Here is a 288,358-nt window from a genome sequence, read left to right as displayed (position 1 = left end):
TTTGTAAATGTGCGTGCGAGTAACTTTTGACTTGTAGAAATTAGCATACTAACATGTTCCAAGTTAATTAAAACAAAATGCATTTGTATGCATTATTTTACAGTGAATGCTGCTTTCCGTGCAGAAGAAATGATGACAATAACAGGATTTGGGGAATTGGTTCCTAGTACTTCAATGTCAGGATTTCTTCCTTTTGGTTTATTTAAGACTCCTCACTGAGCAATGACTCCATGAATTTATCATGTATGTTCAGGTTGGTTTTAGATTTTCAGCCTTCGCTCTATATGCAGGGTATGTGGAATATGCCAGAGAAAGACCCTTGTAATTAGAATATGGGAAGGTCAGCATTGGGAGTTATAGAGAGCTTCCGCTGTATACAGACCAGGAAACAGAAAAACACAGAATGCCATCCCTGAGCCTGGAACTGGAGACCCTGCCTCCACGGCCAGGGACTGTTTTGTTCCACCCCGTTCTGATGGTGTTTTTCATGTTACTCTACAATTCTCACAGTTCCAAAAAAAGAATGTTTAAAATTAAATTATTGTGTCTACTGCACTAAGTAGCTTATCTTTAAAGATTTTTTTTTAAAATGTGTGTGTTTGTTTTATGATATACCGTCTCAAACTTCCCACCCTTTTTTAAAAAAATAGCACTTTGGTGTAAATGAATATATGTAAACAAATAAAATACATGCAGGCTATTTCCAAAACTAATGATTCAGAAGGCACTTTGAGAGTTCCAGGTTTATAGTTTTAAAAACAATTATTGCGAAGCTATTATAGAAATATCAAAATTAATTGGATTTTCTGGTTAATAGAATTTAAATAAATAGACAATTTATATATGGCAATTTTACTCGGGCTCTATAGATCCTTTTTTTCTTAATGTTTTTGACTCTTCTAGATGTGTATTATTTCTTAAAATATCCATATATATATATATATATATATATATATATATATATATATATAAAGATGGTAATACAATTAAGATGATAGATTACATATTAAAATGTTAAAGGAGACTCAAAAGGACAACGTTATTTTTGGCATAGATGGATTTGAAATAATGCTTTTATCACTTAAATCAAACAACACTTCTTCTCATAATAAGTGGTAACTCATAGATGTCAAACTTGTGATTAACTTGTTTGACCATTCACTTATATAGCTGTAAGTGTAGTGTTTAGAAAGAGTGAATCTGGTTAAAAACTAACTTGTCTCCCTAATTTCTTAAAGCAAATTTTGTGATAAGTAACTTCTTACTGTACTTATGTTTCTTCCTATAATCCTGCCATGTTTATGATTATATCATCACTGTTTTGTGGATTAAATCTTTATCAAAAATAGCAGCCAGTATTTCCATGCTGCTGTCTTTCTGCTTATTCCTTTTGAATGTTCATGGGGTTTGGTTATAAATATTAGGATTTTCTATGAGAAATTATCTTAGAATCAGATACTTTCTTCTTTATCATACCATTAGAGTGCTATATATTAAGATGATAATACAACTAAGATGCTAGTCTCTGTTAGTCATTCCTAAAGTAAGGGGGAAAAAATCTGTTAAAATAGCTTCTCATTTCTTAACTTCTAAATTTAAAATCCCTAAGTTAGCATGTGTTACATGTCCCTCCAATTAACCTAAAAAAAAAAAATCATCTTTCAGGTACATTCTTTAAATATTGCAAGTTGAAAGTAAAACTATGTCCGTTTTTTTTTAGCTAAAGCAAAATTCATAGTCTGTTAAAAACAGTCAACAGAACAGTGACTAAATCAATTATTGGATTAATTTTATTAGATCATTCTCATATGATCAAACTCTATAACTGATGTCCTAGCCCACAATAAAGAAATGCTTTGACAGGAAATGAACAAGTTTGTATTATGGACAATGCTGTCATCCAGCTGTGTTTCTGTGCCTGGCAGTCCAAGTTTCCGAGAGGGCCCTCTGCACAAACTCACGTGGGTTTGGTTGTCACTGCATTTGCACACTCAGATTTTTAAAGATTCACGTGCTATTGATACCTTCACATGCATTTGGTTTTATGTGTTCCTACCATTTGACTGTCGGCCCTTTGAGGGAAGGAAATCTATTTGCCATTTTCTTTATACCTTTCTGTAGTACCTGGTAAAGAGCACTGCCCACTACAGGTCTTCAGTAAATATCAGTGATTCATTTTCTAAATGCTGATCACCATGACATTATGATTTTTTGCTTGTTTGTTTGTTTTCTTTTAGTTCTATGGTACTGCTGTCTCCCAAATAAGCTGAAAACATCTTCCTTTTAAGAACATATGAATACTGGTGGGGAAAACTGTGACTGAAGGACTATAATGTATTATAATGTCCCCACTACATTTGTGGCGAATACATTCTAAGGTTTCAGATAACTTCTTAAAGAAAGGGCAAGTATGTGCTTCTTATTTATAGCAGAGACATCTTTTCACAAATCAAAGAAAGGATAGGTTTTTCCACTTTGCTTTCAGAATACAGCGCTGGGTGAAGCACCCCTTTTAGCCGATCAAAGAGGAGTGATCACACGTTTAGAGTCTGAAGTTATGTGGATTCATATTTAATTATGTTGGTCAATTATTTTGCTATACTCACAGAAGGGAGAGGATAGTGACATAGAAGAGAATTCCCAGGCCACATAAACGATTGCTCTCCCTCCTAGCCTTTACTCCCATATTATCTACATATCCCGGTATCCTTTTTTTTTTTTTAAATGAAACTTTCATCTGTGAAAAGAATAGCATTCCAATATACTGCAACAGAAGGAAGTTGCATTTGGCATTGAGCAATATGCTAGAAGTACTTGCAATTTAGAAATGCTTTTTTTTTTCATCTCAGAAAGGAAAAATTCTTGATCTCCTTATTTTTACAGTCAAAGCTCTTGACATGTTTTTACAACCTTGACTCCAGCGTGGATTGATTTCTTATACTTGGAAATGGGGGCTCTGCTTTTTTAAACTTTAGCTTCTTGAGGTTACTATTATTATTTTTCACAAAGAATGTGTCTATTATATCTGTAGTTCATTCTAAGTGATAACTAGCTATAATTGGGACAGTAGTCAAGGTGAGCTTAAAAGGGGGCTTTGCAACATTTAATGAAGTGACCAATTCTCAATTCAATATGCTATTTTCTTGTGCAACAAAATAGAAATTTTATGAATGGTAAATTTAGGTTTCTAAATCTATTCCCTTTATTAATACTTCTGGCCCTAGGTGAGGGACAATTTATAAAAGTCAGAAATTATTTTCTTTTAAGGTTTTATTTGTGGTTTTATATTTAATAAGATAGAGTAAATCCTGTTATAATTCTCCAAGTGAACCTCTAACTTCATATTTCTACATCAGAAAATTAGGCAGACAATGGTGAACTATCTCTCATAAGAGTAGACTTCTTTATTTGACTGTACAATGAAAGAAATATACTTAAAATGATTTTTTTCTTCCATGAGACCTGCTCTTAAAAAGCTCTCTCCCCAGCTCTCTCTATACCAGGCTGTGTGTATTTTGCAGACATGAAGCCGTCCATTCTCTCATGCCTGTGTACACACTTTCATGCAGAGAGGTGCCGAAGGGCTGGCCACAGTGCTGATACCTAGCTACTCCTGTGGAGTCCCAGCCTGGCAGCAAAGCTCACGAGAGCACAGACATGAGGTTAACGCTGTCATTATTTCAAAAGCAGTGTTTGCTTGCCTCTCCTGCATCCTCTTCCAGGAGGGCTGCTTTGCCTGGGAGACTTGCCTCGGGCTTGAAACACGGCAGCAGCAGTGATTCTGGGGGACCGAAACCCTTCTCCAAGAGAAGTTGCAGCCCTGGCTCCTCTGCTGTGATGTTGCATCTCAAGGGCATCTTGGACAGCTGTCATGGCCAGATCATCTCCCGTCTTTTCTGAATTTTTCCGACCTCGTTTCATCCATAAGTAATGTCTGAAGTCTCATCCCGTGGACAATGACCCCGCTCCGTTAATGTGATGATTAGGGTTCTGCAGTCGACCAGTTGGCCAGATGAGCATGGAGCGCCGTCTCTCATAGACGCCTGACAGATGGCCGTGTCAATTGTTTTAAAGACACTGTGTGTGCCTGTTCCTTTTTAGACCCCTTTAAAGCTGTACCAGCCAAGGTCAGTGTGAGAGAGAAGGTCCAAACTGCAAGAGTGATGCAAAGCTCAAAAACCACTGAGAGGAAATAAGTCTGACAGGACACAAGGCAGACTGGGGGCGGGGGAGTATGTTTGGGGCATTGCCCTGGAAACTGGTCTCAGCAATACCCATTTACATTCATTCTAGTTCCTTTACCTTAAATCCAGGCTCCTATTCTCCCATCCAGCACTTAGACGTGTTTAAGGAAAAGTCCCCATCAAACAGACACAACTAGATTTCAGTCCCCACTTGTCCCTCAGCAGGGTGTCCTTGTGCAGGCCACAGCCTGCCCAACTGTCCCTGTCAGCCATGTTTACCTATTGTTTCGTTAGTAACATTGGCAGAGGCAAAGGACCGCTTCTGTTGCAGCATCACCACCTCCAAAAATACAAGGCCTGGTAGTTACTTCCTGAAGCAAATCTGCCATTGGAACCACATAGACATGCTGGGTGTGTCACTAGGGATATCAGCCAAGATATCAGCATCATAGGCCACTACCTAAATAATATATACTTAGTCTTATTTATACAGAGGGATGGGCAGTTATTTCCAAATAGCACAACAGGGTAGCTTTGTTTCTTATTATTTACAATAAACTGGTCACTTCCCCTCTCAAAAAAAAAATAGTAATAAATAAAGGTGATCTTTATAAGCTAGCAATTATATTAAATAAATGCAATGCTTTTTTAATAATCTGGGGTGGGGAGTCGTGATTTGCACTCCAGTTTTGCTATTCACTTTGATTCGGTCAGGAAAACATTACAAAGTGTGTTATCTTCAATGCTCCATTTACGTGTGGTGAGAGGTAACACAGTGGATAAGGGCGTAGCTGCTGTCTGTGTTCACAAAACTCACCATGTAAGAGGGAGGAATGACCTTCTTTCATGTATCTTATGAGATCCTTCTGAACAGATTCTTCCCAGGGAAGAATCCTGGGATTCTCAGCAAGTCATCTCAGAACTTCCCACATTAGTTAAGATAGCAGATGGGTAGGGTCATGAGATGGCCACTACCTGAAATTTTTAGCTGAAGCTCCATCCTGCTCAATCTAAGTTCGTCAAAGTATCTCTTGAGTCCCACCTCTTTTCTTCATCTGATTATTGTCTGTCCAGTCTGGAGAACTGCACACATCCTAAGGTTCTCCATGCACCAGTCTCTTCTTGAGAGGCCAATGGCCCTTCTCAGCTATCACAGTTACCATCAAAAGGACATCAGGTCACGTTACCCCTTCCCTTTGCTGGCAGCTTCCATTTGGCTGCCTGTTTGTAGAGCAAGTGCTAAATGCCTTAGTTTAGCATAGGAGGCCTTGTGGAGTCTGCTTAAACCCACTGCCCTAGTTTGATCACCTGTCATTGTGCCCTATGCATTCTCCCCCAACCACACATGCAGACTAAGCTCTGGCCACCTGGACTTCTCACCGTTCCTCAATGCTGCGGTTTATCCAATGACTCCAGGCCTCTACGCATGCCTCCTGGTCCAGCTGGTAAGCTTATCTTCACCCAATAAAGATGCAGACTCCAGATGCAGTCTTGCCACATTTGGCCTGGAAGATGGTACTCTTCCCTCCTAGGAGATCCCCCAGCACTTTTTCATTCCTTTAAAAGATGATATTATAGGTCTTCTGTTTATGTTTCCTCTCCCTATGAGTTCCTTGAAGGAAGGGGTCATGTCTCACCCGTTCTTATATCCTAGGGACCTAGCAAAATACCTGGCCACGTGCTAACAAATTTTCCTGAATGAATGAATGGCTGCAGGAAAGAGAAATCAACTGTGCCTGCTCCAAGGCCTGATGTCATCAGTATCCCTGTGATTCATTGTTTAAAGGAGCTCAATGATAGAGTCATTCCATGATGTTTCCAGAGTGAGTATGTGACCACCTCTGGCACATACCACATTCACCATGTAGAAGAAGCAGCTACTGATGCTTTGAAAGTAGCTATAAAAAGCAAAGTTCAGTATCCAACAGATACACTACTTAAGCACAGAACCTCCGTCCCTGATTTCTCACAGCTCCCCCGTTACTAGCAGTTGGGTCAGGCCTCTCTCTACGGAGCCACTGGCAGGCTTTATTTCTTCTGTTGTTATTTTCCTCTGGCTTCGAAAAAGTGCCGCCGTGCTGTTTGGGTGATTGTTTCTCTGTGATGCTAAGATGCTTTAGAACAATGTTATGATGCCTGGTCGCACCTACTACCACTGAGACAAGCCCAGAAGTTAAATTATGAAGCAAACGTAAGCTTTGAAGAAATTTTTATTTAATCTGTATTCCCCTGTTTCATCTGCACATCCATCCAGCGCAATCTGCATCATTATTAGCCACATCAACTTGCTAAAAAAAAAAAAAAGAGAGAGAGAGTAGAAAGTAAGACATCTGTGTTATAGCATTAATATATTCAAAGGTTTTTACTTTCATCTTGCAGGCATTAACAGTGTGTAAATGCAGTGTAAGTGCAACTTACAACAGCACTAAGTTAGCGGAAGGAAAAATGTACTTGGGAGCCTTAGAAAAAGAAGGGGGGCTTGCAGAAAACGAAAGGGAAGGTATGTTTGTGTGGAGGGGACAGCCAGGTTGGGGATTATGTAAAAAGCAGAGTTTTACCTATAAATAGAGTATTTTGCCTATTGCTCTTCCATAGCTTTATTTCTAATTGCTAGCACAATTTCTGAGGCACTGAGGCAACCCTCAAGCAGTGCGCTGGAGGTGTGTTTGTGCGGCTATGCCCTCTGGCTTGGCTGCCAGCCTATTCCCTTAGATCAGAGCCAGAAGGCAGACTGTTTTCGAATACCGATCACCTCACCCGGACCTAATCCTTTGAGTTCTCTTTGGCATCTATTCCTTCTGCCAGTTTCCTCCTCTGTTCCTCTCTTTTCTTCTGAAGTTGACAACAAAGACATCCTCAGGGCCCTCCTTGATGTAAGACCACTCTTGATGTTATTACAGTGTGTTTTTTTTTTTGTACCCTAAAGTTGTGCTACTTTTATATTCAGCTAGCACAATATTTGCACACCAGAAGATAAAGAACATGTGAATATGTTATACAGAGTGATAGTTTCTTTTTAATTTGTACTCCTCTGTGTTTTTTGATGTAAACCTTTTCCTTTCCCTGTCACTCATCTACATACCTGATCAAGAACCTGAAGGTCTTCCTTTACAGACGATGTTATTTCTATACCTTAAATTGGCCTGACCTGCCACTTTTAATTTTAAAAATATGGCTGTGAGAGATATGGATGAATATGGAATTTCTATGAAGCACAAAACTTTTGAACGGTTCCTGTCCTCTGTGATAGTGAGTTTTAAAAGGGAAATCTCCAAAGAGCTAATTAGTAGACAAGTAGAGCTCAGCCTGAACAAAGCTGAAAAGATAGCAGATAACTAAAAGGACCTGGCCATAGCTGACAAAAATCAAAGCCCTGACAGAGAGCTGGCAGTAACCTTGGGCTGCTAACTGACAGGGACAATAAAAAAAAAAACCCTCTGAACCTGGCAGAGAGTGACAGCCCCACTCTAGGCTCTCCGTAGAGTACAATATCTCCACCACAAGGAAGCAGTAATCTTTCAGCGGGCAACACCGGAGGCTCAACTCCAAAAGATGACTGGCTCTGACCACCATCAGCCATGGAGGAGAGGCAGATTGATGACACCCAGGAGCTTTGGAAAGTTCCTTGAAAAGTTCCAGGCCATTGTTTAACTTGAGAGTGAAAAGGCTTTTTTTCCGGAACAGTGGTAGGAGTGTGGGGCAGCCCAAGGTGGAGACAGAGCCAGGCCACTCAGGCAGATGAATAGGGAAGACAAGCTGAGGGGAAAAGCCTGTGCAAGCCGGGACCTCACGAGCCCTAGACCAACAAAAAATGGTTGGAAATAAAAGGAATGGCACTGGCAAGAAACTTGAGGCACGCAAGGACAAGAGGAAAGTGGGAATCAAGGAAAAAAGTAACAGAAAACATAACCTGTAAGGAGGAGGATGGAGCAGAGAGCCACATTTTAGAACCAGAAGGGAGAGAAAACACAAAAATAATGATCTTTAAAAATAAAACCCCTCTTTAATCCACTGAGAAGAGAGAAGAAGTTCTGATAGGTATATATTAGGTTTAGGCACTAATGAGCCCTGGTCTAAAATCCCATGGATACAGAGTTCATGAGAGGTAAGAAAGGATGCTTCTGTTAACTAAGTGACTTTAAAGTTTCTCTGTGTTTACGAGATTCCATTATATATTTCTGGACATCCAAACAATTATATTTAGGAAAGAAGCCAAACCATAACAAAGTGCTACAACTACGATGAGGGTGAAACTTAAAAGCAAGCACGTAAAAAGCATTCTGCTTTAAAACCCAAATGCTAACAACGTGCATTAGGTGGTTTTCATTTTCCCTAAATAAGGTCTCAGATTCAGACAAGTTCTTCTGGTTCTATATTTATTCCTCTCTGAGATACTGAAATCCACACCCTTACTGGTGGAGCACTTGAAGACATGAGCAGTGATTGAGGACTCCAGGGATATTATCTCAGAGGAAAATAAGCAGCAAGAAAAGGTGAAGCCTTTAGAAAGATAAACCTGAGGGATTTTGTAAAAAGAAGTGCCTTTAAAATGAACCTTAGTTTTCTTGCTCAGACTCCAGTGTCTCTAATCATATACCTCAAAATTTCTATCTACATAATTATGTTATTATGGTAAATATTATGATATTTGCTATTTATCTTCAAAGTGCCATCGATTTCTCCCTTCACCACAATCCTAATTCTACAAAAACAAAACAAAACAAAACAAAACAAAAAAAACACATTCACATTTGACAAGTTAAAAAGCTTGGGTCAGCTCAGTATGAGTCTGATCTCATACGACTGTCTGATTCTGATCAAGGAATAGGTAATTAAGAAAAGTCCCCAAATCAAGGAAATATTTGAAGACTTGGAAAACCTGCCCCATATTAAACCTGGGTATAAAAGAATAATTTTTCTTTATTAATTTGGTCTCTTCATATTCAACATCCATTTTGGTAAAACAAATGTATGTCAGAACACTGTTGTTTGTTTGTTTTTGTTTTTTAACTGTATCTGCTTATATTTAGAGCCGAGTTATGTAATCTAAAACAAGATTTTTTTTTTTTTTTTTTTAAGCAAGCTACTTAGAAGCTATCATAAAGCACAGCCAGCAAATATTTTGGTCTTGGTTCTCCTTAATTCAGATCTATGGGAAAAACTAAAGGTTTTCTGTTGCATATTTAAAGGTGATGCTACTAACTCAGTCACAGTAGAACATATTATGAGTTATTTTCTCTAGGAATGGAAATAGATTTTTGGTGAGCCATTTGTAAGGCTCACATCTTCATCTAAGAACATTAACACAATTGGCAGGGCCTGCCCAGGATTCAGAATAACAGAGAGAATCTGCAAGGGTCTTGGTCCCGTATATAGGTGAAGTTCTCAAGTCCCAGAAAGGTTGGGAAACTCAGTCCCCAGGATGAAGCCTGCACAGTGACCACACCGAAAGTAGAGCTCAGGCCTGACTCTTTCCACCAACCCTTTCACTATTTAGAGGCATATGAACCATACTGGTTTACACCTACCTAGCTTATTGACCTGTTTTGGTATAAATCAATTACTGGCTTGAGTCTAGGTTGGAAAAAAAAAGGCAACAAAACTGTCCAGCTATGAAGGCCTTGGTGATCATCTCAGATAGTAATCTTACTGCTGAAATCCCTCTCTTCCCTTTCTCTCCTAAAAGCCTCCTCTCTTGTTATCTCTTAGTCTGTTTGGGCTGCTGTCCCAAAATACTGGGTGGCCTAAAGAGCAGACCTTTATTTCTCACAGTTCTGGAGGCTGGAAGTTCTCAAATCAGATTGCCATCACGGTTGAATTCTTAGTGAAGATCCTCTCCTGGTTACCCTCTCTTTGCGTCCTCATAAGATGGGCAGAGAGCAAGTAAGCTCTCTGGTCTCTGCTTGGAAGGGCACTAATCCCATCTGGAGAGTTCCACCCTCACGGCCTCATCTAAACCTAATTCCCTCCCAGCTCCATTCCCATCACAACGAGGAGGACCGCTTTAACGTGAATTTCAGGGAGGTTACACACGTTCAGTCTGTAACACTTGCCATTATTTGCAGTTCTCTCTTTCATTTACCTTCATCAGACATATCAAATTGAAAAAACATACAAAAACAAAGTTGGTTTTTGGTTTTTCCCTTCTAGCATCTACAGTGGTAACTGGCATATAGATACAATGATATCTGGCGTAGAGTAGCTGTTCAATAATATTTTTTTGAATAAGTAGATGAACCAGTTTTCAGTTCTTAGTTGAAAATCAGACGGTGGCTCTCCTGATTACTAAAAATAACTCTCCATATAAATCTTAATTAGAACTCATGAAGATGACCCTGACAGGCTAACTGCTTCCAATTTTTACTAGCGTTTATGGCCTCCTAAATGTCCCGCCTATACTTTACCGCTAAAAATTTCTCCTAAGTTTGGTTCATTAATGCCTCCCTTCCTCCTTCTCTCACTCTTTCCCTCCTTTTTTTTTTTGAGTCTCAATATATATTTTGAAAGTAAGACAAAAATGATGTTTGAGATTTTTTAAATACATTTTGTAAATATGATTTTCTTTGTTGTTGTTGTTTTTTAAAGATTTGCTCAAAATCTTTTTTTTTTAAGTTCATATACTTCAGTGGAGACTATGTTTTACCGATCGTTAAAGTACATTTGGAGAATCCATGTAAGCTAAAATTTCCTATGGTCACTTAAGATTGGAATCAGTATTCTTGATGGGAAATTTTCTTTATATATATATTTTTTATATTGAAACTGCCTACATTTCTACAAGTGAAATAAACCACAGAAAATTATCTGTAAAGTTGATGTTTACAAGACTAGGATCCGAGGTTGTTGAGTAAATTTTGCTAGCTATCCTTTAAAAAATTATTTTTTTCATTTTTTTCATGATGAATGGTATGGTTATTTCTAGATATAGAAAAAATGTAGAGAATCCTTTATGATTATTTCTTTAACTTTATATGGTTTGGCAATATGAAACAGAATAAATAGAATTCTTGACTATAAAGTGAATCTACTAAAAATTAACATGAAAAAACTAGTTGAATTAAGTCAAACAGTTATGCTGAGAACAAGTAGCTGACTTCAATCAAATGTTATTTATAAAACAATTATTTTCTAATTATTTTCTCCCCAAATAAAATTGGCCAAATTACTCCTTACATACCAGCTCAGCCTGTGTGAATGCTACCAAAATAGAATAAAAGACAATGTATATAAAAGTGATGTAGAAAAACGTGTCTACCAAAGTCATGAAAGATGAAAATTTTAAGTATTTTCCTTTTTTAAAAAAATTATATTTTTAAAACATTTGTGAATACGATGGCTTTGGAGCATTTTTGATAAATTACATTAAGAAGTCAGTCACTTCTTTTTTCTTTCTGATCTCTGTGGAGAGAAGGAATGAGCAGAGGAGACAGAGATAGAGCAAGAAAGAGAAATGTTATCTATTCAGTCCAAAGACGCTAAAAAATATTCCCATCGTCAGGATTTCTTGAAGTAATTTAAATGAGGAATTCTCTTGCTATAGTTGGAAATGTTCGGTGTGTGTGTTTCTTGACTATTGTTGTATAGGCACAACTGTGTTCCCCTGCTCCGTACATGGTTCCTTATTTGGCTTGAACATAACAATATTTTTGGTTATTTCTTCCTGCTTTCCAACTTTCTCTCTTAACAATATGCAGTACAGGAATTGTATCTCCACTTTTTTTTGCTATTGTTACAATTTTGTTAATAATTGTTATCAATGATTTATATAGTATCCTATAGAATACATTAAAATATATGCACCTGGAATAATAATAAAAATATTCAATAGCCAGTGGGATACAAGCATTAACCAAAGTGGATGCCTGCCTGCTGCATACAGAAGAAGGAGTGCCAGCCATAAACAATTGTTTTAGCCAGTCTGGTTGTATTCCAGTTGAGTATCAGCCCTGTATACACAAACTTCCCAAAGTGGACCCATTAAGGAAAACATAATGTGTGTCAACAATAAACATTTATTGAACTCTGTTTAATAAACTCTGGTAATGTGCTTGTATGTATCTGTACACCCACACATACACACAAATATGTATATATGAACAGGTAGATAACCTCTAACTTCCAATACAGTCCTTCAAAGTACATCACTCCTAAACACATTGCTTCAGTATCATAAATGGCATTTGGAATAGTCCACAAAAACTGATTTCACAGGACTATTACACACTGGTAGTCAAAATTTGAATATATCCCCTAACCAAATTTTACCTTTATAATTTGATAATGGATAATGGTGCTCATGACACAGCTTTTATTGCCCTTTATCATCTAATATTATATATTAAATTTCTACTTCTCTTTTTAGCTGGGATTAAGAATAAAATTTATATACTTGAGGAGTTGTAGTAATAGCTCTTTATCTAACTCACTGTGACTTCACAGGTTTCCCTTTTCTCTGTTATCGATTTGTAAAACGATTCCAATTGGAGATGAGAAATGCATACGCTAAAAAAAGTGTATGCATTTTTTTAGTGCTTATAATGATTACTGCTTGTAATGATTATATTAGATTTTCCCCAAGCTTTCCCCATTTCTTAAATATGTAAACCATCACTCACAGAATCAAATACAAGATCTCTGATTTGATAATGTTGAATGTCAACTATAATTATATATATATATATGTTATGTGTATGTATATGTGTATATGTAGTCATGGAATGTAAAGTACAGCATAGGGGATATATTCAATGCTATTACAATAACTATGTATGATGTCAGAGGGATAGTAGACTTGGGGAGGTTATCACTTTGTGAGGGGTGTAAATGTGTAATCATTATGTTGTTTTGTCCACGTGAAACTGATAAAAAAATTATTCAAAATATAAAATAAAAATAAATCTTTGATTACAGGCAAATGCAAATAATGATGGTTTCAAATTTAGAACTACACTCTGAGAATTACATTTTATATATCTGTGGTAACATTTCCATCGTAAAGTGCTTCATATAAATGCTTGTTGATAACTGTACAACTTTACAGATGACAAAAGTAGGGAGTAAGTGTATTAGCAAAGTTTTAAAGTTAGGGTTAAATCCAAGATTTCCTGATTCTCAGTTTATCAGTGAGACCCATCCTGATGATTCAATTACTTCATCAGTCCTTTGAAGATACTGATGGCAGATGTGCTGTTTCCTTTTTTCATAAATAGTCTATTTATTTTCATAAATAGAATAATATTTAATATTAGTTTTAAATTTTAATATTTAAAAACTTTTAAATAATTTTCCAATATAATAGATTAATGCCTTTTAATAGAATTACTTCCAAGTTAACTAACTGAAGATAAGCATGTCATGCCTTTCTCTAGGTAATTCTTTTCTATATTTATCATCAAATCAAATGATGCATATCTCATAGATTTGGTTCAGTAATGCTCACAATCAACACCAACAATGGGTACACTCAGCACTGGGTTGAAAGCATTGCGACAGCCAGCAGCTGTCCTGTGTAAGGGGCTAATTATACATGATGAGTGTCTAATTTGAGCACAACACAAAGCTCATTTAATCTAAACAGAAAAGAAATTGATGTGGCACAATGTATCTCTTATGAATTGTCTGGTTGACTTTACTATGTCTAAAGATGAGGAGTGAGTGAATGGCACCTTTTACTCTTGGCTCAGGAACCAGGGAGAAAAGGGTTAATTTTCCAGTGAGAAGGACATATGACTTGTGCATCCTGCTGAATGATACTGAATACCTTCCTATAAAATGGGAATTTTGTCGTTCAGTATTGAGGTGCTGTGCATTTTAATTGAAGGCCAACTGTGCCTTTCCTCAATACAACTACAAAAAATAAAATACTGAGTAGTGGTGTAAATATGTTGACAAATTCAGAAAATCAACTGCAAACTTCTTTAAAAACGTGTCTCATATGTATGAAATCTCATGGGTAAAGTATATCTGATAAAATAAGTGTTGCATCTGTTTTACATCAACTGCATTTTTTTTTCTTTTTACCTATTTATTCCCCTTCACCCATTTATTCCATGTTCCACCCCCTACCTCTGGCAACCACCAATGTGCTCTCTGTAGCTATGAGCATGTTTATTTTCTTCTTCTTTTTAGATTCCATGTATAAGAGAGATCATAAGGTCTTTTTGTCTTTCTCTGTCTGACTTATTTCACTTCGCATGATGCCTTTGAAGTCTGATCATGTTGTCGCAAATGGCAAGATTTCATTCTTTTTTGTGGCTGACTAATATTCCATTTGAATGGAATCCTTAGGGTTTTCTATATGTAATGTCATATCATCTGTAAATTGTGAAAGTTTTAATTCTTCCTTTCAAATGTGGCTGCGTTTTATTTCTTTTTCTTTACTAATTTCTCTGCCTAAGACTTCTAATGCTATGTTGAATAGAAGTGGCAAGAGTAGGCACCTTAGTCTTATTTCTGATCTTAGAGGAAAGGCTTTCAGCTTTTCACCAGTGAATTACCTGTGGACTTGTCATATATGGCCTGTATTATGTTATGTTCCCTTTATACCCACTGCGTTGAGAACTGTTATCATACATAGATGTTAAATTTTGTCAAATGCTTTTCCTTGCGCCCCGATGGTTGTGGCTGCTGCCTAGGGGATGTCTTCTGACTGCCTGGCCCTGGAGGCCAGAGGAGCTTGGGTTTCTGGTCTCATGGGACTGTAATAATTGGTGTTACCCAAAAAAGAATTCATACCCCTATCGGGCACCCCAATTTTTGCAGCTGCTGTCAGGTGACACCTCTACATTGCATGGCTCTGGTGGCCAGTGGGGCTTACACTAGTAGGTCTCACAGGACTGTAACCAACAGAGAAAGAGTTTTTAAACAGCTGCCACTCCCAGGGCACAGCAAGAGGAGCAGATCAAGGACAGGAGCTTCGCCATTTTGTGAAGGAGGCCCATTAGTTGATCATCATGGATGTGGCCTGAGGGGCAGGTTTCTAATTAACACACATCTAGGGGCTGACTGTAATCCTTTCCAGAGACCTCAGAGGGTGGGCGCTCTCTTCACGCCCTCCCTCTGCCATGCTGCAGAGCTCCAGTGTCTCCTGGAAGGGAGCTTTACACATGACCGGTGACCTGGTTTTTACGTCTGGTGCCCCAGTTTTGCAGCTGCTGCCCGGGGGAAGTGCCTTGATCACCTGACTCTGGTGGCCAACAGGGCCTGCATCCCTGGGTCCCATGGGACTGTGGATCAGAGAGAGAGAGAGAGAGAGAGAAAGAGAGAGTTCTTGGCAGGCTGCCACCCTTGGTGCACTGTACAGACAGCAAACTGAGACACACACCCCAGCCTCTCTGTGAAGGAGGCCTCTTGGTTTGTCCCAGAACTTTGGTCTGAAGGGCCAGATTCGGGTGCAGCACACATCTAGTGACCCCCGGAGCCGTTCTCAGGGAGCCTGGGCTCTGGACGCCATCTTGGTGCTCTCCCTCCGCCTTGCTCCCTACAATTGTATGCTCTGCGGTAACAGAGCATTTCCCTCTAGCTTATTCCAACCACAATGCCTATCCTAATTCCCGGCACATAGTTGGCAATCAAAAGACTATGTTTTGGATGAAAGAATGAATGGGTAGAAATAGACTTATTATGGTTATCCAATTCCTTTGAGCTCTAATGACGTCATATCTAGGGAAATGGATGTACAGTTTCTTATGATTTCCATTTTTCTAATGTTTTTGGTCTCCTAAAGGGGATATAGCAAAATATATGACACATTGTGAGGTGAGACAATTAGAGGTTTGAATCACCCAGACTGATGTACTGTTATCAGGTAAATGATAAAACCACTTAAAGGGAAGAACTCTGAAACAGATAGATTTAGGCTTGTATCCCAAAATACTTAAACTCTCTGAACTCAGGTTTCTTGTTGTAAAACACTCACCTTGTTTTATTACATGAGAAGATGAATATAAACTCTCTAGCATCACATGCAACAACATAAAGTAGGTCTGGACTACATTTTAGTTCCTTCCCTTTCCTTTATATCTACGTATGGACGATTTTTTATATTCATACTGAGTGTTTGAAGGAAAGAATTCTTAAGAACACATTAAAATATTAACCTTCTCTTTCAACTTCACTGTAACCTGTGAATTATGCATCGTTCTGCTGTTTTCACTTACAGCTTTGGGCGACCTATCGTCTGCTTATTTGATCTAGTCTCCTCACAAAACATATAAACTGGCTCTTTCCTTAGATTGACTCATTATTCCAAATTAAGCATCGATATATAGACAGAGATTTATAGCAAGAACAGAAATGGTTACTTAAAGGAAATCAACATTACGCTCAATGGGCCATATTAAACCCACATTCTATCCACCCGCGCTGCACTCTCCTCCTGACAGGGTAATTGAAGGGGCGAGTTCTAAGGCTGAAGGGTGAAGTGATTGCACAGATGGTGGGAGAGCGGAAGACAGGTGTTTGAATAGACACCACCTTCCCACTAGGTCTGTCCAACTCAATAGTCCTCAATAATTCTCCCCAAGTTCATTTGTATTCATATTCATTCAGCAGATGACCACTGAGTAAGCAAATACAAATAACCGTAGATTATGTTTAAATATTAAATATAACATTGACCTGGGCTAATCCAACCAGTGGAAAGATAATTGTGTATGTGTCCTTTTGGGATGAGAGGCTCTAAGTGTTTGATGCCATCAGTGGCATTACTTCTGAAAGCTACAAGCAGATTTGGCTGCCAGAAAAACAAAAAATGAAATCCTGATCATTTTATCTGATCACTTATGCTAGAGTTAACAGTCATTTTCTTCTCTAGTCCCTGTCACCACCGGAAAGGAACAGGCACATGTATTAGGTCAGCTTATGTCAGTATCTTTAAAACAATATTTGGGCATATAGGAAGACAATTGGAAGCTGCATTAGATTGACTCTGGGCCTGATGGCAACTCCTCTAACCTAACCCGCAACATTTCGTCCAAAGGTTTTGAGTCAGTCATCCTGGGACGTTCAAAACCAGTCATTACACTAAGTACAGATTTTGGACACTGTTGTTTCAGAATAAAGCATGAGGGACTGGTGACGAATCTGCAGAATACTGCAACTGTACATCAGGAGAGGGTACTATGAGACTTGCTATGAAGAAAGCAATGTCAAGTAAGTAAAGAACCAAAGATATTGTCTCCTTTATTGTATACGAAATGCTAGTAATGCCCCTCTTTTCTCCAACTACATTCTGCCCTTCAGCTAGATTCCATCGTAACTAAATAAGATTGCAAATCCTCTGCTTACAGCTGCTGAAAGCGTTCCCAAAACTGTGCATCACTTTGATTTCATGGGGGACAATTGCAGGCGTTGTATATATGGAGCACTCAGAGGCGTGCTGGCTCTGACTCTACCACCCGGCTGTAATGCTGAGCACATTCAGAACACAAGACAAGGTCAGGGGGAGCAGAAGGGATTCGCTCACTCTCTCTCTCTGCAAATAGATGCGGAGAAATCATTGTATGCGTTGTATGTGCTCTACCCAAGGCAGACTCCTTGGGACTGAAAAACAAATCTACGATGTTGGAAATGTAAATTTCATGTACTCCTCAACCTCATCTATTGAGCACTTGGCATATGACGGGAACCATGGCAGGCACTGGGGAAAGAGTGATGGGTAAAATAGACCGGGCCTGTGTTTTCACAAGACTTACAATCAGCTGGGGGTCACAAACTGCAAACAAAAATGATGCAAGTAAGTATTAAAATAATTATTACAAATTATATGAATTGAAGTATAGAAGAAGTAAAATAAGCAATGAGCACAGCAGCAGTGACCTGGTCTAGGCGTGGGGCTCAGGCAAAGCTCCTTGAGGAAAGCAGTATTTACGCTGAGACAGGAAATAGGAGTACTATTTAGCCAGATGAACAAGGGGGAAGTGTTCCAGTCTTAGGACAGAACATACGTGGAGGTCGTAGGACAGGAAAGAGAATGGCACATCTGAGGAGAAAAAGTTAAGATCAGCCTCGCTGAGTGTAAAGATGAGATACCTGAGCAAGATTGTACAAGTGCCTGTGGGATCTTAGGTTCGTCCCTTGTGCTGGGGGAGGCCACGGGGGAATTTACAGAGAAGCGGAGGGGAAATGTTTTTAAAAGTTCAGTTTGGATGTGTTGTGTGGATAACTAGAAAGATCCAAGGTGGGAGTGGGGAAAGGAGCTAAGAGGCTATCATAATATTTCGAGTGAGAGAGGATGGTGACGTGAACTAGGGTGGCAGTGAGAATGGAAAGAGAAGCATGTTTATATGTGAATTGGCTTTTCTGCAAACTCCACCGAGGCCATATCCTTTTTCACAGCTAATTAGGCCAAAGCATTTAAATTGCATCTTACTTTCTGGGAAAGAATCGCTTCTCTATCTGGAAATAGGCACAACAATACTTATATTGTCAAGAACAGTGCTTAGGCCATCCAGGCACTGCCAGAAATTTTCCAACAGTGTAAGGTTAATTCATGTATGCATAATAATGGATTATAAATGAAGTGAGATCACTTCTACCCCTTGATAAGGGGCCTCTGTACCTGATACATTGAAAATAATCAGTTGCACGTAATGAACAAAATTATAACTTATACTAAAATTAGAGGAAACATTGAGATGTATGGTAAACCACCAGAATTACAAACAGACAATGCGCATTTCATTTAGACCACCAAGCCTTCCTTACCTACATATTTGACAATGGTTACTCCATGTCTCAACCCATTTGTATCCTATCTTTCTATCTTCACCCACTCTTCCTTCTCAGCTGTCTCACTTGTCTGGTGGAATCCCCTGCATTTCACCACCTTCCTCCGTGCTGATTCCTCTGCTCTCTACTTTTCCCTTGCATTTCCTCTCCTGTTCCTGTTTGCTCAGTAGCACTCTTTTTTGCTCTCCCATTTCCCGTTGACCTGTTCTTTCTCTTCTGCTGCACACTGCATGGATTTCTTGTCCTCTCCTCCTTTTATTTGCTCTTCCTTCTATTTTATCCTCACTCATGATTTCTCTGAGGAAACTCTGCTCCTCTTCATAGGAGAGAGGGAAGTTAAATCCCAAACTTCCCCAGTCCAGAATAAAACCTCTAATGAAGTCAGAAAAAGCTGATTGAGTGGACCACAGAGCAAGCACAAACCTTACTTCTGGGAAACAAAACCATATGATATATCAAGGGATTTTTGCAAAGCTCTATCAGCACCAATTTTATTTTTTTCCTCAAGAAGTCAGCTTTGATACCTGAGTTCTACCATTAGAGCTATTACTTTGGACGAAGGCATTCTTTATCAGATAGAGGGTAAATATTAGCACATTTTTGGTACCATATCATCACACATACAGCAAATTGTGAAGTAACCACACACTCACACGAGATCAGGGTTTCTAGAATTTTAGAATTGCAAGGGACATTAGAAAAATTTGAATAGCATGTTAGTTTGCGAGAATAATTTGGTGTCGCCTACCAGTGAGGAAGCCTAAAAATAAGGATAGGTTCATTTTTCTGGTATGGAGAGGGAAGGACAACTTGAAAGGAACGGAGAATGACTTGACCATCCATGAGGCCCCTGGGAAGAAGATGTCAGGAAAGAAGCCCGTCAGCATGAGGTACAGCAGAGAACACCGGTGGTGCCCTCTTTGTGTCTGAACATATGGGGGTGCTGGACCAACTGTATGCAGCTTTGACATCAGAGGCCATGTTCACCCACTTGTAACTATTAGCTGCCCAAATCCCAAAAGCCACAGAAAAGCTGAAGTCATTTATACATTCACTCATTCACCAAATAATTACAAAGTCTTTCCTGTGAGCTAAGCACTATTCTCAACAATGGAAGTACAGTACCAGGATTGAACAAGGCATAGTCTCCGTCCTTAAAGAATGACATTCCAGTAGGAGTCAGATAATAAACCTGCAAACAAATATATGTACTATTAGTACTGCTGTTGCTATTATTACTACTCTATTATTTATAATGATAATTAACACTTATATAATGCTTACAATTGGCCAAACATTGTTGTTCTCTTACACATATTAACTCCCTTAATGCGCACAACTCTCTTTTAAGATGGGGACTGTCAATTCCCATTTTACACATGAGGTAGAAATAGGTTAAGTGCCCTGTTTGAGGTCACATGGCCTTAAGTGGAAGAGTTATATATTGTCAGTGATAAACATTATGAAGAAAAATAAAGGTCACACATGCCATACACAGATTTGGCTGATGGAGGTCACATAATGAGAGAGTAACAACATGGCCTTTGGAATCTGAGCTCTTGGATCAATGTGCTAAAAATGAGCGCTGTGACTTTAGGCAAATTATATCGTTTATTTTAGGCCTCAGATTTCTCATCTGTTAAATGGGGGTCATAAAACCTAGCTAGAAGTGTTTCTGTAAGCGTGAAATAAGATTCAGTTATATAGTGATTGTAAAGGACTTAGCACAGGCGTGGCATACAATATGTACATCAAAATGAGCAGAGCTTGAAGCTCCACAACAGCAAAAACAGAGAGAGGAGCAAACAAATTGCTTGTGGCTGAAGATTTCTAGGACAGGCCATAACTGTGTTTCCTTAAAGATTTACTAATGCGGAGAACTGAGAAGGAATGTAAGCGATTCAGATCTTTCCAAGGAAATGGACTCTTTCAAGAAGTGATCATTTTTGGCAGATGTGTGAGGATAGAGGCTCCCTGAGGAGCTCAGCCTGGCTAGCAGGAGAGAGCAGCAGTAAGAGAGGCTACGCTCCAGGGTTTTGCGGGACTTTCCATACCACAGAGGGAGCCCTGAAGTTGGAAGTATCACACAGTCCCCTTTGGTCACAGAACACAGGCTGAATGGAAAAGGGCTGGGCCAGCCTGGAGCCTAGTTACTGAAAGACATCTCACCTGGCAATGTACAAGGGGCTCCCGTACAGATCTAAGAGGAAAGCAATTGGCCTGAAGCAATGACGTCTATTTTCATTAGTCTTATGCAATCTCATAACCCTCCCTTTTGTTTTTCCCTGACTTAGTCTGTTCCACAGGAACCAGGAGGATATTTCCTATTATTCTATTAAAAAAATTGGTTGAGTTGTTACTAGTATGTTCCTCAGCTTCTTTCCCCTTCCTGTATTCATGTTCTTTGCTTATCAAATGTTCTGCTTTATTGTTACCAATCAAGATATGGCCAAGTTAATTTAAAGGGTATGTCTCTCAAAGACGTTATTTTTAGTTGATTCTTTGGTATGCTGAAAAGATGTAGGGCTTGTGATCTCAGAGTGATTTTCTTGTCAGTCAGAAAGATTTTAGAAGCTATGACCTTTGCCCAAGTTCAAAGTAAGAAATGTTTGGTACCAGTGTTAGAACGTACGTTGGCATTGTAGTTAATACTCATGGTTTGGGAGTGAAGATAAATGGATTTTTTGCTGGATTTTGCCAATACTATCTTCTAATATTTTTGGAAATCTATTTAGCTTGCTTATGACATCTTTTTTTTCCAATGATGAAGAGGAATAATAAAGATCCATAAGATTAGTGTATTAGACCATATAGTACGGCTTCAACAGGATTTGTCTGTAATTTGTAATAGGACATTCAATCAAGAAAGAATAATTTAGTGCAATAACTTAATGGAGACAGGAGGCAGGGAGAGTATAATGTAAACCTTGTTGTATTAGAAAACATGAATTTTTAACACGTGTAATATCCTTAATGAAAAATTTATTTAAAAAAATAAGCACACTCTTTCAGATCACTCTTGATATTATTTACTACACTTGAGAAATATACTACGGGGAAAGTGCTGAGGGAAGAATTCCTACATATTTATCATTATTAATATTAATATGCTCCAATTAAATGCCTAAGTATGTGTGAATACCTAAAAGCTTCTTGCTGGTAACGCAGGTTGGTGAGGTCAACCTTGCTCTTCCTGGTCTACCAGATACCCTGTGTCCACCTTTGAGCCTTTCTAATCAAATGAGTCAGTGCTGGTGTTCCCAATTTCTCTCTTAGACTCCATTTTTATTATTACTATTGCTTTTTAAATTATTTTTAATTAATTTATTTATTTCCAGCTTTGACCTCCATTATATTCTCTAGACTTGATTCAAATACTTAACACCTTTTAGTTAAATATCCTGAGACAAATAACCAGAATGACTGTCACTACCGAAACTTAAAATTGCATTTTTGAACCTATATGTTTTTACCTGTCGGCCTAAGTAGGTGCTCAATTCGCATTCTCATCTGTTATTTGAAAGACTCTGTCCTTTGAGTGTGAAGCCATGTAATTGAGTGTTGACGTATAATTGATAGAGAATCAACATTTGTTAGAGTGTCCTGATCCATGCGCCCTTCAGAGCAGTTACAATAAAAGATTCAAAATGGCAACAGCACAAAAAGAACAAGGTTTAAAAAAAAAAAAAAAAAAAAAAAAAAGGCCTTCAGGGAAAGCAGCCTATAAACCTGAAGAGTGCTTTGAATAGAACTGGGACAGTGGGTTTTTTTGGAAATTCACATATTAGTAGCTCTAGATGAGATTGATGGACTTTTAGGTAGTATCTGAGCAAAAATTATTGCCTCTTGAGTATAAAAAAGTCAGTTTCGCATTAACTTTTTAAACATTTTTTTGCTGAGTTTCAAGCAAATCAAAAGCATCATTCTCCACTTTAAAAAAGTGTTTAAACATTAGAAGAAATATGTTTTCATAGGACAAGATAATATGGGAATGGGTATTTGACAAGCAAGTTTTTCCTCTTTGAAAGTTACTAAGAAACACTCAAAAAAAGAAAAAGCACTGTGGTTTGGTGGGTTCACCTCAGCCATAAATTACTTCAGCATCTGGCACAGTAGGTTCTGAATAAATAATTGTTAAATTAATAAAAGACTGTAGAGACCCATGAAGAGTCTAATCTGTGCAATATTTTGAACTTTTGGGATATAAAAACTGAGATACTCATTTTACCTGTCCTTTTTCCCCTAAGTTTATTAGAGTTCACGTTCCAAAACTTCAGTGTTAAGCTGACTCTGCCTCTCCCCACCAAGGCCAACTGTGTGCTATGAAAGGAACGGTGGTGACACTCCAGAGCTCAGGGAATGGCTCTAGGTTCTACTTCTTACTCTGTATTCCGAATGTTCTTGCTCTGGCCTAGAATATCTTGTTTCTCTTCTGATGCTTAACCTCAATTAGCTTCTTATCCAGTTTCTGCTGTCCACCTGGTTTTACATTTAGGACTCAGTTTTGACTGCTTTCTGAGATCATCACAAACCATCATCTGTGGCGTTGCCTTGCCCTGACCCCTTGTGCCTTAGCCAAGCGCTGGGCCTCAGCCCACTGGATGTCACCTAATGGAAGGGCTGTTTGAACTTCAGTCTCTGAGTCTCCTTCCTACGCCTACCATGTCTGCGAAGTGGCTGGGCACGCCAGGATTCCTTAACTGCCAGTGTAACTGAGTGATTTATTTTTTCTGGAACCTTCATGCCTCTGACAAGTAAACACTGAGAGTTTGAAATCGCAGGTCTCCACTGTCCTGCTTCTCTAGATCGTGAGCTAGATATAAAGATGGAGCCCAGACTTTAGTAGAATTCCAAAGGCCATTTGTGTCCTGAGGCTCAGTACTGCCCTCTCCAGTGAGTGATCTTAGTACAGCTAGTAGGAGTGGGGTCTAAGCATTTTTATCAGAGCATTCTAAGACTGGTACCCAGAAATTCACTGCCAAACAGAGACCCTGCCATCCTTTCTTTGTCAGTGAGGGTATCACAAGTATCTAGGTTTTCAGAGGGGTTCAGCCCAACTTTCTGATCCCATGCTCAGCAGAAGAGGCAGAGAGACAGATGGAGGCTACCCTCTAGCCAGGAGCCCCAAGGTCTCCCAGCAACACATATGAAGGTCCAGGCCAGAAGAGAGGACCAAGGAGGCCAAATGAGGGCATCTGCCCTTTCTAGTCCTTGTTTATAGAGAGCAGTGTTCCACATGCTGCTGTCCTGCTTGCAGTGGACCCATTTCTTTCTCAGGACTGAGATGGTAATGGAATGAAATACTGATGATGCAATGTGGACTAGCCGCCAAGAGCTGGGGCCTTGGAGTCACACCACCTGGATTCTGAGCCCGATTCTGCATGTATGATGCTGAGACCGTGAGCACTTTTCTTAAACTCCCTATAATTCAGATTCTTCCTTGTAAATTGAAACCATCATTCGACAATTATTTATTGTGCTTCTTCTCTGGGAAGGGTACTGTTTTGGGGGCTGAGGATACAGCCATAAGAAAACTAGGTAAGTTACCTGCTGCAATGGAACTTAAGTTCTAGAGGGGAAGTAGACAATGTGCAAATAAATATACAGAGGGTGCCAAAAAAATGTATAGACATTTTAAGAAAGGAAAACTATATTAAAATTGTACTACTCAATAAATGCCAATAACAAAAGATGAATACAAGTCACGTTTGACCTCTGCAATTATAAGAGGTGCTCAAAGTGGTTACCATCAGCGTCCAGACACTTCTGATTATGGCGAACTACTGCTTCAGCAACGCTGACCAAAATGTCCACTTGTATACATTTTTTTGGCACCCCTGATATCCTATCAAAGAGATAAGAGCTCTGCAGAAAAACAAAGCATGGTAAAGAGAATAAAGAGTGACGTGTACTATTTTAGATGGAGTGATCAGAACAGTCTTTTAGGAGATGACATTTGACCAGAGGTCTGAATGCAATGAAGAGTAAGCCACGCATGTAACTGTTATTCCTATCAGGGAAAACTGCCAAATGCAAAGGCCCTGAGGCTGAAGTGTACCCGGGATAATGACATTACCGATTAAACAAAGTTGTTGTGCGGTTAAATGAGTTAATTCATTCAAGAACTTTAAATAGGACCTATACAGAAATATTTCTTTCTAATTACTAGCTATTACTACTGTCAGACTGCTTCGTATATCCTGGCTCAGCTAGTCCAGTTCCTCACTTGCCCTGAAGCCACCCTAATTTGTGGGGGTTCACTGCCACCATTTGCTTCCTGCTGGTAAACCTAGTCGGTATGGGTAACATGTTGAGAAACATGCTGTGTCTCATCTTCTGGCCATCCTTCCTCCTGGATCTTGGTTACTTCTGGCTAGACATCCATTCAACTCCTTGAGTCAACTCTGCCTTCTGATTTAAGTGAGATTTCTGTCACCGGTATGGCCTTTATCACCTGTCAGCCTATTCTCCATGACAGTGCCAGGGATCCAAGACAAGTGTGTGTCTTATAGGGAGATGTCTTTAGATGCAGAAGACATCTCCCAACACAAGTTTCATGGGGGCCTGTGTTTTTTTCAAATGGCTACTTCCCTCTATGGAAATAAGAAGCCCTGTAGAAGAATAAAGACACCAAATTAAGGTGGAATTTATCAGACTCCCCTTAAACTCAATGGGGGCTCTGGGAGTCTTTGAGAGAAAAATTGACAAACTCCCACTGTCTCAATATGTTCATCATTTGAGACTTGCACCTGCTACCACAGATTCATGACCTTCTGAAACAGCTCTGTTGAATTATTTGTTATTGTTCTTTTTTAGAAAATTATCCTTCTAGGTGCTTACAACCTTGTCCATATTTGGGAAATTGACAAGTGGAAAGTGACCTTCTAGTCATGCCTGGGTCTGGCTCTGCACACAGTGGTGCCATTTGGTTTATGCAGATGTAGGAGCCCGGCTACCGACAGGAGTTGCTCAATGAACACATCTTCCGTGACCTTCTGTTCCAATGTCCTTACATCATCCCCTCGCATGACATCTCATAGTCAGTAACACTGTACTCAACAACAGCAGACATTCAGTGAGGGTCTGTTAAAAGCCAGATGTCAGGCTAAGATCTCTTCATGGTTATCTCATTTCAACCTCACAACAGTCCTATGTAACCCAGATGCTCCATATGTCAGCAGGTTATAAGATCATACTTTCCATGAACACCCAAATCACAATAACCTGGATTTTCATCTCTTGTCACTATCAGATATCCAGTGTCTTTGTCAGGTTCTCCTCCATGGACTTCTTGGAACCTTAGGAAATTATTCCCATTGCAAAACCTGGCTATCTATACCACGTTGGTCCAGGTTTGGCTACTCCTGGGCCTTTGTGCAGGTCTCCTTTTCTGCCCAGGACTGGTTTCACTCAGGCAGCTGCTGCTATTTTCCCTGACATGGTTTTGTCTCAAGTGTAGGCTCAGATGCTTCCCATGTTTACTTACTGTCATAGGGAAGATTGAGCTGCAATGTTTTACCAAGACTCATGATGGCTTTGGAGAATGGAACGACACACAGAGGACGTTCAGTTTGCTCATCGCTTGAATTGCTCTCTGTTCTGAGTCCTTAGGCTCATTCCCTCTGAAGCCCCATCTGAGGCCTCAGCCTCTACAATGGGCTGATCTTCCAGCTCCTTTCTTCCAACGTGGTGCAGAGGCCAACTCACGTTGGCAATGAGACTTACTTGCAAATGTGTCTTATACTCTGATTCTAAACTTCTTTTTCCTCCAGTTCTAAATGAAAGGACACTTATCTCCTAGTACCTAAAACCTAATCCTTGGGCTCTCATTTTCTACCCAGGATAAAGAGCAATCTCATCCCTATCCACAGGGCTTTTCCCTAAGGTGCCTATTGTAGGAAATGCATAGAAGCATGAAAAATCAACAATGGGACAGTCCCCGATTTCAGAGTTACTCACTGTTGTTTCATGTCACCTGTGAGAGATCCACAGACCGTCCACATCGAGCGTTAGCATTCCCAGCCTGGGTCCTTACGTGATGCTAACACTGGCTGCCATACTCTCCCTGACACTTTCCAGTCTCTGTCCCCGCGCCCCATCATGTTTTGTACGTATTATCCAATTGACTTCTCACCACAGCCCTATAGAATAGGCGTTATTGCTGTGGCTTTTGTCATTTACTACCCATTGAAAAATTGGTGAGATTGGAACTATTATTAGGTCGATGGAACAGATAAGGAAATCCACGTTTAGGAAGTTTGAATAACTTGTCTACAGTGGTAGACAGACACTTGTACACAGAAGGCACCCGGTTTATGCCACATCCCCTCATCCAATGACACCCTCTTTGTCAAAGATAATTTATTGCCCCTTTGAACTCCTTAGTCATTTCAGGAGCTACCACTGTGTCCAGTTTGCTTTCTAGCTTTGGAGCAAGCTGTTCAGATGTGTAATCATCTGTGTCCAGGTCTATACCCACAAACTAATCACCAAATAAAACAAACGACCACATTTTCAAAACACGCCACTCTTGATTTATCACTCGTGGACCACACAGCCCTCACTTCTCAACCTTGGGATCTCCTTCTCTGCACTGTGATAAGCACTTCTTTTTATTTTTGTTAAACCACATAACATGGCCTTTTATTACGAAAGACCTTTATTAATCACTGCATATCATCTTACATTGTTCCCTTGTGCTATTTCTGGATGTGTGGGACATGTCTCCCACATAAAATTAGAACTCCCTTACCTTGAAGGTAAGGACCGTGTATTAAACTTCTTTTATGTTTTCTCCACAGAATATCACGTTATGCTAAGTTCATACAAAATACTAAGTGAATGTTGGCTCGAAATATTGTTAATAGGAATTAACCGAAAAAGAAGAAACTGTTAATAGGAATTAACCAAAAAAGAAGAAACTATAAAAACTAATTTTTTAATAACCCTTAAAATATCTGTTTTAATTTATTTTTCATTTGTCCAATAAATTTATAGTGCTACAAATTGTCAGTGGTAATTCTAGGAGCAAGTAGTAAGGGCTTTTTATCTTTATTAAAACGTTGAAAAAGAGATGACTCTCATAGATAAATGGTGAAAAAGGAAACATACACTTATGGTTTTTAATAGGTTGAAAAAGGAAAGTTAAAATAATTCCTTAAGGTTTCTAAGTAACAATTTTCACACTTTAATTGTTAGGTAGTCTTAACATTTTCTAAAGTGTCTCTGGATGTCTTTGTCATCCACTTTATATAAATAAGTGAAAAATATTAGCCTTGCAATTATGAAAAAAAAGGGTAGCATTTTGGTTTGATTTTGGCGACAATTGCTTGATAAGGGCAAATACCAACACCTTTTTTTGGGAAGCATTTCAGTTTAATGAAATTCCTTTTAACATACATTTAATAAAATACTGAATGAGAAGTCCCGTTATTTTACTGTACACTTTGTGAAAAGTGCCTAGTCCTGCCTTTTTGGGAAACTGTGCTGCTTTCTGATTATAAATGATATGTCTTTTGTTTTGTTGCTTAATGTCTCTGAAGTTTAAAAACTATCTTATGGTAAAGTTAAACCTTCTTCAGGAGCGTTAACATATGAAGCCAAAGATTATCTTGCCATGAGCCATCGCGATGCCCTTAATAATACGAATTTGATCAAAATCAGATATCGAAGTAGACAACATTCACTGGAAAGTTTTTCCTTTCTTTCCTATTTTTTTTTTTTTAAATCCCTGGAAACTTGTTTATTTCTCTACAGAGCCCACCCTCTTCCAAACACATCAGCCTTTCAAAACCTTTATTTAAATGCCTCTGCTGAATGAAAGGCTCCTTTCATGCCATTTCAAGCCCTGAAGTACCAAAAGGGTAAATAACTTGAAGTATCATTTCTGACTGACTTGACTTTGAAACAGGCACAGACTGCGTAAACAGCTGCTCAGCTGCAGAGACGCGTCCCTGCTTCTCTAAGCAGTTCCCCGGTTATCACTAAGGTTGGTAACAATGATAAACACCTTAATTCACTGGATTAATGAGTGAGAGCCAATAGAAAAGGACAAAAACCCATAACTTTTCCACAAACTTAGTTAAATGTCAAGGTTTTTAAAGGCCTAGTTAGCAAGTATATTAGATGAGATATGTCAGTTTCCCAATTTACGACTCTGACTTGTCTCTTGTGATTCCTTATAGCCTCTAGCCATTCTCCTCTTACCTGAGGCATTCTCTGGCAAAAACCTGATGCTTCCAGTCATTCTGCATTCTTGTGTTTCTTCAAAAATAATTGGACAGGCACCTTTCCATAAACAATCATCATTAGTTATATACGGTACACAGATACGAATACCACACAAATAAGTTTCAATGGTATGTCTTGAGCCAAATCGTAATAATTTGGCCTGCACGTTACCGAGGTGATTGACAGAGAGTTAATGCACTTAGCACTTTTCCAGGAGGCTCTGAGTATTAGCTCCTTGATGCTCAGAAAGTCCTGCTCCCAGAAAAGTGACATACACATTGACCATTGAGTTTGTTGCTATTCAATAGCCGGTTCCGTTTCCAGACTCTATGATTAAAGTCATTATAGGAACTGTCAGCAGGGGGGAAGAAATGGAAACTGTCACAAGAAGCGACTGTCTGAAATGTTAAAGATTCCCATAATATTGAACAGTTTTAAAGCAGAGATTTTAACTTGATGAACATCAAGCTTCAAATATTTGCAAGCTTCAAATATTTTCTGCTAGGTTGATTAACCCCATAACCCCGTTTCTTTCTTTCTTTCTTCTTTTTTAAAATTTTAACCTTCTTGGAAAAATTCTGAAAAAAATAAAAATTTAAAAAGACAAACCTTTTTTCTTATGGCTATGAGCAAAGTTTACAACAAATATGAATTTGCCATCTTTCAAGGGTCTGTTCTTAGAAGCATGCATATTCTGTGGAAAAGATTGATGAAGCGAAAGTTTAAACTGAGTAAACTAAAAGCACATATCTGAATGTTTTTAGTAATCATTTTCTCTATTGAAGGGCTGTGAAAACTCTAATATTCAATAGAACACACTATTTTCAATCTGATGATGAGCCTGGACATGTTTATAAGTTACCACTAATTATTTTTTTCTAATGTTAAAAGTTATAATTGCTGACTTCTAATTAGGATTTGTTGTTGTTTTCTAATCTTATAAATAGAGCACTGGATCTACAGACAATTGAAATGATCTCTACATTAAATATTTTTTGGAAATTTATTAATATAAAAATGGATCTTGAGCACATACATCAAGTGTTTATTAACATCAATTAATATTTTATTTTGTACTGTATTTAAAAATAAATGGGAAGTCTAAGCAACTGTCATAGATCAGAGGAGTCCACAAAGTCATGATGACTAAATATAATGTGGTGTCCTGAATAGGATCTTAGAACAGAAAAAAGATATTAGGAAAAACCAGTGAAATCTGAAAATGTGTAGACTTTAGTTAATCAATATTTGTTCCTTAATTGTGACAAATGAACACTAGACTAACAGGGTTGCCTTGGGCCATATGTATACTAAAAAATGATTTGTTGTTTATCTGAAATTCAAATTTAACTGGGTATCCTGCATTTTATCAGCTAAATGTGGCAACCCTGATAGTAATGTAAGCTATTAATGATAGGAGAAATGGGATGAGGGCTGTACAGGAACTCTCTATAATATCTTTGCAAGTTTTCTGTAAATCTAAAATTATTCTAAAATAAGAAGTGCATTTAAATTTTTAAAAAGTAAATGGCACAGCATATAGCCCATGAAATACATTTTGCTTTAATATTTTAGTTGGAGCCTTTTACCCACCTAAGAAAGATTAAAATCTGACACCAGCCTAAACTTTAATTTTTTTCAGTATGTAAACAAGTTTGCCCTTTAAATAATGTATGTTTTAACCCATTTGCTAGTGAGAGGAGAGCCTGATACAATTCTACTAACAGTAATAGTCTTGTATTTATTTTTCTTTCCTCACCTGCTATGCCCAGGTTTTGACATTAAGAATATTGTGTTTGATATTTTCTGCATTAAAAACCACTTTAGGCTTTGGTTCCATTTTACTCCCAGTCAGAAAGATCAGAAAAAGCTCAAGTCACACAGTAAGAAACTTTATCCACTGAATGAGACATTATCCATTCCACCAGACTGCAAATCAAAGGGTATCTCTTAGGCTGCTTAAAAATTCATTTTAAAATCTGATCCTGATTGTACTTTTATGGTAATTTCATACCATCAATCATCCTTTTACCTTTAGTCTCTAGGTCCACTGCTCTCCCCATAGATCTCATTCACTCTACCTCATTATAATTCTTTAGGTGAGAAAACAGGGGAAGAAACCTTAACAGAAAATGAGAGAAAGATGTAAATTTCTTGAGAAAAGTCAGGTTCACTAAGAAGCAGAGCTAATGATATGTTCTGATCTTCCTTTTTTGTCTTTTTTTTTTTTGTAATTAAAAGATGGGAGGAATAACAGACCCCAAAAAGGCAAAAAACATGTCTTCCATGCAAATAACCTATTTGTAATCTACATTCGATCTTCCTACTATACCTTATAGTTTTAAGCTGTCAGGGTTCTGTCTTGTTTCTGCCATTTGAAGTGAACAAAAGAAATATTTTTGAAACTCTAGAGAACTTTTCTTTCATTGTGTGATGTTTGCCTGCCCTTCACCCAGGCTGCCTCCTTTTCAATTCTGTTTTTAGTAAATGAAATTATCAGAGGGTAGAATTATCAGCAGGCAGCTAGCTATAAGCCACTTTGGGCAGGCCCCTCTCTAGGTATATAAGTTCACATAGAGTTATGGGAAATCAATAATATAACTTTGGTTATTATTCTCCATTTGGCAATGTATATATGCCTGCCCCAGCTAACAATTAATCACTGGAAGGGAATAGCATATGGCTGTGTCAGCCAGAAAGCGCTTGTGGCAAGTGAAAAGATTTCTAACATCCAGTTTAAGTCAAGCATTCATTCAGCCTTTTCAACATGATTCAATTTTACTAACAATAAATGTTATATTTTTGCTCCATTGATTTGAATGCTGACTCCGGTGTAAAGCATATTTCTTAGAGCAACAAGAAATGTAGCAGATAATAAACTCGGCAGCACAGCTCAGCATCGGTACATTTAGATTGGAATAAAAAAATGGCCGTGAACCACAAGGGAAGGGGCTGATTCGTCTCAAGTCCCAAGTCCAGCTGCACTATCGTTCATAACATCTTTAACAAAATGTTGCCATAAACCACAGAATGCCAATAATAGCAGTAATCCTTCCAAAATGGGTTGTTACCAGCAGTTAGTGACCAGTTTCTTAGTTAATGGCCTGAGGGGAAAGGCTTTAAGAAAGCTGTATTCACTATTTCCTCTCAGGCAATTTAACTGGATGCATTAAACTGCATTTTCATTGGGATTTCAAAATGTTTGTGCTCTGACAAGGCACTCATCTTAAGGTCTTTTGATTAAATCTCCATCTCCACAGTCTGAGGAGGCGCAAATAAGCAACACATCTAAGTGTGGCAGTGGGATAATTTAAACAGTCTCTTAATTAATAACTTAAGTGACAATCTGAAATATATAAAAACATAAATGCCGATAGAATCGTATGGGAGTTCTCTGTGATTTAACGCTCTCTGCCATTGATGAGTTGTAAATTGATCCTCCATTCCTTTCTTCATGGAGATGATAATTCCCACTTGCCATCTTTGCAGGATATTGTGAGGATGAAAGGCGATTTTATTTGTGAAAGAGATGGAAAGCTGCGTGGTGTTTTTTATCTCTTTCACAAATAAAATTGTGAAAACTGCCTCTTTCGGTACCCGTGAGGCAGGGACTGCTAGCCAGCCGCCCTCCTCCTTCACCAGTAGTAACCAGTGTGCTTCGACAGTTAACTGGTTAATTCTCACAAATGCCCTCAGGATTAAATTTTAACTCCTTGTGGCAAAGGTCGTTGGGGGTGGGAGTGAGGAGATGACCAGGGAAATGAGTTTTCAGAGACTGCTTCTAGGAAGAGTCTGAACCCATTCAAATTTGGATTGAAAATTCAAAATTTAAGGGATTCAACTTTTATTTTTTAGGGCTTATAAAACACCAGCCTCAGTTTTTTTGAAAAATGTAAACTATTATTAGATGTTACTGAAACATCTGTTTATTGTAGGATACGTCTATTAGAAATAAATGATTGTACCTAGCATTTAAATATATCAGGCCCATGGACTTTGGACTTTGAAGTGATTACAAGAAGTTTTAAAATTCCACAAGTGAAATAAATAGTAAAAATATTATAATAATAAATATTGGGAGAAACTACTTGACACCGTTCTTATTTAGCAGCCTAGTGTACATGAACAGAGGGGTGTTTTACTAACATGTGGGAAAAGCTGACAAATGTATTTCAGCAGAAAATATGGTATAAGGTGGCTGAAGTGTTCATAACCAAATTATTACAATAATAATAACAATAATAGTAATAATAAATGTAATATTTGCCTTTCAGGAACTCTAAAATAATATTTCAAAGCCATCATTTTTGATGCATTATTTTTCTTGATCCACCTAAAATAATTTCTTCTCCTAATTCATATTTTATATGTGTGATTAACATATTAGAATGAGGCATGGCCATCAAAATACTTTTCTTATTTCAATGAATTAATCATAGGAATACACTTCTAGATTTAAACTAAAATGTTCTGACACTATTTATATCAATCATAAATCATTCAGAAGCCTGAATAGGTTGCATAGTATTATTTAATTCATCTACTTCCACAGTCTATTGGTTTTAAGTGAAACACTTGAATCGCTCATTAATCGCAAACATTAACTTTGTAAATAAAGGCAAAAATGATTGACGTTACAAAGAAAATGGCATGCGTCTGGCACAGGTTTGTTGTTACTCATTATATCTAGTGCAATCTCAGATTACAAATACTTGTGTGTGTGTGCGCTGAGGGACAATGGTAAAGAGAGCACTACCTCTGTATCTATCTATCTATCTATCTATCTATCTATCTATCTATCTATCTATCTGCCTATCTACCTACTACCTACCTACCTACCTATTACCTACCTACCTATTATCTATCTGTCTATTATCTATCTACCTATCATCTGTCTGTATTATATTACGTTTTATATATATTTTTTTTTCTGTATGAACAATCAAAGCAAAATAAATGAAGCCTTACATAGTGAGTTTATCAGATTGAAATTACATTTCAAGAAAAGTCAAGTACACATTTGAAATCAGAAGCTTTAATTTCCTCATAACCTAGGTTCAAAATGGGTCTGGCATCAATCCCTTTTAAAGGATAATTGGAAATGATGAAAGGCAGGATTTGTCACCCGAAGAATGAAGAACCCCAGTGGAAATGGCCGTGCGGCCCTGCTCTGAGGCGCCATTTTACAAAATGAAAGGCAAGATGGAGCGGGCCCTGTATGGGGCAGATGAACAGAAATCCTGGCCACAGAAACAAGCCTGAGCTTGGGCAGAGCAGAGAGGCACTACACCTGCTCCCCTCAGATCTGCTCTCCCTCGTCCATCCCCCAAAGTGGCTATTTTACGGATGTCTGAAATTATTGTAGTGGAGACTAAGCTTTTTATCCTGCAGTGTTCCTCAGGATAAGGGGATGGTGTACAAGGTCTAATTGAAAGGAACAGAGTGTGAGCTCATGACCCCTGCAAGGACAGAATGAGGTGATACCAAGTCTGGGCGTGGACGCAGGAAAGGCTGTGGACACAGGAAACCAACTTTGCTGGCCCTTTGCCTATACATTCCTCTCTTTGGAATGTAATACAGATTATAAAGTAGATGAAGAGTGATAAATTCCTTGGAAGAAAGATACGCAAGAATTCCACTATGACCACAACTTGAAAGATTATGAAAAGTGGAGGAACAGAGCCATGTCTTGGATGTAAAAACAACATTAATTCCGAATTTTACTCAATTTTATTTAATATGGTACTAATGTATTATACATTAGAAGAGTAAACAAAAATGTGAAAAGAATGGTAAGAGAATTCTTTTGGAGGACCTCAGTGCCTTGTGTTTACTCATAAATATTGCCATTGGTGGGAGAAAGTGAACAGGGGGTAAGAGGGAAGAGAAAGAAAACCTACTGCGTGTAGTGTTAGGTGTTTTTGCACATATTATTTTTTTTAGTCTTCAAACTATGAGGCAGCTGTCATTATCTCCAGCCATAGAAAACTTAAGTAACTTGCCCAAGCTAGTATTTTGCATAGCTAGTTAACTGGAAGAGCCTCTAAACCAATCCAAAACCAACTCTCCCAGATGCCAACACTCAAGTTCTTTCCACAGCAACAGTTAAGGGTCCCAGTGACATCAGGCCTGACAGGGCCTGTGCCTATAAACACATTGAAAACAATTAATTTGAATGACTGTAACATATTTGTAATTGCAGTTACATTTTAAAATGCCAATTTTAAAGTCTACATATTTCCAAAATAAATTTTCTGGAAATATTTTGCATCCTTGATATAAGTTGTCATATCATCCTGGCTGGAAAAGAGAGTCTTTGAAAAGGATATTTTCACTTCCACTAGTGTCCTATTTGCTTTGCAGTTATCAAAAGATGAAAAAGACCTTTTCTGAAAGGTTTTCTTAGGATTTTAAATGTCTTCTACTGACTGCTCCCTAATCTGCTTTTATTTTCAGACTTAAGAGATTTCTTAGGCACACATTTCCAGAGTCTGACACTATCCCTCAGGTACTTATGGAACTGGAATTGCAAACGCACATCTCTTGCACCTTGGACTTATCAAAATGTGAAGCGTTTTTCAAATTACATGATTATCCAGTAACCTAAGTTACAAAATTTCAGGGACCACTCCTCAAAGAACTCCTCAAATATGTTTGAAATCATTAAGATGAAACACACTGTACCTGGTAAAGCTGATTTCTTCAAAACCCTTTACCTAAACATGGAACCCCCTTTGCTAAGGACATTTTACTAAAAGCGGTTCTCAACAGTATGGCCAGGTAACAATTCCTGGTTGTGAACAATGTAAACAAATCTGATTTGTGCCTATAAGTAATATTATAACTGGGCAATGCATTTCAGACTCTTCTGGACCATGGTTTTACTATAAAAACTTAATGAAAGTGATTTATTTTTTCAAATGTGCAGGAAAAAATTAATAGAATTCTCTCTGCTAAAATTTTTAACCCTCATATTTTGAAAGCCTCCTGTATATGAGACTTTAGTATAAAATATTATCTCATTCAGAGCTAAATTATTTTGAATTTGTTGTTTTAATAATATTTCATCATGTTTCACATTATGAGTATCAGTTATTTGATTAGTTGAATACATCTGGGACTCATAGTAATAAGGGGCCACTTTCCTGACTTAGAATCTGGCTCCTAATTTTTTTAACAGAACTGGCCACACATGAGACATATAATCAACTGTCAAAAGTGCACTTTTACGTCACACTGTATAAAATGTTCTAATCACATTTCTGTGAATGGTAAATTATAAATAACATTCTATAATATGTTTATGAATTAAATAGGGAAGCAAGAAAAGAACCCATGATGCACATTTATCCAGGGGAATTCCAGAGAAGCCTCAGGAACAATCGAGGACTCCTGGGCTGGGGCTCGTCATAGGCAGGCTTGGATTAAGGGGTCAAAGTCAGCGGATAGTGGGGTGGCACCCTGTCCAGGTGGTACACTTGGTTTGCTCTCTTAGCTAAGTGCTGTAAGTAAATAACATGCGTATGATTTCCAGAATTTTGCACATGTGAATCTCAGTAAATTGAATCATCGTGAATCAAGAATTTTATAAATGATGAAAACACAAAATAGAAAGAACTCTACTGTAAAATAACATGAAAAGGAAGTCTTAATAGGAAAGGACTAATTCATAAAATGGAAAGGAAATGGTCATTGCTAATTCTTCAAAGAACTGATAAAGAACTTTGAGACCATTTTTCTACATATCTGGGAAGGTCTTTAAATTGTACATGACTAGGAATTTTTTTAAAAAATTCCTAAAACTAGTGTTGTCTGCTTTTTGGCAGAGTGTTATGATTCTCATGTAGAATGTGGAAATCAATATAGGATTGCAGGATTACCTCCTCAACTTCTAGTTATCAGAACAGAGATTAGGTGCTGCAAAGAGCCACCTAAGGAAATGGGGCAGAGAGGTGGTGGGAGTATATAGTAAGATTCAAGCCTACAAAACAAGGTGTTTGAGTGTCTCATTCAACCTTGCCAGTACAGCAAGTCAGGTGAACTGAAAATAGGAGCAATTCTTCTAGCATGTTCCTTCGGGAGCTCTCCTAGTTGGTCTTCTCATTGGCCGGGAAGATGGATGAAAGGATGTGAATCAGCCAATAGAATTCTGTAAAATAATGGTATACTGTAAGCAGAACAAGTAAGCTAGTGAATAGAATGCTCTTGGTTGTAAGTTTTAATCCCCCCTCCTCCTCACACACATTTTTCTTATGCCTTCTCTATGTGAGACTTTAGTATAAAATAGTATCTCATTCAGAATTGGTTCCTTAGGACGAGGCGGTTTGGTCTTGATGACTAAGCAAAATAATTTGTTGGAAACTGAACTGACATTTATCCTTCAGTGTGTCCTTACTTTGCATCTGGCACGTAGTAAGTGTGCAATAAACTATTGTTAAATGATAGAATAAGTGAATGCGTGCTGTGTGTGTAGAATTCTGAAGAGTGGAGAGGCAATATGTTGTAAGGTGGAATATTAGTACCACCTCAAAAGTGTAGTAATTTTTTTTTCTTTCTATTTCTACTACGACTACCTTTCTCCAGATTTTATCATCTCTCATACAAACTACTGCAGTAGCCTTTTGTAGCTACTTGGATTCCTGTTTTCCTCTTGCCCCTTACATTCTGTTCTCCACAGAGAAGCCAAAGTAATCTTTTGAGAATAGGAATTAGCTCATGTCATACTCCTGCTTGAAACCCTTTAGTGGCTTCCTGTAGCATTTAAAGTACAATCTGACCTCCTCACCTGTCCTACAAAGGCTTCCCCTCACCTGGCACCTGCCTCCCTTTCTTAGATTTTATCCCTTACTATTTGCCTTAACCACTGTGCTCATGTTACATGTGCTCCTACCTTATGACCTTTGTACTCGCTGTTCTCCCTACCTGGTAAGCCCAGGTGCCACCAAGCATGCTCCTTGTCATCATGAAAGGCTCTGCTTATATCTCCTCTTTGGGGAAAGCTTCTCTGAGCACCCATCCAAAAATAGCGCCTAGGTGCTCTATAGGATATCACTCTGGTTATTTTCATTACCATGTTTCCCTGAAAGTAAGACCTAGCCAGACAATCAGCTCTAATGCATCTTTTGGAGCAAAAATTAATATAAGACCCAGTCTTATTTTACTATAATATAAGAACGGGTATAATATAACATAATATAATATAACATAAAATACCTGGTCTTATTTAACTGTAAGACCAGGTCTTCTATAATATAATATAAGACTGGATCTTATATTAATTTTTGTTCCAAAAGATGCATTAGAGCTGATTGTCTGGCTAGGTCTTATTTTCCTGGAAACATGGTATTTGGCACTTACCGCCATCTGTTATTTTCTTCTTTTTTTTTTTTTTATTGTTTGTCTCCCCTGCATTAGATCGTAAGGATCATGAGAACTTACTAAAATACATATCTCCAAGAATCAAAACACTCTGAGAACTTACTAAAATACATATCTCCAAGAACCAAAACACTCTGGAATTTAATAAGAGTTCAGTAAACAATTATTAAAAACAATGAATAAACAAATTAGTTGTCTTGGCTTGTGAAGAATCCATGATGGAGACTTTTTTTTTTAATTAAATTTTTTTGGGGTGACAATTGTAAATAAAGTTACATAGGTTTCAAGTGTACAATTCTGCAATACATCACCTACATATCACATTGTGTGTTCACTACCCAGAGTCAGTTCTCCTTCCATCACCATATTTTTTATCACTTTTACCCTCACATGATGGAGAATTTTGACATTCTGTGTGGGTTTATATATACTTCTGTGCTTGTTCCAAATGCCAAAATAACAACACAAGAGGAAAAGCAGTTCAGCAAGAATAGTTGTGGTATCATGTAGGCAACTCAATGGCTTCATTAATGGGATCCTTTTTTTAATTCCCTATTTGGAATGCTCATCAGACATGAACCATTTAAATTTTATTTGGGCACATGTAAAACTTGAAGGTTTCAAATGGCTATTTTCTCCTAATTTCTGATTTGCTTCATAAAATCTATGGTGTTTTAGTGGGATTTTTTCTATCCCGAGTAGGCAGGATGGTTTCCTGTGTTTCAGTTGTTGACAAATAAACACACATTATGTTGGGAGCTAGCATATTCCTAGGCCAGGTTATAGTTATAATAGGAAGGAGTGGGGGTGATGAAGTCCACCCACACTGGTTCGAAAACCTACTTTAGAACTCGCCCGGCACCAACTGAGCTTAATATGGTTGTTATAGGGAGGAGGTGCCCTGTGATGGCAATGTGTCAGGCCTAATTGGGACCTTCTAAGAGCTAAGAGGACGTGAAATTCTAGCAAGAAAATGTTAATCTAGTCACAAACACTGTATTCACAGGAAAACTTCCCTTCAGCCCTCCCTGCCTTCCTTACTTAGCTATTCAAGGGAAATGATCGGTGCATGCAAACTTATAAAAATTTAAACTATTTGGGTGCTTTTGGAAATGAGTTACAGAGCTCAACTAAACAACAAAAATTCCTGCATGATAATGAGATGCTTAATAGGTATTGCTAACTCTCTTCTCAGTAAGGGCAGGTCCATCCAGCCAGAAGATGACCTGGATTTCCGGGAGTGACATTTGCAGGTGATTCAAATGCAAACCAAGCCTACCCTGTGAACCTAAGCCCAAGGAATTCACAGCTCCCTACATTGGCCCTAATTTCCAATTTTAGATATATGTTGACCAATCCATTTCTGGAACATTAAATGGAAAGTGATATAAGAAAGAAATTTCTTGTTCTCTGGCTCAGAAGACACTGAGGAGGAGTGGAGGGTTGTCTAAGTTGATACGATCAATTCTGGTGTTATTAACACCCAGGGCTGCTCACTCCCGTAAGGGGTTGGCCAAGCTTGTGACCTACATGTGTCTTTTGTTGGAGTGGAAGCATGGAGGTCAAGGTACTTCTTGGAAGGAAGCACATGGTCCGGTACTGCTCAGAGCATGAGACAACTCTAGGAGTCATGATCTTCACTTCACCGTGCCAGTTGACAAATAATGAGCAAGCAAAGCAACTTATAGGTGCAAAGAAATAGTTTCCACCTATCACGTGTGTGTCGTACAATGCAGTCCACCATGAAAAGAAGCTTTCGCCAATAAACTGTGATGACTATAAATGTAAATCTAAATAAAAGAAAGCAAGAGGCCTTAGGGAAAAATATCTTACCGTGCCTTTCCATTTTGTTTTGGGGAAAAATAACAACAAAAAAGAAACTCTAATGGGTTTCATTGGGTATCTAGATGTATTGGGGAAGTTTGATGTAATTGTTGAATATTTCTTTATCTAGGCCTGGTTTGTGCCAACATTTGTTGATCACATACTATGTGCCAGATACTATTCAAGTGCTTTATGTACATTAACTCATTTAATTCTCCCAACAACTACAAGGAGTTGATTTTGTTTGGGCAAAAGTATACCCATTTTCACATACAAGGAGGTGCATAAGGTCACCTGACTTTAAAATTGCAACATTCTAATAAAAAGAAAATACCACCTGATTTATCAGTTTTTTTAAAAAGGGCTTGAATAAAACTGGAGGGCATAGTTTGACTTGTAAGAGTTAGGAGTTTCAGACTAGATAATCCTTAGGATACATCAGGAGCTATCAGGAGGAAGAAGGCAGCATTCCAGACTTACGTAGATGAGACTTTCAGACCTTGGATAAGAGCACTAATCAGTCAGAACCTAGAGTTTCCAACATCGGGAATCTTGCAGTCATACCTTTCCTCCTGTTATCTAAGTGAAGTAAGTCCCTGGTTACCATATTTGCCTTGATGGCTGGCCATGTACCTTCTTAGTTGTTTACATATGCATTTGCTTTGTTTTGTATAAACATTTTATCTCTCGGGCTGCAATGTGGAAAGAGTTCTTCTAAGAGATCATTTGCTTTCCTGCACCTAATGTGTAACTCACAAGTGATTTCCTTATCAGTCACACTTAGGACAGGGTGGGGTGATGAGTCCTGCCAAGTTCCCCAGAAGCAATCTTTGTTTATCCAGATTTCTTCCAGATCATCTCCAAAGATCTGTCTACTTTGGTTTTAGTTTACCAATGTTTTATTTATGACATTCACTGAAGCCAAGCAGTATATAAAAGGAACCCTGTGTTTTGTGATAATTTCGCCTTTCGAATCTTCATGCTCAAAGAGAATGGACTGCAGAGTGTCAGGTGACCTTTAGCAGAGGCGTAACCAGCGAGTACCATGCTATGAACAGAAACTGGCTTTATTGGGCATCACGCACCAAACCACAGACAGCATCTTAAATCTTTCTCGAGTGTTCAAAGATAGAATGATGTCCATTATGAAATAAATTTTAAAAAATCCCCTGGGGGAATTTGATTTTGTCCTCTATAATTTTTTTCTTCCCCGGTGAAACTTATGCGGAAGTAGCAAACATTATTGCTCATTTCTGTCATACTCAGCTTAGCAGGAAATAATGTCAGCCAGAAACATTAACTCCCACCTTGTTCGTGTTAAAATGTTCTCATTATCTGCCTTGCCAGCTCTAAACTTATTCAAGAAGAAGAAGAAAAAAAAAGATCTCAGCATGAAACTCATTCTGACTATGGGGAACCCCATGAACTGTGTTTAAAAATTCAGCAGAAAATGTCCTCATCCCATACATGAAGTTCTTTTTATAAATGCTTAAGGCCTAAATTTTAGGAGCCACTTTTATATGATTGTTTTTTAGAGAATCTATGAAATCAAGAAAAGATGCTACCACAGGTGGCTTTATCTCAGAATATGGCATTCTCCTGGTTAAGAAAACCATGGAGCTACAAACAATCCTTTCTGGATTTCACACAAACAATGAATTCTTTCAACATTGTCTTACAATGCATACTTCTGAAACTGATGAACCATCTGAGAGCACACGGGGAAGGCTGTAAGACCGTTTCAGACACTGAAAAGACTGGCTCAATGAGAACATACGTTACCCGTACACACGCCAGTGTACACTCAGACACGACCCACGTCCCCCAGTGACTTGGAGGACCACCGTTGCGAGGGCTCCACTAGGCAGAATGACGTTCAAGGACATCGTGTCAGTGCTACTCAGTTGCTCCATCATCAGTCATAAATGTAGAATTCTCTCTTTTGGACTTCCTCTCCCAAAGTCATTGCAGGCTTTGGTTCATATGCTTTTTAATTACACCTCTGTCAAGGCCCTCTAAAAGACAGGCCAAGGAGGTTTCCCTCTTTTTCTGGGATGTGAGGGAGGCCACAGTTCTCTGCAGAGCTAAATGGATCCGATGTAATACCTGGGTTGAAGGGTGAAAAAGGAGAAGCCAAGCCTTGTGTTCCAATAGACCAAAAGATCTGATTAATTCACAAGATCCAGATGGTTTTCCACAGTGACCCACTTGGCACCTTTCTAGATAACAAGGGTTCTTTGCTATTTAATATATTCAAAATTTGATAATTCAGTGTCCTCCTGGGACCAAAATAATTTCTCATGGATTCTCATTGCTCTAGGTCCACGGCCATGGAAAGGCACTGGGTGAGGGGCGGAGCGGGGGGACTTGGGCATGGCTGGGGTATAGACTCCTGGGCTAGCTACAAAATCAGCATCTCTAGCATGGCGGTTCTCAAACTTGGCTGCACATGTGAATCGCCTGCACAGCTTGTAAAATTCCTCCTATCAGTTAAATAGGACTCTCTAAGAATGCAACTCAGGCAGCATAACTTTAAAAACTCCTTAGGTCATTCCAGTGAGCAGAAAAGTAGAAGAACCAGTGCTGTTTTGACCTTGCTACTCAAAATATAGTCCATGGACATGTGGGTTATTGGAACTGCAGGCTCTCAGGTCCCTTCTCAGACCTACTGAATGAAAAGCTGCATTTTCACAACATTCTCAGGTGATTCATGTAAACAATGAAGTTTGAGAAGTATTATAGGGGAAACTGCATTTATAATAAGCATCTTTGTGATCTTTAGGGCCACTAAAATTTGAGAAGCTCTGATCTAAAACTTTTCTCATTACATGACAGGATGTCACAGGATCATTCATTATCTGTGTGATTTCTTCTTCTTGATGCAAGTGAATTCTGTTTTATGTTCAGTAGTTAATTTCCATTCTTTCTCTTTTCTCTCTACCATTCCCCCTTCTTCCTTGAGTTACTCAAACTCCTGCCCCCATCCCCTCGGTGAAGCTATACAAGGAGAGAATTCCTGAGAAGCAGACACAGGTTAAAGAGTACCAACAGTATGTCTTGTGGCTCTTGATAGGCACAATTTGACTCATGTACCTTTTGCATAATCTGCCAGTGAAGAATGGCAATTTTATTATTATATTTTTTAATTAAAATTTATTGGGGTAACAATGGTTGGTAAAATTACATAGATTTCAGGTGTACAATTCTGTCATACATCATCTATATCTCACAATGTGTGTTCACCACCCAGAGTCAGTTCTGCTTCCATCACCGTATGTTTGACCTCGTTTACCCTCTTCGACTACCCCATTCCCCCTTACCCTCTGGTAACCACTAAACTATTGTCTGTGTCTATGAGTTGTTGTTTCTTTATTTGTTCGTCTTGTTCCTTTGTTGCTTTCAGTTTTATATCCCATATATCAGTGAAGTCATATGGTTCTCAACTTTTTCTGTCTGACTTATTTCACTTAGCATAATAATCTCAACATCCATCCTTGTTGTTGCAAATGGCAGTATTTTATGTTTTCTTATGGCAGAATAGTATTCCATTGTGGATATATACCAGATCTTTATCTAATCATCTATCGAAGAACATTTTGGTTGTTTCCATGTCTTGGCCACCGTAAATAAATCACGGTGGCAATTTTATTTTTATTTGCTTTTATTTCTTTTGTATTGAAGACTTAAGATTGTGCAACCAAAGGACAGATTTCAATGACTCAAGTCTGAACAAGAAGGCAAATTACTTACCATAAACTTGGGTGCCTGAACCAAGAGGCGAGGGTCAAAACTTTACCGTATGTGTCATATACATTCATAACACTAATTTTGGTGACATGTTAAAATATGGACATTTAGACACATTAATACACATTTTTGTAATGCCTGACTATATTGTTCAAATATGGAATCATCTCTTTCAATATGGAACACTTAGCCACGTGAGTCATTTCCACTTACTCTTATTCAATGTCATTGTTAAGACCCTCAATAATCCATGAATTCCAAATTTTCTCTCCTTAAGTGTCTTCCATAGCACTAGGAAGAAGCAATGCCTCAATCACCTACACCTATTACCACTTCTACATTTACTTGGTCATCAGAATGTTCATCCATGCAAAGGATCCCTCTACTTCTATAACAAAACATCCTTTTTTAAGGTTTAAAATTTTTTTTCAATTACAGTTGGCATACAATATTATATTCAGATGTACAACACAGTGATTAGACACTTAATTAACTTACAAAGTGATCACCCCAATAGGTCTCATAACCCCCGACACCATACATAGTAATTATAGTATTCTACACTAAAACATCTTGAAGTATTAAAAATGTTTACTTGACTTCACTGCAGGAAAAAACGTGAGGTGTTTCTTTGGAATTCCAGAATCTAATACAGTGTCTGGCTCATAGTGTCACTCAATAAATTCTTACTGAATTGATTTTTTAAAATTTTATTGCTGAAATGAAACATGGTACAAACTAATGGGTATTAGTCTTTTTTACACAGCCTCTCACATTCTCCTCTTCAAATGCTGCAATACGCTCACTGGAATTTCAATAATTTACTATGCTCACTTTCAAAACTGTCATTAAAAAAACCTTATTAAGAATAGAAATTAAGTCATTTTCCACAACATTGAGACAGGTTGTTTGAAAAGGTTTTTAAACACTTCTGCTGTGAAAAATGACACTTAAATATTCATATTAAATTCATTACAGAGGAATAAGTTTTTATCAATTTCCATTTAGTATCAAAACCCTCATAATATTTTATTTTTAAAAAATACCGTGAAAGAGAAAAAATATAGCTCATGGAGGAAAATGGCATTTGCGAGGCGCCTTGAAGAGTAGGTAGGTTTTATATTGGATGGGGACAAGGGTGGGAAGCCAGATAGCTGGTCACTGTGAGATCAGAGATCATGTCTTACATATAACAGGGCCTGGCACATAGTAGGAGCTCTATAAAAGCTTAGTGATGGAATGAAGGCGAAAGCTACAAAGGTGAAACACACAGAGACTGTTTAAGGAACCAAAAATTGTCCAGTGTGGTTGAGACTAAGTTAGAGCAGGCTTTCTCAACCTTGGTACTATTGAGAGTTTGACTGGATAATTCTTTGCTGTAGGAAGGGATTGTCCTGTGCATTTTAGGATATTTAGCAGGATCAGTGACTTCTAGCTACTAGATACCAGTAACATCTCCCAAGTTGTGACAGCCCAAAATATCTCCAGACATGGTCAAAGACGCTCCAGGAAGCAAAATCGCCCCTGGTTGAAACCTATTGGGTTAGAGAATTGCTGGAAAGCGAGGCTGGATCTGCAGGGCTGATGGCACTGAGGATCACAATTTGAGAGATGTGGTGTATCAACACAGGGAATTTACACTTAATTTGACAGACAAGGGGTATTCATGAAAGATTTCTGTAGGGAATTACAGAACCAGTATTGTGATTTAGGGAGAAAATTTGGCAGTTTGTAAAACTTTGCATTTTTACAAAATATAAATACTGTGTGTGTGTGTATATATATATATATATATGTATATATATATAACATAAATTATTTAACTTCCTTGTGCCTCAGTTTTCTCATGTGTGAAATGTGAATAGTCATCGTATGATAATGAGAATTCAGTGAAATAATTCACATAAAGTACTTGGAACAGTGCCTGGTACCTTTTAAGTGAAAAATAAGTTATTTTGTGTTACTATTACTTATCAAAAAACAAGGCACTGCTGTTGTGCAAGCAACTTCAAGTCATTTTTGAAGTATAACGACCATGTCTGATAAGAATCAATATCAAATAATTTATTCCCAAACTAAATCCATACGCAAAGGGATCATTATTCCCATTCCTCCTTAAATCCTAGATTAAAAGCTAATGAAACCGCACTTAAAAATAAAATGGGAGAAAAATGTTCAAAAGAGAAAGAAAACGAATTGATTTTCAAGCTTCTTCTCAAATACATATTGGAGTGCCCTGAAACCATGTAAAGACAGACTGAAGGCAACAGCCTAAAACTGCTCTACAGGGCCACTTTGAATGAATAGGCTTCCACATGTAATTGCTAACAAGCCACAGGTGTCAAGCCACATGAGTCGGTGATAGCCTGATTTTGAGACGAGAAATGACAATTCTTTACCCATCATTCATTCCAAGGTGCGCCTGTCATCTCTCGTAGCACAGAGCGAGTTACCTTTTTATTAGTGGCTTTGGAAATATTTTTGCAGGTGAGAAGCAGCATCGTCCTTATCTGCAAAACTGTGTGTAAATGAGACTATGCAGGATGGAAGATATGCGATCCACCTGCCAGAAGGATGAAAGGTGTGTATTTCATCTGAGCTCTCAGGCAATGAGATTAGGGGTGACTTCCTTCCTTCCTGTCTCTTCACACTGACCAAAATGATGGACGAACACATGTCTCCCATTTGACTTTGTTGTCTTCCCCTCTTTCTCTGACCATCTCACCTCACCACTTGAAATAAAGAAAATAACGTAAAAGTTTAAAATACAAAATCAAGTTAATTTTATTGGTTTACGTAGTAATACAACCTTCCATTTTTAAGTTTTCGAAATGCTTTCTCATAAGTCATCTTGCTTCAGCCCTACCAAAGCACTTAAGATATAACAGCACAAATATTATCTACTCCTTACAGAAAGAAACTGGAGTTCAGTGCGGTTGAATGCCTTGTCCATGGAAATGATGAAACTTGAGAATAGAACACAGGTTTTCTGACTCACAGTCCCAACTCCGTGACTATGTGGACCAGTCTCTTAATCATTCTCTACCATGATGTCCAACATATTTATGGCCCGCTTCCTTTTTTATTCCAGCCAGAATCATATATAAAACTAACATATTTATAGGGATAGTGAGACCTTTCTCATCCTTTGATTTTCCTCGGAAGATTCTCACTTGTCTTCATGACCCCCTTAAATCCTTTATCACTTCCTGCTGTCAGCATCAACCTTCCCTCAATGACACCGTGGCAAGATTCCATCACTGTTCTGCTACTTCCAGCTGCTTTTCCAACCCCATTCTTGTATTTGAGGTTTGTCCTTTTCGTCTTTGATTACAATTGAGTCCAAACCTTTTCTTTCCTGCTCCCAATACAGGTGAGATTTGTGATGACAGGCTCTAACATCGTGGTGAACACATAGTCTGAGTCTTCAATACCTATTCTCCTCCTCCTCCTAGGTCAGTTACTCTGGTTTGGGGCTGGGAAAGAGAAGATGAGAGCACTCTTCTGAGTTTTGCAAATGTTGTGTATTTCTTATGATAGTGGTTTCAAGACTATACATTTGCCAAAACTCAATGAAGTTTACCTCAGCAAAGCTTATTTAAAACTTTTTAGTGATAATTTTGGTGTGTAAAATTTTGCTGCTATAAAAACTTTTCTCTAGAACTCTAGAAATTGCTGGAAATGGAAGTTACTGTTTGATTCTTTTATGGGGATTTTTCCACTGTGCTTCTGTGGACAGAAGAACCATCACAATAAAGATATAAAGCCCCCACCCAGAGGTGTGCTCATATTTTGGGCTTCACTGAGAAATAGGCACCTACTTTTAGGCACATGAGTTCAACCTGAATGCAGTCACTGATTTCTTTCAATGGGTAAGACGGATCTATTGAAGGTACATGTGCAGTTGTGAAGTGATTTTGATACAACGTCAGTATTTGCATCCTTGCCCTAAAATGTCCTTTCCATCGCAACCCTGTAATGAGTTACCATCTGTCATTCAGCTTCTTGAGCCAACCAGGATTTTGATCTCACTGTTCCTTTCTTTTATCAGTTTAGGAACCTTTTGTCCCCCTCATATAGGAACATCCCCCTGAGATCACCCACTGTTGCCTCATCTCCAGACCCTTGTGCTGTTCTAAACTCAAGAGGAACTCAATCTCATTAAATCAACACATAATTGTTGAGCACCTCGTATATAGCACTGCACTAGATAATGTAAAATATGGAAAGAAATGTGGAAGTCCCTGTCTTCAAATAATTTAAAATATAGCTAGAGAGGTAAGATAAAAGGCGTAAAGAGTTAAATACCCATGAAAGATACAAATAGAAGTTTACAAAAGAGATGCTAAAAGACAGCCCCTCATGAACTGCACTGTGCACTGCGTGGACAATAACTGCTGCCAAAGTTTAGAGGAATCTGTTTATTCACATCACCTCTCCTGTTCCACCTGCTCCACCAAAGCTACCTGGGACCTCTAACCACTCATCCCTAGTATACCCTCCCAGTTCACTAGCTTTCTTCTTATGGTTTAACTCTTGGTCCAAGCAAAGATTCTTGGTGAGCCTTTTCAAAATTGCCTTCACTATTATCTGAGAATCATTTGCCCATCTGCTGAGTCCTGAGTCCTTATGAGTCTACCTACGATCTTGCACAGGTCTGATTGTTCCTCCTTTTTCCTGCCAACACCTGTTAGCCCGACCCTTAAATCATCTTCATGGTAAATAATCTGCAATTATCTCAGGGGCAAATTATTTATTTCACTGACATGCCAATTTGTTTTTCTGGCCCTGCATGCCTTGAACTCTAGACCCATAATATCAACCCGGATGTTCCTGAACTATCTCGGACTGAACGTGTGTGTAATTCTACCACTCTTTCTTCTCCACCCACCCAATTTCTGAGCCTGCTCTTCTACATGTATTTCCCATCTCAGTTAATGACACAAGCATCTACCCAAGTGTCTTCAAAGTGATTTTGATACCTTTCTCTCTTTAGAGTCAATTGATTACCACGTCCTATCAATTTTACCTCCTAACTATCTCTAGATTCGGTATTCTCGTTTCTGCCAGGTGTGAATTGTTTGATTGCCTTAGCTCACGTCTTTATCATCTGTCTCCTACCTGGACTCTTATAAAAGCATGTGAACTTTCATTTTTTTATGCTTTCATATAGTGATTCTCAGCCAAACCATATCCTTCTGTTGCAAGGAAGGGGTTTGGAAGGAAATTGATAACCACAACTTATAGCATTAATCCTGGAGGTCTTATCTCATTCTTTACTATTAATGATGATGATGACGACGATGACGACGATGCCTTTTAAAGTATGGATTAGGTGCTACTCTAAGCATTTCCAAAAATATTTCCATATACCAATTCTCACAAAAAGGCTAAATAACATACCCAAGTTCACGCAGCTAACAAGTGTGGGTACTGATATTCAACTTCAGGGAGTCTATCTCCAGAGATTATACTCTTGACTATAGCACTGTGCTGCCTTTTGGAGCCCCGTTAAATTTCAAAATTTTAAATTTACATATCAAACGGGATCACACATTCCCTACTTCTCCCACTTGCATCAATCTTTTCTTATATTTTACCACTCCAACATGTTCATCCTTTACTCCTGTTATAACCAATTACTTACAGATTGCTATACATACCCCTGCTCTTTCATACCCCTGTATCTTGCCCATGCCATTCTTTCTGCCTTTATTCTTCTTGGGCACCTACCGCATTCCTTCTCATCCACTCAGGGTCCCCTCCAGTCACTGCCTAAGAGAAGCCTTCTCTGCGTTCCTCAAACCTATGCTGTTCGTAGGTGTTCTGTGGTGGTTTCCTAGCCATAACCGTTTCCTGAGGCCACTGTCTTCCTTATCCTGGGAATAGAGGTCTGTTTTAGAAATTGGCAACTGTAGCAATAACTTCAGTTTGGTAACAGCTCCTGCATATTTATAGATTGCAGATAGTAGACCAAATGAATTTTCATAACAGTTTAATTAAATTATCTATGAAACTCACTAGTAATAGTAGGAAAAGTAGCCATCATATATAAATGAATGTTTATAAAAATGCATAAACCAAATTTTTTACTTGTTCAGGCTGGTAAAAAATAGCCTTGCTATTTTACTGGCGGAATAAAGTATCGAATTAGTTTTTATGAATCAGTCATTTTATCGGTAAATTCATATATATGAAAATGCACAGATTTGCACATTTCAGTGGGTTTTGACAAATGCATACACCTGTGCAATCCACATCCTTAATGAGATATACAAATTTTCCATTTCCTCAGAAAGTCCATTCAATGCTCATAACAAGTCAATCCCAGCCCTCCCAAAGAAAACTGTTAATACTCAGATTTCTTCATATAAATGAAATCATATAGAAAGCAGTCTTTCATTTCTGACATCTTTTGCTCAGCACAATGTTTTTGCAATTCATTTGTATTATTGAGTATATCTGTAGTTCATTCCTTTTTATTGCTGATTGATACACAATTGTAGGAGTATCCTATTATTTTTCTATTCTCTAATTGATGGATAATTGAATTGTTGCCAGTTTGGGGTTAATATGAACAAAGCTGTCATGCAGTTTTGTACAGATCTTTTATGGATATGTGCTTTCATTTCTCTTTAGTAAGCGCCTAGGAGTGGAATCACTGAGTCCTAGGATAGTTGGTTAACTTTATGTGATACAGCCAAAATTTTTTTCCGACGTGGAGTACAATTTTATACGCCCATCAGCAATGTGTAAGAATTTCAGCTGCTCCAAATCCTCATGATTATTTAGTGTAGTTATTATTTATTTATTTAGTCCCATTCTAGTGAGTGTTTTAGTGAGGTCCCTCTTTCAGGTTGCAGACTGCTGACGTCTAGTATCTTCAAAGGAGAGAGGGCAGAGAGCTCCCTGGGATCTCTTTTCTAAGGGCACAGTATAGATTTGTTCATCTACACCGCCAAAGAGTTAGTACCATGCGGGTTTGCTTACCTTGCTCAGCTCTTTCTTCTTTCTCTCTTCTCTCATTTACTTTCTTTGCCTTCCCCTTTCTTTGTTAACACCCATCCCTTATCCCACTCCAGCTTAAAGAGGTATTTGTTCTGGACCCATTTTGTGCATTTGGCCATAGTAAATGGTTGAATTGGCAGAACGGAAAAGATAGACAAAGGATAGTCAAATGCCAAGTTAATTACCTTGACCAATGATTACCTTGTCATTTATAGTATGCGTTGCTTATTTAGACAGTAAGCCCACCAGGCAGAAGCCTAATAATGTATCTGCAAGTTTTATCATGGAGTCAAAATTTCCTCAGCACTAAATTACATTAAATGATAATATATTGTAGTGCGTTACCTTATTCATAATTGTTCCAGGCCATACAAGTGATTATGCATCAGAAAGTAGAACTCCATGGCTATTGGTGATGAGCTATTATATGGATGTTTTTTTCTCTCTAAAATCATCATGGCTAGCATTTAGCATTTGTTTGTTACATGCTGATAGTATACTAAGCATTGTAGCAAAAGGAAACATGACAATCATTTTCATATTATATTTGCTATCTATAATTCATTGAGACAAAAAGCAAAAAATCAAATACTTAAACCCACAATAAAACTGCCAACTCACTCAGGTGCCCTGAAGAGGAGGTTCAGCAGCATGTGCCCATAGGACAGGTAGTTAGTTAGCTGGGGCCCTGGGGGAGGCTGGGTCTACCCTCTGCTCAATTCACATAATCAGAGACCAGAATATTCCTAACCTTTTATGGATGGATAAACAACAAATTAGGAATTTCTAATTGCCTTCTCTCTGAGGGCTCTCTCCCAACTAAGTAATGAGGTATTAGCAGAAAAGTGTTATTCATCCGAGGTGATGTTAAGTTTTTGTGAAATTAAGAGACCTTCATTTGAAAACTGCTTCAATCGCTTCAGGCATAGAATATAAGGAATGTACTCCAGGCTGTAATAATTGCCGGCTGCCCTGGGAAATGGCTTCAAGGCCGGAGCAGTTGTGGCTCCATGCAAGCACATCCTCTAATTATTGAAAAACCTGTGTAGAGTCTCCATGTTAATCAGTCTCTCAGAGACTTCAGCTTTATGTGGTTAGTGCAGATTTATGGCATTTTTCTTTCCCTGTTATTAAAACTGATATTTCAGAAGGAAGAAACTATCTCCAGACAACTGTTAAAATGCAAAGTTTCAGTCATAAAAGAAAACTGCACGATTATTCTGAGAATATTCCATTGAGAATTCCAAACAAGGGTAAGAAACAACACATCAAAGATGGGGTGCAGAGGGGGGATTCAAAAATAAAAAGGCATGACTTTAAAATATTAACAGAAAGACTCAACAGTTGGCCCATAGAATCAAGAGGTTAGAGTGGAATTAATTTAAGTGCTTGTTGCAATTATGGAAATAAACATTTCTGCATAAATGCAAACTGAATTATACATAATTATGAAAGTACTAAACTAATTGGAACATTTGGATTAACACAGGAGAAGCCAAATTGCCTTTTTAAACCAATGATACAGTGCTTTGCATGCATCCTGCATGTACATGGCAAATAGTAGTTAATAATGGAAAGAAACGTATTTAGAGACACATATTTCTATCAAGTTAGCATATTGTTTCTCTTGTAGAGCATACGCGTATATTATAGATTAAATATAGTGACTTATTAAAGAAGCACATGGCAAGGAATGGCTGGTTATGCCAGTTGTAAGTGGCCCACATGGCAGATCACCACTTGCAGTATTCTGAATACTCCAGGCTTGGTGGGACACCGAGACCCTGCTAGCCTTGAGGTTGCCTGAGAGTAGAAACTGCTTGAGTTTTGAATTCAGACAGACTAATCTAACTAAATGTGTGAATTTGGGTGAGTTTTGTAACCTCCCAGTCTCAGATAACTACCATAAAATATTCAATACTCAGTAAATAGCTGACTCCATGTCTGAATGGCTCCCTTCAATGTTTTGATTGTCTGCTGTTTCCTTCTTGTTTGCCTTTTGACCCTGAACTCCTAAGCATATGACACATTCTTGTGTCCTCGTTCACCATGTAGACCAGTGACCCATAGTCCTCTGACCTGGCATTAACACTGGCAATAAAAGAGTAAGCATTACCCGAAAGGGACCCTTCCCAAAAGAAGAGGAGGGGCTTGGACTACCAAGAATTTCTTTTCCTTCTTTGGAGGGGTGTGTGTGTGTGTGTGTGTGTGTGTGTGTGTGTGTGTGTGTGTGTGTGTGTGTGTGTGTGTGTGTGTGTGTGTGTGTGTTTCCAGGTAGAAGGGCTAAATGGATTTAGTCCTTTATATTTAGGTTACATTTTTCTGGAAATTTGGTTTATGGCTGTGGCTCCAGCTTTAGCCTTAGCTGTATCTACTGCTGAGATTCACAATGCTTGTATTCCAGATTTTTTTTAATTGACTCATTTATTCATCAGTTCTAAAGGTTCACTGAACACTTACTATATGCCTTGAAGGTCAGAATATTTAGTAGGGTAAACGCCCACAGACAACTATTTTTATAAACTGAGCTGCACAGAGTTGAGAGCCTGGATAAAGGAGGTGAGAAGGGAATATCTTTGAACATTGAGCATCTATTACTTCATATGAGTCAATCCCGGGGTTTCTTAGGGAGCCCTGTGTAAAGACGGCTTGAAGCAAGAAACTAAGGGAACTATTTTGATGAGACTCCATGAGACATAGATGCATGGAGTTATTTTGGTATCAATATGTAACCTGTGATTAGAAAGAGAAATGTTCCCCTCCTGGATAGAATGGCTTTAAATCATTAACGGCCCCAAGGACTATACATCATTTGTGTCCCCAATACTCTCAAGAGTTGCATAGTACTTTTGGTTTGGGTGGCAACATTGCCATGAAAAGCACCAGGCACAAGGGTCGTAGTGATGCGGGCTGCAGGTAGTGGATAAATGAGAAGGACTGCAGTTGGTCAGGAGGACCATGGTGGATTCAGTACAGACTGTGACTGACTCATTGATACCTACGCTCACGTTGTAGAAATCATGGAGTGAGATTTTGCGAAGGGGTGAAATGATGCATGAATATGGTCCAAACCAGTGAGATTAAGAGTCACTACTGTTAATATGATCCCTTACCTGACGTCATGGTAATGTCTGGGAAACTGTTCACATCTAATTACAGATTTGTTTGGATTAACATGTTACCATTGGGAGAGCTGTAAAGGATCTTATCAATTATTTCAATTATAATACAATGTAATTTAATTTGATTGCTTTCCTAAACTCAAGTTTAGATCAGTATCTGCTTCTTTGTAAAAATGGGAGTTTTGAATGACAGGAGAAAAGCAGAAAGAGGAGGATTTTGTTGCTGTGGTTGTTTGTTTTTCTTTTTTAAGCATAGGACACTTCAAGGAAGATTATGTCTGCGCGTAACAATAAATTGTAAAGATTTGTACAGCCTTAAAGTAATAAAAGGATGTGGTACATTTGGGAGAAAAGAAAGGACATTATGGAGTGTGAGATTCTCTCTTCTCAAGTCTAAATTCAAAAGCTGGTCTGGGCTGTCCTAGCTACCTGTTGGCATTTTTAAACTTTGTCTATTGATGTCCTCCATGTTTTCCATTTGCTTTAGAGTCCTAATTACCAGCTAAAAGGTTTATTTCCAAGACTTTCATATAACATACTTACTCTCAGAGATTTTTAAAGTAAACGAGCTGTACGTGTAGCCTTCAATAAGTTACTTAACCCTTCTAAGCCTCAGTTTCCACATCAGTGACAGGATGAGATGAGTTTTCTATCTTAATAGGTCCTCTAGAATCTGAGATCATGATTCTTGAAACCTAGGTCATTTTCAAATCATAAGAAAAATAGCAGAGACAGCATCGTTCGATGCATGGATGCAAACTTTGGGGGCACATGTTTTGGAAGCCGAATGAACCCAAGCCTTTGATGATCTTTCTCTTTTCCTAATTCCCGTTGTACTTACTACCCACGTCTCCTCTCCCCTGAAGCATTTATCATGTCTTGCATGTATTTACAAGTACATGTATGTACATGTTTACACACAGACAGATTTAGTTTGAGTCCCTGGAGGGCAGGAACTGTGACTTACAGCTCTCTGAATTCTCGATGCCTAGTATATAAGAATGTATAATAACTCCGCTGGCATTAAGAAGTTAGATGTTTCATTAGTTTCTTAATTGATAAGGACATATATGGTAAATGTATAGGGTATCTGGTATGGCTCATTAACCTACACCGCGTTCATGTTCCCATTCGTATGGAATGTACTTCTTTAAATTTTCTTCTCATTGCAAAGGATAAGAATGTGAGCAAGACAAGGGCCTTCATACAGAACCAGATGTGCATAATCATTAAGCGTTCTAAAAGCTTCTCTTTCATTTTTCTAAGAAAGGAAATAAACGTGGCTTTATTTTGCAATATTAACTTTGTTTATTGAAAATGTATATCTTTTGAACAAATAAGAAGAATTTCTAGCCCAACAATAGAAACATTGCATTGTGAGAATTTTTCTAGTCAGCCTTCCCTTTTCATCTCTCGAAGGGAATGGAGAAGGTTGTAATGGGAAGAATTTGGGGTTTATATTCAGACAAGGTTATGTGACTTAATTTCTCTGAGCCTCAGATGCTCTGTCCTTAAATGGGAGTAATAATACCTTTTCAGGAAATCCTTGTGGGGATTAAATACAATAGCCCAGAGGGTATAGAGTTGTTCCTGCTCCATTATAGGTGTTCAATTAACTACCTCTGAGCTTGCTAAGAAAAATGGACAAAATCACTACTACTTGTTTATTGTTTCCCAGTTAGCCACTTTTATCCTTAAAATACTTGTCGTAAGTCTTACTTTTTTTGCAAATCTCTCTTAATGAAATGGAAATTATCTTTCATAACTGGGAAGCCAACTACATATAGATACACACTTGTACACACACTCCACTGTTCTCCCAGTAAGTTAAGACAATGCATAGTATTTTTGCATACTTGTGTTCCATTGTTATATATACATAACAGATATACATATATATCTTATAGTCATTTAGAATGTAACTTCTTTAAAGACAATGAATCTTATGCTAGTTTAATTCTGTTTAGTTCCTAGGTTTATGAGAACACTACAGAAACACTATTGTGGTTGCATTTTGTTGGAATAAGAGTTTCACTCACCAGCGATTCATCCCTTGAATTCTCAGCATTTTTTCTTTCCAATCCTCAAGTCTCTTCCATGCATTTGTCTTTATATTTGCATTGTCTGGTAATTTGAATATTTTTATTTGAGATTATTTGGCCTATGTCAGGTATTCTTCTCTATGGTCCCCAGGGTCTTGTATCTTGTTTTTAACTTCTTCTCTCTCCTTGCTCTCTTTTTATCAGATGTCATCCATTGTGGCTTACTATTTTACCCTTGGGTGTTTCAATTATGCATGAATGAGATCTGCCTCACTGTTGCGTTTCCATTTTCAGTCTAAATAACTGCACACAAGAATGCAAGTCTCTGTGTTGAACTTGAGAGGCTCTCAGAGGGTCACGTATTTAATTTGGGCGCACTCTGGTCCTCTCTCCCAGTAGCAGTTTTAGGGTTGCGTTTAAACCATTTCTCGTCTGCATTCACCCTGCCGCTGGCATTGCCCAAGCTTTGGCATCTAGCTCTCTCCAGCCTGAGCTTCAATATTCCAGATAAGCCACTATTTCCATGTTTACTTATTTGCAGTCACCTTGGTTGCTTTGAGCTTCCTTTCAAACAAGGACCAGATAATTTAACATCAGCTTCTCTAAGAATCTTCCATCAATGAATAGTGTTTCAGCCGTACCAAAAAAACCACTATTCCTCTATTAAGTCCCATGGTTTAAATCAGTCAGGATTTCTCAGAATTTCACACTTGACATGTTTTTGAGGAGATGGGAAAGAGAAGAATGGAAAATACTGTCTTAACATTAAAAGGTATGTGTGCCTAAAGCAGCTATGGAGAAGAGCCAAAAAAAAAGATGATGGTTAGGGTTGGTTTCCTTTTGTGAGTCATCAGTCAATCTGTCCATGAATATAGAAGCTCTCAGCTTTCCCACCTTGCTCCTGTGCATGGAACTCACCACTTTTTATTACTTATTGTATTGCACTTATTTGATTAATGTGTCTCTACTACCCAGCACAATGCCTGACCCATGAAAGAAACTGAGTGATAAATGAATGCATGAATGAATGAATTGCAAGGATGTTACAACTGTGACAATAAAAAGAAGTATTATGTGAAGCATTTTAATTATATAGTGTACATTAGTAAAGTAAATCTGAGGTAGTCAATATAAACAATTGACCTATAAGATTCATGGCTTTGTAACAGAACAATTTTAGGTAGTCTTTTCCTGGGCATTATTCTTATAGGTAACCCTTTGAATCCCATGTACAAAATGATTTTTAAAAATCTATGCCCTCTTTATATAAGAAGGCTTCTTTGTTATTACTACAATCAGAGCCGCATTCTTAATTAGAGAAACACAATACAAAGGGACTCCTTTCGTGAGTGAGTAAGGTAAGTTATGCTGCTCTTAGAGTAATGCCTCAGAGACTTGCCAGGGTATTCTTCAGCCCAGTTAATGGTTTAATTCTCCTCACTCTGCAGGGCCCCAGACACTGGCCTGTGTTGTGTAAATAATGATTAGAGACAATCTATGGAGCATCATTTGGCTTTTCCTAGATGAAAGGCAAGTGCTATGCCAGGGATATGTGTGTACATTTTCCGGAGCTGTTCTAGCTCCGTTTCATTAAAGGAGAAAATCTTTAACAACTTTGTGTCAAGCACTGCAGTGGTGCCATCTGGCCACAGAGATCAATGCCCAGCACCGTTAACCATGACAAACAGTCGTGTGTTCTTTATTGCATAGAAATACACTCTTGCAACATCAAAGGAGGAGTGACTAGAATTCAGAAGTGGTAGCATCAAACATAAACAAGAAACCTGTATGTAGGCTGGCATTTCTCAGGCATTTGGATTTCACAAGACAGAAATTTGCAAAATGTATAATTTTTTTAAAAATTAGCAGAACCAATGTGGAGCTGCAAAGTTTTTCTTGTCAAGTGAGGCCATTAAACACCAGTCCCCCCAATTTTTGCCATCATAAAAGACAGTTGATACCCCCCCAAAAATAAAAAAATTGGTAAGGATACAATTTTAGCAGTTCTTTAAGGGAAAGTGTCCTTATTTTTCTTTTCAAAGTTTGGCACCTGTGGTTGACGGTTCAGCCTCCTGCCTCATTCTCTTCAGGAACAATCTCGCAAGACCTGTACGGAAGATCTCCCGACCACTTCCGTTCAGTTCTGGGTGGGCACCTGGGAGATGTTTAGATTTTTAGCACTTCTTTAAATAACCAATTAAAAGTTTGTCGCTGTACATGAAATGTGCGTTCAAAAGCCACTCAACCAATAGCAGAGTGACCTTCCTGTCCTCTGGAAGCCCACAGTACAACACCACCAAGAAAAACCCTAGGAAACTGAAGTAAGAAAATCAATGGAAAACTTAAGTGTTGCCCACCTACTAGCTAAACCTTTTCTTTTAAGAGGCTTCATTGTCATTCAGTGTGGTCAATAGATCCCCTTGAGTATACATTTTCAAGGATAATAAACAAACGTGTTCATCTGTGACGTGATCAGCTGTGCTCCTTATGGGACACAATGAGAAGAAGCAAATACAAATCAACAAATATATGACTTCAGAAAAAACAACATCGTCCCCCTAGGGAACTTCAGGGAAGGAAACCAAAACAATCAACCTGCTCAAACAAAGACTGGGTATAAGGGACATGATTATTAGTTAAACCATCTTTATGAAAGTGTACAGAGCTATGTGCTATTGGATAGATAATTCATGTGCAATTTTATTATCTCTCAAGGTTTAATTAAATATTTGCCTTTTGGCTAATCAACAGCAATTAATAAGAGATGCTTATATTCATACAATTTATAAGAAATGTGGACATGGCCTTCACTGGAATTTTCGCGGTCTTCTTAATGAAAGCAAGGATAGGCAGTAACACAGTATAGAATTTAGAACTGTGTAATAGGGTTCTCCAGAGAAAGAAAACCCATTGCGCGCGTGCGTGCATGCGTGCGTGTGTGTGTGTGTGTGTGTGTGTGTGTGTGTGTGTAAAGAGAGAGAGAGAGAGAGAGAGAGAGAGAGAGAGAGAGAGAGAGAGAGAGAGAACAGACAGACACAGAGAGACAGAAAGATAGAGGCAGAGACATTTATTTTAAGGATTTGGCTCCTGACATTATGGGGACTGACAAGTCCATATCCTGTAAGGTCAGGCCAATAGGCTGGAGACCCAGGGAAGAGCTGATATGGAAGCTCAAGTCCAACAAACGTCCGGAGGCAGAAATCATTATTCCTCTGGGGATTTCACTGTTTTCACTCATCTGCTTTATTCAAAGTCTACAGATGTAAATGTTAATTCATCTAAAAAAATACCTTCACAGCAATATGTAGACCAAATATCTGGGTATTGTGGCCTAGCCAAGTTAACACAAAAAATTAATCATCACAACTCTGGGGAAAAAAATACTATTTATTTTTCAATAGAAGGCTTGAAGTGGATGAAAAGGTAAATATAATAAATACTTGATAGATAAATTCTCTTTTCAAGTACTACACTTTTAAGCATATAAGTAGGAGAAGGAATTTGACTGGATTGAAAGGAAATAAGTTATAATGAGATCTGAAATACAGATCTGAAATCATCTGTATCTTAAGAATCGCCTTGTGTTTTATGTATATATATGCACTTGTGGCACCTAAAATATGTACATGGTCTACTTTAGTTGTCACTCAACAAAGCATAAAACTGCAAGGTAAAAGAAGGGGCACTTATTACAACCGTAAAGAACCAAGAGTGCCATTTGTTTCTTAACTTGTCATAAAAAAAATGATGACTTTTTGATCTCAGCTTAGTTACACCATTTCATGTAAGCAAGGTAACTATTTTTATACGTTTACTCTCCCTGGAAAATAAAAAAAGTTAAGGAAGGAGGAGAATCATGAATGACAATGGATTACGAGCCTGTTTTGTACCTTTGGACAGTGGTATAGAAGACACTTTGAGTAACCCTCTGATGGAATTTATTTTGCCTTAGTTTAAACTCTGGTGCTTCATTAAAAGTAATTTGTAGCTAAGAAACCCTTCAACTACAGTCCACAATAAACCATGATTTGGGGGAAAGGGACAAGCCAGATCCCATTTAGAATCTAACAAGAACAGCCCTGATTTAGACATCAAGTTTCTCAGAATGCATTTGAAAAACTAGTTCCTCTGTAAACAAGGCTTGAAAAATCACCGCTGATCCCATTTCTTTCTTTAAATTCATTAAAATTATTTGGATGTCCATAAAATGAGCAGAGAAGTGATATTAAGGCAGGGCTCTTGCTATCCCCGTGGCAGCCTCTCTCTGGGCGGATTCGGGGAAAAGGTGGTAGCAGCCCACCAAGCCAACACAAGGCTTAGCCAACAAACGGTGGTTTTGGGTGACAAAGTGTGTCACTACCACCACCCCCCACCCTGCCCCGAGATTGCAGCCCTGGCTAGGGTACAAGGCAGACAGGTGGAAATGGGCTGGATTTTAGCCTCCATTTCTTACTCCCTCTCCTCAGGAGCCTTTGTGCCAGGTCTGAAACACACAGTGGTTTCTTTGACCTTATGCCCATGTTCCTAAGAGGCCTGAATACTGAAACATTATCATATCTGACTGGTAAGTTAAATCCGGGACCTTTCTTTCTGCTAATGGAGTTGATACCAAGTTACACCACAAAATCCTAATAGGTCAATATACAGCTTTTTAACCAAAAAAACCCTGTAACTTAACAGTAAGCAATTTTCTACTTTTAAATTCTGCCCACTTTTGCTAGAATCTGCACCTAAAACAGCCAAGAAGGAAACAGATAATCATAGACACAGGAAATAAGCCACCAGAAGACTCACTTTTGTAGGGGCATGGGGTGTGTTTTATAGATCTATGGGCAGGACCTTCTGGGGGTCTCTTCCTCTTCCCCAGTCCCTCTCTCCATTGCTCTTAGGGTCGGAAAATGTTTCCTTGTCCTTCCTAGCAGGGGAAATAAGCCTGGAGAAAATGGCTGACAACTTCAGGGACAGGCTGGGACATAGGAGCTGGCAGTCACTTGGAAGGATGGGAGGAAATGGTTTTAAAGACCAGTGGGATTCTGGGATTGAGAGGGTGGGGCTGAGATAAAAGAGAGCCCATGAAGATGGGCTCCACGCTGGCCACAGAGACCCACTCCAGGAGTGAGGATGTGAGCCCAGAAAAGGCAGGGGGCATAAGTCAGCCACCTCAGGAAAACACTCTCCAGGATTTGGACCCTTTGGCCTTTGAAAATATTGGTGTGGGTAGAATGACAGCTCTTCAGAAGGGAACTGACTGATTACTTCTCAGGAGTGTGTGTGTGTGTGTGTGTGTGTGTGCACGTGAGTGTGCAAGAATATGTCACTTTTCTCTTCACAGTCTAACGATCCCCTGTTGCCTAGACTTGTCCAGTGTACAGGCACAAATCAGCAGTAAGGCCATTTTTACTTTTGGTTACAACTACCTTTTGTCATATAAGCTTCAGCAGATTCTGCGGGACGCTGGCATGTCATTGTATTCTGGAGAAACTATTCTTCCAGGTCTAAATTTACCTGGGTTCTTTAAGATTTTAAAATGTGGTGAAGGTTTTGTTTGTTTGTTTGTTTGTTTTTGCTAGTGTACATATGCTAGTACATAGGTACATATGCTAGTGTTAATGCCGTTAAACGGGGGTTTATTAGTCACTTTGTGGATTTTCTTTCTCCTTTGCTCTGTCTCCTTTTCTGATTTTTGGCCATTTCACTGCTCATTAGCAACTCCATGAGAAATGAAAGAGGAAATAAGATAAAACTCGAATCAATGATATCATATTGTTTCTCTTTGATTTACTCTGATTTAATTAGGGGGGAAGTTGAATATGTTGGCTGAAAAGGCAGTTTGAGGCTTCTTTGTGAATTTCGATGACCCACCTTGTCTTTAAAGGAGAGATGACATATTGCCCTTGCAGTGCGATGGAGAAAGGACTATTTTGTCAGAGTTGGATGGATGGCCTGTGTTCTTCTGCCTCCACCTTTAGCTGGGTGATCATTTCATCTCTGCGAACTTCAATTTTCTCAATTGTAACTTAGACTGTATGTCTTCATTTACCTAGAAAACTTCCATTGAGCCACAGGTAGTTACGAAATTGATTTGCAACTAAGAGTCCTTACACTTATCTAACCTCCTCGAGACCATTAGTCATCGTTTTATGAGGAAGTTGGTTGGAAGTTCTGTGTAATTTTTCGGTCATTAAACAGTGACAGAAATCTGTCCTTCCTCTCGTTAATCCTTTGGCCCTTCACATGCTCCACCTTTCCCTCCAGACGTCCAGCCGGTTACTGTTGCCATGCCTCACTCTCCTTGTTTTCAGGTACTAATCAGAAGTGGTTTCCTATTCCGTCCTCACTGGTGGGTACGGGTACTTACTGTAAACAAGTCCCTCATCTGACAGCTGGAAAATCCATGTCCTAGCCTGTGTAACTTCATGGTATGCAAATGTTAACTCTTATTCTAACATAACTCAAATATTTATTCTAACATAACACTAACTCTTATCCTAACATAACTCAAACATTGTATGTCCAGCTCTTTAAATATTTTTGTCTTGCAAATAGTCCTGCTATCGGGAGTCTTTGACCAAAGAATGCAGTTTTGGTCTGTTTTCATTATTTTCTGGTTATTAGCAGGGCAGCTATCTCAGAGTTTTTTGGTGCTCCCTTTGACTTGATCCTAATTTCACTCATGGTCTGGTACATGTTTCTTCATATGGAACCAGTGTTTATAATCAACTATATGAATGAATTGATAGGAGAAGAAAGTTTTGGAGTAAACCCTTAATATAGTCCATTTTTATACTCTTAAATACCAAATATGTTTACTTGCTATATAGTAGAAATTGGAATGATTTTATTGTAAGGTAGCTAATATGCAATAGAGCTTAATGTCTCCTATAAAAAAGTATTCACTATGGATAATTATTTTTATTCTCAATTGTTCACCATCTTATAGAATTTTGCTTTTTAGTTCTCATTTTTCACTTATATTTTTAAATAATTATTACAAAATTTAACGGGTCTGTGCTCTTGGTAATAACTATCTGGGGCTTACTTTTGGTTCTCTGAGGATAAACTTTCCTTGTCATGCATCAGACTAGGTCCTTTTTCCTTTGCCACTTTTTCCATTCTGTTTTACTCTTTTTTTAAAACCAGAAACCTTTTGTTTTCGTTCTCTCTGAAAAGGTAGATTGAAGTTTCTAAGGCTTTCAGACTCACACAGCATACCTGTGTCTTGAGAAATAGTTAGATGCAATGAAGCAAGTTTGATATCTTTGTAATGATAATTTAATGCCTGTACTGCTTGATGTTAGAAAATTCCTCAAAGTAAAATAGTCGAAACAAGATTACAATGTGTGCAATCATTAAGAATATCTGATAGGCATGGTATGAATCATATATTAAAATGTGTCCTGACTTAAATTTAAAACATTAGTTTAAACAATTCTCTATAGAATAAATAGTATCGTGACCTAGATTTTTATTATTATATTTCATTCAGTTTCGAAGAAGACCTTCAAACTCACTTGCCTGAGGCACTAGTGAGCTCCAGGTTTTTCTCACTCATGAAAGAAAAATAAGAGTCACTCTGGAGCAGTGAGAAATCCTACAGTAAAAACTCAGTGTGGGGTTATTTCTGTATCCTTTAAGCAACCACACCTTTGTTGACCCTTAGTTTACTATTTTCAATTTATTTGACTCTCAAAACATAATCTATGATACTAAACTGTCTGTCATAAGTTAGCATGAGTACAACTAAAGTATAAGAAAGGGTGCAGTTTAAATATATCCCATTTGTAATTTTATTTTGGAAGTAATCATTTGTAACGACTAAATTAAAATTGCCATTTAAACAAGTATAACGAATGGCAGAAAGCCTGCAAGCAAGAGATCACATAAAACCAGTAAAAGGTAAAGGCAAACTAGTAGAATAGGTTTGCCAGGGCCGGATCTGTCGCTCAAATGGAAACAGGGGCGGTGGTGAAGGAGAAATGGGAAAGCCTGCCCCAGGTAGGAGCCCCACACAGAAGGCGGAAGTGGGATTCCAGCTAGCCTCGGTTTTACTGCACCTACATCATTCCCATTCTCCACATTTTAAGCAAATACTAAGTATTCGTTCCAATATTATTTTATAAATGTTAATGAGTGTAATGATAATAGCCTACTGGTTTTAATGTTGACAAAGCAAAATTCTCTGTTTTCAGTGTCGTAAGAATGTTCACATATTTATATATGTTTTAAATTATATATTAACTCTTCTGCCTCCATGGTTTTCATCCCATTCCTGGTTTGTACTACAACTAATATTCCAGTTATGTCCAAACATGTATCACTAATATTGAGTTCCAGACCTGTTTATTCAATGGCTTCCTTGACATCGTCTCCCTGAATGTTTCAATGACATCTCAAATTTAACGTGTCAAAATGGCAGCACCCTATGCTGCTATTTACCTTCTCTCTGTTCCACCTGAGAAACCCAACTTTACCTCTCTTAGATTTCTCCATTTCAGTAAAGGAATCACCATACTTCCAGTTGTTGAATCCAAATGTCTAGGATTTGGTAAACTGCATTCAAATTTTTCTTGACTCTTCTTTTCACCAGACTTACCATGGCCTAAGGTTCTAGGTAGTCACCCTTCCACCTTATCTCAGACATTTTTCTCTCTCCTTGGATCACTACCCTCCAGGCAAGTGTGTATTCTGACTGTGGGCCATGTATGAGTTTACTGTGCTCTGTAACAAATTACTAAAAACTTAACAACTTAGAACAACACATCTACGAGTATTATCTTATAGTTTCTGTGGATCGGGGCTGAGCTTGGTCCTCTGCTTCAGGCCTCGCAAGGCTATAATCAGAAGGCTGGTCAGGGCTGAGTTCTCATTTGGACTCTCAATTAAGGAAACTTCTGCTTCCCTACTGGTGTGGATTTAGGAAGCATTGGGTTCTTGGTGGCCATAATATTCATGGTAACTTGCTTTTTTAAAGCTAGCAACACAAAGAGAGAAAGACTAGAGTGATTTTGCTAGCAAAATAGAGTCTTATATCACATTAAATAGTCACAGAAGTGACAACCCATCATTCTTACCATATTCTATTGGTTAGAAGCAAGTCACAGATATCACTCACACTCAAGGGGAGGGTGTGAGCACCAGAAAGAGGCAGTCATAGAGAGGCACCTGAATTGTCTGTCTGCCATCTGCTGCATGCCAACATCCCAACTCTACTCCTGCCTCTGGAGCTTTGCCTGTTCTAGTCCATCTACCCATGATGCCCTTTTCCCAGATTGGTGCCTCACTTCTGCTGTCCATCCTTCGTTCAGATGTCAGTTCAAATGTCAATATCACATGGCGGCCTTCTCTAATGATCCAGTCTAAACAAATATCCCCTAACACACACACACACACACACACACACACACACACACACACCACACACCACACACACACACACACCACACACACACACCACACACACACACACACACCACACACCACACACACACCACACACCACACACCACACACCACACACACACACACACACACCACACACACACACCACACACACACACACACCACACCACACACACACACCGCTATAACTTTATTGCCTTGTTTTATCTTATTCATAGCGCTGAAATCATCTTGTTTATTTATTTGCTCTTTGTTTCCCATTTACCCCCCTAGTATGTAAAGCCCAAGAAGCCCATAGACTGGAGGTCTATGTGTCTTCTTTAGCACCATATTTTCAGCACTTAAGGAGTGGTATACAATAGCATAACTTGCATTACTGGGTAAATTTAAAGTAATATTGGAATAAATAGCTGATAGTTCATAATTTTACTTGGGATAAAGAATTGAAAGAATTGGAAGATCCCCATCTGAAAATCTGAAAATATTCTCAAAACCTTGTTCTAAAACTCAGTCTGTTAATGTGGCCAGCAAAGTGTAAGATACAGTACTGGGAAAACTGAGGTCTGAATTAAAATTTATAAGTATTTATACCTTCTTATTTGAAAAGGATTATAAAGGGAAAAGATGCAACTTATAAATTTTTTATTTCTACAGAGATAATTTTATTCCTAAATATATATTACCTATTTATATGAGAGATTCATGTAATATATATGTTTATTCGTGTATATATGATAGGTAATTTTGTGAATTTTGCAGAGTCGAAGCACAAAATTCTATCTTAATTTAGATAATTCCTATGTCTTTTCAAGTTGGAGAAATAGACAAATTGAATGGCTGTAATGCTCACTGGGTAGAAAGAGATACCGAAGTAAGCTACTCCATCGAATCTCATGGGAAGGCAGTCTTTGATAAAAAACACTAGCTCAGTGTCTAGTTTACAGCTTTGCAGATTTAGAGACAAATATTTACCAGTTCACCAAGAAATAATCAGGAAATAGAAACTGATTTACATTAACCCATATTTTATAAATACTAGTTTATACACCAGATTGCCAAATTTATTTTCCAATCTGTATTTGACAAGGCAACAAATCCTGATGGTTACTTAGAGTGTAACTTCCTACCTCACAGTAGAAAGCAAATCATAGAAAGTCCGCAGGTAAACACAGAATGAGGGAGGAGTCTGGTGTCCTGAAAAGACAAGCCTGCCATGCTTTGACCACCTGCAGGATTGCATTGCTCTAGGGCTGTCACTGGCTAGATAAGTGGAACTGGCCGTGGGCATCAGCCCAGCCTCTCTGCAGACGGCTAAAGGGCACTTGGCAAATTCTTCTTCACCCATTGCCTTCTGCTGTTTTTATCCTGCCATTATCTCTTCTAGGCAACTTAGATTTCAGTGGAATTGATTATTGGCACAATTTTCCAAAAATACAGTTGGGTCTTTATAACCACAAGTCCTTAGTGTCAGAGGCAACACTTTTACAAGCTATTTTGTACACTGGGCTACTTTTCCTGATGCTTAGTTCACCCATGAGAGTTGATTTTTACAGCTCTGCGTTTCACCTGATGACCTCCTATTGCTGTTCTCAAGCCTCTTGATATACCCTCTTTAGTGCCTATAGCTTCTTATGAACTGACAATATGCATTGCTCTTTACTTTATTAAATAATCATCTGCTTAGATAGTTTTGATGGCACTAACAGGGAAAAAATGAAAAATGTTTTCATTATTAATTTCATCAATATTTTAGAAGAATAAGCTGTTAGAAAACATAATCAATTTTCTATCACAATTTTCAATTTTTTCTCTCGTCAACAAAAGGTGAGGAAGGGGGAAATGGAAACACTGAAATAAACAATTAAGGTATCACATTTCTTGAAAAACTTTTACTCTCCCTTCGTCCGATGTGCTTGTTGTTGGAGCCGTGAAAGATGACACTAATGTGCTCTTCTGGAATTGACGTATTGAATGATGTGTGCTATGAGCTCTATCAACTGACAGTACTTCCGGTGGTACTTCCGGTGATCTTCAACAGCCCTGCTGTCTCAAGCTCATCATGCAAGCTGAATGTTTAAAATAAGGAGAGATACTTTGGAGAATTTTCTAGGCTTATTATGTATTTCAAGTGAGGCATCCTTTATTTTATTTTATTTTATTTTATTTTATTTATTTATTTATTTATTTATTTTATTTTATTTTTTTTGTCTGTTAGGAAACCAGCAGGAATCATCAACCCAGCAGGATTCTGCTGTTACAAAAACATGCCTCCTCTGAATTTGGTGCAAAATTAGGTGCATAAAGTAAGTTCATTTTATTCGTGATAAACTCTTATTCAGTTAAAGCAGCCTACTCTGCTATCCTTCTGCACCTTTAAGGGTCTCTTCTTTTCACAAAACCACCTACCCTTTCAAAAGCATTTCTGGGATCAGAAGAGAGAAAGGATTGGGGCTGGAGGAAAAAAGGTAAAAAAAAAAAAAGGAAGAATCACTTACTGGAATATTCAGGAATTCTGGAGTCATTATCTTGTTTGAAATTTAGTAAGTTTCCTCTAAGTGTTCCTTCTAATCACCCAAGACAATGCAATGCATTTCTACGTGCATTTCTGTGCTAGTCCAGTAGTTGGAATTGGCAAAGGGCACCCTGATCAACGAGAGACGCACACCAGGAGTTTTAGAAGGCAGGATGGGAAGCAGCAATGATTCCAGTGGTGGAATCCAGGCTGGACAGAGTGTCGAGACCATGCTGCTCTTTCTAGAAAGAGGAAGTTAGTAAACGAGACACTGATGTAGGGCAAGTGCAGAGATGTAAGCAGCACATTAATGACGTGAAATGTGTAGGATGTTGGGTGGATGATGCTCGAAGTTCCAATAATAAACTTAGCTTGCTAATCCAAATGATTGCATCTGTCAGTAGGTGGTAGTCAATCCGATGATATAAAGTCTATATTAATGATGGGATTGGGAAAATTCATGAGTAGATCTCTCACCTTCAAAGGGACCGTTCCCATCTGCGGGAGAAAACTAATCAAAGTCAGTAGAGCATCTTGATTGGGAGCAAGGACTGTGGAGGCAGAACGTCTGAATAAATACCAGGTCTGTGGTTTATTAGTTGTGGGAACTTAAGCAATACAACAGAACTGAGTACCTTCTGCACATCTGTGGGTAGCTTCCCAATGCGGAGGCAGAGCTAAATATGCACAGGCCTGATGCACATTGCTGAAACAGTAGGGTATCTGGCGGGTGGGTGCTGGCCTTGAATGTACTCAAGGGCAGCATGCTGTAGCCCAAGCTGTAAAAGCCAAAAGTCTCTCAAATCATCCATTCAGAAGAGGTAGAGTATTAGTCAGGGTCTTATTTGCGAAGAGCAGAAATCAACTCTGGCTAATATACACAGATACAGTTTTATTAAAATCATATTGGATCCCTCACAGAATATTCCCAGAGCTGGAAACCAAATATGAAGCCTTGAGCAATACCCAAAAGCATGCCTTGTAACTGGTCTTGTGAATACTCTCGTGCCACAGAGAGTTTGAGGCTACAGATGCCCGACCTTGGGCTTCTAACTCCATCAATGCTGGCCCTGGGCCCTAGACAGTGCTGCCTTTGAAAACTGGTCATAATGGCTACCATTGCTTTCAGCCTTGCCATTCTCTGCATGATCATCATGTGTTTGCATAACTCACTTCTGGTTCCAAGTTTGAAGCAAATGTGCCAAATTGGCTGAAACTGGCAATGTGTCTACACGTTCATTGCAAAGGAGTCTGGGAAAGTAGCTTTCTGGTATATTGAACTTACATAGCTGGAAATGGACTCTTTATAGGGTTCAAGATTTCCCAAACATAGATAGAAGTTTCAAATGCTGGGTGACCAAAAAGAATGACAAATTCCCACTAAGATTTACTACTCTGCCCAATATCAACATAAACCATTATTGCCATACTTTGGCATATTTTTAAACATTTTCAGTATCTTTCATAATGCAAATCTTCTTTACATAACCAAAATGATAATCATTCCATCCCCAAAAGGGGTCAACCAAAAATCTTACCAGTTACTGCATTTAGATTCAAGTCCAAGATCGCTTGATAATATCTGTTCTCCCTCAAGTTCTGGTATGATTTCATCTTAATATTTTGCGTGGATGCAAGTTTGTTTGTTTATGCCACTTGTCATGAATGATTATACATAAGTGTGCATAATTGTTCTTGTTCACTCTACACGTCCTTCCATTTTTTCCATTTAATTCCTCGGCTGATCAGTTTCTTTATCTGATGGAATAACTTGAAAATTCATTCCAAGGGCATACAATGCCTTGATGTTACCAAATATCTGAGATTGTTGTTGACTTCTAATTATTTTAACCATTAGACACAGAGTTCTGGAAGGTATTTCAGGACTCTCCTGGGTTTCATCCATATGTATTGCTTTCTCTTGATAGTCAGAAGAGGTAGAGCATTATCAGGACTTTAGTTGCAAAAAGCAGAAATCAACCCATCATTTATAGGATCCATCATCCTATCTAATACTGTGATCCCTGTGAGGAGCCCAAAATACCAGGTGGCAGACTCAGTATCCAATTCAGTGGAAACAAAATGAGTCCCTTGGTAGAATCATTTCTCTCTTTGATACTAAGAACTCTAACTTAGCACATCCTAAAGTTGTGTTGCTAAGAAGTAAATTTTTGTAATTTTGGGGATTTTATGTGTAATGTCAAGCAGTAGCACTCTCTCTTCTTATTCTTGGACGCACATATCCTGGCTTTGGGAAACAGAATCATACATTGATTCCTGGTTCAGAGTACATACTGCATCCTATAGGACAATACCCCAAACTTAGAAGGTAGTGTGTCCCAGCTGAAGCTCTAAGTCTTCATTTGTTTTCTTCTGTAAGGTCAAGTACTTCTAGAGAATAGGTTATATATAAAAGCAGTGAATCCATGAGTATCCACAAACCTCTTTACTTCATCTCTAGAAGCATTTTTATTGTGGCCATAAATAAGGCATTTTTATAAAAGTCCACAGATGATATTGATGTCAGAAGCATAGGCAACATGGAAAGTGAATGTATATATAGAGAGAGTATGTCTGTTCTAGTTAGGACAAAACTGCCCGCTCTATGATGGAGGCGTATAATATGACCAGCTTGCTACCAGCTAGAAGGTTGGCCCTTCCAGGGTGTGGTATCCTACCAGGAACAAAGGATTATTCACTGCTCTTTGCAGAATGGGCTGTCAGCGGTAGCAAAGACCTGGTCATCCTTTGTGAGGGTAAATCCTTGTTACTGTGCCTACCCATCTGTAACCTCTGTCTCTACCAATATGATCATGTTTTTCATAAATCATTGAGTAAACACTGGGACAAGTTACCTCCACTGAGCAGGAAATTATATCTCATTATTGAGCACCTCTTCTGTCCACTCTAGGTTGGGTCCAGTCTAAGTAGTCCATTCATATAACTCTCATGTGGACTTTCTTGTCAGCAGTCTTGCTTCTTCCATGTTTCTGATCATTCAGGAAAACTAGTAGACCATGCCAGTGTGTCAGTGGACTCTTTTCTCAGGCCCTTTTTCCATCTAGGTAAAATGAACAAGAGGTTATGTCATTTAGTGTTCTCCCCACTGGGAGGTTTAGCCCAGTTGGGATTCCGACCTTCTATATTATGACATAAAATACTGAAGATATTGTAGAAAAGTTTTCAGATGTGTTGGTCAGGGTCCTTCAAGAACTGATGCAAATATGGGGTAAATATGCAATGATTTTATTTGAGGAAATCCTTGTTTGAGAGAATATGGAAAGGAAGATGGAGAAAGCTAAGAGAACTATCACACTACAATGCAATTCTGACCCCAAAGAAAATGGAGAGAGAAGTGGAATACCCTAGACTAGGAAATGGTTTGGGAAAACTGTAGATGACTCCTTAAGACAAAGTGGCCCTCTCAGGAATGGGTTTGCTCAGTACCCCTGCTGCACACGATCGTTGGTTGGGAGTGAACCATGGGAAACACAGAGCTACAAATTTCAAAACACAGTTTAGTTAAACTCCCTGTAGTTAGAGGTCGGTGAGGTGCATTATCATGGCCACTGCAACAGATAATATATCCTCAATCATCTGATTATCCCAGAAAAACTATGAAGATGTTGCTGCTAAAATTGTTCATAGAACCACTGAAATTATTATTTTTTAACACTTGAGTTTGTAATATCCAAAATTCTGATTTCCTAGCTAGCTTACTATTTAAGTTTCATTGATCTACCATTTTCTCTTATGGTCCCTTATGGCACTTGAAAGTTTTACTAAATCACATGGATCCATAATTATTTTAGTAATAAAGAGGGTCCAAGTAAAGATATTCCAAGAGGAGTCGACGGTCACTAAACTGACCCTCATAAAATGGCTCTTTCTGGATGGCACACACTCTTCTTTCCCCGTGTGCAGCTCCGTAAACATGACTGCAGCGTACCAGTAGTGATCGATCTTAGTAAAGGCTTTAACCCAAAGTAACCATGATCATACATGCTGACACATACATCAAATGCCAGTGCATTACATTACAGTGAGAATATAATTTCCCGTAGAATCTAAATGTTCATGCCAGTTAAATGGAACAGACTTTCCATCCATTTCTCCTACATACAGAAGAAAATTATACCCATGATCTTGCTTGGTAAGCATTGGATAAGAAGAAAGTTAATTAAAAGCATGAATTAGGGGAAAAGCTTTGGAGTCAGATAGACCAAGGTTCTTTGTAGAATGTTCTTGCAAGTGACCAATTTCAGCCATAAAGGACTGATGGCTTTTTAATTTTATTTTCAAATTGTGACTTTATTGCCATCTTCTTGAGGGATATTCATAATTCTTCTATGTCCTAACTATAACTAATACTATAAAATCAACATCTATTCCAATTATAATTCTGAGTATACTAAATTAATAAATAGGTTATCCTGTGTTCAATATTTTATTGTCATGATTGGAGCTCAAAATTTTATATTGCTTTGGGGCTGGGCCCATCTTCCACAGCTCTTTGTCTCTGTATTCCAGAATTCATGTGTATCAAGCAAGCTATGGTTCTCTGTCATTCTGATCCCCTTAGTACTACTGGCACATGTCTACTCATTTCTCAAGACACAAAATCCCATTCTGGGCACTATCCCCTTGTGAAGTCTTGTGACTGCCAAACTTCCACCCAGTCCTAGGTAGCTGCATGGTCCTCAGTGTGATGTCATCTTTATAGCATTTGTCACATGGTATTATGGCCATCCTCAGGGCTGGGATGACCCAGGGAGGAGTGTCAGCCATGATGGTCTGTGTTGTACCAGGTTCCTTTGAAATCACTTGTTTTACAACTGGCTGGGGGCAGGTAACTAATGGGGTGTGAACGCCTGGGGGCTGAGGTCAGTACCCGAGAAGAAAGAGTCAGATCTGAGTTTGAATTTGAGTCAGGAGCATAGAGGATTAAGAACACAGAGGGGAGTAGAACGGGAGGCAGACTGTGGTGGATGGTCTAGGACTTAGGCCATTAAGAAGTCAAGAACATCAGTGTAATTATCTTCGGTGCTGGTACAGATGGGTCACAGAGCTTGAAAGCAAAGAAAGAGTTGTCTCTTTAAGCATGTCTGTCATTACTTCAGTGAATTAACTGAGGACATAATTTATCTTTATATTCCTATCCCAGCACACTACTTGGCTTGCTGAAATGATGGATGGATGGTTGGATGGATGGATGGATGGATGGATGGATAGATGGATGGATGGATGGATGGATTTAGACTTTCAAATTCAGTGTTTAGGACTGCTACTCCATATTTTTCTCTCTGTTATATCTAATTCAGCTTTTATTTATACCTTATTTAAAAGTTGTTTCCCTGTGAGACTGTACTGGAAGTTATAATAGAATATTACCAAATGTGATAATTGTCATTTATAATGTCTTTGAAAATATTATAATATTCTATATTGTTGTTCCTGGATTTAGAATTCCCCTTGCATATACACAGTTAGATTTTTGTCCTTGGAAAATGGGATACTTTATTTCTGAATTACATTGAAAAAATACTAATATGCCTCTTAATATCTTCAAATGGTATTTGTATACATATAAGTAGCTGAATAGAAGTATATACCTATACACAGAGGGTGCCAAAAAAATGTATACACAGTTTAAGAAAGGGAAAAAATCTATTAAAATTGTAATACTCAACATATACCAATAACAAAAGATGAATACAAGTCATGTGTATACATTTTTTGGCAACCCTGGTATGTTTTTTATTATTATGTATGCATATAATTAATGTTTCAAGAGATCTGATAACTGCTGAAGTATATTGCTTTGTGAAGATTTGTCTCTACTTATAGAAAACATTGCCATTGTAGATTTACCCATTGTATGGAGGCACAAAACAATGAGAAAAATTAACAATAAAGCATATATGTATGTTCAAGTTCAAATGGCCTTTTTAAAATAAGCAGATTTAGAAGTCTGAGAAAAATGTAGAATTGCATCATAAAGAACCAAACGTACGAAGATGCTGGGAAAAAAAGGGGCAAATACTAATGTTTCAATACCAACTGACGTTTATAAGACAAATTATAAAAGAAAGTTCGTTCTTCCTATACTTTGGATTTAAAAACAAAGTGGTTAATACACATTGAGAAAAAAACAAACAAACCTGAAACTAGATTTAAAACCAAGGAAATATACATTAGATGTCAAACAAAGTAGCTTAGGTTTCAAGCTAGGTATTGAAGACTTTCCAGGCTTTTTAGATGTTGATTATTTTAAGGAAATCACTTCCCAGGCTCTCAGCTTTCTTTCAAATGTACTCTTTCCTAACAGCGGGGTGCCTGAGTACCGTGTCTGCAGTCTGCTGCGTCTCCTTTTCCACTCCCATTTCGTTTCACAAAATCTTGCCAAACAAAGGGACAATTTGAGAATGCATACCTTGAAACTATTAGCTGATTCCATTGGATTGTATCCTAAAAGATATTTAAGAGGTTTTTTTTTTTTAACTGCAAAACACTTATGACAATTGCAAGTGTTATACATATTGGTAAAATCTATAAAAATGCTTTCAACTCTAAATTAAGTATAAATATTATTACCTGCAAGCATAATAAGCAAATGGCTTTTTTATTTTACCTTACAATATCTAGTGCAGTGCACTGTTTATGTAAGATCGATAAATATTGACTAGATTTCTCCACCTGATTTATTCTACAAATAGAAAATATTTAAACCTCAACAATATTTTATAATATTTTCAGCCAGGTCAAAACACATCATTATTTGACACTATATAAATAGAATATTTTTGCCTCAATTTTTAAAACTAATTTCAAATCTCTATGTAGCCATAGAAAAATAAATGGAATAACGTGTGTTCTGTAATATAATTTCTTAATTGAAACTTAGAGTTTCCACTCTTACTTTAGAAAATATGTAAAGTTCTAAAAAATGTTCAGTGTGAAAAATTGATGTTATCTATAACTAATGCCTACTAAATTGTGTTTTTAATTAAATTTTGTCTTGTATCAATTAATACTTTCTTAAATATTGTGTAAATTAGTATTCTTTAGTTGTAAGTAATAAAAATAAACTCTGGCTAACTTTAGAAAAATTAGGTCATTGGAATGATATCAGAGGCTCACAGAACCATTGTGAAGCTGTGAACCAGACTTGGGAAGGGCTGATATCAGGGCAAATCCTGGGGCTAGAAAACAAGAACTGCAGTTATCGTCTCAGGGCAGGACACAGCTGCAGACGAGATCAGAGGCCATAATTCAGATCAGCCTCCAAAATTCAAAGATATGCATAGAAGCATTTTGGTTGAATGTACAAATTTTAACAAATTATCCTGTACATTGGAGTATCTAGCCATCTAAGCCACCCCATAACCTCACTGAAATGAAAGACTCCTCTATTTTCATGAGATGCATATCATTCCTTTTGGCAAGTATTTATAGTACCAAGGCATGGAGGGTACCTGCTATTTCTTGCTCTCCAGGTTTTATTAGACGACCTGTCAGTGCAGTGATCCAGCATGATATTCTGCGATGGTAAGATAATCAAGGTTCCTGGAAACTAAATTGCAGCAAAGAGCAAGAGTTGACAGATTGCTGAGTTGGAAAATAAAAATGAACTGCTATCCCTGCTAGGTAAAAGCAAATTGCTTCTGTTTTTCTCTTAATCAGAATCTGAGGGCTGGGGCAGTAGATGCTGCATACCTGGTTACTCCAGCAAGAAGGCTCTGTTAGGAACACCAGCACAGCTGGGGTTACCATCTGATTCACCTTTAATTCTGCATCTATTTTGTGCAGCAAACACAGAGAATTAAATGGGAGTATTCAAGGAATTATCACGCCTAAAATATTCACGTCTGAAATCCCCCCTGAGATTACTTTTGACTTACTATTTTGGTAGGGAAGTGTAGGGTTAGCTGGCAGCTGATCCATGGTAGCTTTTTGTTTATCTCCAGGGATGCCCAGAGCCACGCATGGTACTTTCCAAGATAGGAATGAAATATACTAGCTAGTCATATATAATGTGCTGTTTAAAGTTTGAAGCTCCCCTTCATGTGCTCTGTAGTAGCTTGTCTACTTTGTGTATTCAAAATAGGTAGGTTGATAATCTGCATCTGTTTTACCTGGTAACATAGGCTGGATTCGGCTATGTGACCTGTGGAGTATTAAAGATCCCTTCGTGAGAGGGAACCCTTGTACACGCTTGGTAGGAGCGTAAATTCATAGTGCCATTATGGAAAACAGTATGGAGGTTCCTCAACAAATTGAAAATAGAACTATCATAAGACTAACATTCTCACTCCTGGGTATATAGCCAGAGTGCCCTTTAATGTATGAATGGTTAAAAAAATATGATTGATATATATATATATATATATATATAGTGGAATATTATTCACCCACAAAAAAGGAAAGATTTCCTACCATTTGCAGCAACATAGATGAAATTGGAGGGTATTATTAGGCCAAGTGAAATAAGCCTGACAGATAAAGACAAATACTGTATAATATCACTTATATGTGGAATCTGAAAAAAAAAAAGCTGATTTTATAGAAGCAGAGAATAAAATGGTGGTTGTTAGGGCTGGGGTGGAGGAGAGGAAATGGGGAAATGTAGGTCAGAGGAACAAACAGTTATAAGATGAATAAGTTCTGAGGAGCTAATGTACAGCATGATGACTAGACTTAATAAAAGACTGTATATTTGAAATGTACTGAGAGTAGGTCTTAAGTATTTTTATTACACATACATAAAAGAATTACTGATGTGAGGTGATGGATGTCGTAATTATCTTGATCTTGGTAATCATTTCAAAATGTATATATGTATATCAAATCATCACATTGTACACTTTAAGTATACACAGCTACATTTTTCAATAGTTCCTCAACAAAGCTGGAAAAAATAAAATTAGAAAAAAATAAAGTATATATTATCTTAAATCTAAAAATAATGAAAAGATCTCATAGTAAACTTTTGTTCTCAAGATGAAGTACATCGTGTACAACTGAGGGAGGACCAAAGAAGTTGTCTCTGGGTATTCAGGGCCAGTCTGAAGTTGCCTCATGCTTTCCTGCACCTGCTTCTAAGCAGAAAAGGCAGCAAAGACTGGAACAGGGTTCATACAGGTCACAGTGCCGTTGTGTTCAGGTGATGCTGAAAGCACGGAGATGAATTCATGGGCCTTATTCCTGTGGGGACCCGAATGGTGCTCAGTGACAGGTAGTCAACAACGATCGACTGAGTGCACAATGTAAACTTAGTTGGTGGAAAAATTTAATAATTTGTTACAGCAAATTAGGGGTTGGAATGAAAATGTGGCTATGGTTGTTATAGTTGTACTCTAAATATTATAGAACCGATTTATGGTTAACGGAATAACTCATGTGAGCAATATTGCTGGCTCCCTCACCTACAGTGTGTGGCAGAAGGCAATGAATAAAAGCCTGGCTTTCTAGCACATCTATATTAGAGAATAAGCAACAAGCCTCCCTCTGTTGTCCTCTGTATGCATGGCAGCACGAGCAAGGAAGTGAGCTCCCTCACACCTCCATGTGAGAGACGGGAGGGAATGATACGGTGAGATGAACAGGCTGGTATTAAGTCGGTGTAGATAGAAAACCTGTTTCGGGTAAAAATTATAAATAACATATATAAATAATATGCGTATATAATATCTACATATAGATAATATATATTACACGTATATATGTATAATATGCATATAATATGTATATGTATTTTATATATACACATATATATACGTATACGTATACATATATATATATGACACAGGGAGATTCTATAAAAAGACCTTGAGTTTTTAGTTTACCACAACTCGAAATTGGATTATCTTTCTGGAGACAGAATTGGGGCAGGTATTTGTGTGGGGAAAGGAAAAGATGGTTCTGACTGCAACAGAGGCCCAGGAAGAGGGGAGTGGGTGACCTATCTAGCTGAATAAAGTGGCATTAAGTCTTGGGGGTCACGAAGGCCAAGCTGAGCGTTTTTTCCATCAGTCCTGTGGACAACAGAGAAATGTTGCAAAATATGGAGAATGCAGGGCCGTGAAGGAAACGATTCAGGGCGGCAAATTCGAGGCGCTTGGGTTGGGTAAACTAACTTCTGAAAGCGGTCTGACGTTTGAAAGCAGCCTTGTTGGAAAAGCCTGCTGGGCCTGGAGGCCCCGCTCAGCCCCCGGTAGGCTCGGTGCCCGAGGAGTCAGGGAGTTGCCCCAATCCTGAGCCCCATCAGCCTAACCCCGCCCCTCCCGCCCCGCCCGCTCTGTTTCCCTGGAGACGCTCTCGCGTCTTCTCTCCCAACGCTGGCTGTACCTGGTCTCGTTACCACCGCGGGAAGTGAGGGCAAGCCTGGCGCCCAGCACCTGCCATCGGTGGGGGACGTACTTCGGGGGAGCAAAAAACCAGAGTTGTTCCCCAGGGCCAGTCCACTGAGGTTCGTGACTCTGGGACGAGACTCCCGGCGGGACTGTCAGAGCTTCTAGGAGAGGCGGGCTGTTTGTTCTTCCAGGCAGTGCCTTCCCTGACCCCCAAAGACCTCCCTGGTCAGTTCATAGATTCCGTCTCAAGCTTCCTCACCTGAGGCTCTTCAAGAAAAGGTAGAAGTAGCAGCAGGGAAAGGCACTCTTCTCCTTACCCAGTTCACCTGACCCTGTGAGGGCAGTGGAAAAATAAACAGATTTAGGAATAAATTATTAGGCCTGTTTAGAACTGCTAGGTGGGAGCAGAAAGGAAACTGAGATGCCCCCGGTTTGTGTAAAGATAACTCCATCTCTCATAAGTTTGAAAAATCAAGTTGTTATTCCTAATGTCACGTGTATTGGAATATATCAATACATATTCATATTTCAGGTGTATTGGCATTTCATAGAATTAGTGTTTATTTTTCCCATTGCACCTCTACTTTGGGATTTTTTTAAAGTTCCTCTAAGCACATAGTAGGTACTTGGTATTTGTTGTATGGATAAATCTTACTCCATGATACGGGGAAGGGAGAGGAGTTAGTCTATTAACTAATTTTAAACTCTTTTTCGTCTCTCCTTTGCTATTATTCTTTGCTTCCTGATTTTCAGGCTGAAGTCTGTGAGCCTGGAAAGATCTTCAGCAGTAATCTCCAAATGTAAGTTAAATGAGTTATGGCCTGTCTTTACTTTTCCTGATTTATATTTTGATTTAACCATCAATAAACGTCAGTTGGTAGGACGTGTGTAGGAAATCTGTTTTATTGAACAAGTTATCCATTTACCTACCACAGAATGCCAGAAGCGTCTGAAAATTTTGACAAAGATAAACAGTGACTCTAAACTTCTTTATGTGAATTTTAAAAATTCTTTACAGGAGGATGATTTTGTATATATATATTTGTTTCTTCTGCAGTTTTCTTTAAACTTTCATAGTAAGAGACCTTGCGGTGATAATATGAAAAGTTCCGATTCTTATAAATGATTTTGTTGGTGGTTGTAAAACCATATTTATCTGGAACTCTCTTGATGACAAATAATAAGTTTGCTTGCTGTGGTTTATTGGCTTTATTTCTCACATCTCAGCTTTTACCCTGAGGTGAATGAATTCTGGAGACAGTGGTCAGTCTCGTAGTCACTCCCCCGGTGGTAGCCTCTGTCTACACAGTACTCCCCTTCCTTTGTGTTTCCTGATGAGGGTTCTCTCCAGGGACAGTGGGCAACAGAGTTACTCTTTGAAGAATTTTACTGGGGGGCCAGAGATTGAAACCACCATGGGACGGTTCAGCCTGACCCAGCGCTCTCAAACCTTTCATCCTGTGTTGCTCCATTCTCATTTGTCTTTGCATGTGGGGTCCAAATTTAGAGACTAAATACAACCGATACAAGAGCCAACCAGCAGATCAAAGAATCCACCAAATCTCCTCTGAATACCAGCAGGGGAAAGGCTTCAGGCAGCCTTTTGATCTCTGTCTCAGCCGGTGGTGCCACATGCAGCACCGACCCCTTGCTGGCACTGGAGAGCTGCCTCTGGGTCATCCTGATGGACTGCTTCACCCTGAGTTCCTGGGGCTAAGTGCGTGTGGGTACCAACCAGAGAAGTAGTTCTTGTTCTCCTCCCTTACTCACCTGAATCTGAAGCGCTGCCCTTCCTGACGTTGCACCCATCTTGTGTGATTTCCTCTGCCGTCTTGAGCTAGGAGAACCCTGATACAGGGACATTGGTAGGGATGTGTCCATTTCCGCTTCAGGCCTCGGTTAGTCCTGCTCCTTGTGGTTTGAGCTCACCTAGGAGCTGGGAACACTGTCGAGCACCAGGAAAATGATACAACTCATTTTAACCACGAGCAAAACACTTTCTTCACTCTGGGCGTACACTGTAAGACTGAAATAACAGTCCCCTAAGCGTGCTGGCATTTTTTTTCTCATTTATTTTCCCTTTGGCTGCTTCTATATGGTAGGGTACAGCCACTTTCTACTTGAAGAAAATTCAGCATAAATAAGACTGAACTTATAAAAGAGAGAATGATTTCTTAGATAAGAAAATAACTTGTCCCAGAATCCATTTAAATGTGTGGTGCATTTCAAATATTATGTGTGGAGATTTTCAACGTACACATTATCTTTTGTGAAAAAGAAAATCCTTTCACAACAGGCACAGGCAAGGTAGGAGGTGGGGTTCAGAGGAGAAAGGGAGCCTGCTCAACCTCTACCCCAACTCTGACTTAAACTCCCCAGCATAGATTGGTTCAGGGATATTTTGCCCAATATGCGGTTAATAACTTTTCCCACTTTCTCATTCAGCTCTGACCACCCCCAATTCAGAGTTTGTGCCTTGAGGCTTGCCAGCAGGGCTTGCAATACTTACATTAAACTAAATTTAAGAGTAAAGGTGCCCCTGCTGCTAATGTTCTCAGATCAGAGGAAAGCAAAATGAAGGAACTGTCAGCTGAAACTTTAATGATTGGCAACATATACTCAAGTTTTGGGAAAAAGAAATCACAGTTGATCTGTGTGACAAAGGAGACCTGTTCTTTTCCATGTGTAACATTTGCGTTTGATTTCATTAGATGTTTATATTTTATAGGAAAAATAATCTAACCCAAGTAAACATAAAAAAAGATACATTTTATATCACATACTGGTAGCCCAACGTTGCGGGGATGGGGGTGTTTATATACACCTTGATGGGATATAGTGGCTGGATCAGAGCTTCTGAGGCCTGGTCCTGCTGTCTCTAAGTAGCCTGATCTTCCTAGTATTTGGAATAATTGCAAGTTCTGCTTCCTCATTTTGAAGCACAATAATGCAGAGATCACCCCTGCCTCATTGCCCTTGGGAAGCAAAGTGGGGCTCTTAGGGCAGTCTTAATTCATAGAGGATGGAGCCCCGACTACAGCAAGGCCAGTCATTGTTTTCTTCTCTCCCTTTCAAAATTCACCAGGGATAGACAGATCGGTGTTAAGAAACTGAGATGACCCAGGTTTTCTCTGTTACATTAGAGGACTCTGAACCCAGTCTTCACAGCTTCTATGAAATAGGTTCGCAGGAGATGGGTTTGGGAAGTCTTTGGCATTCCTTCAAAGCTGTACGTGAGGTCCCCTCCCCCCCATGTTCTTCTCACCACAAGTTCTACACAGTGTTGCCATTTAGTAAGTTCTGGTGATCCAAGGAACTCAACTCATTAATATAACATCTAATCAGAAAAATAGGCTTCTTAAATTACAAAAGAATTAAGTCACTCTATTAGGAAGTTGTGACGTGTAATATATTTCCTATGTTCTTGGAGGAGAGGACTCACATTTGCTCTTTAGACCATGTGCCTTAAAACTATAACTATATAAAAATAGGTGGACGTTATGTTTCATGGATCATATCATGCCCTGTTAATCTGGGTGATATCAGGAATCTATTATGTCAAAAACAAGACACTGATCTGAATTAGGATTTTCTCTTTAATCATGTGAAAACTTTTCACGCTAGGGTAGCAGTCTGTTTTTACAATGCAGGACTGTCTATTGCTGCATTGATTTTCAAAAGATTTGTTCTCAAATCTTATTGCTCTGCCTCCCTCACCACCTCCTGCACCACCACCCCTGCTATGGCTTTTGGGCACAGAGGACTATCATATCTCAGCCATCCACAGGTGGCTCCAGCTCAGGTCTGAGTGTGACTTTCCACCTCCACCTCTGCCTAAAACGCCACTTCTTTTACTCACATTTCACAGCAAGCTCTCAGCTGGCCTTTCTGCTGTCTGCCTTTCTTCCCCTACAGTCTAGGTTTAAAAGAGAAGAACCTAGGGTGATCCTGAAAAGGTAGAAGTCCGATTATGGCACTCTTCTGCTCTAAATTCTCCAGCAAATTCTTTCCTCAATCAGACTAAAAGGCACCGTTTTTACAATAACTTCCAAGACCCTACACCATCAAAACGCAACATGTCTCCTAAATTTTTTGACTTTATCTCCTTTTGCTCTTAGTTTTTCCTTTGCTACTGGTGAGCATTGGGGTACTTTCTAGTTCCTTGCTTTATTTGTTGCTATACCTCTTATCATCCTCCTCATTGTGCCAGGTTCTAATTCCTTACCCACAAAAAATGTGAGTGATAATAAAATGGTGGTTGCTTAAACAATCTTTTTTTGAACCATTACATTTTGAAGCGATTTGTCACACTATTGTAGCTGTGTGTCTCTCATAGCAGCTGTCTCCTTGCTGAGAATCATTCTTAGCATCTATCACTTCTAAGGGATAGCCTTTATCTGTGAGTGATAACGTGTGTTGTTTTTTTTTTTTAAATAGCAAAATATGAGCAGTTTTCAATTATTGGTTTTAAAAGGAAAGCAGAGCATGAACATTTGAAATCTATTGCTGTTCTTAAAAAAATCTTCACTTCTTAATTGCAACCATGTCTTTTAACAAAACTCATACCAATGCTACTGATTATCTGTATTTTCAGCTCATTTATCAGATTCTCTCCTTCAAGGTAGAGATGCAGACAAGTAATAATTTGGCCAAAAGGCAGATTGTAGAAGAAAATAATGAGAGAAGCAACCTGTAGAATCCACTCACCGAGTATCATTCTTGAATAACAGAGCTTTAGCTCTACACGCACAGGCATTCTCAGCTCAGATGACAGACTGTGGATCGAATAGTGTCTAAAAATATTCTTTGCAAAATTTATTCTTTAAAATACAATTTCTCTCTCTCTCTTTTTTTTTGTAGTCCAAAATGACCACCCTGCCCCCCGTGCCCATGCCACGCCCGAAGCTGGCGTCCTTAGCCAGACAGAAGCTGCCATGCTCCCCCAGTACGATTCCAAGGTATGTGACCCTGGTTTTCATGTCTTTTCCTGCAGAATGGATTTCTTGCAGTAAGAAATGTCAATAGCATGTCATAGAAAAAGAAAAAAAAGTTTGTTTAAAAACCAAAGTATATTGTTATATTCAGAACATTCAAATTTGCTGTTTCAAAAAGATTAATGGATCTCATTCAAATATTAAGAATAACATTTTCTTAGCAAGCTAAGGCTCATTTGATCATTTTATTTCCTACTTCAATTATATCATGGTTCCTATAAAGCTTTGGAGATACAGTTCCTTTTTTAAAATGTGTGCGGAGAACAGAAAGGAAAAACTTTAGACATGAACGGTGAATGGCTTCTAATCCATAAGGTCCCAAGTGCTGCTTTCTGTTTTGGGGAAAGGAGGACACAGTCTCACATCAGGGTAGATGTGCAGGTTAGATGATTTAGCCCCAGAAATGACCCAGGGGCTGCAACTATACCACCAAACTGCTGCTGCCTGTGCGGGGCTACAGAGCTGCTGGAGTTGTAGCCAAGTAACTGCAGGACAGAGAACGTGATGTATTTTGTCATCATTCTGAGTAGTAACTAAGATTGGGTTATTCAGCAATTGCATTTATAGTTGTATTGATTTTTAGTAATGTACATATTATGAATCAATATAAATAATTTGCATGGCTAAGTTCAATTATGTTTTTTATATGCATACTTTGCAATTCCTGCAAGACATAATGATCAAAGTGTTATGAAACTACTTTGTTCTGAGAAGAATCAAATCTTCTTTTCAATATTTCTGGGAAAGACCAAAGCCCCTGGACCAAAATAAATATATTCAGCTAGACTAAATAAAAGTTTTTTTCTTTATCATTGCAAATCAAATTTTCTTTTCAAAAAATTTGAAAACAATTTTTTCAATAGATGTGTAATTATATATATTTATTTATTGAGGTATAACTGATACAAGACTATATTACTGATACACACACACACACACACATATTTACTTTTGAACACTGTGAATATTAAAGTCTGAAAAAGCTTAGTCTTTCTATCTTTTTTGAGATTTCATGATTTGGAGATTACATGATTGCATAAGATTACATGATTGAGGTTACATTGTCTTTTCAACATTTGCAAAAACATAGCCAATCTCACATCCCTAAAATAAGATGGATTTTAAAGAAAACTTTTCTTATATTTATTTTACTGAAGAAAATCATTTTTATCATAACCGTTTTAGAAAAAGTTTTATATCAACGTTCTGCATTAGCTTCTGAATAAAAACAGATATGTGTTTAGTTCCATGCTCCCATGGTTTTAAGATGTTAATAATATACTTATTTTTAAAGGTGCAAGGGGGTGTGAAGAAGGAACACACTGCACATGTAATATATTTCTCAGTAAAATCTTCTTAAAATCACTTTACACCTTGAACTTTTAATAATAATTTGAGTTTTATGTGTAATAATAATAACAAAAAGATACTCAAACAGCATTTCAGAACAAAATTTGGTAATACTTGGAACAAATAAATTTTACACATTTGTATCCAGTAGGTATTCTTAGTTCAAGATTCTGTGCCAAACAGAAAGTTATACTGTGAAACAATGTGAGTAAAATGGAAGATCTTATAAGTTTTAAGGAGACAGCTCCATGTATTTAAGAATGCAGATTATTTTAATGTGTTTGGTATTTTATTTGGTTACACACTAGGTTAACTATTCTTCTCTGTCTTTTTCTCTTCCAGAAAATTGAAAGTTTGAAATTATCGATCAATAACATAACTCTATAACTATTGCCAAATATTTATTATATATATAGTAATATGCCACAAATATTTCCGTTCTCCTGGTGACATTTTATGTTTGGTAGCTTTTCAACTTTATAAGGCAGTGCTTTATTTCTTTCCGTTTCATTTAGGTCTCAATTGATCAAAGAAAAAGATGGCTTAGATCATTATCTGGAGGTGAATTTCAAAGGATTGTCGAAAGAAGAGGTTGCTGCGTAAGTATAACCTCTTAAAGGTACTTTAATATAAAGTTTATTTCTTTTGTCTTGATTCTTTATTGAAATTTCAGTTTTCCTGTGCAGTACACCTTTTCATTGGAACATGGCATTTAAAAATTAAAGTTCATATAAAATAGTGATAAGTCATGTCTATTGATCTTACGCATATCAAAGTCTTTAATTTTATGGCTCTCAGAATTCTCGTATTTACCAAGGTATTATACTGTCACATTTGCAATATTAGTTTTCTGTGCCATTAATTGCTTATTAACCTCCATTTTAAGGTGTGTTGCCTCCACAAAGGAGAAAAGAACTTTAAGAGAAAAATTCATATATCTGTTTTCCCTCGTGATTTAAAAAAAAAAAAAATTCCTTGCCAATATATCTTCTCCTCACCCCCTAGAACCCACAAAAAGAATTAATGGATTGTAGTTTATAGGTTAATTTTAAAATAATTCCAAATTTTCTGGATTTATTTTTTAAATTAACAATGTACACTTTGACATTTTACCACTAGTTAGAACTTAATTTATGGTGTGAATAAAAACAGTATAAAAAAATCCATGTAAGTTAGTGAGCAATGAACAGAAGCCTAGAATAATAGCTAAACAGGTTTAATATTTCTTACCTATAGTCTTGGTGACTCTGCTAGCATCAGATATTTAGATGTAAGCATTGAAAAATTGAAATCTTATACATGTATCTTATGGAATTCATTAAATGATTCAATTAAGATATGGAAAAAAATTTTTAAGAGTCAATTAATATCGTCTAGTACTACGGAATTCCAATGAAAGAATATTCCTAATGATGTTTTTGGTATAGGTTTTCATATAATCTAAAATTCTAAGCCTCGATAAATTTCATCTTATTAGATATCATCTTTGTCAATTTGCATGTGACACTGAAAAAGGGAATAGTTCATTCTGTCAGTAGATACTTTATTTTATAGAGTGACCACATTTTATAGTATCTGTAATCACTGTCTTCCTTGGAGCTCTACAGACTGCCATGTGTAGCATATGGGACCTTTGCTTAAATGCTATTCTGATTATTAGTTTGTTAACTTCTCATGGTAACCTATTGGATAAAATTAAAAGTCAATATCGTCTGATGATACAATTACTTCTTGAAAGAAAAATGCATATGAATGATACTTGCATTCTGATATAAATATAATGACATCCAAATAGCTGCAATTGGCTTAAGGATTAGGACTTAATTTAGGAATTAAATTTATTCTTCACTTAACAAGCTGGAAATCCATATACTTACAGCCTGCTAAGTTTTCAGTTTGCCTCAGTTGACTCCTAACAGATTTTCAGCTCCAGAACTCACTAAAATCTCCCTGTTTAGGGTAACCAACGTCCTCCATTTTTACCATATCTATTGGTCATGTTTCTGTCCCCATCTTTTGTAATGTCTTCACAGTATTCAATAGAGATGCACACTCTCTTCTTGAACATTCTGTAATTGTGACTTCCAGGGTGCCACATTCTGTGTTTTTTTCCTCCAAACTCTTTGACTGTGCTTTCTCAGTGTCCTTTGCTGGCTGGCTTTCTCTTTTCAAACTCTCAGTGATGGATTGATTGTCCTTATGCCCTCTACTCCAACTGCACTCTACCTGGATCCAGTCGTATAGCTTTAAATATTAGCAATAACCAGATGACTATCACATTTACAAACCCAGCCCTGACCTCTCCATTGAGCTCCAAATTTCTATATTCAACTGCCTCCTTGACATATTTCTTGGATATATAATAGACAATCCAAGGTTAATATAGCCTCTTGCTTTACCCCTACTGCCCCTCACTGCCCCCGCCACCACCACATATTTCTCCCACAGTCTTCCCCCAATTCAGTAAATGGCACCAAGGCAGCCTTGAGCTTCACCTTGCCTTCACCACCCCTCCCCCATCCAACCCATCAGTACTCCTGGAAGGTATAACTCCAAAATAAATCCTGTGTTCATCTGTGTCTCCTCCTTGCAGGGCCACCATCATCTCTTGCCAAGATCACTAGAATAGTCTCCTAATTGCTCTTCTTATATATCCATTTCTGCCAAAATTCAGCTGCCCGAGTGATGTTGGGAACAATTGGATCATGACACTCGCCTGCCTAATACCCTCCAAGAGCTTCCTATTGCTCTTATGATAAGCTAAACATCATCATGGCTTAAAGCTAAGCAGGATTTGAACTTTGCTGCCGTCTCTGACCTGACCTCCCGTTCTCCCCACTACTCACTCCTCTCAGTGTGGCCTTATTGCTGACACTGCTTGTCATGCAGATGTGACCTTCTGTGTGATCTGCTCAGCCTGCCATCCCCTGTCCTCGTAATTCAGTAGCCCTTAGCCCACCCACACTTCCTCCCAGTCACATTGTCTGGGTCTATTTCTGCTGTAACCTGCTCCCCATCTTGTGTTGGGAGTTTATATGTCAACTGTCCTCATCCCTAGCAGAACAGGTGCTGCCCAGGAACAGGAAATGGGTCTGTGTGTGTGCCACTGTGTCCCCCACAGGGCCTGGGGCATGGTCAGGGCTCAGTAACTCGATGGTAAATGAATGAATGAATAAATGAATGAATAAATGAATGAATGAGTGCAAGAACACGTGTTAAGATTAGCAACACTATGAAGTAGGTATCTGTCTTGCTATGAATGTTCTTTGGTAACAACATTTTCAGTTCAGTGTTTCATGTAGCTGGTTTGACTATTGAATTGAGGAAGTTCATTTGACACTTAAAATTGACTTTCTTAGATAACTCTTCAAATAGGTCATTGATAGTATTTAACTGATTTTTAACAACTAAAGAAGGTCATGTTGTGCTTCTGTACTTTTTTTATTCTGTATTATATTATCAGAATGCATTATTATTTTTTTAAAAGGACCTAAAATACAGTGTTTCCCTGAAAATAAGACCTAGCCGGATCATCAGCTCTAATGTGTCTTTTGGAGCAAAAATTAATATAAGACCCGGTCTATTTTACTATAAGACCGGGTCTAATGTAATGTAATGTAACGTAACATAACATAACATAACATAACATAACATAACATAATGTAATATAATATAATATAATACTGGTCTTCTATTAATTTTTGTTCCAAAAGATGCATTAGAGCTGATTGTCCGGCTAGGTCTTATTTTCGGGGAAACACGGTATCACTTATTATCATATCATAATTGCTTTGAGTAGCTAAGTAATAAAAGTGTCATTTACAGATTCAAATAAAAATTTCTGGGGGGCAGTTTTTCCAGCTTTAGCTATGGATATGAGGATACAAAATAAACAAAATCATCAAGGGACAGAGAATGTTAATCTGCTCAATATTATTTTCTGCCTCAGATATCAAGTTCTATTATGTGGAAGAATAGATTTAGTGAAAGATAGTGTGCATCTTTGAGATACTGCTTTCTTGCAGAATATCTTTCGGCATCATCAGTTGGTGTTCAGTGTGTCATGTTGTCCACACAGTAGAAATTATTACCGTCAGTTACCATATTCAAAGACTTTGGGGTGTAAAGAAACAAAGAACCATTTGTTTTCATATCATTTAAAGCCTTTCTCTCCTGCCTCATTTTGAATTATATTTATTCATTTAAAGTAAATTAGCCTTTTGCCAATCTTAGGTTTTCATCCTGAATTTGTTTCAAAATTGTCTTCCAAAGCTGCTTCTACACTACAGGTATACTTGTTATAAGCAAATTTACACCAGGATTTGCACAATGGCCAAGCACTCAAAATATATATGGCGAGGTGCAGCTGTTCATTTAGGATATAATATAGCTATAATATTTCATAATAACTTTATGGGGATTTAGACCCCTTTAGGTGTGTGCTCTTTCCTCTGCTTCATTTTATTTTATTTGCTTTTGAATAATTTTGTAAAATCATTTGCTTCTTCTTCAAAACATTTTGTTCTTTTGGAAATAAGTTAAATTCTGTATGGAGGTTTGGGGGGGTGGTTTACAAATTAAATTTTCTGAAGAAGCCAGTTGCCAAATAAATGGCTACATGACTAACAGAAACAGGCAGGAAAAAAGGTGACTCCTTCTGACCTAGTCTCAGCAACTGGGGAATGTCTTGTTCACTGCTGAGTCTCTATTAGCTATAACAGTATCCAGCACATAGTAGGCGCTCAATTTTTTTCATTAAGGCCAACAACACCCCAGCCTGTTTAATTTCTTCCATTTCCACACTGAAGTTTATTCTTTGCCAAAATAATAATGACTAATATTTGTTGAATACTTACTATGTTTCAGATATAGCTCTAAGTGCCTTATAAGTATGTATTAACTCATTTAATCATAGAAAAATCTTTGTTAGGTATATTTACAGCTAAGGAAATTGAAGCCCAGAGATATTAAGTAACTTGCCCAAGGTCACACACCTAATAAGTAGAAGAGCTGGAATTTGAACTTAGGCCGTCTCTGAAGGCACTCAGGTTTTCATTAAACAATATTCTCTCTCATCTCCCAGCTTTAGTGTATTGCTATTCCCTTGGCCTAGAATGCTTTTTTCCCTTACCATTTCATGGCTAATTCTTACTCACCTTAAATGGCTCGATGATATTAGGTGACCTTGCAAGTATAATACCTATTATAAAACCTAGTAGAAAACCAGCAATTCCCAAAACACCTCCCATGGTGGCATTTATAGCATTGCATTATCCTCGCGACTTTGTTTCCTCTACTAGACTACAAGTAGAGGGCAGGAGCCATGGCCGCTTTCACACATGTGCACCTTTAGTTCTCGTGCAGTGCTTGCTCATAGGGGTTGAGGAGATCAATGAGTGGTGAACATGTACCCCTTCGTAGCGTTGTACACGTGCCCTGCCCGACGTGGCCTTCTCCTTCCCCCATGCATTGTGTACTGGTCAACTTTTATCCTCCAGCTTCTGCCCGTTTCTTGTTCAGTGAGGCCCCCTCCTTTGATTCATCCTCACCCACATGGTAGAGTTCAGAGCTCCTGCCTGAACTCTCCTATTAGCGTCTGATAAACATGTGCATGTTTGTTTGTTTTTTTTCTTCTTGGCTTGTGTTTAACAAACTATAGATGGTAGCCTATTAGTGTGGAGGGGTTATGACTCATCAGTTTGGGGATCATGACCAGCATTTTAAAAATGAAAGGAGCATAGTAAAATAAAATAGAAAAGAGTGCTTTGCTAAGGCTGAATATTGGGAGGCTATCAGATGTCATGAACTAGAGCACAGGTTCTAAAACCAAACTCTCTGGACTCCAGCTTTACACTTACTAACAAAGTCACTGGTTGCTTTTGGCCAAGTTAACGGATCTGTGCCTCAGTTTCCTCATCTGAAAATAAATAAATAAGGATAATGCTAATAGGGCCTGGCTTATGGAATGGTTATGAGGATTGAGTTAATATTCAGGAAGAGATGAGAATAATTTGAGTAGTAGTAGTTTTAAACTTATGGTTCATATGTACACATGTGAAATATATATGTACCTGTACTGAATTGCAGTGCAAAATGTCTTTCTTACTGTGAATTGCCATGAGGAAAGGACGCTGCTCTACATTCAAGTCCTTTGCAAGCAGGGAATGTGGTTCATTCTCCTTTAAGATTCTTCTGATTTACATGAAATGACACTTTATTGCTTACCTGCTTTCTTTCTAGAAAGGATCGAAGAAACTTAAAAGTTAACATTTTATGTTACACAGCTATCAGATTATAGAGAACAAACAGCAAATAGAGGAGAAGCATGTACATATGCTCCCCACTGGAGTTAATATACCGTGTTTCCCCAAAAATAAGACCTAACCGGACAATCAGCTCTAATGCATCTTTTGGAGCAAAAATTAATGTAAGACCCGGTCTTATATTATGTTTGATAAGACCTGGTCTTATATTATAGTAAAATAAGACTGGGTCTGATATCAATTTTTGCTCCGAAAGACACATTACAGTAGACTGTTCGGCTAGGTCTTATTTTCGGGGAAACATGGTTGTTCCCCAGGGGGAACATTAAGTTTTACTCTGAACTTCTGGGCAGACCTGGCAAAAGGGGAGATGCGATGGACTATATACAATTCTCGTTACCTGATTAACGAAAACATATCAGTTCTTCAAGAGAGACAAGCTTTTTCCTGATATTAAATTCTAAAAGAAAGTTATCACATGACCTTAAATACGAAAAATGGAGCAACATAATAGAACTTTACATACCTAATAAACAATGGGTATTTAGACAGCTTATCAAAAATATTACATCACTTAACTAGGTTTTATTTCAGGCAAGACTGTAACAGGTAAGATATATTAAATGAATACTGTGTGCTGGTCTCTTTTAAGTGATTCTCACGATAACCCTGTGAAGAGTTGTTATTACTTCAGAGACCAAGGCATAGAGAGGTTAAGTAATTTGACCAAGGTAATCCCATGTGATAAAGAAACAGAAGAAATGAGATAGGAAAAATGATTTGTAGAGAGGAAGAAATGAGTGATCTAGAACGAAAATGGATCAGACATACATGAGAAACCAGGTATCTGGACTTTACCTGAACGCCCAGGCTACTATGGATTTACAATCTGCCTCTGGGTTAACGTCAGAAGGATCCAGTCATTCTGTAACCCTGATTCACACTTCCATAAAAATCTCCTTAAGCTTGTTTGAGATGATCTCTTATCCTACAGCCAGCATAGCCAAAGAAATACAGAGGGGACCCCCAAAAATGGACACGCGTTAAGAAAGGAAAGAAACTAGTAAAATTATAATACTCAATATATACTGGTAACAAAAGATGACGACAAGTCACGTTTGATTTCTCCATTAACAAGAGGTGCTAAAAATGGTTACCATCAGTGTAATTTTAAGTTTTTTCCTTTTTTATATGTATATACATTTTTTTGACACCCTCTGTATATTGCTGAACAAAAAAATTGTCTTAAAAGTTTAGTTTAGGGCTTTTTCTACTTCAAGATCAAGATCAAAATGGATGGCTAAGCACATATTTGAAATGACTACACAGAAGTACAAACGATAGTAAATTCTTAACATGATGAGAAAGAAGGGAAGAAAAATGAGAGATTCCAAGACTTTCAGACATACATTCTCAGAGAGCAGTTGGAATATGAACAGGGATAAAACATGACATCTCCTAATGATAAAAAAGTTGATTCATCAAGAAGACATAATCCTAAATGTTTGTGTTCCTAATGACAGAACTTCAAGATATATGAAACAAAACCTGATAGAAAGAAAAGGAGAAACAGACAAGTCCACAATTATAATTGGAGATTCTAGCACTGCTCTCTGAAGAATTGATTTTAAAAAATCAGTAAGAATATTGAAGAATTGAACGATATCATTGATCAACTTACATAACTGACATTTACAGAACATTCCACCAAACAACAGAATACACGTTATTTTCAAGTCGACATGGAACATTTATCAAAGGAGATGATATTCAGAGCCATAAAATAAATTTCAATGTACTTAAAAGGATTTAAATCTACAAATTATTTTCTCTTACAATAGAATTAAATTAGAAATAATAGCAGGAAGATCTCTGGAAAATCCACACAAATTTGGAATCAATGTAACATACTTCTAATAAAAAAAATAGAGCAATGAAAAAATTATGAGGCAAATTAGAAAATATTTTGAACTGAATAAAAGAGAAAACCTGGCATGAAAAAATTTGTGAGATACGGCTAAAGTAATGCTTAAAGGGAAGTTTTTAGCTTTATAATGTTTATATTAAAAAAATAGAAAGGTCTAAAATCAGTACCCTAAGATTTCATTTTAAAAAACTAGAAAAAGAAAGAAAATTAAAATGAAAGAGAGCAGACAAAAAGGAATATTAAAATGAGAGCAGAAAACAGAAAAACAATAGAAAAATCAATGAAACTAAAAACTGGTTCTCTGAAAACATCAATAAAATTGATCAACCTCTAGTCAGCCTGATCAGAGAAAAAAAGAGATGACATAATATACCAATTTCAGAAATGAGAGGACATATTAGTATAGATTACACAAATATCAGAATGCTAATTGGGGAAAAAATGTTATGCTGATGAATTCAACAACTTATAGGAAATGGCTAAATTTCTTGAAAGACACTGCCAAGTTCACTTAAGTAGAAGTAAATAATACAATAGGTTTATATCCATTAGAGACAGTGATTCATAGTTTTAAAACCTTTGCACAAAGAAAATTCCAGGCCCATATATATAGCTTCACTGGTGAATTCTTCCTAACATGTGAGGAACAAATAACACCAATTTAGAACATGCTCTTCAAGAATATAGAAAAGGAGGAAATGCTTCTCAACTCATTGTATGAGACCAAAATTACCGATACCAATATCAGAAAAAGCCATTACATAAAAGAAAAACCACAGAATAATATCCCTCATGAATAATGATGCAAAAAGTCTTATAGCATATATTAATAACAGTTGGCCTGAGCTTCTCTGTCAGGGAAGCTGGCACGCCATGCAAAATCCTTTTCATTTGGCATCAGTGCAAGGGATAACCGGCCTGTGCAATCCTAAGCCACACTCAGAGTGAAGCCTCTAAACAGAGGAATCCCAAATTCATACCTATGTTAAGAAATCTAGCACTTCATTACCATGAATAAACAAATATCCTCTGATATTTGAGAATATATCACAATACAAAAGGAAAAAAAAAAAAGATGAACAAAGAGAACATTCAACCTGAGCTCAAAGAAAGTTTCTATAGGGAAAAGGAGAACTTATAAAGATTTCCAGTTTGTTTCTTTACAGACTTGTAGAAAAACCTTACCAAAGATATACTTGGTGCTATGAAAGAATTTAAAGAACTAGAATTATTCAAAACTAAGATGAAGATTGCTGACATTTTTTTTTTTAATTCAAAAGAAGGGACAGAAGAGAAAGACAAGGATATTTATCAATACATGGAATAAAAACAGGAAAGATAGAGAAAATATGTTAAAAGGTATGAGACACAGTACATCAGTCCAGGGGGTCAATATTTATCCAAAAGAAAGAGAGAAGAGAAAACAAAGAATGAATGATGACAGCTATATAGATATACGAGATATATAGATGATATAGAGATAAAGATAGAGGCCTAGACATATAAATAGACATTTACATAGATGTACACATAAATATAGACATAGATATCTTCGACTGGAAAAAACACACAAATCTTTGAGCTGAAAAGGACTACCACAGTAACCATAAAAGAAATACACACACAAAAAAAATTTTTTAAACCCATTTAGAGGAGAGGTTATCCTCAAGAAACACAGATCAGACTATACAAAATAAAACCAACAAAATTTGCAATTAGCTTAGTTGTCCCAAAAACTTTCCCCTGAATTGAAATGCCACTTTTTACTAAATATCAAATTCCTTTGTATGTGTACACATACATGTACATATCTCTTCTGTTCCATTGATTTATTTGCCTTTTCTTGTGTCAATGCCACAGTTCATTTCATGAATATAGCTAAAATATATTTTTATATCTGGCAGACAGTTCCCCTCTTTGTTCCAAACAATCAGATTTTTCTTGTACATTAACTATTTCATATGAATTTTAGAATTGTCAAGGGTCAGGTAAATATCATTGAGGTTTTATTGGGATTGCCTTGAATTTGTATGTTATTTTAGGAGAATTAGTATCATGAAAATATTGAGTCCCACATTGATAAGAACCTGCAATTAACAGTTAATGGTGTTAAATAATAGCAGTGAGAGCAGGCATCCCTTCACATTCCTGCGTTAGTGGAAATAATTCTGATGTATCACAAACCATGAAGCTTTTTTGCTTTAGGTTTTTAATAGATACATATTACCAACATAAAGATTTCATTTTGGAGTTTCTACTTTCCAAATCATGAATTGTTTTGAAACTTTACTACGTAATTTTGTCGCATCTACTGAGATTATCATAAAGTTATTAGATTTTCGAATTTTAAACCATTCTTGGAATTTTGAGATAAACCCTACTTCTTTATGGTTTAGTTTGCTATGAGGTTTTTTGTTTTGTTTTGTTTTTTATGGTTAGGGGTTGTGGGTGGGATTTTTGCATCTAAATTATAATAATATTGATCCATAATTTTCGTTTCTTTTGCTATACTTCTAGGATTGTATAAGATGAACTAAAGAAATTTTCATCCATTTCTATGCTCTGGAATATTTTGGATGAGATGACAATTTCTTACTTATTGAAAGTTTGGTAGAACTCCCCTATAAAAACCAAAGTTTTGCTCTTTTGGTGACAGGAGGAGAAGGGAGAAGAGATTTTCTATTGTAATCGATCGGTCTTCTAAATGTTCTCTAGCCAATCTTGATAATTGATAATTTGGTCATTTTTTTAGTGCCTATTTGTGTAGATTTTTATATTTGTTGTAAAGTTTCGCATTTAAATCTCTTCTGTATGTATAGAAATATTCTCTATATGTCTGAAGGTAGCATGAAGAGAATGGCTAATGACAGACTCTAGAATTAGACTGCTGAAGTTGAAATTACAGATCCACTATTCACAAGATGTACTTGTATGACCTTTGACTTGTTAATTGAACTCTTGTACCATAGTTTCCTCATATGTAAAATGAAAATAAAAATATTGATTTCATAAGAAACGTAAGGTTTAAATATGAGAATATATGTAAAGTATTGAGAACACCACCTATCTAGCACATTTTAAGCAAATGATAAAAGGTAGCCATTACTATAATTGTACTTAGAAGCTACAAGTATGTTTTCTTTTTCCTACCTAGTACTATTTGGGTAACTTAGGTAGTTTTGTTTTTCTTGATTATACAAAGATTTGTGTATTTTTTTTTTATCATAATCAGTTCTTTTTTTTTTAATGGGTCAACTTTTTTTGTTCTGTTTTATTGGTTGATGCATTTACCTTTAATATTTTCTTCCCTGAGTTTATTTGACTTCGTGTCATTTTTCATTTTGTTAGGATTTTTTTCTAGCATCCTGAGTTGAAATCTAGCTTCTTCACTTGTATCAGCTGCTCTTGTTTTCTGACAAAGACGTTTAAATTATAAATTTACTTTTGAATGCCATAATGATTTCTTCCCCAGGATTTAATATTTGTTTTTTTTCCTTTGAGTTCTAAATGTAGGAACATTTCTATGGTGGTTTCTCCTTTAAGCAAAGAATTAATTAGAAATATATTTGTAAATTTGCAGGTGAACATTTTTTTTCTTGTGGCTTTTTTTTTTTTTTTTTTTTTAGGGGAGCCTCAGGCTTGGGAAGTGAATTTGTCCTTGGGCTCAGCAAATACAGCATATATGATATCAGTTTCTGAAATTTCTACTGTGGCCAGTACATGGTCGATTTTTATAAATATTTCTTGTATTTTTGAAAAATAAATATATATTCTCTCTTTCTTTGGTAGAGTTCTATATGGAAAGCTCTATCAGAATCTAATAATTTGATTGAACCTGTTATTTCAGTCAAGCTCAAAAATTTTTATTAGAATCTTTTAAACCTCTATTTGTAATTTTCTAGGGGGAGAAAAAGCATTAAAATCAATTTTTCCTTATTCTGTAATTTTTATATATCTTGAAGCTACGTTATCAGGTGTATTGTTTCCTAATTGCTATATTTCTCAGAAAATTAATCTATAAATCTTTGATATTTGTATGGCCCTTTAATTTTTGTATACCTGAATTCTATTTTGTTAGATATCAATCATAAAAGCTTTCTTTTTGTTGGCATTTGCACTATAATATGAGAATGCAAAAGAAAAAAATGACATGTTCTCTGTCTCAAAGAAATTATAATCCCTACATATATCTATTTTCTATTTCTGTACTATTTTCTAAAAGTTTGAATTCAAGTCTCTTTTATTTACTATCTCACAAATACTTCCATTAGTCGTTACAGTATTCTTATTGATACACATTTGATTTGATATACCCATGCTCATAGTTATAAGTAGGAATTTTCTAAATGTTTGAGCTAGCTGCAATAAAATTAATGCAACGTTCAGGAAAATAAGATATACATGGAGAGAGAAAGATGTTGGCTGTATATAAATCAAAATGATCAATTTATTTTTCGTTTTTATTAATTTAGTTTTTACTAAATGTAAAACAAAATGTATGTTCTGGTATTTTGATCATTATGTACATATAGCCTGTGAGAAATCCCAGCCTCCCTGATCAGAAGTGCAATACACACCTCCTTTGTCATGGTAATTAAAGAGCATACAATATGAAAGGTTTCTTCACAGGGCTTACAATATGGTTGTTATCTTTTAAGCATTCAAGTTTGAAAGAAGAAAATGTATTCTTAATGTATGTTTTGATATGGGGAAAGTTAAAATATGTTTATTGAAAAGATGAGCTATTCCACAATGGAAACTTAAAAACCCAAAGAAATGAGGTCACCTGCTGCCCTATAATAGTCGGAACTTGATATTGCTCTTCAGTTACATGTACTACAGATTCCTTATCCAAGAAATACAGAATGATAGAGCTGGAATGAGCCTCAAAAACATTTGGTTTAGTTTTTTTTTTAATTTTTTAATTTTATTCCCCACAAAAAAAAAGACAAAAGAGTATAATTAACAGAATACCAAACAGAAAGTTGGTAAACAGAAGCTTATAAAGGTGTATTTTTTTCTCATGACAAAATTTCATTGCCACACTAGAAGAAATGTCAGAAGAGAAATCTAAATGGAGGTTTTGTTATTTACTCTTATACTATCTCCGTTGCATTGCTGAAAAGAGCATGAATAATGTTTTCATTTTTAATTTACGTGACTTTCCCTTTGTAATTTAAACCGGTTATATTTTTCTTAGATACTTGTCATGTTTATAGCCCAATGTATGCTATTTTTCTTGCCATCATTTTAATAAATACTTAGATATTATAAAGGAATGTATGTTTGGAAGGAGCAACATTAGAATATATATGATTAAGCTACAGGTGTAAAGAATTGATTGGTTTACTTTTCCCAAAGAAAGCTCTCCATGCAGTTGTTTAATGTGAAAGGTTTTTTTTTCTGCAAAAGGTTAAAAAAGTTCTAATCAACTTTTGTACATTATGTAGAACTTCATTTTCTAAACTCTGCAAAAGAAAGTTCCATATTTAATGGGAAATCATGAATTATTCCATTTATTATCTACTTCCTCTTTTCAAAGACATGATCTGGATAAAAGGCGGGGTGAATAATTTCAAAAAAATACAATACATTTTTAATGGGAAGGTGCAAACTACAGATTCTCATGACTATTAGCAAGTGTAGAGGAAACAGAATTTTACTTGCAAAACTCGTCAAACTCTTGCAAAGCTAAAATGTATGACATACTTTAGTAAAAAAAAAGAGCGCAGTAAGCTGAAGTTTTCTTTTTAATGCAACTTGTTGTTTTTACTAAGCTTTGTCTTTATATTCTCCAGCCTTACATTTTTATTAAAAGTTTGATGTTTTAGTCAATTTACATGGAAAATTGATAGTTCTTTTATTTATAAAGATGTGTAGATGAAAAACTGAAAGAACAAAATTTAAACGATATTGTTTGAGACAAAAGGTCCTACATAATAGAATTTCAAAAAATTTGGAGAGCAATCACAGAATTATATTTCAAAAAACAGAGTGACTATTATATTGCATGGAGTTTTATAAAAGTTCTTTAAATACTTAGACAAAAATAATTGAGTTGGTGAGCTAGCATGGTGATGCTTACATATGTTTGCAGTCCATTGTAATCATGTAGTATGAAGCTTAGTTTTTGTTTTTCTCTTTTTCTTATGTTTGTTATCATTATATTACGATGCAGAATATAACATAATTATATTATTCAGATTTCTTTCTTATTATTATAATTCAATCCAAAAACTAAAATGATTTCCTGGCTTTATTTTTCAATGTGTATTTAATGGATTAAATAACAATATAACCAATATAAATTGATTATATAATTATGTTTTCCTAGAGTGGAAACTTATAGTGTAAATTGAAAGAGAAGAACAAGAATTCATATGATTGCCTCGTTTAGCCAAAGGTGTTTGGACTCAAATGTGGTACTTCTGGCTGGAAAATACTTCCACTGAAAATTTTTCTTAAACAATGACATTTATTTCACACTTTTCCATGTATGATCTTTGGCTTAAAACATGTTGTAAAAATGTTTGAATTTCTCAAGGGAGTTTGTAAGAACTAAGACTATAAACGTTATATGTGTAATTAGCCGCGTAAGAAGCATTCTTCTAGTGCTTTTTCACCAAACTTCTAAAAACTTTTTTTTTTTTAATGTGGTTAAGTTTGAGATGTTTCAGTAAAGAAAATCTTTCAGTGCAGAAAATATGTGTGACAGCTACATGGAAAATATTTTGGTAATACTTGATATTGACTGATGAGTAGTTTTTTCATTTCTGATTGGTGACAATCACTGTACTGCAGATATTTGATTGAATAGGAATCACTGGAATAAATCATTTTTAACAGGGTATGCATATTTAAAAACTGTCTTTATGTTAAGGGAATTATTTAAAGCTATTATAAGAATTGTAGTCTGTCTACTAAATAATCATGGCTTTCCTCTAATATAGAGTAACAATCACCAGCAAAAATTCTATTTGATTGATTACTATTTATTGAGCTCACAAATGTTACTGCCTTTTTGCTAAGTATCAGTTTAACATAATTAATCTGAGAAATAATCTTTGTTCCATTCTACAAGAATATTCCATATATCCTAAAACCAAATCACCCATGTGAAGTGAATTCTTATTGTGCTGTTGAGCAAAGTCTTTGTTGATGAAATTTTTTAATTTGTTTTTTGTTGAAAGAATTATATTAATAATAGTCTCATTTACAAAATACTATGTGGTAAACTTCCTTAGTTCTTATTATTCGATTAAAAAAAAAAGGACTAAAGGTTGATTTGGATTAAATAGTTTTTTCCAAATGGCATTTTTCAATTTGTGTATATACCTTTAAAATGTTGAAAGTCTGATTATGCTTTCTAACTTCGATTATTAACAGACGAAAATTTGTAATTTCCAAAAATACAGAGCAATACTTGTATAGTAACAGCATTCTCTAAAGATTCAAATTTAGTAAATTTCTAATTGTTCGAAAAATCACAAAAATATTCTATTCCATAACCTCTTAGGGAGCAGACTTATTTATTTATTTATTTATTTATTTATTTATTTATTTATTTATTTATTTATTTATTTATAAGTTATCCAATAAGTCCAGCTATCTAAAATGAATCTAAATCTAAACTGACACCAAAATGCTGCTACATTAATATGTATGTTCTGATTTGCAGATAACATTTTTATGTTTAGTTTTTGCTTACACAATTAAAAGTGATATCATTTATTTGGACAGTGATTATAATGAAATTGTCAGAAACAGTATAAACTAATACATGCACTAGTGATGCTTTTTTGAAATGAAGCTAAAATGTTACATATTTTAATCTTTATTATGAGGTTTTTAGATAAAATTATGGCAATATATACAGTATATTATGGTATAATATAAGTATACCACAATGGATATACCTTCAAAAGTATTTTTTTCTCTTACAAATATGATTAATAAATTTCATAAAGAAAATGGAGATTATGTTATAATGGCTGTGATATTAAAACTCCTATTACATGATTAGTCATAACAGCAATAATATTATAAAAGTTATTTTGTTTATTGAAGTATATGTCAAAACTATACGTACTCTGCAGTGATTGAATTGTGTTCATTATATGTTCATTTTTCTTTAAGGAGTTTCTTGTAAGTGTTTAGGAGAAATGAATAACAATGATCATTTTAATGACTAATTCTAATTGTAATGACTAACTATAATAAAGGATAGACTCTTTTGTTCCAAGTATAACAAATTCTACTTTTTCAGATATTAAACTCTAAATAGTTAAATTTAAAGTCATTTAGAAAATAAGTAGTGATTATCAGTTACTTATAAATATAATTAGTGGATATACTGAGATGCAAAATGAATTTGTTTTACAGAAACCATCATAATTTTAAAATTGCTTTTTATATACATTTAATTTGTATTAATGAAATGCCTCATTAAATGTGACTGTTTAATCTCTAAAATATATTTTGAGTTTTTCCAAACATGAGAACTGAATAGTTTGGAAACTGTTTAATCTGTGATATATGCCACCTGCCCTATTTACATTTTTAAGAGTTGAGTGTTTGTTAACTGATCTCTTAGACAGCTACATGTTTTGCTGTAACCAGATGGATGAGATAGAATACCATGCATAACTTTACATTTATCTTCTTTGAGTGTCACCTTATTTGCATATCAATTAAAAGAATATCTGTATTAAGATGGATAATGAAAGTTATCAAATTTACATGATGTGACTGCAGTTTGCGAAATTTCCAGTAGATGCCCCCAGAGACCAGTCAACTCATTGGAAATCCTTTAAATTTAAAGAGACTTTTTTATGTTGAAACTTTTTCTCTTGCTATATTTTGAAGTGCATGAAAAATAAAAAAATAAAAGTCCTAAAAAGCTGAACTCTCCAATGGTTATTACACAAAAATATGTATGAGTGATAATAATGCAATTCTCAATCAGTATTTAAGCTGACTAATCATTGTTAAAAACGTAAATGTGTAAAATTAAGAAAAATGTTTTCAGTTTTCATTGCAAAAACATTCTATATGCTTTTAAAGTAAAGTCATTTCAAACATAGTTATTTTTTTTTCCTTTCTAATTTCTTTCTCTGTATATGCTAGAGAAATGCTGTATCATTGTTTTAGCTTTTTTGGAGAAAATTATCCTTTCCACAAAAAACTACAAAACATATCCAAATAACTTGTATGATTTTTATCAGTATGTGTGTGTGTGTGTGTGAGAGAGAGAGAGAGACAAGAAATGTATTTTTCACCCCATTCTTTCATACATAATATCTACACTGAAAAGTATGGGTAAGAATAGTGACTTACTTTTTTTCCCATAGAAATTATATTAACTGAAGCTATTTAAGTATTAATTTAAGAGTCAATGTAATTATCCCGTAGGTGATTCCAATAACATTTATCCCTACAATATGAATGTAAGACTGTTGTAACTGACACATAGATAACCCACTAGTGACTTATAAATATTAATTTAATGGAGTAAAAGTATTATCCTGACTTTTGATTAGATATTACATATCTTTTGAGTTTATCTTTGTCAGATTAAATAAAAATTTTATGATCTTGTTTTAAAATATGGTTTTTTACTGAATTGCTTTCAAAATATTTTACTGAATGTGAAGCTTGACCTTGATATAGTATTTCAGTGTGTGCTATGAAAAAATATGGTAAATGTATTAATTATATATTAGAATAGCTGATAATGCATTTTGATTTTCAAAGTCCATCTAATAACTAATATAAATACCTGTAAATTCAGAGAGTATAAAACAAGATGTCATATATATTTATTCCATTTATTCTTGTTTTCATATTTGTAGAAGTGTGTGTTTTCATCCTTTTATATATTTGTCTCTCTGTGTTTTCCCTGTCAGACTTGAAATGCTTGAGTAGGAATCCTGTCTATTTACTTGGCATTGCACGGATGCTACTGGATGCCTGCTGCCTCATTTCAAGACAGGGGATTCTCTAGGAGAGTCAGAATAATACCAGCCTTTTCCCCCAATCTAGCATAAACATGAATTAGCATAGACTAAAAACAACGGCTTTCAAATTGGAGAGTTACATTGTAGTTGTCCAGTTGTGTCAAATTCCTAAAACGATCAATGCAAATAAACAGACAGTTGTGTGGAGGAGGAGAAGGAGAACAAAAAGATCAACCATATTTGATAGGAGACAATGTGGTAAAGTGGAAAAATTCAGAATTTGCCGTGTGAGAAACCTGGGTGCGAATTCCAACTTGGCCATTTGTTAGTTTATATGGCTTTGGACAAGTCACAACCTCACCGAAGATAGATTTTTTTTTTTTTTTGCTTTTTCTCACCTGTAAAAATGGAAGTAGTCCTTTGTAGAATTAGTGTGTGAGTTAGAAATGATGTCTACAGAGTGTCTGACGCATTGTAGGTGCTCTATAAATAGCAGCTACTCAAAATGGTTTAAGGCAAAATTTAAAATCATATAATATCTCCATGGCTGTTTAACAGAAAGCTCCCCATTTCCCAGCATCTCCACATATTCAACTGCTATGGATGTATGTCAAATTGTTCAATTTTACTTTCTATCAGTCTGTAGATTTTTTTTTCAATCTTAGAATTTTTTAGAGACATTTTTATTTAAATTCAGAATACTTACACATAATCTCCACTGAATAATGCCTTTGAATAGTAATAAAAAGCCATATGAAATGCATGACTGCTTAATCTTATTCTTACATCCATTATTCTCCAGCTTCATCCCTTAGCCCAGGGCAGCCTCTGGTATCTGCAGTGGCAAAGATCTTCTTTAGGATATAGATTTATAGATGTCCAGAATATCCATGAATGTCACAACTTCTGCTTCTATGAATGTCATCTTTTCTGTTAGGAGAAGTCTTTTCAAAGTCCATATTATCAAATCTCTCCATACATTTTACCAGAATTTTCAATTTTCACCTGGTAAAGTGACTTCGGGTCAAGGAGATTTTTTTCTTCTCCCGATATTTAGAAAGAACATATTTTAATTTAGACTAATATTTGTTTTAATATGTAAATGAAACCAAAGACTAATAACTTGGTATCCAAATGAAAAAATAAAATAATGAATATGCATTCTGTTTATATTTCTATTTGTGTTTTTTAAAAATTCCTTTCCATAAAGTGAGTGAACTTTGGTTGTGGTTCTCTTTTATGAAATATAAAACCTGAGAAATCCAAATATAATATAATGGTGGAAATTGGCCTACATCTTTATTTTCAGAGAGCCAGTTCATTCTAATAAATGAAGATTATTCTAGTTAAAAGAAATAATTTGCATTAACTGTAAAGATTTAATTGGGAAGCTGTTTTACAAATCACTATAATTGTTCTATCTTGCTATTAAATATTAGTAATGAGACTTAAACGATGACATACACATTTGCATGTGTATGCACACACCTGAGTATAAAGTAGAGGTGATATCAACATACTAACACATGCATTTTAAAATATAATTCTATTTGCAATCTCTTTTGCAAAGAATGGTCTTTTTTAATGTAGTAGAAATTTTTTTAAATTGATATTAGTTATACATATATCATGGATATTTTGAGGCTGAAAGATGTCTTGGAAATAATTTTAGTTCAGTACCTTCCGAATCAGTTCGTTTTCTTTGGTCAGAGGCAGCAGAAACTGATTCTGACTAAATAAAGTGGAAAATGATTTTATTGGAAGAGTATTAGGGAACTAGCTGAATGTGGGGGAGAAGTAACTCAGAAGAAATGGACAAGACACGTGACCCTTGAATGGATCTAGGTAGCAAGAAGTACTTGAGACTCTCGTCGGGATGTCATTGCCAGGTTGCTTGAGTTCCAACAACCTTCTACACTTTTGTGTTTCTTGCCTTAAGATTCAAAAACCTGGGGGAGAGGCCAGTGGCTTAATTTGGGTCACTGACCCACCCTTTGGCTAGGAAGTCTTTGAAATTAAGTCCAACCAAGAGGACACGCAATGTGGGACCGGCCATTTCCAAAAGTGCTTTTCAGTGCTGCCATCTGTGGAAGTGAAACTAGATGCTGAGCAGACCAAATCCAACCAAAGCAGCCTCTTCTTCCAGGGGAGGGAAATAAGGCTCAGAGAGGGATTTTCTGTATTTCTGTACTAGTTGGCATTAGAATTGAGATGGCCTCCTCACTAGTGTTTCCATTTTTATTGTTTACAATCCATATTCTAATTTTTATTCATAACATTCTTTATTTTTGCTCCAGAATGCTTTCTTCATTCACAGCAAAACATGCTGGCAGCTAAGGCATAAACGTTCAAAGGTGGCAGTGCTTGTTTGAAACAAGGCTGGATTTCCTGCCTCTCGTCTTCTCAGCCTTCCTACACTACCCCCCAAAAGTGCCTTTTGGAGGTACCACTTGGATGTCTCTTCAGGCTCCTCAACTCAAGTTATCTGAACCCAAACTCATTATCTTTCCCCAGAACTGTTCATCCTTTTGTGTTCCGTTCTTCAGCAAATTAACAATTACTCCAAAACCCTGATTGTCGTCCTCGTTCCTCCCTTTCCATTACCCCAGCACCCACTCATTCATCAAGTCATCGATATTTTTATTTGCTAACTACATGTTGCATCCACCTACTTCTATTTATCCCCCTCCTGTGCTTCAGTTCCCTTGTATGATATTCAAATTTCACTGGGCATCCTGCCCAGTTTTGTCTGGCAACCACGAGAGTGGGAGTGTGTCAGCATTCGCCTCCAGGTCTTCACCTATGACCTTGTGGTAGACACTGAACTTGCCTATCCTGCTTTAAAAAAAAAAAAAAAATTCTCTCTCACCACCCCCCTCCTTATCACTCTTTATGTATTTTGTTCTACACTCAAGCTGATCCATTGAGTAAGAAATTCTTGTCAGGTGGGGCCCAGGCAGTTTTGTTTTATTTGTTTTTTGAACTCTAGGAGTTGAGAACCAGTGCCGCAGGACTTCACATTTCCCAGATCATTTTCACATTCATAATTTCATTTGGTTCTTAGAAGAGAATGCTGTGGTGTAGGTAGGGCTTACGTTAATACACACACTTCACAGATGGGATGAAATGAAGTCCAGGGAGATTTCCTAGAACTGGGACTTCTGACCCCGACCTCTGGTGTTATGACTAATTCTAGGCCCTTCCCACTCCACGCTGACATTTGTATTGCAAGTCGTATCACATCATATCAGTTGTGCAAAATATTTGTCTCCTATTTTTTAGAAATAGAATGTAAAATAATTAATATAAAGCTATATTTGACCTCTAATTGCTCATTTAGTGGAATAATAGCCACCATACAGCTGTTATCCCATAACCTTATTTCCTGTGGCAATTTTCATCATCTAAAATTATTTATTATTTGTTTACATACCTGTGGTTGTGTTCTCCCACTAAAATACAGACTTTACAAGGGCACTGAACCTACTTGACCTAGAACCGTACCTGGCACTTAGCAGGAAACTCAAATAGTCATTTGATGAATAAATAAGTGGAACGTACATTTGTTACTTTATCTTCTTGCATATGATTTGTTATTAAGTCAGCAATGGAATATTAATCTAACAAATCACTAATCCTAACTGAAAATAATTTTAAAATGCATTTAGTAATAAATTTCTATGAATATATTCTAATGAATGAACGAATGAAGCTCCATAACATACAGTGAAGCCATTTAATATACTCGTAGAGTGCATTGTTTTGATATTAGTGAGATGTTTGATTTTTTGTTTGGCTTATTGGTTGTTTCGTTTCATTTTGTTTTGTTGAGAGGCTAGTATGTCAAGTATTTTTGGATGTCGTCAGTTGCTATGGTCTGAATGTTTGGATCCCCCAAAATTCCTATGTTGAAATCAGGAAGTGCCCTCATGAATGGGATTAGTACCTTTTAAAGGGGCTCCAGAGTGCCCCTTCCACTGTGTGAGGACTCAGTTAGAAGGTGCCAGCTATGAACCGGGAAGTGGGCCCTCACCAAAAGGTTACCATACTAACACCTTGATCTTGAACTTCTAGCCTCCAGAACTGAGAGCAGTAAATTTCTTTTGTTTATAAGCTACTCAGTTGGCAATATTTTGTTACAGCATCCCGAGCAGACTAAGACATCAGTCAAATGGTTTATTTGTCCTTACCAAAGGGAGTTCAGCTCTGGAACTGATACATTTCTAATGTAATTTCATTAAAATTACTGTATTTAGATAGCTCCTGGCATCTTTCATTAAACTAAAGTTGTTCCGTTATAAAATTTTGAGGTAAAGATAGTGTTTTCAGTGCTTTCACTGAGGGGAAAAAAAAAAAAAAACAGCATGATTCAACCTTTAATTATTATAAGATAAAAACACTACACTGATTTCCAGGATTAAAATAACGCTTTGAGTGTTCTTATTCTTATTCCCAGTCACCGGAACTCGTACAAGAAGACCATCTGTGTGGATATGCTGCAAAATGGTTATCATAAGTCCTTTACTGAGCTCTTCGCTCTGATGGAGAAGTGGGATGACCTGAGGGAGGCTGCGAGGGTTCGGTCCATCTTCTGGCTGCAGAGACCCCTGGAGGAGCAGCCTGATAAGCTGGATCATTTCTACTACTACCTGACCAGGGCCGAGGTGGCTGAAAGGAAAGGTAAGTGGGGGGATTGGAGGCAGCGGCACTGCAGGATCCGGAACAGCGAGCGCCTGAGGGAAAGTTCCAAATTGTTTCATGTATGAATTTGAAACATGAAGAAAACTTAGTTCAATGTAGTCAACTAAGCATCTCTATGGAATAAATGATAAGAAACACTGAATCACAAGGTTGCCCCAGACACAAGGGCATCCTGGTGGTATCATTCTAAACCAGGGAAGATAATGAAGAGCACCTAATAACATCTCCTGAACTCTCCAATATATCCAAATCTTCCATATCATTGATTATAAATCTTTCCGTAGTTTTTCTTCATATATAATCTAAATACTGACTTGCACTGAGGACATACTTTCAAGAGTACTATAACTTGAAAATTATACTGAATTTCCAGTATTTATATAGTGGAATTTGAAGGGTTTATTAATAAGTCCTACAGATTTCAATCAGAGAATTTTTCTAAGTGAGTTGTGAGAAGACATAAAAAGCCTGCAATGCACAATTATGAATAAAATTGTTAACTTTATTTATTCCATCACATCATTTCTAGCAAATTTTTTGAATCCTAAAATTTTCCAGAACGTCAATATGTTTCAAATATTGAAGAAATATTTTCATCTCTACTATCATTATACTGATATTGTTGTCATGAGTACTTCTTAGTTGCATATTAGAAATTTGTCATTTTATATAATCAAAGAAAGAAAAGAAATCCTAGAATTTGACATATAAATTTGATGTTCTAAATTGTTCTTTTTCTCAACTTTTTGCATGAAAATACAATGGGAGTCAAAAAAGAAAAGCTCAGGCCCCAGTATGACAATGTGAATATTTCAGACCTTTCTATGGAAAAATAGAGTGGTAGGCAACTTTTTGTTACCTAACGCTAAAATGTGTGGAAAATTGATGAGGACATGAAACAGCATCAGAAGGGTAGCAGGAGTCTTTCAGCCTCTATAGTAGAGTCAGGACGTATTTCCCACCAGGTTGTGGCCTGACTTACAAATAAGAGATATACAAAAATCCTAACACCACCACCATAGGTGAACTAGTGTGTGTGTGTGTGTGTGTTTGTGTAGATAGGTGATATTTGTATGATGAAAAGTATTTAACTGCAGGATTGACTTTAAAAACACAACCTTTTGGTGAATTTTAAATTGGGATTTACATATAATTTCTCAACAAATTGACTGTTATAAATGAAAAATACTATTGTAAAAAAGCTATATTCTAGGATCAGTATTTCGAAGTGTTATTCACACTGAAAATAGAATTGATCAAGAGAAAATTTGCCCAGTAGTCATTTTTTTTCAAGTCGAATCATCATATTCACTAAACGTTTTAAATAGAGGCTTTGAGTAGAATAAACATGAGCCAAATGCATCACTTGTCATAAATGTCATAAATATGAGAAACTTGCATTTTGCAATTATAAACTAAAATGCTGAATAGTCTATTTTAAAGTAGAAAACATTTTAATTTATAATCTTTTATTCAAGAAAGGTAACTCTACATATAAATAAAAATGTTTCTGTAATTCTCCAAATCAACAAAGTCCAAATTTTATAATAGCCAATGTCTTATACATGTGATATAATTAATGAAAATAAATACTTTCTTTACTGAGTGGGTCTCTTATATTCATGGGAACCAAGGTTGCATTTGTTAAATGGAACTGAATTACCTCTTGCTCAGAATAACTCTTCTACAGTGTTATCTCCTTTAAAATGCAGTGGCCTTTGCCTGTTTGAAATACAGAAAATTAAAATTATTGCAAAATTAGTATTATTGGAAATACTTCAATTGAAGGACATGTAAATATTTGTATGTTCTTTTTAAAAATTCGTGTACCTTTTTTTTCACATTTAACACATGAACTTTATTGGAGGAAATTGTGATTTGAGTAAAGAATGTCCCAGAAAATGGGATAGGGGATATGCACATCCACAATTACTGACTTGAATTAATCCTAAATCTTAAAACACACACACACATACACACACACACACACACACACACACACACACCTACTTCATCTAGAATAATGAAATCTGTTAATAGTGTCTCAAGATTCTATCCCGTAAGGTTATGAGATCTGAGACAATTATCCTGAAGTAGCATATCTCTGAGCATTCTCATTGCTTCTCATTGGAAATACCATCACTCCAAGGTTACCAGGAAGTTCATTTAATCAAAGCTATGGCACTAAGAATAGTTGTCTCGGGTCAGTTCTATCTCTTGAGACTTACAGAGCAGGAACCTAGAGTTATTTAAATTACTGTACAAAACATCATTTTCTGTTATATAGCAAAGAAGTGTTTAAAGTAAACCAGTCATTTCTTTTTTTAATTATTTTCCATTTGTTGAAGTGTTTCTTTGTCTCTGATCACATTTCTTATATTATCCGTTGTTGTGATTCATCTCTGTACCACCTGTAACATTATGATTATGGCCTTATGCCCCATGGGGCTAAGGAAGAGACGACAGTAATGGTAACGGGTCACCAAATCAATAGGTAATTCAAACATTATTTACATTTGACTTTAAATTATTGTCAAGGGTTAAGCAGCAAAATTTGTCTGATAACATTTATTTAAGATATCCAAAGTATATTCTACTCAAGCAGAGTCCCACCGGATGTTTATAAGTTTTATGTAAAGCAAAACAGACATAATTGTCTGATAAAATAAGTTTGAGAAGCACCATGTGAATTCGCATTAATGTTAAGCAGGCTGGTTTATTGTAGGACTTATCAGAGCCTTTAACCTGTCAATCTATAGTGTGTGGTTCACTGAAAGAGGAAAATTAGCAAGAGGATTTCCTAGATTTATTTTATTATGGAATCTCCTCTTTAGCTTAATGAATACTGATCCAAATAATAAACCAGCAATAAAATTGGTTTTATCTTATAAGCATACTTGCTGACAATAAGGACGTGGCAAGAAGGCATTAAAGGCTGCTTGCAATGTAAAGGGGTATGGCCATGTATTTGGACTGTACAAAGATTAAAAACTTGAATATATTCCTTTATACTTTACACTCAGAAAAATACTCTAATTTTCCATAGGAAAAAAATAGCTTAGCTGACAAATAGTCTTTAAGTATGGACTCTTGATAGCTTCTAAAACTCATTCCAAAAAAAACCTTTGTTTATGAAATGTTGGACATGTTTTTTCTATTAAGCTGTAATTACTGAAAAACCTTATTTCACCATTATATATATTTTTAAAAGCTTTTTATATAACTTTCTTGAAATGGAAGATATGAAGTATTTTACTCTTTTTACTTACAGGCTTTAAAAATAACTCTAATCACTAAATATGACAAAGAATATAAAATATTACAAAATAGGCCTGAATGCTCTATTCTGATTAGGTATAAGGTTCAGAATGGAAAGACAAAGCATAGGAGAAGTCAGTTCTGACATGACAGTATTTGTTTTTTTAAGTAAGTAACTCAGGATATGCTCCACTTTTCACCTAAGCTGTTGCCTATCGTGAAATAGCCATCAAAAGCAGTGCCTTGTCAGAATGCTCAACTCCTTCAAAAATAGGGAGACAGGGAGACCTTTGTTTTGTTTGTTTTGCTTTAATTTTTAGTTACAAAACCTGTTTTGAGATAAATCTTAATTTCCTATGGAATTATGGCACAGTATATGTAAAGGAATGACTTAGGTTTGGGAAATTTCTTTTGAAACATTGGAGTGACTTATGTACCGTTCTTGAAAGTTACCCTTTGTTATGGTCAGCCTAATTTCAATTTTTCTAAGCTTTTTTATTTTAATCTTATAGGAGTGCTAGGGGGCAATGGATAAATATTTTTCATAGTTGTAATCTTTTCAGGACTATATGGGTTGACTCTTCTGATAGTAGTGAATAATTAGTATCAGTGAAGAATAATGATGGTTATTTTTTAAATCCTTGGAAAGGTAATCCAGAGGCTACCACATATTTACAACTGTGCTTTCAGCACACATGCAAAAAGACCTAAAGGTTATGAATTTGTTCATATTCACCAATAGAGTGGAGTTTATAGGACTGAGGCACAATTTATTAATGCATATACATTTTCGTCCAAGTTTATGGTTGCTTACAGTGGATTGTATAAGACTGATTTACAATGTATTCACATACTTTTTTAAGTACAAATAGGTTACATGACACTTTAGGGGAGAAAACGGGGTTAATAAACTAACAATTGGTAAACTAGTAATTGTCTGAGGAGGATGACTAGTGTTAATGCATTTACAGCAGAAAAAGATACTCAGAACACAGCAGCGCAGAAATTCACTCGCCTAACATTGCTAGTAACTTGTATTGCTGGAAACATTGCTAGAAAGTGTATGGAACCTATTAGGTCATCCTGATGACCATTTCTTATAAGCCTCATCATTGTTTTTTTTTCTGAGTAAGAATACCTTGCTATTTTCATATTCTATCTGCTTGCTTCATTTCCGTTATCTTTTTTTTTCCAAAGTTAAGAAACATTGCTTTCTCTGGAATCTCTAAATACTTTTTAAAGCTTCAGTGGGAAGAGTATTTGATGATACCAAGTACTCATTTCTTCCGAAAGAACTGAGCACATTGCTAGTAGATATTATCTTGTCTTTTGTCTTATCTAAAGTCTAGTGTTTCAACCAAAGAGTATGTCAATTTCTAATATGTTCTCATTTTTTGGAGATTATTTTTGATGCTTTTCTCATGTGCGCATCCTGTAATTAATATAACTACTTTAATAGTTAAAATACATTAATTTTTGCATTCCGATTTTTAAAATAGCTACTCATGCTTTTAGGGAAAAAATAGAAAATAAAAGTCACTGTATCCGTTTGCCATTTGAAGGTATGTGTCATGAGACATTTTTCTAACGTAGTTTATGATGCTTTTCTCTCTTTAAAGAATTCTTTGAAGATGTCTATAATAACTTGTATGCTCTGGCCTGTTACTTCAATCATATTGAAGACAAGTGGGTAAGGAACCACTTCTATGAACGATGTTTCCAGATTGCTCAACTGATCAAAGTGGACGGTGGGAAGAAAGAAGCCGAGGCGCATGGGCTCATGGGACTTCTCTTCGAGGAGGAAGGTGAGTGGCCATTTGCCAGGCTGCCTTGCTTTGGAAGATCCAGGGCCCAGGCAACCAGAAAGCACACAGGGCTGAGAAAAAAACTCGAGGCTTTAGTATAAAAATGTAAGTTACTGAGATTTAGAAGCAAAGGCGTGTGTCTTTAGTGGTGCTTGCAGACTTCCCTCTGCCCGAGCGCTCAGCCTAGAGTTCTTGGCAGCAGCATCACAGAGAGAAAGCCACCCCTCCACACACATCTTTCATCCACATGTGAGGTCAGACAATTAAGTTCGCCAACTTGTTGCAATGATGTTGCTAACCTTTTTTGATATCAGAGGGATTATTCATTATGAATTTGTACCAACTGGACAAACAGTTAACCAAGTTTACTATTTGGAAGTGCTGAAAAGGCTGTGTGAAAAAGTTAGACGATCTGAACTGTTCACCAACAACTCATGACTCTCATGTCACGATAATGCACCAGCTCACATAACACTGTCGGGGAGTTTTTAGCCAGTAAACAAATAACTATTGGAACACCCTCCCTACTCACCTGATCTGGTCCCCCATGACTTCTTTATTTACTCAAACATAAAGGAAATATTGAAAGAAGACATTTTGATGACACTCAGGACATCAAGGGTAATAGGATGACAGCTCTGATGGCCATTCCAGAAAAAGAGTTCCAAATTGCTTTGAAGGGTGGACGGGGCACTGGTGTCGGTGCATAGCTTCCCAAGGGGAGTATTTCGAAGGTGACTGTAGAGATATACAGCAATGAGGTATGTAGCACTTCTTCTAGGATGAGTTTGTGAACTTGATTGTTAGATCTTCATACATGCTGCACCATTTTGAATTGTTTTTCCTTTCTTACATCCCTCCTTGTTCATTTGAACTTGATTCATCAAGTACGAAAATGGGAAAAAGGAAAAGTAAGCTTTGTGATTTTCCTAGTGCTCTATATCCCCTACATCAAAATCAAAAAATATCTAACTCAGATATTACCCCATCATGATTTTATAATAATTTCTGAAGGACATATTCTTTTCAAAATAGCTTTATTCTGAAAGGAAAACAAACGGCTCAGGGATGAAGTTCTGTGACAGACGTACCATGTTAGAGCAGTGCTACTCAAAGTCTGGTGCTCAGCCCAGGCTGAAAACTGTCACTGGTCTGGACAATACAGAAATTGAGAGTAAACAGAAATATTTATAGCAACTTGATAGAGTAATTTTATAGCTGTTGAATATAGTAGTACTAAATTCGGCCTTGTATTTTGTAAAACAAATAAATAACTTCCTAATAATAACGTCATCTTAAGACAAGCCAAAGCCAAAAAAAAAAAAAAACCAAAAATAATCGTCAGAAGGATATTTCATATGATGATTTAATACGGATTGCAAGTAGAAATTTGAGAATCAAAATTATGCAAGGATAGTGGGTAAATAATATACAAAGAAAATATATGGGAAGATGAAAATATCACGAATAATCCTATTTCTTTCCTCAAAAAGCTGTCTCAATTTCCACAAAAGTTTTGACTATGACAAAACAGTAAAATTAGAAAATGCTTATTATTTTGTGACTAGGATTGCATAGGTATTTGAGAAAAGGGAAAAGGGAGGTTTCAGGAAGTCGCACCGTATAATCTACAGCATGGTAGGTGCTAGAACACGGCAGATGGCCAGGGTCATCTTGAATGATGGATACAGGGAAATAGCAGAAAAGTTCAGAAAATTCAGAGAAGTGAGAGGTCATACAGATTAGATTCAAGGAAAGCATTAAGGAATCAGTAGAGACGGGTGAAAGGCTGGGAAGATGGGTGTAATTTAGGCAGGTAATGAAACGGGAATATATTCTGTAAGAGGGAACTACATATACTACTAATGGATTAGAGGAAGTGATAAGAGGAGCAAACTGTTTATAGTGGAAAATGTATTTCTGAGCGGTGATGGGAACTAAGGAAGGGTACAAAAACAAAATAAGGACATGCCAGCATTCAGAGTTTGGGCTTAAGCTTCTGTATATTCAGGATATGGATAAGAATGTGCTATAAGCCTGGCTGTGATGCACTCTGTGGGAGGAGGAAAAAGGGGAAGGGGGAATGTTTAAGAAGTTGCTGTACTAACTTAGCCCTGAAAGAACCATCGGAAAGTATTTAAGACAATGTATTTAAACTTTCCATTGCTGTATGATTTACAACATCTCAAAATAGGGGATTAATATAAATATGTTAAACAGCATCTTTGCAACAGCGTTCTGTGCAGTCATGAAATTATAAATTAGAGCAAATTTCCTTGATTCATTCATGCAAAAAATATTTGTTTTGAACCTAGTTCCAGGGGATAAAACAGTGAACAAGATCGACAAAATCCTTGCCCTCATGGCACTTACATTCTACTGGGAAAAACTGGCCTCAACCACTAATACTAATGTAATATATCAAGGCGTGGTAAGTGCTATGATGAAAAATAAGACAGGGCAAAGAGACAGACAGTGGTTGCTACTTTGCATAAGGTGCTCTTCTGTGAGAAGGTGAGACATGAATGAAGTGTGGGAGTGAGCTTTGTGAATATGTGGAGGAAGAGGTTCTACAGAGAGGACATTGTAAGTGCAAAGGCCCTGAGACAGGTGCAGGCTGAGCATGCCCAAAGACCAGCAAGGAGGCCAGTGTGTCTGCAGCTCAGTGAGGAAATGGAAGGGAGGGAGCTAAGCTTAGACCAGGGATCACATAGGGGCTTGTAGGCCAAGGTGAGGACCTCAGATTTTCTTCTGCATTGTTAGGAAACCCCAAATATGCATTGATTTGGAAAAAACGCTCGTGATACATTAGTACAGAAATAAGATACAAAACACAATGTAAAATACATTTATAAATATTTGGTACGTGCCATACACCATGTTAACCGTGGTTATTTTTGAATGTGGGGCTCATAGGTGAGTATAAAATTATGGCTGAAGAGATATTACTACAATTTGAGAAGTGATGTTCTTAACTTTTAACCTATTATGAAAAGTAGAGTTTTATTTTTCGATTTGTAAAAATGGGATAGGTTCTTACTTAAAGTAAAATTCTTGCTTAAGCTTTAAAAAATTACTATTTCCATTTCCCAGAGGAAAATACTTTTTTCAAGCTTTTAAAAATTGTCTTCATTTTAAGGCTGGGGGAACTAGGACACACAAAGGTTAAGCTGGTTAGTGGTGGAGGAGGTAATATTAACCAGTTAGCTAGCTTCAGAGCCTGTGTTAGTAGCTACTTTATGCAAGCAAAAAATTGCTTTGCATTTATGATGAACTAATTATGAGAACTCCTGAAAATTACATATTAAAATATAATTTAGCACTTTTTGTTCTTTACTATAGGAACCGCTCCCCCATACCAATTGCATAAAATAAAAGTTGCTTTTGTTTCATTTTTATAATTGAAGCCATCAAATTCTGTCATCTATGATAACAAATCAAATAAAACAGTTTATTACTGGTCCCAAAAAAGAAGTCACAAAAAAGTAAGAAATTGGAAAATGTAGGGCTGAAGAAGTCAGCACTACAGTGATAAAAATTTAAGACTAGCCCCAGTGAGAGTCAGATAGCTATCATAGGTGAATTCTGAATTTTTCTAAAATTATTTCTGATTTTTAATATTTGGTTTTATTTCCTAGAATTGTTTTTATTGTGGTTTAAAAAACTACATAACAAAAGTTACCATCTTAACTCTTTCTAAATGTATAGTTCAGTGGTGTTAAGTATATTCACATTGCCGTGTAGTCAGTCTCCAGAACGTTTTCATCTTGCAAAACTGAAACTCAGTATCCATTAAACATCAACATCTGATTTCTTTCTTCTAATTTAAAAAAAAAATATCGCAATGTATTTCTACTGGAGAATGTATTCATTGTTTCATCCATTCATTCATTTAACCGTTCAGTCATTCAGCAAGTATTGGAGTGCCCACTGACCCTGCGTTAGTCACCATAGCACTATGCTTGCCCATAGCATTTTAGTGGCTGAGAGTGAGGTCGGATTTGGGAAACGCGATCAGTGTGTGGCTGCTCTGAGGGCAGATCTGTGATTTGCTGACCTGTAGATGTCCCATCATATAGCAGCATGAAATGCACCCTCATCCCATGGTAAATAGCATGTTTGGACTATGATTTTTTTAAAGTTGTTTTGTTTCGTTTTGCTGCTACTTTTTGTCAGATCTGAACTATTTGTCTATGCCCTTAATCAGTTCATAGGCCCCAAGAACCACGTCTGTATTGCCTAATGGATAAAATGACTGAGTAGGTATTGACGAAAATTCTAGAGATTGCCTTTGAGTGTTTGGTGTACCGAGCAATGGAGAACATTATCTATGCAGCTTTTGTAATCTGGGGTAGAATTTTCATGAGGAGGGAAACTAGGACTATAAAGAATCTGTGGCTAGAGTGGAACGGGCGCTCACCTGGCTGTCGGGTTCCCCCCGAGGTGATGGTGGTGCAGCTTCCGCATATCTGATCTGATTGGTCTAGACAAGCTACTGGAGGCCCCACAGCAACAGCTAGGCGGCAGCTGTGCTCGGGGACAGGTGGCAGCATCCTGATTTCAGGGGTGCCCATTCAGGTTAAAGCAGGATACCAGCCGGCAGATGGCAAAAGGCAGGTTGTCAGGGCCCAACAAGCAGGCTGTAGTCCAGGGCACGGCTCCAGCACCCTCAGGGAACTAACTATAGAGCAAATGAACCTGAGCAGAAGCCACAGTCACAGGGACCGGACACCTGGGTACAGTCCGGGCCAGTGTTCAGCCCACTGGCACATATGTGACCAGAGCCTGGCCAGAGCCTGCTGGCCAGACTCGACCACAGCAGACACTCACCCCCACTGCTGCTCAAGATGGGCCCTTGTGTACAGTGTGGCCTGAATGCCACTCACTCGAAAGCTGGCAGTCTCGTTCTTAATGTCAAACATCTTGACCTGCTGGAGTAGCAGGCATGGAGTAGTGATGGACTGACAAACACTCGCAGCAAATCCGCGGCTATATCTTCGGTCAGAATCATGACCTATTTGTAAGGCTTTTATGCAAACAGGGCAAAGGAGCAAAGAACATTCACACCACGCTGTGGAGCATGGAGAAAGCTCTCAGACACAGGAGTAGTTAGTAGGAGAGCTGCCCACTCATTCTGAGCAGCATACAGAGGAGTAGCTGGGCCAGCGGTCAGGCGCTGTGAGACACAGGGCTTTATCAGACACGATTAGGGAAGCACCGGCTCCCTCCCTGGTGTGAGCTGGGACCAGGGCAGTAATAGAACCGTAACTTCAGTCCTTTCCTGCCAGGTCAGCGTTCGTGGGTGGGTGCAGCACCAGCCCCTTCCTGGGCATGATCAAGGGACTGGGGTTCACGCCTTACAGTTGCCACATTATTGGGGGCGGGTACACTCGAGCGGGGTTGACCACATCGGCATTCATTGTTGAGCAAATGCCAGCACCTGGCCCTCTGCCCTTTCCAGTGATTTAGAATCTGGGTCCAAACCTTGCTTTTAACCAAATGAATGGACTTAGCACTGACGACTGGCTGGTTTTCACGGAGCCTGCAGAAAGCCATTCTCTTTTCGGGAAGGCGAGCCAGGAGGGATCCATAGTGGACAAGTTAACCTTTCATTTCTGTCTGCTTTTTTGTCTTGTCACTCCTCCCCAGTTTCAGTGGGTGGCTTGTAGGTATTGTCTCTTACTCTGTTAGCAACTTATTCTATTTCAACCCATGTGGGCTTGGAGTCTAGACTTGCCAGGGGGTGACCAGGAAATAAATGTTGGGTGACAGCCCCCAGATGCTGCATGTTCACTGAAGACAGGCAGGGGAAGATCAATTTAAGAACAGCTTGGGAAGGGCATGTCGTCGAGTGCAGAGAGCCATCCTCTGTGGCTTTAGCTCAGGATTGAATAAAGGCTAACTAACCCTGAGCTGCAGCATTGGTGTCAATGATCGGGGAACTTCTGAAGAAAGTCATCCAGGTTGGCTTGTTCAGTTCAGACCTTAAAATCATCACTGACATGGACAGATTCTAAATAGGGTGTCTCGGTGTAGGCTGCCAGGGACCAGAAGGCACCAGCAGTAGGGTAGTGTTGTGAAGACACTCTGGAATGACTCTCAGTCACTAACTGACCATCCTGATGGCTGGTCACACCACCAACAGCCGACTCTCCTCACTCCAGTGTTGGTCTTTAATCTATCTCCTGTCCTCTGACTTGCTTCCAGAAGGCCATGGTAGAGGCCTGGATAGACGCCCAGTTTGCTGGGACAACTGCCATGCTAACAAGGTCATTGGTCGGCAGCTCTCACAGCAGGCCTGCTGGAGCAGCTCTGCTCTCAGAGAAGTCCCAGGAACAGGAGCAGGAGCAGGTGTGCTGGTCTCCCACTGCCCTTCCACTGGATGCTGTGTGTTAGGGAAGGACCATCCAACTCCTGGTGCGATCGGGGGCCAGACACAATAGCAGTATGACATGCCAGAGCCTTCAGCCCTAGCCTGCCCGCTCAACATGCATGTTTTGAGGTAGCACAGCCCCTCCCTGGCGTGATCAGCAGAGGGGAAGAGGGACAGACATGGAAGCTCAGGTCTCTGCCTGGGGTTGCAACCATGGGATAGAGCATACAGATAGCAAGATTTGCCACACAGGCATTTGTAGTTTGGGGAGTACCACCTCTCACTATCAGGAGAGAGAGACTGGGCCAAGCCTTTGCAATAGGTCAAGATTGATTTCCTAAAAAGCACTGAGCCTAGCTGGTATCCTTAGACCTTTTTAGAGTCCATCTTGTTTTCTAGGAAACCAGCCTGCAGGGGTTCAGTGCTGGACAAGTTAACCCTTACCTCTTAAATCTTTAAGTTCTGCATAAGAAGCTGTTAACATAAAGAAATCATGGACACAGAAGTCTTGTCCTTTAAGAGCTAGGACAAAGCTAGGGACCGTGAGCAAGACTCTAAGCTTCAAAAGGAGCTCTGCTCCCATGTTTTCAAGATGTTTTCAAGAACTGATCAAAGTAGAAGAGAACCAGCAAATAAGAGAGGATCAAATCTCAGCCCTGGAAGAACGCCTGCCAGGTACTGGAGTTGAGTGAGGTGCTGTTCCTACAACTGTCCCCCAACTGTAGGGGATTCTGTGAGCTCCACATCATCAGTGAACAGAGCCAGGGGCAGACTGTCCACTCTACTTGCCTTTAAATACGAGGACTAAGTAGGCTGCTCCTAACTGAGGGGTGCAGGAAATATAAGGAAAACAAAGCGTCCATCTAGAAACAGCTTTCCCAGTGACTGATTCAACTCTGCCAAGGCCAAGCCAGTTTATTGGGGCAACAATTGTTAGTCCAGTTACATAGATTTCAGGTGTACAGTTCTGTAATACATTATCTATATCTCACATTGTGTGTTCACCACCCAGAGTCAGTTCTCTTTTCATCACCATATATTAGACCCCGTTTACCCTCTTCTAGAGCTCTGCTCCCCACCGCCCCTCTTACCCTCTGGTAATTCCTAAACTATTCTATGTCTATGAGTCTATGTCTATGAGTTTTTGCTCTTTCAGTTGTTTATCTTGTTCTTTTGTTGTTTTCGGTTTATATCCCACATATCAATGAAATCATATAGTTCACTACTTTTTCTGTCTGACTGGTTTCACTTAGCATTATAATTTCAAGATCCATCCACGTTGTCACAAATGATCCTATTTCATCTTTTCTTACCGCCGAATAGTATTCCATTGTATATATATACCACAACTTCTTTATCCATTCCTCTATCGAAGGGTATTTTGGTTGTTTCCATGTCTTGGCCACCATAAATAAAGCTGCAATGAACATTGGAGCACACTTGTCTTTATGGATAAATGTTTTCAGACTTTTTTGGTAGGTACCCAGGAGAGGGATTGCTGGGTCATATGGTAATTCTATTCGTAATTTTTGAGGACCCTCCACTCTGCCTTCCATAGCGGCTGCACCAGTCTGCATTCCCACCAACAGGGTATGAGGGTTCCTTTTTCTCTACAGCCTCTCCAACACTTGTTACTATTTGTCTTGTTGATGATAGCCATTCTGACTGGGGTGAGGTGATATCTCATTGTGGTTTTTATTTGCATTTCTCTGATGATTAGTGATGTTGAGTATTTTTTCATATGTCTATTTGCCATCTGTATGTCCTCTTTGGGGAAATGTCTCTTCAGGTCCTCTGCCCGTTTTTTTGATTGGGTTGTGTGTTTTTTTGTTGTTGAGTTGTATGAGTTCCTTATATATTTTGGATATCAGCCCCTTATCGGAGGCGTTGTTGCAAAAATCTTCTCCCATTCAATTGGTTGCCTCTTTATTTTGTCGATGCTTTGCTGTGCAGAAGCTTTTAAGTTTGATATAGTCCCATTCATTTATTTTAGCTTTTACTTTCTTTGCCTTTGGAGTCAAATTCATAAAATGCTCTTTGAACCCAAGGTCCATAAATTTAGTACCTATGTTTTCCTCTATGCAGTTTATTGTTTCAGGTCTTATGCTTAAGTCTTTGATCCATTTTAAATTAATTTTGGTACATGGTGACACCAGTCCAGTTTCATTCCTTTGCACATGGCTTTCCAGTTGTCCCAGTACCATTTATTGAAGAGGCTGTTTTTTCTCCATTGTATGTTTTTGTTTCTTTGTCAAAAAATTATCTGTCCACATGGGTTTATTTCTGAGTTCTCAATTCTATTCTATTGGTCTGCGTGTCTGTTTTTCTGCCAATACCATGCTGTTTTGATCATTGTTGCCCTGTAGTACAAGCTAAAGTCAGGGAGTGTGATACCTCCAGCATTGTTCTTTTTTCTTAGGATTGCTTTGGCTATTTGGAGTCTTTTGTGGTTCCATACAAATCTGATGATTTTTTTGTTCTATTTCTTTAAAAAAATGCCATTGGGATTTTTGGTGGGGACTGCATTAAATCTGTATATTGCTTTGGGTAATATGGCCATTTAACTGTGTTGATTCTTCCAATCCATGAGTATGGAATGTCTTTCCATTTCTTTTGTGTCTTCCTCAATTTCTTTTTAAAATATCATATTTTCAGCATATAGGTCTTTCACATCCTTGGTTAAATTTATTCCTAGGTATTTTATTTTTTCGTTGCAATTGCAAAAGGAATTGTTGTATTTTTTAAATTTCTTTTCTGAGATTTCATTGTTAGTATATAGGAATGCAATGGACTTTTGTATGTTGATTTTGTAGGTAGCCGGCAACTTTACTGTATTTGTTTATTGTTTCTGATAGCTTTTTGGTTTTTCTGATAGTCTTTAGGTTTTTCTATATATAGCATCATGTCATCTGCAAAGAGTGACAATTTAAGTTTTTCATTCCCAATCTTGATGCCTTTTATTTCTTTGTCTTGCCTGATTGCTCTGGCGAGGACTTCCAACACTATGTTGAAAAGCAGAGGTGATAGGGGACAGTCCTGCCGTGCTCCTGAACGTAAAGCAAAGGTCTTCAGTTTTTCACCATTAATTGTGATATTAGCTGAGGGTTTGTCATATATGGCCTTTATTGTGTTAAGCTATTTTCTTTCTATACCTTTGTTTCCTTATTTGAGAGAAAATTTCCAATCATATTTGTTATGGGTTGAATTATGGACCCCCAAAAGTTGGGAGTGGGGGGTCATGCTCAACCTCCAAGACCCATAAATATGACTTTACTGAAACAGAGTCTTTGCAGATGATCAAGATAAGATTTTGTCATTAGGGTGAGCTCTAATCCACTAAGGCTAGTGTCCTCATAAAAGGGGGGAAATTGGGCACAGAGACAGACATGTACAAAGGGAAGATGACATGAATACATCAGGAGAACACCATCTACAAGCCAAGGAACACCTGAAGCTACACGAAGCTGGGAGGGAAGCACTGATACTCCCTCACAGCCCTCAGAAGGAGCCAACCCAGCTGACTCCCAGCCTCTAGGAACTATGGAGGGTAACTTCTGCTATTTATGACACCCCGTTTGTGGTACTTTGGTATGGTAGTCCCAGGAACTAACATGACATTCAATATGGTTCCAGTGATTTCCTTAACAACAACAAAAAAATGCTATTTCATGGGAAAAAAGGAAATATAATACTATATAATAAATATAATAATATAATATAATAATGGTGGAGTTGACTTGACATGTTACGAATGTAATGTTCCTTCATTTCAAACTTTGACAGATAACACATTTATGGTGGGGTGGTGATGAACTGAATACTATATAAAATAATATAATTTTTAAACTCCTTAATATCTCATATAAACGATCTTTTCCTACAATTTTGGCTTTTTATCTTATTCCATTATAAAGATGACTTCATTGGGTGGAATATTTTATTCTGCATTTGAAAGGAAGTTTATCATCATGGTATTTAGTTCTCAAAAAAAAAAAAGGTTAAAATACAATATCATCATTAAAGGTTTTAATATCATCAAAGGTGTCACATCAAAATTGATAGAAATTTCATTGTAATTTCTTATTTATCATGGAATAACATTTGCCAGTGTATTAGAAAAACAGCCTTAATAACTAAAAGAAATGCAAAGGATATATCAGTTTTTAGTGTGGTATTTTATTTTCTCTTTCATTTTATTAAAAATTAATAGAGATGTAAGCGCTGTTGAGAGGATTTAAAACCCATCAAATACACAAAATCCCAACTGAGGCGGCCTCTGGGGAAATGTGCTGATGATGTGGGATGAAGGGAAACGTTCATTGCATGATGTGCCCTTTGCACTGCTAGAATTGGTTGCCTTGTTCATGTGTCATTTTTTAATTGTGGGGAAAACTAGCTAATGTTAAAAATTCCATTGAATTAAAAGACATTGGAAAAGACAGAAGGTTTTTACAGTTGGTACGAAATAATGGTGATGATTAAAGAATTATTGTATTATAGATCCAATCACATTATTAATGAAGTAAAAAAGTGGGGGTAAATGTGAATTATTGATTGCTTTTCAGATAGCAAGAGAAGCTCAGATCTACAGGGGTATTAGAAATATACGATAAAAGCTTAAATCGAGATATAAATCGGAAACCTGCAAACTCATGCACAGGCGTTCAATTAGTGATAGATGATAGACATGGCATGACTGTCTTGGTTTAGATACTTAACATGGCATTTGAGCATCACGTTAGAGATGAATTCTAGCGGAGGTAAAAACGCTTAGATTGGGCAAGAAACTTAGCTTCTCTTTTGACACTTCCATTTGCTAATTAACTATGTGAATCTAGGTAAGTTCTGTCATCATTGTGGAGCTTGCTTTCCTCATCGTTAAAAATCGGGAGTGCAAGCAGATGCTCTTTGATCTTAGTTCACTTCCACATCTGATTTCTAGGCTCCTTAAATGGCTATTGAAAGGTCAGTCCTGAAAAACTCTTGTCAACTTCTTTACTTATCAGGGAAAGAAAAATGTCAGTTTATGAAAAGCACTTGAGATGGAGCCTGCAATTAACCTGTGTGTGTCAGTCCTCATCATTGAAAAAAGAAACAGTCAATCCCAGCACTTCAGAGAATTGTTTTGATGATTCAGTGAGATAAGCTCAGGGCCTGGTACCCTGCTTGGCCGGCGTGTAGGCCAGTGTACATGCTGCTTTCTGTGTTCACGTCCCCTCGTCCCTCCCAAGGTGTGTGTATCCCTTAAAGTAGACAGGAAGTGTTACAGTGCTGTTAAAGCTTGGTACCAGGTCGACAGACATTCCAGTGAATCCCAAATTAAAACTGGGGCACGTCCTCGGGGAGGCGGGCACAGGAAGCCGGGAGCAATAGTGAGAAGGTCGGCGTTGGGGAGCCGCTCAACGCCTCCAGCTTGGGGCTGCTGTTTGTCCTTCCCTTCGCATTTCCCTTCGTTTCATCCCTCTTCCTTTGCGCTCCCGACATTCCATCTCAGTCCTCTCATCCTCTCCTCTGCTGAGGCCCTCCAAGCTCTCCCTATATGTCTACCTAGAGCAGGGGTGTCCAAACTGCGGCCCGTGGGCCAACTGCGGCGCGCAATCCATTGTTAATTGGCCCGCAGCAAATTCCAAAAATATATTTAGTTTACTTAAATAAACCAGGTGAGGCAATACGTACTTCACCTCGAGTGAGTGGCCCGGCTGTTTGTATATTTTACCGCATATGGCCCTTGGTGAAAAACGTTGAAAAAAGTTTGGACACCCCGACTTAGAGGATGCAATTTAGGAAAAATTCTTTTTAAACTCTTCTTCTTTGGGCTTGTGTTTTTGATTCAAAAGCAAAACCCACCTGCTCCACTTTTGTTGAGGACTTTTCATCTTTTTCCTCCAAACATTAAGCATATATGGAGCAAACATTAACATGGAGACAGGCCGTGCTCCATAAATAACGTCCCTATTGCCTTTCCAAGTGGTAAGATCACTTGTGAGTGTGCAGTAGGTACTCAGCAGGTACGGATTCTCGTGGTTCCAAGAGCTTCAAAGTGTTTTCTGCTCCTCCCTGTTGTTCCCCTTGGATGCTGGGCCACTGCACACAAATGAGGCACACTTTGAAGGGGAGCAGCATGGGGAGGGAATATAAGAAGAGAAGAATTGCTCTCTGGTGATTAATTTTTCACAAGTGTTCATGATTCCTAAAAGCTGATGTTCAAGAAGAGATGTTATAAGGGTGGCACAAGGGTCAGGAACAACTCCTGTCTATGGAATAGCAGATAAAAATGGGTTTAGTAAAGTGTGAACCTGTTCTCAATTATTTAAAACTCAGTTGGAAATTTATGTTGTTCAATTCTTTTAGATGAGTGAATTTTAGAGCCAAGTTGGATCTTAGATGTCATCTAGTCCAGGCCCTAATTTACTGGATGAGGAAGCTGAAACAGTAATTAAACGCTTTTGCCATGGCTGCAGAGTTTATTAGTACATAGTAGGCACAAGACTTGGATCCAGAGCTCCATATCAGCTCCCTTCTCCCTCTGTCATGGTCAAGGAAAATACACACAAACTATATGCGTGCATGGCTCTGCAAACTGAGTTCACAGTAACATTTAGATAGACTTAAACCAAATCAGATGTATCTACAATTTACATCATGACAGTCACCCACAGGCTTATTATATAATACATGAAGTGCTTTTTCTCAACCGTGAGATAGGTGATGTTACTCCCCCTTTCAGATTTGCGGCACGTAGGATTTTGAGAGGTTCCGTGACCGCTAAAGCATGTCAGAACCAAGACTGGACCCTGTGTCTTGAGATCTTAGGCTCAGTGTTCTCCCCACTACCTGACACCACTGCCTTACAGCAAAGTTTGCTCAGCAGAGATCTCACAAAGTTGCCCTTCTGGGTTTATTTTTCCTTGATTTATTTTTATTAAAATTATGATAAGAAAAGCCTCTGAAATAAAGTGAACCCTGACAAAATTATTTTAAAAAAATAAAAATAAATTGTGTCTCCTTTTTTAGGTTCTCTGTCACTTTCCAAGTTGTCCAGCCTTTTGCCTTCATGTTCCTTTCCCCAGCGCTCCCCCACTCAAGATTCCCATGCGGGGTACTGTGAGATTCTCATTGCATCAGTGGGTACTAGCCACATGACCCCCTCATGACTTCATCTCCACTACCATTTTAGCGCAACCAGATTATGCGTATAAAGGATGGTTTGCTAAGAAAACTAAATCCACAAAGGCTAATGTAGTACAAAGGACCCTCCAAATATAGAAAGCAAAATGGAAGAGAAAATGATTAGCAAACTGAGTGAGGGGGAACAGGCAGGTTTATGTGCTTTCTAAGGCTTTTTGTCACATGTTGAAATCCCTGCGTGAGTTAGACCACTCAATAGTCGTGGGTGGGATAACCTAGAATGAAACGGGAAGATTGGGGAGGCGTTAAGACTGGCGAGGAGAGTGGGCTCGTGTGTGGGCTGAAGAGATGGAAAGGAAGAATGACTTGCAATCATTACAGCAGAAGAAACATGTTGCTGTATGGCAAGGGGGTGAAGAAAGGAGAAAAAAATAACTTCATATGCAGAATATATAACAAAGAATGAGTAGCTGTATTCTATGTAAAGTATGCATCAATTGGTAACGTTAAGATGACTGTAATTTAATGGAAAAAGGACACAAACAGACAAGTTGCCAAAGAGGAAATATGATATGTGATGAATATATAGGAAAATAACCAACTTCTCTAAAAACCTATTTAAATGATTGTGAAATACCATGGAATGCTTATTAAAATACAAAAAGGAAACAATCATGGTTCCTTAAAATAACACTTAGGTATATTGCTGCTGATGATTTTAATCATTTAAATGGTTTTGGAAAGAAATGGCAATGAATAGCAACCATAAATTTTTCTGTATACCTTTATCAATTTCCCTTCTAGAAATATGGAAATGTTCTAATAAAATGATTTAGATAAAAAGAAAACTCTATTAATCTCTTTACAACTGTGTAACTATTATGCATGGATATAGAAAGGGAGTAGAATGATACTGACCAATATGTTAAAGTAATTTTTAAGATTTTTTCCCATACTGCCTCATTCATGCTGATATAATATTTTTGCCTGTAAAAGAAACAAACTGTGTATGGCATTATACTTTTGCTATATATCCCTTTTGTATTTTATTTAATTTTCAAAATTCTTCTGTATTTTTGGTCATTGTTAGGGTGAGTGCTCCTCGGGTTTCCTGGGGCTGAAGGAGTTCTCAAGACTCATGAATTTGGCTGTTTGAACCAGAAAAGTCCTTGGCAAACCTGGATAAATTGGTCACCCTAACTATAGTGAACTTTAACATTTTCTTTTGACTTTCCTTTTTTCTTAAAGTTTATTGGGTTGACAATTGTTAGTAAAGCTACATAGGTTTCAGGTGTACAATTCTGTAATACATCATCTATATATCACATTGTGTGTTCACCACCCAGAGTCAGTTCTCCTTCCATCACCATATCTTTGATCCCCTTTACCCTCATCTACCACCTCCCTCCCCCCTTGCCCTCTGGTAACCACTAAACTATTGTCTGTGTCTATGAGTTTTTCTTCCTTCATTTGTTTGTCTTGTTCCTTTGTTGTTTTCAGTTTTAAATGCCACACATCAGTGAAATCATATGGTTCTCGACTTTTTGGATCTGACTTATTTCGATTAGCCTAATAATCTCAAATTCCTTCCATGTTGTCGCAAATGGCACTATTTCATCTTTTCTTAGGGCAGAAAAACATCCCATTGTGAATATATACCACATCTTCTTCATCCAATCATCTGTGGAAGGACACTTTGGTTGTTTCCATGTCTTGGCCACTGTAAATAAAGCTGCAGTGACCTTGGGAGTATATAGGAATCCCTCTCGTGGGTGTCTACCCCCCAGAAAATCTGAAAAGTTTTATTCTTTTGACTTTCTAAACCTAGTATTTTATTCATGCACCAAACAATGGTGAGACAATAACATATTTATTATTTGCTATTAGTAGATTTTGACAAGCATAGTATGGTTATTTTTGGTTTTAAATGACTCTTACTTTCTATATAAGTTGCTATCACATTTTAAAATTTGTAACAATGAAACCTTCATTACATGCAGAATGTTACAAGAGAAAATAGCTTTGGATCTGACAAAGGGCATCTCATTCAATGTTTATCCTTGAACATAGATTCGCTGGTGGGCACTATGGATATTTTGAGGGGGCAAAAAACAAACGAAAAACAACTCCAACAAAACCTCCCAATTGTTGCTGCTGAATCATGACCCAAACTCTCTTTCCTGCCGGGGTTTTTAAGTCCTAGTGTCCTTTCCTTGCCTACTCACACCGCTAGTACAACCGTGCAAGTTCACGGGGAACATTGCTTTCCTCTGACTAGTTAAATAAATTCTACTTGTTCCTTTCCCCCCACTTTTAAACTGCTTCTAAATTTGCATCTTAAAAGTCCCTTTGGAAGAAACTTTTCCAAAAAAATTCTCTGGAAGAGCAAACAGGTTATTCCATTCAGAATTTTTAGTAACAATATGAAATAAAGGCAATCCAAAAAGTGTCTAAGTAAGAACCTTGATTATTCCAACATACCCACCCGTCACTAAGGCTCATGGGCAAACAAGTTGCAGGCCTTTTGAAAGCATCTCCCCTTTAATCTCTGAGTGATTGCCAGGCTTCTTACTTCCAGCATTTCATTTTTGGAATAAATTCCAAGAATGGATTTAGAAGTGGGCACTAGTACACATTCCCTAAGGCACATCTGACTAGATCAGCATCAGAAACTGATCACTTTATATTTGAATAAAAGTGAATTTAATATTAGAAAGTTTTTTTCATAAGTTAAGCAAATTAGCATTGCTTCTTCTGTATGATTTGTCACTTTTCGGGGCATGTCAGTTTATTCTCTGTCTACTATGTGTACATGTTCATAAGACCTTATAGTATTTAATCAAGAGATCTTTTTAAAGTATTGATAGCCACAAGAAAATTATTCCATGTTTGATCTGTGTTAAAGAATCAAAGTCCAAGATCTTTGAATGGAACTTAGAATAAAAATGTAATTAGGTTACATCCCTAAAGTCTGATATATCTTTAAACAAGACTGCAAATGAAACTTTATTAGAGCTTCAAATGAATTATTCCATGCCTTTTTTCTAAAATTCATTTCTTCCCCTTCTCTTTCATGTCTGTGTTACCGACATAGCTGCTTGTATTTTACCTGTCTTTTTCAGGGTGTTTTAATTATTTACTGCTTAACGAGCCGTCCAGAGGAAGCCTCATTCAGAGGTGCCTGCCTGTTCTGCAGCAGGGTTTTCTGTTTCAAAGCTTTGCAAGGAGGTTTGCAATATCTGCACTGAGCTTAGATTCTTGGCACATTGAATACACTGCCCTGGAGGCAGTATTTCTCTGATTCTCTGAGAAGAGGCACTGCCCCAGAAATTCCTGTTCAGTGGTACCACTGACCAAGAGTAAAGGGTGTTGGGTGAAGTGTGCTCTTTCTAACTAGTGCCTCGAATGGCTCTTCATTTGAATGAGTGACACTGTTTCATAATATGTAGGTTTTAAAGCTTTCCATATAACAGGTTCATCCAGATTTGCTCCAAATGGCAAACCTGGGAAAATAACAGGCGGCATGGCATGAACAGTTATCGAATGGGTGCGAAGCACCAGGCAATCTGCGTGGTGCTGACACGCAGTTGTTTTAACACCCCTTGCAACCACACCCCGAACTGGGGATTGGTATCCTTGTTTCAGAGCCCTTCAAGAAAGGGTGCGAATGGTCCATTCATATCATGATGTTGAGGTTTGAATCCTGGCCTCCGCCTTTAAGTCAGACATTGGACACAGTTTCTAAAAGAGGGTCTCCTTAAGGACGTAAATCCCCATGGTTTGGGGGCATCAACTGTGCCGCTTTCTGAGTGTGTAAATTTAGGCCAGAGAACCCCTGAGCTTCATTTTCCTCATCTCTAAAAGATAGATACGAACAAATACACCTGGGTTGCCAAAAAATGTATGGACATGACTTGTGTTCATCTTTTGTTATCGTTATATATTGAGTGTTACAATTTTAATAAAGTTTTTTTTCCTTTCTTAAAATGTGTACACACTCTTTTGGCCTCCTCTGTATGTATCAGCTACTGTTGTGCTTGGCATGTGGTAAGTGCTCAACTAACGTTATTTTCTTCCTCCATACCCACTTTAATACGTTATTTTCAGTTCATGAGCTTTTTATAATAGCCAAAATAGTGCGTCCTTATTGTCATTCAAAACCACGCTGTATAGGGGAAAAGTTAAAACTCACCTCACTCACTCCACCTTCTATCAGTTCATCAATCCTGACAATTTGGTTGATATGCTTCCAAACCTTTCTCTTTGCTCCTGTAAACATATACACATAATCAAAATGTGGTTTATTTAAAATCACAAGCAATATGTAATTCAAGTAAGAATTACATTATTGATTAAATCCAGAGCAATATAATTCGTTAGTTGATTTAATGTCAATACTGACTTTATTTCTCCTCAGACTTCTATACTTTTCAACACTTTTTACTTAGAGGTTTAAGATGAGGTGGACATCATCCAAGTAAAACAATTTATTATAGGAGGAAAATAGTGTACCCTATTCGCTTTACAAGGTTTATAATGGCTAGTACTATTTTCCTAGTGTTTATACATTATATAAGAGTCTTACATTTTTACAAAGTACTTCCAATTATAAACATTGAAAAGCAAAGCTACCTGAGGCCTAATTCTTAGAAGTTACAAAACTTGCATAGAAACCAACTGTCTGAGGTTTATTAGAACACAGAACAGTCAAGCTTGTACACCATTTCCATCACTGGCCACAATTCAGCTAAAGTCACAATCAACAATTAATAGCAATTCCTCCAGAACATTTTAGAGATCCAGGCAAATCTTCTGGATTTCAAAAATTGACTTACTGGCATTGCCAACACCAGTAATAGAGCCGTTGGTGGGTTTCTCCCACACCTGTCTTCCTGGGATCCTGTTCATTGTCTGGTTTAGTGACCTGTACTCTTTAACAGGAGGGTGGTAGCATTCCTATAATGTCCATCTGAAATCTTTGCTCAGAATGATAAGGAAAGGGTTTTGTTTTTTAAATAGCATCTTAAATTTCTTCTAAGTATCCCAAAGTAGCTGCAAAAGTTACGGGCACATTTCCTTCCCGGTTTACTAGGGATGCTATTGAGTTATAGAACAAAATCTTTGTTTTCTAGCGTTCCATTTTGCAATGGTGTGCAATAGGTTATGGTCCAGAACAAATCTCCTCTGACAAAAGAGAAGCCCTTGAAAGTGATAGTTTGCAGTGGGAAGTGTGGCAGGCCCTTTACTATTTCTGCATGCCTAGTGCCGTTATAATTATCACAAGTGAATGTGAAAAACCTAAAGATAATACAAATTGTTCACGCAGTTAAACTGAAATGGAAAGCAGTGTTTTTCATTTTTACAAAGGGTGATAACATTTTTCTCTTTTTGCTACTGTTCAATATTGCTTCTAGCAGATTTTATGTCTACATTGTACAGACTAGTAACTTAACGCCAAAGATGTCCAGTGGCTCCAGATTAAAATGTAATATACTGTATACAAAGCTTTATTGTTCCTTTAGGTTGTCGTTTTAACTCTAAAGTGGAGTGTCTCCCTAAATTCCTCAACAAACATGCACAATTTAAAACTTAATATGCTTAAGACTTATATCGTTGCTGCTGAAGAAAAGGGCCTTATGGACCTGTCAAATTATCTTCATGCAATTATTTCTGTGGCATTATTTTTACAGGCAAATGTACAAGTTGATAGAAAAGGAAATAATTAGCTACTCTCAGAACTGCTGATGCATGGAGCTACAGCAGGCCAGTCTGTGCATCTTGGAGATTGTGACATTTTAAATTACCTGAACGATACCAGGAGCCATCTTTGGACATAATTAACACCTTGCCTAATGAATGTCAGGTCTAGACAGAATCACGCTTTATTTATAAAATGTTATTTGTTTCAAACTTGCTTTCACCCTTATTGTACTGCAAACTTTAGATTTGCGTGCTGTTTTCTTAAGTGGAGCAACTTCTTTTTTTTTTTTTTTTTCTCTTCTCCTTTCCCCTCCCCCTTCAAGTAATCAATGCACTGCTGAATGAGTTCATTTTAATGCACTCAATCATGCCTCTAATGTTCATAGCTTACGGGCGCAAGCATCAGTAATGCAGGAATGTTATATGGCTTTAGTTTGGGCCATTTCATAAAATATTCATGGAATCAAAAATGTGCATCAAAATAGCGGCTGGGAGAATTACATTTATGTTCCTGCTTTTATGGCAGCTTCACCATTTAAACCCATTTGTGTTAATATCTAGTCAATCTTCCTCCTTTAAAAAAAAAAAACTAAAATGGGAGAGATCATATACATTCTCCTTTGCTTAATATTTGTCCTAGACATCTGCTGTGATACAACAAATATCTATAAACTTTCAGAGATGTAGTGCAGGCAAGAGGGGCAAGCAACAATTTGGATAATACCCAAATATATAAAATCTTATTTTCTCTGAGGAGTGTTTGTCTTAACATCCTACCAAGCAATTTTGCAGTTTACAGCATTGTTTGGGTTTTGTTTGTATTTTTAAATAAATGGATGGATTTCTTGTCTGTGTGGGCTTTAGGTAAAGTGAGGCTCCTTTCTAGTAGTCTTATTTTAAAAGTCTTTTCTTCCTGTGAAAAACTATAAATTGTCACCCCAATAAACTTTAATTAAAAAAAAACCTATAAATACATAGCAACCTTTTTATTGTTTTTGTAGATGTCATATAATTGTTTAAAAAAAAAACAACAACACACACACACACAAAACCTGAGGCTTAGGCTACTTGTATCCATACCTGGGTCATCTTGTTTTACACAGTGTTCACGTTGTGTCTCCTAAGATGTGATTTCTGATACTACCTCGTATTACTGAGGTGCGTTGATTACTAATGGTATTGGTGGCAGGCCAATTCCTGTCCCTCCGACAAAGCATTTTGGCTCCATCTTCTTCTCTGAGTCACTTGCAATGTTAGTGGACTCTGGATTTTTGCTGAGCATAGAGCCATGCCTTCCAAGCACATAGGTGAGCAATAGTACATCTTCCTTATAATGGTTACTCCTGTGATCCTTGTCGCTCAGAGTGATGGTGAAGATTTGCTGGCAATTCCTGGTGCAGCACAATGGAGCTCATATCCCCTCAGGAGATCTTCAGCATCTCTGAGCACTCCCAAGGGCTTCTCTTTTCTGTCCTGTTTTCAGTTAACTTTTATGTTTGTGATACCTTGATGTAATCATTCTTCTCTCTGCCCTCTTCCTCAATGGGAAATAATGTTTGCACTTAATAATTCCAGAAAAAGACAGTTATCTCGTTACTTGTCTTTCAATGAGATTGATGGTAGAATCTGGAAACCTTTCCTGGTTCTGATCTATTAAAGTGTATTTGGTTACAAAGGGGAGACTTCTTATGAACACTTGGAAGAGATTATAAAGGGATGCTATGAGTCAAATTGGAAAATCTGGTTCATGATATTCATTTATATTTACATTTAGCTTTGTCAAACAGCAGTGATAACGTATTGTGATATATCTCACAGGCGTATTCAATTTAAAAACAGGATGCATTATGTTTTAATAAATATCTAGTCTTAATATAAGTCTTTACTCAGAAAGTAATAAAATCTTTGAAATCCTATTCACAGTTGGAAATATAAATTGGATGAAAATCATAGCATTGTTAATCATGCTTAAAGGGAGCTACATACTTATTATAAATTACTATGCTCCCTTTGTAGAATAGACATATATTTTGATATTTTTAAGACAAATATTATACTATTTTATAATATGTACTTTCCAATTCTGACCAGCCTTTAGAAATTGCAGCAAAATTGTTTCTGTGCTTATGGTCATTTGTATCAAATCCTTGCTGGTTTATTTACCGACCTTTTTACCTCCAATCAATTTTGTAAATGAATCCCTCCATCCGAGAAGGACTGGAAAGCTCTACTTCACTCTATGTAGGAACCTTGGTCTAAAATAGTGCTGCTCAGAATCCCCAGTGGCCTCACCTGCAGCCAAGCAGTTAAGGAAGGGGAAGTGAAAACAGGAAGAGCTAGATATGGTCACAGGTGACTACATGGGGAGCACCTGAGGAATTCCAGGTACCCTCACAGATGCCACCACATGATTCGGGGCAAGCAGGGAATTTAGATGCGGGCTGCATAGCCGGTTGTATGTCAGACTCCTTCAGAGAGACCCATCGGAGGTGTACCGGGACAAATATCTGTGTTTTTATGTTAGAGGCTACCTGTGATCGATCGCTTGAGTAGTCACAGAGCTATAGAACTGGAAGAGACTAGAAATTGCATAATTTAAGCACTACTCTTACTTGAGAGACTTATGTCTAGAGAATGTCGCTTACTCCATTTAAAATTCCGACTCTTGGTTTGTGGGCCAGTACCTGATGCGGTGGAACAAAGCTGTGTGGGTTTTCTGTGATCTGAGATTTAAGTCCTCAACCTCACTTTTTAGCTATTTGACTCATTTAACCTTTGTGACCCTCGGCTTCCTCTTTAGTGTAAAAGTAATACAAGGTGTGACCAATAAATACAGTGAATGCTGCTGCCGAGTGCCATCCAACAGAACGGCAGGGATCTTCAATAGGGGTAGCGGCGCGTGGAACCTTAGTAACAGTGTGTGACAAGTTTCAACTTGTTCGGTGCAGTCAGTCAGTTGAGAGAAGGTATATTTTCAAGTGTGCCCTAAATCATCCTCCATCATAACAATGCTCCGTGTCACATATCGCTACTGGTATATGGCAATTTCTGTCAAATAAAAATATTACGATGTGTCCTCCTCCACCTTATTCACCAGATCTGTCACCATGCGACTTCTGACTCTTCCCCCAAGTCAAAACGATTCAGGACACGGAGGCAGCCATGACAATGCAACTAAAGATACTCACGAAAGAGGACTTCTAGAACTGCTTCAGAGAGTGGCAAGAACGATAGGATAAGTGTGTTCAGAGTGGTGGTGGGGGGGTGTTTTCAGGGGGATTAATGGCAGTGTGTCTTTTACTATAATAATTTTTTTAACAGTTTTTTGAAAGTTAAATTAGATAATGTATATAGAAAAAAACCTTGCATTTTGACTAGCACCAAGTAAAGAATAATTGCCTGTTTTTTTTAACCTGGGCATCTTGGACCATGATCCTTCCTCAGAGCAAACCTCAAGTAGACCCTTCTAAGGACTGAAACTTGGTCAATAATCATGAGCTAAGTGTACATTGATACTAGCCCAAAGGCTCTAGCAAAAATCAAACTCAACCAAAAGAAACACTATTTCCCAATCACTCCAAGGCCGCCTTCTGTAGTAACCAACTGACACCAAAGTTCCAAGAACTTCCCATCATTCCTGCTTAGACAGCCTGTCCAGTTGGCCTAACGGCATCAGTGACAGAGGGCAGTCTGGCTTATATGGAACACAAAGACACAGTCCCCATGTTTTCTTCATTCTTCCCCAGCTTCACACCTCTCCCCATTTCCTCCATCTGTCATTTTCCCACTATTTACCTTTCCCTCCCCTCTCCGCCTCCCCTTTCCGCCCTCAGGTAGATCAAATCTTGGACACGCTATCTGTTCTTATATTTTATTTACCTCATTATGCCTCATTTGCATCTCATTGTAATTAGTTGGGTTATCCAGACCTTCATCTCCTGGCTGTCCTCCTGGAAGTCTTAGTAAACCTGTTATTCTAATAACACACCTTTGGATCCTCTTTCCTTGTGATTACTGTGTGTGACCACTAATGCCATTAGGTCTTTCTTAGACTCTTTACATCCCCAATTTCTTCTGGAACTATGTGAACACTCAGCTCCCTGTAGCCACCCTTTCCTATTCACATGGCCAAAGAGAAATATGTATCTATACTTTATGAATAGATGGATGCTGGATAGGAGAAAAAAGAACTCTTGTATACATCTGCCCAGGGATGCAGAGCGATACTTTACAGGCAGAAATATAGTTAATAGAGGAAACATAACACACATATATGTCAATGCTCCATTCGAGTTTTTTAAAAAATGAGGGTCCTGGGTATTTGGAGAAAGGTGTTTCTGGTGAGAGGTGCAACAGAGAGAGATGACAAACTATGCCTTCTTTTGGGAGGTAAAGAAAAATTGTCAGTTAAACGTAAAGATAGATTAAAGCAGTGAACTTGAACCTTGTGTATTTGTATCAAAATGAAAAAGGATTGGGCATTCTTTTTTAAATAGCTTCTGTTGTATATTTTTTATTACCAAATGAACATATTTTGATGATAGGAACATTGGAAAATGCCAATAATCCGAAAGAAAAACAGAAAAGAAACCATCCATCACCCATATATCACTAATAATGTTTTGTAGTTGTGTTCTGATGTTTTCCAATATTTTACTTTATTATAAACACCAGTCCATGTAATGAAATATTCTTATATAATATCGTATTTATGGCTTGTAGTCTTTCATCATGTGAAAATTTCATAGTACAAATTTATAAACATCTCTGTAGTACTCATTCCCCTCTCTGTATATATCTTTGCTAATAAGCCCTCCTTCTGCATGTGCAGCATGTGTTTAATGAATTTTTGTGCAGATTATTTGCTGAGTATCCACCTCTGCTGTATTTCTGTGTGAATAGTATTCTACTTTGGCTATTCTTTTCTACAGTGCAAAAGTAAGGGGAAATTATGTGCAATAGTCATGGCAGTGGCTGTACTATGTGGTAATATCCAATGAACCCTATTTGAGAATATACTGAGACTGATATGACCTACAGAGGTTAATTTCATCAGCCATTATAATATTATTATAAGGACTCAGTTATCTTTTTCTGCAGGAAGAGTAAGTTGTACTTAAAGAAAAAAAAATGAATGGCTGTATTTCAGTTGACCTGTTGGATATTTTTAAACGATTATTACTGTGCCAACTAATAAGAGTAGCTATGTTTATTGAGAACATACTCTGCATCAGGTATTGAACATGCATTAATTTATTTTTCACAATAACCTCTTGAATAGTTGCACTATAATCCTATTTTGCAGAATAATCAAACTCAGCCACAGAGTTTAATGAATTAATCAGCCTAAGGCTCAACAGCAAAAAGAGTAAAGGCTGTCATCTTGGAGCCTTCACTTGCTCTTAACCACTTCTGTCGGAATGCCTGGATGTCAGTGCTTTGCCAGTTAATTCTGGTTAGGTCGCTCTAATACCATAAAAGGGTATTGACATTACAGCGTGTCCACAAGGCAATGCACAGCATGGACCTGCAAACGACGCTTCCTGAAGTGGGCTTGCTCACGTGTCAAGGAACGAAATGACTGAAAGCTAACTTAGAGTTTGGATTTGAGAAGATGTATTTTGGACTATAGCATGAAAACATAATCCAGAAAGGCAATGAAGTTACTTTCTAATGACTCACAACTCAGCAGAGTATATAAATACTTGCTTGGAAAAGTCAGTCAAACTTTGAGTAGTTTAAAGATCCACAATGTTCAAATCTGAACTTTGGAACTGAGGCATTCTTTCCCAAGATACCCGAATTCTTCCTGACAGTAGAGAATGCTGTCTGTGAGGAAAGCAGGGCAGGACAGTGAGGAGCCGTGGCCCTGGAATCAGATGGCCTGGCTCTCCTAAGCCACTGGACATGCAATCTTGGGTAAAACCTTTACCCTCGCTTTCTCTTCTGTAAAATGGAATCATAACAATCCCTATTCCTCAGGACTCTCTTAAAGATTAAATGAGAAATGAATATAAAGCACACAGCACAGTACCTTGCGAATGTAATGTTAAATGTGACTGTTATTAATAATAATTACTGGAATTTCACACTGTCTCTAAACATACGTAATCCTAGTCAATTTCTATTAGCCAAAGTACATCCATCTAGCAGGTGTTCACCCAAAATCAATACTCAATCTAAGGTCCAAATGGAGGTGGCTCTTTTTCCCGTTTAAGTCCTCCAGCCTTAGGAAATCCTTGACTGTATTTCCTGGTCCACCACCCCCACCCCCACCCTCAATAGTAAAACATAAGATGTACGCAAAATTTTTAAAAATACGTTATGACCTGTGGTTTATGTTTATGAATGGCTTTTATTCTTCAGGTCAGCTTCTGGAAGCTGCCGAGCATTATGAAGCATTCCATCAATTGACACAAGGGCGGATATGGAAGGATGAGACAGGCCGCTTTCTCAACTTGTTGGCCTGCGAGAGTCTCCTGAGGATTTACAGATTACTCGCAGACAAAATGCTGGAAAATAAAGATTACAAACAGGCCATCAGAATTCTAATAAAAGCTTTTGAAATAACCCAAGAAGGTAGGTGGAAAAGAACCCTCTCACATTGCTTCCTTTAATGGGCAGACACTGCTCCTCCCAAGAGTGGCATAAAAATCGTCATGTGTTTGGGTGATTATTTCCTATGAAATGCAAAGACAAATGCCATCAATATACTTTCAAATTTCACTGTAAAACAGAGGTGCCTTAGTGCTCACAACAAGAAATCCATTAGTTTGTTGAAAGCTTTATCTCCAAAATTACAACCCGCTGGGAGTAGTGTTATAAAACAATGAACCCATAATGAGAGGTAAGGTCATTTGCAAAACTAAAGTGTGTGTGTGTAAAGTCACATTATTCTTACAATCTGAGAGACCTTTTGTTGTTTCTAAAGTTCCTATTTCCAGGTAATAGGGAAGATATGATGCATAGGAGTAAGAGGAAAATAGAACTCGATATATTTTAGACCCTTGCCTGTCAAAGTGTGGCCTTTGGCCTGGCAGCATCAGCATCCCCAGAAGTCTGTAAGAAAAGCAGCCCCTCAGGCCCCACCCCGGACCGACTGTATCAGATCTGCTGGTTAACGTGATCCCCAGGTGTCACAGCAGCAAAAACGCTATGAGAGCTGATGACATCTTTACTATTCTATATCACCTGCATATGCAGAGGGTGCCAAAAAAAATATACGCATTTTAAGAAAGGAAAAAACTGTATTAAAATTGTCATATACCGATCACAGAAGATGCATACAAGTCATGTGTATGCATTTTATGCATTTTTTGGCACCCCCAGTATATAAAATACAAAGAAAAATTTGGAGCATATGCTTATAAGCTTTTACTCTGTGACATGCAGGGATATTTTATTATCATATAGTAATTTATTAACAGAGTAGCCTTTTCAGGAAGGTAAAAAGATCGAAGTTGTGCTGCTGAACTCAAGTTTATTGCCTTGTATACAGTATGGATTTGCTCTATTGGAGTAACTGATGGCTTATCTGGGATAAGCAAGGCTGATTTTTTGGGTGTGATTTTAGTCTTCCAAAGAGTAAAAGTAAACAGATTTTTCTCTCTTTTATGTCTTTTAATGATATTAGTTAGAATACCCACAGGAAATCATCTCCATAGAAGATGTATCTCATTGAGTGACCTAGTACCTTCCCTACAGGTTATCTCTTAGATCAATTTCAGCAGCAGATTTTAGTCACATGGAAAGTTATGTGGAATTTCAATGTGAAGTAATATATCAATTAGGAAAAGGTATTTTACTTCAGGTTCACATTGGCCAAATTGTAATGTAGTTCACAAAGAAAGGGGAGTTCCTAGAGTCTTGAAAATTAAAACATAGTGTTTTCTTTAATATAAATGATCATTGATTGGGGTAGCAAAGCCAATATTGATTTAACCCACTCAAATTACATAATCTAAAGAGTATTTTACCTTTTCTTTTCCCTTGGTACATGTGTCACTCAACTTTAATAGGGCTGACATTTTCCTCCGTTATTTTATTGCTTTCATTTTATCTTAACTTTCACTTTGTCTTCAACTAGTAATCAGGAAAAGTTCTCATGCTACGTACTATTTTAAAATTAATCTTTGGTGTGACCCAACTCTTTAATTAGCTGCTTCAAAATCTTTATCAACAAGGGTAGATTTTTCTGTCTCTCCTCCTCTTTGCTGGGCTGCCCTTTACATACAATGACGAGTAGATGCAAATGATGATAGATGATACATCAGCATATGCTCTCTTTTGAGCTTTATCACAGGTACAGCATTTAACACAGCAAGTGCAAATCATATATAATCAACTGGCGATCATTCAAGAGGCAACTTTCTTTCGTAGGCTTTCCTCCACGTCGTCTTTCTCTTCCTTAGTCCCACCCCTACCCTAGCACTCATAAACCGATAGCAGAGAAAAGTGAGTGCCCAGCTAAGTGTTAAGAGTTAAAATTCCCCAGACTGGATCATTGGCACCATCAACTCTGCTGAAGTGAGATCTTAGGGGTATAATTCTCTGCAATTGGTGAAATTGCTAGAGAAGAAAAAAAAAAAAATACTGCCACTGGCATTTGCCATCCCGTTTTCTTTGAGCCATCCTTCACGGGTGGTAATTCACTGAGTGGTGAGAGTACAGCATAGAGAATTGCTAGCTCCAGCTGAAATCCATCATGGTTGGAATTCAGAGTTCAGAAATCTAAGGACACTTTTTAAATATCAACTATAATTTTATATATATATATATATATATATATATATATATATATATATGGTCACAGGAAGTGGAGTACAGCATAAGGAATAGAGACAGTGGAAATGTAATGGCTGTGTACGATGTCAGAGGGGTAGTAGATTGGGGAAGGGGTTATCAGTTTGTGAGGGGTATAAATGTCTAACTATTACATTGTTTTGTACACCTGAAACTAATAAAAAAAGTTTAAAAAAAAAAAAACGAGGGCAGATCTGTCAGCATTTGTATTACTTAGGAGTTAGATAACACTGACAGCCAAAGATTTCCAAAAGTAGGAAAATAATAGTGTTCCTTTTAAGTATAAGAATCTTTAATGATTTTTTAAGTATGTCAGATTTATGTTATATTTAGTGTATGAAATGTAAATAAATTGTATGCTTAGGAAATGGCATGATGTGTGTCATGGCAGACCGGTTTAGAAATTACATAGGAATCTGACAATGATAATAATACTGGCTGTGTATGTAGAGGATAGCCCCTCATAATTACCGTGCTAAATGCACTCCAACCTCTGTGACCCAGGTCAACTGTATTAACACCAACCTTTTTTAATCAGTACAGTTAGGTGGCAGGGATTATTGATAAATGTATATGCTTTGTTATAGTAACTTTCTGCTGTCTTAAAAAGCAAAGACTCTGTTTGTCGTAGTAAATCAATTTCTTTAAAGCCATGGTTATTTTTCTGCATTTTCACTTTAGGAAACAACAAAAAGATGGAAGGAGAAGCTTCCTATTACTTGGGTTTAGCATACTTGGCTGCTGGAGAGTATGAAACAGCATTAACAGTAAGTTGAAGTCAACTTTTAATTGTTGCCACTTTTAGCTTTTATATTTATATGATTTTATTGTGTGTTGTTACAAAGCCAACAGAAATGGACCTGACGTCAGTGTACCTATTTATAGAGTCTAAAGCACAATAGCAATATTCTAGAGGCATAAAAAAATTGGTTTTAACGTTTATAGAAAGTAGTATATAGTCAATTACCATAAAGTGCTTTAGGATATATGAAAGTTAAATATATAATGTGACCCTCTATATTCCCATGTCACCACGGACAAGAGGAAATGGGCTTAAATGACAGCAAAAAGTAAGTAGTAAAAAAAAGTAACATAAACTTATAGTATGATTTAAGAAACTACTTAGAAACGATTGTGGGTATCAAGCAGTAAAGTGAATTGCATCGCGTCGCTCTTCAGTGTGTGGGGGTAGGTAGGGAAGGTGAGGGACAGGGCAGCAAAGGGGACGGCACTGTTTGTCCCCATCTGAGAAGCAGCTGGCTTCATGATAAAAATCACTATCTGCCTGTTTTATGACCAGGTTTGGTGTGTTTGGCTAAAACACAAACCAAAAAAAAGGACAAGAGCTATCTGTTCTGTTTTACAACTGAAATTATTTTTCTTTCATTCTTCTCTTACCTCATATATGTAAAGCATAGCTTTCTATTTTACTTCACGTACATCTCTTGTAATAATCCTATTTGATATGGACTATTTATTTTCAGCTTGGAGGATTTCCTATTTGCTCTTTGAGATATTTATGTCAAGGAGGATTCCTGTATTCAAGTTAGATATTTTTCTCTATCACCCTTAAAATTGGGTCACGGCAGAACACAGGTTTTCCTAGATGAGTCTTCTACTCAGTGTTTTCCAGTGAAGGACGTGCATTCAGTAAAGCCAAGTTTGGGAAACACAGAAGTCAACAAGATGCACAGTTCCCTTTAGGAGCTAATTTAATGAGGGCGACCAGCTTGAAACGTAAGTGTAATTCAAAGCAGGATGAACCGGGCTTCTCCGAGTGCAGAGATAAGAGTGTTGGTTCTAACGCTGAAAACTCGGGGAGGCTGCACAGAGTTTCCAGGAGCAGGATTTCTACAGGCAGAAAGCATGAGAGTCGAGGACGATAGAACATTAGACACACACTCAGACACACACACACACACACACACACACACACACACACACACACCATGAACATGCTTGTTGGGGTCAGAAGTAATGAATTGTCTGGTGCATGACAAGATAGAGTGAGATCGAGTTGGAAAATTAGGTGAGAACTAGCTTCTCTCTCTCTCTCTGTCTCTCTCTCTCTTTGTCTCTCTCTCTCTCTTCATGCAAGCACATGGCAAAATAAATACAAACAACACAAGAATTTACAGTGAAAAATAAGTCTTCTGTCCACCCCTGTACTCAGTGTCATAGTTTTCTCAAAGGCAAATACAGTTACAATTTTCTGGTTTATCTTTCCAAAAATATTCACACATATGCATATACATATGTGTCCTTTTTGTTGCTCACAAATGACTTAACCTCTTCTATATTCTAATACATACAAACATGGGCCTCATGGTATCCTATGATACAGTTATACCGTAATGGATTTAACCATCTCCTGTTGGTGGGCATTTAGGTTATTTCCAATCTGTTCTCATTGCAAAGGGTGCAGCAGTGAATAGCTGAGAGATGATCTATAAATTCCTACAGGTCAAAGTGCAGAGTGGAGATGAATTTATGTTTTTATTTTTATTACTAAAATTTCCTTCAAAGAAGCTTCACCAGTTTACATTCCTACCGCAAAAAATGAAGTTTCCTGCTTCCTCAGGAGCTATTTATAACTTTGGGAAATTGGGCATATGTTTAATAGGTGTTGTGAGTATTTTTGTAGGCCATTGTTTTTTTTTTTACCTTGTTTAGGAAATTTTTCCATACTGAACTTTTGAATATGTATGTGGCTAAATTTATCAATCTCTCCTTACATGACTTCTAAACATTCTTAGAAGGCTGCCTCATTCTAAGATTTTTTTTTTTTTAATGTTATGATGGGTTGGACGATCTTCAAAGCTTTGTTGGGGAGTGTGAAACTCATTTTTTAAGTAATGTGGAATTTTGATGACTTTTGATGAGGCTGGTGACATGATCACATTACTTTATTCACAGCTATTTATTGAGCATTTTCTGGACAACAGATACCATGCCATGCACTGTATCTGATCTATAACTTTGCAAGATAATGATTGTGCTATAGGATAGTCTAATAATGAATGTAATTTGTTACATCAGTCCTCGGAAACTAATGCATAGGGAATTAGAAGAGTCATTTACATAAAGTTTTGCAAGAGTGCCTGCCTGGTGTATATTAAGCCTTTGGTAATTATTAGCTTTGATTATTTTACCCTGATCTAAGTCTCTGGGCATTAGTAGTAGTAGTGAAGGTAGAGAGCAGATTCAGTAGGTTCTGAAGGACTTGATAACACACTAAATACGGAAGAAGAGGAAGGCAGAGGTGTCCGGATGGGCCCTGGGTTCCTGGCTGTGGAGCTGGACGGATGTTGGTGTCATTTACTGAGGTAAAGAATGCTGAAGGGCACCCAGACTTGGGGGGAGGGGGAACCAAGAGTTCAATTTTGAATATGTTGAATTTGAGGAGATTTTAAGATAATCCAAGGAGAGATCAAGTGGAGAGTGGTATGTGTGGGTCTGGAGCTCAAAAGGAAATCTAGGTTGGAGATACTGTATAAATTTGATCATGTATAAATCTGTAACTTTCAGCATATTGATGCTGTGGAATGAAGGAGATTTTGAATGTGGAATGTGGAATATTGAAGCTGTGGAATGAAGGAGAGTTAACAGGGATGAATGAAAAAGGCCTAGGCAAAGCTGGGTGAAGAAGGTACAAAGAGGATTCAGCAGGAGTGTCCTTGGAGGTGGGAGGAAAACCAGAAATAGATGATCTGATGGAATGTAAAGCAGGGAAACTGGGCATGTCTAAAAGAACAAAATATGCAAACTCCTTCTGCCTCCTATCCCAGGTTTTGGGCTGGAATGAGAGAGCTCCTTGTAGATATTTCCAGGAAGAACTCAACCCCTCTCCCAGGCAAGTACCTGGAATAGAGTCACGTTAGTTCATCCTTGTCACTGACTTCTCCAGCAAGGGTGGAAGCCTTGGGGGACCAGGCAGGCTGTATTCCAGGTCTCGGGCTCACTGCCACACTCACTGTACAAAGAGTGGCCCTTGCAGTTGGGAAGTCAGCGCTGTCTTCAGAAGCCAGGTCTTGAATGTGGCAGAATATTGTTGCCTTCAGGGAACACAGTTCACCCAGCACCGAGGACTTGTAGGAACCAAGCAGAAGATTTGGGCAGGACCCACGAGCAGAGCTGCAGGGCCAATGAAGGATGTGTTGTCAGGTCTGGATAAAAGATGCCAAAAGTAAAGTCGAGAAGGCATCAGACTCAGAGCTGTACACCAGGAGGCAGGAAACCGGTACCAAGGAATCATCAAGAAATAGAAAGTTGGGGCTGGGGTGTGGCTGGGGTGGAGAATGGCCGCGGAGTAGTACCTGATTCAGCGCGCGGAGGTCTTCTAGCACGGGCTGATGTGAGAGGGCAGCCTGGTTTTGCTCTTGTGCTGACACAGATTCCCACAAAACCTGACGTCTTGCTTTGATTTCATGTTGAAGACCATGTCTTTTAATTCTCTCTGGCATCTTCCTTCAACCACTTTTCCCTGCTTCCTTTCAGAGGCCAAAGGACATTCTTCAGACTTTATTTGAATCCCCTTTCACATTTTTGTTTGTTTGTTTCTGGACCTAGTGAAGACAATCCTGTTGCATAAGTAATCAGTTTCCTATTCGCAAACCACGGTGTGTCTTTCTAGGTGCAGTCTCTCTCCATCTGACAGCATTGTTTCTCGTTTACACGATGTCTATTAGGGACCCACAGCAGAACAGGGTGCTCCTTATTTAGTGAGCGTATTGTAAAAAATTACATGATCAATTCATAATTAAGATTGATTCCTTGATTGATGAATTACATAGCCGCCCAGTTATCTAATGACGAAGCAAAAATTCAACATACAAAAATATTTTCTTTTGAAATCCTCTTTTATCCTCCTTTCCCACACTTTGCAGTATTATCAATACTATGTCCATCGGTTTTAAAGCATCGATGGTGTGTCTGTCATAGTGTGACTGTAAAGAGGTGTAAGAATGCCCAGAAATCAGCTTTGTCATGTTGAGCCAGCATGAGACAGTGTATGGTTAGGCTTAGCATTTTCCTTCCCTTTGCTTATTCAATCTAGCTTTAATTTTCACCAATCTCATTCATACAGTTTTTATTTTCTCGCTTGTAATTTAAGTTTATAATTTGGGGTATTTTAAGATTTTCAGTGTCTTGCCTCTAGATTCAACCTCCACCTCTCACGAATTTTTCCCTTCCAATAATGTTGTTCATCTATTTAAAGATTTTTACATGAATTTTTCCTAGGAACTTGGCTTAGAGAAACCTATTACAAGTAAATATTCCTGATTAATAGTTCTGATGATCTGAAACAGAAGCGATTTTGAGATTTTGCTAATGTATCTTAATTTAAATCCTTGAATTTGGTAATAAATGACTAATACATGTAATGGAAGAATACGTTGACAAGTATGTGAATAAAGTTTGGTCATTTGTTCCTTGCTGATAAAGAGTTCTTTACTCCATGACAGAATAGAACTAAACTAAAAACAAATAATGGATTTATTTAGGACTGAAATACCTACTAATGAGGAAAAGGTATTTGGTGAAGAGAAGCGATAGTTACTCTACTAAACCCGTGCGGGAGGGCCTGGAGACCCTGACATTTAAAAAGGAGAATGCTTCCTGCATATGTCAGGCACTGAGAGAAAAAATAGTAATTCCCTTTGGCCATCATCAATTTAGACCTGTAGATGTTCCAAGTAGAGTAAATTCTGAATTGTGGAAGGTAAATGTATCTTATAAAAAGTCCTAAAGTTTCAAAGAGAAAAATATTTTACTAAAAATCACATGTGAGGCTTTGTGCAGGGTTGGACCAGCTTCCACAATCAAATATTGTACGGATTTTTACCTATTTGAAGAAAAAGGAAGGGCCTCCCTCAACACATTGGTTTTATGTATGAATTTTCTTCTTCTCTAATACTTTATTCCACTTAATAATTATAGGAATGCCACCTTTACTCAAGCTGCAGTACATTGTTTGCTTCCTATTATTTATCAATAATGTAGCCTATCGAAAATCATACTATGAAATCAAAATTCACCCTAATGATATTTCATTTGTTTTTAATAGTAAAAGATTCATCACATATACTATTATTTAATTATTCCATATACAAAACAGTAGCTATCTCTATATTTGCATACATGTCAGCATCTTTATAATAGCTTAGAACGTTTCTAACATTGGTGTTAACGTGTATACACGGTTACCCAAATTCTCTAGTGTCAGCAGCAGCGTCTCATCGAGAAATGCAAATAATATGTCACAAAGATAGTTATACCAATGCTCTGACAAGTCGTGGATTGTTGGTAAAGTACATGGGTCACATTTGCAAAATGATATATTCTTAGGGTTTCACTTAGTAATTGCAATCAACCTGTATTTCTTCTTTCAACTCACTAGATAGAAACAAAGACAAGGCCGTCATACGTGAGGGTATTTCTAACAAAGAATTTCTTTGATTTGTAATGTTCGCTAACAAAGTTTGGGGGCAGATGATTCTTACAATTGTTCCCATTTGGTTCCTTTCTCTGTTTAGTATGTTACCTTCTCCCTTAAAAGTCACTCCACCCTTGGGAGTAGTGGACTCTTAACCCAAATGATACTCTAGCTGACATACAGGCGCCTTGGCAGATTCCACAGTAACATTCATAAAACAAGTTTTCCTTTTAGTCAGTTTTGTGAGTGAATACTGTTATCTACCACTGAAACCATTATGCAACCTGAATAAATCAGAGTTCCTCACTGATTTACTCCCAGTATGATGTCATATTAAGAGAGAAAAGAAATCCAGCAAGCTAAAAGAAAAGTAATTTCAATTTACTTACTTGTCCTCAAAGAACAGTAAAAGAGATGCAATTCTTAACTCAAAGCAACATTATCTTTTAAAACCGTCTATCCTTCCATTTAGTTTTTTTTTCAATTTGTCTGTCTCTAGATATTCTGAAGCCTATATCTTCATGTCACTCCCTAAACCTGACCGTTATCCTCCTGTATTCCACTGAAATGTTGTCAACCACTCCTCTACCTTCCCTCTCTTCTCCTGCCTCCTCTTCTCTCTCAGATCAAGAAATTGTGGCTCTTTTCAGCAGGTTCATTTCTATTCCTTACATCCCTACTCTCTCCCCAAAATTATAACTCTGATCTGCGTAATAAAGCCCAGTACGGTGGGGCTGGTTTGGGTGAGGAAGGAAGAAATGCCAAGTACGCCATGCCAGAATTACTAAGCTGGGTGAGGAAAAGAAGCAGATACACTTCATTTTTCATTCTGATTCTCCTGCACTATATGTGACAGATTCTTGAAAACTACATGTGAGAAGAAAAAAATGTAAAGAAAAAATAATAAAAGGAAGGAGAGGGAAAGAAAGCATAGAAACCAAGGCAAAGGAGAGAAATCAAGAAGCTCTCTGAAGCTCTATATTCATTTAGGTCCTTTGTGCATTATTTCAAATACTTCAACTCTACAAAGTTCTGTATGTTTGTAGTATGTGCTGACATGATAAATTTTTCTGGTAGACCGTACCTACTACTAATACATATAGTCTGAATCGGTCTGTCTGTAGAGCAATTGCTTGTCTGCCTCTGCACTTCCACCCCTTCCTGCCTTCCTGAGCTCTGTGGAAATCACTGACAAGAAAGACAGCATGGAGCCAGTTTAGCATGATGTCATGGTATTTGTTAGAGTCACCTGGGATGGACACAAATGCATGTGTCTGCAACCACATCAGAAGTTGGCATGAAGGAAAGGCAAAAAGTACTAGTATTTCTCAAACGAGGAACTCTCAATATTCCTTTCAGAGAGTATGTTTAAGTCTCTGTACTGAAACGGCAATAAAATGGTAAAGAGGATGGGCTTTAAAATCAGGCTGATGGGGGATGGAATCCCACCTCATCCTGTGACACTGCACAAGCGACTTAACCTTTCTGAGAATTAGTTTCTTCATCTATAAAATGGGGATAATTCTACTCCCTAACTAGCACAGCTTTGTGAGAATTCACTAAGAAAATGTGTGCAAAGTTTGTGATGTAGGATCTATTATATAGAGAACCATAAATATTATATTAGTATTAATTTGCATAAACTAGTTACTGAAATGATAGATGGTCATACAAGTACATCCACAAAATCATGGTTTCTGGGTTTTGCTCTGGGCCTAAGCATAGGAGAAAATGTTAAATGTTTAGGTGAAAGTCTATGTAGTCAAAAGTGTTGGAAGTAGGAGTTAATTCAGGAACCGTGTTACATGATAAAGAGCATCTTTACTTTTTGTAATTTAGTTCAAGTGTACGCAGCAATAGCTCTCTAATGGTTAAGTGGTCAAACATTTGACCTGACAGTAGGTTTTCACGTACAAGCTTTCTATGGGAGGTGACTAAGGTATAGAAAGAGCGTGTGAGACTTGGAAAAGAAAACATGGATCTGGGTCTTGTCTGCCACAAACTAGCTATTCACCTTACATTGGTCATGCAACGTCTTAGAGGCTCCGTTTTCTTTGTAAAATAGGAATGGCAATGGCAGCTTCACTATGTCTTTGTAAAGATCAAATGAAAAACATGTATGTTTACACTTTAAACTATAAACAGTTTTCAAATGTAAGATACTGTTCTTACTCTAGGCTATGATATAATTAGCACTGAATAATGATAGCTGTACTTTCGTAGGTAACATTTATTATCTAATCAAAGTGCCTGCTTTATACTTATGGTTTTCTTAACTGTAATTTACTAAATATATCACATGTACATTACATAGGGCTTATCTTTGTATTGGCACAAATTTTTATAATGGAAATATGATAAACCAATGTTTTACGGAAAACTTTTTATTATTAATTTATTAATCACTTTTCCTTGAATCAAAATGGAGGCAGTTGTTTATTTATTTAAAGATTAGACCTGTTTATTCTCTACCCATTAAATAGAAGTTATCTTACCTTGCCAATTAGAAATCATTACCTAAAAATTCACCCTTCTGTTCTTGTTTAATGGCCTCAGTGTATGAGAGGAGCTCAGATGCTGCCACAGAGGAACTCATGGCCTCTTTCTCCCAGAAGACCACTGGTTATCATTATACAAAACATGCAGACAAGCCTGCTTGAAGCCAGTTTGCCTCCTGGTACTGTGGAGTTCATCACCGGCTTCTGAAGCATGCTAAAGAAGGCTCACCACTCAGCTTGAGATGATTCAGGTGTACGCTCAAGGGTCTCAGCAGTCATTTTCTGCTTTACATCAGAGTTTTCAGCCGCTTTATCCTTTTGTCCTGTGACCCACCTCGGGCAGTGTACTGGAGAATCTGAAAGGACCAGCTGTTACAGATCCCATCCCCCCCGCCCCCCCTCCACCCCCGTCCCTGTCGCGCTGACTTCTTTCCGTGTAGCATTATACCCATCTACACACACTGCCACCAGTACACAGATAACACTTACCTCCTTTTCATTCTATACGTTTTGCTAAGTAGAGAAATGTTCGCAATATCCATTATCTGACAAGCACAAGAAAAAAGTAAGAGGATTAGAAAAAACATCGATTAAAAAAAAAGTAAATAGTCATATTTCCTAATTTAAAAAAAAATAGGTTTATTTCCAAACTGCATGGAATTATATTACTCAAAATTATGAAGCAATAACTTAAGGTATGGTATAAACATGTATTCTGTACATCTTACTTAAAGCCTTTTTGAACAGTTAGCCTTACTTGCAAAATAGCATTTTAAATAGTTCATTAAAAAATGTGTTTTAATAATTAGGAGATTATGAAAATGTAAAATGTTTCACTAGTAATTTTGTTACTACTATCTTTGTATTTAAAATCATGACCTTTCTAAAACAGTAAAACAGATAACCTTACAGTGATAATTAAATATAAATATCTGAAGCAAAGATTGTTTGCAGACTAGAATCTTAGTAAATTGAATGGTGTTTTTTTTTAACTTCCTCATTAAAGTGGAGTTAACTCTCTTTATACATTTTCCCTATTTAATTTTCCTAATGGTTCTCTTTCTTCACAATGTTACAGCTTAGGAAATAGCATGCATTTTGTTTTCTTTTTAAATTAATATTCTATGGTATTTGTCATATAAATTACAGTATTTGTCATTTAAATGATAAAAGGTTATAGAAAAATTTGAAAGTCAAGAAAAAAATGAAAACCTGTATTTTTTAAAATAGTAATCTTTAAGACAAAATTTCCAAGATGTAGACTTTCATGGAAATCAAGAGATGTTTTATGTCAGGAAAGAAAGTTCGTGGCCTAAATTAATATAAACACTGATAATCTAGTAATAAAATGTATTGGATTTTTTTTGGTTTGTTTTTTTTCTTGTTTGTTGTGTTTTTTGTGGAAGCTGGCTTTAAATTCCCTTGAGGTCTAGAATACCACTTTAACCAAAACTTCATGATTATTATTACTATTCATTATAAAAAGAAAGTGCTGCTAGAGTATAGCTCTTTACAAAGCTGCTAAAATTTTTGTTTTCCGTCATTCACATTTTAAGAAATAGTGCAAAAATGTCTCAGATTCCTTTTGAGAGAAAATAAGGAATAGTTATTTTTATTTGGTTCATCCTAAAGAGGATGAACTTGGAGACTCTGAAAATTGAGGACTCAGTTATACCGAATAGCAGTGACATGTGGAACATAATGTATGTGTTCTCCTTAAAGTTCAAAGCCTCGCATATGAAAATGTTCTCTGAAGCAATAGAGCAGCCTGCATAGTTCATCGGGAGACTAACCGTGTGGCAGACCTAGAGGCGACAGCACAGCTGTTAGCACCCATTACCTAGAGGCTGCAAGAAAAGACGAGGCACTGCACCTGCAAGAACCAGGGTGATGATAGAATTCGCTGTGTTAAACAGCAGTGGTGTGTGGATCATACTTCCTCTTTCTAGATTGAGCCAAATTATGAATGTTTCCTCTACCACACAAAAGGGGTAACTTCAGAAAGAAATATGTAATTCAACATTTTGAAACTTATCCAAAGTATTCTCAAATGCATTTGTAGTGTAGACAATTGCTTGATCTTCATTTAACAGTTACATAGACTTTAGAGCTTATTCAATTTAATTGGCGCTCAATAAAAATAATATATAATAGATTTTTTTAAATGACATTAATAATATACTCCTAATATACTCAATCCACATATTTAAAAAACTATTTTACCTAGTAATTTCAACTTTCTTTCTTAATAAACATATAAAAATTTAGTTAATAACTAATAAACTGGACTTGTTTAAGATTAAATCTTTATTTTTCCCATAAATGTCCTCTACTGACCCACTTTTTTTTTTTTTTCTAAATGATAATAATGATGGCTAGGGATAGTCAGAGAAAGAGAAAGATGACAATGAAGAAACCAAGCATCCACAAAATGATGTTCAGGTCCTAAATAATCAAGAGTTGCTTATATGTGTATATTCCTTTGTGAGCATTTCAAGGGAGAGGGTTGATATTCTTTTACATAAAAGCATGACTTAGAGGCACAAAATTAGAAAGTTAAATAGTGTCGAAGGTTGGCAAGGATGTGAGACAATGGGAAGTGTGGTGAGAAGCGGGAGCTGGTAGAGAAAGAAAGGGGCGGGTGAGAGTCAGGGTGAGATTGGCCTGTGGTGTGCCAGCCGCACTCCACAGACTCTTCCGTGACACACTAGAGAGGGCCTCTGAGGGGAAAGGAAACAAGAGTGGGAAAAAGGGATGAAGCAGAAAAATGTGTTAAGAACAATTGAGGGGGCATGTACAGACCAATACTAAAAGCGTATCCTGCTCTAAAGAGTGTGGATAACTTGACTCTATGTATTAGAGTTTCAAAGTAAATAAAATAACTTAAATAAATAAATAAATAAATAAATAAATAAATAAATAAATAAACTTACTTTTTATTGCAGCCTGAAGGTGACTCATGGTTCTTGCTCAAATATGCGTTTTCAGGTATTTTTTGCAAAGCTTGCAAGGCATTCTGTGCGTGTCTGTAAAAGCTTGGGCCGAGATAGGTGAACAGTTTTGGACTATTAGACTAACAGCTGTGATATCTTGATATGATTGAAGTCTGTCCAGTAGCAGACTTCAAGACCTGGCCTTGAATACACATAGTTTATTTGGGAGAGGTTCCACAGCCAGTTACCACTGTGGGTAGGTGGAGCTCAGTCCTACTGGAACACTTGAAGAAACAGTGCAGAAACCAATCAGTTATCCCAGTAAAGGGACAAGGGAGCTGGTGTACTTATCCCCCAATTCCCGTCCTTCAGTGGATGAGAGCTGCTTCCGGGGAGACTAATTCTCTGGCAATTCTAGTTTACCCTGGGCTCAGCAGTTGGACAGAAAGTTCCAGGTGTTGGTGTCGGCAGCCTTTGGCTGCAGAATGTATGGGAGGGGCACTGACAGAGTCAGCTAACACCTGTGCAAATCACGTCTATAAGCTTCCTTGTCCATGACTGTAAAATGGGGATGATAAAGTTGCTGTGAGAATTAACTGAGATACAATAGTAATGTGCCTGACACTTAGTAAGCTTTCAATAAAGGTTTGTTGTATTTCAAGGTTCACAATTTTGCCTACCTTTTGACTCAGGAATTACTTAATTGAGAGTTTTCTGCAGGAAGTAATTATTAATGTCTACACATATTTAGCTATAATGTTGTTTGCATAATAAGATATACAGAGAACTAGCTGTAACCTTATACAATTTTTAAGTGCTATTTATAACGGAGAAAATCCAGAAACAGAGTAAATGTACAATAACAATTTGATTAAACATTGTTGAGTCCTCTGAAGCAATACAATATAATGCAGACAATAAAAAAATGACACAATAGGTAATTATTTTATAACAATAAAAGTATTATAAAAAAATTAAGTAAAAAATTAGGGTACAAAACAATGTACACTATGACCATATTTGTATATGTTTACATACATACATATATACAGAAACACTAAATTATTTTCAGTTGTTATCTGTAGAAGCTGGAATAATGGATGACTTTATTTTTCCATTTTTGGAGGAGTGATGGATCTATATAGTCTCAAAACTTTCTGCTGTTGACATATAGTAACCCCTCACTTAATGTCTGTAGGTTCTGTGACTTTAAGTGAAACTATGTGTAACGAACAAATTTTACCATAGGCTAATTGATAGAAACAAGAGTTAAGCTTCTATGGCATCTCATCAACATTATAACGAAACGATGTTGAATGAAACATTCGAGGATGTGCTGTATATTGATTTTGTGTTAAGAAAAAGTAAACTATTATTTCTTTCCATGCCATTAAAATTTAAAGATTGTAATTAATGTTTTCAGTAGGCTTTGTACAGACTTATAGACTGTACGTAGTAAAAATCTTCAGCATGGGATTGATAATGGCAGTAAGGCATTTCAGTAGCTCATCTAAATCCAGAACTGTAAAGAAATTTATGAGATGCTTAACAAGTAATAAAGGCCATTTAAAGATGACCTGATAAAGTGAAAAGATAATCATATAAACTACAAAGCAAAAACAACAAAATAGGGAGGAAACCAAAGCCCTACAATTTTTGGTATCCGAATAAATCTGGCCAAAGTCCATATGGACAAGAATGGTAGTAAATGTGTTGATGTCGGACTGTTCTTTGTTTTAAACTCCATTTTGGTACATATTGTTGAGTACCAGGACTGGCAATGTCTTTATGGTCCACTAAATTCTTACTATGCTGCAAGACCGCATTGTCCACAGGGGAAATAGCCATCTGACACATACTTGTGCCATGCTTGTAACAGGGACCAAAAGCTAGAGAAGCAACAGGGGAGCTTCGTCTTCTTTGGAGATTGAGGCGATGACATTTGAATTGAATCTGGCAAGATAAATGGTAGCTGTTCCCTCAGTGGAGAGAGAGAAGCATGAGTAAAGGCCTGGGAGGGTAGGAAGTGCATTCCAGTCGCACTGCAGTGTGAGTCTTGGAAGAGCGGAGCTGTCTGGGGAGAGGCTGGAAAGACGGGGTGATGGGGAGAGGTCTGCCCGGACCAAAGCAGAGCAGAAACTTTTTTTGGAAGGTAGCCTGGCAGTCGGTGGGGGACAAATTGAAAAGAGGGACTGGAGGAGGGAAGACCAATTACAGGGCTCCTCTGAAATATTTAAGGTGAGGAACGAACTTAGGTGGTGGTGGTGTAGCTCACGTATTGAGAGACATTATATAATTTTACTATTTTTCTAGCTGGGTAGATGAAAGTATAGAGACAGGATGGAGACAAAGATGCATCTGAAGTATGTGTTCAAGCCATCCAAAGTATGATGGTACTGTTCAATGAGAGAAAGCCACCGGAGGAGAAGCAGCTAGGGAGAAGAACAGCAGGTTTTAAATAGCAATTGGGCGGATATCCTTTGTCTTTGTCTTTTCAGAACATGCACTATTCCCCCTGTCACCTTTCTGCCAGCTGTGTTCTTGTCTCTAACCTCGGGGTTAACCAACATTACCACCACCACCACTACTTCTCGCCCCAGCAAATCTCTAGAAGGTCCCTAACCAAGCTAAGCCAATCAGTTTGCTTACCTGGAAATTCTGTTTTTTTCAAATCAGAGCCAGTGCTCTTTGGTGAGGAGTTTGCCTGATGAGCACCGCAGGCCGAGAGGACGCAGCTTACACACGGAATCTGAGTTCCTGATAGCATTTGAGTCCCTGGTTTCCCCGATTGCCTCAATTAGACCATGTAGTTTCTGCCCCATGGAACCACAGGAGCCCTAAGTGGAACAGCAATGACAGCTAATGTGTCTCTGTGTACTATGTGTCTAGAACTGCACCAACCTTATTATTTACACGTGTCATCTCATTTAATGCTCACAAGAACCCCAAAAGGCAGATATTAGTTGTTTCTATTCCCTCTTACTCCCATTTCACAAATGAAGAAGGCTGAGACTTAGGTTAAATAACCAACTCATGGTCACAGAGCAGCAAACGCAGAGCAGGGCTGGAGCCGCCCTCCTAATGGCTAACCCCATCACAAATGGAGGAGTTTTCAGTAAGATGATTTTAAATTCATTGGTTGAGTCTCATCACAAATCTCCCATACAAATTTCTAATAACATTCTCATCTGTTCCACGCAATGAACTACTGATGGGCGTAAATAACATTTCATTATTCTTGTCCAGAAATAATTGTTGAATAACACTTGAAGCATAAAAAAAAAACAACAGAAAAACAACAAAACAAAAAACAAGCAAACAAACAAAAACCCTCTGCTGCTGGGCCAGTTCAGAGTCAAGACAGAGTTTGGGGAAGAGGGTGAGAGAACACAGGAAATAGAAGTGGCAAGTGGCTTTGGGCTAGGAATGACCCACTCACTGCTTTGTAGCTTCTCCAGAGAAAGAAATGTCAGGAATTCTCACCTCCCATTTCTCATTTCCATCTCTCTTACCCTCTGTTGGCATAGACAATGGGGTACCATGGACTCTTCATTAATTATGACTTAACTGCTTAGCTGATTTTGCCTTGTTTTCTCTGCATGTTTTGCCGACAGTAAAATACGTGCAGCTCTAGAGTTGATGCATAGGTAAAAAGAAAAAGTAATAGAATTCTTTTTTTCAAAATCAGTGTGTTCAATACATTGTTCCTACAATCCCTAGTCTCTTCTTGCTCCTGATGCAACTTAGCTATCTACTAGCAACTCTTGGTAAATGCAAGGGAACGAGCATAAATAGTACCGTTCATTAAGATTTTCAGTTGAGAAATCAAGTAGGGAAGAATGTTTATAATTTGGGGATCTAATGAAGGAGGGGGACGGTGATAGGGTCCTTCCCGTAGATTTTAATTCTCTCTGTTACCATCTTAACCATTTTCTTGGTATGATATAGTAGTTAAGAGCATGGCCCCTGGAGTCACCTCTCCTGACTCCAAATTTTGGTCATGCCACTCCTAATCCTGTGACCTTGAGTGACTTCCCTTTCTTGTGCCTCACTTTCCTCATCGGCAGCATAAGCTTTATACTAGTACCTAATTCATGGGTGGTTGTGAGGGTTAAATGGGTTAATATGAAGAAAGTACTTAGAACTATATCTGGCATAGTGTACTCTCTCAATAAATGCTGGTTAACATTATAGAATAGTAAAAGTACGATTTGCTGGGTTCGTGCAAGGATTATGCGATTCCTACTGCCACCACTGACTTGCCAGATCATAGACAAATGTCTTAGCATCCTGCTTTGTCAAATGAAGATGGTACTTACTCATATAGCATGTTGATAAAAATTCCAATTGAATAGTAAAGAGATAATGGTTTATTGGTCCTTATTATTTTACAGTAAATGATTTAGCTATACATTTTTCCTAAATTTAATTAAACATATTTATTTTCCCTATGAGCTTATATTAACTTACAGCAGAATGACTCTTTATTATGTTCATTTTATATGTTTATAGTACCATAGATATTATAAAAATGAACATTTCTTTTAAAATATTATGTAAATAAGCATTAATACTTGTCACAAGATTGCAAAGCCAAAATTACTTTTTAATTGTTTATTGTAATGGATTATATGGGAATGGAAAAGTACCATCCAGTCAATCATTATGATCTTCAAAATTGGGTTTGAAAGTATCAGAAAGACCACAAAACTGAGAGTCAGACATCTGGGTTCTGGGTACGGTTTTGTCACCAAGTTCTTTGGCCTTGGATGAGTCATTAAGCTTTGTTCAGTTTCCTTAACAACGTTGTTGCAGGACACAACTGTTGTAATACTGGTTGACAATAGGACAGGCAGTACCAAAAGGGGCCAGAACTTGGAGCCCAGCCTACGTGGTGGCATTATCAGGCACCGTCTCGGCCCTGAGGTGGGAGAGAGGGCCGGGTAAGAGAGCTATCTCTGAAATCAGCCAGCCTGGGTTCAAATATTTTCTTGATGACTTACCACTTGTAGGACTTTGGTCCACTGGCTTCATCTCTATGTGCCTCAGTTTCTTCACCTTTAAACCAGATAAGAATAAATATTAATACCTATTCATGGGGTGTTGGGAAGATTAAATTAGTTAATATTTATAGTCTTAAGAACAATCTATAATTCATCCAGCACATGGTTTTGGAGCACCTATTGCCAAGTCCTGTTTTAAACTTGGAATACATCAATAGCAAAACAGATGGATATCTTTGTCCTCCCAGAGGTTCCATCCCACTGGAGAAAGACAAATAATGAAATCGAATATAATAAACAAGTGAATTAGGAAGTATGTGAGATGATAATGAGCGATATAGGAAAAGGAAAAAAATACAGCAGAGGAATGATTCAGGAAAGCCAAAGCAAGTGGTGGAGTGGGAGGGATTTTAAATAGGTGGTCCGAGAGGGCCTTGTTGAGAAGTTGACATCTGAGGAAAGACTGGGAGCAGATGGGAGAGTTAGCCATTGCCGGTGTTTGAGGGAAGCACATTCTAAGCAGAGATCATGGTCAGGGCCAAAGCCCTGAGGTACAACGTGCCTGGGAGGCTTGGGACAAGTGAGACTGAGGAGAAGCAAAGGGGAGCAGAACAGGAGGATCCAAAGTCATAGCGATACGGGCGGGTTAGTGGAAAGTCTTGTTGTCCATTATAAACCCAGGCATTTATTTTCCTGAGAAGGGGGTCATTGCAGGCAGAGGGATGACAGAATAAATACTCAGTATCCGCTGTTATTAACGATATATAATTAGGCCAATATAATTAGGTAATGGAAAAATAGCAACTGGTAATAAGCAAAGCTGTAACCAGGCAAACGTGAAGTTAACATCTAGAATGTCAGATGCTGGGCTACAGTGGGTTACGCCTGTAGATAAGTACAGAATAGCTTCTCGGGAGTGACAGCAGGCAATACGCTCTACGTGCAGATCTAGGTCAAACAGTCATGCTCAGGGTGATCCAGCCGCAAGTGCATAAGAACAAAACAGAACAAAATGCAGGAGATCCAGTTCAGATCCTTTCTCCTACTCCAACTCTAGGACTGTGTGTTCTAGAGCAAGTCACTCAACCTCTCTGTGCTTCATTTTTCTCATTTGTACAATGGAACTAGTAATACTTATCTCAAAGGGCTCTATGAAGATTACATGCACCATAAACATAAAATACTTGCACATGTAGTTTTTACTCAATAAATGGCGGTAACCGCCATTGACAAGTGACAAGCGCCAAGCCACAGGGACTGGGGCTCAGGGGCGGGACTCCTGACATGGCAGCAAGGTAGGTCTCCAGACTTTTCAATAAATGGAGACCCGTCCAGGTACCAAAACAGAGTTTCAGTCAAGAAGAACAAGACTGTGACACAGCCCCAAGTGCTAGGACAACTAGGTGGCAGCTAGGTCTCAAGAGACACGGCAAGAGCCTGGTCACCTTAACAAAAGTGAAGATCAGAACATGATCCACGGCAAACTGATGTGATGTCAAACTTCTACCCTGGTAGACCAGGGACAGAGGTAGTCCTGGGGACTGGAGCAGGACAAAATTGCTCAATGAGGGGTCCCCCACTCCGAGGAAGCATAGAAACTAGCAAGTCGTTACAGAAATGATCTCCACCATTCTTTCTGGGCTCTATAATTCTCCATTTCTAAGTATTGGTAAATAATTTGAAAACGCCACACATAAGGGTAATTTTCTACTTTAAGCTATAAAACCGAAAGCTTACTGTAAGAATGGTAGCAGAAATTTGTTTTGCCATTTTATTTTCAGCTCATACGTTATTTCACAGCTGATCAAAGGCATTGGTTGCAAAGTATAGAATAAATCATGCTTCTAAATAAACCACTAAAGAGTGTTAAATTGATTTAAGTGATTTTAGGAATATTAATATTTAAAACATCTCTGTCCCAAGCCTCTTTATGACTACCTATAGCAATAATAGCTACAATTTCATTCTACCATTCTTCATTTTATAATATTACATAGTAAACTGTGGAAAAATGTTATTTTTTAGCCCTGGAACAGAAGTGTAAGATTTCAGCTGTTTATTTAGATTTAAATATCTTGAATTTTATTCAGTCAATAAAAGTGTACTTGATTAATGCATTTGTTATATTCTTTGCCTAGGTTGAGGTGAATAGATGGCAGTATTTGTTTTTCACTATTAAAGAAAACTTTGCCTTCCACTCACCTTACTTTGGTGTAAATTTGAGTTTAAGCAGTGTGTACATCAGGATTAGTCCAAGTCTTAAGAAATTTTCCAGCTTCACAATTTTGTATCGTTAGCTTATCTTAAAATATTCTTAAAATTACATACATGATTCTCATAGGCTTCGTTTTAATGCATAGGAAAAAGAAAAGGAACCCGCAGTGTTAAACACAATAGCGGTGAATGCATTGGGGAGTTTGGGCAGCAAAGCGTCCCAGGCCCCCACTTTGGTGTTCGAGTCACCTGGGCTGCACAGTTTGACAGCCAGCTGTATGAGTGCAAACACGCTGGGGATAAAAGCAGCCAGACAACTGGATCACAATGCACGGATTCAAAGGCGTGTCTGAACTGTTCACGCATCTGTACTTACCCGGGTCCCCAGCCTTGCCCAGGGCTGGCTCATCATTTTCTTCTCCTCCTCAGCCTGTCTTCGTCTTTGTTTTGTCCTCCAGCAACCTCCCATTTCTTTTCCAAGTCACCTCCATCTGCTTCCGTGTCAGTGTGGCCCTCCTGACACAAGGCTCGCCGAGGAACCCTGTGTCTGCTCAGCGTCATCACATAACTGTCACTGCTCAGCGCTCCGCTCCACGCTGGCTTGTTTCGTCAATAACCATTTATTTGTTGCTGGAATAGTATCAGCCATTACATCTGACCTCCCTGTTTCATCAATTATGGATAGATTATTGGATGTGAACATCTGCAAAAGCTTGCTGTTGAACTCACCTCCTGGCTGGGATTAGATAAAGTACTAAACTGTTGTTTATTGTCAGGCCAAAACTCTACTGGAAGGCAGGGAATTCCAAGAGTAGCAGAGCGCCATCAGAAGTACGAAAAATTGTTTCGTATTGCCACTGTTTCCCCTAAGATCCCAGCCATTTATTATTTACACGTAGTACTGGTTGTTACAACCTACTTGCTAAAAGCTCTTGGCAGGCAGCACACATCCAGTCACTGTCGCATCTGTCAGAATGGAAATGACTCATAAATTGTTTTCTCATCTCTTTTATCACAGCGAAGGAGTAATAGATAAAGCTTCCTCTGTACGCAGGCATTCAGAGGACGACTTCCCTACCATGTTTTATTTGGAAGAAACTTGCTCGCACAGCCTAATATGAAAGCATTACACCGTGGGTCTAAATTAGGGTTTACCGAGGTTACGAGAATAATGGCCTATGGTGGAGAGGACATCAAATTGTGTAGAAAGAATATGCTCAAAATGTTTTTCAAGGCATTCATGGATTTCTGAGCAGGGAGGACCAAAATGAAATTTTATTGAAGCTTGCCTTAAATGAGGAAGAAATCTAGTGAAAGGGATTATGAATAGATGCTGGCTTTACTGCCAGGATAAAGACAAGTCTCCCAGTGGTGATTGGTTCGTGAAGAAATACAGAAATTATCACAGTATCAGTGTTTATTAAAACCCTCTAGGTAGCCACTCACTAACATAAAACACTCCTTGAATTTTTTTTTTTTTTTTTTTTTTTTTTTTTTTGTGTCTGGTGGAGCCAGAAGCTATTTTGTTCAAAGTGATCAAATGGAAGAAGGTTGATAAGTGGCCACTTTGGAGAAAGCTGAGGCACTTGGTTTGTCACCGAGCTAGTGACTTTTCATTGCTTATTTCTCTGTCCTAATGTGTTACTTGTGAAGGTAGAAACTGTATTTGTCTCTCATCATTCTCGTTTAAAAGAAAGAGAAAAAAATGTTTTCTATTTCCTCCATGGATAGAAAGAATTATTCCTCAAGATACCATGACTGATGAACATAATTTCTCGCCTCTGATTGGCCTGTCTTCACTGAGCACAGTGACCACATGCACTTGTCATGGGCAGAATTTATTTATCTGAGAATGGGACTAGATGAAACAAGGACACGTGTAGCTAGAGGTTCTTATCTCCTTTGGAAATGTCATTTAATTCCTCCTTTAGAAATGTGGCTTGTGTTCTCATACTTGAACTCTCCAGGACTGGCTGTTAACTGAAAATGTTTGCATACTTTCCATTTACCATAGTTATAAAGTGCCATTTTTTCCCTCTATCAAATGATTTATAATACGAAGCATTAATATAATATAATACAATGTAATATACTGTACTTTATATTATGTAAATCATATATATTAATATTATATAATAATTTATATAAGAGATTGTTTTCTTGAAGCCAATTAAATAGTTGTGTGTGTATATATATATATATATATATATATCAAATAATTATTATATTATATAATACAAGAGCTCATTACATCCACACTGATGTTTCAGCAGGTACTTTACTACCAGTACTTTCCAAGGGCTCTACCATATTCTTTCAACAATACTCACCATTAACATAAGACTAGGAGCTGGGGGTATAATAGAGAACAAAACATACGGTTCCTGTCCTCGTGGCACTTATGATCTAATTGGAGAGAGACAAATACCAATAAGTAGATACATATAACGCTGTGGTGAGTGCTGGACTAGCACAAAGTGTATGTGTGTGTGTGTGTGTGTGTGTGTGTGTGTGCAAGCACTGGATGTGTCGGTGTGAAATTAGAAAAAGTGCAGGCAGAGGGATGTGGACATGGAGATTACTGAGCCCATTTCTGAGAGTGAAAGGTCTCTATGGCTGGAGTGAAGTTCCCAGAGTCCTGCACATTCCAGCAAGACTAGGTGTTGACATTTCTGCACTGGTAATGTGAGTGACAATACATGTTTGGTCAAATTAGATTTGACTGTCACTTCATTTGATTCAGTTTGCCACCACTGTCTTTGGTCTCCATAAATAATGGAGAACTGAAATCCTGGGTAATGTTATCATAGGTATAATGGAATTATTTGTCACCCTCACTTTTCATCCTCACATAAACATAACCAAGCGGAGATTGAGATTTTTTTAGTTTGAAAAAATACACAAATTTTATGCCCTCAAATATTTTCTGACAATGACATCTTTAATTGTTTTATATAAGCAGTGTCTGCTGGCCTATAGCCGCGGAATCAACCTGTATTGTCTCTCACTGATAAACATGAATGGGGAAAAGACTTGAAGTTATTTACTTGCCACTTCAGCTCTAGAGAGTGCTTTTATCTCTCAGAACTTCTTTTTATTCTTTGGCTGTAAGAAGGAGATTCATTCAGATCAACCCACATAAGGGAATTGCTTGTAAAGATTCCCGTGGCAGTGAGAGAGACCCTCTCCCAATAAACCCCAGGATCAGCAGACAGTTGGGCCTCATGGACTGAAAGATTCTTGGGAACTGGAGGACTCCTGCAAGACGAAGGGGCTGAGTTTTCTTATTATCCCCTCAGCAGCAGCCGTCAGTTTGATTCACTTTATTGGCATGAGTCAATCATCTCTTGGTATCCATATTTATCTTTGACTCCCTTCTCACTTCTGCCATTACTAACTGCTCAATGGGTCTGAATTACCTAAAAGAACATGATTGCACTAACTAATCACTATCATCTTCCATTGAACAGAACTTTTTGTATGAGGCCACCTCACACATTACTGGACTGACTTTGTTTTGGTCCAGGGCCTCTTAGCAAAATATAAAACAAAGTCCCCAGTGGATTTCCCCAGGAGAAGATTAAGGGAAGGGAAATTTTCTTTTCAAGGAGCTATAAATATAACTCGCACCATGATTGGGCTATGCAGGATAAATATTTCCACGCTTTAGGATTTACAGTATAGAAAAATAACAATTGAGAATTAGAATGAAGATTTTTCATAAATACATCCCGTATTAACATAGTGCAAAACTATAATGACCAATTTAGGGAATGGCAGTTTTGAGTAATATGTTCCAATTTACTATTGGGGAAACTTATTTTTGGACTGTAAGTGGAATCCTAACTCATAATTTTTGGGATTGAGAGTCATCTGTATATTAGATACACAGAGAGAAAGTTTTAGGTGAGAGAACATTCTTGGAAAGTTTTTTTTTTTTTAATTTTATTTTTTAAATTTATTGGGGTGACAATTGTTAGTAAAATTACATAGATTTCAGGTGTGCAATTCTGTATCACATCATCCATAAATTACACTGTGTGCTCAACACCCAGAGTCAGTTCCCCTTCCATCACCATATATTTGATCCCCCTTACCCTCATCTCCCACCCCCCAACCCCCTTACCCTCTGGTAACCACTAAATTACGTTCCCCAGATTAATTTTCAAACCCATGGCCATCCTGTGGTCACCGACTGCCCTCCAATCTCCTCACCCTCCCCCCCACCCCACCCCTCCCGCCCATCTAGCAACCCTCAGTTTTTCCTCTTTGTCTCTTGGAAAGTTTTTGAGATGTATTTCTATCCTTATAGCTTTTGAGAATACAGTATAAACTTCTAGCTTTGAGAGATTAAATAACAACTCTAATTCAGTTTATGAAATTTAAGGATAGCCTTGAATTTTTATCAACTTCTTAAAAATTTCAAACTATAAAAGAAAAATGTGCCTATTTTGCAGAGCACTGAACATCACATTTGTAACAATTGCTATTTAATGAACCAAAAGCATTGTAGATTCAGGTCTCCTTGCTGTCACTTATTCTATTATAGAGACTTTTCTTTAAAAAGGAGTTCATTAAGATGATACAAAATTTTTCAAATGAGGGTAAGCATGAAAATTAAATTTCAATTGAATGAAATGGCTCATCAATTAAACTTTTTTTATTTCAGGTGTATAAAACAATAAAAAAAATTTAAACATAAAATAAATTTATCAGGATTTTAAAGACAAAGGTACACGATTGAATACAATTATGGCATGTCTTAAATTACTAAATATATCAATGTAGAGTCCTAAAAATCAAAGTCATATTTTTGAGAAGGAGAATTCTAGATCATTTGGTCCCACCCCATTATCTTCCAGACTTGGAAACTAGAGCTCAAGGTAACCAAGTGACCTGTCCGAGATCACACCCTGAGCTCATGGCAGAAGAGAAACTAGGACTCCTGTGTTTTCACACCCAGTCCTTTCTGCACTAGACCATACGGCCTTCACTTTATGTGTTGGGTGACAGAAACACTGTGTAACAGATAGTCCAAACGATGAGTAATGCATTTCAGAAAGAAAGACTACATACTCCAAATGATCAATATAAATAAGTATGGCTAGACCACTCGTAATTTAAGAATACAGTTTTAACAGGATGCAAAATACTTAACTACTCCTGTGTATTATAGTTTACAGAGCTGCAGACTTGATCGTTCTCAGTGTTCATTCCATAGAACCTATTTGTAGAAAAGGATTACTGTATTTATTTCATGTCAGATACTACGCGGATGACCTTGCAGAAAGTGTGTAAGAGCCTTTAAGTGATGTGAGACCAGTTGTGTGTACCCCATTTTCGTCATCTTCCTATTGCCGGCCCCAGTGAAATGCTCTGAATGCTGTTGCTGCCCAGTCTGCTCCTCAGCCTGTTACTGCCGTGCTTGTCAGAAATCATTAGCCATTGATTTCTTTGACTAATGTTGCACTTGATTGTCTGAACCATGTTCAGACACTGTAAATGAGGCAGAAACATCCTTTCTGCTCACCAACTGTGAAATGGCTAAAGGGGGTTAGATTGCCAGGAATCAGAATAAATGTATTTCCGATAAGACTTGACAATGATTTCAAGCTCAAGATGGCAACTTGATTTTTTTTTTATTTCTGTACTTATTACACAAGAATAAATCTGCATCATTGGCTTTTTCTCCTCAAAGTAATGCACTGTATTGAGCCCAGTGCCAAGCTTTCATTATCAAATGGCGCAATTTGGAGTTTGTGTAGGAGATGTGTAACAAAATGTTAGTTGTGCTGCCTTTTTATGGTGAGCAAGGAAGAAAGAGGTTTTAAAAAAATGCACCCTAGGCAATGGACTCATAACTTTTTATTTACAGACAAATCCAGTAGATGCCCCTTTATGGATTTACAGACATACTTTGGTCCAGGTGGGTGCATTTAAACTCTCCTAGAACTCCTAGACTTGTAGGCAAAACTAGAAATAAAATGTTTAAATGTAGCTAAATGGTCGGGGTTTCATTCTCACTTGGTTCAGGGCATCCTGGATGCCTCTTAGAAGTCTGGGGGCTTTGAGGAAGGAAAGCAGCCATCTTTCAGGATTGGAAGAAGAACTGTCTCATGGAAAAGGGACACACTTAGCTGTGTTGTCCCACAAAACACAGCCTTGACCAGCAGGCAGAAGTTACAGATTTTGCCTCACCATAACCAATAGTTTTCTCACATGTCTCCAGTGATTGAGTGGCTAGCCTCCCAAGGAGATAGTGTCCAATCATGAATATTGGTCAAGTGAAGGCTAGATCAGCGTTTCTCAATAAAAGCACTATTTACATTTGCAGCTGGATAATTCTTTGTGATGGGGACTATCGTGTGAATTTTAAAGTATTGACCAGCATCTCTGACTTCTACTCACTAGATGCCACTAGCACCTCTCTGAATTATGACAACCTGATATATCATTACCAAATATCCCCTATGGAGCAAAGTCTCCCCCATTTGAGAACCAATAGGTTAGATATGTACTTGGGAAAATGAAGCATTGCTTCATTCAGATCCTTAGTAAGGACTTTTATTTTTTTAATAAAATTAAAAATATTTTTATTTTCACCATAGGTACTTTCCATCTGTACCCTTATTTAGCTAGTAAAAGTGTCTTAAACATAACTGTGTTTCAGACTTCTGTAGGAAAGTAGTTTGTGTTGGGGAGGATGGACAGATAGAGATGCACACACACTCAGATAAACGTCAGACTTATTATTCTTTACCTTTTAATTTTTAGTAAGATTTATAAAAAATAAATTATGCAATTTTGGCAGATAGCTCAGAATCAGGGCTCATTTTGTGAATATTCGACCTGTACAATCACAGAGCACTCTACATTTAGAAGGACCTTGGTAGATACTTATAAATACCTCATCTTATTGGCACCTTATAACATCCCTTCAAGGTAGCCTTTATTCATTTCCATTTGATACCTAAGGAAATAAACTCAGAAGCATTAAGTCACTTGACACATGTCACTCAGCTCACTAGTAGACCTGCCTGACTCCAAATCCTACGATATTTGGAGAAAATTTGAACACCCAGAGGGAAATTTGATTAACTATCCCATAAGACTCTTCCAAAGCCTGGTCTATGCCCTCAGAGTAGGAGTCCCTACTGATTTCAAATATTGAATTAACTAAGAAAGAGAGCAGTGGGGGAGAGTGGTAAGTAGAGAAAGGAATGTACTGTATATAGAAAAATATACCAAATATATGAAATAAAGGTAGGATTAGAGTTCATTGAAATATTTTCAAAATTACAAAATTTCCATCTCCAAAGGACTGCATGATAGAATTTATTTTATATGGTAGTTTCTATGACTTGTTTTTCCTACAGAAACTATGGTGGTTAGGGTTACCAGCCAGAGCACAGAGGCCCTCGTACACTTCATGTCACTCACTGATCAGTATGTTTGAGTTGTGCACGCTCCATTCTATGCCAGAAGCAGAAAGAAAGTATTTCTTCTCCTTCCCCAGGCATGGGAATAACTCTGTATAAAATTTTGAAAACTTGGAATAATAGGAAATAAGGCAGCCAATTGCACCATCTTGAAAGTGGCATATTTTAACCAAACACGTTGAGCTGCCTAGAAAATAGAAAGACAAAAACTGAATTTACAAAGTCCTGTAAAAGACTACTTTTGTGTATATATACACAATTAAATACTATTCTGCCATAAGAAAAGATGAAATAGTGCCATTTGCGACAACATGGTGGATCTTGAGATTATCAAGCTGAGTGAAATAAGTCAGACAGAAAAAGTCAGGAACCATATGGTATGTAAAACTTAAAAGAACAAAAGAACAAGACAAACAAATGAAGAAACAAAAACTGATAGACACAGACAATAGTTTAGTGATTACCAGCGGGGAAGGGGGGAGGGGGTTGGTAGATGAGGGTAAAAGGGGTCAAATATATGGTGATGGAAGGAGAACTGACTCTGGGTGGTGCACACAACATGATATATAGATGATGTATTACAGAATTGTACACTTGAAACCTGTGTAACTTTACTAACAATTGTCATCCCAATAAACTTTAATTGAGGGGGAAAAAAAATTTACCTGCATGTAGAATGAAGGGATGAAAGTGAATGGCCTGCCTTGCCTTTGAAACAATAATCAAATTCTTTCTTTATAATCTAGAAGAGAAATATCAGCTTGAAAGTTTGTCACTTAATATCTCTAAAAACTTAGATTGCTCAGTCCATGTTACCAGACAAAACATTCTATGCCAGAACTTTAAAACAAGTTTTTATACTGGACATCGTTGCATCCATGTACCCCAGTAAAGCCTTTTTTTCTCATTGTAGCACTCATTCCTGTCTCCAATCCTTTGCTCAAGCTGCCTCCTCACTACTGACCCAATTCGTATCATTCCTTTCAAATTCAGATTTTCTTTTAATGAGACTTTCCTACCTGTATTTTCTTCATTGTTCTTATGAGTATCGGAAATTCGCTCATTAACTGATTTAATTACAGACGGTCTCCCCATCATCTAAATACAGTGTAGACTGTGTGGAGGGCAGAGATTTTGCATTATTCGCGGCCGGCCGTATGCCTTGCACCGAGAGCAAGGCTTGGCCCACAGATCGCACTCAGTATTTAACGTCTTTGGGCTAAATTTTTAGCCCTTTACACAGACTTACAGCACTGTATAATTTCAATATCTTTTTGCCTTAGACAGCAAGGTCTTTGAGAACAGGGATAAATGTACATACATATATAATATATATATATTTGAATTGAAATTATATATGTATTTTACATATATATAATTTTATCCTGCGGTTACATCTAATTATCTAATGATATGTACTGGAGGAGTTTTTTGCATAATACATTGGTTCTGAAGGTTGAGAAATTATTCTGCCACACACTATCTGAATTGTTTCATTTAGTATAGTTAGACTGCATAAAACACCACAGAAGACATGACTGGGGGCTGGCAAGCATCTCCTTTTCAAAGCTACAGCTTCTTCTAGAAGAGCTAGTGATCTTTGAGTCATTCATCCCTAAGTTTGAATTAGTTTAATCAAATGCGGTTCTATCACTTAGTAGAAGAAATTTCCCTGAGAAGATAACAAACAATTCGGTCGGGGAGGAGTTCCAAAAGGAAGGAGGGAAGATGCCAAATTTTTGGAATTTTCCCCAAGGACAACCTTTCTTTCACCCAAAGATATTTTTCCTCTGTCATGCTCTTCTTTCTATTCTGAGCACCAAATGTATTAAAAAAGAACCAAGAATGCATGAGGGGTCATTGTAGTGTTAGAACTTTTCTACATCTTGACTATGGTGGTGGTTACATAGATATATACATGTGGTAAAATAGCCGAAAAGTCACACACACACACACACACACACACACACACGTACATAAAACTGGTGGAATCTAATAAGGTGGGTGGATGCCATCAGCCTCAGTTTCCTGATTGTGATGTTGTACTATAGTTATGCAAGATGTTACCACTGGGGAGAGCTGAGTAAAGGATATATCAGGGTTTTCTGTGTTACTTCTCACATTGCATGTGACTCTACAATTATCTTAAAATAAAATATTTTTCAAACAAATGAACTTGGACAGTATTTTCTTATAACAACTATCTTGGCAGAGGGGAGGGGAGACGATTCCATCTAATTTGGAAAAGTTAGGCCAGGAGTGACAGTCAACAGAGTGGTTTAAAGTAAGTTTCAGTTGTGAAAGCAAATATAAAGGCTGTGATTGCTGGGATTTTTTTTTGTTTTAATGTTGTCTAAAATAAAGGGATTGTAAGAGAGTAATTGAAGTGGAGCAAGGAATGTGAAATAGAGGAATTCAAAAAGGGGGGGTGTCAATATCAAATAGTTCTTTTTCTTCCAAAGGGTTGGAGCTTCCAAAGGGTTCCAAAGAAACCTCATGAGTGGAAATTGTAAGCATACAAAGGAAAGAAAGCATTTCGTTTGATATTATAAGACTTACTACCTTTGTCTTGTGTTCCCCCCATCCTAACAGTGCCAAAGCTCTGTGTGTGTGTGTGTGTGTGTGTGTGTGTGTGTGTCCGTGTCCGACTCACTTGGTTGACAGGTGACAATCTTGACTTAAATCCAATGCTCTCTTGAAGGTTACTGCAGCAAGAGAAATTAATGATCCTTAAAATTTGATTTTACAGTATACAATTCCTCAAAGGATGTGTAGCATATTGCCAGCATTATTCTTTTGCTCATTCTCTATGCTTTTTCGCATTTTTATGCTAAGTATTCCATTAATTTTGCTTTTAGGTGACCAATAGAAATGATCTCACTTTAAGACATTGGATTTTATTTGAAAATGTCTTTTCAAGTAAATAAATTTCATTCTAGTAAGAAGATAAAGTCCATTGCCTTTAAAATTTCTAGCGAAATAGTTTTCAAACGTTAGTCACTGAAATTTTTGGAGCAATTCGGTAGAGTGGCCCTGTTGCACTCAGTCCTCAGTAGGTGTGTGAACTGACTTCTCCAACTTTGGTAGCTTTGTTATCACACACAGTTTGGGGGTACCTTGAAATTTACATGGTAGGATGCTTAGTCAGTGTTTTCCACTGCCCCTTGACAAAGGTTGATTAGGTTCATTGCCCATAAAATTTAAAGATATATAATGAATATTCAGCTTATCAAAATATTTTGCACCTGAGATTCTTTATTCTCTCATTCTGTTTGTGACGATAGATTTCAACCTTCTAGATCCTGGATTTGCATCTAACAAATTGCATCAAGTACAGTGGATCTCGCAGATTTCCTCACTGTGTTTGCTCACTTGGAGTATTCTTTGTAAAAATAGTTCCAATCTCTTTCTAAGGGTTCTAGTTGATCAATAGTTATTAATTTTTAAATTATACCTGCTGACTTCAAGTAGCAAGTAAGTTAGCTTACTATAAGATCAATATAAAAACATCTTTATTTCCTACAGAATTCATAATCTCACATTTTATGTTTTGTTTTGTTTTGTTTTGTTTTGCAATGCCCTTCCTACTCTCCTCAGGTTGAGCTACACAATTCACCAACCTGCTGGATTATGCCGTGTATGTGTGCTCCTTATGATTTCACCTGTCTAGTTTCCTCTCTCCCACTAGTGCTCACATTCCTGAGGAACAGAGGCCCTGTCCTTGATTTAGACAAGTTCTTCTACTGCACTTATCATGGTCCTCAACACAGATTGCATGTAATTGACTGTTTCCCCGTTGGACCAATAATGACCTCTATTCTTCCTACTGCCTATGTATTTCCTATTTGTAAGTCACGTGTTTAGGGTGATATAGGAAGTCTCTGAAGCCACTAATGAAATGTGTCGTTGTTACTGTGAGGAGGGACCCTTCCACCAGGAGCCCTTCACTGATGGCTGATTAACAGATTCCCAAAGCCTCTCTGTCCTGAGGTCTATATTATCTCATATTTTCACTTCTGAGGAAATTGAATTCAGTGAGCTTTCCTGGCTCACTGAATTTGTAGGGCATGAAAGAATTGGGACTTGAAACCAAGTCTTATTACTCTAAGGTTAGTGTTCATGCCAATAGACCACATCTGGCTCCATGAGGAAGCGTCTGTAGAATCAAGTCTGTAGCCAAAACCAAACCCCCGACTGAGCTGGTTTTTGCCCCTGTTGCGCCCTGAAAGCATGACACACTGGTGTGCAATAGGAGCCATCAACTCAAAGTATCTTCCTGTAATTTCTTGGGCACCTACCCTCTTCTCCTTGAGCTGAAGAGTCACATCTCGCAGATACAATTGGGTACCCCCACGGTACTGTACTGCTTCCGGGTCCACGCCGGCCAGGAGGCAGGGGCAGTGGTGCAGTCAGCACACTGTAAGCCCTGGAGAAACCTCTCTTCAGTCCTTGCTGATTCATACAATTGCATCAGTCCGTACTCTGTACACTAGACTGTACATGACTTAAGGGTCACAAGCATGTTCTCTTCCATTTCAGATGTTCTAAGGTCTAATGTAGCACCTGGCTCACAGTAACAATATTTGCTAAATAAACGAACTATTTTTGGCACAAAATATAAAATTCAATCTTAATGATCTAGAATGTCATATAAAGATATATGGACCAAAAAACGCACTAGAAAATCTCTTCCGACATTTTGATATTTGGATTCAAAAATGTGTCTTATAAATTCCCACCACTCAAGGATTCTGCCCCTTAACTCAGAAATGTCCATGCCAAGTCATATCTAACCACATCTAGCTTTTGTCAATTGTACAAGACAGAGTGAGAAGAATATCTTCATGTTTATACAAAGCTTATTAAAAGGCTTAAAATAAGAATGAAAAAAATGACCTTTGCATGTTTAGGGGAAATTAAAACACTGGGTCAATATGTATCAGTAAGTAAGTTTTAATATTAGCATACGCCAAGCACTCACTTGGAAACTGCATGAAACCCAAATTTTATGAGGTATCACGATAGCCTTATTGAGATTATATCCCAAATATTAATTTTAAGAAAGTAAAGATGCGTATCAGCACTGCCTCTAATACTTGAGCCTCTCAGCCGCCCTACTCAGGCCGTAGCATACAGCGAGTATTTATCTCCTCCCTCACACTGAGTCTCTCCCAACTCTGTCAAATGGCTTTCACTAATTCTTTCTTAGAAAATGTGCAGAGGATTTCCACAGAGGTCTTTGGAGATTTCCTGTGTCCTCATGTGTGTAATAGGTCCAGTAACAATAAAGGAAGAAGAAAAAGTGGGGATTTTGTTTTACGTATTTCCCTCCTCCTGGCCATTCAGTCATTGAAAGGAAAAAAGAATAAAAAAGGAAATTATACTATCCAGACGACGTCAGTGTTAAATTAATATCATACATTTGGCTGTGACAGCCATAATCTTTTGATTATTGAATAGATTGCTGGTAATGAAGTACATTTGCAAGAAATATTTTTAGTGTATACTGAATACATGTACAAACTGTGAGATATGCATCGAATAAAATGATGGATTTAGAAATTGCCTGGCACCTAAATTCATGCCTTTCAAACAGCTATTTATCGAAAGAAAAGTGATATTTAAGCCACCGGGTAGAGTATTATAATCTGCCTTATATTACCTTTGATAATAGTCCCATATTTTAAAATAATGTTGCTCAAGCCATTCAATTTATTTATTCACACCTAAGTTATCTAAATTGGAAGATTTTGGATCGTGCAGGAAAAGAGTTATTTTCACAAAAGTAAGACCTCACTGTCATGGCCTAAAGAGGTTGCTGTGAAACAAGTGACACTATAGATAAAAATAAACCAAAGCATGAATTTTTAATAAACAAAAAAATGTTTTGTGGAGATCTTAACTCCTATTAATTTTGAATCTTTTCTGTTCTGAAATGAAACATCAGTGTATCTGGCTGTGCTGTATGTTTCATGTGTGTTTCTCTTCCTGATAGGTCCTTAACACTTACAGTGAAATCTCTACAGACCTGGATGATGAGCTCGGCCTGGGGAGAGCCTATGAAGCCATCGCCAAAGTCCTGCAGAGGTAAGTTAGCCCATCCTTGTCTTCCTGTCACTGTGAATGTACTCAGCTGTGAAAGACTGAAATTGTTTGAGGCCTGTCGCTTTCCATTACTGTCTGCTTCAATTTTAAGCAGTGCCCTTCTTAAGTGACCCTTTCATCGTAAGTTATTTTAAACCAATGTGGTATTTTAAACTCTGCACCTCAACTCTTCTTTGTCTGTTCCTCCTTTGCATTATTTTATTTTTGATTTTCTGTAAGTTTTGTGATGACCTTGCATGAAAGGTGAAAATCAGGTCATATCTCACAGGTTAAAAAAGCAGACAGCACAGAAATATATAGTGTGCTTCATTAACTGTGGCTCACCATAACCGTTCCAGATCTCTTCTTGGAGGAAAGTTTCCATTGATGCTTCAGTCATGCTTCTTCCATTAAGACACCTTTCCTTTTAGTGTATCTGGATAAACAATTGGGTACAAAGACAGTATTCCTAACATTTCATTTAAAACAGCATTTAACAAAAGTGTACATGAACAACTTCTGACACAAATTTTCCCATGGAAAATATGTGATTGGCCCTTCACTCATTGATTTTATTGTGATCGTTGTACACTCCATTTAATCATTGAATTATACAGTAGCATTATCATTGTAATTTAAGCCAAAATAGACTAAGAATAAGAAAAGTTACCAAAGTTAAGACCGTAGTTTTTGGTATGTCATCTTATATGCAAGATACATCTTTTTAATAGTGCAAGTAATTATAAAAATAGAATATTTTAATAAGAAAGTTTAATAAGAAAGTTTACTCAAGGAAGACAGGACCACATGAGTGTTGTGGTCCCTTCAAACGAAGATTGGTAACTGGCCCTTGGAAGATCAGCCCAACTGATCCAAATAACAACTGGAAAGAAGCAGATGATGTTTGAACACAAAGAAGAGATTCATAAGTATTCAATTTAATGTCTGTTTGGAACCCACCAACGCTGTGTCCTTTTCTCCAGCTCATTTTGATTATTAAATTATTTTACCCTGCTGTCAGCACTGCCCTGAATCAGTAGAAAATGGTTGGATTATTTGTCTTGCTTTGTAGTAGAATACCTGGCCCAAGCCTGTACAGCTAAATGAATGCATCCCTTGACATGTTTATAAAATAGTTTTTACAACATAACATTTTGTCCCAACATAAGTAAAGAGACAAAACTCCAGGGAAATATATTTTCTTTTACAAACATATATTGCGTACTTACTATGTCACAGGACAAGTGTTAGAATGCCCTGCTAGTTAATGATTGTCTTTATTTTTTAAATTTCTGGAAACATGAGCTTATCTTAAAATAATTCTCACCTGTTACACTGATGTCTCATGTGGAATAGTTTAGTCTCTGCTCCAAGACTTGATTTCCTGATCTATACAGTAAAAGCTAAGGGAAGCTGAACAATTAACTGATAAATATTGGCAATAACAATAGCAGACAATCTAATGTTTCAACTTAGCTGCCTATTATTTGGGGTTTCAGTGTGGAGATGAATACAGCTGTATTTGATATATCATGACGTAGGGTATGGTTTTGGTAGGAATGGGCACAATTGTAACCCAACACTCTAGTAACTGCCTTGGATCAAACATATAATAGGCAAGAATATTTATCCCCATCTCACCTGTATGCCATATGAAACAAATTCCACTTCTAAGAAATCCCATCTACTAAAGTACCAGTGAAACCGTCAGTGATTTGTACGGTGGACATGGGTTCTTAATTTTATAAAGAACTTTTTATGCAAAGCACAAAAAGTATAGGAGATGCTTCTTTTGAGGTCATGGGGGAAAGTGTCCCAATGCCACAGCAAGCTTTCCAGTCCAAGTCTGCCATTTTGCAGCATTGTTGGTGGTCATTTTTAGAAAATTTCTCTCCAAGGGCTTGGTTTTCTTTGTTACATGCATCCACGCACATATACAACATACACAAATGTATATCCCTTTCATAGTCTTAAACTGCTCAGACTCAGATTAGCAGCAGCGTGCAAGAAGTGGAACACGACCAAAACAGAGGAAATTATGCTGGTGGCGGCTGAAAATATATTCAGCAGCATATGAAGTTTAGCATCACCTCTCAATCTCTTTTGCCCTGTACAATTGCACAAGTTTCACTAATGGTAGCCCTATCTCTATAAACATAGTTTGTCTCTTTAAAGGAAATGGAGGAGGAACGCCATGTCAAGGCCCTCAGCTGAGCATGCATGAAAGATGAATAAGCTTTAAGGCCTGGAAGCTTCTAAAATAAGAATTTATACTGTGGCTTCAATTGAAAAACACACCACAATCCCTCAAGACTGAGCACTTGATAATACATAGTCGCTCATTGGTAATGCTAGACCTATCCCTAGCATTAGAATTATTGATGAAGGTTTTAATAGTGAACAGAGTTTGTTATTTTTGCTGTTGGTCTGAGTAGTATTAAGCAGCATAACAGAAAATAAGCATTTACGATGTCTTTTATTTTTCAACTTGGAATGCTAGTGAAAAAATTAATTGATATTCTCAAATAATAGCAATTGCCTATGACTCGGCTATGAAAGCCAGAATTATAGTCTGTAAAACAAAGAGAGAGTGAGTTGAGAAATTACCAAGTAAATATGATTGTTACATGTAGACAGACGATTTGAGTAAATACAAATGAGGGGGAAACCCTCAATATTCCTTACAACATCCTTTTGGCCTCATTTACCGAAATAGTTCATTTATCAAAATGCCACAACTTTCCAACACAATCAGGATGACTTTTTTAAAGAATGTGGGGGTAGGAATCACAAAAAGAAGAGTCGTTCAAAACACATTGGTCACAATTAGCCTGGGTTTATTCCCTACCAAGTATACATTTTCTTACAAACTCGGGTTAAATTATTTCCTAGAAAACTTTCCACAGTGGATATCTTCAAATCAATCAGCACAAAGTTGCAAGTGTGAAAATTACCTTTCTGTTATAGCTGAAAATTAATTTCTTCTTGCTTGAGAGAAATGACATGCCCTAGTAATTTTCATATATTCCTTAAAATGGAACACCCAGGCTTTGACGCGAGATTTCCTAAAAATGACGCCCCAAAAAATACATGAAAACATTTCTATTAATTCATGAAATTAAGAATAGCTTTTTACATTTTCTCCTGTCACTGATTCCATTTGCCTTATTACTTTCATCTGTGGCTCACGAACTTGGTGGCACAATCAACAAACCCTTAGTGGCTATTTCATCTCTGCTCTATTTGATTTCTTCTCTCTGAGTAAATGATTAAGTTTTCATGCATTGGTTCAACCAAAATCTATGTTCACTCAACCACATCCTTTATTGATTACTTCTACTGCAAACAGTAGGCCAAGTGTGATATACATAATTGGACAGTTGTCAAGGGATGTGGGTGTTAACAGTCCTGTTTTCCCAGTTGGAAACTGGAATCACCTTGATACACAAATATTCTGCACTGTTTCATTCTCATTCTTTGGACCGAGGAGTCCTGTTCCTCAGAATATATGTTTTTAACTCTCTAAGGTCTGGTTGAATGAATTGAATGATTATACCATATAATATGCTGTTCAAGTTGCACCTGTGCACTGCATATAGAAAACTGGAATTAATATTTGTCTAACGTTTTAATCTTGTCCTTTAACTTATACAAATAATCTGTAGCTTTTCGGAGAGAAAATATTGGATTCTTTCCCTTCCAAGGAAAGATGGGCTTCTAAATCTAAATCTTTTAGATTTTTAAACTTGGAAATCCTTGAAGCAACATGTAATGTTTATATTTCAAATGCTGTATTAGCAGCATTGCCAGCTATAGGGCAGTATATTCATTGAGTAGAGCTTATAATTCATAATAGACATTTTCCATAGCATTATTTGTTACCATGAGTTCCAAATAATTTTAGATGTTTTTGAGATCCGTTGCTCCTTTGGGAGAAAAACAACTCGATTCACCCAACTGTAGTTTTATTTATACTGTTTTGTATTTCTTATTCACTGAACTTGTTTTGTTTGTTTGTTTATGTATGTTGTGATTTAACAATCCTCAGCAAGCCAAACTTAATCCAAAATATACTTCCATCAAAAATATATCAGCTTTTAGAAACATGAACATAAATAAACTTCAGCAAGCCCATTTTAGCTAAATAAAAATAATAATTTTTCCCTAAGGTTTTAAAGTGATATGCAAAGAAGTCCCTACTTTTTTTTCTTATGCCATCAATTTTTTCTTGAATATTACAATCCAAGAAAGAGCTTGGAAAGTCAACATCAATTTGGTAAAACATTTTTAGTCCTAGAAATTTACAAGTTTGCACAAAATTCTAAGTATTAATAGTATAATGTTTTATTTATTAATATTTTTATACTGTTGAGCTCTCTCAATACCATTTTAGTTATTCCCAAAACAAATATTTAAATTAAAGCAATGACTGCAGCTCTCATGGCACTTTGTTTCATATCTGATTTGCAATATTCCTCCAACAATTCATAATTTGGGGGAATTCAGCTATGCCTAAATGTGGAAGAAGATTGTTCATAATTTTGTTATGAAAAAGTGAGAACAGAATCCTAAAAAGCAATATTAACTCTGGGAATGTAAAATTCCATTCAATTTCTGATAGAGTATTCTTTTATCAATAAGAAAGGAAAAAAAGCATTTGATAGTACGAATACTCAAGTAAACAAGTGTTAGTTCTTTGACTCTGACCCCTAGAAAATGGACTCTGTACGTATCTGTCTTACAGAGTGTCTATTTAAGTTATCGTGTTTTATTTATTGCACGATGAAAGATGTTCAAAATTCATGCTTAGCCACATCAACTTTTCTTCTTCTCGGCTGTTGGTAGATAATATCAAGTAGAAAGCTGTGGGTGTGGTAGCTTTTTAGTTCACTGAGAGATAGTAATAATACTAGTTGTCATTTACTGACTTTTTACATGTGCCAGGCTATGCATATATGTCATTTTTCATCTCACAACACCTATGGCTATTTTTAAAATGAGGAAACTGAAGCTGAGAAAGAGTGCAGATGGATACAAAGTTATTCATCTAAGAGGCCAACCTGGGATTTAAGTCTAGATCTTTCTAATATCCACCATAGCTCACTGTGACTTGAAAGCAACCTAACTTATTTTTACAAACAAACCACAGCTTATCTATGGAAATGGATGTTGTCCTCTCAAATCTTGGCAGGTTATGTAAGTTGATACCTTCAATCCTGCCACTATCTGTTTAAAATTAAACTCCTTTGAAATGCTGTCTGAGCTGACGGCGTATTCTTTTTGAATGACCCCGATAGAAGCACCTCATTGTATGAGAGGTGGGTTTGATCTTTGGAAACAGCCAAAAAGATTTAGGGTCACATTTAGAAAAAATATGTAATAATCTCTAGGGGCAATCCCATTTTTGGAACAAAATTGGTTAAATGACTTATGAATATCTTATAATAACACTACGCTAAGAAGGTAGTTCCTAAAGAGGGATTCCAAAAATGCCATAAGCTTCATCATTAGATGACATCTTTGAAGATAATCACTTTGCGGGAACTACCTTCCTTTGCATACTTAGCATGTCTGAACAATTGGAAATATGGATGTGTAGTACAGGGCAGGAGGGAATCGGGTCTAGAACTATAGATTTGCCAGACATGTGCGTGTAGGAGTTAGGCCATGCCACAGTAGTCAGTGGAATTGCCCAGAGTAAGCATTTAGTGGAGGAGAAAAGATAGCCTTGGACAGAACTCTGGAAAGAGCCTACTTTGGATGGGCAGAAACTTCAGAGTCAGTGACGTATCCGGGACATGAGAGATGCAGGAGAAGTGAGAGAACAGAGATCAGCTGAGAGTGCTAGAGGCTAGAGAGGGTGACACATTTGGAGAAAGATGGGACCATTAACAGCAGGGACTCCCAATCTGTGTATTGAAAACATGGATAAGGTTAGAGCAGTAAGAAACATGGGAGTAAAATAAGGAGCCTAAGAATCTATAGGCACACTAAACACTTTATGCAGTCCAAAATTCAAAGATGGCTCCCACAATACATGCTAAAATTTTTCCATTTTATATAGATGCTTTGAGGTCACCATTGTAATCACTAGAATTGTCTCCAAATCCTTTGGCTGCATTTGAAGGTCAAATTTATGCTCCAAACTCTAGATTTGTTCTTGCGAGGATTTTGAAAGGAAAGTGCTCCAGGTTTCAAAGTACCAAGTTTCACAGTTAATCCCATGTATGAATTTATATATTTATCTCTCCAACTTGACAGTGAAACTTTTCAAGAGCAGGAACCATATTCCCCAGAAGCTAGCATTCTATAAGGCATTTAGTAGTCTCTCAAAAGTTTCTTGATGTTACTGAAATTTCCAAAAGACAGGAGTTTATAGTCATGAACTCCAAACATTCAATGACAGAGGTTCTCATGATTTACTGGAAGCTTAACGTTTGTTTACTGCATAAGTGTTTCTCTTCTCAAACTTTCTACCACGCCTTCATTCAAAAATATATGAATGCCTAGTATATACCAAGCATGCTGCTGGAAACTGTGTCTTCCTGAGCATTTTGCCAGTATAAATAGCACTTATATAGGTGATTTAGTGATGCCTAAGATTTCACTGCTGAGGGATGCTTACAAGAACAAACTGACATTCACCTCTTAGAAACTTTTTAAAAGTTTTATTTAAAAAAAAAAAATAACAGCTTTATCGAGACAATTCATAGAACTTACAGTTCACCCATTCAAATTCTGCAATTCAGTCGTTTTCAGTATATTTGTAGAGTTGGGCAACCATCACCACTGTTTAATTTCAGATAACTTTCATCACCCCGGAAAGAAACCCCATATTCTTTAGCAACCATTCCCCCCATATCGCCCCTCTCCCCAGCCTCCGGCAATCACTAACCCACTTTCTATCTCAAGGGATTTGCCTATTCTGGACATTTCATGTACATGGAATCATACAATATGTGGTTATTTGTGACTGGCTTATTTAACCTAGCGTGTTTTCAAGGTTTATCCATATTATAGCATGTATCAATATTTTATTCATTTTTATGGCTAAATAACATTCCATTGAATGGATATATGACATTTTGCTTATCCATTCATCAATTGATAGACATTTGGGTTATTTCCCCTTCTTGGCTATTAAGAATAATGCTGCTATGAACATTCATGACAAGTTTTATGTGGGCATGTCTTCATTTTTCTTGGGTACATACGACGTCAGACAATTAAGTTCATGAACTCATCGTAGAAAAAGTGCTACATACCTCATTGCTGAATATCACTACTGTCACATTCGAAGTACTCCCCTTGGGAAGCCAGCACCTAGTCCACTCTTCAAAGCAATTTTGGAACTCTTTTTCTGGAATGGCCATTGTATTACCCATGATGTCCTGAATGTCATCAAAATGTCTTCCTTCCAATATTTCCTTTATCTTCAGGTAAAGAAAGAAGTCATTGGGGGCCAGATCAGGTGAATACGGAGAGTGCTCAAATACAGTTATTTATTTACTAACTAAAAACTCCCTCACAGACAGTGCCCTGTGAGCTGGTGCAGTGTCGTGATGCAAGAGCCATGAATTGTTGGCAAAAAGTTCAGGACGTCTAACTTTTTCACGTAGCTCTTTCAGCACTTCCAAATAGTAAACTTGGTTAACTATTTGTCCAGTTAGTACAAATTCACAATGAATAATCCCTCTGATATCAAAAAAGGTTAGCAATAGTGTTGTAACAAGTTCGCGAACTTAATTGTCAGACCTCGTATGTAAGGGTAAAACAGCTAGGTCTATGATAACTATATGTTAAAGTTTTTGAGGAACTGCCAAGTTGTTTTGCAAAGCAGCTGCACCAGTTTACATTTTCACCAACAAGGCATGAAGGTTTAAATTTTAGCTTACTATGACCTCCAACAAAGGAAAGCCACATACGTTTTTTAATTTGGTATTTTCACTTTAAATTTGATCATTCTGATAACCATTTTGCACTTTTCCTTTTTTTCATCTTGTACTTTCTAAAGCAAAGACACAAAAATGTCTTCTCTTCACTGTGACATTGAGATGATACCCCAATAGTTTCCTATCTTATTTATTCTAGCCAAGGAGAGATGACAGAAGCCATTAAATACTTGAAGCAAGTTGTGAAAATTTTAAGAAACAATTTTCAATTCCTAGATGCTGTGAAAGCAAGTACAATGCTTGGTGATATCTACAATGAAAAAGTGAGTATGTGTGTTTCTTGCTTCGAAGGGGAAAAAGTGCAGAATGTTTCTGTTCTATTCCTGCTTGATCCTCACCTTCCCACAATTAACCGCAGTACGTGGTTAATGCACAAGGCAATACCTGGAAAGAGAAACGCCTCTTTCTTCCTCTTCTGCCAGCACCTCAGTGCCATCTTGGGTACAGCCACCACAAGCTGCTAACACTGATTCATATCTTCACAGCCAGCGTGAGTTCTAAGTGATTTCGGATTTAAAGAGCAATTAACATATTTAAATTCAAAGGAACTTCCTTATAACAGTTGACTCTTCTCTGCTGACACTGACATTCATCTCTCTTGCTCCAAATTCTTGTTTTATGAATCCGGCTGTGGTGCCCCTGCCACATCCCTCGGGAAAAGAAAGGACAATCCCAAGAACAATTCTGAAGGAAATACGTAATTCTAGCAACAGATTGATTAAGTGAAAGAAGACGGGAAAAAAGTCTAAAATAGAAGTATCTCATTCAAGAGGCCGTTACGGACTTTTGATTTATTTTCTCCTGACTTTGTATTTTATTACCTAGATTCTCCTTTAGCAATGGTGTGAAAGAGGCTTATTTCTCTCATTCTGTTATGATCATCGATCGCATCTGTCACTTTTAAGGGTAGTCACATTCTCAAACTGTGTTGATACTCATTGTCCTACTCTTTTTGAGAGACTGTTTGTGCAGTGATTAAAAGCACTAACTCTGAGACCAGACTGCTTAGGTTAAAAAAGCCCAGCTCTTTCACTCACAAGACTGTGGCCTGTGACAAGTTAATTACCTTCCAGGCACCTCAGTTTTCTCACCTCATAAGGTTGTTGTGAGTATTGAATTAATATATATATATATATATATAAAGCACTTAGAACGGAGCCTGGCAGAGGGGGGTAAATGCCATCTGTGTAAGTAGTCGCCATTATTATTCTCTTCACTCTACGTAGTGTCAAACAATTAATTCCCCTTTCCCAGGGCTCCGAGAGTTTACATAACCTTAACCTACCCTAGGTCTCCAAGCTTCTAGGTGGCTGTTACATTCACACTCATATTCTTAACCACTTCAGTCTTTCTTTGGGCCATATAATTGATTTTGATGATTTCAGAATTATGTAGGCTTTTTTTTTTTTAAAGAAAATAGAGTGTGACATTAATATGAATGAATGAAACCACTATCTTTAGTTCCTGCTATGGGAAATGTGCTTTCTAATAGAGTATCCCTTTTCTTTTTATACCCCTCTCACACTCACCCTGGTTCATTTGCCTCCCCTCTCTCCTTTCACTCACCATTGCAAAACCCCCTTTTTTTCTTAGCTGTCACCCTCCTCCTCGCCCCCTGCTCCTCACCCACCTTGCTCCTTCTCCTGCCCCTATGTTCTGGGACTGCTCTGTGAGCCCGTGTTGTCTCTCCTTCCCCCTCGGGTCTACCCAGCTTTGATTCCCGTCTTTCTTTGTGCCCTCTCCCGTCTGTCGCCCAGGTCTTTCCTCCACTGTGTGGTCCTCGCGCTGCCTCCATCACTGTGAGTCCCCTCTTGCTGATCGCGTATATAGTTTTGTTTCCTTTTCAGGAAACCGTGGCAAAAAAAAAAAAGACAGGGCTTATGCCCTGGTGAGGCCTATTGTCCACTAAAAATATGGTCTCATCTTTTTAAAGGATTATTCTTCAAACCACAAGTGCAAAAGCAACAATTACTTGATCCTACCAGCGAACAATACCCATAACTCTGCCCTTTTGTATAAAACGAGCATCAAGTATCAGCCTGTGTTTTCCTAATTATAGAAAGCATAAGGAAAATAAAACAATCAACCTTTATGAGGGGTAATGTTTTTATACTTGCATTTTCTTAACTTTTTTACCAAGAATTTGTAGCTTATCAATGTATGTTTTATTCTTTGATTATTTATTCTTGAAGAGTTTATTATCTAAAGGCTTATTATCTAGAGACAGAAATAATATCGAAAAGCTGTGTCAACTCCTCAAAGTTACTTTTTCCCAGTTTATCTCTATTCTAATATAAAACTGGAGGAGTCCAGGTATTTATGCTATCTTCAAATATACATGCCTGCAAATACACAAGTTGATTCATGTACCGTAGTGATTCCTTATATTTTCATGAAATAAATGGTTACAGATAGTATAGTATTAAGTACATAATACTATAACGATTTTATGATATTGTAGGCTTCAAAACAAAGCTTGATTTGTTCCTAAAATTGTTAATGTTGCCTTTGATTTTTGTGCATTACTGTGATTCTTTGAAGACACTTCCTCAAGTCAAAAAAAATCTACTGATGACATCTTAGGCTGACTCTGAGTTGTTAAATTGTGACTAAGAGTATGATTTCAAGACATATAACCAAGTAGATTTATTAGAACTAAGTGATAGTTCCTCTTCCTTTTTGTCCTTTTGAAACAAGGTCATAGCCTTGATGACATTCTGAATTTCCTTCGTGTTCTCTAAAGCCATTGCCTAGGTAAACATTGGCAAGGAATTATTTCATGTCTCTGCTTTTCAGTTGCTTATGGGTGTTTCCTAATTGTGTTAAATGCCTTTATTCCAGTGATATACCTGAACAATTTCACAAGCTACTTGTATCACGTGCCTTTCTATGAAGGAAATTGCAGCAGGACAGGACTCCGTTGAGTTCCACTGACCTGAATTTGAATCTGTGCTCAGCTGCTTATTATCTGTGACCTTAGGCAAGTTAATTCTTTGAGCCTCAGTTTCCTTATCTTTCAAACATCAATGGCAAGATACCTTGAAGACTAGCTATATAAGGATTAGGAATTTTTAAATATGTACATGGTACCTAATACCTATTGGGTACAAAATAGCACTTAGCTTTTTAATACCTCAAGCTCAGATATTTCCCCTCAACTCCAGATTCTTTCCCACTGCCGACTTGACACCTTCGCTTCAATCTCTTCAAATATAACCTACTATAAATGGAACTCAACTCATTATCTTTTCCCTAAATTATATTTATCCACCAACTTAATGTTCAACCATGATAGAAAAGTATTCAGACCTTTTGTAGGCAACCTTCTCTTCTCAATCTGTGAGCTCCCATTATCTGGCCTCCTCCCGGCCCATGGCTTTAAATATCCATATACCGATGATTCCCAAATTTGTATTTTCAATCCTGATCGCTGTTTGCGACTCCACACTTGTAAAGCCAACTGCCTACCTAGCATCTTCACCTGGATGTCTAACAGACATCTCAAATTTAGCATGATTCCTCTCTCTCTTGACCTACTCTTCTCCATTTTTCCCCATCTTAATAAGTAGTATCATTATCCATCAACGCAGTTGCTCAAGCAAAAATCTGTATATTCTTTGATTCTTCTCTCTTCCCTGCTCCATATTCTATCCAGAAGCAAACCCTGATCATTGTGCCACCAAAATATATCTCAAATCCACCCACTTCTCTCTATCTCTGCTACTGTCACGTCAGTTTATGACACTGCATTTTCTCACCTGCACTACTTCAGTAAGCTCCAAACCCATTCCTCATTCCTCCTCCATACAATAGTTCCTCCATACAATTCAGTCTCCACACGAAGGCCCAACTAATCCTTTCAAGATGCAAATCAACTTGTATTACTTCTCTGCTTAAAATGCTTCCGTTACTTCCATTCTTCTGAGAACATGAATGTAAATCCTCACCCAGACCTGAAATAGCCTGTGTGAGCTGCACACCCCCTCTGATGTTATGCTTTCTGCTCTCCTTCTGATCCACTCCACCACAGCAAAATGCTTCAAACAGGCCGAGCTTGTTTGGAGTGTTCTACATGGAATTGCTGATTTTCCATCATTCAGATCTCAGTTAAATGTTACATCAGAGAAGCCTTCCTCTGGTAACCCAATCAAAAGTAGCCAGCAGGTCATACTTTCACATTAATTTTCCATGTAGCATAATCTCATAATTTTCTTATTTATGATATTTTTTGTTACTATTGTTGTTTAATTTGGCTGGAATGGAAGCTTAACGAGAACAGGGATCATATCTGCCTTGCTCATTATTTTATGCTAGTGCCTGGCAGAGAACCTGGCATAGAGTTGGTAAGCAAAGATATATGAGTTCATTGACTCAATCAATGAATTTATAACTAATTTTATGCAACAACTAGAGAGGAGTATCCTCTCACTTTTGAAATTCTAAGTTTCTATTCACTTTTGTACAATATTTTGGCATTTTGAAAACTTGTAATGGATCTTTCAAAGCAAATCTAAGAATACTTATCAGTCTACCTTTTAAAGCCTTCTAAAAATTGCCCTCAGTATACCTTTTCTGATTTTACATTGTTCATGCAATATATTTTAATTATATTCTTAACAATAATTTCTTAAAAATAAAATTAAGACCACAATTATAATATAAAACTGTAATTGGACAAATACTGGAGTTACTATTTTCTCTAATTATTATAGTCATTATAATTACAGTTAACATGTCTTTAAAATAGACTTTCTCTTAATTAGAAAAATTAGCTTATTTTATGTAGTAAAATAACCCTTTTGCTCCCTATTGCTGGAGGATGGGCCACCCATCCCACCCTCTTCATGTGATCTTTTTATGGACTGTTAATTGAAAATATGCAATTAATATAAAGTGGTCAAAGGAGAATGTTTTAGGAAAATAACTAGGTATAGACTATTTATGAGATTTCCCATTCCCTAATAAGATCAGAGAATAACCACATAGTTAAAACAATGGTAGTTCCAACACTAAAATAGTAGGGAAAATGTGTAAGAAATGATTCTTCCTTAGTACTAAGAAAATACTCATTTATTTTGAGCTTGCTTTTTAGATAAGAGTGACACTTCAGACACCAAAAGGATCTGGTAAGAACCAGAACCATTCGTGAGAATCTATGTGATAGTGTAATAATACAAGGTTTGTTTCAAGGTCTATGATGTCATCAAGATCCTGCCCTGAAGTTGTTCACTAAATGATTATCAGTGATATTTATAACATTAAACGAAGTTGTCTCTTCCCATAAGATGCATTTATAAAGTGCATAAATTCATTTGTACAAATTCATTTCGCAAATTCACATTTAAGATTACCAGGATTAATTACTGAAGTCTTCTGAGTTTTATAATAGGATAGGGATTAATTAAAATGAACCATGGAGGGTTCAACAGAACCTTTGGAGATCAAATTCAGATATTAAACTCTTAAAGAATTAAAAATCTGGAAATACAATGCACAGCAATGAAATCTTCCAAAAAGGTATGTATGAAAATGCTTGCGTCTGAGAAGCATTAATGTTGTATTTCCTTAACAGTGTTTTAAACTAGAGAAATTTATTTTGGTATCAGTTTTATGGCAATTGTGTGTCTAAAGATTGAGTACTAGGAAGAATTCAAGGGAAGAATAATTACCTAATTATAATGCTCCTGTTTTAGGGATAAGAAAGCACTTCTTAAGTAAGATCTAATGGAAGTTTTAGGCATATGAATACTTCCGCTAGCAGCAAGCTCACCTACGAGACTGTACACTCCTTCCCTGTTGAATTCTCACTCCTGGCATGGGGCTTACCCAGTGTATGAATGGATGAATGAATGAGCTAGTTTTAACATAAACAAAATAATTCTGGAAATTCAAATATGTTTATTTCTATATGGTCCCCAATTTTCCTGAGACTTTCACCTAAAACAATATATAGCCTAAAGCTCAGAATTGTAACTAGAACAATAATTAGACATTTATACTTTGCTTTTTAAAAATAGAAATGTTTGGTCTAGTCATAGATGTTCATCTGTTTTGTCCTATATCTTTAATGGTTAGCAGGACAATCTATAATTATGAGTTTTATTTTCATAGTCAATATTTTTATTGTTTCTCAATCATGTAATTTAAGAAATTGGCATACAAATATCTTTGATACAATTTTATTTTCCCTAATTAAGTAATCTGATTCTCACATAAATTATTTCTTATACTTTTAAAAGAAGAGAAAGAATTGTTCACTTCAACAAGCAAAAACTGTTACTGATGTAGTAAAAAGGGACTCTAAATTAGCAAATTTAATTAGAATGAATGATTTGAACAAACAGCTCACCTAAACTATTCTCGTGGGCATGTAGCATAACATTATTATATGTGCTGTTCATGGGTGTTGCATAACTGTCACATAAGCTCTATTTCTCCCCCTCCTCACCTTGCTAGCGACTTCTTTATTCAGTCAGTTTGCTCTCTGAACTCTCCATGATTATACCGAAGTACGTGGAGTTGAGTATGCATTTTACCTGTACTAGTGTATGGCATAAAGCTGTTTTTATTTCCAACTCCTTCATAAAAGATTGTGAGAAAATTCATGTGAAAATTCATAATAAGATATTCTCTCTAGTAAGGATTTCTTTTCAAAAGAGTGTGCATGTATGTTTTTGTTCGTGTGTATGAGAGAAAGAGAGGAAGCGGAAGGGAAGGGCGGGCAGGGGAGGGGTTGGAGCCCAAAGTGTTGTAAGTCAGTGAAGAAAGGAAATCTTGTTCCCTAAAGTCTTTACAAATATAGCTCAATCCTAAAAATAATATCCTCCTTTGAGAGAGAGTTTTTAATGAGGATTTTCAGAAGACTTGGGGGTGGCAAAAGAGTCTCATCTCTGAGACTGAATTTCATTATTTGTAAAATAAGAATCTCATAGGATGACTTTTGGAAGCCAATGACATACTACATATGAAGTACTTAGCACTGGTCCTACACTTCATAAGAGTTAGGGAAACATTATTTGTTTGTGGACAGTAGCTTTCAGGAGAAGAGGTAACGGTGACCAAAAAAACAAAAACCAAAACCCTTGAATTTTTGCAACTTACAATATTGCAAAGAACTTGGAGAATAGATAGACATTTAAATGATCATGTGAATTGTGCTAGTGCTATCAAGATCATATTTTTTAAAAAATCTCGGATACTTCCACATTCTAGTCAAGAATGGCATGTGCACATGGGAAAACAAGACTAATAACCGAATTAGCAGTTATATGCATCTGTTTTTCACTGGTCATTGCTTAAACGGGTTGGCTGAAAATGATCTCTTGCTGTGACTATAAACTAAAGCTGATTAGAAATACTTCATTAGGTAAATCCAATGCTGTAAGTAATAAAATTCCATCCAAATCAGTGTGAATTGGTTCACTCTTTCCCAAACTTCTTTTTGCTGTCATATATTAGGTTGAACCATATGAAAATGCTAATATTTGAACTTTTCTTTCAAAAAAACTTGAAGATATTGCATGGCTAGTAATCATAATTTTAAAAGTACCTCATTCTAACAGAGACCCTGCTTGCCATCTCTTTCTTCTTGATGATGACCTGCTATAACTGGCGAAAGAACAGTTTGGTCTCTGCCAAGGTGGGCAGATATGTGGAATGGTAAAATAAAAATTAAGAAAAAATTATTTCTCTTATTTTTCAGGGATACTACAACAAAGCTTCTGCATACTTTCAGCAAGCTTTTGACACAACAGCAGAGCTAATAAACATTCCTCTGATGGAAGAAACAAAAGTTCATTATGGAATAGCAAAAGCTCATCAGATGATGCAGACAGTTAACAATTATATAGAATCTGCAGATCTCACCAGCCTCGGCTGCCTGCTGTCATGGAAGGAGAGTAGAAGTAGCATCATACCTGATCCAGTTATTAGTAAGTCATTGTTTTTTTCTAAAAAATATACTTTAGTTTGTGTATCTTTCTTAACGGCCAACTCATTTTCATTGGAAAAGTTTATTCAGTCATTGGTAATTTTCATTTTATCGGTAATTTTCATTTTATTGATTGATTACTATGGGAATATTGGATGTATTTTCATGCTGTATTGTATCTCCAATGTTTAAGGAAAGCATAAAGTAGTGCCAATGATTTCTACAACTTGACAAATCACCGTTCTCATGCCGGTTTCTTTCAGATATCTTAAATATTCAACAATAAGTACTGATCAGTTCTAAGAAATGTGAAATAAGTTTATGTTTCTAAAAAAAATGTTCAGTGTTGTACCTTATTGACAAGAGCAAGATGCTAATTAGTATTATACTCTTACTTTTCCAATGACAGTAAATTTCCTACTTTTTCATGCATTCAAATTGGAATATTAATTTAGAAAATGTTTGATGTTAATTTCACTTAATGCCACATTTTTCCTATATACTTTTTCTTGCGATAATTAGAATAATCCATTAAACAAAAATAACTGGAGGAGTCAGTTTTGTGTGTCAACTTGACTAGGTTCTAGTCCTCAATAAGAATTTTAGAATAGGATACTAAAAAAAAAAAAAATGTAAACAGTGCTTTCTATGACAGACCTTGGGGAACATAATTATTCATTTACAAATCAAACTTTTTAAAGCAAAATATTATAAATGTCTTGGATTAACTTAAATGGACTTATTAGGCAAAATTTTATAACATGAAGAAGGATCTCCTACTTAGAACTCTTTTTTTCTCAGGTTGTTTAGATAAAACAATAGTGTCTTTTGGTATTTATTTCCTCCGTAGAATAAATAGTAAATTGGGCACAAATGAATTTTATTAGCAGAAAAACACTTATCACTATCTGTCCTCTAGTTATAAAATAAGGGAAGGTCTCATTCCGAAGATATGTACAGTAAGAAGAAACAAGATAAAGTCTTCAAAAACCAGATGGCTTGTTGAATTTCAATGTGCTCAAGTGCCCCCCCCCCAAATACGTATGGTTAACTATTAACTATTAACCACTTTTAGATAATATTTTGCTTACTTCAGGATGTTGTCTTGTTATATATTTGGGAGCTTGTTCTAGAGTTTTGAATTATCTTCCCTTTAGCTTTTCACTCTTTCTGCCCAGGAGATAAATTAGAGGAAATATGATCCATCTATTAGATTACTTGCTCTGATACAAGGTTTGGTAGAGAGCAAATGGAGCTACTTGTGTTTTCAGATTTATCTTGGATAAGCTCCAACCACCACAATGATAATCATGAAAAAAGTACTCCTCAAAGTTTCTGATCAGAGCCATGTGTCTATTTGCTGAAGTCCTGTTTGAGACTTAAAAAAAAAAAAAAAAACAAACTCTTGCTTTTCTTCAATCTGTAAAGCTATTTGTGTTTCTATTCTTTTTACATTTTTTCTTCATATATTTGTGTAAGGGTGTGTTGTGTTCTAAAGGACTTAGGAGCAGAACGAAAAATGCATTTCAAAATATTACTCAGACAGTAAAAACTCATATTCATGTGGTAGAGAAGATTAATTTCTGCAGAATGCTAGGAAAGTACAACCGCTTACTGATTCATTTGATGGAGATTACAAATCTTTGCATGGATGAGCTACGTCATTATAAAAGTGAGAAATAATAATCTTTCAGATTCAAATATAAATGAGAAGTTAATTCTCCTACTGCTGGCATATTTAACATTTTTATTGGTGGCTGTTCTATTTTGAAATAAAACCTGTAGGACATTATCAAACACTTATTTGTTTACATAAACATATTTTTAGCTCAAAGTGTACTAAAATCTATTTAAAATGCTTTAAAAATATTTCTTAAACCACAACTCTTATTATTCTGCCTTTGCTCTGCTTAAAAACCTTCATTGGCTCCCTACTGCCTACAAGTTATGTACAAGCTTCTCAACCTTTTCTGACCGCCTCTCTCCCTAGATACCCGCCTCCCTCCCTAGATACCCACCTCCCTACACACACACACACACACACACACACACACACACACACACAAACACAAACACACACAATATACCTTATAATCACCTTACTTCCAGCTCCAACCCTATCCAGAGAAATCTCTTTGGTCTTGTAAGGTCCTTCTCAAACGCTAAAATCTTCCCTGGTACCCCATTCACTTGAATGGTACCTCTTCTCTGTATTCCCATATTGAATGTCATTCATTTTTCTCCAAACAGTTTTTATTGGTTATATTGTACATCCTCCCATAGCCATTTCTGTAATTGCCTTATCTGCCCAATGAGAGTATGAGTCTCTTGAAAACAGGTTCTGATTCTTGGTACTCCCTATGAAGCAAGGCACAGTGTCTGACATCTACTAGCTAACAAGTAAATAGTTGTTAAATTAAATGGAATTCAAAATGAGTACGTATGCCCTACCATGTTTCCCTGAAAATAAAACCTAGCCAGACAATCAGTTCTAATGCATCTTTTGGAGCAAAAGTTAAAATAAGACCCAGTCTTATTTTCCTATAAGACCCGGTATAATATAATAATGTAATATAATATAATATAATATAATATAATATAATATAATATAATATAATAGTATAGTATAGTATAGTATAATATAATGTAATACCAGGTCTTATTAAAATTAAAAAATTAAAAAATTAAAAAAAAAAATTAATTTTTGCTCCAAAAGACGTATTAGAGCTGATTGTCCAGCTAGGTCTTATTTTCGGGGAAAGAGGGTAAGCCATACACTAGTTTGCACTAACCACTTTTTAAAACAATATTCATAGTTCACTGCCTCCTTGGAACATATGAAAGAAAAAAACCCCTATGTTTCAGTACTGTATTTTGATTACATGCAATTATCACATGAATGCAGGACAACCCCAAGAATGATGTTGACAAAATGAAGAAATACAGAAATATTATTTGGAAGTCTGATCAGCTTTTAGGTTTTCCAATTCTGCCTTTCTTTTCTGAAGAGACATCTTTAATCTTACTATGAGAGGTCCCATGTATTCACACACACAAAAAAAAAACAGATCAAAGATTTGAAAGATACATTATAAAAGCTGTGCAGTTATCTTTACCTCTGAGACTTACATCCTCCAAACAAATCATTAGCTCACAGAGCAGGCAATATTCTTCTAAGCAGAGGAACATGACCCCCTAAGGGAATAGAGCAGTGAGAGCACTCAGGTCTCTTGATAAAATAGAACAGTGATTCACCAGCAATCATCTCTTATCTTTGTACCGTTAGAGGGAACACAGCAAATATAGGAATCTTCATACTCTTCTCATACTCGTAGGTTTGGTTGGAATGATTTCATATTCTTCTTCCTTTCCTTTCCAATAGTAAAGTAGAAATAGATTCTCCTCCCAAATTTAGGAATTTAGAAGGAATTCAAATCTATTGCAGTTCAATAAAATTATTCAAGCCTGAAGCAACAGAAATTGGTTGGCTTTGTAAGGCTTAAGAGCCTATGAATTTCTGCTGATTTATCTAGAATATCATTTATTTTCCTCACTAGAACTATTGTCTCTACAATTGGGAAAGTTTTTTGAATTAAAAGCTAATTCATCTTACCTTTTGGAGATCACAGACCCAGAAGTGGAACAGTGACACAGAAACAAATGCTTTCCTTATTCAATTTAATATTATAGTACTGGTAACCTAGAAATATAATTATAGCCACTTAAATGCCAAAATTGTTAACCACTTTATTGATAATTTCAGTAACACAGTTTTAATGCATTAATGCATTTTTTTATTGTAACCAAATGTGAAGTAGATCAGAGAAATAGAATACAAATCCTGAATATAGAAATAGGTGAATATACTAGTCAGTCAGTAAGGACAATTATAGTTTTCTACAAAATGGCATGTAAAGGTTTCCTTGAGTGGCAAAAATATCATCCTAATTTAACGAACCATTTAATAGTCTTAAAGGAAAACAATAAAGAATTTGTCTTTTAGGCCTTGGTTTATGTTGGTTTAATGTTGAGTCCTTGGTTTAATGTCAAGCCACGTTTTCCTACCCTGTTCTTTGCTTGCATTTTTCATTCATGAACTCAACCCTTTTAAATAAGGTGAAAAAGCAACATTCACCAGTGAGTCTCAGGTTCTATTATACTTCAATCAACTACTTCTGTTTGTTAAATAAGCCTAATAATGAGGAGAAAGTTTTAGAAGTAGCCAAAATGTCAGCAAGCAGGTTTTTTATCATCACAGAGCAAACATCTGTCTCTAACAATGTGTTCAAAAATGGGACATACAAAAAGAAGATTCTGGTAAAAATGTGACTGAATCAAAGCTAACCTGACTAGCAGCTTGGCAGAATTGAGAGAGGCTATTAGTTCCATGGACTGGGCTCTAATACATTGAACACTAATTAGCGTTGTGACATTTGGCAAAAGATTTCACTTCATCTCTTTAGACTGTTCTTTGAGGTTTCAAATAGATGATTGATAAGAATACTCTGGAACTGACCACAATTCCTCAGTAACAGCATCTTCTAAATAAATATGGTATTTGTAGGCCCTAAGAGTGCAACCTAGATTTTCATGAGGATTTTATTCGTCGTTTTTCCTCCATAAACACACATTTCTTCGGTTCCCACAGAAGTGAATTTTTGTTATTATTATTAATCCTGTTATATTATTAAATAGCTGTCTAAATGCCAGGTGTAACATTTGATCCTTCTGCTAGAATTTATACGAAAGAAGTTTCCAGCTATCTGATGTCATAAACAATTTTATTTTTCTCTGGTTGGCATTATTGAGGCTGCTTAACCTAATGAATTATTTCATCTGCAGACTTGAAGTTCATCCTCCTGTTCAACACTGCCCTCTCAGCATTTCCTCAACTCCTGTCCTTGCCCCATTGTTTCTGGGACCCCCAATTCTTGAGGCATTGGACATGCCTCATTCACTACTAGTCATTATCCCTTCTTCATAAACTTTAGTTTGTGGCTTCCTCTTCCTTCCTAAATCTGGCATCACTTCTACCTCTTTCCATCCTCTGAAAATGAGTTAAGATCTTCTTGAAATACTTTGAATTTCACAGGATCATGAAATGATTGAATTGTGTGGTACCAAAGAAATTACTTTGTCCACACTTTTTATTTTCAAATGCCCTTAGGTCCAGGAAAATGCAGTCATGGAATAATCCAAAAAACAAAATGGATCTATAATCTAGTTCTCTAGAATTCTAGTCCAGGATTCTTTCCATGTGTTGCACTTTCTTACCTATTATTTTGTAGTCAGTAAAAGCCATGTCTAACATTTAAAAAGATTACAGTTTAAGTTAAAGTCTGAATTAAAATATTCACAGTGAAAACAAACAAGTGGGACTCTACTTCTGGCAAAGATGGAGTAAAATCGAAAATATTTAGCATCCTGTTTTAAACAACTCAACAAAGAAACACAACATATAAGATAAATGTTTACAGAAATTGGGCAACAGACAGCACAGGACAGTGATGGCGGAGAAAGGGGAAATGAATGAGCTGAGCTGCATAATTTTCCCAGTGTACTGCCTGGAGTCAGCTGCCAAGCTGAAGCACAAGGAGGGGAACCAAGCAGAGCCTAGCAGACTCCCTGAGTTGAAGAGACTGAATTTGGAATTCAGGAAGAGCAAGGTGGCTGGAGTTCATAGGAGAGAGTACTCAAACGGAAAGTCCTGCGTAGAGAGAGAGAGAGAGAGGTCTCCAGAGATCTTCCATGTATTCAGCTGTGTACTGATCAGTATGTGCATTTAAAGAAACTACAGAAGGGTAAGGAAAGAACCACCCAAAAAGATCAGGCACAAAATCAGGAATAAAAAATATCTAGCACCCAACAAGGTAAAATTCACAATATCTGGCATCCAATCAAAATGACATAGATATGCAAAAAAAGGTGGAACAAATGACTCATAATAGGAGAATGTAAATAAATAGAAATTAACCCAGAAATTACACAGATGAGAGAATTGGCAGACTAGGATTTAAGAAGTCTATTAAAACTATATTCCATATGTTTGAGGAGGCAGTGAAAAGACTAAACTTGTAGAGTAGAATAATGGAAGACATTTTTTTTAAAGATCCAAATTGAATTTCTAGGAGTAAGTGAAATGTCCAAAATGAAAAATAAACTGAATGGAATCCTCAGCAGATTAGCTAATGCAGAGGAAAAGATGAGTGTACTTAAAAATATAGCAGTAGAAACTTTCCAAAATGAAATACAAAGAAAAAATACTGAAAAAAAAATGAATAGAGCATGTCAGAGAATTATGGGTCAACTTGAAGAAGCCTAATATGTAAGTCATTTGGAGACCCCAGTGGAGAGGCAAAAGAGGAGGGAACAAAAAAAAAAAAATTTTTAATAATGAATTGCTGTATTTTTTCTGAATTTAATGAAAATGATAAAGCCACAGATCCAAGCTCAGTGAACACTAAGCAAAAGAAACATAAAGAAAATTAAACTAAGGTACGTCATAATCACAGTTCTTCTGGTGATAAAGAGAAACTGGTGATGAAGAGAAAAGTCTTAGAACAGCTTGGGCGGGGATAAGGTGGGAGAAGACAAACACATTGCATACAGAAGAACAATGTTAAGAGCAGAAATATCGCTGGAAATAGTATAAATAAAAATAACATTAAGCAATTTATATAAGGTACAAAAAGAAAAAAAATCATCAAACCTAGAGTTCTATACCCAGTGAAAATATCTCTCAAAAACATAGGTAAAAAAGAGGTTTTTTCCAGGCATACCAAAGCTGGAAGAATTCATCACTAACATATGTGTAAAGCAATGTTAAAGAAACTTTTCCAGGCAGAAGGAAAATGAATCTAGATAGAAATCTGAATCTACACAAAGGAATGAAGAACATGGAAATGAAAAATATGTCAGTAAAAATAAAATAATTTTTTAATTGCTTTTAAAAATAATCAGCTGTTTAAAGCAAAAATAATAAAATTTTGTGGAGATTCTAACAAAGGTGAATGAAAAATAAACTGAATGAAGAAATCTGGTTCTGTAAAGGCACCTTCTGTTTTAATCAGGCAACAATTGCCAATGTGGGGATCACCATAGGTGAATATTTGGACTGAATTTTTCAGGGCTCACACTGTCAACCTCTTCTTTGGGAACCCCTTGTTTTTACAGCCGTATTCTCGTAGCCTAGTAGTTTGGTCTCTTTAAAGTGGATTTGTTTTGATTTCCATCTTGTTTTTTCTCAGATTAAAAAAAAAAAATCTGGCATAGGGTGCGTGATCTATTTTTACTTTGGGTACTACTGACCCCAGATAATCACAGCCTCCTGCAAACAGCCTCTGGTGTAGGTTTTGTGATTTTTGATGGCCTCCTTGCTGTCTGGTATGAGAAATTGTTTCAGGCTCGTCATATACATCTTTGACTTCAGATCTGGAATCAGCCGTTTCTCCAAGGAGCTCTAATAAAAGTGAATTTTGAAAAAATGAAAGGAATCTCTGACAATCTAAAATAACCTAATGATCCTAAACGTGTATCCCGTTGGTGATTTAATCGCACAGAAAAGATATATACCAAGTGGCTATATCCTAAAATATGCATCTCCCCCAAAAAACTTTAAACTGTTTTCAGTAGTCATATTATTGGTATTGATATTGGTTTTATTATTGTGAGGCTGTTGTGCATATGATGTAGACAATCATTTGATATATTGTCTGTTATTCCCAGCATCCTTTCAAGCTGGGATTTTCAGTGTTAAACAGGTTCCCTCATTTCTAAAATTGTGGTGTAGGAAGTAATTCGACTATATATTATCTTTGAATTTCTTTTTAGTTCTTTAACTCTGTGATTCTTAAGTTTCTGAGAAAATTCAAGTGCTTTTAAGTTTCATTGTACTCTAATAGAATTTAAGGAAATCTCAAAAACCAAAGGGATTATTATGGGTTTTAAAAGCATTATGTTCCTAATATGGTTTATAGTAAATCCCATATGAAAACTCCTCTACATTGTTTTTGCCATAATATTACAAGTATATCAACATATAGTGAGGGAGGGAGAAAAAACATAAAGGTTAATGAGAGGAATCATTATATAATCTTGTATACAATTACTTCAAAGTTTCTTAGTCAGTAACACTTCGACAGTAACACTTCTTTAAGACTTTATGGACAAATTGAAGTACAGAATTAAGGCAAGCCTGTGAATTTGGAAAAGGTATATTTCAGGGATGGGCAGTCTTCTTTGACCATATTCACCAGATATTGTACGGTGAGGAATTTGGGCTTTGAAGTCAATCTTTTTGAATCCCAACCCCACCATTTCAATAGCTGGTGGATCTGAGTAACTTTACCTTTGTTACCTCATCTATAAGGAAAGATAACAGCGTCTTCCTTACAAGGTTACCTTGAGGGTCCAATGACAGTGCATCTGCGTGGAAGGCCCTGTTGGGTTGCCTACCCAGCAGCCGTTGCCTAACTGCTTACCTGTTAACGGAATCCTGATTGTTCTCCCTCCTCAATTTGACATGTCATGAAGGGGAGGTTAGGCCCTTCTCGATCCCCAATGGTTGAGTACTTGCTAACATATGCCAGTCACTACGACCTCATTATACGTGGCAAGTAATGCCTTTACAGAGATTATGTGACACAATTCTAATTAACGATTTGAGGAAGAAAATCTGAGGAATTCCTAGGAAGGTTTTCTTCATTCTTAAAAAGGGGCACAAGATAAGGAGAGTCCCTTTTCCCTGACTTTAGATATTATATGAATAATTGATGCCTGCAGTTGCTGTAAACAACTGCAACTAAGTTCCCAAAATGATGGTGGCAACAAGAAAGTGTGGAAGGAAGCTAGATCCTTAATGACATCCTTGCATGCTACATTAACCCTGTAATTGCCACCACCAAACTTTTTTTATTTAAATATGAGATAAATGTCCCTATTTGTTAAGTTCACTTTTAGCTGGTGTTTTGTCATTTTTTGTTTGACTGTTTTACTTTTAGTAAAAGCCAGCTAAAAGCACTAACAGCTAAAAGCACATTGACAATAAAATGCCAAGCAGTGCTGACGTATTATCTAGCACAGAGGAGCAACCATGTTTGTCATTGCAACCCCAGCAGCTGGCACAATGCCAGCTGTGCCGAAGGAATACCCAAGGAATACCTGAACTGTGGACTAGTTGTTGAATAACCTACTTTTTATTAAGTTTATTTTCAAGCATTAGGCAGCATCTCAGAATCAGACATTCTCTCTAAACTTTAACATGCCCCATGTTCCAAATTTACTTACCCTCCTCCCAACTTAGCTCCTGTCCTGATTCGGACACCTATCCCTCACAGGATCGAAGTTATGAACATTGTTGAGAAGTCATTCTGACTGAACTGATTCACACCATACTGTGAATGACTAAGAGAACTTTATCATATTCAGAGCAACTGGTATTTTTCTTTTTTTAATATTGGGAGATTACCTATAATGTCATCATTCAGGCAGTCTGGGGCACGATAAGTACGAATAATGAGGCCAATCCACAGACCTTCCAAAGCCTGGGAATCTACCCTTAAATTCAACGTCTCTAAGCTATTCTTGAATTTCAAGTCTTTCCTTCCTTCAATATAAATCTATACCTTTAAAAAAACAGAGCTTATCATTAGGTTGGTGCAAAAGTAATTGCAATATAAAAGGTTAAAAATAGTTGCAAAAACCACAATTACTTTTGCACCAACCTAATATAATTTTTAGATGACAGATCACTCTCCCCTTAAAGAATCTGATGAAACCTAAGATCCTTCTCCTCTTGTCAGAAACACATACAATTATTGCATATAAGTTTTAGAGGGTTCAGTAACCGTTGCGTAAAGGGGGTAGAATTTGCAAATGCATACCAGTATGCACATGGAATCTTCTGGGCACATGGAAGATGGCTCTTTTCAGACCCTGGCAAGTAGGCAGGGCTCTGTGACAAGTCCTGGTCAAGGGGAAAAGGTTACTTGTGGGATTCGACAGAAAGCCCACCTGAGAGCCCGCAGCTCATTCATTCCCTGCTGCAGTGATCACCAAGGAAGCCTGGATAGAAATTATGGAGCCAAAAGATGGAAGCAGCCTGGATTGCTAAATCCCTACATATAGATTGTTTGTCCTGGAAAGCCATTCATATCTGCAGCAGATTTTGTGTGAGCAGAATAATCCTTCATTGTGGTGAACCACTGAGATTTCTGGAGTTGTTTGTTACCAAAACTTAATTTAGTCTACCCTGACTCCACGAGCTTCAGGATTCTTCATGATGGCTCCCTAGATAGCAGCAGTGCGAGCTCCAGTGGGAGAATTGAAACAGCCATTTCTCTGGATGACAATTTCTAAACTGTGTGTTTATATGTCGTGGGTCTGCCTGTAATTTTTTAGAGCAGAAAACTTTAAAATCCTTTGTTTTCTACATTCATTTCTAGTGTTAGAAAACAAGTTTAATGAAACAAATGGGAGATGAAAATTAAAGTATATTCTTTCTATACTCTCTGCTACTGTCAAAAAGCTTAAGAAAGATATCCATCTTTTCTGCTACTCTCATTTAAATCAGTAGATTATCATAGTGTACTTCTAATAAATTTTCAAGAAAGAGCGTACAGAATTCGATGTCTTCTGCAACTGATAAGAAAAAAATAATTCCAAAGATGAAACATCTGAGAAAGACAGATCAATATTAATTGTAACCAAATTTTTTAAATCCAAATGACCACAGAATTTGAGCCTGAATTTCAAATTCCATTCAAATACAGTTCACTCATCTTCATCTGTTTTCTACAAAGCAAGTGACAAGTTTGCTTCCTTAGGAATCAAGCATTTCTTCAGAAAACTAATGCTCACCTCATTGGGAAATAATAAAGTAGTTCTAGATCCCTCGAGTTGAAAGATCTTTTTTTTTTCTTTTTCTTTCTCCCACCCCGCCCTGAGAGCTTCCTTCTCTATCTGCTGCCTTGGTTCAATAAAAGAGAATTTTTGATTTCTCAGACAAAAACTGTGCTTCTTTTAGATTCTGCTCACAGTTCTTGGCAGCTGATGGTGCTACCATCTTTCCTGTGTACACTGAACTCACCACTCCTAAGAAAAACGTAGCTGGGTTTCTCTCATCCAGTTTAACTTCAATTTCATCTGCAATTGCTCTTTTATGAAAAGTTTGGTGGTTAGTTCAACCATAGCAAAACCAGACTAAATGCTGGAGATGTACCAATAACAAGCTAGGGTTTGAAGTTCTGTCAGAACCATGTTGTCACCTGTTTATACTTATCGCATTTCCAGCGAGGGGTCTTATCTCTGCTTTTAGCTACCGTGTTTCCCCGAAAATAAGACCTAACCGGAAAATAAGCCCTAGCGTGATTTTTCAGGAGGACATCCCTTGAACATAAGCCCTAATGCGTCTTTTGGAGCAAACCTTAATATAAGACCCAGTCTTATTTTCGGGGAAACATGGTATGTCCTTTTGCTTGGGGTCATGGAGTCCAAATATTGTGCCGATTTAACTAAAGCAGTTTCTACCATTGCTAGAATTTGGGGGCAAAATGATCCTCTCCTATGTGTATTGAATCTGTCTTTGCTAAGGCTCTATTAGGACAATTCTAGTGATTCTTGATTCAAATGATTTCTTCTGAAAAAAGAAGTGACATTAATACTGTATTTAAACCATAACATATTTAAGGAGCAAATTTTGTTAGCTTCTAATTCTTTCCAAAGTGTCCTTGGTTTGGGGGGCTGTGTAGGAGTTTTTCTTTCTAATTTTTTCTTTCTAATTACCTCTCACCTTGGTATTTTCATTGTTGTGAATTTTTATTTTTTTAACCAAAACATCAATCAAAAATTATATCCAAGGTCTCAGAATTCACTTTCCTTTCAATTATTTTACTCTGTCCTCCCTATGTCTTTAACTCCTAGACAAGAGTGACTGTTTTTATAGCTTTAATAGAAAAATACTTTTCATGATGATTATTCTTTTAGAAATTATTTATGTTGCCTTATTATGATGACTGACTTGAATAATAGTTGCCGCATATGTATTTCATTTCTCAGGGTGATGTCTGTCTCCAGAGATGGGTACACTGGGTTCAGTGTGGGAAATATAGAGCCAGAGTCTAATCAGAAGAAATGCTAGAATATTTCTTAATTTTACTGCCAGTCCATCCTGACCATCCTGAAGTGAACCCTTGCAACACTACATAGGAATCCACCTGAACACATTTACTTTTTGAATCCTCTGAACTACGCTTGCAATGAAATAAATATTAAAAGCACAAATAAAAACTCATAGACACAGACAACAGTTTAGTGGTTAGCAAAGGGTAAGGGAGGAGGGGGTCAAATATACGGTGATGGAAGGAGAACTGACTCTGGGTGGTGAACACACAGTGCAATATATAGATGATGTATTATAGAATTGTACACTTGAAACCTATATAATTTAACTAACCAATGTCACAACAATAAATTTAATATTTTTTTTAAAAAAGCACTGACCTATATTCACCATTCCCAAATCCTTTAACACTACAATATTCAGATTTTTTTCATTTCATTCTAGCCTTCAATCAAAAAATCTGAACAAACTAATGTTCTTTTCATATTCCCCTTAAGGTAAACAAAGTTGGATTTTGTCAACCCAGTGAGGAAACTAAAGTTAGCACCATTAAGCGCTGTATCTCTGAAGGATTGCACTTATTGACTTCTTTTATGGAATCAGACACCCAAAATGGGGAAAAGACTGGTTAATTTTACCCTTTTGTGAGATAAGTCTGATTTCTCTGAATTAAAACTACTGTGTTTCCCCAAAAATAAGCGCGGGTCTTACTTTCATTTTTGCTCCAAAAGACGCATTAGGGCTTATGTTCAGGAGATGTCACCCTGAAAAATCATGCTAGGGCTTATTTTCTGGTTAGGACTTATTTTCGGGGAAACACGGTATGTGCTTTACTGTATCAGCTAATGAAATGTATTTTGCCAAATACAGCTAATACATTATATTTTGCACTCATCAAAGGAATTTTAGTTCAACACTTTCAAAGCTCTTCTAATCTTATTAGATAAGCTCCTGGGAAGAAATAATAGTGTTCCTCAAGTCTCCACATGTTTTTAACTCAGGTATTAAAATAACAGTGGAGAAATACAAAATGAAATACAAGCTTCAAAATCAATAGTCAGGAAGAGGATTGGTGAGAAACATCGGGAGAATTGGGGTCCAAATGACCATCATAAAATGTTGAGGTCAATATTTTTACTGTTCAGATTTATTTGGCCCAAGTTTTTACCACCAACCACTATTAGGATTATGAAAAGGAGGAAATTAACTATGCAAGAGGAAGCTGTTATGTCCAACCTTTAGGTGTGAATAAAAATTGAAAACAATATTAATACACATAAGAATTCATTATGTTGAATGTAATGCAAGAAAATGAAATGTTTTTCATGGAAGTCTTGGTGGGGACAGAGGAACACACTATTATTATTTGATCCTAAGAATTCTTCCTAAAAATACAGGTATCCAGATAGCTATATTAACTACCTCTCATCTGAATGGATTCACTTCTTTACTCACCTTCATCTAGGGCTTTACATTGTAATCTTACTTGAAGATTTACATGATGAAATGTGAATATAGTATATTCCTTGGTAATTTGATTGGCAAGAAATAGAGAGCAAATACACGCACAGCTTTTTAATAATTTATAATTACTTACATGAATCTACTAAGTTTAGGCACACAATTATATGACTAATTATGTTGAAAATCCAAGTGGATGCTTAAATAGATGACCATGCCCTGAGGCCTTTCCAGTTGTTTCTGCTGTCTCATTTAACCATGCAAATGTTATTAAGCATTCCTGGCTAAAAATTTTCAAGCATGTGCAAGTGTAATTGCATAGATAATTAAGCATAATACTGTCATTTTCTATATCTAACATAGGAATTTTCCTTTTAAAAAAAAGTACTGGATTTCTACGGGGTAGCTTTCTCAGTACCTGTCAAGAAAAATATAATTTGTAAAAGATAAGTAGACCAAAACCAACCTATTGCTCTTTCTTCAGGATCTCTTCTTGACTCTCATAAGCATATCAATTTGAAGTAATACAGAGGCAGATCAAGCCATATACGAAAATTAAAGCAAATTTTAAATACCTATAAATGCAATAATCTGTATTCACAAAGTATAATTCACTAACTATTTTTAGATTCATATAAATATTTATACAAGCCTACTAACAGGGATACCAAAAAAAAACTGACTGCCCTGTTCTATGAATAAAAATATATGACAAGTCTTTCATGTTTGTATATACTGAAGCCATGTTTATATAACAGCAAAAAAAAATGTCCAGAAAAAATATTAGCCAGCACATACACACTGATAGGTTAATTTCTTGTCATGAGAACTATTAGGAAGCTTTATAATATACAATCCTGCCTGCTGCCATGCCTTGCCAGGTTGCATTCTGCATGACCCTGCTTAGCAAGTCACAGCTGTGGATGCAAAGTTTGGCACGTGTGCAGTTGATTGAGGGAGCTTGGCTCACATGACTCTGCCCAGCTACAAGGGAAGTTGGGAAAATGAGTCCCTGGCTTTCCAATGCCTAGAGTGAAAACAAGTCTCAATGTCCACTTAAATTTATGAAGTAGAGTTTCTTAAACATTGAAATGGAGTTGTAGATGCTGGCAGGCAAACACTAGAAATAGTGCGAAAGTGGTATGAAGGAAAAGCATGGGTAAGAGGACAGAAAGTGATTGCATTTGCGGAGGGCTATTTTAAAGAGACATTTTTAAAAAGCTACTCAAGATGCATGATTTGCATAGAAACCTGACTGAAATGATCTAACAAGCTGTGAGAATATCTAGAAGGGCGGGCAAAAGATAATCCAGGTAAAGCTACGCTTGTTCCAGTAACGAGAAGACCGATACGGTGGGATCAGATGGAGTGAGGAGGGAGAGAGGAAAGAATTGAGCTTCCAGCAGCGGCCCGGTAATTTAGGTCCTTGAAGCCATAGTGGGGACTTTGGATTGTGTTCCGACTGTGACAGAAAATTGTCATTGAGGTCTGAGCATAGGATTCTGACTTGCAGAAAGATCACTTTAGCTGCTGTGTGAAGAATAAAGCTGTGGTCTTTTTGACTAAAACCTACTGATGTAGAATGCATAACTGAATCAAGAGTTTGACAAAACAATACTTCCTTCATGTGAAGTGCTCTGGTATTTTTTATTGCAGTCTAGTCTATTTCGTTTTTTCATGATTTTAAAGAAATTATAAATAGAAGGTGACTCGAGATACTCTGTTTCATTTTCTATCACGATACAAGTATTTTAAGATACTGTTGAAAACTCACCGTCACATTAAGCCTTAGGCAGTTTCTCAAGAGTGCAACTCAAGGACCACTTGCTTTAAAATGACCGGATTGGTGGTGGTGGGAGGGGTTGTTACAAATACATATTCTAGGGCCTTACCACAGACTTATTGAATCAGAATCTACTTTTAACAAGCTTAGCAGGTGATTCTTATGTATAAGAACTACTGTTAAGTTTTTCAATATTTTGAGGTAATATGCAAGGTTAGCTTTTCACTCTATATTATATATATATATGTATATATATATTTCACTATATATTTTATATTACATATTCATATATATTTATGTATTCTACATCTAAGTATTTATAAAATATATATGTTTCACTATTATATGTAAACACATTTAGTGGATTTTCAGATAACATTTCTTAGCAACATTATAAAGTCACATATGAAATATGGAAAGCACTCTAAGTTAGCACATGCATACCTTTAGCTTCCTTTAGATCTCTATTTTTAAATCATGTGAAAGTCTTCCTCCCCAATCCCAACTCTTATTTGTTACTTCACATCATTTATCAGAAATATTTTTCTCTGCTCAGTTACCTTTCCTTTCTCCTTCTAAATGTTTCTAAATATTCACTTCCCCAAGGAGCCTACCTACCCATGTTGAAATGTAGTTAAATACCACAAATCACAACGCCACAGTTCTAAGCGGTGTAAGACAGCACCATTTTTCAGTAGGTTTGCGTGTCATTGATTTTCACTAAACATTTTCCTTGGAATGTTTGCATCATCTCATCCTGTTTTGAGGCATCCTGGATACAACAGATTGCATGATTTCTCTTTAAAAAGGTTTTCAAAGTATCATTATAGTGTGGGGGAAATTTTTCTTTACTCAGTTCTGAAATGAAACAGGAACCCACCTACGCAGCTATATTATTGATCACACACATGCAAAAGCAGGCTTCAATCCAGCACATTTGATTTTTGTAAAGAATGAGGCTAAAGATCCGATGTTATAAAGTCATTTTGTAAAATGTTGTCCAATTGCACATTCTCTTTTGTTGTGGATAGAATAATGTCCCCCACATCTGTGGTATCACCATAGCAAAGCCTGTCACAGAGACATTATCTTCATCCCGTACCCAAAGCAAAATATCTCGAGTTATATGTCTGTACATCAAAGGAGTCATCTCCCATCGACTCAGCTTCAAAAGCAGAAAAGGGACAGAATTCTTATGCGTTCATGGGGAAACATGGGGTTAAAGTTTACTGTAGTTCAGGAAGTGTTCAGTTGACTTGCTCTGCAGTGGTGGGAGACTGCAGTCCTAGCTAATGACTTATAGGTACGGAATCCTCAAGTCTCTCAGGTGGTTTCAGTCGATCAGTTTCAGCAGAATGATGAAAAGGTAGAGATAAAATAAACTGACAGTTGCTACTCATCGTAGGCTGCAAGCTGTACCCAGGCAGCTGAGACCCTGGGAGCCCTCTTTCTTAAACAAAGGCTTTCACTGCAGTGAGCAGTGAACTCCAAATAAAAAAAAATGGGGGCAGATTGGCAGCTGGTGACCGCCAGGAGGAGGGAAAGGAGGGAAACTGGGAAACACAGCAATTGTTAGCTAATTAGAAGCCAGTCCCACCTATTTAATACCAGCCCATTAAGCAGAAAACACTTTTCATCTTTCTCTCCTGCTACACATGACATTATACTCCAATCAATACCCTCCCACTGGCTGCCTCAGTGCCCACAAATAAATATACTGCAAGTTTAAGAATGCAGTAATTGATTTGAGACAGTGAAACTGCAGCTTTCACAGTATATTTTCTGAAGATACTAATGCAGTGTTTGTGATGCTTCGATAAAGTAATCATATCTGTAAACTGACAGCTGTCAAAAACTGAAAAACATAAGAGGAAATCTAAGCATGGTAGACTTATTTGAGCTTTAATAGCAAATAATCATGTAATTCAATTCCCCATCTTTTGGGAGCACAATGCAAATATTTGGCTTAAATTCACTATCATGACCAATATTTTGACGCTGGACACACACACACACACACACACACACACACACACACAATTTATAAGATGACATATGGGAAGTATAATAGGTGTACATAAAATTACCTTGCATTATGTTTAAGCATGATTTTAATAGAAGTCTTTCTTTGGTCCCATGTTTAAGCTTATGGAAATTTATCTCAAGAATTCAAGTAAATTACTGGACATTTATCCTAATGCAGTACTTTTAATCCCTGTGCATTAGTTCTGGGACACTGATCACAATACTAGTCACACATTTGCCGATATTGGAGTAGTAGGTAATAGAAAGGAGAATGGATTGTTCTCTTCTGCTATTTCAAAATAACTAGGAAACTGACTCTGGATGGTGAACACACAATGTGATTTATAGATGAGGTAATACAGAATTGTATACCTGAAATCTATGTAACTTTACTAACAATTGTCACCCCAATAAACTTCAATTTAAAAAAATAAATAACTAGGAAAGACTTGAGGAACAAATAGGATTTATGCTGGTCCAAAGAGCAGGATATTATTCTATGGTTTCATCTGTGTGCACAAAACAAATGAGATGAGATCCAAATTATCTTTGTATTGTGCGGGTAGAATGGATTAAGCTTTATTAGTTGATTCATCTGTGTTATTTTAAAGCATGTATTTCAAACACAGATATAATTATTACCCAAAGTATTGCCTGGCAATGCCAGGCTTTTATTCGATCATAGACACCAACCATCCCTACATTTTACACCTTATACACACCCTGTAGGTAAGGGAAAACTTCCATTGGAGGAAGAGAAAGAAGGGAGTCTTCTTGCTTTAAAATGATGACCTGGTTCCAAAACATAGTTCCACTCATCAGTTTTATTTCTCAGAAGAATTTAAACTACTGATATCAAGCTTTCTATAAGTAACTCACGGGAAAATTCTTGTGGTCGTCCCTGTCAACCGAGTTTACTATTTCATTTGGGAGTGTGTGCATCTGTGTGCATGTGTGTATATGTGTGTGTATGGTTATACATACAATTAATAACATGGAAATATCAAAGATGTTAACGTCCCTTTAAGATATGTTAACAGAAATGTTAATAAAAATAGCAAGTCTTTTATTATTAGGCTACAGTTTTGGTTTTGAAACCAGACAGCTTAAGAGACATGTGAAAGCATTCAGTGGAATTTCCAAAATTGTACAGAAGTTTAATCGTTTGGAAAGTGTGACAGATGAGTACAGGTTGAGACTACTTTAGACTTCAGCAAAAGAAAATTCTCGAATGACATAACTATCTCGAATAGGCAACATTAAGGAAAGAATAACAACCGTCCTCCATCTTCTCAGAGTATGGAGCAGAAGAAAATGGATTTACCCCTCAGTAAGTGTATTAAAAACAAGGCAGCATGTTATAAACAAACACAGGGATAACATCATAAACAATAGCTGAAAATAAAGACAGTACACACACACACACACACACACACACACACACACACACACACACACACACACACACAGAACCATTCATATAAGCACTCAGCAATCCAGGGCCATTTTATGGAGGAACAACCAAGAGACCTTACAAACTCAATGGCCTTTGCTAAATCAAATAATTAATTTTTCTACTAATAGCCCTCAACCACCAAGAAAATATTAAATTACATTCATTTTTAGTCTATTTTAAAATGCAGGAGAATTTTAAGGAAATTTTCTTTTGTAGAACTTATTGATGTAATAGACTCTCAAATTGCTAGTTCATCCTCCATTTTACAGGTGAAGAAACTTAGGTTCACAGAAGGTGAAGAGTCCTAACACAGCCAGAGTAAGTAGCAGGATCACAACTTGAAGGCATATCTTCAGAGCACATCTCACACCCTTTCTATTTTACTGTACAGCCTACAACAATTTTAATACTTTTAATATTTCTTTAAGTTTTGGAGTAAATTTAAGTTACCTAAAAAGTTGACTCTCTGCCATCTAAAAAGATGTTGGAAAAATGAGGGGATATGAGGGGGTACTATATTTGAAAACTAATTCAAGCTACTGAGTTAGTTATTCAACCTACTTCACAAGTCTTAAGAAAGCTTAGAGATAGAAACGAGTATTAGGTTGCTTGTTAAAAGTGCCATCTGAGAGTATGGTTCTAGATTAAAAACAATCAGTGATCTACTGTCACCTGAGAGTAGGCTCCTTTCTTCGTTGAGAAACATCAAAAATGTCATGAACAATTGAAACCATTAATTCTTCAACTAATGCACCTTTTAAATGACTCTTTCTCAAGAACAGATGTTAATGGGTTATGTTAAGGCATAGCAGATTGTTTTAGGTATATATTTTACAATAAAATATTTTCCTATGGTATCTCAAAAAGTGTTCATGTGAGAGTGTTTACAGTCTTCCTTCATCCTCATACCTGTTCAATTTCCCTCTTCCTCCGATACCCTAAAGGAAAAGGATTTTCAGTGGCTGAGAGAGAGGCTAAGTTGATTTACATAGAGGCTAAGTCTTCATTCATAAAAGAATGAAGAACAAGGTGAGTGGGGATAGAGACTAAGATGCTGAGCAAGAGAGGAGAGAAGACTTATGTGACATTTTGAGGAGATGTGGAGAGTGTAAAGGAATTGTAATAGGAAAGAAATAGGAGATTATGATGTGATATGTTGGATTCGGAATGACTCCCCTTTAATGATATCTGAAAAATGCAAGAATTTGAATTATACTTTAACTGCTTTTGTTGTTTGTCTATTTCCTGTCCTGTGACCGAGCTCTGAAACTGGACCACAGGGGTTGCTGGGTTTATAAGGTCTTTTCAGATTATCTGTTTGAATCCAAAACTTTTTCTTTCTTTTTTTTTTGCTTGTGTTAACTTGGGTACTTATGGTGACTAAAACTTTGGTCAATTTAAATAAAATAAGATTCCTTGCCTTCGGGCTCTTATAACCTGTTCTAAATAGCCATTCATAACAGTGTAATAATTACAGAATAAATTGGTTGGATTTGTCATTTTCTACTTTCATAGACATTGCCCTGTAGGTATCATAGGGTAGTTTTAAAAACAACAAAACACTATAATCGATAGCATTTTACAGTGTGGAATAGATTACATTGGCATAAGAAACATATTTTCATCATCACTTCTTACTAAACAGAAGCAATGAACTAGTTGTTGCATTAAATGTGGTATTCCCAAATTTATTTCTTTGTAAGTTTCCCCAACAGAGTAATATCAGAGAGCTAGTTACGTAATAAATATTTCATTTCTTAGCAACTTTATAGGAACAGTCATTTTATCTTGTTATTTATTTTTTCCCTTCTCTTCATAATTAATGTACTTTCAACAATCTATTCATTTTAAATAATAACATTTTTCCATATGAATGGCCAAGACAATATTTAATATCTATAAAATAATGAACTGAATAATTTATTTTATTATTCACTTTCCGCCCAAAGCTGGCAGGGAAGGGACATTAGCCAACAAGGTAAGACTACTGTATTAAAGGAGTGAAGAAATGTACCACAACGTAGAAGTTTCTGTGTTTTCTGTGTATATTAAATCAGGATGTCAGAAATCAATTTGTGGAAGTAAAAATAAAGATATAGTGTTTATAATTGACAGTTGCACCACAAAATTCACTTATAAATGAGGGTTTTCCATCTAAAAAGATGTCATTGTAGATACCATTTTTAATTAGCGGAACAGCATGTTGCACGGCTGCCTTTGTTTTGTTTTTTCCATTTGTTTGCTTCCTGGTAACAGTTGACCTGGAGATTTGCCTATAGTTGTCATTTTAGATTTCTATTTATTGAAAATTTTTCTCTTAGCTATCAGAATTCTCATCTAGTTAACTATTGAACTTCTTCTCCACTGAATGTCTATAATAATCCATCCATACATAAAAAGACTTCTGTACAGAGGCATAGCTAGCTGGGTTTCATTTTCTAAAGATGCCAAAGTGAAAACATTTCAAAATACCACTGTCATAAAATTTCATTTTCTGGTAGTCTTACCATAGGTGAATAATTTCAGATAATGCAGTATTGGAGTAGCATGTTAGTGAACATTGCTTGTAATGAAGTCCTACTGAACCCAAAATATAATGAGTTGGTTTTATATGCTTGCTTTTTTGAGTAAATCTTTCATAATACAATCCTTACATTAACTTTATACAGTGTTGAACAAACTTCGCAATCTAGCAATTAGTCTGTCATGTGCATTTCAAGGTTTTAATCTGAAACTATAAAATTATATATGTATTCAATCATCATTTGTTTAGAGATATTATAATTGGGTCATAATTTGTATTGTGGTTTCAAAATCTCAGATTCAGGAGTCTTAAAAGAATCTTGTGTTCAAAGCTCGAGTCTTTTTTTTTTTTTTTTCTTTTTTTTAATTTATTTTTAATTTATTGGGGTGACAATTGTTAGTATAATTACATAGATTTCAGGTGTGCAATTCTGTATCACATCATCCATAAGTCACACTGTGTGTTCACCACCCAGAGTCAGCTCCCATTCCATCACCATACATTTGATCCCCCTCACCCTCATCCCCCCCCCCAACCCCCTTACGCTCTGGTAACCACCAAATTACGTTCGAGTCTTTTAATCTCTTTTCTCAAGATTAATATAAAAGTTAACTTGTTTCAATATGATGTAATCTATGCCTTTCTATTGGATTTTTTTTTTTAATTGGGAAAGGTATCAAGCCCTCTAATATTGGATTTCCAATCTGGCGATTTTTCTATTCACATCTGGCTATATATTTTATTGTGTTTCATTTTTTGTTCCAGCCACTCTGTTAACAGGCATATTTCTGAGCACCAACTGTTATTTCAAGAAAGGGAGGATGTGTTTTATAACAAAGTATGTCTGCTGCTATTTTCTTTTCATTTATAAATCATTGCCTTTCTTGTGTACTCTATATTGCACATGCACTTCTAACTAGTAAATTACTCAAAGTTTATCTGACTATTATAATCCTCAAGTCCAAGATTGTCAGGATATTTTGATGTTTGTGAGACTCATGTAAATCCACAGGCTCCAGTCTCCTAGGATGGACTCAAGAGAAGTGATCTGTAGTGAGACACAAGAGATGTGGATTATAATACAGGTCCAGCCATTTACTATCTGATCTTCCATTTTCTAATTTATTATATGACCGAATCATTCAAACTTTACTGCACTATTGAAAGAATTAAGTAAAAACCTGGCAAAGTGAAATATACATATATAAAGTACATAAAGCATTAAATATTCGTTCAGCAGTTTAAGAGATGGATTTCAGAAGAGGCAAATCTAGAGCCCTGGGAAGTTTCAGAGAATAGAAGCCAGAACCAGCTAAAAAAAGAGCACTTTGTCCTAGAGAAAAAGAAATTCTTAACAGATATTCTCCACTATGAACACGGCTGAATGTCTTATCTCATTTACCCAAAGGGGCATACGACTCTTAGAAGAGAGCTGGAGACTTCTGGTTTCAAGAGGTTGTATATTGGAACACGCTTCTTTTTAATTCTCTACTTATTAAACAGTTTAAACAATTTAAACAATAAGAACATATATTTATAATGCAGAAAATGAAGGTCCTCATAACCTGTCTCTCTCTTTCTCTCTCTCTCTCTCTCTCTCTCTCTCTCTCTCTCTCTCTCTCTCTCTCTCTCTCTCTTTCTCTCTCTCTCTCTCTCATTCAGAAAATTATTCATTTGACCATGCTATACCCATTAAGATGCCCAACGCTGTGTATTACTGCGATGACTGGGACATTGTGATCTCTACCCATATATATTGACCGAAAAGAACTTTAAAAAAAAGTATTGAACTGAGTTTAATTGGGGGGAAGCAGGTATTAATAAATTTTAGCAGACCTGGAAAAAGAGACATATTAATTCTGGAAATTTCCTGTCTCTGAAAGTACCCTTTTACAACTATTTAAATTTAATTAAAATATTTTAAAAGTTCTACTACAAAGCATAATGTCATATTTATTTCAAATGGGAGGATTTTAGAAGGAAGTAGGTAACTTTATGTTTTAAACATTATTTCCTTTTATCTCTCATACTGAAAATTGATACACATTTTTAAAGTTCTTTGCTTTCTCTTAAAGCTAAATTTTTGAGTTAGAATTGTGTTTATTATCCTTGACATTTCAAAGAAAAGTAAAAATATATCTAATACTTTAAAATTATAAAAAATCAAGTTTTTAGTATCTCTACAGGTCCAGAATCCCAAGTAGCTATAAATGTCGTTACTGAGATGGGGTGGGGGTGAAATATAACATCTTATCAGCGAAAAAGATTATTTGAATGTAGTGTCGAATTTAAGATTCACTTCTAGCTTCTGCTATCTAGTTATAAGAGGCTCTAAAAGCAGTGGAAATAGCAGGTGGTTCCATTCTATATGAAAACCTATAAATTCAATCTTATTTTGACTAGCTTCCAGGGTAGTCTTCCATTAAGAGAAGATTCAGAACCAATGTAAAGGAAGTAAAATGAGCCCTTGGCAGTTTCACCAATAGCTGAGGGCCAATGACTGTGGGTAAATGTCGCAATGCCCAGACTCAGCCAGGTAGAGCCAAATCTAATCTAATTCTAATCTATTCTAAGACCCCAGACTATAATGGTTATCATGGCAAAAATTAAAACAGAGAATCATATCATCTCTTTCTTTTATTTAAAGAATCATATCATCTCTTTCTTTTATTTAAAATATTTCATTAAGTCAATATTTTAAATTACTGGTAGATCTCAAATATTATACAATCTTTACCAATGGATCTAGTTTAACAATGGGCCACATATTTTGTTTGCCTTCAATTTACAATATTATTTCAAAACTTTTTCTAAACTACAGTGAATTCCTTTAAATTTTTATTGCTCCTATTTGTTTATGGTATCTGCTATACCTATAAACAGTGGTTTAGAAATGATTTAGGAAAATTTGGAAATTAATTGGAAAGAATCAAATTATGAAGAATTCTATAAATTATAACTGGGAAATATTCTGTTGAGGTTAGCAACAAATGGTTATTGTAAAATCTTTTTCAAAAGTGTCACATATAATTCTGAAATGAGCCATATGTGTTATATTTATACATTATCTTTGTAGGGATTCTAACAAAGTTATAGTGAGACAAAATACACTTTAGATTTGAGTTCCTCCTCTCATTATTCAAAGTAGTTAGCTATTCAGCCTATAAATCTTAGAACAGCTTTCAACAAAGTTGCTCTTTGTTGCTCATCATTTCTAGAAACAAATTCAATATGTGGCCTATTTCTTTCCTGATGTAGAAATGTGAACTCACATATTTACAGCTGCAAACACAGGATGTGATTGTGCCTGGATGTGAGTAGGGAAGTTGCTGTTTGATGTGTGTGCACGTGCAGTGGTTTCTGAGCATCAGCGAATCTGTAAGAACCCAAACATGCCAAACCTAAACATGCCAAACATGAGAAAGAAAAGTAGCAAAGAGATTTTCCAACTTAATTCCCACCAAAAGAAAACTGAATGAAAAAATAGAAAGGGTAAAGACAAGCTGTCGTTCTGTCCCTCTCTGAAAATTTGGCTGGCATCAAGGTGTTTGCACAGAAAACAGAAGCAGACAGATTTGAGATATATTTTTGTATAGAACCAAGACTTATTGATGGATTCCATTTGAGGATAAATAACAAAGAGAAATAAAGAATGATTCCTTAATTTTGGGCTTGAGCAACTGGGTAGAGATGACTTTGGGGAAAATCAAGGATTCTGTTTGGATGTGTTTTGTTTCAAATATTTAAGATGTTTATTAGATCCTCAACTACAGATTTTAAGCAGGAGTTGGATATATACGTCTGGAGCTCAGAGGGGAGGACTGGGCTGAGAGAGAATTTGAGAGTCATAGCTTATGGATAGTATTTGTAGCAGTGGTACTTCATGAAATAACCTTGAGAGAGCATAAAGAGAAAAGAGAGAAATGGCCAAGGTCTTTGAACAAGGTCATGCTACACATAAAAGTTGGGTTCTAGGGGCAGAGCTAGAGGTAGAGGGCAAGAAAGAGCACAGATGACTACATATCCATGAAATACTTTATTTCCATTGAAATGTGGCACAAATATCTTTAAAGACTTTACAAATGAATGGTTAAGCTGGCAAAAAAAAGTAAGGAAAATATCCAGAGGCCTAAAACATGACATGCTTGTTATCCTTGAGGAACAGCAAAGAAGTCATGTTAGCTTAAGAGGAGTGAGCAAAAAGACATGTGACAGATAAAATATGAGGTCCCAGAGTTATGGCTGAGGTAAAGTAGGAACGACCCAATAGAGCGGGAAGAAATTACGCTGAAAGGGGGAGAATTGTTGGAGCAATGTTCTTTGGGCAACGGGGAATGGGATTTACTACACACGCAGCAGGGTTGGCCTTTAATGATAGTGTGGACATAGCTCCATTGTAACAGGAGTGCGGACACAGGGGACTTAGATTAGTAGATGCATTGGAAGTTTATAGAATTTATCTTTTAATTGCTCTAGTTTTCTTAGTGAAATAAGAAACAACATCACCTAAAGGCCAGATTTAAAGAGAAAAGAGAAGGCATGAAGTCATTGTCTAGGAGGAAAGAAGAGGTGGGCTAGGCCAATGCATGATTATTGCAAGGGAGATCAGTGGGTCACTGGAGGTTTCAAGTGTATTTTTTTTTCATTTTATTTGTTACAACAGGGTATTTCTATGTTCTACCCTAGTGAAATCCAGCTTATGAAAATGATCCAGCTTGCTTGAAGTCTGATACAAAAGGGGGCTGTGGACATTTTTGTATTTTGATCTTGTGCCCCTCCTATACCCAACCATCTTTAGGGGCTGTTTTAGTAAAACTATCTCCTTTTAGGCTCTCCACATTTAAAGTTTTGCTATTGAAAGAAATTTCATATTTTCAACTATAACTCTTGAAAGCTATATAAAAAGTGGAAACACGCTTAAAAAGGAAAACATTTCATCATTAAATAAGCCATTTCCAAAAATCTGAAGCTAATGAATGCAAATTTATTGATCCAAAAAAATTTAACTAATTTTGCACTGTTGCCGTCTCGAATTTACTGGTCACATTTACAGACATACTTCTCAGTTTTATTAGAAACATCTGAACAACATATAGCTTTTGACCAACAACTGACCATAAAACTAAGAACTAAAGTCCACTCGTTTCTTAATAATGATGGCTTAGCTCTCTGCTCCTGGCCATATTCCCATAATGTGCCTGCAAGTGCTATTCTGTATCCAACATTATGATTAGTATATTTAATCAATGGTTCCTGTCCTTGTTGGGGCTAGCAACATAGCAAAACAATATGTGCCAATTGCACATAAAAGCCGCGAAGGCTTTCGAACTAATATAAAATAATGATGACCATTTATTGAGCCCTTACATGGTAGGCCCTCTGCCAAGCACCTTCTATGCAGTATCTCTTTTATTCCTGCAGATATTGTAAGTTAGGTAGAGGTAAGCTTCTTGGGGAGAAGGATCTTGGTTACCCCATCCTCCACTGGATGTCAGTGTCTGGCATCAAGTGGTCTTTGAATGTATTTATCAAATCAATGAACACTATTCGCGTTGCTACCATTTCACACTTTAGGAAGCTGAGGGTGAGGGAGACGAGGAGATGCCCCACTGAATGACAGAGCTGGAGTCTGAAGCCAGATTTGTTTGGTTTCAGAATCTATGCTTTGAATCCATTATCTTTCCCTATCTGGTCATTGACTCCAGATTTTCTGAATTTAAAGGACGTTATCTCTCATTAGATTATGCTTAATTTTGCAGATCAGAATTCAGTACTGAGTGTATTGCTGTCAAGCAAATTGTAACTTGTTCAAGTCAAAGAAATTATAGATCTACTCAAGGAAATATTTGCTCCCAATTCCTTACATATAAAAGGTCCTCTTTTTAAAAAGGTGAAGTTTTCCCATCGAGGTAGTAATAGAAAACGGAAGGAGGAAGCATGGTGTTGCTACACAAAATGTGGCATGTACCTGGCATTGTGTACCTCCCTTAGGAGTCTTAGAAATGCAGAAGCTCAGGCCTACCAGACCTCCTGGGTCAGACTCTGCATTTTAACCAGATCCCCAGGGTACTCAACCCTGGCTGCACTTTTAGAATCTACTGTCAGCTTTTTAAAACCACTAATGCAGAAACCTCACACCCCACACCCAAGGATTTGGATTTTAATGGTCATTAATTGGATGACACCCAGAAAACGGTATTTTTTTAAAGCTCCCAGGTGATTCGAAGGAGCGGCTAGGGTTTGGAACCACTAGAATTATAACCTTGAAAATGAGCAAATCTAGGTTCTTTGCCCAATGCTCACACCAACCAATCACCTAACTTCTCCAGGTCTGCCTTTGAGTCTATTCAATGAAGATGATACGTGTACCCTACTTCAGGGCAGTTATAACCAATAGACACGAAACGCTTAGAGAAAGTTTAAAGCCTGATGTGCATGTTATTTTTTTATTATTATTATTTTTATTATTTAACTACATGTGTTATCCCCACTGTCATTTTAATGTTAACATTAGTTTTATTTTAAATGACCGAGAATGTGCAGTGCAATTTATTTTTAGAAATTTTGAAATTATGAAAGCAACTGAAGATTTACAAGGTCTTTACACTATGTGAGGAATACCAGAAAAATGTCTGAATGAAAGCCAATTCTGGGTCATTTTTGTTCGACACTAACCATCAACCCAAAGTGTAACTAAGATGGCAATTGGAACTAGGACATGCACACCATAAGAAGATGCATTTGTTCTGTCCTGGTTAGGTCACAGTAGAAATTGGGACTGGCTTTCTTTTGTTTTTAATAATATGTAATGTGCTTTTGGATCTACATCTTTATTTTGGGCATGCATGAAAAAATATATCCTTTATCCTTATTTTAGTATCTAAAAGCTATGAATAACCAATAGTAGACCCATATGCTAACTTTCACTGTTATACTATTGCAGGTATGCCTTAATAAAACCCCACAATTCATAAAGAGAGAAACCTTTTTTAAAAAATCCTCAAAACCAGGAAGATATTCTAAAACATGATTTAAAAGCTTGAGTATTTGACTTTATCAAATACAGTATTTTTTATTTTGTATAAGTCAAAGTGTATCTAAAAGGAAAGTCAAACATATTTTCAAACACTAAAGCAAAGCATTCATTATATTATGTCTTGTGTATGTTAGCATTTCAACGATAAACACTGATACTAAGGATTTGATTAAAAACTTTGATCTTATAGGGCAATATGTAGTTTTAGGAAAAGAAAGATTTGAAGAGGAGAGAAATGCTTGAAAGCAACCGTTTTGTTGCTGAAAGTTAAGCATAGTTAATAGGTTAATTTCTGTTTATTGAATAAGAGAGCCCAATGCTGATTGATATAGTAATTTCAGTGTTTGCTATGGCAAATATTTAGCTCATTATCAGTTTTAATAGCATTTTGCAGAACAAGCCTTTTCTTGACATCTAGAAAATACTATTAAATTTCCCTGCATAGATACATTGTTATGACATGCAATAACTACTTGAATATAAAGGGGATTAATAATTTAAAAGGTGTTAACAAATTAGGGCCATCATTAAAAATAGACTTTGAACCATTTTGTAGCAAAATCAGATTGAGGTAATGCTCTGCTCTTATGATAAAGAATTACTGCATTAATTCTGCAAAGTGAACTTATTGCTCCTATTCGTCTCCAAAACCCTGGAGCATTAAAAGACAGGAAGAATGAAATGATCACTGCATTTTTTTCAGGCACAACAGCTCTAATATTTCCATCACAGTTTCACAGCTCAGCCAGCCTAGTCGTGTTAATGCAGGGGGTGGGGGGGAGAGAGAAAAAAAACCTTCAAAATGTCATCTTTTTCTTTAATTTTGTTTGTAGCTTGTCCTATAAAATTGGGCCAGATTTTCTCAGACAGTTTATAATAATAAATAGAGAGTTGTATTTAACTTAAGGACCATCAGTGTTGACTACATGACTTAATACTGTTTTGCATTTGGCTTTTTAAAATTTAATCCATGAGTATGTTAGAGATCTCATTTCCACATCTGTTACCCTCCTGCTAGCTGGAGTTGATTTGGCTGATGAGGGTGGCTAAGTGGTGTGCCCTCCTTCTCCACTACTCCACGTGCGTCCCTCCTAAAACTAAGCGCTTTGGGAGACAGAGGACAACCCCCCAGACGTTGTTGTTTGGTCAGGAGAAACTGGGAGCTGCACTCTCCTATTTGAATCTATAAATTTAATACTCAATTTTCTGTGCTTTCCCTTTTTTTCTCTTAAAAATATTATATATGATGGCACATTGTAGAATACTGTTACACTTGATCACTAAAGGCTCGGTGCCAGCTATTGACATAAACTGAAAAGAAAACAAAAATGGAGATAGAAGTTGCAACTCTGATGTATGTGTTTATAGAATCGTGGAATATGAACGCCGAAATGGACCTAAGAGGTCACCTTGTCCAACCCTTGAATTTTAAAGGTGAGGAAACTGAGGCCCAACTCAGGTTGATTGCCTTAACACACGTGGCTGTGAGCGGTGCTTAGGACCTCCCACTGTCATCTGTGCAATACCAGCCGTCCTTCAGGTCTGAAACGGCCATGTTTCTTAATACTACCTGAGCACTTCATTGATTATAGCTGTGAAATGGAAGGAATACTGGACTTCGGGTCAGCTGGCCTAGAACTTGAGTCCCAAATTATGCACATCCCCTTGAGAAAAATCACTTGACCTCTTGTGAGTGTTAGTTTCCTCATCCATTAAATGCAGATAATAGTACTCTGTTGTAAGCATGCCTTGTGAGTTAACTGAGATTATATATGTGTAAGCACTGTAAACTACAAACCATTCTACAAATATAAGTTATTATCATGAAGAGGGAATGTCTGCTTCCACTAAATTAGGGCATTTTGTTATCTGGGAGGGGAATTATTAGTTAGCTAACACATTAGTTAGTAAGGCCTTTGGGCAATAGGACAAAACAATAAGTTTTCATTGTGGGAAAAGAAAGGTAGAGAAAGACCTAAGGCACTGGCAATTGGAGCAGAAGAGTGAGGCACTGAGGGCAGTTGTTCAAAAATAGCAAAAAGACCGTGGAGGAGATGGAAGCATCATTTTACAATTGAGAAAATGGAGATTTGGAGAGGTTAAGCAATTTGACCCCAGTGACCTAGCTAGAGGATGGTAGAACTAGGACTAAAACTGAGGCTCTTGGATTCTGGAGACCGGATATGTTTAAGGGGAATGATTCAGGATATCACCAATAGGTGAAATTTTTGCCCTAAAATCATAAAAGAACATTCTTTTCTCATGTCAAAAGCTGTAGGTGAAACATACCAGAAAGACAACCTAAGGAAGCTATAGAGATCTTTAATGCCAACTTGCTAAAGCAATGATGGACTGAATATGTTGAGTACAGAAAGATTGAGTGAATAATTCTAAAGGAATTCTGATTGGAATTTGTCACTGATCTCCTTTATACAACTCAAGAATTGAACAACTTCTAAATGTCTAATTCCAGTAGCACCAATTTACCCACCACGGCTTCTTCTCAATTCACAATCCTTTTTAATAATCCCTTCTAAACTAACTAGAGGCTATATTTCCTTCTTGGATTATAAACTTGTGATTTCATCCTCTGCTAAAGATCCCATAAACCTAATGCTGAAGTGATATCATTTAATGTCATTGAATGTCAATAATATCATTTAACCCAGTTTTGAAAATCACTGCAATGGAATTTAGCAATTATGAGACTAATAGCTTTCTCACAACCCACTTTTAAAAAACACTAACTTAGTTTTCTTGTTTACTTCTTTTTTTCAGGCAGTCCATGGACAATAAATATATTACTAATACTAAAATATTCATTTGGAAATATTTGTCCCTGTCAATCCCATGCAGACAATGAGGTCTCCTCATACACCATCAATGCCATAAGAATGCTGAAAAGAATTGTAAACTTTATATTTAAGAATACCTATGGGTATAGAAGTAGAGAAAGAGAAGCAGCTATGAAAACAGAAACAAATAAAAGGAGGAATTTGTTCTGGGGTAAATGCCAACCCAAAGACCAGGCTTGTACATAATGACCTTCTGATCAAAAACATCTTTCCTCACTTGTCAGAAATTTTTGCTTATGTACGTCTTCTGTCTGACGGTCAGTAATTAAGTATTTCTCTAAGTTAACATTCATTTTTTAATGCAATCTGTAAGGTTATGGCCATTCATACATTAGAATTGACTGGCTTAATCTGACCGCCTGACATTTATCTGAGCACTGCTGAGCTAAGACAGTGGGAATCAGAGTGAATCATTTTTTGACTCAAGACCTCTCAACACCCCCACACCTCTCTGCCCCCAAATTTATTCCATTTCTGAAACCCCTAACTTACCCCTAGTGATCTACTCTCCTTGAGAATTCAGCTATCGGACCTGCATATATGTTTAAGGCAGAGGCTATATATTCTGAGTAACAGTTCCCTCTAGAGAGTTGAAGCTTTAAAAACATGTCACTCAGTGTTATTGACAGTTGATTTACATCCATTGAAATTGCAGCCCTAGACCAAGATTCTTTTTTTCTCCCCCAGCCATAGAGTACGATCGTCATTTAAAATGGTAAATCTGGGCAAATGCCAAGGTCTGCCTGTCTTTTGAAGGCTGCCTATCTAGTGGATTCACTTGGTTTGGTGCTGCCTTACAAACCAAATCACCCGTGTTAGTGCTGAGGTGGGAGCAGTGAATAGTACCCTGTTATCACTAAAGGGTCCTGTGCTTTTACAGAGAGGCTTTCGGGAAGAAATTACAGAAAATTACAGCAATTTTCATAGGTAAGATAAAAATTAGGAGTTTTAGTCTCAAATTTAGCCCATTCTTTTATTAAAAAATTAACACCTGGAAAACTGAATGGACTTTACCTCAATGTTAACTTGTGATTTGGGGTTTATTTTAAAGAAGTAACTAGGCATTTAAATTATAATTTGACTTTGTAAAGAATTACTTTCTGTGAAAATTGTTACCTCTTGTGAGTGAATTAGCCCTTTTCTTAATGATGTAATGTTCTAAGTTTTAAAAATAGCAGTTACCCTTTTAAATATATCTCTATGTACATGCATTTGCGATATACAAAGCTAACTATTTTTAAATGAGTCCTAAAATTCTTTCAAACCTTTCATTGCATTTTTTAATCTATAGAATGATGAAATCGCACATTAAGGTCTCACAAGATTAATCCAGTTTTTTTGATAACATATAAAAATACATAAATAATACTTATGCCCAGTCTTAAAAGTCAGCAAGCCTATACATGAAAAGGGAAATAGTCTAATCAGTATATTGGAAACTGATGATCCGCAAGGAACAAAAAGAGAGAGAAAAGAAAACAAACAAACAAACAAACAAAAAAAAACACCCTCCTTCAGTTGCTGTCACTTTTAGCAGTCAATTAAAAAAACACTCACATTAGTGACACCTTAGGACATGATCATCCTTTTTGAACTGAATTTATTCAGTACATTTCTGTTCCTTAGCACCAGGTCTCCAGCACTGCGTCATTCAACATTGTTAAGAACCTCAGTCTGAAGGTGATCCCTTTATTATATTCTGATCATCGGTAGATAAAATGTCAAGTGTAAGTGATGTAATAGAAGCAAATGATGTCTATGTTTGAACATGATAAAAAAAGAAAAACCTGTTACCTGACGGAGCCTAGGTATATGTACCCTCCTAAACTGATTCTATGTTAAAGTATTTTCTTTCTCTTTTAAAATTAATTATTCTTATTGAAATCCTTGTAACCCAATTAACCAGGGACTGCATGTCAGTAACGCCTTCAGGAACATTATTTATTGGGGTGATTGAGGCGTGGAGTTGTGATTGAATGTGATACTATAGCCTCCCCACCCCCAAAGAGAGGGGTGAAGGCTGCCTCTCTCTCGAGTAGCCCCTTGAGGTTAGCTTAGAGCAGCACTGCTGCGTTGGAAGAAGCTGTCAGCCCTCTGGGCTACAGGAATACGCTGTTTTTAATAAGAACCTTGCACAAGACAGTAGCTATGATTGGAGTCTATTCTCTCCCCTTTACTACTCTTCAAATGGAACCGATCACAGGGTGATTGAATCCTTAATGCCAAACAAGTTCTGAGCACTAGAAATCACCAAGAACTTCACACCCAGATGTTAAACTTTAAAAAAAAAAATGGTTTGATTAAGATACTTTTGGGATAGGTGCTCAATGTGGGGCTCTGCAAGCACTGATGTGTTGCGTTGTCATGGAAGGAAGGAAATGAGAGAATTAAGGGTTGGCAGGTGTTAGCTTTGTCCTACTCTGGCTTAGCGATCATCAACCTTGCTAGTTACTGTGATCTTCTCTCCAGAACAAAGTTTTCAACTTTCATGGAATCTGGCTTTAAATATTAATGTGCGCCATCTCTGAAAAAGGAATAAGGTGAATTTTTTTTTTTTCAAAGAGGCTTTCTGGTGAAGTCTGTAAGTGCAGCAAGTTTGGAGGTCACAGTCTGTGTCGTTCACTCCTAGAACTCACTCTAGATGGTGAGTAAGATAAAGAAACTGTAGATGGTGACTAAGATAAAGAAACTGAAATCGCCTCTATTTCTGGCATCTTGTTACTCTCTCTGCCGTTAATCAGTTAACCATTGAATGATTATACCTGTTTAAAAAATATGCCATTTCACTAAATCTATCTGAAAGTTATGAGATAAGTACACCTGCTCATTGAGTTACCTTAAGAGCACTGACCTAAACTCAATTGCTTATTACCTTTCACAAATCCTTTTCTATCTCACAGTACTTAAACTAACAGTAATTTGGATATGGATGACTGTTAACGTTCTTCCATACTTGGTACTACATTTGGTTGAAAGCAAGGATGCCTGAGATCCATAACCACCACGCAATAGCTGAACTTTGAATTGGACTGCCGTTGACAACAGTGCCTTGTACTTAGTAAGGTTAGAAATAGGGGAACCAAGTGTCTGTGGAGAAGATCAGAAAAAGTTTTCATGCGTATCCCCAATAATATATGACTCTTCAGCGTAAAGTTAATGAAGAGATTCAGAAGAGCTTCTCGTTTACTGTAGGAAATGCTTCTCACTTACTTAAAGAAGTCAGAGTTTGCGGGGTGGGTAAGAGAGAACATTGGAAGCTGAGCATGAGCAACACAGAATTGGTTTCAGTCAGCATGACCAAAGAGCCTTGCAAGTCCTAAGAAACTGAAAGTGGCACAGTTAAAATTAAAATGAGAGGAGGTCTGGATACCAAAAGCCCAAACTCTGAATAAAGAGGTGAGCAGGGCTATTGAAAATGTAGACATACTGATTGCTGTGCAAACATCATCCCTGAGAAACTGACTACAAGCCCCACATACAGAAATATACTTTTTAATACACATTAAATAGACATTTGCAGCTCAAAATTAAAAGAACAAAGCTTTGTTTCATTGTCAAACTTGATAACTGATGTAGAATGTGGACATACATTGTTTGCTTTTTTTAAAAAAAGAAAGGTGTTCATGTCTTTGGAAGTATATCAGGAAAAGTAGAAAATCATACTTCAGTTATAATCCTTAGTATTAGGTAAACCAGGTAAACTATGAGTCTGTGATCACTGAGAACTCCATTCTCATCTTTTTTTTTTAGCCCTGAATTCTTTTATGATGATTTTTCAGTAGGTAAACTTTTTAATAATTATGTGCATGTGTGAAACATACCTTCTTTCTTAAAATGCATGTGTGAATTTATAAGTAGAAACTGAATATATATATATACACATATATATATATATATATATATACACACACACACCTATATATGACTATTATACAGAAACTGAATATACATATTTATATAGACTATTTTGTGGGCGGGGAGGAGGATAGGAGGCGTTGACTACGTTAGATAAACTATTTCTATATCCAATATTCTCAAAGCAGTAATCATGTGTTCATTGCTGCACAGTCTCCGGAAACAAAAAATTGAACACAATAGAATTCCTGTTTCAGTGAACCCTAATTGTGTATTTAACAGTGGTCTACTATATACTTTATCTAAGGAGGTGGTTCTTTGGTGACTGCAGCAGCACTGGGATCACAGTAAAGAGAGGCGGCCAGCTTTTTGGCCTACTGACTACGTTCGTTGCCTTAAGAGACATGGAGACCAGCAGAGAAAAAAAGGAATTACACTGATTCAATAGATATACTGCTGAGAGTTTTCCATTATATTCCTACCTCAGACATTCTGCCACCATTAAATTCACACATTCAGGCCCTGGGAATCAGGCCAGCCTGACACATAGTTTGGCTAAAATGAATCTACTGTATTAGTTTTTGTGAAAATGATTAAGCTCTATGGACTCAAGATCCGTTCTGTTTTTCAAGTCGTCAAAGGCAAATAAACCCTCATGTAAGACACAAAATGAGAAGAAGCCTGGCGGTGATAAAATTGAATTGCAAAGGAACGCAAGCTGCCATAAGACATGATCTGAGCCAGAAAACACAAGGTCATCGATTCGGCGGTGTTTGTGTTTTCTTTTGTTTTGTTTTGTTCTGTTTTAAATCTGCTAACAGGCAACATTTTTTTAAAGCCTTTTAAGGAGTCTGTCCATCACAAAGGCATAATTTTAATCAGAATTCTTACAACATTTCCCAAATTCCTAACGGCAATCAGTTCCACTCAAATTAGTAACTCAGATAAATCACCATTAATTAGCTAATATAAGCCAGCAGGTGGTTTTGAGCCCAGAGACATTCCCTGGTTATTTAAATTATGTATACTACACCACACTGAAGAAAGAGGAAGTAAAAGGGAGCACAGAGACAAGTCTATTAAAAAAAAAAAATCTGTGGAGGGATAATACTCAACTAAAATCTCCTGCTACTTCCATGTCTCTCACCCAGAGGAATACAAGGCGGCTTTGACCCTTGACTCAAAAAATATCATTCACCAACATCCAGCTCTTATTTCAACGTTGATTATGCATGCATTGTACAAAGTGTGCTTTGGAAGCTTATTTGAATATATTTGTTCTAGAAAGATTACCAATTACTATAAGAGTAGGAGAGGACGAATTGTTTTTCATGAATAATTTGTGACACAAGAGAATCTTCTTCATAATCTTTTTGCCCTTGTGTTCTTTAATTGACCTACTCTAATTTGGGTAATTGGGGGTTATTTCCTAGACTATAAAGAGAGAGACAGGCTCTGTGTAGCTGCCAACCACCTGAGATTGCATTTGTGATTGAAGGTGCAGAAGATGGTTAGTTTGTATTAAAAATTGACTTGTCCATATGGAGGCAACTTTTCTTAATCCTATTAGAGATCTGTCCCTTTACTCTCAATAATGTCTCCCTAAACAGTGAAATTTTTGATAGTCTAATCACAGAATACTTTTTTGGCCAAATCATGTTAAACTCCAAATACCTAATTTTGCTCTGTGTTGCTAATGCTCTCCATAGTGTGTATCATTTACATATATCTATGTATCATAGATGTAATAGCTACCTAATGAGGTTTCTAAAACATGAGCATAATTCAATAATAGACATCTGAACCTGACTAAAGACTTTGCTGAAGAAAATCATAGTGTCTGATTCTATTCAAATATGAGAGTTGAAAGTTGAATTTCAGTAAACTATAGTATGTTGAGTCAAGAGATATACATTCATTTTAAGAAGACCAAAAGTCTTTTTGAATTGAAGCTTCCAGAGATAAACTAGTTCCTAGAACAGGCTAGACTTGGTTCTGGGTTATTCTTTGAGCTCCCTTTGGACCTATAATGCAGGACCTTAAATTTATATCTTAATCACATCTGCAAGGGGGCAGAAACCAGACCAACCTACAGAACTGGAGAAGTGAGAAACTGCTCCCTCCAGCATTTCTCTAATCACACTCTCTTTCATCTCAGTGGGGTGGGTTAGACAACAACCACTTCCCCTCCTCCAACACCACCTAAAAATTGCTTGAAAGTAGTATTTTTATTGAAACTAAAATTATCTGGAAATTACTTTTAAACCATGACTTAATTATGTTTGCATCTTTACAGCAGGATCAAACTAAACAGAAAATCACAACCACTTTAATTTCTTAAAGTTAGGGTTCCCCATCAAACCGCATAATTTCCTCACAAACACGAACGCCCAACATCATAATGTTAATTCCATTGGAAAATCGGCATCATGTATATTTGGAATTTGTGACATTTTTAACAACTTTAGTTTTTACTACAACTCTGCATCCTTTTTTGAGCATATTGTCAGGTCCTGTGTGATATTGTAGCCCCAGCTGGTTCAAATGCTGACTTGTTACTGGCTTCATATCACCATGCCCTTTGATATCTTTTTTTTTTTTTAACTTTGTAATAATGCTGTGACTACTGCTGTTCACAAATATTTTCTTTATAAAACCTATCCTCCCCTAGGGCTGGTACAGAGGAGCTACAATCTAAAGGCTAGTGTACACACTCCACTCGCTGTAGGAGACTGAGCTTCTTTCTCTCACATCCATCGCTGAGCTGGGCGTTTGGACAGAGTAAACTAGCTGTGCTTCCCACCTGCAATGTAGAAAGCAAAGTTCCTCTTTGCAAATAGGTTTTCCTTTTGTGGTATTCTTTAGACAAAAAGAGAATACACTGCAAAGTAACTGTGCCCTTTCTTTCAGTGTGAGTGCTAGAAGCCAGTTCTGCAGGCAAAAGAAAAAAGAAATGTTTTTAAAAACATTACCGTCTTTATATTAATATTTGAATAATAAACCTTAAAGAATGTTTCAAAACACTGAGTAGTCTTTGTTTACGCCACACTACTGATACTTGACTCTGCTGTTGCATAAATTATTGAAGACATTCGTACAGTATAAGTCAAGGTAGGGTGGGCGGAAGAGCAGTATGTTTTGTATCAGAAGACCTGGGCTTTCTAAAGATACAAAGATTGTTCCTATCAGCCATAGATTAAGTATCCTTCCACCGTGGGACTATTAAGCGTGTATACAGTTAATGGCTAAACTGCAGTCTAGAGTTCAGACATTAACTAACCTCTATTTAGTAGCTAAAACCAGAAGAGGCATTTTTCATTTCCTCTCTTTCTATTGCCCAGCCAAGCTTTACTTGCTACAACCAACAGAGATCCCTGCCGTGATTAACCACTCTGAGGTTTGTTTGCTCCACACCCAATATCGTGTGCCAGTCCCAGCTCCATGACTAGGGGTTCTCTACCTACCTGCCACCATTTCCTTTTCCTCTTCTGTTTCCAGGAGCCTTTGGTTCTTGCCAACAAATTTCTTCCACTTTCTCTTACTCAACTCAGAGTGTCCTTGGCCCTTTTTCTCCAGGCTCATGCCTCACTCTTGCCTTACTCATCAGTCCACCAACTTCTGCCACTATCGTACTCAGACCTTTTGTCCAATATTCCCAGCTGTGAATATGGCTTGTGCTTGATCAAACTTGGGGATAGTCCAACACCCACGCCAGGCCTCTGAGTGTTGATGTTCAACACCTATTTGCTCTCTGAATCTGGGTAGGTAGACTATTGATGAAGAATGCCAAGGAATCCCTCTCCACTTCCCTCTTAATTTTTCAAATTTTCACTCCTAAAATCTGATAGGACTCCTTTTCTCTACGTCTAATATATACACATCCTTACAAGAGTAGCCATGTAGGCCACTAGCCATTCATTTATCAAACTTGAGTACAAACTATAAGCCAGACATTTTCTAGGCTCCGGAAATATAAGATGAATCAAACACAATACCTACCATCAAAGAGCTCCTCTTCAGACAAGTAAGCAAATGACAACATACTTGGTAGTGGGTGAGAGAAGCATACATGACACCTGTGAGGTCACAGAGAGGCTGCCGCCCATCCTTCTCATCAGAAGTACTTACTGCGTTTCCACACGGTGCTCATGGAGGAATTCAATACCTGTGCTACACCCCTTGTGGGACCAGAATGTATGTGCGAAGACAGCTTGGGAAATTTGCAGGCATTTAGTGCATGGGTCTCTCTTTATCCTGGAAACTCTATATTTGAGGAAGTTCGGAGTCCTATCTCTGCTACTGTCCGTCTATTCACTCTCTCTGTCTCTCCTCTGTCTCCCAATCTCTCTCTCTCTCTCTCTCTCTCTCTCTCTCTCTCTCTCTCTCTCTCTCACACACACACACACACACACACACACACACACACACATGCACGCATGCACACTCAAAATATACATCTCTGCATGGGAGACATCTAGTAAAAACCTTTTTTTATTCAGAGTGAGAATAAGTAACAACAAGATACATTGGCATATTATCTGTACAGACCTAGATGTCTTGCAGAGGATATCAATACTCATTCCTTTCCCTCCCCATCCCCCGTAGCCATTCTGGTAATAGTCTTCCTTATTGATAAATAAGCCACTCATATCAATAAGCCACTCTTCCTTATTGAGAAATTAAGTATGGGTTACGTAGATTTGTGGGCATTTGCTCCTCGTAGTGAATGAATTCTCCACTGTCCCTGTTGTGGGGCTCTACCTGTTCCTTTGATTCCCTCCACGTGAGGGAAACTCTCCCAGCCCAATTTGTAATTATTTCCCTTCAGTCAATCCCAGGTGTAAAGGATCCACACTCTGCCGATGGGTAATTCAGTAACTGTGCTGCCTACCGCCTTGATGGGACAATGTAGATGAAGTGTTCTGTCGATTTAAACTGCTATACAAATTTTGGTTTTTCAAAAGCTAAATAAGAAGCAAAATGCCGAGAAGAAGAAAATCAAAGGAATCTATAATAATCCTCAAACTAGATGTATTCACCCCTGAACTGACACTTGAAGGAAACTGATGTGCTGAAGACATACAAGTGTGATCAAACAATACAGTGAATGTTTAAATTTTAAAAAAGTTATTACAGTGAAAGACACATTGCCATTAATCCCTCTCAAAATAATCCCCCTCACCTCAACCACACTTATCCCATCATTCTTGCCACTTTCTGAAGCAGTTCTGGAAGTCCTCTTTCGTGAGCGTCTTTAGTTGCATTGTTGTGGCTGCCTCGATGTCCTGAATGGATTCAAACATTTACCTTTCATGGTCATTTTAACCTTGGAGAAGAGCCAGACTCACACAGTGCCAGATCCGGTGAACAAGGTGCATGAGGACACACCGTATGTTTTTATTTGACAGAAATTGCCATATATCAGAAGTGATGTGTGACTCAGAGCCTTTCCGTTTTGATCACAAAATACAGTGAAAGCTGCTGCCGAGTGCCATCCGATGAAAAGGCAGGGATCTTCAATAAGGGAAGTAGTGCATTGAACCTTAGTAACAGTGTGTGACAAGTTTCAACTTGTTTGGTGCAGTCAGGTATGAGCTACGGTTGAGAGAAGGTGTGTTTTAAAGTGTGCCATAAATCATCCTCCATCGTGACAACGCTCTGTGTCACACGTCTCATCTGGTACACGGCAATTTCTGTCAGATAAAAACATATGGTGTGTCCTCATTCACCTTATTCACCGGATCTGGCACTGTGTGACTCTGGCTCGTCCCCAAAGTCAAAATGACCATGAAAGGTAAACATTTTGAATCGATTCAGGACATGGAGGCAGCCATGACAGTGCAACTAAAGACACTCACAAAAGAGGACTTCCAGAGCTGCTTCAGAAAGTAGCAAGACTGATGGGATAAGTATGGTCGATGGAAGGGGGAGTATTTTGAGGGGAATTAATGGTAATGTGTCTTTTACTGTAATAATTTGTTTTCATTTAAACATTCACCATATTGATTGATCACTCCTCATATGAGTAGAATTGGACTAAATGTTTCTTTGGCTTCCTTAAAACTGAAGGGTGTCCTCTATTCAATGCTTTGTTGTCTTTAAGACATGAAAAGAAAAAAAGCAATAACCTAGATAAAGCAGTCTGGCTGTGCAGCTTGTTCACTTTTGAACTCTATAAACCATTCACCTCTAATTCAACCTGACACTGCTAATTTTGGCATTAGAGTTTGAAATGAAAATCAATATCTGCTTTGAGCTTGAAAACAAGAGTGACTGTACCTTGGGTAGAGCATGGCCAGGCACTTATTTTCAGTCATCTGTAAGTGAGGTAATAGAAAATTTGCAATTTACAGCATAGAAAACACATACTCAGATGAAATCTGATTGTCTTGATGGAATTAACTATGAATTACATTCTCCCACCCTTGTAAGGCCTGTTATAAAATGCTTTTCAAGCTTTCTTGTATGTTTTCCTTTGTAAAGACCCATGCTCCTGAGAACACTTTCCACATGAGATTTAGAGACTTGGCCTGACTTTTTCTGCTAGGATGAAAGGTCTTTGACTAATGTACGTGAAGAGTAAAGACTCAGGACCTGAGTACTGATTTGCCTTGTGATGTCAGGCTGAGGCGTTAGCTAATGCTTTTGCTGGAACAAAAGTCTTATTTGAAGAATTTTTGCATTTCTATTATCTTTCTTTGTTTTATATTTCCATTAAAATTTCTTCTGAAAAGAAATTATATCATTAAAAGATGGTTTATATATCTAGCCTGATCTAATATAACCTTGCTTCAATCGAATACTCAGATCAACTATTTTTGCATTAAGAGAGGAAGTAAGAGGAGAGAGGAAAGGAAAAGAAAAGCAAAATTAGGGAGGGAGAAAGGAAGGAAGGAAAGAAGGGTGGGAGGAAGGAAGATTAGATCACGCTAATGTGTGTGAACAAAAATTTTTTCAGTGTTTTGAAGTATTTCTTTTATTTCTAATTATACTATCTATTTGTTATACAAACTGAGTTTTGTACCATCCCCGCTGTAAAAAAAAAAAAAAAATGCAAGACTTCTTTCCTCTCATGAAAGAAAAGGAATAAGAATTCTCATGTGCTCTTTCTAGAGTTCTTTAGTAGCCCTCAAGCAATATAGTTTCTTGTGCTCCACAAATGCCACAAGTAAATTCCTGTAGTTGGGTTGCAGCAGTGTTACAAAGTATACAACTGGTCCTAACCTGGAAGTGGGACAGACCAGACAAGATCAATAAGTCCAGTTATACCATTCAGCAAAAATGCCACCCCAGAACCCTTACTGGGCTTCCTAACCCCAGAATGAGAGGTAGATTGACTAAATAGCTCTAATTTCTTGGCATTTTCCAAAACAAATATGAGACACATGTTTTTTCACTAGTAAACCTTTTCACGAAGAACTATTCAGTACACGATGGATGTTCAGATATCCTAAGAAGTTTGGAAAAGAGAGTGGGGGAAGAAGATTCCAAAGAGTGAGGAGGATTCATTCAGCACACAGAATAGTGATGAAGAGTGTCACGTCTGGGATCAGATGACCTCAGTTCGAATTGTGGCCCCACCATTTACTAGCGGGTGTCACCATATACTAGACTCTTTGGCCCTCTGCGTATTCACCTACAATACCAGATAATAACATTAACCAATCAATTAAATGAGATCATGCATGTGAACCCACTAGGGTCCAGAATGCTGACTGCCATTATTACAGAGGTCCCTGGGCTGAAGGAATTTGCCACCTAGCACAATCTGGTAAGTTCTGAAGTCAAGACATGTGGTGCCATGAAGAACAAAGGAAACTCATCTAATTTAGGAAAAGCTTCACAGAGGGGATGCTTTTGAATTGTGTTGAAAGTTAGGTAGGAATTCACTTGGTAGCTGAAAGGAAAGGATGATCCAGGAAGGGTAAAGGCGTATGAGAAACCACGGCATGGTTCAAGTATTGCATTTTGAACAGGTCGCTAGAACATGTTAGGACTGTGGCTGGAACTTTACTGGGAATGAGCACATGTAATTCTGTCGGCAACAGAGAGCATGGGCTGGAGATTATGAGAGACCAGAAGCAAGGAGCCCAGTTAAAAGGCTGTTACCATAATCCAAAGAGAAGATGACCTAAATTAGGGCAATGGCAGAGGGAATGGAGAAAGAGGGATAAAGTAATTGATAAAGCTCTTCAATTCTTATTCCAGCATTAAAAAAAAAAAAAAAAGAAAGAAAAACTATGTAGTCAGGTACACATTTCACACCCTACATCTAAAATAATATTATCATGTGTTTGTGCTAAAATGGCCTCGTCAAAATATCAAAACACAGATTCTTTCACTTCAGGGGCAGAGTAAGTCTCATGGTACTAAGTGACTTTTCTGTGCCAGAAGGATCAATTTAGAATTAAACTCTGGAATCATTAAGACCTAGGATGGTTTAATATCTAATTTTAATGTTCTCTAATGAATTTTGAGCCCTGGTTCTTTGAATAGTTTTATCAGTAAAAAATGAAGACTTGGTGTCCATAATATTTACTTATTCCAATATCCAGTTGTTCATCAAATATTTGTTTCTGCCAGAGCCTGAGCTAGGTACTAGGGCGATGACAAGCAAAACAGACACAACACAATTTAAGGTTCTTATCAGCTCACTCTCAATCTTCTATTTTTCCATGCTAGTCAGCCAGTTCCTTTAGTTCTTTCAATATCCTCTTTGTTACAATAAAAGCATGACCTTGCTAATGGTCCTGACTGCTCTAAACAAGGACATGTTTCTTCCAAGCCAGCTACCACCATTTTCCCTGTTGTGTCTTTTAGGTTAGGCTAGATTGTAGTAACAAAAAGACGCAAACAGTCAATGGTTCCACACAACAGGGATGTATTCCTTGTTTAGTTAACAGGTCAGAGAAGTAATAGGCCAGAGAGGTTCCAGGTCAGCATGTGGCGTCTCTGTTCCTTGAGATCATTTAAAGATCCCAGACCCTCCCTTCGTGTGGCTTCAGCGTCCCCTAGGGCCCATCATTATTTGCATTCAACCAGCTAGGGAGGAAATCAATTGAGAGACTTTTCATAGGACTAGGCCTGTAAGAGGCACACTTCACATCCCATTGGATGGACCTTAGACTCAGTCATACCTGACTACAAAGGAAAGCTGGGAGGTGTAGTCCAGCAGTGTGCCCAAATAGGGAAAAAATAGATTTGGTGTCCAGCTGGCAGTCTCGACCACAGCTATCTACCGCCACCATCTGTATGACAGGGAGAGGGTATAGGTGTACATTATATTTATTGATCTAAAGTAGGAATTGTAGGGGAAAGGATGAAAATATGAGCACGATCTGCTTCATTTTCATATTAGAAATGGCCTACACAGATTCTTTAAATGAAATGTTAGAATCAATTACACCTCACTCTAAATGTCCAAGCAAACTACAATAGCCTTTTCCTGGGCAGTGCTAGAAAATCATTCAACAACTATGTAGAGTGCTTATTCTATGCAAAACCCTGTGCTGAAATTTGAGTGGGGGCATGAAGGATACAAATTTGAATTCCTAAGCTCAAGCGTTTCACAGTCCGAACTTGGAAGAAAATTATGTATACAAATATCCAGATATAAAGTAGAATGTAATATATGCTACAAAAGAAAGGGATACAGGAGTTCCAAAGCACAGAAAGATGGCTGGCAGTTGGAAGCATAAGTAATGTCTTTGTGGTCAGGGGGCGCATTTGAAGGTCGTATTGACCATATGTAGTTCAGCAGAGGAAATACCATACGGCCTAAGATCAGGAAAACAAGAGGTGTGTGTGAGGATCTAGAAGTAATGCATTATCAAAGTGAATACTGCATTAAACTTTTTCATCCATGGAAATAGATGGTAGACTAACTATGGACTGATAAAGTACATATAAGCAAAGGACTGCAAAGCTCCAAATGCTTTATTTAATAACATTAAACCTCGAAAGCCTGGTATTCCCAAGGGTGATACACTCATATATCAAAACACAGCACACTCATGTAGCCAACAGCAAAGCAAATGCTTATTGTGTGTGCCTACTGTGTGCAAGGTAAAAAATTGAAAGGCTACCGCCTGCATTTCAGCAGATAACACTGAAATAATTCTTCACTAGTAAAACTTTGTCGAGTTAAAGTTCTTCACGGTCTAAAATTTCTCTTAGTGACTTCTCCCAGTGTGTGAGATTCTTACTGAAGTCAAACCTTACATTTTACTTTTTCTTTCCTCAGTGAAGTCAGAAAATTATCTTCTCTAGTATTTAATCCACCCTCCTATTTTTGTTGAACCCTAAAACATACCCATGTTCTTTCAGTTCTTGTCACAATCTTCATCCTGTAATATAAATGGACAATTTATATAAGCTAGCTATCTAGCCAACAGAATAGGTTTTAAACATTTTTGGAAATTCGTATGTATTTCCTTTAAATCTGGTAAAGTAGAAGTTATATTGTTTATGTTTTGTAAAAAAATTCAAAATAAAATTAGCTAAAATTGTATTAAAAATTCTTAATTATGAAGAAATTCAATAATAGAGAAAGCAAAGAAAATTGTTATTTTGACCAATCATTTCATTTAAAGAGACACTGGTATTTAAAAGATTTATAGCTATCCTTTGACCAATAGTCTAATATTTTTCTTTAGTTATCTAACATTTCTATTTATTGAAAAGGAAGAGTTGCTTTATTATTTTCTCTTTTAAAAATTTGAAGAAACATTTCAGGTCATCGGATGCTATTCTGGCTACAATTTAAGCTATACAGTCTCATGAATATTCATATCTGATTTTTTTTCCTTAAATACCTCACTGATATGGTAAAAGAGAGTCCAGAGATCTTTCCTACGGAAGTAAATGTGTAGGTTCATTGAAAAGATGGTGCATTGTATCACATGCTAATAAAAGCCTGGCTTGTTCCAGTATTTATCTGAAAACCATTGAAGTTAATAGTTCTGTTTCCTTATGCTCTGATTTGAGGTGTTGAGAAAGTCTCTTGGGGAGATATTTTTGGTAGCCTTTGCCACTCTTAAGATGAAAACCAGTTGATTTTAAACAATAAGTCATACATTTCTACTGCTAGATGGTATATTAACATAAAATAGGTTAAATAAGTAGATTCTGTTTAAATAATGTATCTAATAATATTTTAAAATATACTTTTTAAAGTCCGTTTAGTATTAACCTATTAGTTTTTTAAGAAAAACAGGTTTGAAATTAGGTTTATGACTGCCATTATTTCACACAACCTCATGAACTTTTTTAAAATTGTGATATATATTCATACTTACAGACGTGTATAAACTATATATATTTCATCCAAATGTTCATGTATTAATCAAAATATGATTAATTTCATAGTATATCAAGTCCATACTAGACTAGAATGTTCAGAAGTTACCTTAAATAGAAGAAATCATTATCGGTTTATAGATTTATTCATTCACTTATTCAAAAATTAATTACTGAATAAATGCTGTAAGTGTTCTAAAGATCTGTGTTAGGATTTTTGACTTCAAGAACTTTTCATTTTAATAGACAATACGAGATACATACACATGAGTGTTTCAAAGAACGATGAGAGATAATTCTGCCTTTGTGGATGGATTCATAGAATGGCTGAACTTACAGGATGATAACCTCTAGGGAAAGTAGTTTGGCAATATAGAAATTTAAAATGCACAATGTATATAAATATCGAATCACTATGATGTACACTTAAAACTACAATATTGTATGTCAATTATGTGCCAATTTTTTAAATGCACAGAGCTTGGACCCAGTAATTCTACATTTGTCTAACAGATATATTAAGACTTCATTCAGTCATTCAACTATTTACCAAGTACCACTGTGAACTAAGCATTGTCTGAGGCACTGGGAATACAGCAGCAAACAAAGTCTCTGCCCTCATGGAGCTTATTCTCTACAGAGGAATCTAGACAGCTGAATATATACAAAGGGTGCCAAAAACATGTATACACATTTTAAGAAAGGAAAACTGTATTAAAATTGTAATACTCAACATATGCCGATAACAAAAGATGAAGACAAGTCACGTTTGACTTCTGCAATTACAAGAGGTGCTCAAAGTGGTTACCATCAGTGTCCAGACACTTCTGATTATGGTGAACTACTGCTTGAGTAACGTTGACCAAACTGTCTACTTGTATACATTTTTTGGCACCCCCGGTGTATATAAACATAACATGATATAATATGTTGAATAATAAATGTGTTACATAATTTTTAAAATACTGCATGAGGACAGGAAGTGATAAAACAGGACAATTCTACTTTAATTAGAATGGACAGGGAAGTCCTTTCAGAGGAGATAGCATTTCAGGAGAGACCTGAATGAAGTAAGGGAGTGGCCATAATCATCTTTCTAGGGGAAAATAATTCAGACTGAAGGTAGAGCAAATGCAAAATCCTTACAAGCGTTCAAGGGTTGATTTATAGCATCATAATAAAAGTTTGCAAACAATTTAAATGTTCAACAAGACATTTAGTGACTGTTTAAATTATGGTGCATCTATGTGTGGAATACTATTCCACTGTTACCAGTGAACGAAGCAATTGTGATATATATTCATATTTACAGACGTGTACTAAAAAAAAGAATGATCAAGAGAGTGAGAAGACTAGCCAGACTGGGAGAAAATATTTGCAAAAGATACTTCCGAGAAAAGACTGTTACTCAAAATATACAAAGAACTCTTAAAACTCAATAATAAGAAAACAAACAACCCAATTTTTAAAATAGGCCGAGGACCTGAACAGACAGCTCACCAAAGAAGATATACAGATGACAAATAAGCATATGAAAAGATGTTCCATTTCATATGTCATCAGAGAATTACAACTTAAAATGAGATACTACTGCACTTATTAGAATGGCCACAATTTGGAACACTGACAGCACCACATGCTGGTGAGGATGTGGAGCAACAGGAACTCTCATTCATTGCTGGTGAGAATGCAAAATGGTACAGCCACTTGGAAGACAGTTGGCAGTGTCTTTTATAAAACTAAACATACTCATGTTATCATAGCATCTAGCAGTCACGTTCTTGGTATTCATCCAAAGGAGTTGAAAACATGTCAACACAAACACCTGCACACAGATAATTTTGGTAGTTTTATTCATAATTGCCAAAACTTGGAATCAACCAAGATGCCCTTCAGTGAGCGAATGGATGAATAAACTGCAATACATCCAGAAAATGAAATATTGCTCAGTGTTAAAAAGAAATGAGTTATCGAGCCACGATAAAACAATGGAGGAGCCTTAAATGCATATTACTAAGTGAAAGAAGCCTATCTGAAAAGGTGACACACTGTATGATTTCAACTATATGATATTATAGAAAAGGCAAAGCTATAGAGATAGTGAAAAATTAGTGGTTGCCAGGGATTAGGGATGAGGGAAGGATAAATAGGCAGAGCACTGAGGATTTTTAGGGCAGCAAAACTCTTCTGTATAATACTGTAATGGTGGATACATGTCACTATATTTTGTCAAACCCATAAAATGTTCAACACCAAGAATGAATCCTAATGTAATCTATGGACTTCGGTAATGATGATATGTCCATGTAGGTTCATTGACTGTAACAAATGTACCACTAGGGTGGGGGGGTGTCAACTGTGGAGGACGCTCTGCACGTCTGGGGGTAAGTGGTGTATGGAAATTCTCTGTACTTTCCATTCAGTTTTACCGTGAACCTGCAACTGTTCTAAAAAGTATGTCTTTAAAAAAAAAAAAAGGGAGAAAGATATCCAATATACACTGTTTCTTAAAAAGCATAGAAACGTGTATAGTATGGTGACATTTGTGTACAAATAAGACATAAATATGTATTATATATTTATATGTGAATATATATTCTATTATCCTTTTACATGTGCATGGAATGTTTCTGAAAGGATATTGAAGAAACATTGCCTTTAGGGAAGGGAAGTAAGTAGCCGGGAATCAAGGATTTTGAATAGACTTTCACGATCCAACCTTCAAAAAAGGAAGTACCATGTGCATGTATCAACTATTCAAAAAATAATTAACTTTTAAAGTAAAGAATGTGACAGACAGGGAACGATTACAGAATCCTTAGAGCCAGTCTTAGTCCACTGGGCTACTGTAACAAAAATACCATAGACTGGGGTCTTACAAACAATAAGAATTTATTTCTCACAAATCTGTAGGCTGGGAAGTCTGAGGTCAAGGTGTTGGCTGATTTGGTGTCTGGTGAAAGCCCGCTTCCTGGTACATAGACGGCTGTCCTTTCACTATGTCCTGATGTGGTGGAAGGGGCAAGAAACCTTTCTGGGCCCTTATTTATAAGGCCACTAATCCCATTTATGAGGGTTCCACCCTAATGACCTAATCACTTCCCAAAGGCTTCACCTCTAAATACCATCCATCACATTGGATGTGAGGATTTAATATGTGAATTGGCGGGGGGGCCCAAACATTCAGTCTATAGCAGGGCCTATTTGCTTATTATTTTTTCACTCTTTTATTAAATCACAAGGATTTAATAAAATTCTTCCTCTATAATAATGTCAATACAAAGAGACTATTCATGTTGCTTCCTAAAGTTGAACCAACTCTTTACCGTACTTAGTCTATATTGTATAGTTGAGAAAAAGTGGCCTCCTAGAGGCCTCTTTAATACCACTCCAAATATGTTGTTTGTATACCATCTTAATGAAAAGTATTACTGACCCCTGAGCAAAATAACAGGTACCAAAAAGAAAAGTGTAATTATGTGACAATATTTAAGTAAGAAAACAGGTCAATCGGGTAAGAGATAACTGAGATATGAGGGCAGAGATGGTGTCAGAAAAAATTTTTAAATAGGTGGTTTAGGTGTATAGATATAAGGGACTCTATTCAAGTTGATGTGTAATCTACTTGACCTTCTCAATGTGTGTGATGAAATACTGTATGATGCTGGAGCAAATCAACACAACTTGAAAGTACGTAGAGTTTTTTGTTCTCAGTTTCTTAGCTCAGATAAAAGCAGCAAGAATTATGAACACATACTTTTATGTATTTTATATTGATATTTATTTTAATATATTTATATCTGCATATTTATGTTATTCATATATATTAACTTTTAGTACATTTTATGTACTGGGGGTGCCAAAAAAATGTATACACATGACTTGTATTCATCTTTTGTTATCGGTATATATTGGGTATTACAATTTTAATAGCTTTTCCCTTTCTTAAAATGTGTATACATTTTTTGGCACCTTCTGTGTATAAATTTGATATTGTCTTGTCACTGAAAAGACTATTTTTATTTTTCTTCAGCTTTATTCATATGGGATAAGCCATAAAAATTGTCTTTTTCCAGTAATGATTATCATCTGAATATGTATTATCTTTTTTAATATCATCCCATCATTAAAACATAATTTATGTAGTGTCTTTCCATCCAAAATATGTCTGGTTTTAAGACATAGTACCTTTTTTTCCCCAACCACAGTATAGTAGAGCCAAAGAAGGTAAACTTGAAGGGAGATTATTTGTGGAATAAGAATAAACAATCTTCCACTTCTGCTTGTTCTCTATTCTCCCATCGATGCCCGTGCATAGTCCAGTTACATAACTGACATGGGGAAAGGTGACTTGATAATATGCTCTTTGAAACAACTGAATTCATGAAAATTAAGATAATTTGTATAGCTGAAACCTTCTTTTATAAAGACAGAAAGGAAAAAATAAATATTTATTTAAACTGAACTGTTTTAAATTATTTTAAGCAATTGTGCATAAAAATCTTGCTTCTTTTCTGAAGTACTTTAGACATTGTGACTACCGATAAAAGTTTAGACTTTTCAGACTTTACTTGGAAGATAAGCAAATAATATAATCAGGAGGAAAACTCATTCTTAAAAACTGAGTATTTCTTACGTGCGCATTAAAGAGTTGTCCGTTGATCTTGCAGGAGAACATTTTTTAATCACCTGGCATTTCAAACAAATAGTTTTGTCTTAATTATATATCTTTTAAACACTCATGTAGACTTTAAAGAGTAAACATATTCATTCTGTCTTCTTTCAACAGACATTTATTGGGCATGTGTGCCAAGCAATAGTTTATGATGTTCATTCAGAAAACATGAAGTATGTACTATCTCTAAAACATCATGCAAGGTACTATATAGATACAGGGACAAATATATCAGTTTTCAAAAGAGAACAGACTATAATCTAAAGACTATAAAGAAATCATTATTATATACTTAAATTCAAACTAGAGAAAGGTTTTCAAAGATGACTCCTACTTGTCTATGTCAAAATATATGCAGAGTTGTATAATATGCACATGTTGAGGAAACATGCTCTAACACAGAAATTCTCTGCTTTTCAAATTTTTGACCCACCAATCCAGCTATCAAAGAGCCCAATGAGTTTATTTTTCCTGATACAAGCATATAACTGCATTTACATGTGTTCTGTTATGGTCTTAGATTTTGTTTTGGACCTCTGTTCCCCTTACTAGACTATCCTAAATTAATTGCTTTAAGAAACTGTATATAAAACTCTCATTTCTTCTCTGAAGACCAGGCACTAATCCCGAGCGTTATGCCGTAATTGCAGATTGAGCATCCCACCGCTTTCCTCAGCCATGTATTCCTGAATCCATCTAATTTGAACACTGCCACAAACTGTATCCCAGAACTTATCCCACAAGCTTTTTTCACTTGCTGGGTGCTCAATAAATATCTATTGACTGAATGACAAATGAATAGGAGTTATCAGTTGACAGACACAATGTATGTTCAACATTAACTGGAACAGCAGTTTAAAATTTGAATCATCCTGAGAGTAGAGTTGCATGAATCTCTGTCCCATTCATTATTATACAAGTGAAATTTAAAAAAAAAAATGTATGTTTAATCAAAAGGATGTCCGTTGAGCAATTGGTTTGCTCCTTGGGTGCTACAAAACTCAAGTCGTAATGTCCCAGAGGTGGTCTAAGTAGCATTTCAGGAGTCTTTGTGAATGATTTTTATTTCTCATTGTCCTCACCTTCTCTGAAAAGAATGACTGATAGCCTTTCCTTGTGATATCATGGCTTTTCAGAGCGTTGTTTTATCTGTTTTTTATAACCAACCTTACACTTGTTCAGTGTAATTTTCGCTTTATGTAGCATATAAAAAAAGTCTGAGATATGGTGCCCCGTGAATTAACAAGAATGGCTGGACAAAAGACAAGAAATCTTTTAAAAATGAATGTTCACATTAAATACCTTGGATAGGTAGGCCTCCTGGGGATTTTTCTTTAATGCAGCAAAAGTGCACCGTTTCTGTTTCCAGATACAGTTTCTTTCAGACACTGAGCTTGTCTAAAGTCATATTACATAAGTAAGGGCTTAGTTTGTACATTAGTATTACATCTTAGAGTTTTACTAAATCCTCTTTTGATCAATCTGCTATTGAAGAGATCTATATTGATTTCTTCTACACTTGTTTATGGCATTTATTTTGATATGCCTAAGATTAAAAGCCAAATTAACAAGTGTAATCAATTTTCTTGGTTATAAAGAAAGGTTCTCTCGTACCCTTAGACACATTCATCTAGGGATAAAAAAAAAAATCTAAGTGAAGATGTTGTAATAAATGGATCGATTTATTCAATCACTTGGCATAAAAACATCATCCCTGGGAAAGCGCTCTCCTCTAAGAGCTTTAGCTACTGAGTTTCACTTGTGTTGCACCAAATGATTTGCATTTTTAGAGAAATTTCATGTCTGCAGTGAGCTCCAGTGAAAACATGAATAAATTGCTTTCTTACCCTCTTTTTCTGACTTATGAAGCTGAATCCATTACGGGTTGAGTCAGAGTATAATGAAATAAAGGCAACAACAGCTCACATGATGGAAACCCTGGATTAGGATTAGTCCAAGCTCAGTTGTCCTGGCCCACGGTCAGATTAGTGGTCTGCAGGGAGATCCCTGGGGCTGTGGCAATTTTTTAAACTGCTGCATTAGAAACGGTCTCTAGAAGACAAGAAATTAAATAGACAAACAACGACTAAGAACTAAATAGGCTTTCCACAGCAGTTCTCTACAGTCAGATAAATCAACCTCTCCACGCCTAACACATGGCAGTTGCCTAGGAGGCTTTCTTGTTACCCATCTTCTTTTTGAATTCACTGAAGGGAGAATGAGCATATGAGTAGAAGTCAGACGCACGGGCTTTGAAGCCAAAGCAACCTGAGTTTGAATCTCCACTGAGCCAGTTATCAGTTGTGTGATACAGAGCCAGTTAATCCCTCCAAACTTTGGTTTCCTTTCTGTAGAACAGGGATAATAATACCTAGAGCATGGGGTGGTTGAGAGGTTTTTTTAAAAAGTCTTAATCACGTTCCCTAGTACAAAATACACTCCCAGTCCATGGAAACAAATTTAATTTTTGCTTATGATCTAAATGTTTCAACTAAACAAAGACAAGCAGCCAATACTCATCCTTTTACAGAGCATGCTATTTTGCTCCTATATTAAATAGTAAGTACAAGTAAGGTTGTATAAAACAGTGAGTCTCAAATGAATCACCTTGGAATCCTTTTAAAATGCAGATTCTGATTTACTAGTTCCAGAGTGGGGCCTGACAAACTCCCAGTAATACTGATGTTGCTGGTTTCGAAAGCACACTTAGAGACCACAAACATATAGGTCATCTGGAAATGGTATTTATTTCAAATTTCATTTCTCTTTGCCATTATTTTTTTTAATTAAAGTTTATTGGGGTGACAATTATTAGTAAAGTTACATAGACTTCAGGTGTACAATTATGTAATACATCATCTATACATAACGTTGTGTGTTCACCACCCAGAGTCAGTTCTCCTTCCATCACCATATATTGGACCCCCTTTACCCTCATCTACCCCCTTCCCCCCTTACCCTCTAGTAACCACTAAACTATTGTCTTTGTCTACGAGTTTTCGTTTCTTCATTTGTTGGTCGTTCTTTTGTTACTTTCAGTTTTATATACCACATATCAGTGAAATCATATGGTTCTTGACTTTTTCTGTCTTACTTATTTCATTCAGCATGATAATCTCAAGATCCATCCATGTTGTTGCAAATGATACTATTTCACCTTTTCATATGACCGAGTGGTATTCCATTGTGTATATATACCACAACTTCTTTATCCAATCATCTATCGAAGGACACTTTGATTGTTTCCATGTCTTGGCCACCGTAAATAAAGCTGCAACGAACATTGGAGCACATATATCTTTGTGGATAAATGTTTTCAGATTTTTGGGTTAGATACCCAGGAGAGGGATTGCTAGGTCATATGGTAATTCTATTCTTAATTTTTTGAGGATCCTCCACACTGCCTTCCATAGTGGCTGCACCAATCTGCATTCCCACCAACAGTGTATGAGGGTTCCTTTTTCTCCACAGCCCTCCAATACTTGTTATTATTTGACTTGTTGATGATAACCATTCTAACTGGGGTGAGGTGATATCTCATTGTGGTTTTTATTTGCATTTCTCTGATGATTAGTGATGTTGAGCATTTTTTCATATGTCTATTGACCATTTGTATGTCCTCTTTGGAGAAATGTCTATTCATGTCCTCTGCCCATTTTTTAATTGGATTGTTTGGGGTTTTTTGTGTGGCTGTTGTTGAGTTGCATGAGTTCCTTATATATTTTGAATATTAGCCCCTTATCAGAAGCATTGTTTGCAAAAATCTTCTCCCATTCATTTGTTTGCCTCTTTATTTTGTCATTGGTTTCTTTTGCTGTGCAGAAGCTTTTTAGTTTGATATAGTCCCATTCATTTATTTTAGCTTTTACTTCCCTTGCTTTTGGGGTCAAATTCATAAAATGCTCTTTGAAACCAATGTCTATAAGTTTAGTACCTATGTTTTCTTCTATGCAGTTTATTATTTCAGGTCTTATGCTTAGGTCTTTGATCCATTTTGAGTTAATTTTGGTACACGGTGACAGATAGCAGTCTAGTTTCATTCTTTTGCACGTGGCTATCCAATTCTCCCAACGTGATTAATTGAAAAGGCTGTCTTTTCTCCGTTGTATGTTTTTGGCTTCTTTGTCAAAAATTATCTGTCCATATTTATGTGGATTTATTTCTGGGTTCTCAATTCTATTCCATTGGTCTGTGTGTCTTTTTTTCTGCCAATACCATACTGTTTTGATTATTGTTGCCCTCTAGTACAAGCTGAAGTCAGGGAGTGTGATACCTCCAGCATTATTCTTTTTTCTTGGGATTGCTTTGGCTATTCGGGGTCTTTTGTGGTTCCATACAAATCTGATGATTTTTTGTTCTATTTCTTTAAAAAATGCCATTGGGATTTTGATGGGGATTGCATTAAATCTGTATATTGCTTTGGGTAATATGGCCATTCATTTTTATGAAAATTTAAAAGGCAGGCTTCCTCATCTGGGATCGATAAAGTTTTGATTTGGTGTTTTGGTGGGAGAATTGTTTGGGTGTTTCAAGGAAGATCTATTTCTAGGAACTATTTTGCAGCTGACAAGGCCCAAATCTACTCATCTTATTATATTTGGATTGTATATTGTATGCTAAAGTACCTTTTGTTTGAAAATCTCAGCGTTCATTGGAAAATTTGATTTTTGCAAAAATAATTTTTATGTCTCTAGATTATTTATTAAAAATATCATCTCCTATATAACCCATTGTTCTAAAGTAATCCGTTCATGAAAAAACATGGAGTTTGTGTGTTTTCCAAACTCTGTTATTTTTATAGAGGCACCAGAAAAAAAATCCAACTCTATCTATTAGCATTTAGGTTTATATTATATATGTTACACTTCACATAATTTGGTCAAAGAAAATTAAACTTGGGAATGATAACGAAATAGTTACTGCTTTTAATTCATTAACTCATCCTTGAGCTTCAATTTAGGGAACTAGATGAGCAGGATAAATTTTCAAATGAATGTTTAAATTAGCGATAGACTTTCTCATTTTTAGATTTGAGGAAGATTGATTTTCAGATCTTGGGGATTTTTTTTCTTTTTAACCAAAATTGTTACAATGAAAAGTATAAAGTAAAATTTAAAAACAGAAGTAATGACCAGTATACATCTTCAATTTATCACACTTTATGTTCAGGTGACATTAGACCACTTAACACATAGTATCAGAACCTTAAGACACATACTTCTATTTCTCCCCACCAACCTTTGCAGTATTGTTGTTAGATATTTTACTTTTAAATATATTATAAATCCCATGCTATACTCTTACTATTTTGTTTAAACAGTCAAATATAATTTAAAGATATTTAATAATCTTTAAAATCTTTTTTTTGTTGACCTATGTACCTACCATTTCTTTCACTCTTCATTCTTTAGTATAGATCCAGATTTTCATCTGGTGTCATTTTCCTTCTGCCTGAGGACTTAATCATTTTTGTCATGTAGTCTGCTGCTGATGAATTGCTTCAGCTTCATGTGTCTGAAAACATTTTTATTTTGTCTTCTTTTTTCAAAGATTTTTTTTTTTTTTACTGCTTATAGAATTCTAGGTTTGACAGAGTTTTGTTTTGTTTTGTTTTGTTTCTTTTAGTAATCCAAATTTATTGAGCTTGGGTTTGTTGAATTTCTTAGATCAGTGGGTTTGAGATGTTCATGAGTTTTTAAAAATTTTTCAGCTATAATTTCTTAAAATAGTTTTCAATTCTTCACCCATCACCTTCCAGAACTCCAATAACATGTACAGTAAGCTGCCTGACTGTCCTACAGCTCACTGATGCTCTGTCCAGCTTTTTAATTCTTTATCTTTCTTTGTCTTATTTTGAATACTTTCTACTACTCTGTCTTCAGTTTCACTCGTTTCCTTTGATTATACCTTCCATGTCTCTAAACATTCTTTAATGTCTAAAATACAGCGTTAACAACTGTTTTAATAACTGTGTTTGTTCCAAATTCTAATAACTGTCAGTTCTAGGTCAGTTTTGATTGATTGATTTTTCTTCTCATTCTGCTTCCTTTCATGGTTTACTCGATGCCAGACTATTTTGAATTTCACTTTATTTTTGATGCTGGATACTTTTGTAATCTATAAATATTCTTGAGCTTTGTTCAAAGGTGAAGTTACCCAGAAACAATTTGATCCTTTCAGGTCTTGCTTTTCAGGTATTTTAGGGGGGACCAGAGAAAGGTGTGATTTAAGGATAATTATCCCCCACCTTTGAGTCACGGCCCTTCTGAGTCCTCTACCCAATGACCCGTGAATTTTGAGGTTTTCCATTGTTGCTGGGGATCAACAGGGAGCATCCCAACCTTCTCGGGATACCATGCACTGTTCTTTCCCATTCTTGTGGATTGTTCTTTCCCAGTGTTGAGTAGTATCGTCACACATACACTCTGATCTGCACTTCACTGAATACTTGAGGGCAACCTCTACAAAGCTCCAGAATTCTGTGTGCAGCTTTCTCCTCTCCATCTCACTAGTTGCTAACTCCTGTTGCCTGGGTCTCCCTAGACTCTCAGCTTCATCTCAATTAATGGAGTTTGCTGGGCTCTTTCTGGGTTCCCCCTCTCTGAACCATGGCTTGGAAACTTCCTCAAGGCAGCAAACTGGGCAATTACAGGCCTCATATTGTTTGTTTCCTGTCTCTCGGAGAGCACTGATGTCCAGTGTGTTCAAAACCATTGTTTTCTATATTTTGTTCAGGCTTTTTTGTTTGTTTGTTTGTTTTCTTGGGGGGAGGGGGCGCATATTTCACGAAAGAGGGGAATCTGAGTTCTGTTCCTTCATATTAACTAGAAAAAATGCAGAATTTGTAATGTAGCATTAACAGAAATAAAAAGAACTTATGAAGATATCAACATTACATTTATTTAAGAAACTATTTAGCATCTGAACAGATCTATAGACCTGAATCAAATACTCTCATTAAAAGTTTAGATATCCAGAAGAAATTCAGTATAATTCTGTCAATATAGTCTCCTCAATGCTTCTCCAGGCCTAGCTCCATTACATCTATTTAAGATAATGGTGTTTATGGGGGGAATAGAACCTATAATTTTGAGTTACAATATACTTCTAATCCTTGTATAAATTTTAATAGGCTTTAACTATTAACAAAAGCCTTTGGAAAGGGTATTGCTGTATACCAGAACCTGAACTATGAAAGAACACGTGTCAGTTTTTGACACTTAAGAGAATCTACCCAAATTTAGAAGATGTGTTCTGCCTTAAAAGTTTATATCTTGACTATTATACTCAAAAGCTATAGAATAACCACATTGTGATTTCTACTTTAAAACACAGATAAAACAGATTACTCCTATGTTTGTTAAAAAAAATAGGAGAATTTTACCAAAACACACACACACACTCACACACACACACACACACACACACACACACTAAGATCCATTCTCCCATTTTGCTCTGTGTCCCAGGAGACTGACTGCAGACTGCATCTCACAGATGCACTTGCCTTTTGGATTCCTGGCTTGGATTGATCCAGAGGGAGTCACCAGCAGGAGATCAGAGGTTAGGAAGGTGGTGAAGTCAGGGCATTATTCCTCTGCCCCTGACATCAGCTCAGTTCTGACAGCCGTGGCACTCCACAACTACTACTACTACTACTGGATTCTCTGAGTGACCCCTTTTCTAAATCTTTGTTTCTCACACAGGGTGCTCTAACACCACCCTCTCTTCCTTTACCCTTCAGCCCCGGGAAGATAATGGCATGGCATCCCTCCATTGTGCGTCACAGGGTGTTCAGCATCCCTTGTCGGTTCCTTAACCCTGCCCTCATCTCTCAATAGTCCCTTCATTAGTCTCTTCAGAATCCCAGCTGAATATGCCATCTGCTTCCTCCTGACTGGTACCCACTCCTGCTCTATTGTGAGTGTCAAGAGGGGTGGCCAAAGGCAAGCAAGTACGAGAAATATTAGGAAACTTCCACTTGCTGAGAAGTTCAGTTGATTAGAGAACAGTCCTAATGAGGCCAAAATTAGTGTCTGGCTGTTCTCCAGGACCACAGGCTGTATCCCAGACCAGCCATTTTACACACCATCAGTTACAAGGAGGAGCATGCCAAAAAGGACACGTGAGTCTATGCCAATCCATCACCACTTCTGGGAACATAATTTAAAAACTAGCTGTTCAACTGCTATAGCTTCAAAATCATCTTTGTTCCCGAAGGACAGCTTTTATAATGTGCTTATAGTGAAAATTGTCTATAGGTTATTTTAAATAATAAAACCATACCTGTCAATATCTTTTTTCAAAGATATACTATCATCTCTTTACTTCGTCTATAGCTAATTATAATAACATGGGTTAAAAGTCAAACTTATCAAAATATGCCTTATATAGGTAATGAGATTCAGGATTTATAAGAATATATATTTAACTCATTTCTTTAAAATTTTTTAACTGTTGTAATTAAATGAATGAAACTACATAACCATTGTCTAAACAAAAGCAGATATTTATTTATTTATTTGTTTGAAGAAATTTTTCTGATTATCAAGTGTAAATGACATGTTTTCAGTTTATATACATATTTCCTTAAAACAAAACTCTTTTCTCCTTAGTACAGTTACCTTATAAAACCATATTGTAATTAGACCATTGTAGATGTACTATTGTATTAATATTGACGTGCTGGGCTTACTTCCATGGTTTTAATATTATATGATTTGAATACATGGCAGGGAGAGAAAGACTTCTTTTTTTCCAGAAATTATTTTCTGAGACTCTCCACTATCAATGAGACAAAATCACTGTTTCTACTAAAATTGAATCGATGACTTTAAGTAAAATGTGCTGAAATACTACAGCAAAATCTAATCTCTTCATAGGATAATGCTACAATCACCCATAAGATACGAGCATTTTTACACATAGTCTTTCTTGTGAATCATTTTCATAAAACACAATCTGTTTTATTTTTTGACGAAAACCTGTGAGTAATTTTGATAAGGTGAACAGAAGAAAGCACAGTCCTTGCACATTAGGTGATCAACTTTTTGACAACAGCAGGACCAGCATAGCTAATAGCATAATTGCCTGCAGGGTCCAGCTAAATATGATATACGAATGTAATCACCCCCTATGATGACTATTCAGGAGTAATCCCTTTTGCTTTGAACTGCAACATATATTTCAACAAGGCAAAAACCATACGAAGAAATTCTCTGCAGACCACACTGATACAATACAGCCTTCATATCCTGCTCTGTGTGTTTGCTACTCATAGTGAGTTTTAAATTTAAGGTAATGACTACTGTATATTCATGTGAGCATACGACCATACTTTTGATTTGTTGTGGAAAGGTTGAATCCATTACCAGAGGTCTAAGTCTATAAACTCTGACACAACCTTTTTATATGAGTTATTATTTACCCTTTTCTAGAATAAGGCCACTAAAAATGTTTTGCATGGCAAAATTATAAAAATTCACCTTTTCAGTTACAAAACTACCCAGTAGTGTCTCTTCTATTTCAACCCGTACTCCTCTACAGATAACATTTTTTAAAGTCTCATTTATATATAATACTGTTGTGTTTGAAAATTATATGCTATTGTTTCCAAGTAAAGGGATGGGATGGTTGGTTTATTGCCATTCATCACTTGCTGATTTATTCTAATGTTCTTTGATACAATGTAGGTTGAGTGGCGGTATAAATGAGATCCTTTTGTTGCCCACTTGAGGGAATCTACCATTTTGAGAGTCTCCACTATTAACAACGAAGTGCCTTTTCCTACTGAAATGGTAGACAGTATAAGCAAATATCACACTCTCAACTTTGTATTGGTTCTGGTCTTCCTTCAGTGAAATAGGCCCTAATCTTCCAGCATCCTTGAAGTCCTACAGATCAAACATCTCAAATCACACCATCAGTCAGACTCACAGCAGATAACTTGGGTTAGGAATCAAAATAAGTGCTTCTGCAAAGGTGGTGCTCACCTTGTTGCAAATGGATAGTCATGTCAGAACACCTAAATGATGAGTTCAAGTTTTCCCCTATGTAAATTAATCATTGCTAAGGTTTCCTAGCACAGAGAGAATCTAAATGTCTTTTAGTTAAACTAGCAAATGTGGCCTAAGTTGAAAAGAATAGCTACAGATATAACTATTTTTCTCATAGAATCTACTTGGGACATAGCCCACAATAAAATTCACTGTTTGTCAACAAATGGGGAAGGAACGCTAACTAATTATTTGAGACCACCCAGGCGTAATTTCAAATTTGGGGAATCCCAGAAGGATTTCTCCAGCTTAAGTGATATTGGTACATCCTGCCAAATCAAAGGGAATGCTGAGTGTAAGACATTAGCTAGAATAAAATAGGCATCAAGATGTTAGCATGGTTCTACATATTGTGATGCCATGAAAAATATTAAACTGAGAAACCCAAGATAGTTCTTTATATTAAAGAATGATAGAACATTTTAGTTAAGGTAACAGCTGAACTCCTATTACAAAGAGTCCAAAAAGTACAGTGGCTTAAGAATATGTATGTTTCTTTCCTACTCCGGAAGTGAAACAGGTACATTTATGAGGTAGCCCCGCAGGGAGCCATGATTTTCCATCTTGTTGCCCCATTGTCTCCTAGAGCAGGGTTTCTCAATCTTGCACTATTGAAATTTTGAGCTGGATGATTTTTTTGTTATGGAACAGACGGAGGAATGGCTGCCATGAGCGTTGTAGGATATTTAGCAGCAGCCCTGGCCCCTACACACTAGTTGTGACAATCAAAAATGTCTCCAGACATTTTCAAATGTCCCCTGTGGGGAAAAATCACCCCAGTTGAGAACCACTATGTTAGGGTATTGTCATTATCTGCATGGTAGAAACTGAATCATAAGGTAATAGTTCCATGTTCAAGATTGAGGAAAAGTTTAAGGAGAAATGAAAGTCCAATGTCTAACTCTAAGACCCAAAAGCAGTGTGTATCATTATGTCCACATTCCTTGGTGAGAATTAAGTCTTGTGACTTCAACTCCATGCTGATGGAGATGTAGTGAAGAGCAAAAACAAACAAAAAACAACAACAAAAAAACAACAACTGATAAGTGGGAGGCAGACAGAAGGAATTGCTGGAGCCATGTCTTGTTTTCTTGTGTTGTGGACAAGGGAGGATGAGACATAGTGAAGAAGTAGAGGTGTTGGCCTTAGATGGGAAGATAGGGCATAGGAGAGTAACTCTTGACAGAGCTTGGGGGAGTTGCTTCCTACTACCTTGTATTTCCTCTATGAAACTAAAAAAATAAAACAGCACCTGATAACGATGATGGGTACGGAGGGTTTGAGGAAACAGATGAAAGAGTTAAATAGACATCTAGGAGAATGGAAGAAAGAATGGACTAGCAGTGTTTAAGAGGATTGCCTGAAAACATTAAAGATCTACCTAATGTCTGTGGCCATAAATTTAAAGTGAGGCTCAGATGTATGTTTTTTCCAGCCACACTGAGCTATGCAAAGCATGAGAATAAGCAGAGTTGTATTTATCCAGGGTTATAGTTTTGTCAAGTGAGTACGACAAAGTGGGAAAAGGGTAAGGAAATCAGTCTGTACGCAAGGGAGTGAATGACCATGGAATTTAAATTGCATAGAGAAGGGATAGAAGACATCAAAATGGGGAGGAATGATGAAAAAGTGGTAGGACAGGAGGTCGCAATGTGATGAATTCCTGGGGTTGCGGTGTCAGAGGGAGTGATCTAGAAAGATAAAAGCTGGCACTTAGGAAGTTGCATGAAGAAAGCTGAGTTTGACGGGGGCTTGCAGATACTGGTAATGACGATGTCTAAGCGTGACCGTGGGAATTAATGGCTGTTGCAGAGTGAAGGGCAAGATCTAAAAGAACAGAGCTCAACGAATTGAGACTCAGGGTGGAAGAATCTTCTACACGTACAGTGAAATTGCTAAATTAGCAAGAGAAGGAGAGAGGGTGAATGTCCTGAAAGAGAAAACAGGGAGTAAGGAGGATACCTACCCATCTCCAGGTCCAATGGTAAGAAGACTGAGGAAAACAAAAACAAAAGGGCTTCTGGACTGGCAGTGTCCTCAGAAGACAGCCAAGATTCTGTTAGAGCAAGAAAGTAAAAGGAATTTCAGAAAATAGGGTGAGAATACAGTGGAAATGTTTCAGGAATTGTGGTGAGTGAGAGATGGGGACAAAATAGGAAATGTGCAGAGCCTTACGTAAAGTAGCATACAGGAAACGAAGGGGGACCTGGAAACTGAGACCTGTCATAAGCAAGGATAAAGAGTATCTTATTAGCTTAGTCTCAGTGACTTCAAGTCAAAAGTAGAATGTGAAAATTAAGTAACAAATTAACATGTCTATATGTATAAATTTCCCCTATGTGATTTCATTATATGGATACTTTATGTTGCTCTCTAAATTAATTTCCCTTCTGAGTAGTACTTTAGCAAGTCATCTTATGCCACAAAAGAGGCCGATCCAGTTGCAATTTTATATATCATGAGAATTATGTGGAGTAGGAATTCGGGCATGGCTTGGCTAGACATCAATTTAGGTCACCCAATGGTGGTACTCAGCTGACAGATGGACTAGTTTGAAAAGTCCAAGACAGCTTCTCTCATAGACTGGAGCCTTGGTAGGATGGCTGGAAGACTGGGCTCAGCTGGGACTGTCAACTGTAAAATCTATACAATCCGCCCAGGATGACAGTCTCAAAGTGGGAGGACTTCTTCTACAGTGACTGGCTTCTGCCAAAGTAAGTGCCCTAAGACTCGTGGGTGAAAAGGCACAGCCTTTTTGCACCTAGTGTCAGAAGTCAGGCAGTCCCTTCCTCCACATTCTATTGATTACAAAGGAGTCCTGAGCTAACCCTGATTTCGAGAGGAGGGGAATTAGATTGTACCTTGATGGAGGAGTGGCAGGAACATGTAACGTGAGTAAAGGCCATCTTTGTGTCCATCTTTGACCAAGTACAAGCTCAAAATAACTATAAGCTGTACTTGTGATAAATCATTAAATTTGTACATCTTTTTTTTTTCTTTAGGAGAGTTAAGAAGAGCCACAATGGCAAGTTTATATGAAACCTCAGAGCACTTGGAAGAACTCAATGGGTATGATAAATCAGCTAAAAAGTTTCTGTTAAGTACCCACATTGTACACACTACTAAGTATAATCTAACTCTCCAAGCACAAGAATAATTTCATCTAGCACTTGGTGAGCTAATACTGAAACACTGTCTTTAAAAAAAAATCACAGATTTACTTTCAAATATCAAATAAGGATAAGTATTTTTAATCTTTTAACCTACTTGTATGTCTGAAAATTACAGAAAACAAAATATCTTTCAAAGCAAGTGTCTTTTACTTTCTAGCCCAATATAACATTTAATTTTATAACATTTTATTTCAGATTTCCAGATACTGTCCAAAAAAATGAGACTTAAGCCAGCTTTTGACTCAGCAGCAAAGCAAGAAGAAATTTATCATGTCACTAGAGTCTTTGATACCTGTGCTAGGAGTGTGTTGCCAATAATACAGATAGAGTTATCATAAAACTATGACTATGTTTTCAGTGGATTTCGTATTGCAGTATGCTACTACAAATTTAGTCCAAAACATCTAAATCCATAAAATAAAATATATCACAAATGATTGAATATTAACAATTATCCATAAAATAAACTAAAATTTTTCCTCTTATCCACTATTCCACAAGAAATAGTGCTATCATAGAATCAAAATTTGGTTTTGTGTAATGAGAAAATAATTATAAACTTAAGGAAATCTATGCTGAATAAATGTGGGAAAATATTTACTAAAGTTCCAGGGAAACTTTTCTGCATAGATAAAAAGATTATAAGCAATAATGGCCATCATATTGATAAGTACTGTTCAAAACAGTTTGTTTTACCTATGTGAAGGAAAACTCTGTTTTCTCTACTCACACCATTTCTGGTGCCACATGTGTGTTTTTCCACACTAAGCAATTCTCCAATTCTTGGCAGACATTGACTGGGTACCTTATAATTTAACTTATTTCTGACACTAACTGCCAGAAATTAGCACAGACCCCATAGATCAAAGGATCAGATAGTTCCACAGGACTGTCCCCACTTCAGACGCCAATGGCAAGTCCCAAGTTGTCATTTGTATTTCTGACTGACATGGCTACAAATCAGGGATTCTCTCCTCTCCTCGGGTCCAATAATTTGCTAGAAGGGCTCACAGAACTCAGGGAAACACATGCTTACATTTCCCAGTTTATTATAAAGGATATAATAAAAGACATAACTGAACAACCAAATGGAAGAGAAGCATAGGGCAAGGTATGGGAGAAGGAGCACAGAACGTCCATTCCATCCCCAGGCATGTCACCAGCTCAAAAGCTCTCTGAATCCTTCCGGTTAGGTGTTTTGTGGAGGTTTCATTACCTAGAGACAATTGATTAAATCTTGGCCCATTAGTAATTTACTCAGCCTGCAACGCCTCTTTCCTCCCCCAGGTCAGTGGATGGGGCTGAAAGATCTAATCCTCTAATCACATAGTTAGCTCCCCTATCAACTACCCCGCTCCGCCCACCTACCCCAACCTTAGGGCCTTTCCAAAAGTCACATCATTCATGTAACCTTAAGTGTGGTTGAAAAGAACTTATTGTGAATAACAAATAGCCTTTATTACTCCAGAGCTATTTCAGGAATGGGGGGAAAAAAACAAGTATCATAACACTTTATGCTCCTTTCACCTTTATCATTCTGGAGCTGTTTCAGGAGCCTGGAGCAAAAACTAAATGTTAATTGATTATATTACATTAGGAACTCTGCCAGGTGCCAGGGACAAAGACCAAATATGTATTTCTTATTATATCACAGCATTACACTGTATAAAATTATATTTTGTGATACTTTTAGCTGATAGTATATAATGTAACTTATCCATGTCAATTTACAAAAAATTAAGAAAATCCTTGTCTTAGGCTCTTTCCCGAATGTGTCTGACAAAATGAGAGGACACAGCTGAAATGATTATGTGTATAATTTCTGGAGATCTGCAGATTGAGGGGTATCCATAAGTTAAGTACTATGTCAAAAATAAAGACTTTACTCCCATTTTACCAATCCTCAAATTCTTCAAAAAATAGAAGAGGAAGGAACACTGCCAAATTTTTTTATGAGGCCAGCATTGCACTCACACCAAAATCAGACAAAGGACACCATAAAAAAAATAAATAAATAAATAAATAAATAAATAAATAAATAAATAAGGAAATTACAGTCCAATATCCCTAATGAACATAAATGCAAAAATTTTTAACAAAACATTAGCAAACTGCATTCAACAATACATTAAAAGGATCATTTATACATCATGATCAAGTGGATTTATTCTAGGGATGCAAAGATGTTTCAACATCTGCAAATCTAGCAATGTGATACACCACATTAACAAAATGAAAGATAAAAATGATATTATCATTTCAATGAATACAGAGAAAGCATCTGACAAAAACCAACATTCATTCATAATAAAAACTCTCACCTAGCTGGGTATAGAGGAAACAAACCTCAACATAACGAAGACCATATATGACAAACCTACAGCTAACATTGTACTCAGTGGTAAAAGCTGAAATCTTTTCCTCTAAGATCAAAAGCAAGATAAGGATGCCCACTCTTGCCCCTTTTATTCAGCATAGTATTAGAAGTCCTAGCCAGGGCAATCAGGCAAATACATAAATAAATAAATAAATAAATAAATAAATAAATAAGCATCCAAATTAAAAAGAATGCTTCTATTTGCTGTTTCTATTTGCAGATGACATGACATTATATTTAGAAAACTTTAAAGACTCCACCAAAAAGCTATTAGAGTAAACAAATTCAGTAAAGTTGCAAAATACAAAATCAATATACAAAAATCAGTTGTGTTTCTATACACTAATAATTATCAGAAAGACAAATTAAGAAAACAATTCTATTTACAATTGTATCAAAAAGAATAAAATACTTAGGAATAAATTTAACCAAGGAGGTGATAGACCTGTACATTAAAAACTATAAGACATTGATGAAAGAAATTGAAGAAGACACAAATAAATGTAAAGATGTTCCATGTTCATGGACTGAAAGAATTAATACTGTTAAAATGTCCAAAGCAATTTACAGATTCAGAGCAATCCCTAAAAAACTTCCAATGGCATTTTTCAAAGAAATAGAATAATCAGTCCTAAAATTTATATGGAACCACAAAAGACCCCCAAAACCAAAGCAATTTTGAGAAAGAAGAACACAGCTTGAGGCATCACACTTCCTGATTTCAAAACATATTACAAAGCTGTAGTAATCAAAACAGTATGGTATTGGCATAAACACAGACATGTAGAGTAATAGAACAGTATAGAGAGCCCAGAAATAAGCCCATGAATATATGGTCAATGAATTTACGACAAAGGAGTCAAGAATATACAGTGGTGAAAGGATAGTCTCTTCAATAAGTGTTGCTGGGAAAAGAGGACAATCACATGCAAAAGAATGAAATTGGACCCAACTATCTTATACCATATATAAAAATACACTCAAAATGGACTGCAAGTCCTGAAACCACAAAACTTCAAAAGAAAACAAAGGGGATAAGCTTCACATTGGTCTTGGTGATGATTTTTGTTGTTGTTCGATTTGAAAACAAAAACACAATAAACAAGTGGGACTACACCAAACTAAAAAGCTTCTGCATAGCAAAGGAAACAATTGACAAAATAAAAAGGTAACCTACAAATGGGAGAAAAAAATTGCAAAAAGACATACAGATGGCCAACAGGTATGTGAAAATGTGTTCATCACTAATCATCAGGGAAATGCAAATCAAAACCACTGAGATATCACCTCATACCTCTTAGAATGACTATTATCAAAAATCAAGAGATAAGTGTTGGCAAGGATGTAGAGAACAAGGAACCCTTGTGCACAGTGGGTGAGAATGTAAATTGTTGCAGCCACTATGGAAAACAGTATGGAGGTTCCTCAAGAAAGTAAAAATAGAACTACCATATGATCCAGCAATTCCACTTCTGGGTATATATCTGAAAGAAAGAAAATCACTATCTCAGAAAGATATCTGCACTGCATGTTCATTGCAGCATTATTTACAATAGCCAAGACGTGGAAGCAACCTAAATGTCCATTGAAGAGTTGATAAAGAAATGTGACTATTATTTAGCCATAAAGAAGAGATCCATATTGTCAGTTTGTGACAGCATGGATGGACCTTGAGGGCCTCATGCTAAGCAAAATAAATCAGATGAAGAAAGACAAATACTATATACAGGTAACGCCATATAACATGGTTGTTAGGTTCCTAAAAATGCCGTGTTATGCGAATCCGTGTTATACGAAACAAAGAGATGGTACATAAAGGGGGTTAGGTTCCACAAATAAAATAAAAAAATGCTATTATATTTTTATAATTAAGATAAACATCTTTATTAAAGCAATTTTCACCAAAAGTATAACATATTAATATGTATTAAATAAGGTTTTCTTCGTCATCACTACTAAGCACCATTAACCAAGGGCGTGTTCTTTTTGACAAGATATCTTCATCCTCTGAACTTAATACTCCACAAACAAAATGGATTTAAAATTCTAATAAATTTTAAAATTCTGCAGTCAAATCTGATACGACATCCATGCTCAAATGAAAAATTTCAAATGAGATATCTTTTGCTCTTAAAAGCTTTTATTATGTTCCGTGTTATTCGGGGATTTACCTGATTTCAAATGAGATATCTTTTGCTCTTAAAAGCTCTTATTATATTCATGTTGTTCGGTGATTTCTCTAATTCTCAAACTGTGTTTGAGTGAAACTGTGTTCTAGGATGCTGTGTTATATGAGGGTTTTCCCCAAATCTTGAACCCTGTTAAAGCAAAACCATGTTATAGAAGTGCCGTGTTATAAGGGAGTTACCTGTAATCTCACTTATATGTGGAATCTGATAAAACCAAACTCATGGATATAGAGAACAGATTAGTGGTTGCCAGAGGTAGAGAGTGTGTGGGGGGGGTGGAGGGGTGGCAAAATGGGTCAAGGTGGTCAAAATGTACAAATCTCCAGTTATAATTTAAATAAGTTCTGAGGATATAATGTGCAGCAAGTTGACTATAGTTGACAATACTGTATTGTATATTTGAAGGTTTCTACTTGAGTAGATCTTAAATGTTCTCATCACAACAGGAAAAAAATTGTAACTATGTGAAATGATGGATGTTAAATAAACTTATTGTGGCAATCATTTCACAATATATACATGTCAAACCATTGTTTTGTACCTTAAACTAATACAATGTTAAATGTCAATTATATCTCAATAAAGGTGGGGGTAAAATAAAGTGTTTGAAAAAGAAAATTAAAGAAAAATCACCAATTGGAAGAAAACATTTGCAAAACACCTATCTGGTAAGGACTTGTATGAAGAATATATAAAGAACTCTGACAACTCAAAATAAGACAAAGAATGCAATTAAGAAATAGGCAGGAAATTTGAACAGGCATTTTGCCAAAGAAGATACACATATAATAAATAAGCACAAGAAAAGATCCTCCACACCATTAGTCATTAGAAGGATGCAGATTAAAACCACAATGAGATATCACTACATGCCTACTAAAATGGCTAAAACTAAACAGTCTGACAATACCAAGTGCTGACAAGGATGTAGAGCAGCTAGAACTCTCAAAATCACTAATGGAACTGCAAAACTCTACAGCTGCTTTGGGAAACAATTTAATAGTTCCTTATACATTTTTAAACACACCATATGACCCAGTAATCCACTCTTAGGTATTTACCCAAGAGAAATGAAAACAAAGCCACACAAAGACCTGTAGTGAATATTCATAGCAGTTTTATTCATAATCGCCAAAAACTGGAAATAACCCAAACGTCCATCAACTGGTGAGTGGATAAACAAATTGTGATATACTCAGAGAATGAAATACAACTCAGCAATAAAATGAAAGCTGCTGTTGATAAACGTAACAAGATGAATCTCAAAAGCATTATGCTAAGTGAAAGAAGGCAATCACAAAAATTCCTTTTATAGAACATTCTAGAAAAGACAAAACTGCAGAACAGAAATCAGATCATTGGCTGCCAAGAGCTGAGGTAGAGGAAAGGAAATGACAATACAAGGATATGAGGGAAGTTTGGGGTGGGGCTATCAAAATGTTCTATATCTTGGTTGTGGTGGTGGTTGTACAACTGTATACGCTTCTCAAAGGTAACTGAACTGTAATACTTGATGATGAATTTTACTGTGTAAATTAGAACTCAATAAATCTGACTTTTAAGGAAAGGAGCATGTGACTATAGAGTATGTTCATCCTAATCACATTTTTATAGTTGTGTGTACTTGTAGTTATGTATATAGTTACATGTGTCTAGAATAAGGTCTTAAATGATCTAAACTCAAATGTGAACTAGGATCATCTCTAGAGAATGGGAAGTGGGAATAATTTTACTTTTTATACATCTGTATTGGTTAAGTTTTTTCCACATACATGACTGTACATCGTATGTATGTGTTTTAACAATTAAAAATATTAAAGACAAAAAAGACTCTCTTACTGTGGGGTACAGTGTTTGCTTAACAATTTTCATCACAAACACCCCATCTCATCTCATTCTATTTAAAAAGTGATATTAACCATAAGAAAACTTTCCTTTTATGAGAATAATTCTAGCCTTGTAGTTTTAAATTCAAATGACCAATACTTTTTTCCTCTGAAGCCTTTTCTTTAATAACAGCCTTTTGCTATAGTGTCTCCTTAAATTAATTTTAAGGTCCTTTAAAAATATGTCTGGAAAATTTTGTGAGACTATTTTTAATCAAAATATTCACATCTTTGAAAACACGTCAGGAAATTAGACCTATCAAACATAAACCTGCCGGGTAGGTCAATAGAAACCAGAATGTACAATCAAACGCTAAACAGCCACACTGCTATCCTTTCTGATAGATTTAATCAAAATCTGTATTTGGTGGTTTCTCCTTAAATTTCAATTTGAGTCATTTTTCGTTGTGAAACTGAAAACAAATCTGAAAATAAAATCAAGATTTTATGATGACAGATGCAAATCACAATTGCATCAAATGCTAGTACTTAATCTATAACATGTCCTTTCATAAATAATGCAGCAAGGACCACTCACTGAGAACGTATAAGTATTTACAATGGTCTCTAATTCCTTTTTTCTTGAAATGGTGGTGCCTAAAATACAACATTCTATAAAGTACTATAATTAGTTTAGCTTTCAGTTTCTCCTTTTAAAAATTACTACAATATCACGCCATTTCTGTTTTTCATACTCTCTAATAACATTCCCTAAAAGTGGTTTAAAAAAAATGTATCCCAGCATATGATAAACAAATATCTTTGTGCCCCCACATTTTATGTAACACTGAAAATATCCTGGTAGATATCCACTGATATAATTTTAAAGCACCCTTTGTCTTTCTTCCTTCTCCCCACTTTTTCCCGTCTAGCAGCCTTCCTTTCCTTGCACAGAATTATGACAGCATATCTTGCACAGCGATGATGGTATACATCTAAATGTAGAAGACATAATTGATTAACTTTCAAGAGCCTCATTTAAAGGTAAAATGTAGGGAGCTTTTAGAAAAAGAAGAGAATATAGGTTCCATTATGTGAAAAGCTTTAATGCCTTTTTCCCAAAGTTACTTTACGAATGTACAATATTGCTATCACTAACTAATATTTATCTCCGCTCCCCCCAAATATACGTACCATAGAAATTATAACGTATACCCTGGAGAGTAATATGGTCATGTAATTATTATTGGGTTTAAAAAATATATCTGAATTGACTAAAAATTAAAGAAAGAACAAAACTCAAATGTTGTAGGTTTAATTAATACTTCACTAACACTTTTCTTTACAAACATCTTGCTTTTTTATCAATCTTTACAAGTTCTGCCTGATATAACAGTTCTTTGTAGCATTACACGTGAAATCGCAAGTGATTATAATTTATTGTCTTGAAATTTTTGAATATATATATACATATGAATTACTTCAATATTTTTTTAAAAAACATTTTCATTAGTTATTTACTTGGACAATCGAGAATTTACTAAGTTGAATAAATTTGGCATCAGAAAACAATAAGTTTATCACCACTTACAACTCCTAAACTTTTAAATATGCTCTGTATCTATTAGTGGTCAAAGAAATGCAAGTTAAAACAACAATGCTAATATTTTGCCTATCATATGATGAAAAATTAAAACTAAAAAAATAACCAGTGTTACAATGATGGGTAAAACAAGGTGATAGAAATGTAAATTGTGAAAAAAGAAAAAAAAGGACCAAAAGTTCTGAATGATTTGACAGTGTACAGCAAAAGCCTTTAAAAACTCTTTGACCCCACAAATTCATTTCTAAGAATTTATCTCAGGAATAAGTAGACAAGTGGAAAATGATTGAAGTACAAAGCTATTTATTGAAGTTTCTTTCTCATGCTAACATAAGAACAATCAAAACCTAGATTCAACCTAAATACCCAATAATAGATAATTGGCAAATAATTTATAGTACCTTGATACGAGGTATATTAGTTTTCTATTGCTGCTGTAACAAATTACTACAAATTTAACAGCTTAAAACAATAATCATTTATTAGCTCACTGTTCTGTAGGTCCAAGTCCAGGCAGGCTTGGCTGGGTTTATCTGAGGGATCTGAGAGAGAATCTACATCCAAACTCGCTTAGGCTGTTTATGCAGAATTGTTTCTTGCAGCTATAGGACTGAGGTCTCTGTTTCCTTGCTGGGTCCATCAATACCCCCTTCAGCAACTTGAGGCCACCAACATTCCTTCTTATTGCCTCCTCCATATTGGAAGCAACAATGGCACATGGAGTCCTTCTCCATCTTCAGAGCTGTCTAATTTCACCTCTGCAACAGCCAGAAAAAAAAGTGCTCTACTTTTAAGGACTCATGTGATTAGATTAGTCTCCCCGAGATAATTACCCTGTCTTAAGGTCAACTGTGTCTTATAACACAATCATGGGAGTGACATCTCATATTTACAGGTTCCTGGGATTAAGGTGGGACCACAATTTGGGGCCCATAATTCTACCTCTAACACCATGGAACAAAATGCAATAACTGAAAATGATGACTAGCGAGTTGGGATTTGGCTTGCCTGTTCAAAAATAGAAACTAGTTGTTAAAATACTGAAATATTTCTGTAGTATTTGGCTGTCATTCTGCAGTACTGCTTTGGGCCCCCACCTTCTTCCCAGTGCCTGGATATTCTCCTAGTCTGTCCCCTTGGACAAACACAGCCCCAGATCGAGCAATAAAAGGACCAGCTGCCTGTCACAGCAGTAAACCCCCGGCCACAGCCTGTCCTTTCTCATTGCTTTGTACCTGTGAAGTAGTAATCATTAAATATTTTGAATATCATTCCTGGATTTACCTGTATATTTAATGACAGAAAAGAAGAATATTATAATACTACTAAGTGAGGGAAGAGGACAGTTATTTAGAATGAATAGATATGTAGATACATAGACCAGATAGACGATAGATAGATAGGTAGATAGATGATAGATAGATAGATAGATAGATAGATAGATAGATAGATAGATAGATAGATGATAGATAGATAGATAGATAGATAGATAGATGATAGATACACACACATACAATTAAGTACACGAGCTCATCCTAGAAAAAGTGCTACATACCTCATCGCTGAGTCACTACGGTCACCTTCGAAGTATTCCCCTTGGGAAGCTATGCACTGACACCAGTGCCTAGTTCACCCTTCAAAGCAATTTTGGAGCTCTTTTTCTGGAATGGCCAACAGAGCTGTTATCATATTATGCTTGATGTCCTGAATGTCATCAAAATGTCTTCCTTCAATATTTCCTTTATCTTTAGGTAAAGAAAGAAGTCATTGGGGTTCAGATCAGGTGAGTAGGGAGGGTGTTCCAATCCAGTTATTTGTTTACTGGTTAAAAACTCCCTCACAGACAGTGCCGTGTGAGCTGGTGCATTGTCGTGATGCAAGAGCCATGAATTGTTGGTGAAAAGTTCAGGTCGTCTAACTTTTTCACGCAGCCTTTTCAGCACTTCCAAATAGTAAACATAGTTAACTGCTTGTCCAGTTGGTACAAATGCACAATGAATAATCCCTCTGATATCAAAAAAGGTTAGCAACATCATTGCAACAAGTTTGCGAACTTAATTGTCAGACCTCATACACATGGAGGTTTGTACTGATTTATTTACATATATTAGTGAATATGTCTAAAAGCGATTCCTAAAAGATATACCACAAAACATTAACAGTTATTTCTAAAAGGTAGAATTTCATCAAGTGGTTTAAATTTTATTTTTTATATTTTCTATCTTTTCCATTGAACAAATATTATTAACAGGATAAAAAGAATATGTAATAATGACAAAATAATTCCTGGTCTTTTCCTTCTATGACCTTGGAGGGAAAAGTCCCTCATTTTAAACCTCTGATGCTTAATCAGTAAAATGAGTTACATGATATTTTTCATTTTTTTTCAACTCAAAGAGTTTCTGATTCTAAATCTGCCACTTAACTACATACTCAGCGTTCGATTTAAGTTAAAAAACGGGGGGGGGGGGGCAGAAGGAGGAAGGGGAAGAAAGAAGTAAGGAGACCATCAGAAACACAAGATGAGAAGTCTTCATTTTGTCCGTTTTGCACATTGGATAAAACTAATTTCTTTTTAAGATGACATACTTTGTTCAAGGTAAGGTTCCCAATGCAAATATTTATTCACCTTTGCTAATTGTCAACGTGCTGTAGGTTTATTCTAACTTTTAAATTGCATGTCATGAACCATCATCATTAAAGCAACAAGCACTGAGGATATTGTAGATTACAGAAGACGAGACAAAAAGCTACGTCCAACATTCGGAGCCAACATTCAAGATGGAGAACACAAGCTAAGTATTAAGTGAGTAAATAAACAAGACAGATTGTTATAAAAGCTTTAAGAAAATGAACAAGATGTGATAGATAATAATGGAGAATGGACTATTTCACCTAGGTTCATCAGAGGAGGACTCTGAGGAAGTAACATTTGAACTGAGACCTGCAGGATGAGAAGAAGGCAGCAGTGTGAAATCCAAAAGGAGAAGCATTCAAGCAGACCACAGCGATGCAAAGGCTCAAAGGTAACAAAGAGTTTGGCATGTTTGTGGAACACAAAGGAGGATGGTGTAAGAACAATACTGAGGGGGAGAGAGTGGCATCAGATGAAATTAGAGACCTAGGCAGGTACCAGATCAGAGAAGTATCGGATAAGTACCAGAGTAAAGGGTTCAGATCTTATTCTAAATACCAATGAGAAGTCAAAACTTTCAAACAGAGAAGAGATGTGAACTTATTTATGTTTTGAAAGACAACTTTGCCTGTTGTAAAGAGAATATAGGAGGGCAAGAGTGGTAACTTAGAAACTTGTTACGAGACTACTGCAGAAGTCCAGGCAAGAGATTGATGAGAATCAGTAAGAATAAAAGATGGCAGTGAGGATGGACAGACGCAAATGGTTCAAAACATATTTTTTAAGGCACAATCTTCAAAATTTGCTGATGAGACTGGCTGAGATGGTGAGAGCAAAGGGAAAATCCAAATGGATCCTCGAGTTTTTCCTTGAGCAATTTGATGACTGACCATTTACTAAGATGGGAAAGGCTAGAGGAAGGTCAAAATTTGAGGGTGAAATAAAGAGTTCTGTTTTAGACATGAGTTTGAGATGCTTAAGTCAAAGGGGCACTTAGAAATCAAAGTCCCGAAATCAGAATAGAGGTCATGCTAGAGATAACAATTTTGAAGTCAACAGAATATGGAGAATAGTTAAAGAGTAGCCAAGATGGAGCATTCAACATTTAAGTACAGTAAATTTGAGTGTAGGAAAAGAAAATCAATTATGTTAATTTATGTTAATGTAAAACACACTAGTATCATAAAAGTATAATTACATATTCATGATTTGTGGAAAAGTACATGTGTTATGAAATGCACATATTTGGGACTAAAGTATAAAACCTAGAATTACTATTAAGTGACAATCACAAAAACAGTTTTACTCCCTAAGAGAAATACTAACCTGACCTGTCTAATTTCGTACCAACAATCACTTACTCATGAATAGAACTAGGAAAATCAAGTCAACAATATTCACTCTGAGCTCAACACTGCCCAGCCAAGTGTTTTGTCATAGGATATTATAGTTACTAGGACTTCAAGCACAAAATCCCGACAAGTTTCTAAATAGCAGATAATTGCAGTGAATTTGTAATACTCTTCATTCTAAAAGCATTGCCATCTTTTGTGTAAACATTTATATACTACAAATGTTTAATATGCAAGTGTATATTAAATGTTTAAAAACGAAATGCAATTAGTTCAATTTGACAGATATATTTAATGATTCGGTAAGTTGCTTTTTGTCTCTTATTTTTAGTAGATGCTGGTATTAATAGAAGAGATTTTCAAAACTTAAATTATTAGACAACTTTGCAAGTCTTCACCTATACTACTACCCAGTTATTTTTTAAGTTTTCTTACAATAAATACATATAATGATCATAAACATGTCACAGTAGAATATAAGCTGAAAAGATTTGTTGGTTTACAATAAAATTTAGCATATTTATTATAATTAATTTTACATAAATCTAATCAATGTGATAGTTTGGATATTTGAAATTTCCTTATTGAGCATCTTTTATGCCAAGCACTGTGCTAGGGAACTATGTGAAATACCTCAAACACCTTTCCTACCGCCAAAGACGTTAAGGTTTTGTACCAGTTTCTGGTAATCAACATTTGAATTTGACTACAGGTTATATTAATATAGGTCAAGAACTTATATGATAGAATATGGGCAAATGTTTTTATTTTGTTCCCTTTACTATGATAAAAGTATTACTTGAGCAATAAATTGTAAAACATTTAACATCATGACTTCTCAGCATGAGTATTTCCAAAAACCAAATTCTGAACTTCAAGGTCTCTATTTCTGACAGATAATGTTATAATTGCACTACAGTAAACCGTAGGATAAACAATGCTGAGAGACAGAATGGCTGAAAAGTTAATAGCATGGACTCTGGAACCTGACTACCTGCCTTCATATGCTGGCCGTGCCACTTATCGCACTAGTTGCGTGACTTTAGGCAAGTTACTTAATCTCCCTGTGCCTCAGTTTCCTTATCTTTAAAATAAAGACAATTAACATACAAAGAATTCAAAAAGTGTATTAGCGGTTGCCTGGGACTGGGAGGCTTGGTGACTGCTAACTGGTGTGGGGATTCTCCTGGGGATCATGAAAATGTTCTGAGATCAGATGTGATGTCCGTTCAACGTGATACTAACCAATGTGACCATGTTGCTGATTCTGCAAACATTTAGGATGACAACTGAAACGAGTCAGCCTTCCAATAGCCTCAGCCCCATACATTACATTTTTTAAAAATGTTTTGAGATATTGGCTTCTGTTATTAGTAATATTCACACGTGTGGCACACCTAACAAGGAAATGAATGTATTTAATAGTTCCAGATGAACGGCATTCACCAGCATAACTATGACCACGCTTACAGTTCAAATCCTGTGCAGTATGACTTGTTTTTCTTTTAAAGGAGGCTATCCTTTTCTCAGCAGCCTCCTACTCACACTGCGGAGTGGAGTCCTAGGAAATCTTTGGAGACGAGTGTTTATCTCTTTATTGATGCATGTGGGAGGGAGAGCTTAGATCATCCCCGGATTGGGATTCCTTTGAGTACTTGCTGGCGGTGGGATTTTCCTTGCCCACTGACTAACCACCTTTTGGGGGTGAGAACAGAGTTTGTGGAAGGATAGTGACTGGCTGGATCATTGCTTATTGGACCTGATTAAAAGTCCCCTTTGGTTTCTTTAGAATATGTTGCAGATATTTTCTAAAAGTGTCTTGTGATCTTGCCCTAAAACAATGTTTATTTGCCAGTATGTTTAGTGGATGAGGAGGGGGACAGTGAATGTGCACGTGTAATGTGTGTGCCAGGAATTAAAGTTGTTGATGGATATCAACAATGGCAACCACAACATCACAGGTTTCTTTATTCTTTGCATCTGAGGTACAGAGACATGAATGACACTGGATTGCACAACATCTCCTCACAGAAACTATAAGGAAAGGAACACGGCATGCCCTTACAGTGCTTATTTACACAGAACACCCTCGCTCGCCATTTCCCCTCTGGCTCTTCTTAAACAAGCAATTTATTCTCAACAGTTTTAAATTTAAAATCAATATTTCTAATAAAATAGTTTTACACTTTTCATCTTTATGTGTGGACATGTATTGGAAGAGAATTCAAATGAGCTTAAGCGGTAAAGACGAGGCCATCAATAAAAAACATTCTAGCAATGAGATATTTCTATTTCTCTTTCAACACAAAAATATATATGAATGGACATATCATGTAACTTTGATTCATTAACTCGATATTAAGTAGTAAAATTAGTTTCATGGGAAGAAATAGATTGATGTTGAGTTAAAAAATGCATTTGGTAGTTTGCAGATCACTGAAGCAGTTTGCTCTTTTAAAGTAAGCACTGAGTACTCTTCATTGGTGGTCTGTCTGCTTCAGCAGAACATGTAGAGAAAATGTGCTTTGGAGACCAGAGACTTACAAGCCTTCCTGAAGTTGCTCAATGTGCTTAACCTGAGATACTATTTAAATGATTCTCCGTGAATTTGGGAAAGTGGGATGATGAATTTTTAAAACCACTAAAAATTACACAGGCCATACATGTTGTAGAAAACTCACAGAATACAAATAAGTGAACAAAGGGAATAAAAATCACAAATAAGTAAATGAACCCAAAAAATCACATACAGATGTGTCATTAATATTTTGTTATGTGTACTTATATTTTATCTGTGTGTGTTACAAAAAAATGATCAGGCTACGTATTTATTTTAATTATTTTGCTATGAATTGGTAATATATTTTGTAAGACAAAATTTTAAAAATCTACTAAAGTATACATTTTGAAGTCTAGCTTTCACTCATACCTCTGCTTTCCTTATTACCTTGACCCATTTTTATTAGATTCTTGTGTATCCTTCTACTGTTTCATTATTTAAGTTAAATTCCATTAAAAATTTTAAGACTTTTTTTTAGAGCAGTTTTAGGTTTACAGCAAAATTGAGAGGAAGGTACAGAGATTTCTTATATATATATGTGCAGAGAGCTAGGAACAAGCTCTTGCTTTGCCATCTGGACAAAAATACCATGGAATCCAAAAATTCTAAATGAAAACCTGGCCTTCCAGGTTATCTTGCCAATTTATCAGTCAAGGAAAGAGCATTTTAACAATTTGTTAGCTGCATGTATACTTTTTCAATATTTAGGCATATGATATGTGTGTTCTCATTTATACTCAAGTTCCAACAGGGCAAATTACTTGTAAGTACCACAAATTCTGTGAGAGCAAAGAAACTTCTTGTTTCCTGCTATATGTCCAGGACCAAACACATAGTGGATGATATGTTCAATGAAAAAGGGGCCCCATGGTTAAAAAATGTTTGAGACATGCTATTTGGTGCAGTCCCCTGTGGAGGATTGACTGTGCAAATTAGCACTTGAAAGAATTTGAGAATCCAATAATATTAACCAGGCCCTTTCCCTCTTTTTTCCCCAGAGATCTTCTCACATCTACTTTATGGTGAAAGAGTTATAGGAATTGCTCAAGTCAATGGCACATGTCAACCAGCCGACCTGGGGAACATCGCAAGACACCTGGAAAGGACATAAGGTACACTTAAATATGATCTCAGATAGAATCCAAATGGTACAAAAAGCTAAGAAATAGGTCAGATGCTCTTGAAGGAAATAAATATAAGATTTTATTTTTTATGAACAAATCAAGAATTCAATGATAGCAAAAAATTCATCTTTTTCTGGAATTTTTCTACCTAAGAATAGGCAGTTTTGAGAGGGATGGAGAGAGAGAGAGAAAAGTTACAAACCTATCATATTAAATGTACGGTGAAGGATAAATGTACTATAAACTTTTAATACTCATTCAACACCCATGTATCAATTTAAAATGTATTTACTTCTGTTGCCACCAACGTTGATTCAAATGCTAACTGATTTAGTGCTTTTCATTTAAGCATGGATCTGCATAGTACTTGTTAATACTTAGGCCAATTATGACTAACTCATCGTATCCATGCAAAGTAGAATAAGAAATTTATACTCCTCTAGATTTTTTTATTTAAACTGGAACTATAGAAAAAAGTGGGACTGTATATTATGTCTCTTATAGAAATAAACCATAGAAAGCCTAATCAAACTCATTTAACTGTATCAAAGGATCTATTGGGTCATGTAACTGGAAAGGATATGGACACCATTCACCTCAGGAATAACTGAATTGAGAAACTCAACTCTCTCCTCTGTTCTACTTCTTTCCCTATCCCGTTCTCCCCTCTCTTCATTCCTCTTATCCTCTAATCCTTTTTTCTTTCCCTTCATACCCTCCAGCCCAATCCACAGTGTCTCATCTCAACCTCTCCTTGTATTGCCCTCCTTTTCTTCAATTGTAGAGTTTCTTCCATAAATCAGGAATCCTAGGAGGAAACAGCTCTGAGTTATAGCAACACACAGCTTAGAAATTCCAAAGGACAGAATATCTCAACTTTCTGTGTGTGAAAACTCAAGGAGAGAGGTCTGATTGGCCTAGCTTGGGTCACGTGTCCCCATTAGCTCAATTGCTAACTTAGGAAGATATGCTATTGTTTGATAGCACCCCCTGTCCCCCCGCCCATCCCATCATCAGGTGAAGTAAATCAAAAGAAGGCAGGTACTCTTACTGGAAGGGAGTAAAGTGATGCTTGACATATAGAACTTCAGTTGTCCCAGAGTGTAAATGTTAAATTTTTGGACAGTAATCTGGCAACATACATCAACACCCTGTAAATTCATGATGGCAATCTATGCTAAGAAAAGAATTCAAGCCCAGAAGTCATATGTGTCGAGACGTATACTATATCATTTATATGCCAAATATTGTGCTCAATCTAAGTGCCCAGTAAAAGGAGAACAAATAGGGAAATTATAATTTCACAGTAGAATATGATATTGCCATAATAAAGTATACTGCCTGCTGCTTGGAGCCTGTCTGCTCTGACCTAAGTGAAAAAGCAAACTACAAATCTACAAATACAATCCTGGGAAAATGAGTAGATAGGAAAGATAGAAAAGGAAACAAACAAACAACTCTAAAATGTTAGTCGAATTTGGGTAGTGAGGCAATGGGTGATCATTTATCCTTCATATATATTCTCCTGTCATATTTTTAAAGATTTTTATATTTACCATATTGCCTATAACAAACGTGTATAATTTTAATGATAAAACACCATTAACTTCAAGGTTTGATAAAAGATAAGACTCAAGCATTTAAGTATCAGATGGGCGTTCTTTGAACTTCTCATCTTCCCAAGTTTACAAAGTGTTTCTCAAAATCAGTCACTCGTTGCAAAATATTACTGCAAATTGTATAGATTCAATGGCTTTACCTACTCTAGGGGTGAACAAACAAAAAAAATATGCCGAATGGGGTACGAGGTAGCCAATGAAAAGGGGAAGGAATACTTGCTTCCCTAATCTAAAATCTGTGCTATCTAGAGATAAAACATCATTAGGCAGCTATTTCTTTAAGGATGAATTTAAATTGTGTAGAACAGAACTGAAACAGCTGGGTCTGTTTCGATTAAGGCAAGGCCTAGCGGCTATCTCCCCTGCCCTACACGTCCCTCAGACCTACCTATGCTTTGACCTGTGCTCAGACCTGGCCTCCCCCACTCCCAGCCCACACGTGTCCCTCTCCTCGCCATTGTGATTCACACCACTCTTCAATTTCTACTCAGGAAGATGAAGGTCGTTAAGCATTATCTTCTAGGCAGGAGGTCAATAAGGCAGCATGGGGCAATGGGGGAGTGGCAGCTTCAGAGACCCAGGCACACACAGCAGCTGCCCCAGCCTAGTTATGCTACTGAAACAGAATAGACGAGTTCCCTACCATGGTCTCTCAGAGTTCAGCCTCAGTCAGCAAAATGAAGAACTGCTTTGCAACTAAGTCTGATGGAGGTTCAAATACAGTGGTTAATATTTGTCATCACTTATTTTGCGTTTGTGTTATCCTAATTGAAAAAACACATAATAAAGGTTCCTTGTACCTAAAGGCTAGTACCAACTACACTGCAAACTTGCTATCTGACCTCAGATAATTCTCTTCATCTCTTTGCTCCTATAATATGAGGAGTTTGGACAAAATCATCTCTCAAACGTCTTTTGGCTGTAACATTTTATTATTTGCTGGAAGTCTTTTTACAAAGTCTTACCTACTGTACTTCAAGATATAGGGTACAGTAAATCCAACATCTTTTGTTACTGCTTGCTAACTCTCTTTCCCTTGGGTCCTTCTCACAGGATGAATTTGAAACTTTTCAGTTTACCAATGTGCTTATTATATATACTAAGCCTTTAAGCTCAACTATAAAATCAAAATGTTAGTATTAAAAACAAAAAGAATCCCTTTCATTTACCATTTTTACAGAAAAATTTTAGCTATTAAAATGTAGGTATATGCTTGAAATTTAAATAACCACTGTCATGTAAAATAGGTTTCAGATAAAATCTGGGCTAAGGAGAAAAGAAAGAGTTTTGAAAAGGGGATTTAATATGAGTAATAGGATGTATTGGAAGAGAGAAGAAGTGAAAGGAGGAAGGAGGTTGTTTACCTTTTGATAATAGGGGGACAGACTTTTTAAAATCAAATTACTAAAGTCCAATTAAAACTTTTATCATTTGTGGTTGAAAAATAAAAGCTGGGAAGTCAACTGCTATCATTTTTTTATAGCATGCATGTCTGCTAAACTCCCCGGACAATACATAGAGATCAAATTACCTTTATTGCCCACTCTTTTGCCCTTCAGCTCTGAAGTAGAGCACCCAGCTCCTGGAGGCTCCTCAGATCTCTGCATCTACACAAAAGCTCGCAGGCTCCTGGGTCTGCTGAGTACCTGTTTAAAACCTCGCTGTACCTCTGTACTCTCCTACATAAAGCTAAGTAAACTGTTTCATTGCTTATGTCAGTATGTGGCTTTGTTTGAGTGTATGAAGTATAACTGAAGACTTGAGTCTCTACACATCCCTACAACAGGAAAGGGTGAGTTAATTAAAAGTTTAACTAATTCTCCTCACCCGAATCCCACGCTGCCTTTTTCGTGGCCTGGCTCCCAGCCAAGTCCTGCAGGGCTGCGGCTGCCAAAGCCAGCTCCCCAGCTGCTGAGAAATGTGGGGCCAGATTAGACAGTGGCCAGATTGTTGTATATTGAAACAAATAAGAAATACATTTTAAAGAGATAACTGAGGCTTTTTGACATGTGATCCTTATCTTAACTTTATTAGTGCTACGAGGTTCTTATCTGGCAAAATGATCACAGGTCACATCACAATTGTTAAAGTGTCGACTGGCTGTTTCTCCCCAAATACAACGTTTTCCCAAAATATTAAACTGACGCATTTTGCAAATAATAAAAGGGAAACATTTTTCAAGCAGTAGCTCAGAAAATACATACAGTCACCTAGCACCACAAAAAGAGGAAAACAGAAACATTGCCCAGTTCACAACCTCAATTACTCAAAAATGTATTGATTCTAAAAATAAAACTATACCATCTTTGTAAAATAAGGAAAGGAAAATGTTTTCTAATATCCTGCCTTCTAGAAATCAAAAGAAATTATCTTTTCTCAATAAAGGGATAATAAGCGGAATATTGCTTTCACTGAGCTAAGAATGTTTACAACAAATGTGCATAGACCTCAAATTCTAGAGCAAATGTATCAAAAAGTACGTTAATTGAAATGGCAAATGCATGCAAAGTTCAATGGCAAAACGAAATGTTGCCTTGAATGTCCACTAGACTTATCTCATTTCTCCACTTGACTTGAACAAATGATTATAGTTTTAACATAGGCCAAAACAAGCTCTGAAGAGAACTTCTTCATCTGCCTGTCTCAGGTCCGGGTGCATATTGCAGGCGTGAAGGAAGAATGGGTTAGTGCAAATCATTCGTCGCTCCAGCTTTTCTATTGCCATAGCACTCTGTATGTCACTCCACACCTCTCATCATTTTCTTCAGGTGTCTTTCTCCCCCTAAATCTGTAAACTTTTCAAGAATAAGACATGTCTTTTAGTCTCAGCATCTTTCAAAATACCTGAAACTCAATGAAGTTTTGTTAAATTAATGATTTAGATGTTTAATGTACTAATTAATATCGTAATTCCAGGAATCTTGATGGGGGAAAGAAAGCATCATGTGTGGGGAACACAGGTCTCATCTCTCATCAAATCATGAATATAGCAGCAAATTGCAATGACATCCAGAATACAACTTCAATCCTAGAGTCATACATGAAACCCCAAAAGTATACAGGAAACTAGAGAAAAATACTCTGTTCATTTCATTCCTATGCATCCATTTATAGTGTCATATTTTGAACTATCTTCATGCTGAACTTCTGACTACCTAAGACATCGAAAACTAGTTTCTCAGTGTCAGCTTATCAATATCCCTGAAGTCTAGCATTCGCCTTGTTTCTGCTGTTTCTGCTAGAAGCCTTGGTGCCTACCTAACCAGTTCTATTTGGCTGCGATTTAAATCTTAGCATTATACTGCTATAGCCACTGCTAGTATCTTAGCATTATACCCCTATAGCTGAAGCAGCATCTGTTTCACATTCCCCTAGGTACATTATAACCACTTAGGATAGCCTAGAATGTGAATTATTTTATCTTCAATTTCCTTAAGAAATATAAGATGAACTTATACCTAAAATACTAGGGGGAAACTACACTTTTATGTGATTAATACATTGAAACTAGAAATGACATTCTCAGCATATCAGCTTCTTTCTCTTTCTAGCCTTTTCAGGATTATCCTTAAATTCACAGGCGTCTTCAAATAATTTATACATCATATTATTAACAAATAATTCTTTGATGTCATAGATAATGATTATTTTCTGAATTTTGTAGGTAAAGTAATTGAGAAAAACAAGGTGATTTACCCAAGTTCTCATAAAAATAGAAAATTGAACATATTTAATACTCTAAACACCCTTGTTATCATGGCTCCTACTTACATCCTCCCAAAAAGGATTTGAAGTCACACACCATCACTGGAAAAAAAAAGAGCTAATATTTGTGAGTGCCTAAAATGTGCTAAATACTGTACTAATAGCTCAGATAAAATTAAAACATTGAGGAAAGCAGTATTGGTCTCATTTTACAGATGAGAATAGTTAGGACCACATAGCTAGGAAGTATTACAATCCTAATTTTTTTAGAATTTGAACCCGGGTCTATCCAAGTCCAAAGCTGATGTATGTCATTTCCTCTCTAGTATGCTGACATAGGAATGATAAAGCACATAATCCGATAAATAGGTAAATATAAATACATAAATACATAAACAAACAAAAAGCAAGTTACAAGAATATAAATATATATACTAGAATATAAATATATATACTGAAAAAATCTATTACATTTTAACCCAAATCTTAGGCTTTCACTATCAGCCAAGGCTAAGTGGGAAACTACCAAGGTAGCAGCCCTTTTTATCTAATAAAAAGAAGACTACTGGTTTATCAAGAAGAAGAAACAGCGTACAAGTTCCAAGAAAGATTTCTTGTGTAGGTCACAAACTGAGCCTCATACAACAGAATCCATTTTCTCCACAGCAGTTATTCAAAGATTGCACAGATGCCACTCATATGGCTGTTTCTGACACGGATGCATTTCTATAGCCAGGTACAAGCAAACCAAAATAGAGTGCTGCTAGCATAATTGGGGGGAAAAGAATGAGACAATGGCATCATACAAAATTTTAACTCTCAGATCATTAGCTCTGAGTCTTCCCGTCTCATCCCATGTTCATTAGCAAAACATCTTTCCGATAATAATTAAGAAAGGGCCTACCACCTCTGCCAAAACAACTGGTTATTTTTTATATCATTTAGCCTGTCAGTCAGTCAGTCAGTCAACAAACATTTGTTGAATGCCCACCATGTGCCAAGTACCGTGCTCGGTACAAGTGAGCGCAACAGATCTGGCCCACTTAAATGAAGTTTACACCCTGGGTGGAGGAAACAAATCGCCTAGTCACATAAATATTCAAATTCCAGTAAGTGTTATAAAGGCATTATAAGTGCTAGAAGAGGCAGTCACAAGGAGATATGACTTAGCCTAGACTGGAAGCAGGGAACAGGTTAAGAAATGAGTCCCTGAAAAGTAGCACAGGAGCTGAGATCCGACTTGCATTTGTTAACCACCTAATTTGCCGTCCAAATTAGTCAATTAGGTATGTGTACACACCACAGTGGAGACCGAGAAGTGCACAAAGAAGTCTAACATATACATACACATCTTTGAAGAAGTTTAAATTCAACTAGACAGAAGAGACATAGACATATGAGAAGTTAACAATACAAGAAAGTATTAGAGAAGCATCAGATAAGTGGCACAAATAACAGGTAATGGGCAAAGGAACAGATAAACCATTAAGGACCGGTGCAAGCCAGTTTTCAAGTATTTTTGACTAAATCACACAGTACAAAATGCATTTTACACCGTGGCCTAATATAAACACACAGATATAAATAAAACTAAGTTTCATGAAACAAAACGTGTTCTTGCAACATGTGGTGCACATTGCTTCTATTCTATTTCATATTTTTCTTTACGCTGGTCACAGCCCACTAAACGAAGTTCTTTACCCACCAACGAGTCTCAACCTAATATTTGAACTTTCTGTTACATAAAAGATTTCTACACATACTAAAGGTCCTTCACAAAGATAAAAGGAAATCAGGAAGTAAGTTTCACCTCCTACAAAAAGTGGTCCAAGCCCGCATGACCTCTGACTCTTTCGCACCCCTCACCCTGCTTCTCCTCATTTCTAGTCACAGCCATTTCTAGTCACTAGCAGGAAGGAATCCACACCCAGCATGTGGCTACACCACGTATTTCCATTATCACCTTCTCCACGGCATTGTCGCCACTACTACATTCTACCATCAGCAACAGCACCAGCCTGATTGTTAGTCGAAATGTAAAGCTTCCTCACAGGAGGATGAGTGAAGATTAATATCAGAGCTATGACCAGACCAAAAGTCCAGATCAGACCTACATTTCAGGGCTTAAGGCTACACATAAGTGGGGAACTTACCCATTAATTCAGCATGTTTCTTCAGAAGCATTACTTGGAGGCCCAGTTCAGTTTTCCCAGGTCAGTCCTTTTAGAATTGATCAGACCTCCAGTTACTGAAGACAGAAAAGCACCTATCATGCCGAGTAGGCTGCCACTTTTCCATGAATCCTGTGGTAATCCCTCACCAATACCCACCAATGTTAATAAATGTTTCATCCAGGAAAGAGATCCCAGTCTTTAGTTAGGCCTCTCTGAAATACTTAGTTTCATGACGTAGAGAGTTAACGAAAGCTTCACAACAATCTGACGTATAGATGTAGCCTAAGAGCCGAAGACGAATAGTCCCATGAACGTCAGCTTCATAAATACCCCGTAGATGTTTCCCGGTGTTCTTTTGTAAAGCAAGAGACAGTTGTTTAAAAATAAGATGTTAACTCGAAACAAAACTATCTTCTGAATCAGGCAGAGAACAGGTTAAGAGATGCATCCATCGCGTTTATCAATACAAATGATGCTAATATAGTTATTGATTAGGTTTTAAAAATTAAAACCCAAATTGATAAACATACTTCTCATTTCACCCTATTCAATTACAAGCCTCCATTAAAAATCTGGAGGCATGGTTATCTTCCTCCACCGATAGGCATCGCTAATGTTCATAATCCAGGAAGTAATAGAGGAATTCCTCAGCTGACACACGTCACTGTATTTCACAAGCACCTGCTAACCTACCCTAGTACCACCATCACCAGGGGAGATTAGAGCTGCCTCTGGGTCTAGTCTGGCTCACTCTGGGGGGGTTTGTTTGATGTAATCTAAAGAGTACTGATGCTAAAAAGGCATCTGAAGCTAACGCTAGAATAGAAAGGAGATGCATGGTCACCTCTGTCTGGCCTTAACTGTGTCCACTCCATTGGGCAGCCATATCTCTAGAATTGGCATTCTCCTTAAAACAAACCTTCAAACCTGAGTAAGCCCCAATTTTAGGACTGCGGCTCTTCTAAGCAGGAGTAAGAGGGGCTCTGGCAACCAGATCATGACAGTTATCTATGGGGTTTTAGAGACTAGAGGACCTGTTGTGAGATTTGAATCAGATCTGATCATTCTTCTTTCTCTAATGTCAAAGATGGTGGTTAAATAGCATTTACATTTTTAAACTTCCATATAACAGGCTAAGACGGGACTGCTCAGCCTATTTTAATGGTTGGGAGGGAAATGAGGCTTATTTATGAATTAGTATATTTGCTCTCCTACTACGTGCCTAGTTGTTGATGGATCAGGGCTGGGGAAGGCAAATTGCTACTGTTACATCTTTTTGTCAAAAGGCCGGTTGTTTTCTCTGGTTCTGCATGGGGTAACTTGTAAAATTTACATCAGGAAAGGCTGGATTTGGATTCCACCGGGTGGCCTTGGAAGGGATTCAAAGGAAGCCCAGTGAATCACTCTCAGCTTGTGATTCACGGGGGGCAAAGGGCCTTGGTGACTCCGCCGAAGGCCTCGCAGCCTTGGGCGGTGGCTGCGCAGCCGGCGGAAGCGCCAAGGGCGGGCCTGGGCATCCTCGGCCACAGTGGGCGGTGAAGGAACCTCCAGGGCCTCCTTGCTCCGGTTTGGGAGAAAGGGCGACAAAGGCCTGCTGGCAGCTGGGTGGGTGGGTGGACCAAGCGGCCGCTGCACTCACACCACGGCCGGGGCGCAGGCGGGAGGCGCGGGCGTGGGCTGCGGGGCAGGGACAGCGGCGACCCTCGAGTCCTTAGGGCCTGGGAGGGGGCCCCGGGAAGAACCTGGCGCCCGCCTCGCGTTCGATCAGTGGGGCGAGTCTGTGGCTCCCGAGGCTCTGGACGCCGGAGATGGCAGCCGCGCTGCGCCTCCCGAATGCAATTTTGAGCGGTGCGTCCCCGGTCGGCCGCCTAAGGCCACAGCTAGGAGGGAAGAGAGGCCAAAAGAGAAAAGGGGGAGGGGTGGGGGAGGGGATGGGAGCGAAGAAACGGTGTCATTTCCACCAACTGGGCTCTTTCCTGACCCAGCCGCTCATCTGTCACCGCTGTCTCATTCCTGTTATTTACATCTGTCTTTAGCATTCTAATTACTCGCTTTATTACTTTAGCCTGGAGGAATCCTGTAAAAAACAACGGAGATGAGGATCCTACCACACAATAAAACTGCCCAAAATCCCCACTGCACATTATACAGAGCACTTGAGAATATTTGTGCTGTTATATGACCTCAATATGTCCTTAGGTTGATCTTATTATATCTTTCTTTCTGCCTTCTCTTTCTCCCTGTGTATGTAATGAACTCTTTTAAGGTGTGAGTGCAAGAATAAACTGTTCACCAAATGATGAAGATGAGATTGTTCTTTGAGCAGGAGGTAAACGGATGCGTGGGGGCATCCAGAGAAGAATTTGAGTATTTGGACCACCCCCCCACCCATGTCCAGTTCTTAAACTCTTAGTTTTATTTTTATTTCAGTCTGATAAAGTAAGAGACATCTTCACACACAAGCGTCTAAGGCTGAAAGAATCTTGGAAATTTAGAGGAGAAAATAAAATGCCTAATGTCTTTAATTATCCTGCATTAATCTCTGAGTCCCCAGAAGGTCTCAGGAGGGGAAGTGAATTTAGAGTAGAGATAGAAGTGGGGTTCAAAAATCTTGATGGTTTCAATGTTTCTATTTTAATGTAAGATTTAGAAGTGGGGGGGGTGCACAAAAATCTTACTAAACCCCTGATAGCAGGATTCACAGATACACTCAAGACTCAAATCAAAAGGAGGCTAATACAACCTGCCAGAAAATCCAGGACAAAATGCAGCTTTCTAACTGTTATTTATTCCTGCTAGTGGAATTATTGTTGCACTCAATTGCAATTTTCTGGCTGTGCTAATGGTTTTCTTTATTATGTTACACTAACATAATCTCCTCCAGAAAGAAAATGACAAAATATATGGATTTTTAGATAAATAACTGAGGTAATTTATTGGCCTTTATGCTCTTCTGATGGGGTGGTTGATAGATAATGTAATAATATGTACATAATTAAGCGGGTTTACTGTACCTCAGTCAAAATATGGTCAAGGGCAGTATGTCCATCTTTGGGCCTATGGTTTTCTCAATGGATATTTACTTCCTCCACCCTGTGGAATAAAGGGCAGACCTCAGGAAGTTCTAAATAAAGGGTGGAGGTGTGAAGAAAAAGAAAAGGGAAAGGAAACAGGTAAATTCTCTCATAAAGGACCTTAGATCAGGGTCTATTTTTCTATACACCCCACCCCTAGTCATGAGGTTCAGGGAGCCACAGTAAATATGAGTTGGAAAAAAAAGAAAAAAAACCCAAAACATTGAAGGTAAACACAAGTCTTCCCAGAGAAATGAATGACTTATGTGCAGGTCAGGGAGTGGGGCTTCAAAAACACCTTTGGAGGACCCACGACCTGCTGTCAAGGAAACGTGAAGGTCTTCTGGGAAATCGTGAATGGTGAACTTGGTCACCAAATGCCCCCTTGCCCTGGCTTCTGGAGGTTGTCCATTCAAGGCATGGTGTACTTGCTCTTCCAAACTCATCTAAATTACATCAATAACAGAGCGCACTCTTTAATGAGCTCTCAACTTTAAAGACTTGAAGGATATTAACAAGCCGCTTGACAAATGGTGCTTAGAAGCACATTAAAGACGCTGCTAATGGAGCGCATAATGACGGCTAATTTTCGATCAGATATAAATTAGAGCCCCAACAGTTATTTGCCTTAAGGACTTTATGTAAATGATTCTGTTCTGTATAAACTGAAAAGCGAAGAGAGCCCTGCCATTTTGGCAATCCTTGTGGATATGATTAATAGATCTGCAACAGAACTGGGCAGAGACAACTGATGGCATTTCCACCAAAAAAATCAGTGTGTTTAGGTAGTAAACATGCTGTCTTCTAGTCCTATGCGCTGCTTCTTCAACCAAATGAGGAACAATGCCCTTGGCATCTCCTGTATGGGCGTAAAGAGGTTCACAAAAGAAGAGCATCCAGGCTCGTCCCCCTGAGACCTGCACCTCACACCCACCAACACACGAAGAACAGCCACAACTCTGTCCTTCACTGGGACCCAAATCCGCAGTAGACGCTCCCTACCCCCCTATCCCTGCACCACCCTCAGACACAGACAACTTGACTGCGATCTAAGCTCTATTGATCACTTTTTAGAATCCTCTCACTGTGAAATCGCTTGAGATCTCATCCCTAGCTTTGTACACAATTCAGGTTCTGCAAGAGTGTGCTGGGAAAGGGATAGGATTGGGAGAAGGAAAGGGAGGAAAAGGAGGAGGGAGAGAAGAGGAAGGGGGAGGAAGGGCAGGGGAAAAAGAAAGATGATGATGGCAGTGGAGAGGTGGGAAGAAGAAAAGTGGAAAAGAATTTGAGAGCTGAAGGAGTTCAAGTAGGAAATGGTGGAGGAACTTTAATACCTACCCGGTTTAAGTTGGAGACATTTGTGGCTTTGCTTTTTTATTTTCCTTCTACGCCTCCCACATTATAAGTGTTAAGTCTCAAGTCATCAGAGTATATGAAAGGGTTTAGGGATTGATTTTTAAAATTGATTTCCTTCCAACCTATTCCTGCTCTGATGCTTAATGGGAAGCCTGGAAAAGGAGTTACCCTAAGATGGTGTTACCTGTGTCCAGTTTCTGCTTTATCACATCTACTTGGCGTCAGCTAGGACAAACGCCCTGTGTAACACTCAGATTGCTTAAAGCTGCACTGGATGAAGTTTCAGACACAGCATCCTTTCCTGAACAAGGGTAAATAGTTTGTGTAAGAATGAGTTTTCAAAACCTGAAAAACCATCTAACTCTCGCTTGTCAATGGTTTATTAGGAATTACACACAGACAAGAATTCAGCCTTTCTGCCATCGAAAAGCCAAGCATTACTACATCTCAGGGTACTTTTCTCTGCCTTACACATGCAAGGTAAATATGGATTTGTGGGGATCATTTTTATAAGCCACTCATGGGCAATGTTAAAGTTGATACAGAAATCCTGCCTCAATCAGAGAGCTACCAGTGACACCAGCTTCTAAGATTTCCTCGTCCAAGCCATTTGAGAGATGAGAGTAATGAGAAGAGGGCAGGCGGGGGGGAGGGGACAAGAAAGGGTGAGGGTTGAGCATTAAAGACATTTCTCCTCGACTGATTAAATCATTTTATCTTGCAGTAACTGATACCTAATAGCCAGGAGTTGAATGGTGGAGAGTAAGGATGCTTCTTACTGTCATTACGGAGTTCTGAAGTAGTTTTGAATTGGGGGACAATAAATACAATCGTTCTCGTCTTCCATTAAATCTGTCTACTCCTCCCTCCAACCCTTCTCCCCAATTCCATGCACTTCTAGCACCAAAGGCACATGCGGGGGCCATCTGGACATCCCCACCAGCGCGGGGTTCTGTAGCAATGGGAGCAGGCAGAAAGCACAGCCTCGCCTCTCATTTTGTCTGACAGCAAAATTCTGCTCCTCTCCTCTCCGTTCTCCACTGGCCATTTGACGCTCCGTGCTGATACTAGATACTGGATTGTAAAAACTATTTTTCAAATAATAAAACTTAGAGCTATGTTACTAACAAAATAACAAAACTGGGGAATTCTGGTCTCAGTTGAAAGAGGAGAAGTGGCTGAGCTTTTCAGAATGAAAAGCACCGTTTGCCACATTTGAACTCAGAGAGCTTGATTTGCTTATTCTTCCACTTTTTCCTCCTACCCAGAGTCTACAGTTCCTGTCACCTTTAGGGAATTTTGCGGTTTTATTTACAGTATTACCAAAACTAATGGCCAGTTATGCAGGTACTTGGCTTGTCTCCTAAGAACCCCTTTTCTCTTTGAGAACACCTATTGACATGTGGCTGGTCTGGTTTCCGCCTGCCATGCCCTTTCTATTTTATTATAGCTCCTTTCTCTTTTACAGGGCTCCACTGTCTAGATAGGGAGGGGACAGATGTGGTCATCCTGTGTATTGCTTCTCCCTGGGGAAAGGTAGACATCACTCTTCTATTAACAACCAACCCATCTCCCCTTCACACTCCCTCTTTTTTCTTGTTCAAATTCCAAGTGAATCCCAAGGGAGGGAAATTGTCTTACAAAAAAGGAAAGCAGCATGAGGGGGGAAAAATCAATGAAATGATTTAGGAAATGGAAGAATGGGCCCCTCTGACAATACTGTAATTAAAAGCTCTCAGGGCTGCAAAGTGAAAAGTTGATGAAATAAAGTGCAAGTTGCCAACCAATTCTTACCTAACCCATTTAGGACCATTTCAGGGAAGTTAGAGGCTTAATTAAAGGATGTGAGCCCCACGGGATCTTTCTCTCAGAAGAAATCTGAAGTTCTAGCTCAACAGTCCGGGGCTGGGCTCTCTTCCCCACTCACCCTCTTCCCCAAAGACCAAAGACTCAGGAGGTGGAGGAGAAAGCAGTTGCCTTCATTCTAGTTCCAGGTGAGGAAGTGGTCACTCCAGGTACTGAGATGGAAAGTTAGCTAGCTCAGGTGTTTCGTTAGTTAGAACCTCTGCATTGGCACCAAAATAGGACTTAAGACGGTAGCCAGACTGCCCCCTTTGGAAGTCACCACGAAGCCTAGGAGAGCCCAGAGCCTACAGCCCTGAAGCCTGATTCCCAAGGGAACCCTGGATCTACTTCTCACCCTTCATCCCTGCTACAGGTCTGGTCCCAGGTACTTCCTAGAAGTCACAAACTGCTTCCACCTTCGGAGTGCGAGGTGCTACCGCCAAAAGACACCGTGTATGGGATCTGTGGGAAGGCAGGAAGGACATCTGTGGCAAACAGAACGTCAAAGCCCGTCAGGTGCATTGAAAAAAGACGCTCAGAGGTGAGTCTCAAGCACCTTCCCAGGTGAATCACGTGTCTTGACTAGATAAAGAAGGAGAGATTTTGAGTGAGTTTGAAAAGTGTCACCAAAGAATCCTGCCCCTGGGACTGGCTCTGGGTGTGCCTGTGCATTGTTTGTAACCATCCACGTCTGTGTGACCCGGACGACGAGTTGCGAGGAAGATGCCATTGAAGTAGAGCATCTCGGCTCTCTTCCCGAGGGTGGCTTCACGCCAAGCCCGCGGGCGCCGGTGCACTCTGGCCAGAGGCGGCCTCCTCCACGCTGTCCAGTAATTTGGCTCAGGCCGGTTCTTAGCGCACCTTTAAACACAGACATTGCTTTTGCGACCCCGGCTGGCCTCAGACGGCTCTGTCCACCGAGACTGGGACACCACACCACACCTCCACCCTCCCCACCCCACCCCCCGGTGCAAATAATAGAAGCCCACGGGCTTATAACCAGGAAAGCAAGAGACCAGGATTGGCGCAGCAAAGGTGGCTATCTGGCCAAAGTCCCAACCTTTCCTGGGAAATCTTACCCTTACTTATCTGGGCCCCAGGCTGTTATTGAACTTAGAGCCTAAGGTGACTGTTTTTTTCAAAAGGAAGGACCACTCTCCCCCACCCGCACCTTATCAGAGGCCAATAACTACCCAAACCAAGACCTACTCTATCTCTGGGAGTCAGGGAGGCTCCACTCTGTTTGGCCAAAGTGCAGAGCTGTAGACTGCCATTTAGCACAGCCCCGGTGGCGCATGGGAAAGCAGGACTGTCTGACCCTGCGTGTATTAACCCTCCATCTCTCGAGGAGCCCACCAACCTGAGTGTCCCTCATTCCAACAATACAAACACTGCCCCAGCCACTCACCCAGAGTGTGTTGATTTAAGCTTTTCAGTCACTTACCAACCCATCAGTAACTTGGCTTTTTTTTTTTTTTAAATCAAGTCCCGTTGATTTAACAGGACTACTTTGGCATTTTATAAGAATTCCACAAGCCAGTTGGCTTCTTGCAAAATGATTGGGTACATACTTTTCATTTCTTTGCTGCCTCAAATTACTCAGGGAAACCTAGAAGCTACAAGAGAACCCCCACCCCCATCAAAAACAAACAAACGAACAAAAAAACACTTACCAATATACAAAAATAAGACTTTGAATGTGCTCCCAGGGTCCATAAAATGGGAAGGTTTGGAGAAAGAGGAAGAAGTACTGTGTTTCTGAAAAATTATAACAAAAATTTAAGAACCACGACCCACTATGGGAGGGCGAGGGCGGGAGCAGGCTTCTGTTAGCTGCAGAGAAGTCTGGGGGTGGGGGAGGGCGCTTGCTTTCCGCCGAGTGACAGCTGGAATAATGGCTGCGGATCGAGTGCAGGGGTGGGGGCGAGTGAGGCTGGGAGGGGGGCAGTGATTACTAGCCAGGCTCACCCTCCTCCCGACTTTAGAGCGAACTCGTTCTTTTTGCGCGTCCAGCTGCGCGCTCAGCTTGCTGCTCGGCCTCAGGGCATGCTGATGCTTGAATGGGGATGGGGGCGCGTGCCACAGGACTTTAAATCGAGGTTCCTTAAAGGCTTCTGAACTAGAATGTCCCCAAGGTCCCATCCTTGCAGGGCTGTGAAGCAAAGGAAGGCTAAGCAGAGACTTCTCCGAGCTCAGCAGCCCCCAACCACTCGGCCCGCGTTAAGAACCCAGCAAAAAGTCGGGGACAGAGGGGTGGAGGCAGGGGGGGGGCGATGCCAAAGTGGGTAACAGCCCAGGAAACAAACGGTGATCCATCTGATCTGGCTGCACAAGACTGAAATCTTTCCCCCACGGATTGAAGGGATAGCGAGGCCAAGTCCCAGCCTACTCCCACCACCACGCCTGCCGGCCCACAAAAGCGCAAACCCTCAGAAGGCGCACTCCTCCCTGGGGCCGCAGAACCCTGAAGTTAAGCGGACGCCGAGGGATCCGCGCTGAGAAGGCGGGGGGAGGGGCTAAGGGTAGGGGCTAGGTTCTCCACCTCCTCCCGCTGCCTCCCTCCCGCAGGCTAGAAGCCTGTCGTAGTCTGGGATTTCTTTTTTCAGAATAATTGATGGGTCCGGTTCTCCAGAGCTTTCCCGGTGAGAGCGCGGCGGACCGCGCTAGAATTTAAATAGACGTGATTAGTAAAATGTAAGGGGGCGAGGCGCCCGGGCCTCTCTTTCTCGCGGGTTCCTGGCTACGCGCCTTGGAAGGCGCCTGCTCCCGGAGGCTCTAGGGGCCACGCGGGGCCCGCTGACGCTTGTCCAGCGGGGGGTGGGCGCTCTGCTCCCCACCCCCCAACCCTATAGACTCCAACCCTTCCCCACCCGCCTCTCACCAGCGTGCACCCCAACCTGGAGCAGAGGGGAGTTGGGGCTGGCAGGCAATCCGCAGCCGGCGAGTGCAGAGTGGTAGTAAGCAGAGGATGGGTGCAAGGATCAGGTAGCGCGAAGCATTAGCCTCGAAAAGCAAGGAGAGCCTCTCGGTGATCGCTGTCCCCGTGCCCTGCTTCTCACACTCACTGTTCCCTTTCTCTACCTCCGTCCTCGCGGGTACTCCTGTCTCCTGACTGCCGAGCTAGTGCAGCCAGGGCCGTGGAACTCAGCCGCCCTTTCACTTACCCAAAGCGCTAAGAAGGTCCCCTCCACAAAGAAGTGACCTAGGCTGGGGGAAAGCCTTCGCCTTCGCTCTTTCTAGCATCCTTATTTCATCGATTTGTTCCTGAAAAGGGGGCTGTGCATTCTTATAACATCTACAGCCAATTAATATTGCATTAACTCTATTTAAAAAACAAAAACAAAAGCACCAGAATACTGCACCCTATCAAAGCCATCTATTATTCACGGAAATGTAATTGGAGACCTAAGAGATATGTGTTACGGGCCAATGGAGGAAAACAGAGTCGTGACAATATTTCAGAAAGGAAGGGGATCCGAGGGTATCTAATATTTAATTTCAAGTCTGTGGTTTTCTAATTCGAGATTAAAAGCAGTCACGTCTTTGAAGCCAGACAGTTGGTATAAATGTACAGTTAAAATATTCTATTCCACAGTCCCTAGACAGAGCTCTCTGCTCGTCCCAGGCTTCATTAAATTTTTATTATCATCCCAGACTAGAGCAGGGAATGAGCGGAAAGACTGTCCATCTAATTGCAATTGATAAAAAAAAAAAGCTCTTAGATCCCCCTCATTTTAATATATTAACAACAGTTTTCTTCGTATGTCCAGTCTTCCCTAACCCTGTGATACACATAATCACATTATCACACAGATACATTTTCCACTTTCCAATAGGCACCAGGCTTGGCTGTCTTCTCTGCCCTTTGAGAAGGCCTGGGGTGGGGAGGTGGGGGTTGGTGGGAGTGAAGGGAGACCGGGTACTGGAGGCTGGCTTCAAAAAGTGATGCTATATGAAAAAAAAAAAATAAGTGACATCAGTTCTTGAAGCATCTGGCGAAAGATCAACAAGAGACAACATTTGCACTAAGCTGGTTCTTCCTGTGGCAAGATGAAAGCATATTGTTACCCAAACAAAACAAACAGATTATTAGACCAGGCTGCACTTTTCAACAGCCTTTCCACTGTGTGGGAGTGTGGGATTAAAGCAGAGTAATATTTTCATTTTATTTCTTTCATTCTCACTGCTGCCCTGCCCCCCCCATCTCTCTCTCTCACAAACACACACACCCTCAAAAAACATTTGCTTTTTTTGATCCTTCTTCATATGCTATTAATTTGTCTCACCATAGGACTGTACCGTGTGTGTGTGTGTGTGTGTGTGTGTGTGTGTGTGTGTGTGTGTTCAGGGAGCCTGTCTCAACAAGGGCGCTTTAAATTTTTTTGAAATTGGTGTAAATAAGCTTTTCATCTCCAGGCATTGAAAGTACCGAATAAAACCCACAGTTTGCTTTCTGAGCGGCTTCCTATTATCACATCGCCACTTAATTTTATTTCTATTCTCTCCAAGTTAAATAGAAAGACTGGCTCACAAGGGAGCTGCCATGTGCCTACAGACTGGGGATGTCAAGCAGAGAGACTCACGGTGCAAAGTTAATTTCAATTCCCGAGGAGGATTTCACATTCCGGCTGGCTCTGACCCACAGTAATTAGCTGAGATAACTAATGATTACTTACTTATTCCTTGTAATTATCTGGATTTAATAATTTGCTGTGTAATTTATTAATTCGCTCATAATAGCCTTTCAATACTGGGAATGGCTCCTTTAAAGGGGCAAAGCAGGGAGAATTTAGTGACTTTTTTTCCTCGTTGCCATAAATCTGTCTGCTGACAAATGTAGACTTCAGGAATATTTCTATCATCATAATCATCTGGAACCTTTGTCTTCCCTGTTGTCCTGTCAGGATGCCAATCCAACTTTTTTCCCCCTTCTGTTGCAGCCCCACCCTCCCTCCAAGGCCAACTGAAAAGTGAAATTCTGAGTTCTAATGTGGACCATTTACCTAGAGATATAAACTGTTTTCACCAAACAATTGAAAAAATGAATTTCTAAACTTGACTGTCATGGCTTGCCTAGAAAAATTTGAGCTTCATCCTCTGAATAATATACCTTTGAAAATCAAGTACATTTTTAAATGTATTTTCCACTATCTCAAGAGCTTCCCTGATAAATAGATCAAAAGGAATTGATTCATTTAAAGTTTGAAATAAGCCATTTTACCACACCCCCCTAATTCTAATTCTCTTGGCAAACAGAGGTCCCAGAATCTGTCTTTTGATAGTGAAAAGACTTATGTATTGTTATTTGTTTTTAAAATACATTTTATAGAAA

At 37.3% G+C, this 288,358-nt stretch overlaps 1 protein-coding gene across 1 annotated transcript; it reads left to right on the top strand.

Moving 5' to 3' along the window:
• The first annotated feature begins 79,280 nt into the window (after positions 1-79,280).
• Positions 79,281-255,415, top strand: TTC29 (tetratricopeptide repeat domain 29). Its single transcript, XM_033134605.1, has 12 exons — positions 79,281-79,327; positions 83,388-83,485; positions 85,387-85,470; positions 107,474-107,697; positions 112,596-112,781; positions 138,349-138,561; positions 141,466-141,551; positions 173,303-173,394; positions 181,483-181,606; positions 189,046-189,274; positions 253,417-253,483; positions 253,783-255,415. The coding sequence occupies exons 2-12, from the start codon at positions 83,394-83,396 to the stop codon at positions 253,814-253,816; spliced, it is 1,431 nt and encodes a 476-aa protein (XP_032990496.1). The 5' UTR covers positions 79,281-79,327; positions 83,388-83,393; the 3' UTR covers positions 253,817-255,415.
• Positions 255,416-288,358: the final 32,943 nt, after the last annotated feature.

The sequence above is a fragment of the Rhinolophus ferrumequinum genome, chromosome 18 (assembly GCF_004115265.2).
Source record: "Rhinolophus ferrumequinum isolate MPI-CBG mRhiFer1 chromosome 18, mRhiFer1_v1.p, whole genome shotgun sequence".
Classification (NCBI taxonomy): domain Eukaryota; kingdom Metazoa; phylum Chordata; class Mammalia; order Chiroptera; family Rhinolophidae; genus Rhinolophus; species Rhinolophus ferrumequinum.
The sequence above is the reverse complement of the archived record's forward strand: the minus strand, read 5'-3'. Positions and strand labels throughout refer to the sequence as shown.

What these genes read in the sequence shown, in the direction of transcription:
- TTC29 (XM_033134605.1), top strand. Translation starts at nt 83,394, where the DNA reads ATGACCACCCTGCCCCCCGTGCCCATGCCACGCCCGAAGCTGGCGTCC. An exon ending in TCGAAAGAAGAGGTTGCTGC is followed by an intron (nt 85,471 to 107,473) that starts GTAAGTATAACC and finishes TCTTATTCCCAG; the next exon opens with TCACCGGAACTCGTACAAGA. An exon ending in CATACCTGATCCAGTTATTA is followed by an intron (nt 189,275 to 253,416) that starts GTAAGTCATTGT and finishes TTTTTTCTTTAG; the next exon opens with GAGAGTTAAGAAGAGCCACA.